The 285,759-nt window shown below is 40.6% G+C and overlaps 12 protein-coding genes and 1 long non-coding RNA gene across 28 annotated transcripts; 9 read left to right on the plus strand and 4 right to left on the minus strand.

Annotated features, from left to right (window-relative positions):
- The first annotated feature begins 3,151 nt into the window (after positions 1-3,151).
- On the plus strand, positions 3,152-28,417 carry clk2b (CDC-like kinase 2b). Of its 3 annotated transcripts, none has more exons than XM_017712372.2 (13): positions 3,152-3,297; positions 4,846-5,072; positions 7,706-7,970; positions 16,034-16,124; positions 16,904-16,970; positions 17,692-17,808; positions 17,980-18,146; positions 18,513-18,607; positions 22,125-22,254; positions 22,362-22,465; positions 23,125-23,204; positions 24,651-24,741; positions 27,238-28,417. In XM_017712372.2, the coding sequence occupies exons 2-13, from the start codon at positions 4,846-4,848 to the stop codon at positions 27,412-27,414; spliced, it is 1,611 nt and encodes a 536-aa protein (XP_017567861.2). In that variant the 5' UTR covers positions 3,152-3,297; the 3' UTR covers positions 27,415-28,417. The 3 variants fall into 3 exon arrangements, with proteins under 3 accessions (XP_017567861.2, XP_017567862.2, XP_037393178.1); XM_017712373.2 differs by having other exon boundaries at positions 3,153-3,297; positions 22,383-22,465; XM_037537281.1 differs by lacking the exons at positions 3,152-3,297; positions 4,846-5,072; positions 7,706-7,970 and adding an exon at positions 15,488-15,591 and having other exon boundaries at positions 22,383-22,465.
- Positions 28,418-32,854: 4,437 nt separating this feature from the next.
- On the plus strand, positions 32,855-51,349 carry LOC108436076 (cytochrome P450 11B, mitochondrial). The gene is made up of 12 exons (XM_037536933.1): positions 32,855-34,275; positions 35,261-35,348; positions 38,089-38,306; positions 40,715-40,969; positions 43,023-43,178; positions 43,500-43,714; positions 45,392-45,595; positions 46,757-46,941; positions 47,747-47,913; positions 49,076-49,154; positions 50,555-50,773; positions 50,881-51,349. Exons 1-12 carry the CDS (start codon positions 34,091-34,093, stop codon positions 50,998-51,000), a joined length of 2,091 nt encoding a protein of 696 aa, XP_037392830.1. The 5' UTR covers positions 32,855-34,090; the 3' UTR covers positions 51,001-51,349.
- Positions 51,350-55,326: 3,977 nt separating this feature from the next.
- Positions 55,327-78,848, plus strand: pklr (pyruvate kinase L/R). 7 transcript variants are annotated; one of them, XM_017712363.2, is made up of 11 exons: positions 55,327-55,397; positions 62,636-62,800; positions 62,917-63,008; positions 63,111-63,242; positions 68,114-68,300; positions 69,756-70,029; positions 72,202-72,352; positions 75,532-75,684; positions 76,044-76,210; positions 78,202-78,383; positions 78,590-78,848. In XM_017712363.2, the coding sequence occupies exons 1-11, from the start codon at positions 55,361-55,363 to the stop codon at positions 78,694-78,696; spliced, it is 1,647 nt and encodes a 548-aa protein (XP_017567852.1). In that variant the 5' UTR covers positions 55,327-55,360; the 3' UTR covers positions 78,697-78,848. The 7 variants fall into 7 exon arrangements, with proteins under 7 accessions (XP_017567852.1, XP_017567856.1, XP_017567854.1 ...); XM_017712367.2 differs by having other exon boundaries at positions 55,345-55,397; positions 62,646-62,800; XM_017712365.2 differs by lacking the exon at positions 55,327-55,397 and adding an exon at positions 55,794-55,816.
- A 6,991-nt stretch (positions 78,849-85,839) lies between these two features.
- Positions 85,840-118,197, plus strand: LOC108436101 (potassium/sodium hyperpolarization-activated cyclic nucleotide-gated channel 1). Its single transcript, XM_017712361.2, has 9 exons — positions 85,840-87,506; positions 97,213-97,531; positions 98,127-98,237; positions 99,415-99,576; positions 103,678-103,896; positions 108,728-108,874; positions 111,079-111,319; positions 113,192-113,356; positions 113,870-118,197. The coding sequence occupies exons 1-9, from the start codon at positions 86,932-86,934 to the stop codon at positions 116,293-116,295; spliced, it is 4,365 nt and encodes a 1,454-aa protein (XP_017567850.1). The 5' UTR covers positions 85,840-86,931; the 3' UTR covers positions 116,296-118,197.
- Positions 118,198-126,163: 7,966 nt separating this feature from the next.
- On the plus strand, positions 126,164-175,762 carry zbtb7b (zinc finger and BTB domain containing 7B). 4 transcript variants are annotated; one of them, XR_005130091.1, is made up of 5 exons: positions 148,063-148,289; positions 152,668-153,626; positions 154,462-155,203; positions 172,602-172,605; positions 175,751-175,762. XR_005130091.1 is itself a non-coding variant. In XM_017712305.2 (4 exons), the coding sequence occupies exons 3-4, from the start codon at positions 152,674-152,676 to the stop codon at positions 155,003-155,005; spliced, it is 1,497 nt and encodes a 498-aa protein (XP_017567794.1). In that variant the 5' UTR covers positions 126,164-126,327; positions 135,753-135,905; positions 152,668-152,673; the 3' UTR covers positions 155,006-155,611. The 4 variants fall into 4 exon arrangements, 3 of the variants coding, with proteins under 3 accessions (XP_017567794.1, XP_017567795.1, XP_017567793.1); XM_017712305.2 differs by lacking the exons at positions 148,063-148,289; positions 172,602-172,605; positions 175,751-175,762 and adding exons at positions 126,164-126,327; positions 135,753-135,905 and having other exon boundaries at positions 154,462-155,611; XM_017712306.2 differs by lacking the exons at positions 148,063-148,289; positions 172,602-172,605; positions 175,751-175,762 and adding an exon at positions 126,164-126,327 and having other exon boundaries at positions 154,462-155,611.
- On the plus strand, positions 159,409-172,544 carry LOC108436099 (NADH dehydrogenase [ubiquinone] flavoprotein 1, mitochondrial-like). The gene is made up of 11 exons (XM_017712358.2): positions 159,409-159,537; positions 160,826-160,938; positions 161,119-161,201; positions 161,312-161,482; positions 166,538-166,721; positions 166,989-167,178; positions 167,576-167,788; positions 168,977-169,143; positions 169,237-169,318; positions 170,201-170,346; positions 171,926-172,544. Coding segments are annotated over exons 1-11 (1,449 nt in total). The 5' UTR covers positions 159,409-159,536; the 3' UTR covers positions 172,025-172,544.
- LOC119263087 lies at positions 168,537-175,510 on the minus strand. The gene is made up of 3 exons (XR_005130092.1): positions 174,362-175,510; positions 170,182-170,338; positions 168,537-169,424 (listed from the first exon to the last, which is right to left on the minus strand). It is a non-coding gene; the product is annotated as an uncharacterized LOC119263087 (long non-coding RNA).
- On the plus strand, positions 175,751-185,008 carry khdc4 (KH domain containing 4, pre-mRNA splicing factor). 3 transcript variants are annotated; one of them, XR_005130090.1, is made up of 14 exons: positions 175,751-176,111; positions 176,604-176,775; positions 176,865-176,996; positions 177,259-177,338; positions 177,547-177,599; positions 177,700-177,863; positions 178,574-178,785; positions 178,884-178,944; positions 179,064-179,121; positions 179,900-180,123; positions 181,405-181,548; positions 182,035-182,116; positions 183,537-183,628; positions 184,353-184,406. XR_005130090.1 is itself a non-coding variant. In XM_017712356.2 (14 exons), coding segments are annotated over exons 1-14 (1,728 nt in total). In that variant the 5' UTR covers positions 175,751-176,109; the 3' UTR covers positions 184,577-185,008. The 3 variants fall into 3 exon arrangements, 2 of the variants coding, with proteins under 2 accessions (XP_017567845.1, XP_017567846.1); XM_017712356.2 differs by having other exon boundaries at positions 182,007-182,116; positions 184,353-185,008; XM_017712357.2 differs by lacking the exon at positions 184,353-184,406 and having other exon boundaries at positions 183,537-183,680.
- A 536-nt stretch (positions 185,009-185,544) lies between these two features.
- On the minus strand, positions 185,545-186,781 carry malsu1 (mitochondrial assembly of ribosomal large subunit 1). Its single transcript, XM_017712359.2, has 4 exons — positions 186,383-186,781; positions 186,110-186,282; positions 185,922-186,003; positions 185,545-185,827 (listed from the first exon to the last, which is right to left on the minus strand). The coding sequence occupies exons 1-4, from the start codon at positions 186,657-186,659 to the stop codon at positions 185,676-185,678; spliced, it is 684 nt and encodes a 227-aa protein (XP_017567848.1). The 5' UTR covers positions 186,660-186,781; the 3' UTR covers positions 185,545-185,675.
- A 733-nt stretch (positions 186,782-187,514) lies between these two features.
- spag1b (sperm associated antigen 1b) lies at positions 187,515-208,654 on the minus strand. Of its 2 annotated transcripts, none has more exons than XM_017712354.2 (19): positions 208,583-208,654; positions 207,044-207,210; positions 206,156-206,315; positions 205,808-205,915; positions 205,638-205,711; positions 205,429-205,541; positions 204,228-204,333; positions 203,962-204,092; positions 203,140-203,246; positions 202,810-202,948; positions 200,998-201,375; positions 197,897-197,996; positions 196,878-197,030; positions 196,173-196,321; positions 194,054-194,195; positions 193,454-193,580; positions 191,986-192,144; positions 190,206-190,538; positions 187,515-188,664 (listed from the first exon to the last, which is right to left on the minus strand). In XM_017712354.2, exons 2-19 carry the CDS (start codon positions 207,145-207,147, stop codon positions 188,536-188,538), a joined length of 2,712 nt encoding a protein of 903 aa, XP_017567843.1. In that variant the 5' UTR covers positions 207,148-207,210; positions 208,583-208,654; the 3' UTR covers positions 187,515-188,535. The 2 variants fall into 2 exon arrangements, with proteins under 2 accessions (XP_017567843.1, XP_017567842.1); XM_017712353.2 differs by lacking the exon at positions 208,583-208,654 and adding an exon at positions 207,641-207,778.
- A 629-nt stretch (positions 208,655-209,283) lies between these two features.
- Positions 209,284-212,391, plus strand: fbxo43 (F-box protein 43). The gene is made up of 5 exons (XM_037537072.1): positions 209,284-209,457; positions 209,668-211,079; positions 211,453-211,555; positions 211,633-211,824; positions 212,143-212,391. The coding sequence occupies exons 2-5, from the start codon at positions 209,704-209,706 to the stop codon at positions 212,389-212,391; spliced, it is 1,920 nt and encodes a 639-aa protein (XP_037392969.1). The 5' UTR covers positions 209,284-209,457; positions 209,668-209,703.
- Positions 212,392-213,395: 1,004 nt separating this feature from the next.
- Positions 213,396-232,860, plus strand: LOC108436095 (regulator of G protein signaling 22). 2 transcript variants are annotated; one of them, XM_037537071.1, is made up of 25 exons: positions 213,396-213,605; positions 213,692-213,720; positions 213,811-213,873; positions 215,908-216,084; positions 216,231-216,316; positions 217,823-217,919; positions 218,102-218,228; positions 218,532-219,141; positions 219,294-219,455; positions 219,890-220,061; positions 220,232-220,336; positions 220,448-220,549; positions 221,360-221,554; positions 222,481-222,573; positions 222,684-222,853; positions 222,946-223,105; positions 223,193-223,351; positions 224,277-224,345; positions 224,437-224,598; positions 225,382-225,561; positions 226,144-226,308; positions 227,224-227,346; positions 228,290-228,377; positions 229,449-229,573; positions 231,823-232,860. In XM_037537071.1, the coding sequence occupies exons 1-25, from the start codon at positions 213,584-213,586 to the stop codon at positions 231,886-231,888; spliced, it is 3,507 nt and encodes a 1,168-aa protein (XP_037392968.1). In that variant the 5' UTR covers positions 213,396-213,583; the 3' UTR covers positions 231,889-232,860. The 2 variants fall into 2 exon arrangements, with proteins under 2 accessions (XP_037392968.1, XP_037392967.1); XM_037537070.1 differs by lacking the exon at positions 231,823-232,860 and adding an exon at positions 229,666-230,064 and having other exon boundaries at positions 213,692-213,873; positions 219,282-219,455; positions 219,890-220,085.
- An 8,121-nt stretch (positions 232,861-240,981) lies between these two features.
- si:ch211-276f18.2 (glucose-fructose oxidoreductase domain-containing protein 1) lies at positions 240,982-282,629 on the minus strand. The gene is made up of 2 exons (XM_017712349.2): positions 281,647-282,629; positions 240,982-247,232 (listed from the first exon to the last, which is right to left on the minus strand). Exons 1-2 carry the CDS (start codon positions 281,897-281,899, stop codon positions 246,310-246,312), a joined length of 1,176 nt encoding a protein of 391 aa, XP_017567838.1. The 5' UTR covers positions 281,900-282,629; the 3' UTR covers positions 240,982-246,309.
- Between the last annotated feature and the right edge of the window lie 3,130 nt (positions 282,630-285,759).

Consider the following 285,759-nt stretch of genomic DNA (forward strand, 5'->3'; position numbering starts at 1 on the left):
TCCCATCAAGGGTCAGTGTCCAGCGAGCCAGAGAAACCTGAGCAAAACTCTCAGTTAAAAAACAGTGACACTGGATGAGGCACCAAAGATCTAAAGCCACTTGTTCTCAAAATAGCTAAAGGCGCAAGACGATAAGCCTCACACACACAAACACACACACACACACACACACACACACACACACACACACACACACACACACACACACACACACACATTCAAAGAGAGGGACAAATCATTAAGGAAACTGTGTGAAGGAGAGAGCTAAAGATATGATGCAAGATAATTTGAGAAATAATGATTGTGATATGATAATAATGACTCAGTAGAAGGTTTGATGATAATGATAAATACTATAGAATGTCACTATCATCAATTAGATTTTTCAGTCCAGGTGAATTCAGTTTGATGTTGGTATGTGGTCACACACCATTACTGAAGCTCATTTAATGCACATTAATAGGAACTCTTGGAACAGAACTGCTACATTTTGAGAATCTGTTAATTTCTTTGGTGTCTAGATAGGGTTGTCTAGATAGCATGTGGGTTTGGATATTCAGTGAGTGTAAAACTGCATCATATCGGCATGGTGAGAGGGAGTGGGAGCCACTGCACAACAAAAACACACTGTAAACTGAAATGCTTTTGGTTTGGTTTGTTTGGCTTTGTCATTTGGACAGCGGCTGCTCTTACTTTCCTCACACCAGCCTCACATCTGTTTTCAGCCCTGTCCTGCCTTCAGGTGGGGCTATTGCACTGTTGCTCAGTGAAATATTAAAACAAGTCATACAATTAAAACAAATCCAGTCAAAATCAGGTGGTTTGAGCCAGCAAAGCTTTAACAGTGAATAGAAATAGAAATAATATGTTCCAGACGCTTCCCTCTGGCAGAAGATTCAGGGATATCAAAGCCAGATATGCTAACAGCTTTTTCCCCAGAGATGTAGTACTAAATAATCACAGCGGACATGTCGCCCTTTAAAGTCAAACTGAAACCAACAAACCTCCTTTCTGTATTACAGTAACTCCTCTGTAACATAATGCTTATTTGCATCGCTGTATATTTGTTTGTTACAGATGTTCATGTCATCATGTAAGAGTCTTGCTATAATAATTATTATATTATTTCTATTTTCATACATAAACCGCTTCTCCCTCAGTGTCGCGGGGTTTGGAAGGGGGGTGGGTGGGTGGTTGCTGGAACATATCCCAGCAGTCATAGGGCGGAAGGCAGGATACACCCTGGACAGGCCGCCAGTCCATCACAGGGCAGACATTGTCATATTATATTATATTATATTATATTATATTATATTATATTATATTATATTATATTATATTATATTATATTATATTATATTATATTATATTATATTATATGTCTTCTCAGACCAGCATTTGTATAGACATTCACATGTGTTGTCATTGACTCTTCATTATATTCTCTATTCTGTTTATTGTATCCTTATTTTATTTGTCTCTTAGTCACACTAATATTTTTAATAATCTGTTTGCCTGTCTGGTCTGTTCAGGATGTTACATGTCATACATGTGTGCACTCACCAAGACAAAGTCCTTGTGTGTGTAACATACTTGGCAAAATAAAGTAAATAAATACATTTCTTTTCAGATTTGGACTATTACTACAATTAATTCTATTACTACTACTACTACTACTTCTCCTACTACTAATAATAATAATATTAACCATGCTCACTCTAAATTTATAGTGAGAACATCTGAGTAGAACACAATACACTCTTAAAAAAGAGTTCTTTAGCAAAGAAAATGGTTCTATAAAGAACCATGAACACTCGAAGAACCATTTGCATGATTACAGGGCTCTTTGCATCATGAAAGTGTTTGTATAGCATCTATAAGGTTTCTTCTATTGTTATGATGCCAAGCTTAAAACAATAGACGAACCCTTTTGGGCGCCATATAGAACCCTTAAAAATAACTTCCATCAACCCGAAGACCCTTTCATGATGCAAAGAACCCTTTAATCATGCAAAAGGTTCTTTGAGTGTTTATAGTTCCATGGTACAATTTTATTTCCTAAAGAACCCTTGAAGCACCATCTTTTCTTAGAGTGGAAGGTACTGTTCATTGTTAAGAGTATAATGACATTATTTCCTTCAAGTATCAAGCTAATCTGAGAGGGTCAGTCTGGAGGCCTTCAGTGATTCCACATGGATTGACCCAAAAGCTAAAGTGAATTTCTGTCTAAGGCCCAGACTGGGCCAGACTGAGTGATGTGGATTACAGAGTGATGCAGGTGTCTGACACAAGGCTCATACTGCCCCTCCTGATCAGCTGGTATTGCTCTACTACCTATACTAATTGACTGCATTAAAGGGTATAGCTGTGTGTGTGTGTGTGTGTGTGTGTGTGTGTGTGTGTGTGTGTGTGTGTGTGTGTGTTACTGCGTTACTTTGGTGTTGCCAGATTGGGTAGTTTCCTTCCTAATCGATCTAGGAAAATTGGTCTAAGGCTGCTTTTGAGTTAACTGAGCCCACTATGTTAATGTATATCAGTTTTATTTAAATTCAGTTTTTCTCATTCTGTGTGATCATATATTGATATATAGTACAGTTTTGAGAGATATTTGATTTCTCTTCAAGAAATGAGTTTGTGTATAGATAAGACAATTTAATATTCAATTCATTGCAACGTTTAAACCTATTACAGTTTCTTTAGAGTCATAAAAACATTACATTGTGCTGTGACTGTGTGTGGAGGTTCAAATAAACAAAAGAAATCCTGCTTTGCTTTTTACTGAAACATTTGCAGTATTAGAGAAACATATCAGACTACTTACGATGCTTTGGTCTTTGTTAAATGCATGCTTTAACAATAGTAATTTCATTTAGTGAGTGTGTGCAGATCTGCATAAAATCACTAACACAGCTGGTACTGAGCTTATGAAATACAAATGGCTTTTTGTGAAGAGTTTTCACATTAATCTTCTTTGGTTTTAGTTACTAGTTTTTACTTAATGTTTTTACAGTTTTCAAAATATAAACTACGTTACATTCAGTACAAGGGTATACCTGTACAAGTCTCAGCAGCTGAACCGGAAAAGTAATTTCGTCAGAAATTCGGCCTGTCCGACTCACAGTGAACTGTGCGGGTTTTGAATCAGGGCTGGGGTGGAATCAGTAAATCTGGCAACCTGCGGGCTACCGGAGTGGCGCTGCAGCGCTAACATAATAACTATAAGACTGAAATCGCTCCAGAAAAGCATTCAGCACGGATTTCCTCTGGGATAAACGAACCGGCCTGGCTGCTAAAACGGTAAAGAAACAAAACCTGCGTGAGAGAGATCTTTATCAGATTTATCTGAGTAGGAGACGTTCAAGTTCAGAGAGCAGGCCCAGCATTAGCATGAGCTAAGCTAACACACCATAACAGCACGAAAGCTGCAGGTTAAATAACACAAACAACACTGTTCTGCTCATATTACTATAACATTTTAAATATTAGTGTAAACCACACACTGTCACTAGATCCATTTTAAAGACGATAGTTTAAATGTAATTGCAATACTATGAGCCAGTCGTCTGGTAGGTTAGCTGCAGCGCCCTGCTGCTAAGCTTGCTAAGTTCTACTCACGTTACTGCGCTAAAATACTAAAATAGCTTTTCACACAAACACGGTTGTTATCATCAGCTGATGTTCACCAAGCACCCTTCACTCTCTAACACAGCTAAACAAGTGAATTTTCACTCCATGCACCTTCTGTGGAGTGAATAAACCAACACCCGTTGAAATGAATGTGAATGTGTTTTTATACTCTTGGTTTGCATTTAGAGATGTCGATGGAACATTTGACACTTTGGGGATGAGGGTTTCATATGGCCGATTTCCTAAGGGGTCGTGGTTTTTAAAAAATGACACTGCGTTCCCTTGCCATAATTTTGCATTCCTTTGCAAATGTTTTTCATCCCCTCGCAGTAATTTTGCATTCTCTTGCAAATGCTTTTTAGTAACTCGCAATATTTTGCATTGTCTTGCAGATGTTTTTAGTCCCTCGTAATTTTTTTATATTACCTCGCAAATGTTTTGCATTCCCTCTCAATAAATTCGCATTCACTTGCACATGTTTAGTGTGCCTTCACAATAGTTTTGCATTCACTTGCAAATGCAATGGATTTCACAAGAAAATGTTAAACTTTTGTGAGGGGATGCAAAACATTTAGCAGGGTCAACACAAAAACCTTGTGAGGGAATGGAAAAATACAGTAAGGGAATGCAGTGACATTTACATTTTTTTTATAGTGGCACTTTAGGGGCTCAGTCTGTTTGAAAAGGAAAATGAAAAGCTTCTGTCATCTCCACGGCAAAAAGCATAATGTGAGTTAATGTGCTGAAACAACGGCTTTGGAGCACCAAATGTCTGTCACACCTTACTGCTCATAAGCACTGTTTTGTGCCAAAGATTAAGATGTGTTTTCCTTTCTATTGAAAGCTATTTTGGGGAAACTTGTTTTTGGTTTTTTTTCCAGAATGTCCTTAAAAAAGATTAACACTTTGTTTTTAAGTTGTGGGATCATCCTTTTGGCTGTAAGCATTGTTTAAGAGCAATACGATATGAAAAAGGTTTGATGCTTCTAGATGTTGCCCTACTACATTTAAACGTTACATGCATGAATCTAGAGCTCTTTTATTAGCAGTTTAATCTTATATCAGCAGTGCAAGATCTAATATCCTATATATGCACTTATGAATGGCCCCTTGTACACTGACTGTCTGTAATTGTGTTGTTGTGTAAATTGTGTGTAAATTGCAGTCAGCTTTGTGGAAACAGGTACAGGTGTGTATGATATCTCTGTCTGTTCACAGATGCCTCACTTTCGACGATACTCATCTTCTGAGAGGGGCAGCCGAGGAAAATACAGGAGCCGATACCGAAGCCGCAAGCACCGGCGCAGGCGGCGCACTCGAACCCGATCCCGATCTGGCTCCTCAGGATACCAGCGGGAGAGGAGTTGCAGCAGGAGCCACAGCAGAGAGCGTGGAGAGAGGAGAGGAGCCCGCAGGAGAGAAAACAGCTACCAGCGCTCTAGAAGGTGAGGTTTTGTGTATGTGTGTGTGTGTGTGTGTGTGTGTGTGTATCATCGTGGGGCGTGGTGGTAGCACTGTCGCCTTACAACAAGGAAGGCCTGGGTTCGATTCCCTGGGCCGGGCGACCAGGGTCCTCTTTGTGTGAGTTTGCATGTTCTCCCCGTGTCTGTGTGGGTTTCCTCCGGGTTCTCCCCGTGTCTGTGTGGGTTTCCTCCGGGTTCTCCGGTTTCCTCCCACAGTCCAAAGACATGCAGTCAGGCCAATTGGACATGCTGCATTGCCCCTAGGTGTGCGTGTGATTGTGTATGTCTGTCTGTCTGCCCTGCGATGGACTGGCGACCTGTCCAGGGTGTATCCTGCCTTCCGCCCAATGACTGCTGGGATAGGCTCCAGCACCCCTCCGCAACCCTGAGGGAGAAGCAGCTTAGAAACTGAGAGAGTGAGTGAATGTATGCTCTCATTTCATGGCCAAAATAAAATTCTCTGGTTGTTTATAAGTGTAAAAAGCCAGAAAACTTGGTGTTTTGTTTTGTGTATTCCACAGCTGTGTTTCTCCAGTCACATTTGTGTATTCATTGTATTTTTAAAAGTAACTCTTCCCAAAATAATCTTATCAGATGAAATTGTGGAAAGAATTGAGATTTTATGATGCATTCAGTTGTTTCGTGTCGTCATTGTAAGGCCAAAGATTTCCACTGTTTATACTGTTTTCTTTCTGAAAATTCAGTTACGCACACCCACACACAAAGATGTATGCTGTCTTACAGTTGGCTCACATTTTGAAAAGCACTCAATCTGTTATAACTTGAGAAGTACCATCTGTTCATCTGCTGCTGCTGATGATGGTTTCAGTTTCTGAACTTCACTTATCATATACAAGCAAATGTTGTTAGCACTGTATTCCAGCCTGACATGTCACATGGATGTATTTGTATAATTCCTTTCTATGTAAAGTTACGCTGAAACTGGGTAATGTTAATTGTCTGATGAAATTGACTTGAGATTAAATAAATACTTATTGTCATAAATATAACCAATTAATTGTCTCACTGAGACCTTGACGCCTTTATCACTAGTACTAAGTGCTTGTGTCAGTATTACTGTTGCTAGATAATATAATGCTGGTGTCAGTATTACTGGTGCTAGATAATGTAATGCTGGTGTCAGTATTACTGAGTACTGAATAATGTAGTGCTGGTGTCAGAATTTTTGAATACTGAATAATGTAGTGCTGGTGTCAGTATTACTGGTATTGAGTAGTGTACTGTAAATCTTGCTCTACAAAATGGGACAACCCTCCAAAAAAAAAAAAATAATTTCTTCGTTAACAGGCTACTAGCAGTGCTCTGCAGGCAGCCAGTCTTCAGTGATAGCAGAGAAGGGAAAGTTCAGCAACCTGGGCTTTAGTTACATTTAGGGCATCATATGCATTCAAAGAGGGGGTATAAGGCAATTATTAATTATTGCCCACCGCTAATTCTTTGGTGATACGAAGCTGAAGTCTGCTATTCAACAGCTTCTTGATCAAATTTTCCCATTCCACCTTAAATGTGCAGCAGTTACATTCTGGCATTTCAGGCATCAGAGCTGATGGACTATTTAAGGTGGAAATGGGAAAGTTAACTAGCTAGCTACTGAGACAATCGCATGCTATTACCGAAAACCTGAGTTTGGAGGGCAATGTAGCCCTAACAATATGTCCTACCCCTCTATCTCAACAAAAAAACGGGATACTCTATCCCTAGACGTGAACAAGGGGTAAAATGGGATTGGGCCTTACCTGTACTGAGTAATGTAGTGCTGGTGTCAGTATTACTGAGTAATGTAGTGCTGGTGTCATTATTACTGAGTAATGTAGTGCTGGTGTCAGTATTACTGAGTAATGTAGTGCTGGTGTCAGTATTACTTAGTAATGTAGTGCTGCTGTCAATATTACTTGTACTAAGTAATGTAGGGCTAGTGTCAATATTATTGGTGCTAGATAATGTTGGACTGGTGTCTGCATACTATACTGGTATAGTGTTGGTATTAGTATTGTTGGCAAAGAATAGAGTTGAGCCTTTTATAGTATTGCTGGTGTACTGTTGATATCAGTATTAGAGGTTTACTACTCACCTTACTGATAGAATCAGCACTACTAGAATCCTTTAATGTAGGTATTAATATGTTTGGTCATAACAATACTTAATTGTGTCAATATGTCTGATATTAATAGAGCACTCTATTGTTTGTATTAGTATGTCTGATACTAATAGAACGCTCTATTGTTTTATTGGCATGTCTGATACTAAAAGAGCGCTCTAATATTTGTATTAGTATGTCCGGTACTAATAGAGCGCTCTATTGTTTTATTGGCATGTCTGATACTAAAAGAGCGCTCTATTGTTTGTATTAGTATGTCCGGTACTAATAGAGTGCTCTATTAGTCTGACACAAACTTTATTGCTTGTGTAAGTATGTCTGAAACTCATAGGTACTTTATTGCTGGTATCAGTGTTTCTGGTACTACTGCTGTACCTCACTGTTGGTATTAATATTACTGGACATAATGTTATAGTGAGAGAACATAGGCTGTATTCATAATATGAGTTTCATGGCTTTTTGTTTCTGGTGTTTGTGTGTGTGTGTTTTGTGTTAGTTATGAAAAGCGGTCACCTGATCGCAGGCGTTACTATGACGATGAGAGGTTGGAGTACAGCTGTGCAGGACGCAATGTTGCAGACTCCTACTACACACACACTAGTTTCAGCCGCCGATCCCATGAGCGCAGGCATGAGCGAGGCAGCAGGGGGCAGCGTGAGGAGAGAGGCAGCAGAACTGGACGCAGACACCCACGGCGCAGAACCAGGACAAGAAGCCACTCTAGAAGCCGCTCACGAAGCCAGAGCCAGTCTTTATCTTCGGTGAGAACTGTTTTATACTCCTCTCTTTCACCAGTTCCTCTCTCTACAGGACTCCCCACAACAATTCTCTCCATCTCTTTCTTTGTTTGTCTCTGCGTCTATCTTTCTCTTTGAAAATACCTGCCCTTCAGCACTGTTAAAGGCTCACTTCATTTTATGTTGTCTGTAGTGTTTTACCTAGATAGAGATTATTAATGGCAGATATTTGTTGTTGATGTGGTTGGTTACAAGCTAATGCCACATGGACACTACACAACAGAATTGTTTTTTTGTTGCTTCTTTAGACAGAATGAAAGATGTGAAAATCTATTTCAATTTCAGACTCGCTCTTTACGTAGCCCACTGGCACCCCCTGCATTTTCTGGGTCCATACAGACCATCACCAGCACAGAGGACAAAGGTGCTGCGAATATTCACTCAGATGTTTCAAAGTCAGCCATAAATGCAGAGATCTGCAGCCTCAGCAAATACTTGCTTTTACCCCTTCAGAATGTTAGATTATTTTGGGGGGGGACTTTATTGCCATTAACACACATTGACTGGCTATTAACCTATAACAAATTCACCTTGAGATTGGGGCTTCAGTTAACATACATGTTGAAGGAACAATACATAAGCACATATACATATCCACACATTCTGTAGCTCCATACACATATTCACATATACTCAGGGGGAAGGAGGGGGAAAAATAAATAAATAAACAAAAGGGCCCCACCCCTAACTAAGGTAGACAATAACAGGTTTCCATCTTCTTATAAAAATAGGTACTTTTAATTGTAGCTTTGTAGCTGGGCCATCATATAATCATGCTTGACATTTTGTGACCACTGTACAATTGTTGGGGGTTTAGGCATCTTCCAATGAACCGTAATCAATTTTCTTGCAATCATCAATGGAATATGCAGTATGTAGCACTGATCATTGGTTAACTTGTGATCAGGTAACACTTCCAGCAAGAACAGTAATGGGTCCAATGGAATATGAACTTCTAGAATTTTCTCCAACTCCTCTTTAATATTCTTCCAGAATGTCTTTATTTTTAGACAATCCCAGAACACATGAGTATAGTCTCCAACCATACTACAGTTTCTCCAACATTTATTGGTAGTTTTTAAAAAAAAACAAAAAACACATGTAACCAGTGGAGTCCTGAAATACCTCATTTTAACCTTGCAATCTAATTCTTTCCATAGCTGGCTCCCAGTCAACCTGTGACATCTGGAACATACATTGTCCCAAACTTCATCCTCCACTACTATATTCCAATTCCAATATGTTCCAATTCCCATTGTCCTTTGAGATGTAAAGTGTTGTCTTGACAGTCAATCATTAGTTTTTTATAGATATGAGAGATTTGTTTTTTTGTTGATGCAGAGTGTTCAGACAAAGTTATAAAATTATCATCATCGTTGTTCTTAACTGCTAAATCCAGATAGGGTCGCGGTAGCTGTTGGGAGAGCAGAAAATCCCAGATGACTCTGTCCCCCGCAACTTCCTCCAGCTCATTCCCAGAGACCCAAAGCCGCTCCCAGGCTAACTTGGAGATGTAATCCCTCCAGCGGGTCCTAGGACGACCCCAGCGTCTTATCCCAGTAGGCTGTGCCTGGTACACCCCCCACTGGGAGGCGTCCAGGGGGCATCCGAATCAAATGCCCTAACCACCTCAGCTGGCTCCTCTCAATGCAGAGGAGTAGCAGCTCTACTCCGAGCTCCTCCCGGATGGCCGAGCTCCTCATCCTATCAAATAGAGTGTAGCCGTCCACCCTGTGAAGAAAGCTCATTTCCGCCATTTGTATTCATGATCTCATTCTTTCGGTCATTACCGCACACAGCCCATGACCATAGGTGAGGTTCAGGATGTAGACCAACCGATAAACAGAGAGCTTTGCCTTATGGCTCAGCTCCCTCTTCACCACTACAGTCCAGTACAGTGACCACATTACTGCTGCCACTGTCCCAGCCTGCGGCCGATCCCTCTTCCCATCACTCGCGAACAAGACCCTGAGATACTTAAACTACTTAAACTCCTCCGCCTGGGGCAAGTCCTTTCCCCTTACCTGGAGTGAGCATGCCATCCTTTTCTGGGCTAAGACCATGGACTCAGATTTGGAGGTGCTGATCCGCATACCAACTGCTTCACATTCAGCTGCAAACTGCTCCAGTGAGCGCTGGAGGCATCCATGTGATTCAGCCAAAAGAACAACATCGTCTGCAAATAGCAGAGACACCACACTCTGGCTTCCACACATAATGCCCTCCAGACCTTGGCTACGCCTTGACACCCTGTCCATGAATATCACAAACAGGAGTGGAGACAGGGCACAACCATGCCCAGCGCTAACACTGAAAGGGTCTGACTTAATGTTGAGTATGTGAACACAGCTCTGACTCTGGGAGTACAGAGATCTAATGGCCCGGAGTAGTAGCCCCGGTACTGCATACTCCCGGAGGACCTCCCACAAGATATCTCGGGGAACCCGGTCGTAAGTCTTCTCCAAATCCACAAAACACATGTAGACTGGGTTGGCAAACTTCCATGCCCCCACAACAATCCGCGAGAGGGTGAAATGTTGGTCCATTGTTCCATGGCTGGGACGGAATCTGCATTGTTCCTCCTCAGTCTGAGGTTCAACTATCGGTCGGAGGCTCCTTTCCAGCACCTTGGCATAGACTTTCCCAGGGAGGCTGAGCAGCGTGATACCCCAATAGTTGGCACACACCCTCCGGTCCCCTTTTTTAAAAATGGGGACCACCACCCTGGTCTGCCAGTCCAAGGGTACTGTTCTTGAGGTCCATGCAATATTGCAGAGGCGCATCAGCCACGACAACCCTACAATATCCAGAACCTTAAGCATCTCTGGACGAATCTCATCTACCCCTGGTGCCTTGCAACTGAAGAGTTTGACAACTACCTCAGTGACCTCCACCAGGGAAATGGAGCTTGACACACCAGAGGCCTCTGGCCCTGACTCCTGTGAGGGAGGCATGTTTCCTGGATTAAGGAGTTCTTCAAAGTGCTTCTTTCACCAACCGACAATATCATAATTTGAAGTCAGAGTTTCTCCACCCTTGCCGAATAGAGCTTGGGCGCAGCCACCCCAACCACTCCTGAGTGGCCGGACAGTTGTCCAGAACCTCCTTGAAGCCGACCGAAAGTCTTTTTCCATGGCTTCGCCAAACTCCTCCCATGCTTCTCAAACTCCTCCCATTTTGCTTCTGCCACCATTGCGGCTGCCACCTTTTTGGCCTGTCGGTACATCTCTGCTGAGTCGGGAGTCCTTCGGGCCATCCAGTCCCTAAAGGCCTCTTTCTTCAGTTTGACGGCCTCCCTCACCACTGGTGTCCACCAGGTGGTTCTTGGGTTACCGCCCCAATAGGCACCCACAAGCTTTTGGCCACAGCTATGCCTGGCAGCTTCCACAATGGAGGTTTTGAACAGGGTCCATTCAGACTCCATGTCCCCTACCTCCCCCGGGACATGAGAAAAGCTCTCCCGGAGGTGAGAGTTGAAATCATTCCGAACAGGGGCCTCTGACAGTCGTTCCCAGCACACCCTCGCTATTCACCGGGTCTGGCCATCAGTTTTCCTTGCCATCTGATCCAACTCACCACCACATGGTGATCATTTGACAGCTCAGCACCTCTCTTTACCCAAGTGTCCAGAACATATGGTCCCAAGTCAGATGAAATTACAACAAAGTCGATCATTGACCTCTGACCCGAGGAGCTCTGGTACCATGTACACTTATGAACATCCTTGTGTTCGAAACTTGGTGTTCGTTATGGACAGTCCATGCCTGGCAAAAAAGTCCAATAACAATTCACCATTTGGGTTTAGATCAGGCAGGCAGGTAGATCGTTCTTCCCAATCACACCTCTCCAGGTCTCCGTCATTGCCAACATGAGCATTGAAGTTCCCCAGTAAAACTATGGAGTCGGTTGGTTGGACCGTTTTCAGAACCTTGCCCACTTGCTCCAAGAAGGCCTAATACTCTGACCTGTTGTTTGGTGCATAAGCACACACAACAGTCAGAGTTGTCCTCTCTGTGATTTTAATTCGCATTGAGGCGACCCTCTCGTCCACTGGGACAAACTCCAACTGGACTGCCGCCAGCCAGGGACTTGTGAGTATCCCCAATCCTGCCCAGCGCCTCTCCCCCTGTGCAACCCATGAGCAGAAGAGGGACCAACCCCTATCAAGGAGTTTGGTTCCAGAGCTGACACTGTGGGTGGAGGTGAGCCCAACTATATCTAGTTGGTACCTCTCAACCTCCCGCACAAGCTCTGCCCCTCCCCCCCGTGAGGTTACATTCCACATGCCAAGAGCCAGTTTCTGCCACAAGGGCCTAGGCTGCCAAGGGCCCCCCTGCAATCTCCCACTGCCTGTGCAGCACTGCACCGCTCCCGTATCCTGGACCTTCGGGCTGTGCGCGGCCGGGTTACGTGGGTTGTCCGGCCACCAGGCGCTCGCTGGGGACACTACCCCCAGGCCTGTCTCCAGGGGTAGGTCCTGGTGACCCTATCCCGGGCAAGGTATATGGTATTCTGTGCCTGTTTTTCACGGTGGGTTTTTGGATTGTGTTGGTCTGGGTCTTCACTCGAGACCTGTTCACCCTAGGAGACCCTACCAGGAGCGTATTGCTCCCGACAACTTGGCTCTGAAGATCCCTAGACCACACAAGCCCTTCCGCCATTACAAGGCCCCGATCCAGGAAGTGAGTTTCTATATTGGTTAGTTGTCTTTTAATGATATCCCATTTTGTGTTTTTTGTAATATAATGTCTAATTTGTAAATATTTAAAGTCGCTTGATGGTAGAGCAAACTTGCCTTGGAATTGTGAGAAAGATTTAAATATATTCCCATCAAACAGCTGGTTAATTGTAGCCCCTTCTTTGCCCATCTTTTATATGCATTATCTCATACGGAAGGAAGAAATTCCATATTGCCTACTATGGGTATCGCCCAAGACAAAACTATAGCTCCCTTTAACTGTTTTTTTGAACTGAAGCCCACACCTTCAGTGTGCATTTGATCCATACACTACTTATTTAAATTTTTTCCAAGATTGTTGATTTAAGAATGAAAGAGTAGATAATGGTATTCCTGATATGGAATTTTGTTCAATAGAGACCCATCTACTGTCTATATCATTGATCATCCATGCCACCATTACTCGACAGAATGTTTGATTTTTATTATAATTTTTTGCTCTAGCTTTGCTCCCTGAATTTTTTTTTTAATTGAGAAAGTCATGTTATTGAACCGTTTACACCATATGAGCAGTTGTCAAGGGTGCATGCTGCGATTTGTTGCTGAGCTAAGGGGCCTGTTGCAGATCTGTGACAGAGAATCTGGGCTAAAATCGCATAGTGTGCACTCAGTTTAGCCACGACTTTCATGCTGTGTATGACAAGTGGCAAGAGAGACTGAAAGTACATGTTTGTACCTTTGCTGTGTGCAGCCAGTATAAAAGGCTTTAGTAGTGCGGCATAGGTGCACTGCGGAAATAGGACAGTTACTACTAAAGAAGTTGTACACTGTTTTACTATATGTTTTCCTGGCCTGTAGTACAATTTACATAGCAGTGTAGAAATGCAGCCCAACTGCACTCTACATTTAGAACACCTAGTGTGTCTTTCTGTTTGCTGAGTAATATAAGAAATATTGAATATTAAATCACAATTCCTCCAATGCTCAGCCACTAATTTCTATGGTAGGGGAAAACAATGGTCTTATTGGCTTTCATACAAACACACACTAGTGTGGAGCTGCATGAAGAGAGGACGATGATTTGGGTTACCTACAGTTTTATACAAACATTTAACCCCCCCCCATCAAATGTCATGTTTTGTTGAATTGCTAAGTTGAAGTAAGGCTTTGTTCACACTGAAAGACAAGTAAGATTTCTCTCTTGTATCTGACTTTTTATGCATTTCTTATAACAATTTTAAGTTTAAGCATAACCAAATGTAATTTGTATGGTCAGACTATAGTTGCATTTGCTTGCATGACCACATTTGTTGCCATAGTAATAACGCATTGATGTTTATACTGACTAGGTAGGAGCAAATCTAATGACGATAACTGGCTACTAGAACAATCACACTGTATTTCACAACAGCGTTTCACTTTTCATTAACTACAACATAAACACAATATGACAATAATTGTAGGTATTGCACACTGTCTTATTATTCATTAACTACAGGGACTTCAGTGCAAACTGGCTAACCTGTTTTTGGGATATAGGAATGTGTAATAATTTTTTTTCCCCACATTTAAGGGGTTAATGAAGCAGTAAACTAAACTACAACAGACAAAGTGGAAAAAAGTGCCCTAAATGTCTGTTAAGAGAGACTTTGTGTTTTAGTCTGTAAAGCTGTGAATGTGCACAGCTGACTTTCTTGAAGCACATTCTGACATGAAGAACTGCCACACCCCAAATGACAAAAAAAAGCTTGAAATGTGATCTAACTGGTTAAGCTGAGTCACATATCCAGAAATCCACCTACATATTCTGTAGTAAAATACACAGTATACACACATCAATGACCACTGTACAACAGCTGAATTGTGCATTATTGCGCCAGTGAAAAATCCTTCTGCTGTTAATGCATAATAAATTATTTTAGACTCTAATACTGCTTATGTGGACCCAAGAGTGTACTGATGATGTAAGAACCTGTTTTTGTTCAAACTGAGGGGCTTACAACTTATTTTCTTAACTAGAACTAGGCTTGTCAGATAGCTAATTGGCTAAAAGAAAGGTAACAGGCTGAACAATATCACAGGCTTGAATTAAAGTACTTACAAAATAATTCACTGTAAAACTGCAATTTAAATGTCAAAAATGTCACACTAATGGCTTACACACTTCAGATATCTGTGTTTCAGTCAAAAGTAGCATCAAACCCAGGCTGAGTCTCAAATGGTTCTGTCCTCCCTAAATAGTTTGCTGTGCACCTTTTTGAAAGTCTAGCTGTGTAGGGACCAGGGAGTCATTTGAGGTTCAGCCCCAGAGTGAGAAGAGGGACATCAGCGCTATATAAGCGTCTTTGCACTTTGCATTGAAGATCACTATTAACAGTGCTGTTTTGACATGTTTATTATTATATGATTAAAAGTTAAAAAGGGATGGACAGACTAAGAGAGTGCACAGTATGTACATGAGTGAGAGAAAGTGGGTAGAGTTTGTGAAGGAGAGAAAGGGCAGTGTGTCTCTATGCAAGAGAGGGTTAAGAAGATGTAAGCAGGCCAGCTGAGGTAACTAGATCTCTGAGTGCTGGACTTCAAAACACCGATGGGTGTCTCTGGATTTTCCCAAGACGCCATGAAGCGTTTAAAATTAGACCAAGTCTCACACACTCCTACTCCAGACCCCTCACTTCTCCCCTTCCCCTCTTGCTGTCTCTCTCTCCCTCTTTCCCTCTTCCTCTCTTTCTCTTTCCTTTCTTGCCTTCCCCCCTCTGTTTCTCCTCTGTTCTCTTTTCCCATCTTTCTTCTTCCCCCACCCCCCACCCCCTCCCTCAGTAGTGTGTGTGTGTATGTGGTGTAATGGGGAAGGCAGGTGTATATTCCATGTGTAAGGGCTTTCTGGGCTGCCTCTGCTTCTGCTCTGTGAGTAACTGCCTCAGGGTCTGTCTTCACACATTGTACTTCTTTCTTTGTGCTGTGTAAGTGTGGGTGAATCTCTCTCTCTCTCTCTCTCTCTCTCTCTCTCTCTCTCTCTCTCCCTCCCTCTCTCCCTCTCTCCCTCTCTCCCTCAGTCTGTCTCGGTCTGGCTCTCTTGTGATTTTTGTCATGACAAATAAAACTTTGATATTATCAAATCATGCAGATAAAGGACAGTGCAGAACTTTGTATATCATCATTGTTTATTATGTTAATTGTGCATTCAATTTTGAATTGACAAAAGTCTTATATAAGCTCTTTGCTTTTTTATATTAGGTCACCTCTATGTCAGTTGATGTTTTTGTGGCTGAGACCTTGCTTATGTAGATGCTGTGTGTTTTTGTTTTGTGTGTGTCTCTCTCTCTCTCTTTGACTATCTCTGCCCTAGCGAAGTGACAGTCGGGCGCGGGCGTCAGCTGTTCAGGATGATGAGGAGGGTCACCTGGTTTATCGAGCAGGAGATGTGCTACAGGACAGATGTATGTAGAGGTCACTGAATGTTCTCTTTCTGCACTTAATTGCTTACCATATAGAGCCTCAGGGCATTTCTGTAGGGTTATTGTGGGGGTAAGAAGTTTGAGTAACGCTATGCTGCAGGACATTTTCAGTATAGTTAGCCTAATTTGTATTTCCGTAGATTTGACTTGTGTGACATTTAAGCATTTAGCAATGTTTAAATATAGTTAACCTCTGGGAAAATTCAGTACTTGCAAGCCATTTCAGTAGCGAAATTTTGTAAAATATTTGGGTAGCTTTAATCCACTGGATGTTTCAGTAGCATTAACCTGTGGGGTATTTTAGTAGCTTTAACCTGTGGGATGTTTCAGTAGTATCAACCTGCAGAATGTTTCAGTTGTGTCAAGCTACAGGGCATTTCAGTAGCGTTAACCTGCAAGGTGTTTCAGTAGCGTCAATCTTCAGGGCGTTTCAGTAACATTAACCTTTTAGCCATTTCAGTAGTGTTAACCTGCAGAGCGTTTCAGTAGCAGTAACCTGTAGGCTGTTTCAGTAACATCAACCTGCTGGACGTTTCAGTAGCTTTAACCTATAGGGTGTTTCAGTAGCGTTAACCTTCATAGCATTTCAGTAGTGTTAACCTGCAAGCTGTTTCAGTAGAACTAACGTCTGTTCATTTTTAAGTCATTTTCTAAATTGAATTTTGCAAATAATCTTTGCTTTCCACCAGATATTTAATTCTTCTGCTGTGTTCATTTATGTTCCCTTTATCTCATGATGTCTGTGTGTCTCTCCTGCACAGATGAGATCGTGAACACGCTGGGAGAAGGTACTTTTGGCAAGGTGGTGCAGTGCATTGACCATCACAGGTTAGTAACACATGCACACGTACACACTCAGCCCTGCTGCTCCCCTGTCTTGCACTTTTAGTATGTTTACCTGCTCCAGCACCCGCACTCCTCTTTTACACTTATCAAGTCCTTCGAACTGAACTGAGGTGCGTCAGGTGCGTTAGAATAAAAAAGCTCTAAAATGTGCACGACTCATCTAGGAGTAGCACTCACACACACGGGTGTAGATAAAGATGGAGTGTGCAGTGTTTTTTAATTCTCACTTTTAATTTTCAGATAGATTTCTTTAGTGTTGTTGATAGGAACACAGGGTGGTGACAAGGATCACTATGTCTAATAATGTACATTCAACCGTTTTATTCACTTTTCATATTCATTTTATTATTTATTATATGTAATATTGATAATGATAAAATAGTATCAAATTTGCAACATCCAAAATGTACCTCTCTGTTTTCCAGGCCAAAACGTAATCTTAAAGTTATCATGAATGCAGTGTTTCCGGTATGAATCATTAAACACTTTAGACATCCAGTTACTATCACCACCTCCATTTACAGTTAATAAATTTCTCTAGAACGGAGCATTCACATCAGCCCACTTAACAGATAACTGAAAATCTTCACTATTGAACTTTATTTGAATTCTCCTTAAGATGTTTTTGTTTCTCTCTCTCTTGCTATCTCGCTTTCTCTCTCTCTCTCTCTCTCTCTCTGTGTGGGTGTGTGTGTGTGTAAAGGGGAGGTTCTCGCATTGCTTTGAAGATCATTAAGAATGTTGAGAAGTATAAAGAGGCAGCTCGGCTGGAGATCAACGTTCTGGAGAAGATAAGAGAAAAGGATCCAGAAAACAAATAGTGAGTTCGGCTGTCTGTCTCTCATTTTCAGCATGTCTCATAAACAGAGGCACTGAACCAGAAAAAATGTGATAAAATATTAGTTTCTAATCTGCTTGTCACTGATTAATTAAACTCTCTCTCTCTCTCTCTCTCTCTCTCTCTCTCTCTCTCTCTCTCTCTCTCTCTCAGTCTATGTGTGCAGATGTTTGACTGGTTTGATTATCATGGTCATATGTGTATCAGCTTTGAGTTGCTGGCCCTCAGCACCTTTGACTTCATGAAAGAGAATAACTATCTGCCCTACTCACTTAGCCAGGTCCGCCACATGGCCTACCAAATCTGCATCGCTGTGAGATGTGAGTACACACACACACACACACACACACACACACACACACACACACAGAGAAGGTCTGTCAGGTGTCGAGGGCTGCAGGTGTGTATGTGGAGAATACGCACTCAGACTCTGTGCTTCTGATGTCTGGTGTTCTTTGTAGTGTAATGTCCTGCAGTTTATCATCCGCTGAACTACAGATGAGCTCATTCAGCCCTCCACACAGAGCAGTAGTGTGTACAAGCCTTAGTCTGCTTTATGTCATATGGGGCTTTGGGCAGAGGGGGGCACTGCTGACAGTGTTTGTTGTTCAGCTGAACCACACTGGCTGTTGTGAGCACAGGGATGCTGAGTTTTCTGCTGTCATCATCCTTCTCTTCCGTCACAGTTCTCCATGACAACAAGCTGACGCACACAGACCTGAAGCCGGAGAACATCCTGTTCGTCAACTCAGACTTCAGCACAAGCTACAATGCAGAAAAGGTAAGAGCCATGATGTTGGAGGCATCATAGCTGCAAAGAACTTGTACAATTTTCCATTAAAAGGTGATATAATAAAAACCCTTTGTATCCTCTTTATTACGTTTATTTCTTTACACCATTTTGAAACACCAGCTGCACCTTTTGCCTTGTGTGAAGTTATTTTTACCCTTTCACCTATTTACAGATTTTTTTGTTAAGAACATTTTTTCTTGTCTATAAACTTGAAACAGTGGCATTATGTAAATATAAAAGGTATGATTGTGCATTGCTGAAACTGGCTTTTGGAACTTGGAACGTTACCTCACTGGCAGGAAAGGAGCCTGAGTTGGTGCGCGAGGTTGAGAGATACCGGCTAGATATAGTCGGGCTCACCTCAACACATAGCTTGGGCTCTGGGTCCAATCTCCTTGAGAGAGGCTGGACTTTTTTCTTTTCTGGAGTTGCCCATGGTGAGAGGCGGCGGGCAGGTGTGGGCTTTCTCATAGCCCCTCGACTCGGCGCCTGTATGTTGGGGTTTTCCCCGGTGGACGAGAGGGTAGCTTCCCTACGCCTTCGGGTTGGGGAACGGGTCCTGACTGTGCTTATGCACCTAACAGCAGTTCAGAGTACCCAGCCCTCCTAGAGTCCTTGGGAGGGGTGCTTGAAAGTGCTTCTCCTGGAGACTCGATTGTCCTACTGGGGGACTTCAACGCTCACGTGGGCAACGACAGTAAGACCTGGAGAGGTGTGATTGGGAGGAATGGCCTCTCTGATCTGAACCCGAGTGGTGTTCAGTTTTTGGACTCCTGTGCAAACCACAGTTTGTCCATAACGAACACCATGTTTGAACACAAGGATGTCCATAAGTGCACATGGCACCAGGACACCCTAGGCCGCAGTTCAATGATTGACTTTGTAGTCGTGTCATCGGACTTGCGTGTATTGGACACTCGGGTAAAGAGAGGAGCTGAGCTGTCAACTGATCACCACCTGGTGGTGAGTTGGATCAGGTGGTGGGGGAAGATGCCGGTCAGACCAGGCAAACCCAAACGTATAGTGAGGGTTTGCTGGGAACGTCTGGCAGAAGAACCTGTCAGATTGATCTTCAACTCACACCTCCGTCAGAACTTTGACCAGATATTGGGGGAGGTGAGGGACATTGACTCAGAATGGGCCATGTTCCGCTCCTCCATTGTTGAAGCAGCTGACTGTAGCTGTGGTCGCAAGGTAGTTGGTGCCTGCCGGGGCAGTAATCCTCGAACCCGGTGGTGGACACCCCAGGTGAGAGATGCCGTCAAGCTGAAGAAGGAGTCCTACCGGGCATGGTTGGCCTGTAGGACACCAGAGGCAGCTGGCAGGGATCGACAGGCCAAGCGATCTGCGGCTTCAGTCGTTGCCAAGGCAAAAACCCGGGTGTGGGAAGAGTTCGGTGAGGCCTTGGAAAGTGACTTTAAGTCGGCTCCGAAAAGATTCTGCCAAACCGTCAGGCGACTCAGAAGGGGAAAGCAGTGTGCCACTAGCATTGTATATAGTGGATATGGTGTGCTGCTGACTTGGACTGAAGACGTTATTGGGCGGTGGAAGGAATACTTTGAGGACCTTCTCAATCCCACCAACACGTTCTCCAGTGAGGAGGCAGAGTCTGGGTACACGGGAATAGGCTTGTCCATTACTGAGGCCGAAGTCGCTAAGGTAGTTAAAAAGCTCCTTGGCGGCAGGGCTCCAGGGGTGGATGAGATCCGTCCCGAGTTCCTCAAGGCTCTGATGTTGTGGGGCTGTCTTGGCTGACACGCCTTTTCAACATTGCGTGGACATCGGGGGTGGTGCCACTGGATTGGCAGACTGGGGTGGTGGTGCCTCTTTTTAAAAAGGGGGACCGGAGGGTGTGTTCCAACTACAAGGGAATCACACTCCTCAGCCTCCCTGGTAAGGTCTATGCAGGGGTACTGGAGAAGAGAGTCCGGCTTATAGTCGAACCTCGGATTCAGGAGGAGCAGTGCGGGTTCCGCCCTGGTCGTGGAACACTGGACCAACTCTTTACCCTCTCCAGGATTCTGGAGGGTTCATGGGAGTTTGCCCAACCAGTCCACATGTGCTTTGTGGATTTGGAGAAGGCATTCGACTGTGTTCCCCGGGGTATTCTGTGGGAGGTGCTTCGGGAGTACGGGGTACATGGCTCTTTGCTACGAGCCATTCAGGCCCTGTACAAACAAAGCAGGAGTTTGGTTCACATGGCCGGCAGTAAGTCAGACTTTTTCCCAATGAGAGTTGGACTCCGTCGGGGCTGCCCTTTGTCACCGATTCTGTTCATAATTTTTATGGATAGAATTTCTAGGCGCAGTCAGGGGATGGAGGGTGTCCGGTTTGGTGACCTCAGGGTCACATCGCTGCTGTTTGCAGATGATGTGGTCCTATTGGGGACATCAGGCCATGAACTTCAGCTTTCACTGGATTGGTTTGCAGCCGAGTGTGAAGCGGCCGGGATGAGGATCAGTACCTCCAAATCCGAGGTCATGGTTCTCACGCGGGAAAGGGTGGAGAGCCCTCTCTGGGTCGGGGATGAGCTCTTGCCTCAAGTGGAGGAGTTTAAGTATCTCGGGGTCTTGTTCACGAGTGATGGTACAAGGGAGCGGGAGATTGACAGGCGGATTTGTGCTGGGTCAGCAGTGATGCGGGCTCTTTACCGGTCTGTTGTGGTAAAGAAAGAGCTGAGCCATAAGGCAAGGCTCTCGATTTACTGGTCGATCTACGTTCCCACCCTCACCTATGGTCATGAGCTTTGTGTAATGACCGAAAGAACGAGATGGCGAATACAAGCGGCGAAATGAGTTTCCTCCGCAGGGTGTCTGGACTCTCCGTTAGAGATAGGGTGAGAAGTTCGGTCATCCGGGAGGGACTCGGAGTACAGCCGCTGCTTCTTCACGTCGAGAGGAGCCAGTTGAGGTGGTTCGGGCATCTTGTTAGGATGCCTCCTGGACGCCTCCCTTGGGAGGTGTCACAGGCAAGTCCACCGGGGAGGAGACCCCGGGGAAGACCCAGGACACGCTGGCGTGACTATATCGCCCAGCTGGCCTGGGAGCGCCTCGGAATCCCTCCCAGGGAGCTAGTGGAAGTGGCTGGGGAAAGGGAGGTCTGGGCTTCATTGCTCAGGATGCTGCCCCCGCGACCCGAACCCCGGAGAAGCGGAAGATGATGGATGGATGGATGGATGGATGGATGGATGGATGGATGCATGGATGGATGGATGGATGGATGATTGTGCATTATGAAGTGTGATATTCAAACTTTTTTGACAATATCAGAAGTCCTCTGATTGCTCCAGAGCTGAAGGTGAGATTGACTCCTTTCTTCTCTCACACTTCTAGATCATCTATAGTGTCAGATTGCTTCTGATTGAGCTCCCTACCTGGAAAATTGATGTAGATGTTGAAAATTTGTCAAAACAGGCTAGAAATTGTATTGTGTGGACCCAGCTTAAATTGTACTGAACAGATCTAGTATTGCATGTTGGGCATATCAACTGTATGTGTGCACACAGAAGCGGGAGGAGCGTGTGGTGAAAGACACAGCTGTGAGGGTGGTGGATTTTGGAAGTGCCACCTTTGACCATGAGCACCACAGCACTATAGTTTCCACCAGACATTACCGAGCCCCCGAGGTCATTCTAGGTAATGTGTGTTTATTACTTGTGTGCATGTATCTTTTGTTTTATCCATGTGTTATGTTTTAATGTGTGTTGTGTGTTGAACTTTTGCTGGTCTACGTGTTCTTTCAGTGTGTGTGTGTGTGTTTGCAGAGCTGGGTTGGAGTCAGCCCTGTGACATCTGGAGTATCGGCTGCATTCTGTTCGAGTATTACCTCGGATTTACACTCTTTCAGGTACTTTGTATGTATCTATACAGGGAATGTGAGTGTTTGTCCTGTATAAATGTCACACATGTAGGGGAAATACAAATATGTTTCTTTTAGTAGTATCAAAGTTAACATATAAACCAATAAGTCATTAATGTCACTGTTTTTGTAATGCTGTTAACATATCTTCTAGTTTGATCTGAAGCCCATCTGCTATGACTCCATTACTGTAACACTCTCATTCTAATACAACCTATAAATGGGAAGTTCTATTGATGGCACTCTGGATAAAACTAAAGTTTTTTACAGCTAGTGGATTATCATGAATTTGAAACTGCAATCACTCTATGGAAATCGCATGATTTTCAAGTTCAGCCTCATGTGAATCCTGCATTCACATGCTAGGGATCATATTATTGAATTAATGACAGTAAAAAATACAGTCCACTCATATAGACATTACATAATGCACTGTGTTTAAAAAAAATCTTTTTTAATTGTAATAAATTTGTGTAATTAATCTAGTTTCACACAGTTAACACTGTGTGTCTTTGTGCTTGTGTGTGTGACTGCATGTGTGTGTTCTTGCAGCAGTTGTGTTATGGGCATGATCCTTATCTCACTGTCCTTGGGTTTTCATGTGTGTGTGTGTGCACTTGACATTTACAGATGTTTTATTGTTTCAGACACATGATAACAGAGAGCACTTGGCCATGATGGAGCGAATACAAGGACCAATCCCCTCCAGAATGATCCGCAAAACTAGGTGTCACATTCAGACACACACATACAAAACAAACAGTCGAACAGTCTCCATGCTGGATTGTATACTTTTTTTTATTTGGTCAGCATTAGCAAGCACGTTTTACACACAAATGTAATGTTAATTAAACTGAAAGGAGTTACATGTTAATTTTTTGAGTGAAAAAACATCAAAATTATATTTTGTGCAGTTAAGTTGTAGCATACTACAGGAATAAAATGTAAAAAAAACTTCAAGCATATGTGGCTGCTCCTGTGCAGTAGTAACAGCATCACTGGCAAAGCAGAATGTTTGTGGCACTTTAACAGTCACATGTTATGGTAAAATGCCACAGAGTTCCTGCAATTTTTCCTATTTTTCCACAATAAACACATTGAGAGAACAGGCCTTACAGACAGCAACAAATGTAATTATTATAGTGGGAGCTAGGTCTGGACAGTAGGATGATTCATATTGAATATTGTCAAGTAATCTGATGGTGATACATAGAAGGTTATAATGACAATGTTGAGAAAAGAATTGAGAGAGAACTAGAGAGGACTCATTTACCACTAAGCAGCCTGTTAAATATGCTGGAGTTTATGTTCCTTTAAAAATTGTGCAGGCTACAAACCATAGTCCTAACTTTACCTTCACAGCTCTCCCTTTTCTACTGAGTTTACTTTGTTAAGTTGCGCTTACGTGCATGGAATCATAAATCAATGCCGTTGGGCTTAGGAACTTCAACATATGAATCGCTACAGTAAAACAACCAAGCTAAAGTATCTGGGCAGTTAGCTTTAGACCTGGAGAGAAGGTGCCTCAGGTCCCAATCTGGAATGGCCAATTAAAAAACACACAAATGCACAGGCCAAAAACCATTAGCCCGCAAAAATGCTTAAAACATGACTATTCTCTCTTTTGGGGTTGTGTGTAAAATACAGACTGTATGGTAAAATGTGTAAAGCATGATGGCTTCTCTCACAACAACTCATCATCATAAGGAGCTTTTTAAGGAATTATGTATTTATTTGTTTTGTAGGTCTATTTGGAAAATACAAATACACATTTTACTTCATAATTTATTCAATAACAATTTAATGTCTATCTGTTGCAACACACCTCAGTTTGTTGGCTCATCATCAAGCGTGTCAAATCGGTAGAGGAGGCAGAGCTAATCGATAGAGAAGCTTGCGGTGATGAATTTAGGCTGGACTCAGTCATCTGCTGATTAGTACTGTGTATGAGGGTGTTTGGCTTTTTGTATTTTTAGTGTCTAATTTGCCATTTTACATGTTGTGTCTTGTATTTTCTGTCAGTGCTGTTCCCTCAAGGTTTTCAGTGCAGAGTGCCAGAACAGTGTGTGTGTGTATGTATTTGTGTATATTTGTGCCATGTAGTCAGTGTGTGTGTATGTGCGGTGATGTGTGCTCTTGTGTGTTTGTAATAACATTTGTTCTCGGCCTACAGGAAGCAGAAGTATTTTTACCGAGGCAGGCTGGACTGGGATGAGAATTCCTCAGCAGGAAGATACGTCAGAGAGAACTGCAAACCTCTGCGTGTGAGTCTCACAGACATGCACTCACATTGTAGTGGGCAATATGGCCAAAAATTTATATCATGGTATAATTAAGATTGCTAACAGTTACAGTTGACACTGACCAGCCTCTTCATTAAGTACACCTCATTTTATCTATACTCTATGTCCATTTTATTGGCTCCTCTGACAAACACGACTGAAGGTTTGTCATTATGTGAGATCATGCATGTGTCCCATATATAAACAGATTAGCCTCCTTGTATCTAAACTCATTGACCATATTATCAGATCAGCTTGCTATATTGGTTCACTTTATACTACAATTACAGACTGTAGTCCACCTATTTCTCTGCATTCTTTACTAGTCCCTTTTTTCCTGTTCTTCAGTAGTCAGGACCTCCACAGTTTAGGATACTGATGTGATGGTGGCAGTGTGTTAGTGTGTGTTGTGCTGGTATGGGTGGATAAGACACAGCAGTGAGAATGATTCACCACCCAAATAGTACCTGGTCTTTGGTGGTCCTGTGGGCATTCTGGCCATTGAAGAACAATGTAAAAGGGGGCTTCTGTAATTGTAACTACTATGTGCACCTGTATGATACGTGAACCTGATAAAATGGATAATGAGTGCAGAACAAGGATTTAAGGTGTTCTTAGTGAAAAGGCCAGTTGATGTATGCTTAACCTCTTGGTTTGTTGCAAGGAGCATTGCCTCAAATCACAGTGTCACCTGGCTGAGCGACGGGCATCACAGACCTTGCGCACAGAAAGCCAACTAGTTGGCATGCAAAGCTAAATGATAATGTCTAACCCAAAAAGACCTGCTTTTTCCCACTTTCACTCTTCACTTTTGCTCATTAACTCATTGCAGTCTATTGTCTGCTCCTTCAGTAACAATAAGTAAGACTGTTATTGTACAGTGTAACTGCCTGTTTCTGCTGTGCATGTGACAATAAAACTCTTGAACTCAAAGTGGAGTACTTTGCCTCAGACTGCAACTCACTTCACGGGAAAATGAGAGACTGTTTTGCCCTGTTTGTATGTTGAATTATCTGTACTCATTTGAGGCAACGGCCACAAGGTAATGGCCAAACTCTACCCTCCGAAGAATTTCACCCAGTATACCAGATGAACGGCTATATCACCCACTGCTACACATACACCTACATATGTACTTATCTACCTTTACAAATACAGTAAACATACATAAGCACACATACGCAAGTAAAAACGCTTCCAGTGGAAATGTGTACAGTAGCTTGCACTGCTTTTTGCATTATATGAATGAAACCATTATAGAAAAGAACAGTGTGTACAATTGAGCTGAATGAAAGTGCAGTTTCTTTAATGACACAGCATCAGTCTAGAACTTTTGCCATCTGCTGCCATAAAAGTAACATCACGTGTAAACCTGAACTGAACACTGAAAAATATTCTTTGTTTGAGTGTATGCACTGCTGGTGAAACTGGCCCCTGGTGATTACATTCCTCATCTAAATATCAGAACAGCTACAGTGAGGAATATCAGGGCAGTGGAGTAGAATTTGTTATTTTTCTTACATATTCATTGTGTATTATGCATTCATGAAATTAGTATTTCGACTCAAAGGATGAATATGTGGCTTAAGGGGGCACTCTGGTTAAAATGAAAAATTTCACTATTGCTTTATCTGTTGCATACATGTCTACTTGCCTCCTACAGTGGTGCTACAAGAGGCTGTAGAACAATATTATCTGGTTTAAGGACTAGGAAACCCCCCTCCTCCCCTTCTGATTATGCAAGGCTGATTGAAATTAACTTATATTACTGCAAGGAAGCTGAATGTCACTTCTGTATTCATAATCACAAATTCAGTGGCTAAACTAGCAGTCAGCATTTTGTTATCTCAGTAAAGAGAGAGTTTAGAGATGCGTGTATGTAATGCATGCTAGGTATTGTAGTAAGAGAACACTGATGGATGATTTCAAAGTTGTGTATTCTGTGAAACCAGTGAGGCTGAGGGATGCAATTCTGTGCCAAAGAATTTTACATTACCTGACAAATATGACATTATGTGCAAGTCTGAGGCCAAAATGCCCCTTCAAGTGCAGCGTGTCAGCCTTCATTTGTGAGTAATTTTTTCATACAGGCTAAATAGTATTGAGTTTTTGGTTTTTGTCCTCTAGTTCATGCTGTTTGCAAGTATTTGGACAAATACATTTAAATCTGATTACTGTTCTGCAGAATGAATATTTGGTCCCAGATCATGTTTGGCAAATAACTTTTTCTTAAATCTGAGACCTGGTAACACCTTAAGACTCCTTATATCTTTCTTTGAGGTGATTTGCTGAGTTGTGACTACAGACTCTTCCTGTAAAAGTGACTCTCTCTCTCTCTCTCTCTCTCTCTCTCTCTCTCTCTCTCTCTCTCTCTCTCTCTCTCTCTCTCTCTCTCTCTCTCTCTCTCTCTCTCTCTCTCTCTCTCTCTCTCTCTCTCTCTCTCTCTCTCTCTCTCTCTCTCTCTCTCTCTCTCTCTAGCGGTATCTGTTATGTGAAGCAGAGGAGCATCACCAGCTGTTTGATCTTTTGGAGGGTATGTTGGAGTACGAGCCTGAGCGTCGCCTCCCTCTCTCCTCCTGCCTGCGTCATCCCTTCTTCTCTTCTCCGAGAGACGCCGAACATTCCTCTAGCAGCAGCCGCAACGTCAGCCGGTGACCTCTGACCTTTGCTGTCTGTCCTCTACCTCACTTTCTGCTGTTCCTCCTGAGCCATCTGCCTACTCCACCCCTCTGCCACATGACCCCGCCCACTCCATTCAAAGGCTCCTCCTTCTGTACCCTCTGGCTCTGTCTTCTCAGTCCTCACAGCCATGCTGCCTCTTGTGGGATACATGGGTCAGTTGAACTGTGAATTGATTGATGGCTGATCCAGCCAATCGTAACCTTCGGAGGTGAGAAAGGGGTCAGCCTGATGGATCGAAAAGGTGGAGATGAGGAGCCTTTTGTTTTTTGTTTGTTCATTTGTTTGTTTTAGTCCAGAAGTCATTGCTGATTGGTGGAGGACTATACTTACCTGTTCACTGCCACCCCAATCTGAGCGCCAATCGGATTAGAGCCTCCCTCATCTGGCAGCCTGACCCCTTTGATAGACAGCTCATCTCTGCCAGCACCATGGACCAACCTGGCACTTAAAGTCATTATACAAACACACACGCGATCTTCAGACCCCTCAGATCTCTGTGTGTTGTTACATTTTTCTGTCTGGAATCTTTCACTGTCACACACAGGCTTGCAGTATTTATTTTAAGGAACTGACTTGCATTTTTGTATGAAATGAATATATATATATATATATATATATATATATATATGTAAATACTGCAAAAGCTTGTCTACAATAAAATAATCTTTCTTTATTCCTCATTTGTGGCCCAACAGCAGAATCTGAGAATCTGCTCAAGGGTGTGTATGTTTGTGGGTGGGGGTCACTGGAACTGTGTGGTGTTCTTTTGTTTTCTTGGCAATGGTAGTGATGGACTGTGACACAGATTAGTTGAGTTAGAAGGCTGTTGGAGAGTGTGAATGAGATGTGCGTGGGTGTGTGTGCATGTTGGGTTTGGTAATGCTTAGTGAATGAGTTTGATGGTTTTACTGTAATATCTGCTGTGTGGGTGATGTTGGGGTCAGGGTCGTAATAGCATAATCTTACCCTACACAGATGCTGAAGCCTTGGTCCATGCTTTCATAACATCTTCACTAATGCAACTCTCTTCTCCATTGAAACCACATGCTATTTTCAGTACATTTAAAAGGTGCATATAATGGAAAACTTTGTTAGTGTCAAAAAGCACTGTTCACTCCCTGTTCCACACAGTCTATAGATGGAAACAAATTAAATGTTTTGTGATGTCACTAAAACCAACACTATATTTATATTAGTGCATACTACATACACAGTATACAGCTTACAGCAGTTTAGCTCCATGTTGCAGTTAAAGGTGTTTAAGCCCAAACTGGGTTTGAATCAGTCACAATACAGAGCAGCCAATCAGAATAGAGCTCATTTAGAGTCTTAAAGGCTCAGTAACAAAATGCCCCATTTAGTTCGAACTCTGTATTCTCACACCTACAGCAACTTTTTGCCTATTGTCTCTAAAATTGCTTGTCGCTCATTGCCTGTGGGCATTTGTGGAATCCAGCTGACAGTTGTTTATCATGGTTTCACTGATACATGTACGCATACTAAAGCCATACCATCCCATCCAACTTCCATTCGTAATCACCATGTCATGTCACTCTTAATTTGCTCTGCTCAACTTTGATGTGTTGCCAACTTGAACCATTTTGACTAGCCAACATTGACGCTGCCTTCTGTCACCAGCAATCACTAGCTCTCCCTGAAAATATATTCTGGCCGCTTTTGTAGCATCACATCTCTGCCGAGTAAAGCATAAAGAAAGGTTGGAAAATGTTACTGTAAAAATGAGTTGTGCTTGCAGTCTCTGCTCTAATTCATTCAAAAGGTGTTCTATCAGGTTGAGGTCAGGACTCTGTGAAGGCCAGTCAAGTTCTTCCACATCAAACTTGCTCATCCATGTAAGGAAGGGGCCATCCCCAAATTGTTCCCACAAAGATGGGTGCATGAAATTGTCCAAAATCTCTTGGTTTGCTGAAGCATTAAGTGTTCCTTTCACTGGAACTAAGGGACCGAGCCCAACTCCTGAAAAACAACCCCACACCATAATCCCCCCTCCACCAAACTTTACACTTGGCACAAGGCAGCCAGACAAGTACCGTTCTCCTGGCAACTGCCAAACCCAAACTCATCCATCGGATTGCCAGACAGAGAAGCGTGATTGATCACTCCAGAGAACACATCTCCACTGTTCTAGAGTCCAGTGATGGCGCTTTACACCACTGCATTCCACACTTTGCATTGTGCTTGGTAATGTAAGGCTTGGATGCAGCTGCTCGGCCATGAAAATCCATTCCATGAAGCTCTCTACGCTGTTCTTGAGCTAATCTGAAGGCCACATGAAGTTTGGAGGTCTGTAGTAATTGACTCTGCAGAAAGTCGGTGACCTCTGCGCACTATGCGCCTCAGCATCCGCTGACCCCCACTCATTTTACATAGCCTACCACTTTGTGGCTGAGTTGCTGTCGTTCCCAATCACTTCCACTTTGTTATAATACCACTGACAGTTGACTGTGGAATATTTAGTAGCGAGGAAATTTCACGACTAGACTGGAATTCACTGAGCTCTTCAGAGTGACCCATTCTTTCACTAAGGTTTGTAGAAGCAGTCTGCATGCCTAGGTGTTTGGTTTTATACCCATGTAGCCATGGAAGTTATTAGAACCCTATTATTTGAATGCGTGAGTGAATACTATTGGTAATATTGTGTATGTTGATATAGTGCACCTTGTTTCTGTACTGTGACTTTGGGTGTGGAAAAGGCCATATATAAGTTATATAGAGATTGGGGAAGTGTTCTAGTAAGATGTTGTACCACCGCTAGCTATACAAATATGACTTGGCGTAGCTTCTACAGGTCTCTGGAGCTGTATTGGACAGATGGAATACCACTCTTCCAAAAGATATTCCTTTAATTAGTGTTTTAATGATTGTGGTGGAGAGTGCTGTCTTAACAGGTGCTCAAATGGGTTGAGATCTGGTGATTGCCATACCATCATTTATGTCATTTGTCCTGTTTTGTCATAGTCAGAATAACTGTGTAGATTTACAGGAACACTTCCCTCTAAAGGGACAATTGGACCCCAACCTTGCACCTATAGCATATATAGCCAGACCCCCTCACAGTAGGGGTCAAACATCCAGGCCTGCACCGTTCTTTTATGCTACACATGCACTCACCCACTTATGAAGAATATGATGAATGACTAATCATCATTTCCACCTCTCTGTAGACCAATGCCATGGGGTTAGCAAAACTGAAACCTCAAATTTGTCATTCGTCTTTATAATGAGGGTTTTTTGCACTGAAGCCTTTCGACCACAGTGTCCAACAGTATTTACTGATGTTTTTCCCGTAGATCTAAATGCCGAGGTCACTTCAGTCAAGGGTTAAAAGATTTTAATGTTAAGGTCACTGGGTTTGATATTCAGGATTCCGAGTTTAGGGGTTAGGGTTTGGTGTTTAAGGCTCAGATTTAGAGTTTATAAATTAGTGTTTAGGATCTAGAGTTGGGGTTAGGATTAAAACTTGAGGGTTTACAGTTTAGGGGATAGTGTTCAGGGTTGTGTTTAGAGCAGGTGTGCCCAATCATAATCTGTGCAAGAGAGAGGAATTAGTCTTCAAGGTTAGGTTTAGGGGTTAGTGTTCAGGGTCTAGGGTTGTTAGTGCTGAAATTTCACAGTTTAGGGGTCAGGGTTGAAGATTAGTGTTCAGGGCTCAGGTTGCTTTCACTGATCTCGTACTTGTCAGTGAAATTTGGACCTCATTGCCATCGCAACACCGATATTTGTCAGGGCAGCATAAAAAAGTTTTAACCCAAGGCTTAAAAAACAAAGTTAATTACTCTACTCAAATTGTCTTGCATAACCAAACTACTACTTTGGTGTTTTCTCTGACTGTACAAACCTCAGCCATTTAAACATCCTTCACTTCAGCCAAACTGAAGACATCTTCACATATGCCATAATCGTCTGAACGCTGGATCTTCAGCAGTAAGACCTTATGTGAGAGGAATTTAGAGTAACAGTCTCTTTCCTTTCTCATTGTGAGATGGAAATAGCTTTTGCTCTGGCCTTCAGAGCCCAGCAGTGACAAGTAAACCAATCAGGGAAAAAAATGTGAGTTTGAAAAAAAATCTGGGATGTGGAGTGGGCATGTGTTTCAGCATCCTAAGAAAATGCTCCTCCATACTGAGGCCCCTATTTACCCCCATGATGACTCTCCTTCACGTGTGGTCACTGATCTCCCCTCAATCCGCTAAGCAGATTACAGTGCTGTGAGCACAACCGTCTGCTTCTCACACCAACTCTCTCTCTCTCTCTCCGTTATCCTTACTTCCTTTCTCTCGTGCTGTGCATGTCAGGCAGTCTGTGGTATGTGCTCTAGTATTTGTGCTCTCCAAGGACACTCCAAGGCCGCTCCTGATAACGGCTTCCCACTCCTCTCACTCTTTCACCTCCATTCTCTTTGACCTCTCTGTTTTATTGCCTCCTGCTTTTTCTGTATTTATGTTGCCTCCACACCATGGCCGCGTGTGTGTAATGAGGCTTTCAGTGACGCCTCCAGACTACAAACGTGACACACACTTATCCTCTATACACAACGCAGACACATTTTTCTTTTTAGTCAGTGCAGATTTGTTATTTGTTATTCCTACTGACCTCACTGTTCTTTTGAACCATATAAAACTCTCAATCACAGCATCAGCGACATAAAGCACAGAACTGTGGCGTGATCTCATGCATTGTAGGAGACTGTAAATATCAGTGTAATCAAATGAGACCAGATAAGATAATGACTCAGCAAGGGCAGTCTCTCTCTCTTGCTCCCTCTCTCTCTGCATATTCTGTCCATCTGCTTCTCTTTCTGTCCCTTCTGCCCAGCATCTGCCAGGAGCAACCTCAGTAACTGACTCTGACACTCTTATTCAAGTCAGTGTCAACAAATGCACCCAACAAATACAACCAAAGGTCAGGATGTGGGGTAATACATGTGTTCCATACACACCCATCAGCCATTACATTAAAACCTCCTCCTTTTATCTACACTCTTTGTCCATTTTATCAACTCCATTTACCATATAGGTGCACTTTATAGATCTACAGTTACAGACTGTTGTCCATCTGCTTCTGTGCATACTTTGTTAGCCCCCTTTCACCCTGTTCTTCAATGGTCAGAACAACCACAGAGCAGGTACTATCTGGGTGGATCATTCTCAGTACCGCAGTGACACTGATGTTGTGGTGGTGGTGTGTTAATATGTGTTGTGCTGGCACAAGTGGATCAGACACAGCAGTGCTGCTGAAGTTTTTAAATATTGTGTCCATTCACTGTCCAGTCTAATAGACACTCCTACCTTGTTGGTCCACCTTGTAGATGTAGTCACTGCTGTGTCTGATTCACTCATACTAGCCCAACACACAATAACACACCACCACCGTGTTGCAGTGCTGAGAATGATCCACCACCCAAACAATACCTGCTCTGTGGTGGTTCTATGGTTTGTCCTGACCATTGATGGTGGAAAGACACCACCACAGGACCACCAGTGACCAGATATCATTTGGGTGGTGGATCATTCACACAGCACTCACACAGTAGGGACATTAGTGTTTATGGATGGGATTTTGAAACACTGTGAACACTTACTGTCCACTCTATTAGACACACCTTGCTTATAGGCCCACCTTGCTGGTGTACAGTTGGTGACTGTAGATCATGTTTTTATATGTGAATCACTTCTTGGATCTGGCTTGTAACTCAGTCAGTTTGAGTGCTACAACAGTGACACAGTGTCTTTGTTTATAGTCTTATGGTGGTTTGTTAAGCCAGGTTACCCCTGTTTTACCCTGATTTCCTATAGTCATGACACACACTGACCTATTCCTACTTAAGGCTGTAAATACACTGTGAAGTATCATTGATCCTTAAACACACGGGCACACAGCTAACGCTCTGTTATGTTCAGCTGGATGCATGTGTTTGTGACGTTAATGTGTGTGAAGGCTCATCAGATGCACGTGAGTTCCCCCTGCGCTGGCTAACAAGATTCACCTTCTTTAAGATCCTTAGAGCCATAATCAGTAGTGCAGCAGAGCAGTGAGGGAAAGAGAGACAAGCAAGAGGAGTGACTAGACCGGACGAGTGGATGCTACAGGTGTAAAGAGCAGTGACTTGAGTGTCTTTCTCTTAGAGTGAGACTGAGAGTGTTGTTCCAGATGGCTGTTTGTGGATAAAATTGTGAAGACACTGCTTTTCTACAGGTAAAATGTTTCAGACAAAACTGACTGACCACACAGGCTGCTGTGTCTACTGAACAGAAAACACACAAAAAAATGGTTCTTTCTCTCCTTTTTTACTAGATTGTAAAAGAAATAGATTAGTTCTGTTTAATATTTCTTTCTGTGTCTATGTAAAATGTGCATTATAGTTTGTGTGTGTAAGTCAAATATTGTGTGTGTGTCCTCACAGGTCTCGCTCTCTGAGTCATCCCAGTAGATCGCTGTCTGATAGTCTGTCTGCTGACCTGCTGTCTGTCTGTTGATAACATTTCACTCACTCGCTCACACACAGAAGCAACTAGCTGTAGTTGAGAAGGATGAGGAAACCGTTTCACATCCACACAATTATTCTTTCTCACAGATAGCACAGTAGGCCTACCAACACATACTCACACACATTCACTTCAGCCCTGTCATGGAGGCAATGGCTCAGAAGTCTCTGGTGGCTCCTCTGAAGAAGCTGACAAGTTGTGTGAACGGAGCTGCAGAGAAGGACGTCTGGACAAAACAAAGTTACAAGCAGGGGTCAAAGTGCAGAAGCAGTTACACACGCGACTCTGCTCTGCTGCGAGCCTACCAGGCTGATCTGGACAGAGAGAGGTGAGAGAGTCTGTCACTGCAGGGCCATTAGCACTCTGTTCACGGAGTTGTTTATGGGGCTGTTTATGGGGCTGTTGATAGCTTATATTTGGTGCGTTTAGTCTGGGCCAGCAGGTTCATACAGCACTCACCACTCTATACAACCAGAGGTCATGCACTTTAAAGTACTTTACTTTTTATGCAATTTATATATAGTTGACCTCTGATTGGCTGCCCTGTAACATGCCTCAGGCAAAAAGCAGATCAGGCTGAAGTATTGAAGCATGGAACAAACTGTCAAAGTTCAGACTAAAATCCTCAGGAAAATCAGGAGAAGTAGTTCACTACTAGCAGATGCATCTTTAGCAGGGTCTTTTGTGAGGTTTCTAGTCTTTCCAGACACTCAGCAGCAGCACAAAATTTAATCGTTTTCTCCCACATCCAACAATGTGAATAGACAGGCTGAACTGCTGTAGGTTGAACAGTCTACCATTTGTTAAAATTTTCATGGTTGTGATGTCATAGCCATGATGACCTTAAAATTGGCTTTTTAAAAAAACTGGTCATGCAACTTAGTTTTCATATATTGACTGTATAGACTGAGTAATGAATTGTATGTTTTGAGAATTTAACAATATTTAATTGGTACACCCTTTTAAAATGTACTTGCCTACAGGGTTTTTTTTTGTTTGTTTTGCATTGCAGTTATTTGGGGAGTAATTAGACGTGTCTAAACAAGAAGTTGACACTTGCAATTTTCCACTTTCATAAATGTTTCTATTTTAAAGTTTTTATGTATGGCCAGAAATGCCCCAGCTTTCTTGTACATCACAGCAGAAATGTATAAATGAGGGCACTGTGAATAGTTTCTTCAAATCTTGAGGTTATGAATTTGATGTTAATGTTGTGTTTGATAGGTTGGGGCTGAGCAAGGATATTGATAATGACTGTATATGAAATGGAACGTGGTATCATTTACTGTTTAATGCATTTACTGTGCCTGTAGGAAGCTGCGGGAGGCCATGAACGCTCAGAAGAACGCAGAAAGAGCAGCTATGAGGGCCCACTTCAGGAGGAAATACCAGCTTTCACAGGTTCGAATCGCACACACACCTTCAGAGCACTCTTTACCATTACTGAGTAAAACATACAGTAATGCAGTTTACTCCCTCCTCCTGTATGTTACGATGCCTTAATAATAAATAATTAAGTATTAACAGTAACAATAATAATATTTGTATTGGATTTATAGATACATACAATAGCAGAAAACAACCTAAACATATCGCTGCTGTCGGAAGAAAACCTTGTATCTCCAGTTTTGTTGTTTTTCAGTTTTTGACATAATTTGAAAAGTCCTGTTGTTGTTTACATTGTGTGTAAATTTCATGATGATTGGACTGAAAGAAACGGCCTAAAACGACTTGGGAAAACATCTGGTTCCACTGACTTCCATTGAAAGCAAAGTGTGTTTTTTCCTTCTCCTGTAAAGTTACCATTTTGGAGATATGAGTTTTTTTTTCCGACAGCAGCGATATAGAACATAGGGAAGGTAATCTATAAGATGGCAGTGTATAATGTATGCAATGCTGTAGAGATTTGAAGAACCTAGTTACAAACCTGCACTTCATCTGTTTCATTCGTTTATCTGATCCAGTGCTGTGCAAAAGTCAGAAACCAGATTTAATTTCCAGGATTAAAATGGCCATTAAAACAACACTAGGTAGGACATGGGGATTTGGAGACCTGTCTGGGGGAAATATGTAATCACATGCAGCATACAGAAAAACATCTGGTAATGTGAGTCGTGCTTCAGACTCCCACAAGTGAATGAATTTGACTTTTGTGATTATATTGAAAGAGACTTTGAAGAGCACTCAGTCAAAACCTGGTGGAGAGCGAAGTCTAATGAGGATGTGAATGAAGGATCTACCATTGTCATCACATCTTCATCCGTATAATGTTGATTTTACATTTGAGAGATAAACGTCGAGCCATACATTCTTTTTGAGTCTGTGCGTGTGACATTAATACACAAGGGCGTACGACGTGGTCCTTAAAACTCCTGTTAAATCCATCCTGGTGACGTTTAAACGATTATTTTAGGCTATACAGGGTGACTCACAGCCACGTATGTTTTTTTTTTTTCAGTAATGCTACTTCTTTCAGTTTTAACCAAGGTTTTCATTTTTCAGAACCAGGAAAAAAGCAGAAAACATATTTAACAGACAGATTTGCTTTCAGTTTTTCAAAGAAATCTGCAAAAACAAATCTGCATTTTTCCATACCTCCAAAGTAAAGTCTTGCTTACTATCCAAGAAAGCCCAAATACATTCACTGATGCTGAGGTCTGAACTTTGGGTTGGTCAGCTACACATCCTTTCAGACTCACAGTGTTGAGTTGTCTTCTCACAGTGGAAGGATGGACAGAAACACCTGTGGAGTTTTTCAGATTTGAAGCAAGACTGGAACTTGATTTTCTAAAACATTAAGGCTTTAAGTACGATTTATCTGATGATGACAGTTTTGGTGGTCTACTAAGTCTTGCACGGTTGTTAGGAATCCCATTTTCTCTATAAAATTTCATTAGTTAATTAGTTTTATCTCCAGTTTTGGAACCTCAACTCACAGTGTTGAGTTGTCTTCTCACAGTGGAAGGATGGACAGAAACACCTGTGGAGTTTTTCAGATTTGAAGCAAGACTGGAACTTGATTTTCTAAAACATTAAGGCTTTAAGTACGATTTATCTGATGATGACAGTTTTGGTGGTCTACTAAGTCTTGCACGGTTGTTAGGAATCCCATTTTCTCTATAAAATTTCATTAGTTAATTAGTTTTATCTCCAGTTTTGGAACCTCATTTATTTTCATTTATTTTCCTTTGACTTTTTTCTCTTGAAAAATTACAAAAATAAGTTGTACTTAAAGGCTATTTTGGTTAGAAATTAACTAAATGAAGGGTGATATTTAAATTTTGCAGAGCACCGTACATGAAAGTCTGAAAAATCTGCCCCCAGCAGTGACCTTCAACATTTCAGGAAAGACAGTAACTCACTATCAGAAGAACGAAGTGTTCAAGCAGGGCAGCATGTATGCAGAAGCTCAGTTGAATGAGGGAGTCCAAGACCACATAAAGATTTGTACAGCAGGAGGGGGTTAAATTAAAAGTAGATTTAACAGAACCAGAAATGGGCTCATGTGAGGTGATTTTTCAGAATGAGGGAGAATTCTAGCAGCTGAAATTCAAACATACTGAAGAAAAGGTTTGATTTTATTGGAATAGAAATGCAAAATAAGTGACAGAAGTCTAAACAGGACAATTTGAAAGCATGAGTCAGACTTTCATCATCTTTCATAGTGAGCGTAGGGTAAAAATGTGCATTGTTTAGTGTCACACTGGAGCTATGAGGCTAACACAGTGAACACGCAATGGAAGCTTATATGCACTGTAAACTGTATGCTTAAATCATCCAACAGTTTCCTCAAATGTAGTTATTGTGTAATCTCAAAAACGTACTTTTGTGGTTTCTGAGACAAAGTATCTATAAAAATGGACTAAAGTACATCACATAGCTAAAAGCATTAGTTGTAGCTATCTTGAAGCCTGAATTCTGTCTGCATTTTTTTTTTTGCAGTTTGTACAGTGTTAATTAGGGGGTATAAGGTTTCATTACATCTTCCATTAGCTTCATAGCAAAACTAAAGGTACAAATTTTTCAACAAACTATGGCTTTAGGAAGCACTGTGTGAGTGAGTTTGTGTTCTGAGTTTCTCTTCAACCGGCTGTTAGCTGTTTGTGCCTGTTTCACTCATTTTCTCCTAAATCCTGCACAGAATGCCAAGGACAGCAGCCATCTGCATGCAGTGGGTGGTAAAGTGGCTCTCCCCCCTGAGCTGGCCAGGATGGTGCGGTCCGACGGCCAGGAGAAGGATGAAAGCTCTACGCTGCTGAGTGCATTTCAGAGCCTGAGCTTCAATATGGGACTGATCTCAGGCAGCAAGCAAAGCACACATGGTAGCACATCTGACCATGCAGGACAGTGCAAAATTATGTGACTGCTCAGCACACAAAAAAGGCAATGTACCAAACATGGAGCATGCCAAACGTCTGACTTATATAACTGTGTGTAATATGTAATGTGGCTGTAGGAGTTTTGTAGATGAACTGGTTCTTGGGTGTGCGGTGCTGCTGTGGAGGCCTCATTCACACAAAACCTTTCCTATTTTACATAATATGCACTACAAAAGTGTGGAAGCAATACTAACTATCTAGAAATGATACATTAAAATTACAGTCAGTAATAACATCCAATAATATGTTTATTAATACAAAATAAAAAGGGTTGACCATCTGCTGCAAAGGTAAACTGAAATGTAAAGTTGTTATGCTCCTCGTGATTCTCCTGTTCTCTTGCAGCTGTAATTATATCTGCTGGATTATCACATTCAGATGCTCCTAAAAGCTTGAATAACTGAATTAAATGTGATCTATTAGAATGTGTAAATAATTAAAACATAAATGTGGACTGTCATCAACAAGGACCCTGAAGGCTGTTTTCCATACATTATGCTAGACAGAGGTCTTCAAATCTGGACTTTTCATCCATTTTCCAGTCCTGGATTTTGTAATCACTGGTTAATTTTACTGTTGATGTAATTAATAGGACCAGAAATTGGATTCAAGGTCTACATTTGAAGACCAGAGTAAAACTACATTACTGCAAACCAATGCAAAATTCTGGAAGAACTTCTTTGTTGGCAAATTGACTTAACTGTAAAGCATTTTAACATTAAAATAATCACTGCATGCTTCCATACTTTTGGCCTTATTTATAGACAGTATCTTTTATAAAGGCCTCAAATTACAACTATAAATGATATATATTAGTATATGACAAATTAGAACTGACATGAGTATTTTGTTCACTTTGCATAGCTATACACATTTACACACTTCCAAATAGAAGCCTTGAAGTATTTTTGACGAAGTATTTTTGACTTACCTCGTGATTTAAATGAAACACATACACACACACAAATGCGATGAGAAGGACATCAGCTGACTTTTTCTTCATTTCACCTTTTGTAACATTTTTGCTTTGTTAATTATCTGTGTATTTTTATATTGTGTGTCTAAATGGTTTAAAGGAAATATTTGCAGAATTGATGCAGTTTCATGGCACGAATCCACTTTTTTCTGAAGCTATCAGCCATACTGTTACTGATCCGATATTCTATCAACCAGCCTGCTTATAACTGAAGCACTTCACAGGGCAAAGGGCAATTTCACCAATGTTTTGCAAATTTCTGCATAATGCAGTCATTAAGATATAAAGAAATTCAGAGTAGTTTGATGTGAAAAGCTTTAATGTAGAAAAACATACTGAATTTCTTTGCTGTGGTGGTGATAGAAGCCAGGGGTCCATTAATCCAGTCATTAATGGATCTTAAAATACATTTTAGGCTAAAACCTTATTGTAAAACTATCATTAATGAGACATCAGACAGTGTATTCATAAACATTTCACATGTAATAACCTTCTGTGTAAGGAGCATAGCACATGAACATCTTAACCATGTAATTTTTTAAAAATCAGCAGAATTTCCCTTTAAGATGAGCATATAAAAGTAGTTCAAACTATTGAAAGACTCTATTAGTCTACAGGAAGAAATACACAGCTAACATCATCACATCCATCAATGTGTGTGTGCTGTTTAAGACTAGATTTATTGCATGATTGAATTTTCCCTCCAATACCCAATACAGCATTTTCAGTTGATATCAGCCCAATACAAATACCTAGAATCATCTCTAGTTTCATCTTACACAGTGTATGGGTTAAACTGTAAATGTAGGAACTAGGTGGTAACCCTGTGCTGTTGTGTGTGTGTGTGTGTGTGTGTGTGTGTGTTGCAAATGTAAAGCAATACCAGTTTGCTTGTATAATTCAGAAACACTACACTGAGGAAAGCCCCTTTCAGTCGCTCCTTTATTCAGACACCTCACTGGAACACTGTTCACTGCAAGTGGATGTTTCACTAAAGGGAAATTAAAGACAAGCATTTGCTGAGAAAAGGCTGTTGTCTAGATGTGTATGTGTGTGAATGTGGAATACAGTTTTACCCCACTTAGGGGCCAAACATCCTTATACTGATCATTAAACATGAACATTTTGGTGCCTGGAGACATTTCACTGTCCATCATGAGACAAAATCTGGGATTTCCAATAAGTTGTAGCATTGTATCTGTGCACATGTTCACGTCTCCCCTCTGTGGACATGGATGACTTTGAGAGCTGTGCTGTGCTTCTCTTGAACCTTGACTTTTCATTGCAATAAATTCTGCATTGTGTCAGAAGACTGAAAGAGTGCATGGAAAGAGGGAGGGAGAAATGAGCAGTAGAAAAACAGATATCATGTTCAGCTGAAGGATGGAAGAATGAAGAGACTGAAAGAGAAGCAGCATGATCACCTCGTCTGTTCGTCTGGTGGTATGTCCAGCGCTGAGCAGAGCGCTGTCGGCCTCAACCGTGCTTGCAGGAGCTGAAGGAGCGACGAAGGCTGTGCAGAGGAGCAGCCTACAGAGCTTCCAGCAGATTCCCCACACCGGCAGCAATGGCTGGATCAACCTGCTGCGCTTCTGGAGGGAGGGGACCTTCAGCCAGCTCCACAAATACATGGAGCAAAATTTCCACACGCTTGGACCAATCTACAGGTACCAGAAACACACATTAGCACAGAGCCTTCTACAGGAACCAGAACCAAACATCAACTCAACACTAACAGGGCCCATCTGCATGTACTTTAACTAACCTAGACCCTTTTACAGGCACTACAGCATCAACCTAATGCTAAAGTGGTGCTGCCAACATGAACCCCAGAGCCAGTCACTAATCTTAACCAGATCCATTTATAGGTACTGGAACCAAACACTAACCCCACAATAACCAAGATCCATCTACAGAAACTACAACTCAACACTAACCTAATGTTAACCAGAACCAGAAATCATTCAAAACTAATATATATATATATATATATATATATATATATATATATATATATACATACATACATTTATATTAAATCTAGTAATGTCCTAACACAGCACCCAATACCAACATTTAAGCCCTGTTCGAGGGAGATTAGTATTACCTGAGAACGTGCTGTAACTTGAGTGACTACCAATGAGGTCTGTCGTTTTAATCCAGTATGAATCTACAATGTCCATAGTTTTTGCAAGTTGGCTAAGTAATAATTCCAGAGCAAGTTACATCCTATAATTCGCCAAACAGAAACAGTAGTCATATCAATGATCTAATAACAAAAACAGGCAACAGGAAACATTCGAGGCTGAAGTTAGCTTTCTGTTTGCAGCTTCTTGTTCAAATTTCCAGTTCCACCTTAAATGGTGTAGCAGTTACTGCTACAGGATTTAAGGTGTAATGCCAAAATTAAAATAAAAAGTTGACTTCAGCTTGGTAGAAAGCCTGAAGACTAGGCAATTAGCTAAAACAGAGCTTGATTTGACCCAAGAAAACTAAATATCTTGAAAGTACCTCTTGCACGGCAATGCATTTCTGTTTTCGAGTTGGGTGGCATTTTGGAAGTGAAATTAATTTACTTTACTAGCCAGAACCCAGCACTGACCAAGACCCATGTACAGGAAATATAACTTCACTCTATACACTGGCCAGAATCAACACTCACACAGACCCATCTATAGGTTCAACAACCTTACTCTAAAGTAACTAGAACCCAACACTGACACAGACCCTTCTACGGATACTACAACCAAGGTGTAAAAATAGGTCCAGGACTGCTTGGAACCCATGGATGTCTCAAAATCTAAATTCTGTGGGATCCTGAAAATAGTCTGATTGTGATGTTATGCTGTCTGTTAGAAGAATAATAGACCTTCAAAAATATAAATACAGACAAAGGTCATTGTTTAGCTCCTTCAACACAGTCGAGCAACTGCATTCGGTATTCTTACTTATCTAGAGCTGCAGCATCGTTCTGCCTCAAGATGGTGCTGTAGCATATTGGTTCACCGAATGGTTCATAGTCTAGCAACTGTAACTAAGCCCAGGATGCCTCTGAAAAACTTTACAACATGCCATTGCATATTTATAAATATGGAAACCTGCCTAGTTTCCCAAGAGACTCTTGGAAGGAGTGAATTGTTACATCTTTCTGAAATTGGAGAGATAAGAGGAGATGTGTCAAATCTCAATGAATGTGTAGAAGAGTGCATTACCAAACTAGAAAAAAAACATTCCAAAAGAAGAATTGTTGAACCAAACATTTCATTGCCATTGAAGCTAGCATCAGTGCAGCTTTTACCCCACCAAATACTAGGGGGTTTCAACCTAGCTACATGCTACCTTGCACTAACCAAACAATAGCTCAGCACTAACTCAACCAGAATTCAACACTGAGCCAAACCCACCGACAGTCATAACAACCCAACACCCACCTAAATGGAAGCAAACACAGACCACTCTAGGTTTACCTCCACCCAACACATTAACTCACACCCATCTACATTTATCCAGACAGAAAAATACAGCAGGACTAAGCCTTCCTGATTCAACACAAATCTCACTTGCTTTATAGTGTGGAGCTGCTGTTTGCAGTATTACTGAAGCTCATGCTTGTCTAATGTATTGAAAATCCTATGTAAAGAATAAGAACCCCAGCTGAAGATCAAATGTTGAGCATTGCTAATCAAAATGTTGATCCTAATCTCTCTCCTTCTCTCTCAGGCAGTACCTGGGCTCTCAGTGCAGTGTTAATATCTTGTTGCCAGTGGATATTGGTGAGCTGTTCCGCTCAGAGGGTTTGCATCCACGCCGCATGACCCTGCAGCCGTGGGCGACACACAGAGAGAGCCGCAAACACAACAAAGGAGTCTTCCTCAAGTAAGTCTGTGTGTGTGTGTGTGCATGGATGTTGGTCTGATATGAATTTGATTAAATGTGATTGAATTTGTAAATTTACTTTCAATGCAAGTTTACACAAGCTGGTCCTCACAATGTAAATGATACAATTTTAAGGTAAAGACATTTTAAAGTTAGGGTATGGTTATCCTTAAAGGTTAGGCTAGTAGTAGTTATGGTTAAGGTTTGGGTAAGTCTCAAGAAAATTAATGGAAGCTTATGTAATGTCCCCACAACTCACAGAAACAACTATGTGTGTTTGCGTGCGTGCGTGCGTGTGTGTGTGTGTGCGTGTGTGTCTAGGAATGGAGCGGAGTGGCGTGCTGACCGGCTGCTGCTGAACCGGGAGTTAATGCTGAGTTCGGCTGTGCGCCGCTTCCTGCCTCTGTTGGATGAAGTAGCGAGGGATTTCAGTCATTTACTGCACCGCAAAGTCCAAACAGAAGGACGAGAGGAGAATGGGTGCTATAATCTGACCCTCGACCCCAGTCCTGACCTTTTCCGCTTTGCTCTGGAAGGTCTGTATTTCTGACCTTTCCTGTTCACCTTCTACTTACAAACAGGGCTGGACTGGGACAAAAAATCGGCCCTGGCATTTTTGGTTTAGACCGGCCCCTCATAATTAGCAGAGCACAACCGACTTGTAATTTATGTATGTGGGGTTACAGAGAAGTGCGACATGGAAAAAAACAAAAATGATCGGTTAAAGTCATTGATTCAGTCTTAGCATTATTACATCACAATCACAGATAATATCCTTACCATGTCAATATCCAAAACACTGAATACCAAATATCTCTTTAATCATGGCAACTTAAAAAAGGTAAGTAACAGAAATGAACAATAACTACAACTAAATACATTTTCACACTTATATTGCTTACTTTGTGAAAACGAACAGTCAACAAAACCTGAGAGACAAAGGCTTCCTAAGAGAAAAAAGAGGGATCCATGTTGAACCACAGCACAGAGGCTACAAATTCAAACTACTATGCAGCCTTTCAACATACCTTTAACCTAAATATCTAAAATGCTATGATGTAGCCTAAAATGGACACTTACTGCTCATCCAACACTTCTCAGCCTTGACCGTTGCTATTTTATCAGAATGAGGTGCCGTGGCTGCCAGATTTTGGGAAGTATGCAATACCACTAAATACTGATACTAATCAATCGCCATTGCTCATCATTCTCATGTAACAGAGCTAACGTTACCTCCATCACCTCCACTTTTGTCCTATATCCTGATTGGTTCAGTCCACTGTCTATATTGAAGATGGGCCAATGGGCAGCCGCCTCTAAATTGTGGGCCGGTCTCTTACAAAAAAAAAATCCAACAGCATGGGCCCCTGAGGACTCTCGGCCCACCGGGAAAATGCCCGGTACGCCAGATTACCAGTCCAACCAGGTCATTCTGTCCTTCTAGTTTCTCCCATTATCTTAGCCTGTCTCTCATGCTGCCTCTCAGGGGAATGATGGGTTAAATGCAAATTGCAGATATAAATAAGCCGCCTGTGTAAATCTGAGCAGAGTGTGATGGACTGATGATATTTTCTCAGCTGAGTTCTTTCGTGTGTGCGGCCCTGAATGTGACACATTTCCTCCCATCTTCACTGCACCAAGTGTGTGTGTATGTGAGATCATTTAATTTGGTTAAAGCCATGAGCTTCTGCAGTTGCACTATTTCTGCACCACAGGCTGTCTGCTTTCAGCAAGAGAAACACTTCAGTGTTAAATTACTTCTACAGTAATGTAGGACAAAGCTATTTCTTGCTTAACGCTCTCTTTAAGCTCCCCAACCCAATCCCCCTCCCCTGGTTTCTCTCTCTGCCGGTCTCTCTATGAAATACTATTAATATTATATACTCATTTTATTTGCAGCAGGTATGCAAAGAATTATCACTGAAATCCATAGAGAACACAGATTTATCCAAGACTGTTTCTTGAACATCACTGATTCAAAGAATTTCTAATGAGCTATAAACTGACTGGCAGGATGGGAACAGCAAAGTCTGTAGGAAAGTCTGATGGAGATCCAATAAAAGTTGTCTACTCTTGTTTGCATCCAGCGTCTTATAGATGGTCCAGGTTGAAATGGTAACTCTCTCTCCCCCTCCCTCCCTCCCTCCCTCTCTCTCTCTCTCTCTCTCTCTCTCTCTCTCTCTCTCTCTCTCTCTCTCTCTCTCTCTCTCTAGGGAGCTGTTATGTCCTGTATGGTGAGCGGATGGGTTTGTTCTCATCTGAGCCTTCACAGGAATCTCAACGCTTCATCTCGGCGGTGGAACGCATGCTGGCCACCACATCTCCGCTCCTCTACCTGCCTCCCCGCCTCTTGCTCTGCCTACACGCCCCCCTGTGGACCCAACATGCCACTGCATGGGACCACATCTTCAGCCACGGTGCGCAACTTCATACTTATTCCTCATCTACAATACAAAATCACTCTGTATTTGTTTCATATGCTTCCTTCTATAACATTGTGGCTAATGAATGTGTGCTTATGACAGGAATTGAAAAAATAAATCTGTTTTGTTTTGTTTTTGAACAGAAACAGTAATTCCATTGCATTCCATGGCGGTTTTCCAGCCTTATCCCTCAAAACAAAATTAAAAACTGTTAGTAACACTTAAGAAAATACTTACGGTTATAATGAAAAACAAATAATTTATCTGCAAAGGACAGCAACCAGTTAGCTAGCTAGTATAAGCCAAAAGCAAGACAGTGTTTCTTATGGTCCATGGTTTGTTTCGTTTTGGGTTTTTTTTGCTTTAGCATCCTGATGACAAGTAATGAACACTTTGTCAAAGCAGATAATATAATAATACTCAATTTGGCCAAGTTTTGGCTTCATTTTTGCAAAAAGGTCAGTGGACCCATTTTGTTCACTCATATACAGGCTGCAATCATTGATCAGGACTCTTTCACAGTGTTAACCAGAAGCACAGTTTAAGATATCATTGTGGTTGCACAAAAACCTTGTACATCCATTTTTACTTTTTTACATAATTTTTAAAAAGTTTCTCTTCATGTTATGTTAAAATTTCATGAAGTATGGATCAATTGAAGTGGACCAAAATTGCCTGGAAAAAATCCTGTTACAGTAATTCATTAAAGTTAAGGACATTTTTTCTTCTTCTATGAAATTACCATTTTGGAGACATGAGGTTTTATTCCAGCAGCAATGATGTAGGACGTTATTACTGGAAAAAATTTGTCTGGGTGACAGGCTAACCTGCTTATCATTAATACAAACTTATTCCACTTGGCGCTGGCACTGAGTCTACATCATTAATCTACATCATTTAACAAATGCATGTATTCAGCTGTAAAAAGTCATTAGGCAAGATGAAAAATAATCATAGCTGACTAATGTTTGATAGTGGCCACACTGCAGAAGGAGTGTAATATGGAGAGCAAAATGCACTGAGAAATCATTAATGCAGTCGTAACTATTTGAAAATGAACCTCAGTGTTTTCTGTGAAAAATGTCTTTTGGTTTTGTTTTTTGTTCCTTGTGCAATTCCTAATCCTTTGTTCTCTCTCTCTCTGCCTGTTTTTAGCGGAGACTCGAATTCAGAGGGGTTACCAGCGGCTCCAGGCTGGGGTCGTTAATGCTGCAGGGGCAGTACAGGGTTCAGTGGGGCAGTTTCCAGGTGTGCTGGGCCAGTTGATGGAGAGGGGTCAGTTACCCCTGGAACTCATCACAGCCAACATTACAGAACTGATGGCTGGAGGCGTTGACACGGTGAGTCTGCAGTCAGGGAACATGCTCGAACACTCATTATCACTGCGAATCTGATACCACTTCATAATTCTACTGAGCCTTTGATTGGGCTTTTGTGAAAATTCACTTTGAAGTTCACCACTTCAGTACATTTATCACTTCCTCAGATTCAGATTCAAATGGCTTTATTTGCACCAACTGCAGTTAATACCCCAAGCTGCAGTTGCCTGCATGTGGGATCGCAATTCAGTTTCTCTCCACTCTTGTAACTACATAACTTTCTTATTCATCTCATATCAGTTACCAAAATATTTATAGAGGTGAAATAAATAATAAATCTGATGATTAATTCTCTCTGAAACTAGAGAACCATATGCAACAGATTTTCCATAATTTTCCACCACTTTTTAAGAATTAACTTTAATTCATAAAAGCATGAAAGGAATGTTTAATATAAATGAAAGGAATGCCTAATACTAATAATGTTAATGAAATAGATAAATATTCAGTTTTGTCACATCCAAACATTTTTTTATATGCATGATAATGTCATGACTTATGGACCAATAGCAATGGTCCAAAATGCAAACTTTCACTAAAATATTAACACCATTTTTGTCTTCTCCTTAAAACTGTCCATTGAATGAGTGAAAGCACTATTCAATACTAGTACCACTACAAATAAACATGAATACAATAAAAGATATGTCTGCAAAATTATTGCACACACAAACACACACTTGTGTGTCTGCACACACATACACACCCACACTCATATAAATTTACATATGATTGGCTTACAGAACCATTTTTATTGTTTCTTCAGACAGCAGTTCCTCTGCAGTTTGCTCTCTTTGAGTTGGCACGAAACCCTAGTGTACAGGAGCAAATGCGTGCACAGGTGCAAACCTCATGGTCACAGGCAGCGGGGAATCCCCAGAAGGCACTACAGGGAGCACCGCTGCTGAAAGGGGCAGTGAAGGAGACTTTGAGGTGGGGCAAAAAACAAGGATTTGTCTTAGTGTTTAATCTGCCTTGCTATATCTGGAAAAGAAAGGCAGCCCTTGACTTTCTCTCCGCATTTAACCTTGGGCAAAACCCCAAGATTGGGTGTATTACTACTGCCATCTTCAGAGTAAAGCAGTGTTTCTTCAAAAGGTCTTTAAGTTCTACAAAGAGTCTGAGGGGAGACTCTGCAAAACTATAGATTTTAGGCAGTGCCACATCCTGAGATGCAACTCAATTTCTCATCACAACTCTATGTACAAAGAGCTACAGCCATCAACCACACAAGCTATACTTTCAACTAATGTTAGGTAACCATGTGGGATCATTTTATTGTTGTATGCATGCTAATTGCAGATGATTTCAGAACCACAATTTCTTGAAAGTAACTAAACATTAACTAATATCAGCCTGTTGTACTCTGATAGCAGAGTGGTCCACCCTTCCTTCAGCAACTGAGCACTCTTTTTATGTATGCATGATGCAGATACAAAGTCCAGGAGAGTGAGCTTCGGCAGGTGTCGTAGGTGCGGTGTACCCATGATCAATTATGCATACAAGCATCTAGAATACTGTAATAGTATCAATAGAAAGTACCACATTGTTTTTACATTAAGATTAATGGAAATTAAATATCTTATAAACATTTCAGAGCCTTTTTACATCAATTTGCTCATTGAAAGTAGATGTGGCAGACTGTTTAAGCTAATTGGTCCATTTCCACGGATCATGCATTTTCAAGAGCCACTGATACATAATCATATCCTGATAACCAGGAAAATGGATACAGCTAGTTAGCATGTTTCTGGACAGAGGCCTGATATTAGTGACCAAAAAATTGCAAAAACATTGTTTTAATAGAACTGATAGAGCAACTGGCATCTCACAGGAGAATGAGAAAACAGGTGAGCAGCAGTATGAGCTACCCCAGAGAAGTCGTCAGATTTGCTAGGAGCTCAGTGCATTTCAAGTGAATGTAGTCTGGCTAAAAAAGAAGCTAGCAAACACAAATCTATCCAAATGTTCTGCTGTGTAGAAACTTCTTTTTTGGTTATGTCTGCATTTGCCTATATCAGGGTGGCCAATTTCTCTGATGAAAATTTCTCTGTTGTCAGTCTGAAGTGCACTGTGTGTGTGTTGTGTGCTGTAGGCTGTATCCTGTGGGGATCACAGTGCAGAGGTACCCCATCCGAGACATCGTGCTGCAGAATTACCACATACCTGCTGGGGTGAGAAACTAACACAAGGCATCTAAAGACTAATACAGAACAGCACTGAGGGAAATCAAATCTCTCACTCCCTTCCTTTCACTGTGTCTCTCGACAGACACATGCAGGGCATCTCAGCCATGGTTCCCATCATTCCTAGTGTGACAGGCAGAGTTTTATATTAAGATATGAATGATGTGCCTGGCTCAGCCACAGTTCTGAGGCATTTTAATGCAGCCTTCACTGGGTGCTCCTATGCATTATACAACATGGAAAACAGCAGTGACAGAGGACACAAAATCATATGTCAGTTTTACAATTTGCTAACCCTCGTTATTGCTGTCAGAAAGGGTTACTGTTCAGGTCAATTTTCCTTCCCCTCTAATTGTTCCCTCAAAGGTACAACGATGGTGTTAAAGACCATTTTTCCATTCCATCCTAGATGAAGTTGATCAGCCAAGACTTGTTTGGTGTTTAGCTTCTTTATTTTAGCTAAATTTAGCTTCTTTATTTTAGTGCTTGAGCTACGTGTCTGAATTATTCACTTTTATCGCTCACAGCAAGTGACTGTCTCCTAAACCACATTGAAAAATCGCAATGAAATGCATCCTTAATGAAGGCCTGGATGCAGTTTGAGCAGGTTGAGAGAAATTTTGGGGATGGATTTGGGATGTTTGTTGATTTCTGGTGTTTGTCAGCAATATTAGCCTTTGCAGCTCCGGTGCTAAACTAAAGAAGCAACATTTGGACACCAAACAAATCTTGGCTGATCAACTGCGTTAAGAGTAAGTGGAAAATTGTTTAAATTTTGTTTGTCAAACTATTCTTTTAAATCAGTTTTCAAAGTACTATAAATTCACTGTCCAAGAAGACAGGTGTATATCTGTTCCATAAAATGTTAATTTTGTAGATAGAAAAATAAGATAAAAAGCCTGGAGTCAGGACAGTGTGTATAGCATCAATGCAACTTAATAACTGCAATGAAATATGGTACAGTTGTGTTCCCTTACAACAGGTAGTGAAGACTAGTTAAGCCATCTATTGTCATCACATTTTCATCACATTTTTAATGTTTATAATGATCTAACACAATTATTTGTCAGGTATTTTCAGACATAAACATTGAATGTTTGTTTTAGCATAAATTGATGTTAGCTAAGCCAACACTGACCATTTCCCTCTGAAAAGAATGATATATTTCTCCATTACAGCTGCCTTAATGACCAGTAATGCTTATACTATCATTTGTCAATTAATGCTATTATACTGTAACAATCTAATCTAACTGAAGGACACTGCATGTAAAGGGGCATGAAATTTGTCTTGGCAGTAATTTTGTTGTACTGCATTGACTCTAAATTGAGTGTGTCGAGTGTGAGGATGTGGTTTGAATAACAGTTTCTTTCTCTCTGTCGCTGCAGACGCTGGTGCAGGCGTGTCTGTATCCTCTGGGCCGCAGTCAGGATGTGTTTCGGGAGCCTGATCGCTTTGACCCGCACCGTTGGGGGCCAGGCAGTGAGGAGGGCACCACGGAGTCAGGCTCAGGGATGGGGTTCCGCTCATTACCATTCGGTTTTGGAGCGAGGCAATGTGTGGGCAGGAGGATCGCCGAGAATGAGATGCAGCTACTGCTCCTGCATGTGAGTATGATGTGGTGGGCAGGGGTCAGCCTGGAGAAAGTCAATGGTGTTCATAATGGCTTAATGAATGTTTTACGTGTGTGTGTGTGTGTGTGTGTGTTTTGTAGATTCTGAGGAACTTCCGCCTGAGCGTTTCATCGAAAGAAGAGCTCAAAACCAAATACACACTCATCCTTCAACCAGAGTCTCCGCCCTCCATCAACTTTACCACTCTTTCACACAGTTAAGTTATTGAACCATCAGTCAGTAAACCAATGTCACTCAGCTGATCAGTCAATACCTGGAATTTCAGGTTTCACAGAAACATAAACAAAATAATCCTTGATCACCACTAATCAATATGCAGTTTCATTATGAGTGATTGCTAGCTCAGGATAAAATAAAAAGATAGTATTTTTGATTTTTTTTTATCACTCTTTAGTTTGATTTGTCATCAGTTTTGGCCTTAATTGAAGAACTTTAGCAAATTCATGGAGAATCAACTTGTGTTCAGTCTACTTACATTTAGGCTATGTTCACATTAGTGTTATTGCTCAGTTTAATTTTTTTGCAAATATTTTTGTCTTAGTGGTTTACATATGGTAGGTTATATCACTCTTGTGGGCACACTATATTGATTTCCTGTGAATGCAAAACTTTCCAGTGACCAATAAATGGCTTATGTATTTTACCAGCATCATGTTCTTTCAATGTAAACCGGTTCTTCCTAATCCTGGGTAGCATTATGTAAGCAGTCCCTTCAACAATTACAAGGCTGATGTGGGTTGTCCTTCCCTTGATGTGTGTCCGTCTTCCTCTATACAGTCTCTTTCTCACAGTCAAAATGCTAACAATGCTAACAATGAGCAAAAACTTATCTAGCAAACATAAGTCAACTAGAAAGAACATCAGTTCAGCGCATGCCAGTCTACTCTGGTTGCACATCCCACAGTAAAATCCCAGGCTTTTTACATACTAAGGCTTATAATTGAGTAGCCACAGGGACTTCAATGCATACTGGCTGAGCTATTATTAGGTTATAGGAATGTGTAATAAAACTTTGAGCGGCCATCTAAGGGGTTGTTTTTAGTAACCCATGGACCCAGTGGGAACCACCTGCATATGCAGAACCCATTTCACTCAGTTCCTTCCACTTGTACTGTTGTTTATAGTTCAGGAGGAATGACATATCAAGTGTTTTTAAGCAGTGTTTTATTACATTTTTTCATTCAAACATTGCTGGATGTTTAATATAAAATTATATTTTAGTATTATACAAACACTTTTAATGCTTTACATGTTTCTTTTATGTAAACCTGTGTAGTGCAGTGATTCACATACACAAATCCTAAACAAAAGTGTCACATGACTGTTCCTTGTGCACCATGAAAAAAAACAACAAGTGAAAAAACTAGCAGCCTTCCTTGCAGAGGTCATTAGCTTGAAGCTGTTCATCACTGGGGGAGTAAGTGACAAAAAGTCAAACGCATTAACGCAACACTTATTAGCAGAAACTTCTACTACTAGCTACTGCTACCATGCTACAAACATGAGATGATTAAGGTAATCCATGCATGTGCAGTGGGGAAAAAAAAACATAAATTCCAATCTGACAGGTCTCATTTAGGCTGTGTCACATAAAGGCAAAAGATCTGATTTGTGCCACTAAACATTGTAATGTGAACATTGCTGTCCTTCAGTTCTTTTCACAAACATCCTTGTATTCACAGTTATTTTACATGGCAACTATTATAACTCAGTAATACTAGCTAGCAATGCAAATCACATTATATTCCCAAAGTAGCCAAGGAGAGCCCCTTAGATCAAATATGCATGTACCCGTGAAGCCTCGTGGTGTTACACCCACCAGCTTTTTACAAAGGCTTTTCCAGTCAAAATGTCAAACTTTTTTGTATCAAACAAATTTGTTTGTGCAGCACATTAAGCCTGTAAGATGTTCACCTTTCAGTTAATCGGAGACTGACTCTTTTTGACTAGAATTAATAGACATACTGCATAGAAAAGGATCAAGATACCTTTTCTAATTAGTGAGTTCATCTACTTTAAGATGCACCCATTACTGACTGAAATGTTCAATTGCACTTATACAGCTTGTGTAATCTCTATAGAAAACCATTGTTAATAAAATAGGATGCTCTGGAGGAGCCATACAGGAGCCTAAGATCACTATCCCCATTGGTCTGTGTAACAGTTGAACTGGGTTATCCAGGCTTTGGCATGAGTTCGAGAGGCATTTGTTATCCAAAACTGACCATCCAACTTCAGTGGCTGACCTCACAAATGCTCTTGTGATTGAATGCAATCAAATCACAGCAATGTTGCAATATTTAGTGTAAAGCCTTCACAAAAGAGTAGAGACAGTAATGGGGAGAGGGGGGACAAATTCACTCTTAATATGCTTGATTTCAGAAGAAATGTTGGATGAGCAGGCTTTTACAAACTTTTGGAAAGTAAATTTTCCAGACATTGATTAAACCCAGTCATGTACTATATTCTCCTGTCAGTGGAAAAGCTCATTCATAGGCCTATGTTGTCCAGGACTAGGCCTAATCCCTGTCTGGGAAACCAGCCCATGGTGTTTTCGTGTCTTGTTTTCTTCATATTTCTGCAACACAATGCTGGCAGATCCTGTTGGCTCCTTTTGCAAAGTATGACGTATATGAGCTAGAGGCAACTGGTAGTAATATAATACTGGCAAGACAGGACAAGTGAGCTTTGGAGATATGGCATTGACCAATAGGGCCAAAAATGGAGCTGGCAGATCTTATTGAAAATGAACATGTCTAGAATGTGTAGTGGAGTAAAATGTATAGTGCTTAATATTTACATTTGAAGTAAATCAGATAGCATAAGTGTCCTCACTGTGGCAAGTATATTGTTCCATTTTCATTTCATTGTTGCTGAAGGAGATCAGCATGAGACACTGTGCATGAAATGATCCTGATTAAGACTTCAGACACTGATTATTGTGATTCTTATTCCAGCTTCTCCACCCACACCTCTCAGCTATGTCTGACTGCATTGTCAGTGATCAATATATGCTATTTAAAAATGCAAACATTATCATCTGGCTTTTATCTTAAAGTTCTAAAGATGAAACTCTGCTCCTAATAACACATTAAATGAAGTAGATTGGCGTTGACAGTATCTGGAAAACCAGAACTGGCTCCAGAATTGCTCAGATATACATTTTGACTGTAACTGTAATAACTTTTTGAACAGACAACCATTCAGTGCAATTCCTGCAACTACGGAGCCCTGATGATGACATCCTGTGCAAATAAAAATAATGCGTGGCAACACCTCATTAACGCTATTGAGATCTTAATGCGTGGCCACGACTTAGTAAGGCGTGGGATTGAGATGATTAATTCATGGCCATGACTTAGTAAAGCATGTGAACGAGACCACAGCTTACTAAGTCGTGGCCACGCATTAGGATCTCGATCCAAGTCTTTACTAAGTCTTAGCCACAACGTAATCATCTCATTCCCACGCATTACTAAGCCGTGGCCACACAATATTTTTATTTATACAGGACGTCACCATCAGTTCTCCATAAGGAACCATATATAACAGTGTGTAATTTCTTTATTCTAAGTAGTGACTGATTAACAGAAGTAAATACTAGTGTAATTACTAGTGAATCCTTGTGTAGCCAAAATAACAGACAAATAAGCACATTGACCTGTAAGAAGAATAGACGTAGAATAGCACTGTATTGCAGAATTATAGGTCCAGTGCAGTTTAAGTTGTCGATAGGTTAAAGGGGAATTCCACCAATTTTTCAAAATGTCTGCATTATTGAGTGGTTGAAATGTAAACAGTGTCATTGAGTGATCTGATGCGAAATGGTTCATTTGTAGATAAACTTACTGACTCTGATTTGTTTACAGTGTTGGTGATAGGAACCAGAGTTCCTGATGTCTGCATCACACACACACACACACACACACACACACACACACACAACTTCTAAGCCGCTTCTCCTTCTGGGTCGTGGGGGGTGCTGGTGCCTATCCCAGCTGTCATCGGGCGGAAGGCAGGATACACCCTGGACAGGTCGCCAGTCCATCACAGTACAACACAAATAAAGAATTGGAATTAAAATAAATGGATACGTTTCAGGCCAAATTTGATCTAAGCGCCACTGTAAAACAATGTCCATTTCATGCAATAACCTTTTGTAATGTAGCTTTTAGATGCTTTAAACTCTTCAGACGCCTGGTTCCTATCACCTCCGCTGTAAACAAGTATGACTTACTAAGTTTTGCTAATTAAACATTAGGCACCAAACTGAAGTTGTTTACGTCTTAACCATTTAAACTTCAGAAAAAAATCAGCGGAGCTCCGCTAAACAGCGAGTTTAGTTTCGGTTTGTTGGAGAATGAGCCAAAGAACTCACAACCAGACGAATCGACTCTTTTGGTGAACGCACGCATGAAAACCGATTCTTCAAATAACTCCGAATCACTCAGGTCTGGACGTTGAGTCAATACAGGAAAACTTTATCGTCCGTAAGATGGCGCTAAAGCTCCTCTCAGATTGCCTCTCGGTATCCGTGTCCCTCAAGGCGTCTTGGTGTCGATGTCTGTGTGTCTTCTTCCTGATCCGAGTCTCTCAGGTAGGAGCTCTTCCTCACCTGAGGAGGAGAAGTTCACCTGCTCAGCTTTTAGCTCACGCTGGATGCATGGCTTTATATATTTTTGTAACTTATTGTGTTCTTGTTTGTTTTACTCCCGACTTGTAGCTCATAGCCTTACATGCTTGTTTCTGCGGTAATTCTGCTGCTAACTGGAAAAATCTGAATTGTCTGCGTTTCTTCTGCTGCTGTGCGGTTAAAACAAAATCTCGGAATCATCTGCTGCTCTGTGCTACAGCATGTTAAATACAGAAACCATTGTAAGTTATCGTTTGAGTAATAGTTTGCAGTAGTTAACAGTTCACTGCCCTCAACCTTTCCCTGTGATACTCTCTTTAGGGAGCTCTGAGGCTCTCACTCAGGGAAAGGTGTGTGTGTTCCTAAAGAACTTCAGCTCAAAGGTCTGTTTGTCTTCTGGGTACTGATTTACATCCAGCGTCAAAGCTTCCCACCGAGCCAGAAACTGTAGAGGGGAGGGGTTCAGCAGATTTCAGGCTGAGGTACTGGTAGTGTAAGTAACACTGAGCTGTTTAGCTTAATATAGCTCTTAATGGAAATGATATGTATTAATTCATGTTTTAAGTCTAAAATATTTGCAGCTGCATATAAAGTAAAAGTAACCTATTCTCAAATGCTCACAAAAATGACTAAAACAGTTCCAAAGAGAACATGCATGTATGCATTCAAAAGTTGAAAAAGACTTAATGCAGTTTTTTTAACATGACCCCAAGAGGTGTTGTTCGGGCACGGCACTGTTGAAGCTTGCTTCTGTGAAAATGGCCAAAAAGTATGGACAGGTTTCAAGATGTTTGCTACCACTGTTTTTATCTGTGCAGTGCACTTTTGTCCATTCTTACTGAGAACAGTATGTCATACAGTAACAGACATGACATAAGATTATTTGACATTACTTAAAGGGTCACTCTGGACAGAATGCTGGTTTAGACATGCAGTTCGCACAGTGACACGCTATCACTCTAACTTTCATTTTCTTCTGGAGTTTCAGCGTAAACACCTGCTCATTTGCGCCCTGCACCTGTAGAAATAAAAACAAAGATTCTTCTGTGAGCAATGGACATGTTAAACAGTCCATGGAAGTAATTACCACTTAGAAGGTCCACCGAATGTCAGCTGTGTCACTTGTACGCTTTGTTGGAGCCGCATGAAGATAAACTAACCAATGGTCCAATTTTTCTTTTTAACTTGGTGTCCGTTGGAACCCATTTTCTCTCTCTGAGCCATGGCCTTGCGCCTACCTGAACACTCCTTACGCCATTGGATCAATAACTACACACCTGCATGGCAGGTCGAGTCAGTTTAACATCAGCTCACACACTTTCAAACTGTGAAGGACAGCAGTTACCATAGAAACACACTGTAGAGGACTCTCTCCATATTCTGAAGTTTTATTTCATTTTGAATTCCATCCGGAGATACGAAATGATCATGTCCAAAGACTCTTGCTTGTTTGAACTGTCAGTCAGGTCCAAAGTTCTGGCATGTGGTTTTAGAGCAACATTTCTCTGCAGAATGGTGACCTGACCTTAGTGAAAACAGGGGTGAAGGGGGGGCGATGGGGGAAAACCCAGCAATTTCAAATTACATAAGAAATACAGTGCAAGCTGTGGAGCGTTTGGGTTCTGCCACTTTGGTCTATTAGCTGAAAGAGGGGTCTCTTTAGGTTGGACGCTAGTAGTGGTCAGCATGGGAGGTAAGTGCTCTGCTGTGGTCAGCTAGCATATTAAGGGTTTGGCAGCAAAGATTCAATTTCTTTTTTTGTTTCCAACGTTTTCTACCCCAGACATTTTAGTGTCTTAAGTTTGTTTCCTAACAGTTTCTTTAGTTGATTACTGCAGCTACAAGGCTAATGTAAGTAACAAGTATCGACAGCTTATACTCTACCAGTTTTCATGACTAAATCACAGCTCACTTGCTTCAAACTGCATTCAAATACTAAGCAGCCTAATCTCAAATAGACTTGCTCTGTTTATGCTCTGTTCAACTTACACATTCTCTCATAATTCAGCTTTGTAGTTGTGTTGGCGCTGTCCTTTTGAAAGGAAATGACTTTCTCCACTTAACAGCTGAAATCCATTTTAAACTTCACATATTTGTCTGCACTAGATCCAGGTTAGATTAGTTTAACTGCATGCGATGATTCTGTGGCCTGGACATTCGATGTAGTGTTCAGCAAAGTTGTTGGATAACGCAATAATGATATGAAACACAATACATTATGAGTGTGCCTCTGGCTGAATATGCTGCAAGTATTATGTAAAGAGTGCCTTTTAAAAAACATAAAATTCAAATGGCAAAAAACTTTACATTTGTTAAATTGTTCATGTACTATGTTTCATTTTATAGCAAAACTCTTCATACATACATCCTAAATGCTGCACACCAGTTAGTAACAAGAAGATGCTTAAAAAGAAGAAGAGCTGACATGCACATTGTTAAAAATATCTGTGTGTAGAACTCAGAGTATAATTATAATATAAATAAAGATAAAGATAATGCATAATTATGTATTATAATGAAATAATGCAATATAATTATATAATGTCATCATAAACTTCAACATTTCGCCCACTCACAGCTGTTTCTGCTCATTTTCAAATGGCTTTCAAAACCTGTGCTGTGTGCTGAAGACTGGATCACTGAAGATGTGAAAAGATACACTTTGAATGCTTTGAATTCTCATAAACTAAGGGTGCATTCCTCTGTTGCGTTTGACGAATCCTGCAAAACAGCCTTTAGTGACGTAATGGGAGAAAAATGCAGTCTACGTTGGCTGGTTTTGAGACACTCAGGCAAGCTGAGCCGTGCTCTGTGTCTCAATATGGGCACTGTGCGCTACATTCTTACACTATACACAAACTTGTACTGTACTGTACTATGCAGCGCCTGGGCTGTTGCAGGTTAGTATTCATTTAGTTCATGAATTTTATTGAAATGTTAAGAAGAAAGAGCAAATTACAGCTCAGTGCCTCATGTCATTGAAACATGTCTTAATACCAGCGGTTGCCTGTTGTTTCTTTTTGTTTTTTATAATATGTATTCAATGATATTTCACAATAATGCACACTCACAAGTACATACACACAAACACATTTTGCTCTAAATTTATACAAGCAAACATAAAGTGGGCAGGGAGCAGCCCCATATACATTTAGCTACATGTAATTACAATGATTATTTTAATTTTTCTCTGTGTGTTGGCCATAAAAAATTCTGATCCCTTATAGCTCCTCCTGTGTATAGCAGCCTGTACACAGTGTGCAACATTCAACACTTCATTTTTACAATCCATTGCATTTGAACTCACTATTTACACTACATCTAACTAGTTCATTATGGAAGCACTCAATCTGAGACTTAGAGATTTACTGTCAGTATTACTGACATTCAGAAAAGCTGCAGGGGCTTTTCAGTGGCTTCATTAGTTCTGAGCGGATCAGTTGTGCATAAGGAAAGAGGAGTAGACTGGAGCTGATGTGAGGAAGCAGGCAGTAGATGATATGGGACGAGTGTGGATCAATATTTTCGATTTGTGCAAATGAAGACTGTGAACTTGTCATTATGTGATTATGTTTCAGTGAGGGGGGCATTTCGGCTTCTCTGGAGCCTGAAGCCGAAACAGCTTTTCCACTGAATAACTTGTGACTAAATGCGTATGTGAATATTACTGAGTGTGAATGTGTGTATTTGTGTCTTGACCTACTTCTGTCTTTCTGTTTTTTTATTCTGTGAACTGAATTCTGACATCATCTGACACCTCTGAAGGCCTGTGTGCATTACAGAAAGAGAGACACTTCTTGTTGAGAACAAAGAACACAAAGGCTTATGTTATAAAGCAGATAGTGACTTTATTTAACTGGTTAACTCAAACTTATGCTTCCCCAAATTTCTGAGCCTTTCCTTTTGTACTTGGTGCAATTCATTTCATCCAGTGTTGACTCCTGATTATGGATTCTCCTTGTGTGTACCTGTCTGCTTTTGACCTGTGCTGATTTGATCGGCGACGAGTGTTAAAGCTACCCTGCACATCCTGCCGCTGCCCAATCATTACAGCACCCCTATGATTCCATTATTTTGCAGTCAAACTGGCTGAATCTTTTTTATGCCTATTTTTACGAACCCTTTTTTTAACCAAAAGTTCACATGTACACTGTGTTGGTTAGCACAAGCACACCAAGGTCACAGCAGTATAATAGTTTATTTTCCCTTAAAAGGGCAACCTGACATTTTAAACTCCTAAAGGAAAAATCAGTTCCTTATTTAAATGACATCAGTCATGCCAACTGGCTTTTTAGCATAATTTAGAGCTATGCCTTATCATACTTTGGTGTAGCTGCAGCATTAAGATACAGTGATTCTGCATTTCTGGCATCACTTACGTGATTTAATTGTGACAGATCATCCATCCATTTTCCAAGCCGCTTCTCCGTCAGGGTCGCAGGGGGGTGCTGGAGCCTATCCCAGCAGTCTTCGGGCGAAAGGCACGATACACCCTGGACAGGTCGCCAGTCCATCACAGGGCAGACACACAGACAGTCACTCACACACTCACACCTAGGGGCAATTTAGCATGTCCAATTGGCCTGACTGCATGTCTTTGGACTGTGGGAGGAAACCGGAGAAAACCCACGCAGACACGGGGAGAACATGCAAACTCCACACAGAGAGGACCCTGGTCACCTGGGGAATCGAACCCAGGCCCTCCTCGCTGTGAGGCGACAGCGCTACCCACCACGCCACCGTGCCACCCCTGTGACAGATCATCCAAAATATAAATAATAAATTGGCTGATCGTGTATTTGGAGCTGCTTCCACTGTTGACAGATTATGATACGTCCCTGGTTTTTATTTGTTTGTGGAGAGTTTATGGAGGTGACCAGAAGTGGTTTCCTGTTGTGTTGGGCTTTATGTGGTGTTGAAGATGCTGAGATCAAGAACTGCTCCTCTACACTGGGTTGCCGTCAGTCTTAATCACAATGTGGCTGCAGGTTTTCATTCCAATTAAACAGAAGCACACCTGATTCCACTTGTTTAACCCCTGAAAATCCCAGGCTTCTTGCATACTAAGACTTATAATTCAGTTACTTATTATTCATTGACTTCAATGCAAATTAGCCCGCCAGTGGCTCTGGCTATTTAAGGGGTTTATTGGTTTGTCTCTGTCTGCAAACAGTTGCTCAACACAGAACTTTCATGTGAGGATTGTGGGTGTGTGTTTAGGGACTGCATTCCTCAGACTGGTTTTCATTAGAGTTCAGATCAGGAGAATAAGAGAGCTGTTACAAACCACTGGATTGCAGTTCAGTCATTGGCTTCTTTCTTGGTTTGGAAGCTGCTTTTGGATCATTGTTGTGTTGTGGATCCTAAACTAGGACACAGCATCTTGCCAAAAGAACACAGGCTTTTGCAAAAACATCCAGGAACCCCAAAACCACAAGCACAGAGGCAGCCAACTTTTTTTTTCAGTTGTGATAAGCGAACTTTAATGGGTGACAGAGTGATCTTTTATATGCTCTTTACTTTCGGTTGTCTAGAGAACCCAGTTCATTAAGAAAAATAAGAAAACCTTATTAAGTAGAACCAGATAAATAAGTATATTGTTTTATTACAAATGTATTTGAGTGTATTGAGAGATACTGATCATTTTACCATCTGTCATTTTCAGTTACAGCTGCTTTGCTTGTTGACAATAAAACTTTGTATTGAAAAAAAAATGGAAAAAATGACAAATATTCTCCACCTGACAATTAAATATTATTTATGTTTTTATTTATTTTTGTTTTAAACTCATCAATATTGGCTAATATTCTGAAAAATCCAAGATACTGTAAAACAAAAAATAAATCTGAGATACCTTAAAATAAAAAAGAAATCTAAGATACCTTAATACAAAAATGATATCTGAGATACCTTAAAACCAAAAAGAAACTTGAGATAGCTTAAATCCAAAAGAAAAACCAGAGATACCTTAAAATAAAACGGAAATCTGAGATACCTTAATACAAAAAAGAAATCTGAGCTACCATAAAACCAAAAAGAAACCTGGAATACCTTAAAATAAAACAGAAATCTGAGATACTTTTTAAAAATTGCATACTGCACCAAGTCTCTCTGCAACCAGCCTTTTTTTTCATGACTCAACAAGTATTGACTGTCCATCCACCATCTCTCTCCCAGGCGGTAGCTCTCTATCGACCTTGGAACTATTCTCTCTCTCTCTCTCTCTCTCTCTCTCTCTCTCTCTTTGTCTCTATCTCTTCTCTTTCAGTTCATCTTTTCCGCTTTGAGTTAATAAAGCTATCAAAGGCCTTGGCAGCTCCCACACAGCCGCAGCTTTTCTAGACAGAGGTTTATCTTTTATGAATCTCACACTTAAAGAAAATGTCCCTGCTTTTCTCACAGCCTTTATTTCTGTTTCTCCATCACTGTACTTCTCATTTTGAACATTCCGCTTTTTTCTCTTTTGTTTTCTCTTGTACGTGTGCACACATAGACACTCCTTTTTACCCTCATTTGTTGTTTGTCCATTTGTAATAATATGTATGGAAGATCATGCTAACTGCACAGTTACACAGAAGTTTGAATAGCCCTGGTCTAATTACTTTCCTTGAAATAACACATCCTCTTTATGTACCTTTTTGGCAAATTGTAGTGCTTATGTGACATTTTCCAGCTAATTTTAGAGTTTTAACATTGCAAAAAAGCAAACATTTTCCAATATGCAAAAAACAGTGATTGTGTGTTAAAATGTGCAGAAGTATCTCTGTATATATTTCTATAGAATATGTGCAGCTTATTTTCACATACAAATTCAACAAAATATGTAATTTGACCAGGACACACAAACTTGTGCATAGTTATGTAAAGAAAACTAATATGGGGTTTCTCTCTCTCTCTGTCTCTCTCTGTCTCTCTCTCTCTCTCTCTCTCTCTCTCTCTCTCTGTCTCTCTGTCTCTCTCTCTCTCTCTCTGTCTCTGTCTCTCTCTCTGTCTCTCTGTCTCTCTCTCTCTCTCTCTGTCTCTGTCTCTCTCTCTTTCTCTCTCTCTCTCTCTCTCTCTCTGTCTCTGTCTCTGTCTCTCTCTCTCTCTCTCTCTCTGTCTCTCTCTCTCTCTCTCTCTCTCTCTCTCTCTGTCTCTGTCTCTGTCTCTCTCTCTCTCTCTCTCTCTCTCTCTCTCTCTCTCTCTCTCTCTCTCTCTCTTAGCACGTATCAGACGTTATTCTGACGTGATGGCTCTACCGGACTCTTTTATTCAGAAACAACAACTAGACGCCTCAATGGCCGACACTTTCCTGGAGCACCTGTGTTTGCTGGACATCGACCAGGAGCCCATTACAGCTCGCAACACCAGCATCATCTGCACCATTGGTTAGTTAGACCCGCTGTGATGAGCAAGCAAGGAAAGGAATATTGACTCATATTCTTTCTTTCTTTCATTTTTTTCTTGCTTTTTTTCTGTCTCCTGCTGTGCTCCTGGCTGGAAGGTCCTGCATCCCACTCTGTTCCCAAGCTGCAGGAGATGGTGAAGGCTGGAATGGACATAGCTCGCCTCAACTTCTCCCACGGCACCCACCAGGTGTGCATACGTGTGTGTGTGTGTATGTGTGTGTGTATTTGTGGAAACACATCAAGGTAGGAGACAGTTTTGACAGAATCTCTCTCTGTCTTTCTCTCTCAGTACCATAGTGAGTCTATCCGAAATATTCGGGAGGCAGTGGAGACATTGACCTCTGACCCACTGTACTACCGGCCTGTGGCCATTGCGTTGGACACCAAAGGCCCAGAAATCCGCACTGGGCTGGTGCATGGGGTAAGTCATTGTGGGTGTGTGAGTGAATGCCAGTGTATATAAGTGTGTATGTGTGTGTTTTGATTCCACTGGAGATTTTATAAATATAAAGTTATGGTCACGTTTGTGTTGGTGTATAAGCAGAAAATACAACACCTGGGGCTGAGGGCAGTTTCTATACAGTGTATGGCACAGTCTCTTACCTGGTGTGGTGGAAGACATGTGGCTTTGGTTTTAGTGAAAACTCCTTCCAGATGTTATGAGAGTATTCAGGAATGTCAGCCAAATTGGAAATGATTGAGCTTTCTACACTGTTAATAGGCTAAGACAGCCAGCGCTCTTGGCACCAGGTGGTGATTTCTTTTTGTCCAGGAAATGCAAAGGTTATGTAAGTGTACCTAAGGCTGACCTAAGATTACAGAATGTGAGGAACAGATGAGGACAAATACTGTTATTGATTCATGATGACATGCCCCTACAGTGAATTGTAGGGCTGATGTAATGTGTGTGACTGATCCAGTTTCTGGGTTTGTCATCCATTGCCTGCATTTGCAGAGGAACTGTTAGATCTTGCAGCAGCAACTATTTGGTCAACTCGCAATCTCTGAAGTTGCCCATGGCTCCAGAGTCTAGGAGAGTTGGAAAGGAAACAGCAGTGTTAATGTGAAAGAGAGCATATGGACCGTGTTCATGCAAAGAGCTAGAGTTTCACCTGACACACAAAAAGTGGGTTTTACCTTAAAAATGATTTTACAGTTTTCTTTACTATATTTTGAAAATATTCCAGCCCAAATGTTTGTGTTTCGTTTTTGCAGTGTTAGGGGCCTTCACACCATGACTGGAAGAAATGGTCATCATCAACATTTCAGCACACACAGAAACATTAATGCACATAATGCAACCAAAACAAAATCAGTCTAAATCAGCTCATTTCTGTGCGTCATCATATCAGTCTAGCTGATCAAAATCTGTCAGATGGTTTCAGAGGGTTTCGGAGAACTGTTAGCTACTTCTGCACAGGACTATCAAACAGCATGTTTTGATGACATTTATCTTGTTTGCACAATTAAAAAACATGTGCATGGTTAACAGAAAATGAGTGAAACTAACTGGTAATCATGGCAATGAATTAAGAAATTGTGACCTTGAATAAAAGATGTGCATACAAACTGAAGAACATTCACTCAGATTAGATATTATTTTTAATAATATATTTTATCCTGTCCCCTCCAGGGCTCTGTACAGGGGCAAAAATAGCCAGCAAATCTTTAATATGCTAGTGATTTCTAGCATTTATGTTAGCAAGCTGATAGATGATGTTTCACGCTAAGATTTAGGTAACTGTAGTTGCTGTATTTCTTTATGGTGCTCAACTCATGCTCAGCTACTTTCATGCCTAAACAACTCACTTTCGATACTTAAATCCACATAACTATCCTCCACACATTTAACTCCAGAATGATTAGATCATCACTGCTAATGCACTACTTGATAAACTCATACTTCTTGTTGCAACATGATGAGAAGAGATTCAGCGCTGAAAGCTAAGTGTTTGAGAGCATGTTGCCTCAGGAGCTTATGATGCTGATGCTTAGCAAAAGCCTGACATTTATGATTATTGTTTAAACTGAGATTTTCCTTCATTGGTGTAAACAATGGAATGTTCTCTATGAAATATATAATGAGTACATTCTCGTTGTTTTAAGTACCCTTGAGCAGTCCTTCCCAGTCCCAAAACCAGTTTTGGTGATTGTGTGTTTTGTCATACCTTAATTCTTTAAATTAATTTAAAAGTTGCACCCATGAATAAATGCATTCATAAACACAAACTTAGTGTTATTTTCATAGTGTTATATTGGATCATGCTGTACTGGATTAAGATTATATTTACATGAATTGATTTTTGTGTATTCATATGTATTAAAGACATAAAATACAATCACTAGCATTCAGAAAGATTCATTAGCATGTGGATTTAAACCAAAACATCTCATTGTTCAAAAGTGAGAACATTTATGTTGAATGCTCATATTTTGGAAGGCACAGTATACCCACCTATCCTGACACCTCTGAGTCAAACTTTTGACTGGCAATGTGTGCACAGAAAAGGGTGTTTCTGTTTGCTGTTTCTGCTTAAATCCACTGACATAGAAGAAATGCAGATATGCAATAAAGTACAAGTAAAAATCTGAAACAAAATATGAAGAGTCATACACCTCTGGCTCATTGCCTCTTACTATGCGTCAGGCATTGCTAATTCTTAAGAGAGATAAAAATCCTGCGGAATGTAGTTCTTATTGTCCAGTTTCGCTTCTTAATATAGATTGTAAGTTATTAGCCAAGATTCTTGCTCAAAGATTAGAAAAAATCTTCCCTTCTATAATATCAGATGATCAAACTGGATTTATTAAACATAGACAATTATTTTTTAATGCATGCAAGTTATTCAATATTCTTTATAGTCCCACCCCACCAGGAGATACAGAAATATTATTGTCATTAGATGCTGAAAACGCATTCGATCGATTTTCATTTACACAATGAAAAAATTTGGTTTTAGTCAAAAATTTATCAGATGGATTGAGGTTCTTTATGCCTCACCTCTGGCAGCAATTCGTACAAATAACACTTTATCCTCCTTTTTTAAGTTAGAACAAGGTACTTGACAGGGATGTCCCCTCTCGCAGCTCCTCTTCTCACTGGTCATAGAACCGTTACTACGCAGTGAGGATATGATTAAGGGGATACATAGAGGAGGTTTAGAGCATAAGGTTTCCAACGCGAATGATATGCTTTTATATATATCTGATCCAATGTCTAGCTTACCAGAATTACTTAATGCATTAAATAGTTTCAGTAAAGTATCAGGATATAAAATAAATTTTGAGAAGAGTGAACTCATGCCCATAAATAATGTAAATAAGGCAGCCATACTAAATCAGTGCCCATTTAAAATAAACACTAATAAGTTTAAATATTTAGGAATATGGGTGACACATAAGTTTAGAGATCAATATACCCCCCTTACAACCAGCATGAAACAAGATTTTGAACAGTGGGACCTACTCAATTTATCTTTAGGAGGTAGAGTAAATATAATCAAAATGAACGTGGCACCAACATTTTTATATTTATTTGAAAATATTCCAATATTTTTAACAAAATCTTTTTTCAGGCACATCAATAAGTTGATTGAGTTTATCTGGCACAGTAAATGACCCAGAGCACGCTTGAGTGTTCTACAAAAACATTGTACATAAGGGGGTTTATCATTGCCAAATTTTTTGTATTACTATTGGGCCTGTAACACACGGATACTATTACATTGGATTAGTACCACAAATGAACAGAGTGATCCTAAGTGGGTGCAATTGGAAAGGAATTCATGTAGTATTGTCTCACTGCAGGCATTGATTTGCTCAATTATCCCGATGCCTGAGCCACTATCCAACTATACATCTGTTTAGCTCCAGTTTAGCTCCTATAATTGGTAATAATATGTCTACTCCCTCAGTAACTGACACAGATTTCATTAAATGGAGGGACATGGGCTACAATAAAATAAAAGATCTTCTATTAACAATTTTGGAACATTTGAACAGCTGAGTAGAATTGGGAATATCCCGCATTCACATTTTTTTAGGTATTTACAACTTCATAGTTTTATTTCATCACATTACCCACAATTCCCCACCTTGCCATCAAAAAATCTTTTAGATGTCATTTTAGAATCTGCAAACTCAACAAGAATTGGTACAGTATAATTCAGAAGAATCTGAATCTCTACTTTCACTGAAACAACAATGGGAAGAGGAGGACGCCCCAAAATATGGGAGGACGCTTTGAATAGAATTCATTCTTCATCAATATGTTTGAGACACACTGTGATGCAGTTCAAGGTTGTTCATCATTTACATTGGTCTCAAGTAAAGCTGAAAAAATTCATACCGGATCTTGACCCTATGTGTGAAAAATGCAAAACAGATCTAGCCACTCTTTCACATATGTATTGGTCTTGTTCTAAACTAATGACATTCTGGCTTCCAATATTTTCCTTCCTGTCAAATGTTTTAGAAGCTTTTATTCCACCTTCACCACTCGGGGCTATATTTGGGGTGATACCTCAAGATATTTGTATAGGCAAACCAACAAAAACTTTCACAACCTTGGAAAGATACACACCCCCTACTTTTAACCACTAGATTAGGGATTTAAAGTTTTTCTTGAATCTCAAAAAAATTTGTTGCAAAACAAGAGGGGATAGCTTAAAATTTTATGCTATCTGGCAGCCTGTCATTACATATGTGGAACAAATGGAACAAAGTGAATATTGATGCATGACATTGTACTACCACTGTTTTTGTTATTGCCGCTACATTTTTCTTTTTGACTGTTACAGCCACCTTTACTATTTTGTATATGTTTATATATGCATTTATTTTTAAAGAAGAGAATTTATAGGTGCAGTAGGGAGTGGGAGGGTTTGAGGTTATATTATTTTATTTTATTTTATTTCTTTAATGTAATAACTCATTCAAAATAATAAAAAGACCTTTGACAAAAAAAAAATGAAACCAAATATTGTGAAATTTCTGCACGATCAGTTAAAAGCAGGTTTAGAGAATGGTTTAATTACAAAGGACAGCAGTCAGCTAATAAGGATTAAGAACAATAAGGTGTGGTGGTAAAATAAAGGGTATTCATTCATTCATTCATTTGTTCATTTTTCATTTATCTATCAGAAACAATGCTCAATAATCAACTCAAGAGTAAATACCCCAGTGTTAGCCAACTCACTAATATTCAACTATAGTCCTTGAGACCTGATGTTATAAGCCAGAAACAATTGAAATAAACTAAATATTAAGTGTGCATATGTGTCCTGGTGCCAGCATGCAGATGGTGAGGTGAAGCTGGAACGTGGTGCACTGGTGCAGGTGGTAACAGGGGAAGCAGAGCGTGATGGGACAGATGGTGCTAAGGTGTGGATGGACTACCCTAGCCTGCCCAGCGTGGTGCAGGTAGGCAGCAGGATCTACATCGACGACGGACTCATCGCTCTCACAGTGCTGGAGATAGGTACCTCACACTTTTACAAACACACACACACTGTTTTTGATACATTACCTGAAAATGGGAACATGAATGATCAAAGAGCACTTAGATCCAATTGTACATACCTCAGGAGGCACAGTGCCAAGTGTGACTTAATGCAAACATGTGCTCAAAATAAATCTGAGATAAATACTCACTTCATTAAGGCTGTAACTAATTATGAAAACTAACTACATAGGATCGTATTCTAATTGCGTTTCAAGTGTGAGAACAGGGTTTAAAAGGTGCAGTAAAACAGTGAAGCTGTCAGCTGTGGACAAAGGACAAAAAGCTTTTTATGACTGATTCCAGATCCAATTTCTTTATTGCCAAATAGGCCAATGCTTCGAATATCTTGGGTAGATGTTTATTAGGTTATTGGCCTAACAAACATCATTAATTTACATTTTTGCCCGAAGCCCACACTCACATGCATATGAAAATATGAAAACATTCTGAAACCATAGCAAACACACTATACAAATTTACCCTGATTTTGTTTAACAGGTTTGGAAGATGCAGACTATCAGGCTAACAGGTCTGCCTGTAGTTTTCAGATATAGACTTTAAGTTGATATATTTGCAGAACGAATCAGTGTAAAACTGTGAAATTAAAAAAAAAAAAGTATGTAATCTGACACGCTTCACATACCTACAATGAAAATGTACGCACCTCTAAAAGCTTTGTCGGCACAAAGTGTGTACACATCTGTTACTTGCTTCACATATATAAATTCTCCGAAATAATATTCGTCAACATTGGCTTGCCGCTAACAGACATTAGCATTATGATAATGGACAAAAAGCGATAAAACTGTTCCTATAAGAAATACTACCATTTAATGTAAAGTTCATGATTGTACAGCAAAAAATAAATAAATAAATAAAAACGAATGAACTTACAGTATAATTGCTGCATTTGTGCTCACAAACTGGTGAACTTAGCACATACTGTCACTGTCACATAGTCAGATGCTTCCTGTCTGATGGGTCACTCTCTGTCCAGCCTGTTTTGTAGCTCCACTGTCCCACATCCCAGTGTTTTTTTTATGGCTGGGTTTCGGCCAAGACATTCCAAATGGTCAGTTTCAGCCTGTTCAACCAGCATATTTTGATCTGACTGTTGACTTTCGACTTATTACTTAAGCCCTTGAAAGAAACAGAACAAAATCTAAGAGGAAACTGCAAGGATGCTTTTCACAGCACTGTGTACGTAGACATAAATACACATAGTTATTTACAGTTATTTATGCATTTTCACTTTGCCTTAAATCACACATACAGGTTTGCCAAGCCTCCTACGCAAAAGATGGCTTGGTTCTAAAATAATTTTCATGTAAATAAATGAAAAGCAAAATAAATAAATGAAAAAAAAAACAAACAACAACACTGGCGCATCTCAGAGACACATGCTTCTGCACTGTTATGTCTGTGTTTCAGGTGAAGGGTGGGTGAACACTCGTGTGGAGAATGGGGGAATCCTGTATAGCCGTAAAGGTGTGAACTTGCCGGGGGCGGAGCTTGTCAACCTATCTGCGGTAAGCGAACGGGACCAGGTAGACCTTAAGTTTGGAGTGGAGCAAGGAGTGGACATGGTATTTGCCTCCTTCATCCGCTGTGCAGAGGACGTGCGGGCAGTGCGGCATGCGCTCGGACCCAAAGGCAAAGACATCAAAATCATCAGCAAGGTGGAGAGCAGACAGGGTGTGCAGAAGTGAGTCACTTACCAACAAATACCAAAAGTCACTTACCTGTGCTTTAGATTTTTAAAAAAAGATCTCAACCATGGGGAGCCTGGGAATTTTAGTATCTGAAGTGTGGGGTGGTTATGGAGGCTAATAGCATAATGTATTAGCCACTGTGTTATTTATAACAGTGTATTTCAGTCTAGCTCCTTTCTAACAAGACATAAGTGCCACTCTTACAAATTCCAAGTTCCATCCACGTGATGTTTTCATCCCATGGTCTGTTTTATCTGTGTAAACACTTGTGTTTGTATAGGTTTGATATATGGTACTTTTTTTATTGTGTTATTGCTCAGTAATCAGTGATCTTAGTACTGTAAGCACATGTACTGCATCTTAGTATATGTGTTCACCATTGCAGTGTAAGAGCTGTATTTTGCCTTAATGCATGTAACAGTAGATTTATGTGTTATTGTTGTGGGGAAATCTCATAATGTATTCAAGACAACTGCTGACCCATAGGTTATCATGTGATTGCTGTTTTATTCTGATTAGACTCTTGTGAGATGGCAGTATGAGTATGAGCATAGAGTGTCTGACCTAGAGATTCTGTTAGAGGTTATGTATTATGTTAGATATATCAGTAACATATGTAATGTTCAGCAAACTTAACAACAATACTCAAATTAAAACATTAAACAGTCTAAGTAAGCTACAGTAAACACCAGTGAACTAAATATAATCAGCAACGAACTAAACAACTATACTAAAATTCAGACCATTCTGCCCCCAATACACTTTCCAACACATAACAGCACATTATAATGTAAAGCTGTGCTTCTGCTTTGTGAAAGACTTTGTATGTTTGTACATTGTGAAAGACTAAATCTGGGCACACGAAGATAGCTCACACCTCTCAACACCCCACAAAAAAAACAAGGTTGTACAATTTCAGTTAAAGATTTTAAAGCAATGCTTTGGTATTTGTATTGAAAAATTACCCAGTGCTGTATGATTTCACTTAAATGTAAACAATGCTTTTGATATTTTAATTTAAAAGATTAATGAATAATGTATGCTAATTAGAGAATTTAATCAATGCTTTGGTATTTTAATTTAAAAATTAGCTAATGCTGTACTATTTTGATTAAATACTTTAAATAATGGCTTTTTATTTTACTTAACCTAATGAATGGAGTAATGTTTTCATGAAAGAATTGAACTAATTAGTGTGGCTGGGATGATAAGTACTTTTGAAAATCAATGGTTTGGTCTATAATTATCCCTAAATGCTGTACCGTAAGTATTTTACAGTTAATGCACATTATATCTAGGACAGTTTGTCTTGGTCACTACTCAATGGATTCGTTTCCCTTCTTATGATTGTTTAATAAAGAACTGGAGTGAAAGTTAAAGTTAAAAAAAATGTCATACATTGTTTGAGCCATAAAAATCAACTTGGCGTGAAAAATAACTAAACATTAAACTAATGTGGCAGCTTGCTGGTGTGTAATAAAACCAGGACTTGAATTTCAGATCATGGACTAGAGCACAGAACACTTGCATACAAAATAGAAAGAGCATAAATAGAATACATACATAAATAAATTAATTAAATACATGCATGCATACATACTGCTTCTCAGTTTCATGAATGGAACTTTGTGCACAGCTTCCTACAGGACAGTGTTTTAAATAAAAAGTTAAATCAGTGCAGTTATACTATAATTAAGCAGTGTGATTCAGTGCAGTGTTCTTCTGAAGGCTCCTGATGAAAACACTATGAATTTTTTATTTGTAGCTTTGTCCATGGGTTTTAAACCCCCTGTGTGGAATGGAGTATGAGCGATATTCTGCATGAAATCCAGCATGTTCTAGACGTTATCTTGCAGATCTGCTGTCCTGCAGTGTGCAAGAATGAACATGAAGAGCATCAGGGTGTGTGGGTGTGTGTGAGCATGTGCATGTTGGAGTGGACGCATCAATGATGGATGTCGCCCTTATCTGGATGTACTTTTTATGTATTCTGCATGTACTACTATATATAAACCTACATGTGCTCTTCTTTCGCTTTCTCTCTCTCACTCACTCTGTTCCCTCAAACATGTTTTATGTGACTCCTCTATTTTCTCTCTCTCTCTCTCTCTCTCTCTCTCTCTCTCTCTCTCTCTCTCTCTCTCTCTCTCTCTCTCTCTCTCTAGTTTTGATGAGATCCTGAAGGAGAGTGATGGAATTATGGTTGCCCGTGGTGATCTGGGCATTGAGATTCCGGCAGAGAAAGTCTTCATTGCACAGAAGATGATGATTGGACGCTGCAATTCAGCAGGAAAACCAGTCATCTGCGCTACACAGGTTATGCATGCACTCACAAATAAAACAAGAAGAGTGGAGATCAAATTAACAGAAGTCAGTTAGTGTTCACTTCAGTGGTGGTCAAGCTGAGAGACTGCAACAGACAAAATCTCCCAAAGAGAATGAAGAAGAAACACTGAGTAATGAAACTTACAGAAGTAGGATTAAACAGAAGCACTCAGATCCTACATGAAGTAGTTTTGGCAGAGAAAACAGTTTGTTTACTGTTCTATCTAGAGCAGTATTTTTACAGTGATGATGTAATGAGACATAAATGCTGACTGAAATACTTACATCTGTGACCCCTATGTAGGTGTGAACTTTTTGCAGAGCTTTTATTATTTTTTGCGCACGCACTGAAAAGGTATACACAAGCATGAAATTGAATCCAAATCTGACCTGTACCTGCAGCTTTGAGACCTGGACCAGCTTAGCCCCACTGGTAGTGCTAAATTTGAAACCCATACCCAACCCGTACCTGCTCACGTCCACTGATTATTATACATTTCAATGCTTTTCTTTAAAGTGATCAGAAAATGCCAGACTGGGATGAACTGTTTTGCACATCTGTAAGACACAGCAGTATTCATTGTCAATGTATTTTTATGAAATTGCTGATTGTACCTGGCAGAGAGCAGCATGCATCCACCCTCCTCTGATCAACTGTTAGCCCCACTGTGCTAAAGTTCCTCTTGCTCCTGTTGATACTGCAGAAATTCTTAATGCTCTTAACAGTAGTTTAAGCAGAATTACATTTTTGTATAGGCCTGTAAAGATTAAAGCTGCCTTTGTAGATATAAATTCCAGCTATTATATGTAGATATAAAGTCCTGCATCATTAAATCAGGTTATTGCCTGACAGTCATGCAGTCATCAGTCATCCAGGACTTCTGCCTCATTGGAGTACAAAACTTAAACAATCAACCAGAGTGATGGACTCATAAGCACAACCAACACTGTAGCACCCTGTGATATAAAGCACACATCCGCCTATCACAGGCACATTTGCCCAGTGAAGACAACATAACTAAGTTAAAGTCAGAAAGCTGAGATGTACCATGATGAGGAAAAAGAAAATAGCAATTTATGTCTTACTATTGAAGTAGGGTTAGATGTTTGCTTTGACATTTTCACAAAGCCTATGTCAGCTTTTGTAGTAAAACAGCATCGTAAATACCAAATTCCCAGATGATAGACCACAATGATGACTTTTTAAAATATCAGAATCTCACTTTTAAATGAACCAGTTACATCTCTTAACCTCAACTGAAACTTTATATTTGAACATCGGTGCACTGAACCTGTCCAGGGTGTATCCTGCCTTCCGCCCGAAGACTGCTGGGATAGGCTCCAGCACCCCCCCGCGACCCTGACGGAGAAGCGGTTTAGAAAATGGATGGATGGATGGGCATCGGTGCACTGATAAGAAACTGAAGGCTTGCAGTAATGGTGGATAGCAATTATTGCTAAGCTATGATTGGAGAGCTGAGAGAAGAAGGCAGAGGACTGAGAATGTAGTACAATCACAGCGCTAACAGATTGGATTAATAAATATTACCCCAATTGTTTGGGTTGACCTGTGATCAGTCTGGGTATGCCTACTCAGGCCTAGCCGTGGCCACACCCCTGGCTCATCAAGTGAGCTTAACAGGAGGAGGAGGAGAAAGATCCACTGTGACCTTTCCATCAACCTACCACTTCCCTCTCATCCTCCACTCTTGACAGTGCAGTTGATTTACTGTTGAACTTCATCCCCATTTTCATTCAGGGGCACGTTCACCCACTTGTCATACTGCGGAACATCAGATGCTGCTAATGTTACGAAAGAGAGAGACAGTGTGTGAGACACAGAGAGACACAGAGAGACACATAGAGACACAGAGAGACACAGGGAATGCATGGCACTGCACAAATTTACCTAGGCATATTCCTTCGAATACAAATATGTATACTACATTTAAAAAATAATTCATTAGAAAACAGACCCAAGCCTGACCCTGTTAGGTAGCAGACCTCTAGCACTCACACACACACACACACACATAGACACTCATATACACTCGCACACAGACACACACACACACACACACACACACACACACACACACACACACACACACACACACTTAACAGTCACCCTCAGTCTTACAAATGCACACACCTGTGCACACTCAGACACTCACACTGTTTACCTGCAGCGATGTTGAGTCAGTGTGCTTTATCTCTATCTTAATAAACTGCTTTATACGGCCTGACAGCTTTACAGCTGGGCTACAGCAGCGCCTCTGTGTGTCTAGATGTATGAGAGTCTTACTACTGTATGTCCAAAAGTATGCAGACACCCATTCTTATTAGTCAATTCATGTACTTTAAGGTTCACCCATAACTGACACAAGTGTTCAGCTGCACACACAGAGCTTGTATAATCTTCTTAGAATAGCATTGCCAATAGAATGACACCCTCTAGAGGAGCTGCATATGAGCCTAAGTCACCATGTTCAATGCCACATTCAGCCAAAGAGGTATAAAGCCCCCCAGCATTTGGCAGTGGAGCTGTTTTCTGGTGTGACAGACCACAATCCAGTACCTTTAGGAACGAGTTGGAGTGGATTTTGTGTTATAGATTCACAGCACAGCCTTCATCAGATCTAAAACTATCATGTGTGTTTTTCTTAAAAAGAAGAAAAAACAACATAAGGGGAAAAACTTTTGCCGTGAATCCAAGTGGAAACACCGTTATGCTAAATGAGTAGGAAAATGTAGTATAACCGGTTGAAGGAGTGGGCAGTCAGAAAGAAAACCCAACTGCACGACCACTAAACTGCTCCTCAAACCCTAGGTGAGAGAGAAGACTAAAAGTAACAGCGTATAAATTTCACCTCATTTTGCATAAAGATGTTTTTATGAAATCATCTTTTTAAGAGGAGAAGAGAGACGTAAGTAGTCCTTCTTTTTACTTGGATCTGATGAAGGCTGTGCTGGCTGAAATGTCATGCCATTTTTAATGTGTAATAAATCTCATTAAATCAGTTTTCATAAAGACCATGTAATGCGCCTTTTTGCTTTGGATACATTTATTATTTTTGAATTTATGTATTTTTTTGATTTATGTGAGAAATCTTGAATTGAGCTGAAATCAAATTTTTTTAAAAATCTGTCCTGTGTGTTTGTGTATGTAGATGTTGGAGAGTATGGTGTCTCACGCGCGGCCAACCAGAGCTGAGAGCAGTGATGTGGCGAATGCCGTGCTGGACGGAGCCGACTGTGTTATGCTGTCAGCAGAAACAGCCAAGGGACACTACCCAGTGGAGGCCGTGGCCATGATGCACTCAGTAGGTGTACTCATGTGTGCATTTTGAGGGCCATGTTCGCAGTGTGTTTGCACTGGGGTTGTGCTGTTTGTTATTATGTTATGAGTCAGCATATGTGTGTGTGTGTGTGTGTGTGTGTGTGTGTATAAACTTGTTTCTTCTCTTAAATTTTATTGTCTGCATCTAGTGAGTTGCCAAGTTAAGTCATTCCCCATTTGTCTTTTTGTCCCCCTCTCTCTCTTTCTGTATCTTTTGTCTTTCTCTGTGTCTGCCTTCTCTCTCTCTCTCTCTCTCTCTCTCTCTCTCTCTTTTTCTTTCTTTCTTTCTTTCTCTCTTTGTCTCTCTCTCTCTCTCTCTCTCTCTCTCTCTATCTCTCTCAGATTAGTAGGGAAGCAGAAGCAGCTATTTTCCATCAGCAGCTCTTTGAGGAGTTGAGGCGTTTAACTCCTCTGAGTTTGGACCCCACAGAGGTCACAGCGATTGGAGCTGTAGAGTCGTCCTTCAAATGCTGTGCTGGAGCCATTATCGTCCTCACCACCACCGGCAGGTACACACACCACAAAGTTATTATCTATTTTATCACTTAATATTACTGGTTTTCTTGATTGCTAAAACACATTGAATGGAACGGGGGTTGGGGCAGAAGTGTCATTTGGCATGTGTGTTCACACTTTTTCATTGCTTTCACTAATTTTACATGTGGCTTTTCAAAGCAGTTAAACTGGATCTAAAAAGTTAAAAAGTTAGAGTTAAAAAGTCCTTTGGATAACTATGTAAAACAAAAGTAAATCATGTAGTGACAACTAATGGAAAATCCTCCTATATTTAAGTTAAGCATGAATGAAGCAGACAGTAAGTAAACTGATTTACACAATGGCATACTTACCTATTTAAAATGTGACACATTCAGAGCAGACGATGTGCTGCACTCTACCTTCCACCAAGATATTCAGAAATGTTTGTTTTTGCTTTTTGAGAAATGTGAGAAAAGATGTGTAAATCTGTTCTAATACACAGATGATTTATGCAATTACAGACGTACTTGTTTATAAATTTTGTACAGTACATGCTACAGCATTTCTGCCAAAGGGGCCTAGGCCACCAAGGGCCTCCCCACAATCTCCCACTGCCTATACGGCACTGCATCACTGTCACATGTGGGACCTTGCGGGTGGTGGGCCCACATGGTCTCCCCACATTGCCTCTTTGGGCTGAGCCCGGCCGGGATACGTGGGCTGCCCGGCCACCAGGCGCTCGCTACCCCCTGGCCTGGCTCCAGGGGTAGGTCTCGGTGACCCTCTCCCAGGTAGGGTACACGTTTGTATGTGTCTTATTTTCATGGAGTTTTTGGATCAAGTTAGTCTGGGTTTTCACTCCAGACCTGCTCACTCTGGAAGAACCTTCCAGGAACATATTGTTCCTGACGACTTAGCTCTGAAGATCCCTAGACCAATCAAGCCCTTCCACCATGACAAGGCCCTAATCCAAGAAAGCCCGGAAAAGGATGAGGGGTAAGGGGAAAGGACTTGCCCCAGGTGGAGGAGTTTAAGTATATTGGGGTCTTGTTCGTGAGTGATGGGAAGAGGGATCGTGAGATCGGCTGAAGGCTGGGATTGCAGTCATTGTACTGGACTGTAGGGCTGAAGAGGGAACTGAGCCATAAGACGAAGCTCTCTGTTTACCGGTCGGTCTACATCCCGACCCTCGCTTATGATCATGAGCTGTCAGTTCAGTATGGAATGTATGCCAAGACTGTTTGGACTCCTCTGACAGTCTGTCCCACAGCTGAGAAATACTCAGGACTAGGGTTAGCAGCATTTATCGTCCACTCGTTACATCTGTCTCAGGAGTGTGGAAGAAGCAGCAAAAATGTTTGGATCTGAATATTTTGAGTGATTTTTTTTTTGGTCTGTCAGAGTGAGGCTTGCAGTAAATTGCACTGAAGTGCATTTCTGATAAAATTTTCTAGGGGGAAAGGATATTCACATTACCAGAATTAGAACTGAGACCAACTGTAAAAACTGTTACTGGGGAATTCCATCAATTTTCCAAAATGTCTGCATAATTCAGACCTTGTAAATTCAGTGTGCTTTGGTGTGAAGTGATACATAATTGAGAAAATTACCATCTCAGATTTGTTCACAGCAGTGGTGTAAAAGTTATTTTCCTTTGGGGGTCAAATAGCCTTATAATACCCTGCATATGCCTCTCAGCTATGAGTGGATTTTAAATAATGTTTAAGGACAACAATTGATCTCAAAACTATCTATGCTCTAGGCAGTGTTTTTGTAATAACTTTCTATGAGGTACATGCTTCGTCTGGTCCCATACATGTGTTCATCACCACCACTGTGACTCGGTAAGTTTGTCTAGAGTGGAGCAATTAGCATCAAACCACTCTCAATGACTTTGTTTAATGATTTCACTATGCTGAAATTGTGAAAATGTTGAAAATTTGGAAATATGCACTTCTACACCGCGAGTTGTGATTTTGTAAAACTCTTGCTTTGATTCTGCATTTTACTGATATTTCCTCAGATCTGCTCAGCTGCTGTCTCGTTATCGTCCGCGTTGTCCCATCATCGCTGTGACCAGAAATGCTCAGGTGGCCCGGCAGTCTCAGCTGCTGCGGGGGGTTTTCCCCGCCCTCTTCCACACCCCACCTCCAGAGGTTTGGGCAGATGACGTGGACAAGCGTGTCACCTTCGGCATGAACATAGGTTTGTATGTGTGTGTGTGTGTGAATGTGTGAGAGTGTGTGTGCACTTGTATAGCTATATTTGCCCGGATGTTACATTTATTTGATTAACGTGGATAGCTTGGGTTAAGTTAGGGCTGTTTTACTCATTATAATCCTTTTTCAGTATTTTCAGTGCCTCTTATGTTCTCTTATATAGCAAAATGCTGTGGCTGTCTGTGTGTTTAGGTAAAGCACGAGGCTTCTTTAAGCCTGGTGACATGGTGATCGTGGTGACTGGATGGAGTCCTGGATCTGGACACACTAACATCATGAGAGCGGTGACTGCGCCCTGAACCACTGAATCTGATTGGATACAGCCTCTGAATGCTCATTTTTGACTGAGCACATTCATACTGGCAGACAACTTAACCACAGAAATACTGAGTCACAAATGAAAATCCAGTACATTCGTGTCAATTAACAAAATAAAATGTGTTGTAAAATACTGCCCTCACAAAAACTCTTCTTTTTCTTTTTAAAGGTCCATTTCAAGGGAAGCATTTTCTTTGCTTTTTAATGAGTTATATACTATGTAAACATTGTTAACATTTAAACACCTATCCTTGCTCTCTGTACATGGAAGCCCATTTTAAAAACCATGAGCACAATTACATATGACCATCCATTCAGCCTACAGCACTTTGGCCACCCTTTCAAAGTGCAGTGATAAAGACAGTCATACAAACTGTTGTTGCTGCAGACAGTCTATAGCAGAGTTTTTGGAGTGGAAGATGTGAGGAGAAACAATGAAACAATTAGTACCGTCGGTAAACAAGGTATCATTGCGTTAATTTTCCTTTCAACATATCCAGACAGTCATAAGAATTTTATGTTTTTCTGATGCTCCTCAGAAATTCAGGCTGGACTTAAAAGTTTGTTCCATGCAAATTTAGCCTGGACTTCTTTTCTAGTGAAAGCCAATACAAGATGACCAATCAGATCAGAGGTCATTAACATATATGTGTACCAAAAAAAGGCCAGGTATAATTCTAAGGCACAGTTTCCTGGTCAGCCCTGCATATTTTAGGATTTTCTTGCAGTAGATTTCAACTTCAAATTAGGAAGGTTAATGAACTGATTAGTTGGACTGAGCATTGTAAAGCAGCAAAAGCACTCCAGAACCAGGACTGGGAACCAAGGTTCCACTGGATAAACAATCAGAGAAAGGTCATTTAAAAATGAATTATCACTGTTGTTAGTACATAAAACCAGTTTTATGCATATAATGTGTGTCCATAAGAGGAAGAAAACAATGAAATTCTAGGGAAAATGTAGAATGTGCCCTTTACATACTGTTCAAAATGTGTGATTCTTTCATCTTTTATGCTGAGTAAGAAAAAACTATCAGCTGAACACACACACACACACACACATACTCGAGGTGTTGCAGAGTCAGTGTGTCCTGGTCCACTTGTCCCGGGCAGCGAGTTCAACTGAAACTCAGGGTCAGCATGTCTATGCTGACCACTCACTCGTATCAGGTGAGAAATGCGATCATGCTCTGTTTTAATGAGAGCTGGTCAGTAATGACTAAAGCAGTAGAATTATTCATATATAGACCCTTCAAAAATTCAAACCAATTATTTGTCCTTCTCTTTAAATTAGTTAATAAATATTTCAGCACTTCATCTCTTTCCAGTACACACACACCTCCAGCAGAGATACACCAGAAATCTCCTGCACAAAGTCAGCTTAAGACCTGTTCATCAGATGCTAAAGCAGGCTGTAAATTGCGATTTGCTACTTATTATTATAAAATTACTTATTAATTAAATTAATATTCATACCTTAGATATACCCAAGGATAATGTTATGATCTGTCTGAACCCAAAGCATTAATTGAAATAGCATGCTAAATATAAGCTACATCATCATTTAAAGGGTACTTACTATTAGCAGGTGGCTCTTCCAAACTCTAACCCCTAAATTTCATCTTGTGAAAATAGTACTTATTTTTTGTAATGTTTCCATTTTTAAGGTCTTTAAGTGACTTTAAAGGTGTTGTTATTATTGTGAGGTTGAAAGAGTTAGAATTATTATATTTGTAATCTGAAAAAAAAAATTCTGTCTTTATTGTCTAAAATTGTCTTTATTCAACAATGCTGTCCTACGTTTTCATGTCACTATCGAGCCTAATTTTAGCCACACTCCTGCGTGTTTAGATAAAGCACAAGGCTTCTTTAAGCCTGGTGACATGGTGACCGTACTGACTGGATGGAGTCCTGGATCTGGACACACTAACATCATGAGAGCAGTGACGGCACCCTAAACTCCTGAATCTGATTGGATACAGCCTCTGAATGCTCATTTTTGACTGAGCACACTCACACTGGCAGACAACTTCACCACAGAAATACTGAGTCACAAATGAAAATCCAGTACATTCGTGTCAATTAACAAAATAAAATGTGTTGTAAAATACTGCCCTCACAAAAACTCTTCTTTTTAAAGGTCCGTTTCAAGGGAAGCATTTTCTTTGCCTTTTAATGAGTTATATACTATGTAAACATTGTTAACGTTTAAACCATTCACACACCTATCCTTGCTCTCTGTATGTGGAAACTAAGCCCTGCAATTTTCTGCAATTAAGTACTTTTTGTGATTTAAAAAAAATGATAATTTTGTAGCCTTCCGCCCAATGACAGCTGGGATTTGCTCCAGCTACCGCTGCAACCCAGAAGGATAAGCGGCTTAGGAAAATGTGTGTGTGTGTGTGTGTGTGTGTGTGTGTGTGTGTGTGTGTGTGTGTGTGTGTGTGTGTGTGTGTGTGTGTGATAATTCTGTATGTGTACTGCTGTTCAATGCATGTGCTAGCTAGTGTTTTTGAGTTACCCTGAGTTAAATTTGTGAGCTAATATTGTCACTATTGAAATATTTGGTGAACTTTCTGAGTTGTTATTATTGATTTGGCTACCCAAAGCAAAAGGAGTTAAGCCAGTTACAACTACAAATGACTTTTTAACTCTTTTAACTCTTTTTAATGACTTTTAACCAACTGGATAGAATGATTAATATACAATTGTATTTTATATAAAATAGAGTAGATTCCAGTATTACTATATAACTATTTGCCAAAATAAATTTTAGGATGTTTTAGTAATAATAACAAAATCCTGTAATGATAATATTGTCATGTTCTATTTGCATTCTTTTCAGTGTAAATTTATCTGTCTTGAAATTTAACCTCCACTTCTGAAGTATGATGAATTCTAGATATAATTTTATTGGAACTTAAAACTCAGTGCTATACAACGTCATTCTATCATTTTTGCTCTGAGACACATCTACATTTTTTTACAGTTTCCTGCTGTTTTATTTGTTGTACTTTACATTTTCTGATGCACTGAAGCACATTATCAGTGATGTATCCTGGGGTCCTCGGATGTTTTGGGTCTTTCAACATCAGACACCCTCACCCAGGTGACCCAGTTGGGGGTCACCAGCCCTGGCTTGTGTCCCAGTAGCGCACACACTACACAGCACACTCCTTCTGATCTACACCCACCTGGAAGACCTCTCTGGCTCTCTGAAACCTTTGAAGTTGTACCTCTGGTCTGCAACCATATTGTTCTTATTTTATTAAAAACAATGTCTAAACTTTTGAACAGTGATTCCAAATGTTTGAACGGTAGTGTAAATCACGACCTTATCATTTCATCATGTGACTGCACCTGTCCTCCAATTTGGAGGAAAAGCTATGAACCTGGCAACTGTATACACACCTTTTTGCATGCACACTCTGGCTACACAAAACACACACACACACACACACACACACACTAAGACTTAGACCCAGTGTGTTACTGTGTGTGTTCTTTCACACGTGTTCTATATTTACACAGCAGACATGCAGTTGGGACACTGGAGTGCTTAGGTTTGTATGATTGTGAGTGCAAATGTATTGGGGAGTGAATGAAGAACGACACATCTGCCTCCCTTCATGTGTTTATTTATTGATGTATTTATTGCATTACATTGTTTTAGAGACGCCACTGTGGGGCAATACATGTTTAAGCAGATGTAAATATTGATAATGCTGTAGATTGGCAAACATTGTTTGTGTATTTACATTTACTAAGTATTGCATGAGTGTTGAATTAATGCTGAGAGTCCAGATCTGATTTGTAGACTGAACATTCTCTAACACCACTGTTGATGGGGTGTAGCCAGTGCTTGAATCTCTGTTACGCAAGGTCTCCGAAATTCTGGTAGTGAGTCCTTGTGTGTGTGTGTGTGTGTGTGTGTGTGTGTGTGTGTGTGTGTGTGTGTGTGTGTGTGTGTGTGTGTGTGTGTGTGTGTGTGTATGACTGTGATCAGTCTATGTGTTGTTGTGATCAGACTGCGATTGTGATCAGATTGTACATGATTCTGAAAACTATGTGATTGAGATCAGATGTCTATGTGTGATTCTAAACAAATTACTCCTCTGATCAGACTGTGTGATCCTGATCAAACTTTGAGTGATTACTTAGCGGAGTGTGACTGAAATCAGACTGTGTGATCAGATCAAGCCGTGTGTGTGACTGTGATTAGATTGTGTTTGATTGTGATCTGACCATGTGAGTGATTGTGATCAGATTGTGTGCTTGTGATTGTAATGTGACTGTGTGTGTGATTGTAATCAGACTGTGTAACTGTGATTGGACTGTGTGTGTGATTGTGATCAGACTGCATATGTGTGTGTGACTATGATCAGACTGTGTGAAAGTGATGCTGTGAAATTGTGACTGAAATCAGAATGAAATCATCGGTGTGATGATATCAGATTGGGTGTGTGATTGTGATCAGACTGTATATGATTGTTATCAGACTGTGCGTGACTGAGACTCCATTTACATCTTGTCATTTCATCTGATGTGTATCTAGATTTCATCTTGACAATATTTTAACCAGTCAGTCAGGTTGAAATCCGAATGCTATATAGTGCATAATATACAAATGAGCTCATAACACAGCAACTAATTGATTGTGTTGTTCCTCCTTTAGGCATTTTTTCTCTGCTCCATTCAAAAGATGGTCGCTGTCTTGAAAAGTGCAATATTGGATGTTGTTTATTTCTTTAACCCCTTACAATCAGGCTTATTGCTTCTTATGGTGTATAATTCAGTACATGGAAATCAAAACAAATTGCCTGAGTTATGGCTACATCATAAAAATGTGAAATAAATGTTTTATTACATTTTTAATTTCCCAATTAAAACTGTATTTTAAAGTGTATACAAAATACTGTATACCACCACTGTCCAATAAAAACCATGTATCTGCATTTTTGTCAATTTTTGTTTTCCTGCATCATTTCAACATACTAGCTGTCCTTCATGATTTGTGAAAATTTCATGATGATTGGACAAATAGAAATGCTTCAATATCACTTGGACTGAAGCCTCTTTACATTGACTTACATTGAAAGGTAAGAGTGTGTTTGCCCTCTCTTGTAAAGTTAATCTTTTGGAGATACTTGCTTTTCTTTGGACAGTGATGATATGTGTCATGTTACAAAACACTCAAAAATGGGTAACGCTTTATTTGAAGGCTCCCTACATAAGGGCTTCATAACACATTCATAAGCACTGAATAATGTGTTTATGAAGCACTACATCAATCATCTTATCTGTGCCATGGAGGGAAGAGGGGGTAGTTTCCAGGCATATTTCACCTGATATTAATACAATGTCTTCTTAAGAATGCTGACATATATAGTTATGTATTGGGTTTTAAATATGTTTAGTGCTGTAAATATTTTCAAGGTTTATTCATATTATGTCAGTACAATGTCATTTATTTCATAAAACATCTTATGTCAGGTTGCGAGAACCGGCATAAGCAGTTAATAAATGTTCAAGTAGTGCTTCATAAACGCATTATTCAGCGCTTATGAATGCGTCATGAAGTCCTTATGTAGGTAGCCTTCAAATAAAGTGTTACCCAAAAATGTTTAATATCTTAATTTGAATCCTACCTTCCCTCACTGTTTGTAAAGTGTTCTGTCTTTTTTGGCCCTCAACCAACCACAAACATCACACTTTGGCCCTCCAAGAGAAAAATTTAGTAATCCCTGGTCTATAGTTTTAAATGTGTACTGGATACATTTACATCTGCATTTCTTATGTAGATCATCTAGACACAATCTTGGTACTCAAGACACATGACAGCATCTCTGTGACTGGGATCAGACTGACTGAGATTGGTATCTGTGTGTGTGTGTGTGTGTGTGTGTGTGTGTGTGTGTGTGTGTGTGTGTGTGTGTGTGTGTGTGTGTGTGTGTGTGTGTTTGTGTGTGTGTGTGTGTGAGAGAGAGAGAGAGAGAGAGTGACTGTCTGATAACGTCCTTCTTTTCTTCTTAATTTGCAGCGGCTGCACTGTGTCACCTCAGATCAGATCAGACAGACAGAAAGAGCTGCTGCTAGTGGAGACAAATTAAAAACCTCCCTGTCTCCCTCCCTCCCTCTCTCCCTGTCTCTCGCTCTCTCTCTCTCTCTCCCTTTCTCTCTCTCTCTTTCTCTTTCTTTCTTTTCCTCTCTCTTTCTCTTCCTCTCTCTGTCTGTCTCTCTCCCTCTTTCTCTTCCTCTCTCTCTCTCCCTCTTTCTCTTTCTCATCCTCTCTTTCTCTTCCTTTCTCTGTCTCTCTCTCTCTCCTATCTCTCTCTGACTCTCTTCTTTACTCTCCCTTCCTCTCTATCTCTCTATCTCTCTCCCTGTCTGTCTCTCTTTCTCTCCCTCTTTCTTTCTCTTCCTCTCTCTTTCTCCTCCTCTCTCCCTCTCTCTCTTCCTCTTTCTCATCCTCTCTCTTTCTCTTCCTCTCTCTCTCTCCCTCTTTCTCTTTCTCATCCTCTCTTTCTCTTCCTTTCTCTGTCTCTCTCTCTCTCCTATCTCTCTCTGACTCTCTTCTTTACTCTCCCTTCCTCTCTATCTCTCTATCTCTCTCCCTGTCTGTCTCTCTTTCTCTCCCTCTTTCTTTCTCTTCCTCTCTCTTTCTCCTCCTCTCTCCCTCTCTCTCTTCCTCTTTCTCATCCTCTCTCTTTCTCTTCCTCTCTCTGTCTCTCTCTCCTCTCTCTCTGACTCTCTTCCTCACTCTCCCTTCCTCTCTCTCTCTCCCTCCCTCCCTCTTTCTCTTTCTTTTCCTCTCTCTTTCTCGCACTCTCTCTGTCCCTCTCTCTCATCTTTCTCTCTGACTCTCTTTCTTACTCCCCCTTCTCTTTGTGTTTCTCTCTCTCTCTCTCTCTCTCTGTCTCTCTCTCTCTCTCTCTCTCTCTCTCTCTCTATTTCTCTCTCTTTCTCTCTCTCTCTCTCTCCCTCTCTCTCTCTCTCTTTCTTTCGCCCAACCCGTAATTCTCAGTTCCGTCTTTCTACTGGTCGAAGCACTGGTGACGTATGCCTCATACCTGTGCTGTGGAGCGCGCGGCCTTGGGGAGCGGTGATGAGGATGCTGCTGCCATGGCAACAGGGCGCCGAGCTCGAGCCCGTTCGCGTGCGTGCTCCTTTATTTATTTATTTACTTACTTAGCTCCGCTCTTCGCGCGCGTGCGCTATCATCGATGAAGCGGCGTGTCGTTGTGTCGCTGATCAGGCGAGACCGTAAGTGTGTGTGTGTGTGTGTGTGTGTGTGCGCGCGCGCGATTGTGATTGTCTCCGCGTGGCGCTCCGGGAGCAAACCGGTTTGAGCGCGTGACGTTCAGGCCGTGACGGAGAAAGGAGCGCGGGCTCCGCTCGGTCTCGCGCCCCGTTTCACCTTCAGTGCGCGGTGACGTTTCTTTTATTCATGGCGCGCTCTTCTGCCCAGCGCAGCCCTGTTGCGCGTTGAGACGCGAGCTTCATCACCAACAATCATCATCATCATCATGCTTTGGTGCGTGCGCGTGCAAATGTGAGAGTGTGTCAGTATGAATCAGCGCGCGCGTGAGTCAGCGCGTGTGTATGGGAGCTCCAGACGGACCGCGCGCGCCGGACACTGACGGAGCCGCAGCGGCCAGATCACAGAGCACGGGGAAGGAGCGCGCGCGGGACACGGTGATGGCGCCGGCGGGGCGGTAGCGCTGACGGACGCGCTGAAGGACACGCGGCCCAGCGCACGCAGCCAAGGGCATTGAGGGCAGAGACATGTGAATGAGAGACAAACGGGCACGAGCGCTGCGGGAGCGCGCATTGACGCCTCATATAGACAGAAGTGTAACAGGTCAGAGCAGTCACCGAGAGTGTGAGTGTGTGAGTGTGAGCGTGAGTGGGGTGAGTGAGTGTGTAAGAGTGTGTGTGAGTGCGTGCGTGTGTCAGCGTGTGTGTGCATACATGTGTAACAGATCTGCATAAGTGTGTGTGTGTGTGTGTGTGTGTGTGTGTGTGTGTGTGTGTGTGTGTGTGTGTACGAGAGTATAAGTGTAATTATTATTATTAGTAGTATTAGTATTTTTAAGTATCTGTGTGACTATGTGGGAGGATATATGTAAAAGTGTGTATGTAAAAGTGCACAAGTATCCGTGTCTGTGAGCAAGTCTGTGTGTGTGTGTAAGAGTGTGCGTGTGAGTGTGCATTGCCATGGATGGTGCGGTGGGCTCTGCGGGCCGTAACAGTGAGCCTAAGCGACGCAGTAAGGGCAGTTTGCCCTCTCCGGGCTGCCGTCTGTCCCAGGCCTCTCTGGAGGGCGAGCGTGGTGACCCCCCTGCCCGCCGCCGCCCGTCCGTCATGAGTTCCTCGCGAGATGGAGGTCCATTCCGGCCGGGGACTGCAGGGAGCACTGCTGCTGGTACTGCTGCCGGAACCCCCACAACGCCTGCCCCGCTGCCCCCACGCTCGGTGGGCTTTGCAGCTTCCCGTGCTGCGTTAGCCTCCACCTCCTCCTCAGGGACCGGGGTGGTGGTGGTGGCGGCAGCGGCTGAGACAAGTGTGAGCACTGCAGCCGGGACTCCTGAGGCTCTACCCGGACTGGACGGAGAAGATTACAGCTACTCCAACCAGTCCACCTTCATCCAGAGACAGTTCGGTGCCATGCTGCAGCCCGGAGTCAACAAGTTCTCTCTGCGCATGTTTGGCAGCCACAAAGCCGTTGCACTGGAGCAGGAGAGGCTGAAGAGTGCAGGAGTGTGGATCATCCACCCATACAGTGACTTCAGGTACAGGGGGAGGATGGAGAGGGTGCTGGGGGGAGAGGGGGCTGGGGGGTGAATGATGAGATAAAGCGCACATTAAAAAAGAGGTGGAGAGTGATGGATAGGAGGATGTGGAGGGGTGGATGGATGGATGGATGGATGGATTGAGAAGTAGATGGGGATGGATGGATGAATGGGTAGAGAGAGTGATGAATGAGGGATGGTAAAAAGCTGAGGAGAAGGATGAATGTAGAAATGAACCCTGCATTTAGAGAGTACATGAAGTATAGAGATGGAAGAGTGGATGGGTGTAGAAAGTGGGTAGAGAAAGTGATGGATGGAAGGACGGTAAAGGGATGGTGGGTGGTATGGTAGGCGGGATGGTGGTGTGATTGGAGGAATGGATGGAGGCATGGCATGGATGCTGCCTCCACTCCTGCTTACTGAGAGGCTGTAATTAATATGGTCTTATTTTTAAATGAGGTCTTCTGGAAATAGCAGCTTGTGTCTTGTAATGGAGTTACAGTTCTATAAATTGAATCTCTAATATTAGTATTCCTGATATTTGTAGTTCTGTAACTTTTGCCAGTAGGCCAGAGACCATGCTAATGAGGGTGCCCCTGGCTGAGCGCTGAGACTTCTGGGCTGGATTACTTCATTACTGTTCTCAGTAATAACACTTCCACATTTCCAAAACAAAACCAAAAGGCTAAATTTTGATCTGTTACCTTTGGTAAAAACACTCAGAACAGACATTCAGGTGAAAAATAAGAACAGAGACACCAGTGCAGTGCCACCTGCTGGTGCAGTGCTGCTTGTGGTGGGTGTTATTTACTAAAACAAGGGAATAGAGTGGTGTGTGGCCTCAAGCAGTATCTCCGCGGGGGCAGCTTTGGGATTTAAATGCTGCTTTGCAGTCACAGGATGTCTAATGCTTGCGTTCCAATGCAAAACCAATCACATAAAACAAACCAGGGCCTCAGCACAACAGAGAGGACTCCTTGAGATCTATTAAACTGTATTTTTAGTATCTTTTATCCTCACTTGTTCACACACTCCTGAAGCTCATCTCATTCATAAACATATGGCTCACAGTGTGGACTGACCGCTTTAAATGTGATTATGTAAATTCTTGCAGAGCCTAATCTGCTTGCTCACTGCTCCTCAGTGGACAATTCCACCAATGGGCTCTGGAGAACACCTCTCTGAGGCCCATCTATGACTGTCCGAGCTAAAATGAACAAGCACGCACACAGTCAACACCTCTCTGATTTTGTTCATTTGTGGTAAATTATGATTCTAGAAATAGTGGTGGAGCTGATTGTCATTCAGGTTTTCATAATAGTACTGTGTAAAAAGATCTTCATTTTTCAGGAGATATTTTTGAGATTTGATATAAGATACTTCCCTTGCATACTGAAGTGGAAAGGAAAATAAATGAAAAAACAGTTTCTTAAACTAAAGTTTGAAAAAGTTAAGACAGATAAAGTGGGATTCCTAGCAACTGTGCAAGACCTGTTAGATCACTAAAACTGTCACCATCAGATGAACAGCACACAGTTTTCATCTTTGAAAGAGAGGAGAAAATCAAGCTGCACTCTTGTTTTTGAAAAAATCCACAGGTGTTTCTGTCTATCCTTCCACTGTGAGAGGACAACTCAATACTATGAGTCTGAAAGGATGTGCAGCTGTCAAGAAGCCGATACTGAGAAAAGGAAATAGAGAAAATTTACGCTAGAACACCTAAACTGGATATCTGAGATGTGGTGTAAGGCTTTATCCAGTCTACGTTTGTATTTGGGATTACGTAGCTAGTGAGAAGCAGAAAAAGCAACCAACTTCTAATACTGAACTTTGGAGGTGTGGAAAAAGATCCCTGCAGGTTTCTTTAAAAAACTGAAAGCAATTCTCCAGAAAAGAATGGAAATAAATGCAAAAAGTGAACATGCAAAATACTAAAATGTTGATATTATATTTATTGTTGAATCTTCTGTTGACATTTCTACTAAATATATATATTTTATGATTTTTTTCCTGACACTATAAAATGAATAGCACACCAATATGCAAGAGACTGCTGTTAATCTGTCCACTATTGCATATGCATGATAATCACTTCTTCTATTGGTATTCATATTGTGTTGCCATTATGACTGTATGCATGCATAAAACCAGCTTCTATCCTAGCAATTATACACCCACAAATTAGGAATGTGAATATTGAAGAGAGACAGAGAAGAGGTGACAAGGAGATTTGCAGTTTCGCAATTTATTGTATTACACTTACATATTCCCAAACCTTGTAATCCTTTTCAGAGCGTTCCATTCAGATGTACACATGTTCCACTGCAAAGAGAGCGAAATGATGGAAAAGATGGAAGTGTTCTGTTGGGTGATTCCTGTCTGTGTGGTACTTTGCCAGCACAGGCAAGGCTGTTTGTCTGCTGATTGCTCCTCAGATATGAGTCTGTGTGTGTGGCACTATGATATATGGCGTGTGATGTGAGTTCTCTGGCCTAAATTCATTGTCGCTGATGAGCTGAAGTGGGGCTGGGAATCCCAGCAGACCGGCTTTAATCGTCTGTGTGCTGCTAGCATTAGAGCAGGAGTATGGCCTGTTCACACCCCTACATCAGCTTTTACAGTCACACCTCCCTCACTGCTTCACCTCTTCCACATCTGACCTCTGACCTCACTGGTTTGGCTTCTTTACTTATATTCTACTCTATGCTTCTTTACATCATATTCTGTCCAGATTAGACATGTTTTGTAAATTCTACCAGTTTTAGTGACCACACATCTGAGACGGGAAAGGGGTTCAGCCACATTTACCTCAAATGACCAACCCGTTTAGGACATCGATCTGCTAATTTTGTCTCTCACACACTCATGTGTTAATCATCATAGCCTTTATGCAGTGCAGCAGCTCATACAAAGTTTAGTTTCACTTCATTTTTTTCTGCCGCTGGCCTATAGAAGCATGTTCAAAATAGTAGGTTTAGCAGGCGTGATGATTGGTTGGTCGATTGGTGGTGAAGAGTCAGCAGTGCGCTAACACTCCATTTATATATATGCTCCATCAAGCTTCTGCTCCCTTACTTTTTGTCTGATCTAAAAGTGATAAAAAATTAATTTAACCAGGTTTCCTCTTACCCCAAATACAGCAGAGACAAGTTTGGTGTCCGAGACTTGCTTCTTCAGTTGTTCTCGAAGCTACGAGGCTAATATAGCTAGCAAGTAACAGATGATTACTCTGTCAATAGCATCTTGCAAACTGCATGCCTAAATAGTTAAATCAAGTCATTTCAAGCAGACTTGCTTCTGCTTGCTACACCATGAGGCATACTGTAATCTACAATATGGACAAAATGTACATTAGCTAAAACAATAGTAGCAGCTAGGATGCCACATCAGCCCTGTAGAAATCCTGGACGCTCAGTCAGTGGCTTGATTGTTTGTGTTTTTTGTTTTTTTTGTTAAATTCAGCAAGCAGGTAGCTACATTCTTGCTGCAGTCCAGGATAGATGCACATCAGTTCAGCTACGGATCCATATGTCACCACCAGTGTACCTTTCTCAAACAGTTGTGCCTATGTTATTGGGTAATCCAGATAAATCAAACCCATTTTTTGTATACAAATGGTTTTCAGGAATTTAAACATCATATGACACACCAACCTATGAAACTGCTTGGTATCCTGAACATTTTGTGTCCTGGACTAGAATTTTTCCTGGACAGGCAACTAAAATTATGGACAACCTTTGGAAATTCTGGATGGGTGATAACTCTAGTAGCAGCCATTCTAAAGCCTGAGTTTTGTCTGTTCTTTGGTCCATTAAGTTTAATAAGCCTCAGAGCTCCAGAGTTAAACTAAATAATCACATATCGCTGCTGCTGGAACAAAACTTTGCGTCTCTAAAATTACTAACTTTTCAGAGGATTTTTAACTTATAATGCAAGTTAGTGTAATTTAAAAACAATCTTTTGGAATGTTTGCACAATGTAAAGGACAGTTGATAAAAGGCTCAGGGATTGGCTGATTGACTACTTGCTAGGTCAAAAAAAATGTGTTTAAATCTGATTTTTCATTGAACTATCACTTTAAGACTCAAGTTAAATCAGGCCCAGACTCTTAAAGGCTAAAAGAATTACGGCTGGGTTGTATTCAGCTGTGAAGCTTATTTCTGCTGTTCTGGCAGAGTGTTTAAGAACAGGGGTCTGCTTTCTGAGTTTAAAAGTCAACTAAGGCAATTCTCAGCTCTTACAGCTCTGTATGTACACCACCATTTAAGTGATTGGCACTTCTTCTTTTCGAAACCTTTTTCATTTTGAAATCTTTACTTTCTAATTTTAAAAAATGTTAAGATTTTTTAACAACTCTACTAATACTTTGGGTATATTCTGTAACACTCAGCTTTACATTCATCAAGATATTTTCCCAGACAGTTTTGTCTAAATAATGATTTGACAGTTTCTTTTCCAAGCACTGTTGACAGGCCGTTTATGTCTGTTTTTGAGCTGCAGAACAGTCAGTTCTGAATGTATCAGCCTCCAGGTGGATTATTCCAGCTCACTGTACCCATGGATTTATTCTGGAGTTATTATGGTTGTCAAGAGTAAAGATGTCATAGCGGTGTTAAGCCTATATCTGCACTCTGTGTGTGCGTGTGTGTAGTCAGTACTGTTGTGCTAGGGGCTGAGGATCTGTTCTCTGCACTTCCATACATTCGCTTGCCCTCTGTCCTGACCTCTGTAGCGGTCAGTTTGCAGACCTGTCCCGAGCTGCCGCTGTGTTCAGCTGCCACAGAGCATAAATGAACCAGTCTGACGTGCTGGGACACTCGTTCTTCCCCTCAGAGCGGGAAATGTGCTCTTTTAGAGAAGGGGGAGAAAAAGCCCTGTTTTTAGCTCTGGTTGGTAAAGTCACCTCTGTGTGTCCTGCAAGTCTTTCACAGCAGCAGCGGCTTCATTCAGCATATTAACTCATACAGAGCCTTTTCTTTCTCTGACATTGAGGGGTCCAGCACAGTCATGAATGCAAATGTAGCAGCCACTGATAACACTGAAGAGTTATTAGTGTCATTAGTGGCACAAGGAATAAAATATATAAGTACATATATTCGCTCATATTAAAATAGATGTACAATATATTGATGATTTACAATGGGTGCCAATAAACAGTATTAAAATATATGGTGATGTATGCACATATGTTGATTGTAATCACACACACACACACACACACACACATCCTGTATGTGTATATAGATATATAGCTGTGTCTGATCCACTTGTACCACACCACCACCATGTCAGTGTCACTACAATGTTGCTAAATGATCCACCACCCAAATAATACATGCTCTGTGGTGGTCCTGTGGGGGTCCTGAACATTGAAGAACAGGGTGAGAGGCTAACACAATCTGCAGAGCAACAGATGGACTACAGGCTGTAATTGTAGAACTTCAAAATGAACCTATATGCTAAGTGGAGCTGATAAAACGGACAATGAGTGTAAATACAAGAAGGTGTACTTAATAAAGTGCTCAGTGAGTGTATATATACATATAATGATGTTTTTATTTCTACAAAGCAACCATCATATTCAAATCAAGAAAGATATCTCCTTTTTGAAAGTTTAAATCCACACTTTCGACAGAATTGTTCTGCTCAGTAAGAGTAAAAAATATTTAGCATAAAATTCCATAATGCTTTCATCATGGCCACTGATAGGGAAACACAAGATTCGTTGTCACAGATCCAATGTCTAGTACACTAGAGAACGATATCTAGAAATATTGATAATAAAACAGGAAAGTTTGATGGCAGAGGGCACATACACTAAGTGTCCAAATGTATCCAGACATCCCTTCTAATCAGTGAATTCAGCTAATTTAAGGTGCACACATTACTGACACATTTGTTCAAATGTGTAAACACAGCCTCCATAGGAAAGCATTGCTACTATAACAGCCTAAGGTCATCATGCCAAGCATCAGCTAGAGGTGTATAAATCCCAGACGATGTGGGCTGTGAAGCAGTGAAATTACAGTGTACTTTTGGAATAAATTTGAATGACATTTGTGATCTAGAATTAATCATCCAACATCAGTGCCCAACCTCCCTAATGCTCTTGTAGCTGAATGCAATCCTCACAGCAATGTTCCAACATCAAGTGTACAGACTTGTCAGAAGTGCAGACGCTCTTACTGCAGCAAAGGGGGACAAACGCTCTGTTGATACCTTTGATTTCTGAAGAAGCTTTGGATGAGCAGGTGTCTACAAACATTTGGACATGGTGTAGCTCCCTAACTTTACTCTGACTAGGAGATTTATTATGAGGTGAGTTTTCTAATTTTATTATACTACAAATTAAGGGTCAAATGTTATATGTCATTGTTTGGAGTAGAGTGAATGTGCCTTGAAATCAACATAGTCACTGGCAAAAGGGCAAGGGGTATGGTGGTGTCACTATTTTGTTTGTGCTCTCTCCATCAGTGTGAAGTCCATTAGCCTGCCCTTTATTGTAGAAGCAATATGTGCCACTAGACTTAATTTAGAGAAGGTTTCATGAAGTATTTAAGCTGCTCTTATAAAACAGAGAGTTCAGTTCCTAAAATCTGATTGGCTGAGCCACATTTGAAGCATTGTAAAATCCACAATATACACACACTATAACCACCTCACAACAAGTGAATTATGTATTACTGCTCCAGGGCACACAAAAACTTGTGCTGTTAATGGAGTGATCTTTTGACTCTTTGATGCTGCTTGAATAGACCACCGAATATATTAATGAAGTAAGAACTCATTTCAGGGGCTGGCAAACTATGTTCTTAGCTAGAACTAGGCTGGTCAGCTAGCTAACAGGCTAAAGGTTAGCCAACACCCTAAACAACTGCTTAACATCACAGGCTTGAATTAAGGCATTATAAAAGGCTATAAATGTCACTTGAATGGATTAAACACTTAAAATGTTAACATTAGCGTCAAACCCAGGCTGAATCCCAAATGACTCAGTATTCTCTAAATAGTGTGCTAGCTGTGAACGTTTAGAAATTCTAGCATCTACATCCAAATAGTGCATCATTTTACAAGAATGCATGTGGTTGAGTCTCAAGTGCCTATTTCTCAGCTATATTTTACACCGTTGGGATGCAGGAGCCAGTATTTAAATTCCTACATCGTGCACTAGCTATGTAGCTAAGGAGCAGGGAGCCATTTGAGATTCAGCCCCAGCAGGAGAAGAGGGGCACCACTGGATTGGTGCTCCATGAGACTAGCGGTGGTAATCTGGTTACCAAAAAGTACTTACAGAGCAACAGTTTGCATTAAACAGTGCTGTGTTATCATTGTTATATGTCAAAAAAAAAAAAAAAAAAAATCATGAAATGACCGCAATATGCAGCAATGAGTGATCAAATATTCTCCTCATTCAGTGGTCCATGGTTGCCTGGCAATGATACCATACACTAAAGGATTCATTTCTTGGTGGAATACTTGTTTATGTGGAATACTATTAATAATAATTTAAATTCTTTTCTGAGAAACTGTGTAGTTTATCATATTTAGTGTTGGCCACTGTTTCAAACCCCCTTCTCTGTGATAAACATTACAGTAACGCATGGCCTCTCATGGCTTACTGCTTTATTCAACATTTTTTGGTGTATGTTTCCTTGAATCTTCTCTCATTAATTAAATCTCCACTTTTTAAACTAAATTAATCAAATCAATATATCAATGATATCAACTTTTTTCATTTGATATGTGATTTAAATATTCTTGCTTTCTGATGAGAAATAAACTTAGGTAGGTAATTTTATATAGATTTTACTTGAGTGAAAATGATAAGGAAAGGGTTCATGTAGAGTTTCTGTGTGTTATTTGCCATGGAGAGCTGAACAAAAGCTTTCAGCTACACAGATGTTCACACAGATTTCCGGTTATTCTCAAGGTCATCTAAGATTGTGTGTGTGTGCACATGCACATGTGTGTGTTGTGCAAAGGAACCCAGTTAGTGTGTACAATTAAGGCTTATGCATTTCTTACATGTAATTATATGTAGGAAATGTATGTTCACCACATAATAAATGTTCTTTTTCTCTCTCTGTCTCACAGTATTAGTGCTAATACACTCCGCTGCACTGCTGTCATCACTGCATACTGCCTTAACGTCACATTATTACTGTGAGGAAACGATGTCTTATTCAAAGCCATCGATTATACACAGGCAGATTGAGTTAGAACAGGAACGAGGGAGAGAAAGATGGAGGGAGACACATAGCTGGCTACTGCAGTGAATCCTATTTGCACTCGTTGAAATGAGGATGAAACAGATGTTCTTCACTAATTGTGAAGGAAACATCTGTTTTACCCTTTAGTCATGCACAGCCAACTCTCAGAGCAGCTCTTTCAATTAGAGTTTACATTCCTTTCTCACAGCACCGATGGTCAGAGAATCAGAATCAGCAACACTATCAGTATATTGATATACATACAAGGAATTTGGAGATGGTTTATTTACAGTACTGTGCGAAAGTTTTAGGCACTCAAGAAACATTTTCAAAGTCTATTTATTTGTGTAGTTTGTGTTTATTTGCTGAGAAAAGCAAAATTTATAAAATATTCATTAATAATGATTTTATATATACAAATATATAAACAGTGATTTTCAGGATGTTAATGTGTGTTTAACCATTTTCAAACTTCTCCTCGAGGAATCCCAGTATTACAGTATTATATGTAGTTAAAAAGCAACTCCTGGTTTGACCAATCAGTGCTGCAGTAAATTGTAATTGATGTAATTGATGATGTTAACAAGTCTCTGTGGTGGCTGTGAAGGTGTCAAGGAAAAATATGGACCCAAGAAATTCTTGTTACTTTTTATTGTTTTTATGTTTATTTGAATCATGAATATGACTTTATTCTAATGTATATTGTGATAAACTCACTGCTGAGGTAAATTGTTTAAAAAATTGTTTAAAAATGTGCTTGGATGCCTTAAACTTTCACATAGTACTGTACAATGTGCATAATATTAAACAGGTGAACTCTTCATGTGCCTAAATCTTTAACTGTGGTAAAATCACTGCTCTATAGTCCTTTTAACAGTATGCTTGGGTTGCCAAGTAATGTATGTGTGTTTTTTTTTTATGTGGTAACATGAGTTGGGTATTGCTGATTTTACAACTGCCTGTCACTCAGCCAATCAGATTTTTGAACCAAACCGATCTGTTTTATAAGTTCATGCTGACGGCTGCAGCCAGTCTCTCTAAACACCATCTGGAATTTACACCAAATATCCTCTGAGACAGAGACCTGTGTAGGAGGGATTGTTAAAGTAGTGGATTGAAGCTCCTCTCCTCTCTTTTCCTTCTCTCCTCTCATATCCTCTCTTTTCTTCCTTTCCTCTCTTCTCTCCTTTCCTCTCTTATCCTCTCCTTTCTTATCTTCTTGTCATCCTCTTGCCTCATCATCTCTCTTATCCTTTCTTCTCTTCTCCACTCCTCTGCTCTCTTCTCTTTTCCTCCTCTCCTCTCTTCTGCTCTCCTCTCCCCTCCTTTCTTGCTCCTCTCTCTTTTGCTCTCCTCTCTTTTCTTTGACTTCTCTCCTTTCCTCTCCATTCTTATCCTCTTTTCCTCCTCTCATCTCCTCTCCAATCTTATCTTTTCTTTTCCTCCTCTCCTTTGCCTCTCCTTTCCTTTCCTCTCCTCTCCTCTGATCTCCTCAGGTTTTATTGGGATCTCCTCATGTTGTTATTGATGATGGGGAATCTGATCATCCTTCCGGTGGGGATCACTTTCTTTAAGGATGAAAACACTCCTCCGTGGATCATCTTCAATGTGGTATCAGACACACTGTTCTTGGTGGATCTAGTGCTGAACTTCCGCACAGGCATTGTGAAGGAGGACAGCACGGAGATCCTGTTGGACCCCAAGGCCATCCGCCAGCGCTACCTGAAGAGCTGGTTTCTAGTGGATTTTGTTTCCTCCATCCCTGTGGACTACATCTTCCTCATGGTGGACCAGGAGGCTCGACTGGACTCGGAGGTTGGTGGATGAGCTTTAAAAGGACAGTTCGATATTTTGTGCCCATTTGGTTTTTCAGCTACAAGGCTAACATAGGTAACAAGTAATGGAAGCTTATAGCCACCAGTTAGCGGCCTGTAGTTATATTTTACTGGTAGAAATCCTTACTGTAAAGAAATCCTTTTGCAAATAATTATTTTGACATAATCAGTCAATATTTCAATATCTCAATCTCAGTAAATAAGACATTCTATCACAGTCAGTCAAAATATAAAAAAGACATTCTGACATAATCAGTCAAAATCTAAAAAAATAAAACATTATATTGATATAATCAGTCAAAATATGAAACAAAACAGAATCATTTCAACATAATCACTCAAAATCTCAAGAAAATAAGACAGAATTTTACATAATCATTCAACATCTGACATAATCAAAAACTGCTGTCAGAAACAAACAGGGGACAATGTTTCTCTAATGTAGATAAACTTAAATGAAAAATAAGTAGAGATAGAACTTGTGAGATTTCTCTGCAGACCCCAGTTTGAGAACCACTGCTCTGTATAGTAGAGGACGTGCTGAGTGCCCTGCCGTCTTCACTGTGCCTCTGCAGGTGTACCGCACGGCTAGAGCTCTCCGCATCGTCCGCTTCACCAAAATCCTCAGCCTGCTACGTCTGCTCCGTCTCTCCAGACTCATCAGATACATTCACCAGTGGGAGGAGGTGAGGGCAGACTGAAGATGCTTTGGTGGAAAGGTATCAGAGTGGGACAGGAGGTAGAGAGAAAGAGAGAGGAAGAGTGTGTGTTGGGGGGTTAATGTCAGTCATAATAGCACAGACACTGTGGTAGTGAAATTGTTAGGTTATAGTAGTACAGCATCTAAAAGTATAGAACAGTCCTTGGTGCCCACCAGACAGCCCACACTTTTGCTCTGTCACTTGCCACTTTGCTTAGTCAAGCCATTTGAGAGCCCATATCACAGAAAACACAATTTTCCCCACTTTTTTACATAAGAGTTTAAAGAAGTATATATACATTATTTGAGTTTCAAAGCATACCATTCACTCCCTGTTCCATGAAGCTGAAAAATTAAGCTGAAAAAACAGCCTGTTTTGAGTTCACTGGTTTTGTGATGTCATAAAAACAACATAACATTCACATATATATATATATATATATATATATATATATATATATATATATATATATATATATATATATATATATATATATATATATATGGCTATTCAGCATGCTGCAGTGAATCTCCACTCATACACACTTAAGTTATTAGGAGTGTTTCAGCCACAACTGCTTTCCAATACAGGGAAGCCAATCAGAAGGGAGCTCATTTACATACAGTATATCAGTTTTAAAAGTAACAGCCTGTTTAATTTTTAAAAATGAAGAGTGGTTGGAAAAAGGTTGTGTATAGTTTTTTGTTTGTTTTTGGTGCCTAAACTCATTTTAAGTGGATTGGCGTAGTGGGGGAATTGGAGACCATCTGGTGGGCCTCAAGAACTAGGTTGAGAAACACAGCACTAGGAAACCACAGCATCAGGATTCAGTATATCATTAAATCTCAATCTCACCATGATTTAATTCAGTTTGATTATTTTGGTACAATTTTGAATTATTTTTAAAAATACACTGAATACACAAATGTGACTGAAGAAACAATTCACACAATAGTAGAGCATAAACAATGAAAACAGTACAGCAACCTTTGCTCAAATGAGGGCATATTATATTGAATATTACTATAAATGATAATAATCAGTTCTAACATTCCTAAAATTAATGCAGCCATTGAATCGCCACGCTTAGATCAATACATCACGATTCTTTAATGCATTTTTACACCCTTATTGATGATGGTAGTTCTTCTGTGGATCTCAGATCTTCCATATGACATATGACCTGGCCAGTGCAATGGTTCGAATCGTCAACCTGATCGGCATGATGCTCCTGCTGTGTCACTGGGACGGCTGCCTGCAGTTCCTCGTACCCATGTTGCAGGACTTCCCCACTGACTGCTGGGTGTATAAAAACAAAATGGTGGTGAGTGGATGTGTGTGTAAGTATGTATGCTGGGGCAGGGGTGGGGGGTGTTTGTAAGCACACAGGGGGGCTAGTTTTGAGGTTGCATAATTTATGCACAAATATTATTATCACAGCATGTGTACACAGACTGTTTGGTGTTAGCAGCATGAGTGGGTGTTTATGTGTGTGTGCATGTACAGATATAGCCTGTTCATTACTTTATGTCACTGTAGTGCAGTATATTGATGGTGTGTGGGAGATGTTGAATAACCTGTAATGTACATGAGGTGGACAAAATAACAGAAACATTCAAACACATACATATAAAGTACCTAATAAAGAGCAGATTCTCTTTTTGCCACTCTTTGGAACTGTGCTTCATTGTGCTCATGAAGCTACTCCTGCATTTGTTTTGATCAAACTTGATGACTTCCATAAGCTGACATTCTAAACCATCATGGATCCAGCAAACAGTAACTGACATTATTGACTGAAGGCTTCTTAACTTAAACGTGTCTGAAAGCAAGGCTGTGAGGTGAATCTTCAGGCCATTGTACATTTTCTATCCAGGGATTTCTTTTAATTTCCTTAAAAAGGGGAATTCCTTATATCTTTCTAGGTTAGTGCATAATTGCATAGTTAAGCTATGTAAACAAACTTATCAGAGTGATTTGATGTAAACTCGACATTCTAGAGAAATGTTCTCATGAACTCACAGGACATCATTGCATGAAATTATGATATTATGATAGTTTAGAAATTGTATTTTAGCTGAAATACATATTTTAAAAATCCAAGAATATTGGAGAGGAACAAGCAAGGTGTTGTGCAGCACAACAGTCCACAAAGAAAACTTTTTTTTTTTCAGATTCACTATTATTTTGCAATGATTAACATTATATATAAAGACTCATAAGATACATGTAGGTTTGTTGGTTTTATATAATAAATAAAATGGCTATATTTGTTATTTTTGTTATTTGTTATGTATATTTTTAGACGACCTTTCCAGGTTGTATCGTGCCTTCCACCCAATAACTACTGGGATAGGCTCCAGCTCCCCCCATGACTCATAAGGATAAGCGACTTAGAAGATATTTTAGAAGACATTTTGAAAAACAGGTTTAAGGATGGTCAGATTCAGTTTGGTCAGGTTGGACGTGTTTGTGCACTGGCTTTGGAATTGGACTTGCCCAGGGTTTTGATCACCACCTCTGTGATAAACTTCAGCTTCATGAAGCTCAAAATAAGCAGTTTTTGTTCAGCTTTTGTAGAGATCTGGCTTCTTTGGAGCTGTTAGTTTCTACCTGTTGCTTTAAATCTCTGATATCAGAATGATAATCATCAGGTTGAGCTTAAAGCTCATATAGATTGCTTACTATTTTTATTTATTTGTTTGTTTGTTTGTTTAATTGTTTGTTTGTTTGTTTTATTTACCTGGCAGCTTTTTGATCTGTATGTGAGTGCTTGTGTGCATATTTATGTTTGCACAGTGCCTGTATGTGTGTGCGCATATGTGTATAGACCTGAGTGTGTGTGTGTGTGTGTGTGTGTGTGTGTGTGTGTGTGTGTGTGTGTGTGTGTGTGTGTGTTTGTGTACTTGGTCATTTGCATATGCATGTTTTCACAGTGAAGTAAGATTAAAAAAACAAGTTATCTTAAAATGACAGTTTAATTTGTTGTGAAACACAGCTGACAACACCTTTACACACAGTATCTCTCTCTGTCTGTCTGTCTCTCTCTCTCTCTCTCTCTCTCTCTCTCTCTCTCCCTCTCATGTACACACACACACACACACACACACACACAAACACACATGTACACACAGGCCAGGGCTCCATTTGAGTGAGTCGCTGACTCATGCCACAGCAGGGTTTCCACCATGGTTGTCATAGCAACAGTTGCTAGGCAGGTGATGCCCAGAGTTCCCCTAGAGAGTGTCTCTGTCTCCGTCTGCTGAGCTCAGATTAGGACAGCTCTACTTCCTCCCATCTAATCACTCCCAGCAAACTCTACACTGCATTTAAATCAATATGTGAATCAAACTCATCATCCAGTTTATTACAAACCTTTAGCTTGTAGCTTCCCCCTTGTACAATCAGAGACGATTTGTGTTAGATATAATCTAGCCTTTTATCAGTGGATGTTTCCGACCACAGAGGCTGGATATTTTTAGATGGTGAGTGACCCTTAACATAGCAATGACACAGACAAAACTCCAGCAACACCGCTGTGTCTGATACACTTGTACACTTGATGTACCAGCACCACACACTACCACTACCACGTCAGTGTCAGTGCTGTATAGAGATTGATCCACCACACAAATAATATCTGATGAAACATAATGAAGCAGACAGAGACCATTTTTTTTGCAGGAACAGATGAGCTACAGTTTGTGATTAAACACTTATGCAGATCATTCTACCGACCTGGTTCAAATTTAGACATGAAAACACATTTCAGACTTTTAACTTGGACTTTAGACTAAAATTGTTTTGTTTGAATACTCCCTGAAAATGTACTAAATGTTTCAGCCGTGACAGAAGCCGTTTCAGAAGTGATGATTTTAGCTAATTTAGAATGTAACTAAAAATGTTAGTTGTACAAACATAACATCATCGCAAAAAAGTTAATATTAATGTTACTCTTAATGTTACACACTGATTTCCAGACTTTGAGACCCAGTTACTTTAAAACAATGGGATCTAACTGCTAACCATGTGGCAGGGATGTAGTCTCACTTTCTGCTCTAAAATGCAGAGATGTAGCTAAAATAGGGCTCCAATTCATTAGAATCTATATAGTGGACCTATAATGCAGCTGAGTTCACCTGTTTTTTTGGACAGTGAGTAAAAGGGTCTCTAATACAGGAGGTCTGAAGGCAAAGGAAATAATTTTAGGACTTCTTTAAAGACATTTCAAGGGTAATTTTTGACCAAATTTGAATAATGAGATCATTGTTTAGGTATTCAATACGTGCCATCACGGAATGTCTTCACAGAGAAAACATACAGGCCAGCAATGCAGTCAACAGTTTTACAGGGCTGTAAAGTGCGACAGTTTAGCTCATATTTGTGGTTAAGTTAGTATATATTACATTGTAATTGCATGTGCACACAAACAGTCAGTAAATACATCTACTTGTGTGTTTGTGTGAGGCTGTTCAACTAAATGTGTAATGTTTCACAGCACGAATGAATTAATTTCTTTAAATGCACAAATCACGTTAAATACAAGTTGTGGTGATATCTTAGATTTCTCAAAAGAAATCTAAATGCTAATGTATTAATATTGGGATGTTGCTGCTCTTTAGAACTAACATCTGTTGAATGGACATCACACATTATAATCAACAGTAATTAAAAGCATTTTTTGATTAATTATCATTTCTATCAATAGTTCCTAATCCTGGTACCACATTTTAGTGTTTCCCCTATTCCCAGCACTGGCGATCCAACTAATTAATTCATTAATAAGCTCTTCATGATTTGAAGTGGGCATATTAGAGCAGGAAAACATTACAATGTGCAGGGTTGGTGGTACTCCAGGGCCAGAGTAGGGAACCTGTGATTTATAGGAAGACAGCATAATCATATTTTTGTGCCCCTAAAGTGGACAGTTAGTGTGAACATGAATATATGAAGAGTACAAGCATTATACACCGCCCCCTGCAGTAACATGAGTTTCAGCAATATGAATGTGCATGATTGTACCATGTTATTAATGTCCATACTAATGGTGTAAGCATTTTACCTCAAGTATTCTATTAATTTATGATTCAATGTGGCGATCTCATAGTTCACCATATTGGATTTGATTACTTTGGTTCAATTCAGATTATTTGTAAAAATACACAGAATGCACTAATATGACTGGAGGAGGAACTCTATTATTTTCAATAATATTTAAAAATTTAAAAACAGCGAATGTTATTTTGCCTAAAAAATGTGATCATTGTTCACTAAATATTATTAGAATCTGTTATAAAGTTCAAAATCAAAGCAGTTAAATCACCATCATCAGATCAGTATATAACAATGCACTGGGGCAGTTTTACTCCCCTAGTCCATACAGACCCTGTTCTCTGTTCAGTTCTCCCCTCTGTCTCTGTTGCAGAACGATTCATGGGGTGTACAGTACTCCTACGCTCTCTTCAAGGCCATGAGCCACATGCTGTGTATTGGCTACGGCGCTCAGGCCCCCGAGGGCATGACTGACGTCTGGCTCACCATGCTCAGCATGATCGTAGGGGCCACCTGCTACGCAATGTTCATCGGCCACGCAACCGCACTCATCCAGTCCCTCGACTCCTCCCGCCGCCAGTACCAGGAGAAGGTGACTATGATGGATGGATGGCTGGATGGATGAATGTGTCATCTGGGTTTTGTTGTCAGTTGATTTTATCAGCCCATGTACAGCCTGCCACATGAAACATTTCTACACTCTCTCCCTTATGGGAGATGTTTTGAGTAACTGCGTGCTAACTCTAGTGTAACACTTTATTTTAAGGTCTGCTTCCTAACAATGAATCAAGTATTAGTATAGCCAATTTATAGTGCCCCAATACATAAAAACATTTTTGTTTTTGTAGAAGCTTAGAAATGTGTTATAAAAGCATTAATACGGTCTTCTGTAAATGATTAAATGTTTGACAAGTGAGTAAATATTATACAATTAATTGTAATCTTTAGAAGCCTATATTTATCTTTATTAAGGAACATGAACAAGTAATGTGCATTGACTAAACATACTACTGAATGGTCACATTTCATAAATTGCAGTTGTTTGAACACTGTCATTTTAGAGTAACTTACAATAATATATAATTTAATATTCTAAAAGACATTATATTCTGCTTTACCATCTGGAAGCTTATGCCCATGTTGCAGTGCATGGCCTAGAAATAACTCATGTAAGCACATAATGACTGAGTAGTGGTTATTAAGAATGAATAAGTTTAGTTAAGTTATTGCTAACTGAAGTCCTTAATAAAGATCTTTTAAATGTATTTTATTATTTGCACACTATTGTAAGTAGTTTGCAAACATTTGCAAATTCCTCCCTAAACTATCATAACATTATACTAATTACTTCATGCCTTTTCTACTAAGCAGATTATATGTATATTATATAAATTATACTTTATTTGACTAGCATTAAAAGCTGTCAGACACCTCCTTTAGCACATTTGATTTACTGTTAAATATTCTTAAAAGTGTTATACAGTTTATTTTTACACTTTTCAAAACAGTTGTCTGCTAATCATTGAAAAGTCCTTAAGTGCTTAAGTTAATTTATTGTGACCTATGGAATGGTGGGGAGCGAGGAGGCGTACGCATATGCTGAGATAAGCGACTTTTATTGAGGGCAAATCCAGGGTCGTGGTCATGACAGTCCAGGTTCTAAAAGCCAATACAGAGATATTGGGGTTCAGACATGATGAAAGAAACACTGAATCAAAGACCAAACAATCAGAACATCAAACAAAGACAATACAGACCAGGGCAAACACAGGGCTTATAAAACACAGGGATAATGAGGGACAGGTGGAAAACAGGTGGCAACAATCAGGGGCGGAGTCATGCAACAAGGGGGCTGGACTAATAAGCACTTTGATGAAAAAGGCAAACAAAAAGCACATGGACAGGACAGGGAGGGGCCAATCGTGACAGTACACCACCCGGAGGACGAAACATGGAAGGAGGACAAGGAGGCACAAACATGAAACACGGAACGAGAGATGACTGGAGGCACAACAGGATGAGGGAAACAGGAATGCAAGACTGACCACGCAAATGAGAGGGGAACAGGAACCAAGACGGACACAGGCATTGAAACTGACACTCAGACAGAAACCAGGACAAACAGAATGAGAGACAGGAATGGAGACCACAACAGAAACAGGAACGGTAACAAACAGAAGAGAACAAAACCACACCAGGAAAAGCGGAGGGCAAAAACTAAGGGACAGAATAAACGGTGGACAATGAAGCAGACACAGGAGAAACAGGAGACCTGGAGGGCCTGGAGGCGCGGGATGCGGCCACGGGATCAGGCTTGCCGTAGGGTGCGTCCACAGGATCAGGGACCCGGGCTGGGGACAGCTGCTCCAACCTAGAGGAACACACAGACACAGGACCCTCTCGGCCGCTCCCAATGCTCTATGGGAAGCTCGCAGAGGTGCTTGAGAATGTGACGAGTACCACAGTAAGGGTTTTCTGAATATTCCGTCCTAGAAACAGCTGGAGTTTTGTTCCCAACGGAACAGCCACATCCCAGTATGTCACTTACTCGCTGCATCCATTGGAGGTTGGTCTTTATGTAACGGTGGGGAACGAGGAGGCTGACGCATATGCTGAGAGCGACTTTTATTGAGGGCAAATCCAGGGTCGTGGTCATGTCAGTCTAGGTTCAAAAAGCCAACGTGGAGAGACTGGGGTTCAGACATGACGAAAGAAACATTGAATCAAACACCACTAGCACACAATCAGAACATCAAACAAAGACCAACACAGACCAGGGCAAACATGGGGCTTATAAAACACAGGGATAATGAGGGACAGGCGGAAAACAGGTGGCAACAATCAGGGGCGGAGTCATGAAACAAGGGGGCTGGACTAAAAAGCATGTGGATGAAAAAAGTAAACAAAAAGCACACGGACAGGACAGGGAGGGGCCAATCTTGACAACCTTACAATAAAGGGTTACTCACTCCAGGTTCTCCTTCATATAGAAGGAGGTTAAAGATGATGTCACTCAGTCAGTTTTCCTTGAATGTCCCATAATTATGATGTCACTCATAGTCAGTTTCCCCAGAAATGTCCCATAATTATGATGTCACTCATGATCAGTTTCCACAAAAATGTCCCATAATTATGATGTCACTCATGATCAGTTTCCACAAAAATGTCCCATAATTATGATGTCACTCATGATCAGTTTTCTGTTTTTCTGACTATCTGATAGGTTTTGTTTACACTGCAAGGCAAATCAGACTTATTTCTCAAATCTGATTTTTAGATGTAAGGGTTTAGATTTTAATTAGAAGCAGGCAAAACTTAGAAAACAAGTCGCATTTATGAGCTTAGATGTTGATTTGTGCCATTATTTAAGGACTGTAACTAGCTAACAGAATGATTATGCTATAATTCACAGCAGTAAGTGTTTTTATCCACTGGAACATGAACAGAATATGACATTATACAAAGATAGATAATGTCAGCTAACAGGCTAATAGGCTCCACAACTGATTTTAAGAGATAGGTTTAAGTTCAACAATAGATACAAACAAACAGATAAGTCAATTTCTAAATTGTTGGAACAGTGTGTGAAGTGCTAATAAGAACAACCAGTGGTGATTAGTAAATACTGTTTGACCTGTATTAAATTGAAAACAAAAACACATTTGATATTTTACCTTATGAACTTCATCGTTTCTTTTTAATATATGCTCACTCCAAATTTGCGACACATTCCAAAACAGTTAGGACAGGATCATGTTTACCACTGTGTTACATCACCTTTCAACAGCACTTAATAAACATTTGGGGACTAAAGACATAAACTGATCCAGTTTTGAAAACAGTATTTTTTTGACACATTTCTGTTATACAAGTCTTCAGCTGTGCAACTGTACAGGGCCTTCGTTGTCATATTTTGCGAATGTTTTCAGTAGCAGACAGTTCTGGACTGCAGGCAGGTCAGTCTAGCATGCATGCTCCCTGATTGGACAGCCATGCTGTTGTAACATATGAAGAATGTCTCTTGGTGTTGTCATGCTGAAATAAACATTGATGCTCCTGAAAAAGACATCATCAGCATATGCTGCTCCAAAATGTGTTTATCATAAGTGTTGCTTTTACAGATGTGCCCCCCTGCCATACCTTAATAGAAACTGGCGTTTGATTTTTCACACTGCAAACAAACTGGATGGTCCTATTCTTCTTAGGCCTGGAAAACATGGCATCCATGATTTCCATAAATAATCTAAGAGGTTGCCTCATCAGACCATAATGCACGTTTCCATTGTGCATTAGTAAATTTCAGATGAGCTTGAGCCCAAGAAAGTGCCATGTCTGGAAGCTGTTCACATATGACTTCCACTGTGCATCGTACAGTCTTAACTTACATTTGTGCATGCAGAGACAAATTGTGTTTATTGCCAACAGTTTTCAAAGCATTCCTGAGCCCATGCAGCAATATCCATCACAGAAGCATGCTAGTTTTTAATTCAGTGCAGTGCTATCTGAGGGGGTGAAAATCATGGACTTTTGGTTGTGGCTTTCGGACTTGCCCTTTAAGCACAGAGATTTCTCCAGGTCACCTGAATTTCTTGATCATATTGTTAGGTTGATATACCCAAAATTTCAATTGCTCACTGAGGAACGTTATTCATAAACTGTTGTTTTTTTTGCTGATGCATTTTTGTTAAAATGATGAGTATCAACACATCCTTGTTCATAAAGGACTTGGCATTTCCTGGATGCTCCCTTTGTATCCAAGCACAATAGCGTCACCTGTCAAGGATGTTTTTTAGAACATTTCACAGTGTTCCTAGCCTTAAATTCCTCCTGTCATAATTTTTTGTTGGAACATGTGAGCAGATGTTTCCAAAAAAACAATGTTGGCGAGATAAATCATGTTTTCAATCAAATACAGGTCACAGTAGATTTATGAATTCCTGCCTTCTGTTTTTATTTCTTTTTTTAGAATCAGGTTTGTACAAAGTAAAATGAAATCCAATTCAAATCAGTGCTGAAACCATATGTAAACATGGCTTGAATCTAAATGGGAAAAGTTGGATTGCTTGTGACTTTTTGCCATTCACACTGCTTAAATTAGATGTGGTGAAAAATCAGATTTGGACTGCCGATCTGAGCATAATGATAATGATATTTTGCGCTGTTGTCTTCTCATTTATGATCAGTTGATAAAACATTTCAGTGTCTATTTTTAAATCACAAATTCCAAAGTCATGGTTTTGTAATGAAGTATTTTTGTAGGTGGTGGTGTGTGTGTGTGTGTGTGTGTGTGCGTGGGTTGTTTCATTGCTGGTGTGTGTGCCAAGGTATTAGAAAGAGTCCAGAGTGACACTCGCTCTGCCTCTTTACTGTGTCCTTTGTGTTTGTTTTTCTGACCTCCGCTAGCTGCTGTGTGTGTGTTGCAGTATAAGCAAGTGGAGCAGTATATGTCGTTCCATAAACTTCCAGCAGATGTCAGACAGAAGATCCATGAGTATTACGAGCATCGCTACCAGGGCAAAATGTTTGATGAGGAGAATATTCTGGGAGAGCTGAGTGAACCATTAAAAGAGGTTTGTTCTCACACACACACACACACACACACACACACACACTCACAAATAAAGCTTTTTTTCAAAAAAACTAAATTATGAGGGAAATTTCTAATTTCAATAGATGTTGTTCTAATTCTTACACATTTTGGAGCATGTATTGGTCAATTAATCATTAAATTTTGATATGGTGGAAACAGCAGTTGGTATTTTTAAATTATGAAAAAAACAATTAGAAACTGCAAATTCAGACATACTTGGTTTTGTTTTGATAGTGACAATATAGTCCTGACCAATGGTGAACCATGATTATTACAGCTAAGCCTTCAGTTCTGACAATAAATATTTAAAAAAACAACCCACCTTTACTATTGTAATGCTAATATCTGCCCCTATGAGATTTCTAATAGAATTTTAGCGCTAAGCTAACAGTGATGATGTCTATTAACCTATTAGGCCTTTCTTAACTAAACACAGAGATCTGAGATTCCATGTTTTATATGAAGCATTTAACAGATATTAATATATATTTTACCTTGTATGTAGCAGTTTTACATTGACTCCTTCAGTAAAGAGCCCTGCTGTAGAGCTGCTACCACTGTTTTTCATTTCTAACAAATGAATAAAAACCTGGTTAGACTATGGCTCTCACTCATTGTCAGTGATGTCTCTAGGACTTCCAGAAGGTGACATTTTTCTCATGAAATTGGTTCAAAATCAAAAAGATGATTAGTTGATTCAGCTGTCAGTTCAAGAGCTTCATGTTTTTGTTCACAAAAAAAAATTAACACTACAGTAGGAGTATTACTGCAGTACTTGTAGAGTTTAAGTACCATAAGCATGATGATTCTATTAAATAATAATGTTTTTTCTAGCTCACTGAAGGCTCTGAGGGTTCCCCACTGCCCCTGACACATCCATGTAGACACATCTAGTCACACACAGAGCCTCACAATTATCCTACAAAAATCTTTGACCCAGCACGTGTGGTGATACAGTGGTGTTGTTTCAGAAAGTGATCTTTTTGTTATCTTTTATTATTTTATTATTTTACTTTTATTATTATTTTATTACTTTAATTCTGTCCAAAATTTTATTATTGCATGCTATATTAGTGGCATTATAAAAAAAAGACAACACTGTTTTCCAAAGAAATTATCTACACTTCAGGTTAACTATAGGGCTACTGAGTATTTTCCACTGTTGGCTGCACCTCTAAGATTTTGCTTTCTCACTTAGCTCCTAATTTCAGTTTGCCAAATCCAGTTTTTACACATGCTCTCATTTTCTCTAGGTGATCTTTGTTCTGTGCACAAGCATGACAGCAGGATATTTTGTGGAGCTTTTGTCCACTCACTGCAAATTGAGGTGCTTTGTGAAAATAGTCTAGTTACCAGGTTCAGTCACTGTAGCTGTCATTCTGATGCCTGTATGTGTCCCAGTCCTGCATTAACAGCGTACAATTTAACATCTATGAATATAATGTTGTTCATTGATAGCACCATGACTTCTATTGTCCGTTACTGGTAAACTTAACTGAAATATTTGTGAGAAATGACATACTTAGTTATTTAATAGATTACATTTAGTTTTAATTCAGATTCTCTTTTGCCCAGTGTCTCTCTTATTGTGAAATCGAATACATTGACCTTAAATGAGACAATTGCTGCGTGCAGTTCTTTAGATGTTTATCTGGGTTCTTTTGAGACCTCCTGGAAGACTCATCAGTGCGATCATTTGTGGCCTGAAATAATGTCTCTTACTGTGGTTCGCTGGAGTTCCAGAGCCTTAGCAGTGGCTTTGCCACCCTTTCCAGACTGGTAGACTGGCCAGTGACTTTGTTTCACATCTGTTTTTGAATCCCTGTAGAATGTGGCACCATGTGCTGCTTTTTGAGTCCTTCTAGCCTGATTCACATTGCCGGACAGGTTCTGTTTAAGTGATATTTAGATTCAACAGGTCATATGAATTTGGTTAACTGTTTGTTTTATTGCCTAAGGGGGCAATTACTATTTCACACAGGGCCAGGTAGGGGTGAACAGCATGTTTCCTAAAGTAAATGAAATCATTATTTAAAAATTGAATTTTGTGTTTACCTGGGTTATCTTTGTTATCTTGAGTGTGATGATCTGAATCATATTTATGTTAGGCTGATGATGTCCAGCTTTCTCTGTTTCAAAGTCCTGATCGCGTGGTCTTGTGCTGTTTCCACTGTTTCTGAACAGGAGATTGTGAGCTTTAATTGCCGCAGCCTGGTGGCCAACATGCCACTGTTTGCTAATGCTGATCCCAATTTTGTGACTGCCGTTCTGACCAAGTTACGCTTCGAGGTGTTCCAACCTGGTGACTTTATCATCCGAGAGGGGACTGTTGGCCGCAAAATGTACTTCATTCAGCATGGCCGGGTCAGCGTGCTCACACGTGGAAACAAGGAGACCAAACTGAGTGATGGATCATATTTTGGAGGTAAGCTTTCATGTAGTTTGTTACATAACTTGGGGCTATTGATCATTATGTTAGGTGTTGTAAAATCACAGATAGGAAGTCAATAGCTGGTATGTGTATGCACAAACTTTGCTTCCTGACTCTTCCTGACCACAGCAAAAACACCAGTTTTATTATAGTCTCTAAAACAGAGTTACATTTTTTGTACACAAGGTGTGATGAGTTAAAAAAATTATTTAAACTAGATAACCAGGTGAGATGCTTTGACACCAGAGTTTGTAATGAAGTGCAATTAAATTTAAAAGTTTATTATAATGTTTTAAGGTAAAATTTAAACCTGCTGCATTGCGACATGTTTGCACAGAATGCTTAGGTCATCTCGAATGCATGTGAATGAGCGCTGCGTTGTTTGACAGTGGCACCGAGGTCACCCTCAATCTTAACTGCAGCCTTTTACTTTGAGACATATCTATCATTCTTTTGATCAGGCATGTGTACAGATCTCAGGGGGTCTTGAATCCCTGCCCTCTTGTTCTCAGACTGTATTGAGTAGAGCTTTTGGGTCAGCTTGGTTTGCTCTAGGCTCATCACTCTTGAGTGCCCTCTCTGTTGCAGTACAAGCGACATGAGTATATGCTCACCTCAGTAACTCTGACCTGTCATGGATGTGCCCATCACCGCAGCACTGGAAAAAAATAAAACACTGATAGTTTCACAAACTAGACTTCTGCATCATCAGAAAGGCTGGTGCATGTTGTGGCTCGTCGTAGCCAAAAACCACCTACATTGAGAGGAAAGAGCATTTGACTGACATGCAAATGACTTACCACAAACCACTGTTTTAAAAGCCTTTTTGGTTACCACCAAAAACAAACCCACATCAAAACCACAATACGGATAGCTGCTATGTACTTCAAAGGAAACTCTTAAATAAGATGTAATGCTATGAAGTCAGCAAACACTTTTTCAGTCCAGCATGTATTTCCTTACAAAAGGCTCAAGTCTTGGTATGCAGAGCAGCTACTTTCACTCTTGTTTGGGATATGTAGCTTTCCTTAACAGTGTACACATAGAATTGATTCAACAGCACAACCAGTGTTAGCTCCTAAGTAAACATAGCCAGCAAGTAAGCTGGCTAATCAGCTAAGACACTTGGAAAACAGTCACCTGGCAGGGGAATCAAACGCAGGCTCTTCTTGCTGTGAGATGACAATTGAAATGATTTATATTAAAAATGTGGACATTAGCTTAAATTTCATGATTGTGACTCTACTCTGAAACATGATAACACTCTCTTGGTCAAGACTGTTTACAGTATGCTGTACATTCATTTAAGTTTAGTTTATGCTGCCCTTTTTTCTCCTTGATGTCATCTTAGTGAGAAAAGAGTTGTTGGTAAGTAACATGATCTTCACACACACACACACACACACACACACACACACGTATCTTCAAAGCCGCTTCTTAATAATGTTCAAACGCTACAAAATCAACATAGATTCTACATCCATCAATGCTTTCCTCACAAATAAAGCAGTTTGAATCCGGATCTGTCACATGTGTGGTTAATGTTAAAAATAATGTCTCCCCTCTTTCAAGCTCTTTAGGAATATTAATGTCTGTAGCAAATTACTATACAATTAGTTACAGTAACTGTAGGGGATTAGTGTCCATAAGTAGGTCCAGCACTGGCTGGTTTCTATTTATACACTTCCAAAGAAGTGTAAGCCCTGTGCTGGGTTTATATGACTTAGAGGGAGTCTGGCTCTATTGCAGACCTGAAGGATCTTCAGTAATCTTTAGAATTTATCATTTATTCCTTTATTATTATATTTCTTTGAAACAAAATGTTCTGCTGATTTCTGAATCTGTGTGTGTCGTCCTTGCCCTCAGAGATCTGTCTGCTGACCCGGGGCAGGAGGACAGCAAGTGTCAGAGCCGATACGTACTGCCGCCTTTACTCTCTCAGTGTTGACAGCTTCAACGAAGTACTGGAGGAACACCCCATGATGAGGCGGGCATTTGAGACTGTAGCTGCTGACCGACTGAACCGCATTGGTACTATTTATCTCCTACTATTGGCTATTTGTCATCTTAGAGAAATACATACACACACACACATTTTCTAAGCTGCTTCTCCCACAGGGTCACGAGGGGGTGCTACAATAGAGTTGTAGAAATATCCAAATCACACAATTTTTGCTTTAGCCAAAAGGTAGTTGATCAGCCAAGATATGTATGGCATCTGAAGTTTGCTCTGGAGTCCCAAGTACATTCCGTAGTTTAGAACAGTTATAGAAGCATCCTGAAGCATCTTGATCTTTGTCCATATTTATAAATAACAATTTGCTATACAGTAAAATAAACCACTGTTTGAGGTTACTTAACAGATCAGGCATGTAGCATGAAGCTAATTCATAGGGTACAAGCTAATTCATAGGGTACTTTGGCTCCTTTAGCCTTGTAGCTGCAGTAGAAAACTAATGAAGCACATTTCAAAACACCTAACATATCTGAATTCTTTTAATTTAAGTAAGTGGCATTCTATCTTTCTTTGTTTATCTCTTACAGGTAAGAAAAACTCTATCTTGCTGCGAAAGACATCTCAGGGTGGGTCCGTGGCAGGCAGCAGTGTGGGCCGAGGGCCCGGTGGGGGTGGTCGTGGCGGAGGCTCGGGTGCTGCTGGTTCCTGTGACAGTATCCTAGTGCAGCAGATCGTCAAACATGACAGCATGCCCACAATGCAGGAAATCGCGGCTGGCACCCGGGGCAGCACTGGTGGTGCTGTGTCCCCCCACCCCAGGCCGGTTATCTGGGCTCCACTAGTCCACGCTCCCCTGCAGACAGCAGCAGCCACCACCAACGTGGCCATCACCCTACTGCAGCAGCAACAGCAGCAGCAGTTCCAGCAGCAACATGGGCTGCCAGCTGGTGTATTCCTGCCCTCTCCACTCCCAATTTCACCCTCGCCCAGTTCCTGCCCACTCTCTCCCCCCCGTCCCCCTATTTTGCATCCACGCCAGTCTCTCAGCTCTCTAATTGGAGTAATGGGCGGCCTCCCACCTCGTGGTGTCCCCTCTTCCATGACCCCTACTCCCTCCCCCTCTGCAGCTGGACCGCCCACCATGGGAGGAGCCCCACTGACTAGTGGAGCTGGGGTTGCTAAAACCCCGTCCACTCCCATATCGACAGTCCCTGCCCCCTTGCAGGCCAGCAGAACTCTGCACTACAGTCTCCGACTCCACACGGAACCCTCGGCCACAAACAGCACAGGGGGGGTAGGAACTAACGCATCCCCTCTCCACAAAGCCACGGCTCCTTCCTCCCAGGCCATAGCAGCTCTGGCCTCTGAGGGTCGACTCAGCCAGCAAGGAGCAAAAGAGGCTTTGATGCGTCATGTTGGAGGTGGCAGCACGCAAGGACTGCCAGTGCTTGGGCGCCTGACCCAGGAGGCCCGGCTACTCTCAGCATCTCAGCCTACACTGCCTCACCGTGGCTGGCCAGGCATCCAGCCTCATCCACCCCTTCACCGGAAAGCTTCTGGGGGCAATCTACTGCCAGCGCCCTTATTGGTGTCCCAAGGACAGCTTGCACGAGGTGGAAGTGCAGGAGTACTGAGCTCAAACACTGCCCAGGTCCAGAAGTTGCCTGCACACACACCTCTGCCCTTGCCCTCTCCACTTACACATGCACACCAAGCAGCACCAGCCACAGGGCCCGCACCCATCCCTGCACCTGCTTCTGCACCCGCACCAATTGTCTCCTCCTCCCCTAAACAGACTCCTCTCTCCTCTGCTAATGTCTCCCCTGCCCTCACCCCAGTGTCCTCTGCTCCAGCACAATCCCAGCGCCCAAAGCTCTCCTGCCCCTCCTCCCCTCCTCAGGCTTCCTCCTCCTCAGAATTGACCCTCAGCTCTGGACCTACTCCTCTAGCCCCTCCTCAACCACCACAGAGCAGTAAACCTTCTCCCACTTCCCCCTCTCAACCTTCATCATCATCTTCCTCTTTCTGCACCCAGCAAGTTGCTTCTTCCTTGGTTTCCTCTGTGCCTCAGAGCCCTCGCTCCAAATTCTCCACAACGCCTCCATCACCGTCTCCTTTATCCTGCACCACCAGCCCAACTCCCACTGCCACTGCAACCCCATCTCACACCCGGACACCAACTCCCATTCAGACACCTGTTCCCACACCTACTCACACTCAAGCACCAGCCTCTTTTCCAACACCTACCCAGACCAGAGCTCCCACTCCAGCCCAGACTCCAACAAACTCAATTGTCCAGACTCCTACCCAAATTCGGAGCCCAACCCCTATTCAAACCCCTGTTACCAATCTCACACAAACTCAGTCATCAGCTTCTATTTCTGCTCTTTCTCAACCTCGTACCTCAGCCCCTGTCCAAATTCTAAGCTCAGTGAAAAGCCCAACTCAAACTCCGACTCTAGACACTTCCCAAGTTTCTGTGCTCTCTCAAGCCCGATCGCCACCCAGCCAAAGCCCCACTCAAACACCAAGTCAAACCCGAACCACAACGCCAACCGCATCCCAAACCAGCTCTCCTCTTCAGACTCCCACTATCCAAACTCAGAGTCCTACAGCCCCAACTACAACACCATCTCAGACTCAGACACCTACTTCCACCCAAACCCGAAACACAAGCCCAGTCCTGACCCCAACATCAACATCTGCCCCAACTTTATCACAAAAGACGACGTCAGCCCCTCCTCAAATTTCCAGATTCACTCAAATCCCAGTTCCAGCCACAGCTACACTTCCACAACCCCCAACCATGCTCCAAGCTCCAAATCCAAGCCCAACTTCCTCACCACCATCTCTGTCTCCTTCAAAATCAACCTGTGTCTCACCTGCAGCTTCTAAACCCAGTCCAGGTGCCCAGGCTGCCTCAACCTCTGCCTCCTCCACTTCATCCAAGGTGGAGAAACAAGACCGGAAGGAATCAGATACACTGAGACAAAAACTTCCAGCTAATATGTAATGAAGACTACTCTTTTGCACTTGGACACTGGAGGAGGGTCAGAGTCCATTAGTTGTGGTAGTGATTGTAGAGGCAAGTAAGGGAGCTGAACTGGAAAGAGACTAAAGCACATGGCAGCTCTACTGGACCAAACCTGTGGGTGCCATGGGCATTCCATTCCTCATTACGGCCCTTGGCCTTCACCTAAGGGTCGAATTATACTTCTGCAAGTGCAAGTCTGTGAACATGTGCAGGCATCGTGGCAATCGCATAGGTGCCAGCGTATTTGCACATTACATTAATGCCTGGACTTGGGGGTAGTATCGCATTTATCAAACCAGAGTGTACAGCAAATGAAGAAGACATCCAGAAACAGCCAACTGCAAGAAAGGTCTTGCATTGCACTGCAGTAAGATAATGAATGCAAGATGTAAAACATTGGAGGTGAAAAAAGATCATTTTTATCAGACAGTATTTTGTTTAGTTCTGTTTTGAGTCTCTAGCATAACCAGATTTACTTCCCTGTTCAACTGATCACCCTAGATTTGAGTGATATGTAACTGAGATTGTGGAGGAATACACATTAGCACCTCTGTGAGCCTCTGCAAGTTGCAATGACCCATAAACATCTTGTCTGCTCCTCTATGCAGATATGTTTACATGCATCTTTGCAGAAGTATAAATCAGCCTTAAGATGATGCACTGATTTAGGAGAATATGGTCTGTGTAGTGAGCATTTGACACGCAGTGTCCTGATTAACTTACTGCTTTGTCTTCTCCTTGTCAGCAAAGATTTTTCTTTGTCAAATTGAATGGACAACAGTCGAATGAGGGAAGGAATGTTGTTCATCAAGCACAGGTACCTGCTCATGCCTCCCTCGAGCTCTTTTAGACAGCATCAGGTAATATTAAAATGACTTTAATGTATTGACCTGGAACAGCGACCCACACAGCCTGCCACTGCCAGTACAAAAAACAGGACTGTAGAAAAGAAGGGTGATGAAGGTCATAAGCAGAAAACTGTCTTTGTTTTCCAGTTCCACCCCCTTCTTGTCACCTTTTATTCACCAAAGTGTAATACTTTGTCATGATATAAATAATAACTATTATAAATAGGCACAATAATATTTCTGAAATAACAGTACTGAAATAATGACATTAATCAAAGTAATTAGGAGCAATCCACTAGTAGTTTCTCGTCTCAGGTGTTTGGTGTTAGTTATGGACAGTGCAGCTCTAGAGTCCTCATTCACGACGACTGGTGTGAGTAAAATGTGTTTTCGTGTCGCACTTAAATTGTTCCGTTTTCCACAGTGGCTACAGTGCTATAGTTTCACCTAGCTCTCTGTAAATACAGGCTTCTCTCTGTCTCTGTTTGTAAAAAAACACACGCTTAATGTTTCTATGGTCTTTCATCTCTCTCTTTGTGATCAGCTTTCATCTGTCAAACTGCCTTTATAGCTGCTACCATCAGCCGAAAGACACACACATATATGTACACACAGACAGACAGACAGATGCACACACACGCACACACACACACACACATACACACACACTCACACACTCCTGGTCCCCGTATCCTTCTCTCTTTTTCTCTTTCTATCATTCCCTCCCTCTTACTCTTACGTTACGTTGTGTGCCGTCCTTTGCTGTCTCGTGCAGGTAATGTCCCTTTTCTACCCCTAAAACCAGGATGCCTAGACTGTACATTTAAGGACCAAATGGTTTTATTTTTATTTGTTATCACAGCTTTAGCTTTTGAGCAAAAAACAAAAGTCTATGATTCTAATAATAGTGAAAGAAGGAAGAATGATGATGATAATCAACAATGACGATGATGATGATGATGATGTGTATGGTATGTAATATTAATTATGATGTGAGGGTGATCTTAAAAAAATAAAGAAAATTTAGAATCAGTGTGTTGTTTGCCCTTTGTTAAAGGTGTGTGTGTCTGCGTTCACTGCACTAAACTCTAGGGTATTCATAGGACGTTTGCTGCAGTGACAGCTTCTACTCTTTTGTTACTTTACACTAGATGTTGGAACATTGACCATCAGGTACTGATGATGGATTATTAATTCTGGATGGAGCTCCACCACTCAGGAGTGTGCTGGTTCACTGCTCCACAGCCCAGTGCTGGGGGCTGGGGCCACTCTAGCTGAAGCTTAGCACTGGACATGGTGGTTTTGGCTCATGTGTGTGTCCCATTGTATTGGTCAATGCTTTTCTTTGAAGATTATACAGTTGAACTGTGTCAGCAAAGTAGATTCCTTAATTAGACGGGGAAATATAGTCTATATACACTATATTTCTAAAAGTATTTGCTCGTCTGTCTTCACACGCATATGAACTTGAGTGACATTCCATTCTTAATCCACAGGGTTTAATATGATGTCGGCTCACCCTTTGCAGCTATGACAGCTTCAACTCTTCTGGGAAGGCTTTCCACAAGGTTTAGGAGTGTGTTTATGGGAATTTTTGACCATTCTTCCAGAAGCGCATTTGTGTGGTCAGACACTGATGTTGTAGAAGGCCTGGCTCACAGTCTGCTCTAATTCTTCCCAAAGGTGTTCTATTGGATTGAGGTCAGGACTCTGTCCAGTCAGATTATTCCACACCAAACTCACTCATCCATGTCTTTATGGACCTTTCTTTGTGCACTAGTGCACACTCATGTTGGAACAGGAAGGAGCCAAAATCTCTTGGTTTGCTGAAGCATTAAGAGTTCCTTTCACTGGAGTCCAACTCCTGAAAAACAACCCCACACCATAATCCCCACTCCACCAAACTTTACACTTGGCACAATGCAGCCAGACAAGTACCCTTCTCCTGGCAACTGCCAAACCCAGGCTCATCCATTGGATTGCCAGACGGAGAAGCGTGATTCGCCATTCCAGAGAACATATCTCCATTGCTCTGGAGTCCAGTGGCGGCGCTTTACACCACTGCATTCAACGCTTTGCATTATGCTTGGTGATGTAAGGCTTGGATGCAGCTGTTCGGCCATGGAAACCTATTCCATGAAGCTCTCTGCGCTGTTCTTGACGTTTGGAGGTCTGTAGTGACTGACTCTGCAGAAAGTTTGTGCCCTCTGCACACTATGCGCCTCAGCATCTGTTGACTCCGCTCTGTCATTTTACGTGGCCTATCACTTCGTAGCCAAGTTGCTGTCATTCCCAATCGCTTTGACTTTGTTATAATAAAACTGACAGTTGACTGTGGAATATTTAGTAGCAAGGAAATTTCATGACTGTACTTGCACAGGTGGCATCCTATCATGGTACCACACTAGAATTCAACTAATTCTTTCACAAATGTTTGTAGAAGCAGTCTGCATGAATTATTAATTAATGCAGACTATTCATTTTTTTGAACTTTCAGTGTTGCAAGAAGAGGACAGACACCCAAAAACCTCAATATTGTTGTTCCTGAGATGAAGCAATGCTGAAGGAAACTGATACAAGGCCAACAGTAAGTTGAATATGCACATAACAGTAATATGTAAAGGAATTTTCTGTTATGTATTTGTGGATTTTTAGAGGTTGAAAAGCCCTTAACATGTTGATGATGATGATTATTTGTTGTGTGTGTGTAGTTGTTTTTTCAAAAATAGAGTAAAGTCTAGAATAGTATAGAGGTGTTAAATCCTTCTCTCTCTCTCTCTCTCTCTCTCTCTCTCTCTCTCTCTCTCTCATTTAATCACACTGAGAGAGATTGGAGATTGTGCTGGTTTTAGACTGAGGTTAAGCCTCTCCATGGCACAGGGTGCTTGTGTCATCACAGCCGTCCATCCAGGTGCTATAATCCTCCTGTAGAGGACGGAGATTGTAGCTCTAACCCGCCTGCTCTCCTCCCCTGTTTCTTCTTCTCTTCTCATCTTTTACTCTCTTCTTTTTACTCATCAACTCTTCTCATTTCATTTAATATATTTTCTCTTCCTCTCTTCTGTCCTTTCCCTCTCTCCTTTCTTATCCTTTCCTCTCTTCTCCTCTCCTCTCCTCTCCTCTGTCTCTGCCAATTCTCTCCTCCTTCTCTGGCAGAGGTCCATTCAGAAGAACCTTTCTTTATGAGGTAACCCATGTGTAGGTCAGTGATATGTGGAGAATGTACACCTCTAACACTGGCACATACAGCACCCAAAACGTCAGCAAACTTGCAGTACCACAGTGAGCCACCTGATGGGGCCAAACATCAAACATCACAAATGGTAAAGGGCAACATCATGAAAATGCTTTTTTTCCTCTCACCTTTTCAAAAAACAGATGTAGCATATAAACATTGTTAACAATTCAAGATGTACTCTTTACTCTCCAGTCCATGCAGTCTGCATATGGAAACCTAGTTGAAAAAACTTTCTATCCTGAAAAGATTGTTTTTGTGAAATTGCAAAAAAACTTTTTATTTTCATAATGCCTTTTCAGCCTACAGCAGGTTAGCCCCACCCATTCCCACTGAAGTTACATGGAGTGTTTCAGTGATGACTGATTTGTGAATGAGGCCAGCGAATCAGAATGTCATTCACATATACCAGTCTTAAAGGCACAGTTTCAAAAACAGCCTGGTAAATTCTAAGTCAGTGATTCTCAAAAGAATATGTGAGTGGTGTGAAGCTTTTCAGAAAGTGGGAGCGTTGGTGTTCTCTCTCGCTCTAAAGTCCCCCCAGTATCGCTCCATCCCATAAGCCAGACAGTTCTATTTCTCCACACTGACTGCCTCTGCATGACATGAGTGATGCAGTAGTGACTGCTACAGCACACACATGACAAACGATTATATACAGTGTCTGCACTGTGGAACTGTTCAGCAGACCTGTACTGGAAATGATCACAGTTCTACAGACATTACACAGAGTGAGACTCATTCTGTGCATTAGTGTTAATGTTGAAAGCCCATATGGATGTTTACCCTCAGCAGTTTTCTAGCTTGTGATTGGGCCTTCTGAAAAGGCCAATGTAGCACAGCATGTTGGGCTGGTTTTTCATTTCATAATGTCCATAAATTATAAAATTAATGAAATAAAGTGTTCAGTGTCTTGTCCATAGTTTCAAGACAAAACAAATATTGGAATGAATCATATGGAGTGGGGTTTCTCTTATATGTGTGTGAGGAGCAGGAAATACAAAACCCAGAGAAGAACCTGAGTAGACTGATTACAGAAAACTTTGAACAAGGAGTGGAAATGTCTGCTTCTCCACTCTTCTAGCATGCTCTGGTTCTCAAACAGGCCATGAGGTGTGCTGGAAAATAAATGTGGACTGTTGGGGGCCCTAAGGATCAGTTTAAAGACCACTGTTCTAAGGGATAAGGAGAGGTTAGAAAATGGTCATGTTAAAAATAAATCATGACTCAAATGTCTAAAATGGACCTCAGGAAAAAAGTATACACAAAGAAGAAGTAATGTGAATGTGGGATATGGACTTTAAGTAATAAAACAAAGACATCACATGCAATGATGACTTTTACACTGTTAGGAACACCTCAGAGGAAGAGGAGGGAGGAAGAGAGAAAAATAGAAAGAGAGAGTGAGAGTTGGTGAGAGCATTTGTCCTGGCCTAAATAATGGCCAGGAAGTCAAGACATCAATATATGTTGTTGATGACTAATGATTTTGTAAATGACCTACTTTCTGTTGCTCTGTTTCTATTTTTCCACTTTCTTATTTTCATAATCAGCTTTATGTTAATTGCTTTGTCAAAAAATGTAACCTGTGACATTCACAGAGGGGAGAGAGAGAGAGAGAGAGAGAGAGAGAGAGAGAGACAGACATACAGAGACAGATGCTCGCCGCTGTTACACAGTAGCGGGAGCTGAGATTGGTGAGGTGGGAAGGTAGTGGGGGAGAGACACCACAGAAAGCTTTCATCTCACGTACACACACACACACACACACACACACACACACACACACACACACACACACACACACATACCTATAGCACTTCTGTGTGCTGAATGTCGTGGGAGGCAGCGTGCACACACACACACACACACACACACACACACAGACACACAGACACACACACACACAGACACACAGACACACACACACACACCATTCAGGCTTCAGTGAGGTGATCCCCTCCGAAGCCTCTAAAGGCTAAACCACTTCAAACAGGAAGTGTGTGAGTGCCTCTCCTATCTTTCTATGTTTCTTCCTCTTTCTTTCTCTCACTTTGTGTTCTCTCTTCGCTGTTTTCTTCTGCTGTGTCTCATCTTGTTTTTTAAGCATGAATCATTTTACAGTACAGACGTCTCCACTTACCATCAGACCTAGTCATGACACCACTGTGCGAGAGTGTGTGTGTGTGTGAGTGCGTGTGCATGTGTGTGTGTGTGTGTGTGTGTGTGTGTGTGTGTGTATTATACGCAGACAGGTGACAAATTAAAGCCTAAATAAACGAATGGAGAAAATCTTCAGAAGAAGAAGTGCAGATACTTCCAGACAAGTGTACTGTGTGATTCAATAAAACAGTTAGCATCCTACCATGCTCTGTAGCTTGTATGAAAATGCTGAGCAGGCCCAGGTGACCTCAACTTTGGATCAACACGGTCAGAGGAAAGATCTACGGTATTGTAGAAAGTTATTCAATTTAATTTCCTGTCAAAATGGCCATTAAGTTCAACTTATTCATTATTCAGCATCAGGACAATACCACAAACATACATTTAGCAGACCATTACATGGAGGTCTCAACAGTTTTTGATGATCAAATTTTTATTATTTAGCATGTGCACTCTGCCTTTATTACAGTTTCCATTCTTTTTAGGAGATTTGCTTTCAGGTTTTCAAAGAAGTCATAACCATCAGCATAACCATCTTTCCATGCTTCTTGCGAAAACCTGCAATGTTCAGCCTTAGAAGTTGGTTGCATGTCTGCTTCTCACATTCTAAGTAATTCCAGTTATAAATTTAGACTTATCTGTCAGTAAGAAATTACTCCACATCTGTTTCGGTGTTCTCGTACAAATTGTCTTCTTTGTCGTCTGGTTTCTTTTCTCAGTAATGGCTTCTTGACAGCTACACATCATTTCATCTTATAGTCTTGAGTTGTTTTCTCACAATGGAATGATGGACCTGAAGCGAAAAATGGAGCTTGGTTTTCTCCTCTCTCTCAAAGATGAAAGCTTTTAATACTGTTTATTTGATGGTTACTGCTTTGGTGGTCTACCAGGTCTTGCAAGGTTGTTAGTAGTCCCATTTTCTCTATAACCTTTAACACTTTTTAACTCCAGTTTTTGGCAACTCTTGTTTTTTTCCATTCATTTTCCTTTGACTTATCCTTCCTTGTGCATTTGGATTGTCTTATATCTAATCTTCTCAGAAATATATCCTAAATAATGAATCATTTGTCCTTAATTGTCAATTTGAAGGGAAATTAAATAAATGAAGTGTGGTCCACAATTCATGCACAGTACTGTTTATTATTGGGGCGTGGATGGCAGACACTTCATTAACACTACTGGACCGGCAAGTGTTTCAATAGGAACAGTGAAAAAACTGACCTCTACATTTAGACCCATGGGAAAAGCATCAGTGAACAGGGTTGGAAACTGTGGTCGAAAGTGTGCTTTCAGTGCCAGTGATGCTCGTGCATTAGTCTGATATGTAGGGGAAAACAGAAGAGCAACTGTTCCTCAGGTGACTGAGATTGCCAACAAAGGACATGATCAGACTGTGTCAGCAAGAACAGTCCGTCCACAAATACCCAGAGAGGGACAGTACTGAAGAGCATAAACCCGTCATCACAAACACGAATGCACAGAGTTCATGACACTGGTCTGCAGAGATGTGGGAAAACAAGATATGGTCAGATGAGTCATCTTTCACCATATTCTCAAAATGTGTGAGTGTATGTGTGATATGCACAAAGAATGTGGTACAGAAGTGAATGCTTGACCCCTACAGTGGAGAGTCAGGTGGCTCTGTTATTCTGTGGGAGCATTTTTAGCATACTTTGGGTCCAAGAGTCTCTGCAAATCAATACAAAGATAATGTGATGCATCATCTTTTATGTAATGAAATATTTCTATTGCAATTGGAGTCTCGTCCAGGATGACAGTGTTCCCATCTACAGGGCAGGAGGGGACACTGAATGGTTTGATGAGTATGAAAATAAAGTAAATCATATGCTATGTCTTCACAGTCACCGGATCTCAACCTAGTTGAACACCTAAGGATTTTGGACTGATGTGATCTCCACCCGAGACAGTGCTCTCTACCAAATCATCAAAACACTAAGTGAAAGAACATCCTTTGAAAGAAATGCTCCATTTCTTTTGTGTCCTGTAGTTTGTATCTATTGTAAAGAAGGCTTACAAGGCTTTTCCTTCTCTTGCTAAATTAGCAATTTTGGGAATTTGATTTTCAGTGACTGTGGTATGTTTACAGGCAAAAGAAAGAAAAAAATTCTTAAATTTTAATATCAGTTAATATAATAAGATTTTTGTATATTTGGAGCATTTCTGCTGGACCATCCATCATGACCTTTTAACACAATATAAAGGCCAGGAGGTGTTTTCAAATTGTGTAAAACAATGTAAAAATAAAAAAAATCAGGATTGTTCTGACAGTGGCTATATACTCAAAAAAAAACTTTGCATGAGTTTAATTCAGTTATGCCACACATTTCCACTAAAAATAGAATCAGTTTACACAGGCAACAAAAAGTTAAAGTGTTGATGGAACAGAAGTAAATACATTTCAAAGCAATTTATTTAGGTTTTTTTAAAATGAAGTTCTCTTTTTGTCAAAATGAATAGTTTTCATCCATTGAAATGTACTTTCAATCATTCATTTTTATGTCAACCAGGTACTAAGTCAACACAGTTCATTCATTTAAGGTCGACATACACCGACCGGCCGCTTCACTTTGTACAGCTCCTTGTTTTTACACTCTTTGTCCATTTTATCAGCTCCACTTACCATACAGGTTCCCTTTATACTTCTACAGTTACAGACTGTAGTCCATCTGTTTCGCTGCATACTCTGTTAGCCCCTTTCACCCTGTTCTTCAATAGTCAAGACCCCCACAGGACCCCCACAGAGCAGGTATTATTCTCCAGCAACACTGCTGTGTCTGATCCACTCTCACCTGCCCGACACACACTAACAAACTACCACGACATCAGTGTCACTGCAGTGCTGAGAATGATCCACCACCCAAACAATGCCTGCTCTGTGGTGGTCATGTGGGGGTCCTGACCATTGAAGAGCAGGATAAAGGGGGTAACAAAGTATGCAGAGCAACAGATGCACTACAGTCTGTAATTGTAGAAGTATAAAGTGAACCTATATGGTAAGTGGAGCTGGAAAAATAGACAATGAGTGTAGATACAAGGTAGGTGTACTTAATGAAGTGGCCGTTTGGTGCAGTTTATCTCACAAGATATGATTTTTTTTAACATCAGTGTTTAGTTGTATTCATTCTAATGCCATGTACTGGTATCACCTTTACTCCCCATATAAAAAGTTGTAAGCAATGTGCTTAGATACCTAAGACATTTACACAGTTCTGTATGTGCATGTATATCTGACTGCCCATCTTACTGACTGGGCACTACGTATACACACCCCCAGTAAAGCCAAGGAGCCAATCCCGTCACCGATTGGCGGGCTGGTTGTCGAAATATCAGCCAATCGCAGCACAGGGGGCGGAGCCTGGCGGAATACGGGTGGAGATAACCGTGCAGCAGTAAGTAGGACAAACCGCTTCCTGGGTTTAATAGAAGAGGAGGAGGAGGAAGATTACGAGAGAGAGAAAGAGTGGAGGGTTGGAGGAGGGGGTGTGTGCGCGCGCGCGCGTGTGTGCATGTATGTACGCGATCGTGTGTGAGGGAGGGCGAAGGATGGTGTGGGTGGGGTTAGGATGGTGTGTGCGTGTGAGTGTGTGTGCGTGTGGGTGGGAATCGTCCGTGAGCGGAAGCGGAGTCGCGGAAAGGTGACGGAGGGGCGCGCGCAGGGTGGCAGTGTACCGGAAGCGCGCGCGGACAGGTGGGACGCAGAGCGACAGGTGAAGAAGAGAGAGAGAGACTCTGACAGAGAGACAGGTAAGCAGGAGAGAGAGAGTGGGAGAGTGCCGGGTGGTGTGTGATTAGTGAGGGGGAGATGTGTGAGTGGGTCGTCAGAGTGGAAGAAGAGTGTTCGAGCGAAACTCACCGGCTCGGGACAGAAAGGGAGCAGAGCGCGAGCTTTACTCGCACTCATCCGCTCCCTCCCCCCGGTGTGTGTGTGTGTGTGTGTGTCCCGCTGCTGCTTCTGCTGAAGGTCGCTGCTGCTCTCGCCTTGTCACGCGGTGCGGTTACCTGAGGACAGGTGAGGCAGCTTGGGGAGAGCTAGAGAGAGTCAGATAGATAGAGAGAGAGAGAGAGAGAGAGAGCGAGAGAGAGCGAGCGTGAGCGTGGGAGAGGGGGGGGGGGGGGGGGGGGGGGGTGGGGGGGGTGTTGGGGAGCTCACAGTTACTGAGCTACTCAAGCTACAGAGTTAACAGCTCCCACCCACAGCATCCTGCTGCTTCTGTGTGAGCTTTGCTGTAGACTCTCTGCCCCTCTTCATCAAACTTTCATACACAGTGGCTTTAATGGGACTCAGCCTTACCCTGCTGGAGCTGCTGTATCACCGGCTGTCTGAATCAGGGTCAGGCTGAGGGTCCGGTTCCGGGTTGGATTAGGGCCGTCCTTAGCTTTCCACTGATAGAAGGCCCAGAGCTATAAAACTAAACTTGAACAGGCTTTCTTAGGCAAGAATCTGACCCTTACATGCACCTTTTACGGCTGATTGGCAGGCTGGGCAGTATTGATAAAGTTGATCATCATGAGCTGAGTGCATTAAGAAAGTTAGTAACCTATTCTTCCTGGGTGCTGGAAAAAATGTGTTACTAACAGACAGTTTGTTTTGTTCGGACAGTTTTGTTCCATTTTCTTTGCTGAAAAAATGACACAGAAGGGAACTTCACGCAGTATTCTAAACATTAATCAGACAGAAACCACATTTCCAGAAAGGAACCTTACTATTTATTGGAACTGTTCAAAACAGTCTGAAGTGCCCTGTGAACGGTCCTGCACAAAGTAGAATTAAAAGCTAAAAACAAACAGTTTTGCAACAGAGACACTCATATGTTCTTATCATGTCATGGACCAGTGTATACAATCTGACTGCTCGCTCTTGATTAGCAAAATGTTTTGTTTCATACCCTGCTTCGTCTCTGTTTATACTGTGCACATATGTACGCGTATGTGCAGGGTGTGTGTGAGTGTGCAGATGCGGCTATGGGTGTATGTTTTTTTTCTGCCTTGTCAGTGCAGACTGTGGGTGTGTTGTAACTTTATATTGACACAGTTCGATTGAGACAGATTCCCAGTGCTGTCTGATTGTAATGTACTTTATAAAGGCATTCAGTTCAGGTCAGGTCAGCATGGTACTACATGAGTTCAGCTTGCCACTCTCTTTGCAGTTGAGGAGCAGGTTGAGGTACTACTTCCTTTTAGTCGAAACATGTTTCTGACTCTCCCAGAAGGGCTGAGTGGACCGGCTCAACCAGCTCAACCAGCTCAGGAAGGGCTGACGGCCACCACCTGCAGCTCAGGGTGCTCATCTGTGGCCCTTACCTGTGACTCGGTGGTCTGAAATAGTGGGTGTTCTGGAACTACGTTCTAAAGCAATATTTACCTTTTTCTGCTCAGGCATGCAAGAACTGAGTGTTCTTGTCTTAGGCTGTCATGTGACGTACATCCAAACATTTGTAATTATCTACTCATCCAATGTTTTTGAAATCATTATTACCGAGTTTGTCCCCCCTGTGCTGCAGTAACAGCCTCTGCTCTTCTGGGAAGACTTTACAGTAGATGTTGGAACAGTGTTCAGCAACAAGACCATTAGTGAGATCACGTACTGATGTTAAATGATTAGTTCTGGATCATGAACCACACACAAACCTCCTCATGATGGAGCTCCATCAATCCAGAGAAAGCAGTTCCACTGCTACACATTCTAATGCTGGTTGGCTTTATACCCCTCTAGCTGAGGCTTGGCTTTGGGCAGGGTGACTTTAGGCTCATGTACAGCTGCTCCAGCGCATCCCATTCCATTAGCAGTAAAATATTTTTATTAATATATTTTTATTTGAAGCAGAACTATATTAGGAAAAATCTATGGTACATAAGAGTAAAAACACAGTTGCTTCTCTGGCTTAGTGAAAAAGTGTGTTAAATGATGTTTCACACCTGATTTTCTCAAGTCAGCTGTCTCATACATGCATCCTGTACATATGCACTTACACCTCTGAGTGTCAGACTCTGCTGGAGTAAATAAAGTAAATATTACAGCCATTCACCCTGTCAATACTAGCTGGCTCAGTGGATTTCTCAGCTGGATGGGAGCACCAGGCTACAAGACCACAACACTGTCTGATGTAGCTGACCGAGTGGAGGTGCACTGCTGGTGAGACTAGTGGACACACTAGTCCAGCTAATGGGCTTCTGTGCTAAAGGCTATCCTTACCACAGGAGACTGACAGTTCCTTTCATAATGTTTGCTCCCTCAATAACAACCTGGACTGACTTTAATTGGGAGATGAGTGATTGCAGAAAGATATCTTGCCATTCAGGTAAAGGGCTACTGTTAGTGTGTTTTGGACTATATGTATGTTGTGTTATTTGGCTTATTTGTTGCATACTGGTGAAACTAATACATTCAGAACAATTTCACCTGGTATATGACCCACTACCATTGTCTTCCCACCAAAACTGGTATTACAGATTTTGCCATGGGCATTTTTACTACTGCTTATCAACCCACACCACTGCTGTATTGTTAAGTTGAATTTACTGGCGCAGAAATTGCTTGGTGGTATCAGTATCCCAATTGCTGATACCAGTATTGCATTTAAGTACTTGTATCGGCGCCGATGCCGTGTTGGTGCAACCACAGAGATTATGCGAACTGTGTGTGCACAAATAAATGCTTGTGCCAGCACCGTAGTCAACCTGAAATCAAAACTGACCTTTTCTTGTTTTTTTTACCTTGTTAGTTAATGTGCTTGGTCATACTAAGCACAGTTCATCATATCACTATAATATTACATCATGTAAAAGACAAAATTCTTGTTAATCTTCTGTCAAGTGTCCTTTGCCTGCCTCTTATAACAGGAATGCCCAAGCCTTTTGGCCTGAGTGGCCATAGTGCTATGTTTGTGGTAAGCTGCAGGCCAAAAGACGAAGCAATATACAAATAAAAAAGGTTTTTCAAAATGTATTTTCTAACATTAACCTATATTACTTCAAAAAACATTTTGAATGTAAAAAATGATGTGTAGTATAAAATATGTTTGGATGAGGGAGTGGGGTCACTTTCTGGTGGACCAAATGTAATGTTTGGTGCGCAGGACACACTTTGAGCAGCATAAATAATATTAATCAGTAATATTGCATTTCATCACCCCAGCATAATGCTGAGCGTATGTCCCAGTACTGTGGGAAAATGCTTTATGATTTCTGATTCACGTTAATTGAATTCACTAATTAGAAGGGGTGTCAGGATATTTTTGGACATATAGTGTGCCAAACATGAATGTCCTGCATGGTTATACACAAATCCTACAGGTTTCCTGATGGGTAAGCAGTTTAAACCTGTGTATAATGCACATTAAACCTCTGACTTAGATATTCTTACAGTGGTCAACTCAGCAGTGACCTCTCTGAGGCCTTTCTGCCTGTGTGACAGACAGCGGAGCTGCTGTTCTCTGATAACCTGAACCAGTCCGCCCCCACCCCCTTCCTGACGTCACTACCATGGTAACGTAATTACCTGTGTAATTTAGTCACCTGGAGCTTGCGCTGTTCTCACAGTTTCCTCAGTGCCAGCAAATCTGTAGCTCACTTACAGAGAGGCTGTGTGTTTGGAACAGTGCCTGTGTGTGAAGCATCATATGTTTAATCTATGATTTTGGAAAAAAGGTTGTTGCACTTCAGTGTGTATGTGTACATTTGTTTTTGTAAATGAGTTCTTTAATGCAGCACACTTAGTGAAAAATTATACATTAGGCTAAGTGAAAATAAGTTCTCTACGGAGAACACGCTTCTGCACATTTTAATGCCTGTTTGCTGAATTTAACATATTAGGGAAAAAAGAAAACACAAATTGTGTGTGTGTCTGCAAAAATTAAGGCACGTTTTACTTTTTTTCTAATATGAACTTGGGAAAATAAATAAAAATTGTGTACTAAAAGAGAAAGTAAATAGAAATTGGGACAATGTGTAGGATGTGTTTTTCTTATCTTAGAAAATCAGCAAAACATGTAATTTAACCAACAGTATTAAATCTGTTCATGCTGTAGTTTCACAGAGCTAACTACCATGTGGATAACATAAGGCTACCAAATCAAAGAAAGCACACAGAAAAAAGGTTCATTCAGCCATTAAGATCGCAGCCCAAATCATGATCACAGTGCCACTTATTATCATCATCATCATCATCGTTAACTGCTTAGTCCAGATAGGGTCGTGGTAGCAGTTGAGAGAGCAGAGAATCCCAGATGACCCTGTCCCCGGAACTTCCTCCAGCTCATTCCTGTCACTTATTATTATTATTATTATTATTATTATTATTATTATTATTATTAAGCCATTCTAAAATTAAGCAATATTTCACTAGTGTGATTCTTGTATAAAACAAATATGTTCTTCTTTTGACAAATGGAAAGGCTGTAAAAACTGTAGACATTTGTAAATCCTTGGGAGTCTTTATGTAACTGTACCCTTGGACATGTTTATCATGTTGTTTTTCTGGTTATGTTTATTAATTTTGTTTATGTGACACCTCCTGCTGAAGCATTTGCATTTTCATAAAAAGAAATAAATGAAGAGAACTGAGGTAAAATAAATCACTATCACTATGATTGTTTTGCATGTTTCTTTCACTTGGCAAAAAAGAAATTCAGAGTCAAAAATGTATTTGCATGATTTATATTTCCAAAATAAGGATGTAAGGACAAGGAACCTGTTTGCATCTAAACCAGGGACAGTTGTAACACCCAGTGTTATAGTGTAAATTGGCCTATGAAATAATAACAGAAGTAAAATCACCTATTAATAATATTGAGTATTCCATTGGTCTGTGATCGATCATTCCTTTAGAATGTTATGTTAGTTTTGGCTCTGCCAATATACAGTAAAATAAGTGGGTTTCTTTCATTTGTTTTATTTGATTTTTTTTAGATAAATAGCAGCAATAATAACACAATAATAAAACAACAATAAAACAAAAAGCAGTAAAATAATAACAACTATAAACATAAGGAATTTTATTAAGGTATTTTAGTGTTTTGTGTTTGACTAAAAATGTTAAATGTAGAGACACTATATTACCAAAAGTATTCAGTCACCCATCCAAATAATTGGTGTTCCAATCACTTCCATGGCCACAGGTTTATAAAACCAAGCACCTAGGCCTGCAGACTGCTTCTACAAACATTAGTGAACGAATGAGTCGCTCTCAGGAGCTCAGTGAATTCCAGTGGTACCGTGATTGGACACCACCTGTGAAACAAGTCCAGTTGTGAAATTTCCTCACTACTAAATATTCCACAGTCAAAGGTCAGTGGTATTATAACAAAATGGAAGCGATTGGGAACAACAGCAACTCCGCCACAAAGTGGTCGGCCACATAAAACGACAGAGTGGGGTCAGCGGATGCTGAGGCGCATAGTGCGCAGGGGTCACCAACTTTCTGCAGAGTCAATCGCTACAGACCTACAAACTTCATGTGGCCTTCAGATCAGCTCAAGAACAGCGTAGAGAGCTTCATGGAATGGGTTTCCATGGCCGAGCAGCTGCATCCAAACCTTACATCACCAAGCGCAATGCAAAGCGTCAAATGCAGTGGTGTAAAGCGCCACCACTGGACTCTAGAGAAGCGGAGACGTGTTCTCTGGAGTAACTATTCATGCTTCTCAATCCAATGGACAAGTCTGGGTTTGGCGGTTGCCAGGAGAACGGTACTTCTCTGACTGCATTGTGCCAAGTGTAAAGTTTGGTGGAGGGGTGATTATGCTGTGGGGTTGTTCTTCAGGAGTTGGTCCAAGACCAAGAGATTTTGGACAATTTCATGCCCCCAACTTTATAGGAACAGTTTGGGGACGGCCCCTGTTTCAACATGATTGTGCACCAGCGAACAACAGCAAGGTTCATAAAGTCACGGATGAGCGAGTTTGGTGTGGAAGAACTTGACTGGTCTGCACAGAGTCCTGACCTACACCTTGAGGAAAGCCTTCCCAGAAGAGTTGAAGCTGTTATAGCTGCAAAGGGTGGGCCAACATCATATTAAACCCTATGGATTTAGAATGAGATGTCACTCAAGTTCACATGCGTGTGAAGACAGATGAGTGAATACTTTTGGAAATAGTGTATGTGGGAGCCTCTAACATTATAATTTTGAATGCAGCTATAAGGTTGTTCTACTTTCCTCAATGGACCTCCTTGCATATTTGTGTGCATTTTACCAAAAAAATAAATAAATAAAAAATCTGGTGTCACAACATATCAAAAAATGTCATTTGATGAAGAGCATTACACGTTTTAAGTTGGCACGGGAAATGAAATTAACCAAAAGCAGATAGGAAAGTGAAAACTGTACATTGCAGAGCAGACCTAAGGGCTGTGGTACAAAAAATACACTATGATTTAGCTTTCCCTTGCAAATGGAATTTGCACACACGCACACACACACACACCTTCTAAGCCGCTTCTCCCTCAGGGTCGCGGGGGGTGCTGTAGCCTATCCCAGCTGTCATCGGGCGGAAGGCAGGAACGCAAAATAATTGCAAGCAAACGCAAAACTGTTGCGAGGGAACTCAAAATTATTGCAAGAATGCAGATATTTTGCGAGAGAACGCAAAACGAGGGAATATAAAACCATTGCAAGAGAGCGCGATGTTTTTTCTGCAGTAGCACTTTATGGGCTCCGTATTCTGCCAGTATCTTCCTACTGGAAATATGTAGTTGAACCGTCCCGCCCTGAAAGAAGATGATTATCATGCAAGTGTAGCATAAATACGAAGCTTGAATATACTGAAGCTGTAACAGCTATACTCGGTCCATCCTCTCTGCTGTTTGTACAGTTGTTAAGGCCATTGGGCAGACTTGTGTTCGCCTGTCGCACTGTGCTGCAGTTTCATGCAGCAGGGCTTTATCTGAATGGTGTTTAAGATGAGCGGCGGTTTAATCAGTAGCTATCTACTGCAATGCTGCGGCCCGCGCGCGCTCTCATTTCAAATTCAAATCTTAACGGACACCCAGCAGCTCGGCCGAACCAACGGCCGCCTGAGCCCCTACAGCTGAGAGGAAAGTGCCGTTAGTTTAATACTTCTGAATGGTATTTTCACACAGAATACACCCGAGACATATTAACAGAATTATAACGATGTGTCCGTACGCCTCTAAGTTTGGTCATTTACTCGACGATATACTCAAGTTAACGTTGATTTTTCGTGGCACAGCAACATTAACGTGAAGTTAGTGGATTTTAGCCAGTCATGCTAGCTAGCGACAACCTGATACGACAATCTAGTTAAGGTTGTCTTATCAAAGCTCCACACTGAGGGTGGTTAAAAACTAACGGTAAGTATTGCCTTGAAATGAATGGTGTATAAGCAAATAATTCAGAAGCTCCGAAGTTAGGTCTAGAGGTAGCTAGCTATGACATAATTTAGCCTGTTAGCGCTAATGGGGTGAAAGATTAGTTAATCACATTTTCACCTGCCAGACTCTGTATGGAAATTTAAAAACGACAAACTTAATATACAGTACTTTGTTTTAAGCAGAAAGGTGAGTTACGGAAAATCCGAAGGGACCGATGGTGACGTGTATTGGGAGATGGGTCCATCATTATCTAATGGTAAAAGTCAAACTAGTCTTGGACATCAACCTACATATGTCTATTAATTGGGTTATCTCTGCTAAAAAAAATACATGGGGTTAGTTTAGATTACCAATTTTGTGTTTTGGGTAGCACTGGGTGAATTTTGATTGGAGCTGAAGGTGACTGCACAAATGAAGTTCAGTAAAAGGAGCTGGAGAGATGTGGAAGAGAACGACTGCGAAATAAAGTGAAATGCGAGAGGTTTCGTTCTCAGGTAGCACTTGGCTGTTAAAATAATACATTTTATGGTACTTACACACGGTTAATGGCCTGTGACCTTTTATTATTCCATCACTAACCAGTGTACTTATTACTACTGAAATACTGATAAAGATGACCAATTTTGTGTTTTGAGGTGGTGATAAATGGGGGCGACGCTGCGTTAGCGGGATGACGTAGTAAACCGAGTGTCCTTTCTGGGCTGTCATTATCAACCCGTTTCTCGCGTTGTTTTCTCCTGCACTGCATTTTTCAACGTAAATTAAATTGGTTGTATCTGTGTGTGCAAGATGTGTAAGAATGAGATGATTTTACCTTCGGCATTGTAGTAGCCTCATCTGACTCAGTCTAACGGACATGATGTAAGCTTACCATAGAGGCGCTTGTGTATTATTAAATTCTTTTTTATCCCTGATTATTTTTAGGACCAACGGCATGGTTTGTCTCCTTAGTGTCTTATGTACTTGTAAAAATAGTTTTAGTCTATACTGCAGCATGTCTGTGAATCTGTGGTATGATTGTGAAGTGAGGGAAATCCTCTGTATCCATATCATAAGGCCTGAAGAGCAACATCCAAACATGCTTAACACATGACACTGAAATCCTGTCTTCTGCCTTTGATGAGCTGTACGGATACCCAGTAGCGTTAACTATCAGAGTGAAAATATTTCAGCGCACAGAGGCAGAATTGGTTATGTTTTGGTATCAGAAGAATAGTTTATTAACCAAATGTTTTCTTAAATAAAGAATTTGTTGTGGCAAATGCATGCATAAAGACAAAGTATAATAAGTGTGTTATACTTATAATGAAATAAAAATAAAGTTATGTTTGAGAAACTCTGTGGAAGGTTGAGAAAGTATGTGTTGTGTCTGAGTATTGTCATCAGCCTGAAGCCATTTGTTGGAAAACACCTGCCTACCTAGAGAGTGTCATTACATGCTGTGTCCATAAAACATACAGATTATTATTATTATTGTGGTCAGTAAAGATGACAAAATAGTCCCATCTGTATCTGTTTCAATTTGTTGGAAGGTGGGAGTATATGTCTTGGTTAGAGCTGTACAATATATTGTTATCACAGTGCTGGCTTTTGCAAGTAGGTGAGGCTGAAATATGCAGATGAGCCTCAACCTTTTGTGTGCTGTAAGCATTTTGGTCAATCACACATGCTCTTGATGAGTTTTTCTTGCTTGAATCAAGACTTTATACATAATTTTGGTCACAATAATGCAAGCCAATCTTTAAACCCATGGATTTATGAATGTTTTTTTAGTAAATTGCAAGACTTATTGCAACCATGATATAGAAGTATAATCAAAATATGGTATTTTTCTATATCAGGCAGCCAGTCTCTGTGGGATCGCACACACGGTTCATCAGCTCGAGCCGTCAGTTTACCCAGCAGCCCTTACTCCCAGCCAGGCGAGAACTGTGCCGTCTAGACAGGAGAAGTGAAAGTGCAGAATCATCCACCCAGGAGTTTATGGGATTTAGGTAAGAAATCTTAGAGTATGAGTGTGTGTTTGTGTTTGGGATGCAGTAAACCAGTTCATGACTCAAAACAGATGCAGAAGTCAAGTATTGTGGATTTGATGGTAACATTTATTTTAGTTTTTTTTTTCAGTCTTTAATAGTGTCACTACTTAGATTTTCAGTTTTTGGGTCACTTTCTGATTTGAAATTGCAGTAAATTTTGGTTGGAGCTGAAGATGATTGCACAATTGAAGTTCAGTAAAAGGAGCTGGAGAGATGTGGAAGAGAACGACTGCAAAATAAAGTGAAGTGTGAGAGGTTTCGTTCTCAGGTAGCACCTCGCTGTTAAAATAATACATTTTTATGGTAGTTACACACGGTTACTGGCCTGTGACCTTTTATTATTCCATCACTAACCAGTGTACTTATTACTACTGAAATATTGATAAATATTTGAAATGCTCATCATTTGTGTGTGTGTGTGTGTGTGTGTGTTCGAATGAGAGTTTTGGCATTTATGTCATGGCCATATGATTGTTCGTTTGCTTTATCATAGACCTTCCTCTAAAAAGACCCTGAACCGCACTGTATCATGCTCACCCACACACATACACCCCCCGCCCGCCACACACACACACACACACACACATTCCTGTAAGTGTTTTAATCAGGGCATAGGGACCCATGTAAAATTCCCCCTGATCACACTTTAGGAGTTTCAGTTTCATGCTGTGGCGGAGGGGAAGAGAGAGACAGTGGGGGTTGCCGGCGGGTGTGTGGGGGGGGTGGCAGTGGGAAAAAAAGCAGCGTTCAGCTTTTTAAACCTTCTGCACTGTCTGTACTGCTAGAGGAAGTGGAGTGGCATTTCCTTTTTCTGATTCAAGTTTCAGTCATATTGACAACTGACCACCAGACAGACGTCAATAGACACACACACACACACCATGCATGTAGTCAGATGGATCACAGGGTGGTGAGTGACAGAAGGCTTGATCAGCACTAAGATCACAAGATTCCTCTTCCGAGAGATGGGGGTCTTACAGAAAATCTGATCAAGCCCTGTAGCTAAACTTCTCTGGGTGAGAGTATAGATCTTAATGTGCAAATTTCCATCCGCTATTTTTTTCTTGGTGACAATACAACCCAAGCTAAATTAAGTTTTTGGACACCAAACAAACTAAACCTAAACATAATAAACGAAACCTAGGTGTATATTCTGTTCCATCAGTCAGTTTGGAATCCTTATTTCTCTCTCTCTCTCTCTCTCTCTCTCTCTCTCTCTCTCTCTCTCTCTCTCTCTCTCTCTCTCTCTCTCTCTCTCTCTGTCTCTCTGTCTGTGACAGCGGTGCCCTGTCTCATCTGAGCTTAATCTCTTTTCTGTCATGGTCTCTCTTTCTCTTTGCTGTATTTCTGCCCCATCTCTTTTTGTCTATAGCTTTATCACTCTATCTATGAGAGACCCACAGAGATCGAGAGCTACAGAGACAGAGAGAAAGAGAGACAGAAAGAGTGGAGAAACAGGAAATTGATGAGGATCAGTTGGTTTTGCAACATTTCACAAACACACACAACTAAAACTGTGAGGACCCTCCCTTATGGGGTATTAACGCAATTCTGTAAGCTAACGCACACACACACACACACACACACACACACACACACACACACACACACACACACACACACACACACACACGTGGACACAAAGTACCCCTTTCAACAAAACACACATCTTTTCTTGAGTTCTCACATAGACTTGAGGGTAGACACGAAAGTGCTGACCAGATACAGATAGTGCAGATGAAAGGCTAACACCTTACACACACACACACAACTTTACTGATGCACATGCCTAGTGTGATTCCAAAGAATGCATATGCATGCTATTTTTAAACCTTTAAAACTCATTTGCATTAGAAGTGCCCTGTGTGTTTATTAGAGAACTGAATTTTATTACTGCACGACTTTATGAATTGAATGCTGCACTTTTGTAACACCCCCTTATGGCAGAGTTGGATAATCTACACACAAATGCAGTCTGGGTAAATTTGGCTGCCTGAATTTGGCTCGCTTACGTGTGACACTGTGTATCATTTCCCTGGCTAGATTCTGCTGAGCACTGGTTTATAGATCTGCAAATCTCTGATCTCATTTCAATTCAATCTTAAATCTTTATGAAACAGTTCAATATATCATGAAATTTTTAATTTGACATTTTCAGTTTGGTTTGGTTATTTTGGTGCAATTAAGATTTTAAAAAATTTATTTATTTAAACAAACTGACTTCACAAATATAAGAGGAGGGACTATTTACATTATTGACAATAAAAACAGCACTTTTTAGAAGTTGAAAATAGACCAAAAATAATATTTTGACCAAAAAATGAATGCAGAGTCTATTAATATCAATTCTAAAATTCCAAAACTGATGCAGTTCATTCACTATCAGATTTTTTGCAGTATATGATGGAGTAAGAGCCATCCAAACAAAATCTAATTGGGCTGAATTTTAGGACCATTTCAATATTTAGCTTAGATACCTACTACTTTATTATGTTCTGTGACTCTGAGAAGTTTATAGGTGTATATTGTTCAGACAGCCCACAGAAGCTTGTTCCACGGTAGAGAAACTGAGAAAACGCTGCAGCTCCGCATCCGTCTTCAGCACAGTTGTTTTTCTTTGGGTATGATTTAGCCCCCAAATACAACTGAATCCCCTGAAATTTTTACCAGAATGAATGTGAATGAAGTTCAGACTCACAACATACACATACAAGCAAACCCGCGCACCTGTGCACAATGCAGCTTCCTGTCTCTCCCACTCTTACCCCATTTCTGTCTGTTCATGTTGTTTTCCCCTTTCTCTTACTCCAAGCCCCCACCGCCCAACAACCCCCCCCCCCCCCCCCCCCCCCTTCGCCCACCCGTTGCTCAGATAACTCTGATTTGGATTTTTTCAGACTTGATTTTCCTGTCTGTTCTCTCTGCGTCAGTATCTTTTGTGATCTCTTTGCCACTCTGACACGCAGCCTTTGTCTCTCCCTCCCACATTTACCCTTTCTTGTGTGTTTTCGAAGAACTCAGTTGTTTTTAGTAAAAAAGGAGGCGAAGCACCTTCTTTTTTTGGCTTGTGGGATCGTTCCTCAAATCTCAGACCCCCTTCAGCATCTTTTTCTCTGTCTGATTTCCCTCACCCCCAGTTCCCACATTTTTACGTATTTCCTCTTTGTGATTCTCCTTTGTCTTCATTCTCACATCAGTCCTACACCCCTCCTTCAAAAAATACATATTGTTTTATTCCTTTTTCTTCTTATTTAGTCAGTGCTGTTGTAGTGGGTCTGTTCATCAACTGGATGTCGCTGCTAACTGCTGCCCTTTTCCCTTTCATTCTAAAGTGCTTTTTATTTTTATGCTATTGTTCATTTTTATGCTGTTTAATTTCACTGCTTTGCAGCTACTGGTTTATTATTCTTTTATAAAGCCATGTTAGAGTTGTAAAATGTGTTATGCAAATCAAGCTTTTTGTGAAGGAGCACTGGTGTATGAACACAGAAATCACAAGCACAAACCTGACATTAATTTTTTAAAATCCTTCTTTATTCCCCTTCAGATACACAAAAAAATGGATTACTGAATTTGCTTTAATTCAGATTTACGTAATTTTTACACATTTTCACACACTTAAAATGTATTCGCTTATACCACCAATTATTGGGTATAATTAAAAAAATTAACCTGATATAATAACAGTAATAATGTGCAAACAAAATATTAAATTATAAATATAAATGAAAATATGTAAATTATTATTCTTTACTTCGCTTTCTCAGGCTGTTTTTTTGTTTGTTTGTTTGTTTGTTTGTTTGTTTGTTTGTTTTTTTACTTGCTTTGCCTTTATTTAACTTTTTTTTTGTGCAACCATACAAATCTATGATTAGCCCCAAAATATATATCAGTGAAAATCTGTAGGCTGGACAAACAGAGAATCACATGCACATACTTTGCAACAGCACCTAGAAAGACTTCCAGTCTGGCACAGAGAGCTGGGGAACATGCAAATGAAACAAAAACTAGGAGTGTAACAGTAACTAGTAACTAAGGATGTAACAATCCATTGTTACATTGTGATATTGTTATGTAAACAAGGTAACAACGTGTATTGTGGAGATGTGACAGTGCAACATGGAGAATGAGCATTCTACTAATTATGCCACCTAATGCTGTTGCATTGTTTGACCACCAAAGTTTGCAAACAACCAGCACAAATCAACAAACCACTCCAGCATTCCTGCTGCCTCCCAGCTCTAGTGTCTTTAGTAAGGTGTGCAACAACATAGTCATCATTTTTCTTCATCTAAATTTTCATCAAAATATTAGCTTTGTGAATTGAATTATGGGGGTATCGTTACACCTCTAGTGTCAATATGCTGTTTTTGCCAATATTGTAATTTCCAACCACACAAATGCAGAAAACCACCGCATATTAACAGTATTGCATTATGTCTGTGCAAAATATAGGTAACATTATAAATTATCAAGTAATATTAGAAGCTATCTGTTGCAACAAAACCTTGATTTTCCAAGATAGTAACTTTATAGGAAAAGGAATCATTTTTCTTAGCAAGATATTTTTCCAAAAAATTTTGGAACAATTCTATTGGTTTTGTTCTGACATCACCATCAGGTGAAAATGCAAGCTGTAGGCAAAGGCTCTGTAACAGTCGTGTACAGTGTAGTACTTTCTAAGTGTTTTTTTTAATCAAGTTTGCTTATTAATAAACCTTTTTTTAGCGCAAGTTAATGATTTTTCATTAGTCAAAGGTATATCCCCATAGATGAGTGTGGCACAGATTAGTTGAGGTTAAATTTTGGTTGGCTGATTAACTTGCTTGCTGGCTAAACTAAGTAGCTAAAAACAACACAAGTTGTATTGACATAGAATCACACAGAATCATGTGGACAGTCAAGCAAAGGTTTATTTCTCTCTAGTGTGAAAACATGAGTGGTTGCTAGCAGGCATGCTAATATTGTTAGCTGTCTAGCTAGCTAAAGTTACACTAGTGAACTCTTTACAGTGAAAAACTAAGGAAAATCACCATCTTCACATAAATATATGACTCTAGTCTACATGTGTTGCTTTTCCAGTGTTTATGTAAGTTTGAGGTGAAAGTCTGTGTTTGAAAGTTTAAAAATTAAAAAAACCTTTTCCCTTTTTTTAAAAGAAAGTTTTTAACCTTACTATCAAATTCTTAATCCAAATCCCTTAATCCAAATTCTGTTTACATTTTTAAAACAGTTAATAAATACAAGTAGTTTCCTCTCACTGTAGAATGCTGATGATGATCATAATGATTACTATTATTGTTGTTGTTGTTATTATTATTATTATTCTTATTATTATTATTAATTCAGTGTAAAATAAAGATTTATGGAAGTTTAGAGGTACATTCCTGTGAGAAACAGTCATACATATGCAGCTGTTCTGCCCAATGTGAACTCCAAATCTTGTAGTCTATCCATCATGATCCCAAAAAAAAAAAAACCCTACACCCAGCAAACATTTAGTTTTGTTGAATTTTGCAAAGTTCCTGGCAGCAGCAGCACAAAAAACAACTATGGCCTACTTTCACTCACACAGTACAGTCAGTACGAGGGGTGTCTCTGACCCCACAGTGATTCAATTCCACTACAGTTCTTTAGGAAACAGTTTAGTATCTCATCTTTAAAATCTTTAAAAATGCACTTAATACTCAAATGTGACTGCAGGAACTATTTATTCAGTAGTGTAGTATAATCAGTAAAAGCAATACACGTAGCATTTATTTTCTTAAGATGTTTGTTAGAAAATATTTTTTATTTTGAATAGAATGATAGATGCTTCATTTTAACTTGTTATAATTGACCCTAGCATTAAAAATGTATGCAGTTCATCACCTTCAGATTGATAAATGATCATGTGCCTGTTATGCATCTCGCCTCTCCAACTACCTACTCCTTTACAAAAAATGATTTGTTGCATCCTCATATTTCAACCACAAATATTGCATAGCAGCTATTGTTACTTGGTTCTGTGTAATTTTGTTATAGATCACCGTTTCTCATTTTCTCTCACATAGTCATACATTATGTGCATGTGTGTGTGAGTGAGAGTGCATTAGTTCAGACCAACTCTATCACTTCTGAAGATGCAAATAGCCACAGAGCTGATATCGGTTTGGAAGACTGGAACTGTGTCCTGCTTCTCATGGTGTGTTGAAATGCCACAGAATTTCCAATAACTGAAATTCAAATGTCCCCTGTGTGTGTGTGTGTGTGTGTGTGTGTGTGTGTGTGTGTGTGTGTGCGCGCGCGCCATCTACCATAGGTAAATATGCTCTTGAGTGTTGATAGTCTCCAGTGCACATATGTTCTTGCATTGTATGTTCACTGTGTAGAATCCTTTAAATCTTAAATGATGGGTTGTAGATGCTTGTGTTGTAGATGCTTGTGTATTTGCATGTGGGCATATGTTCAGCAATCATGTGTTAAGTGTGCTTTATTTACACAATAGAGTAAACAATATTTTTTGGAGTATAACATTGTGTTCTGTTGTGTACATCTGTAAGAATCCTGTTTCCATGTGTAACCACCGAGCCCCACCTAAAAGCAGCCTGGTCCCCACCACACACATATACATACGCACATGCACACTCAGTGGCTTACAAGTTCTAAAGCTACGCGCGTTGTAGAGAGAGAAAAAGCAGAAGACTCTGAGAGAATGAAAGTTGGAGGACTGCATGAACAGCACATGGTATGAACAGGGAAGCATGACTCTAAATTTCCATTCCTGGGCCTGCTGCTGTACTTTTGGGGAAACTGAAACACTGTGTGTGTGTGTGTGTGTGTGTGTGTGTGTGTGTGTGTGTGTGTGTGTGTGTGTGTGTCTCACAGTGTTTTGGCTTTGTTGTTGCATTGCTGCTTTCCAGAATAAGACTTTTGTCAATCTACAAAAGAAATGTTTGACTTAAGCAGTGTGTCAGGTAGACGTTGGTTTGAATTGTGTTCTTTTTGAGGTTTTTTGTCCTTTGGTGTGTTTTCTGTGAGAAACATGTTATAATAGTATGGTTTGAGAACTGACCAATCTAGTATTGACTTGTGTGGTATGGAAGAGGCGTAATTGCTCTGTGGTCACATGTCTATTGACCTCCTTAATATGACTTTTGGAGCAGCTCTACTACTTCAGCGGTCTGTATGTTGTCTCGTGTGTGTGTCTGTGTGTATGTGCGTGTGCACTTGAAGCACAGAGAGAACAGATTATTTGAAGGTGCACCGGATGCTCACAGCAAACTAGAAAATCACACTTTCCATCATTTGGTATCTATTTCATAGGACCATTGTAATTTCTCAGTCCAAATTGATTATCTTTATTTATGGAAAATACTACTATTTTGATTTTCAATTGTTTTGTGTACTGTTAAGCTACGCATAAATGTTATATTTAACTTCCTTGGTTTTACTTGTGTATGAGTATCTCTTTTATTTCTCCTCATTATCTTAGAACTTGATTGTATAATGTCATGTAATAAGCATTCCTCGACTTATTTTTTAATAAAAAAAATACAACATGAATATGTCAAAAGATGGTAAAGAAAGATAATGACATACTTACTTTCCCTACATAAGAGAGTGGAGGAGACTGACAAAATAACTTCATGAAGAGGAAGGCATTTCAGTGGTCTAATGATTTTGGTCATGTTTTCATCATTTTTAAATGATTTGATTAAATCCTCAGATGCTCACAGTAAAATGTTATGGGGGAGATGGCAAAAAGGTATTTGTGAAGATAAAAAAAATATTAGGTTAGAGTTAGGCTTTGGGTTTCAAGAGGTTAGAGTTAGGCTTTGGGTTTCAAGAGGTTAGAGTTAGGCTTTGGGTTTACACGTGTAAGTATAATAATAATACAAGGCCTAAAAAATGGTTTTAAAATTATACAGCTTCCAACCACTTCCTGGTATGAAATTGCACATGAAGTTTCTTAGGCTTCTTAAATCAGTCCAACTGCTTTTAGCCATGTTTCCAAATAGACTTTACAGTTCATGTGTCCATTTTTATTTAGTATAAGGAGGACAGGGTAAGCAAATTTGCAGTTTAAAGTTCTTTAAGAGTGATGGCTGTTATGGATTTTCCTCCAGAGCTGTGTTGGTTTCCACCACTGTCACTGCATACTACAGTCACATCTTCCATTCAGTTTCTGCTTTTCTGGTGATGTCATGCTGGACGGTGGACAACAGGAGTGACCGGAACCATAATAGAAACGCTGGCTTCTGTGTGTGCATTTCAGGCTTTCAGATCTTTTTTTAGGGACTTTATATTGTCAGCTCTTTGAGTTTAAATGTGGGCAGCAGCAGTTTGTCGCTTTCAGTCAGAAATCTGCTAGTGTGAAGGATGAGGAAACCATATTTTCGGCCGGGGAGAAACGAAGTGATCTGTTACGAGAGGAGTAGGAGGAGAGGATCCGTTCTGAGACAAACAGAAACATTCTATTCTGAATTACACTGCTCTTAACTCCACAGCTCTCGCTTTAAATTTGCCATCTGATTTTTTTCAACAGAGATGTATGTCCTGGTTAACAACCAGGTTAGTTTTATCCAAAGCAAAACTTTGAGTTACCAATTTTTATTTTGGGGGGGGGGGGGGGGGGGTCCACATTTCAATCCTTTTCTGTGTTTTACAGTTTAGCTTTGACTGGTGCTGGTATTTCAGGAGCATTTAGAGAAAGCAGCTAATTATTTCTTCAATTAATGTATTACCTTTTGTGCCTCTTCAAAAAGTTACCAAAAAAATAAAAAAATTAACAGAACTTGTCAGATTACACAAGACACAGAAGATATCATTCAGATGAATTGGCTCCATTATATCATTCTCCATTAATACGGATGTTATTGCACTTTCAGCCTATAACCTTTCCTGCATTCATCTAAGCAAGACTTTAAAACACTTTAATACACAGACATTTATGAAAACATGAAAATGAGTTTGGCTGTGTGAGCAAACACTCATTTGCTACCTCTTTCTGTGTGCCTGTATGTGTGTCTCAAGTCCAAAACAGTTTCAACACAGCAGGCCATAAGAAGGAGCAGGAAGATGGTGACTAAGAGAAATTGAGAAAAGACAAAGAGTCAGAAAATTTTAGAGAGATAGAGAAAGGGTGTGAGGGTGTGAGTGTGTGGGTGCTTCTTGTCAATGTTGAGCCATCTTCTCTTTACTGTACTTGCTATTGAGTAGAAAATGGTTAATTTTAGGACAACAGGGCAGTACCCTCAGCGTAGGTGTATTCTTCGTTTTTCAAGTAAAAAGATTCATTTGGGCGTGTGTCGGGGGCTGGGGTTGGGTGAGAGAGAGGTGACTTCAATTATCAGGAATCCCACCCTTTTACAAAAGTCATAAGGAATAAAAAAGTCATAAGGAATAAATAGTTTAAAAAAAAAAAAAAAAGCTCTAACGTCATCCTCTAAAATCGAAAATCTTATATATCCAAAGTGTATCTCTTTGTATTTCTGATGTTATTGGAGAAAAAAATAGAAGAATTCCATCACTAGCACACTTGGCTTCTTTTAATGAAGGATTGAGTAACCAAACTATATATTGAATGGTAACTGTAAATAATGCACATCTGATGGACTGAGGTTTGGAAACGGTTAAAAAAAAAACACAGGCAATTTGTAATGTCCTGTAATCTATTGTTTACTTGTTTATTTGTTTTACTTTTTTTTTTACACCATATTTTGTTTTATTGCATATATAATAATAGCCATACAGTGTGAATTGAAATATTATAGAGTATTTACCAAAATGCATTTTAGATGTTTTATTCCATATTTTAAGAAATCTATGAACACAAACTCTTTAAGTGATAAAAAATATACTACAGTTATCTTTTACATTATTTTTTCATCACGTTATCTGCATTGACATTTGATCACTTCTGAATTTTAAATTTTATTATAACTTAATTCACTATGCTGTGCAGTTTTCTCAGACCTTTTAGAATAGAACATCTGAGCTGTAGAAATAGAAATTCTACTGCTCAGATTTTAACACCTTGTATTTCTTAATTTTTATTTCACTCTTGTCCTAATACTTATTTTAACCCTTTATTATATTAATGAAAACATTCATTATTTTGAACTGTAATACCAAACAGAAACTTATATATTTCAGAATGTATGTATTTAAATGCATGTATTATATATTATTAATAGAGAGAGATAGGAAGATGTTGTATACATTTGAAGATCTGAGAATATTTAAATCCAAATATCAGAAGCACTGGATCACTGTTGCTGTATGTGGCTGTAGGTCACATCTCTGATCACTTATCTTTGTAGTTAGAAGTCATTTCTTAACTTAGAACTAATGAAGCTAGCATCTGATTAAGCTAATGCCTGGTTAACATGACTGCTGATTGGTATCAGTGTGATGCTGTGTAGTGCAAAAGGCCAGGATGCCAGAATTTTGGTAGTCAGTATAAATACTATTGCACGATTCTCTGTACCTCATTTAATACGACAACAAAAAAGCAGAAATCACATTCGGCAAACACTCCTTTTCTTAAAAAAAAAAACAACTATGTAACCATAAAAACAGAATAACAACATGTAGCCTACTTAACAAATTAAACAGCCACATTCATTATTCATGATTTGTTTGTTATTCAAGTAAGCTATATTGTTTTAGTAATTCTACCTTAAAGGCTTTTAATTTTGATCATACATCACTGCGCAATAAGGCCATTATAACAAAGTATAGCCTAAACTTGTATAATCATTATAACCGCAGCATGTCAAATGGTGTGTGCCAGTAATATAAATAAAAAATCAAAACAGTGTCTCTTGTTTCAAAGAAAATAATAGAAACGTGTGTATTTCTGTATAGGAATTTTTTTATAATGGTAGTTATTTGGTAGTAATTTGATAGTTGGTTGTTTTGTAATTGCTTTGAATTGAAAGTGACCTGATCTCTTTCCATTGCTAAAATTTGACAACTTACCTCCTTTAGTTTTAAAGCCTGTTTACACTTACTACATGTATCTCATAGCCAGATAATGTCCAGATGTCCAGAAAAACCTGATTAGTGTCTTTGCTGCTTTTGGCATATTATATGTGATTATTAAATGATACCAGTCACCAGCAGTGTTCTGTGCAGATATTCATTTTATAAAAATGTATGGGCGATATTTGCTCCATGTCTTAGAATACGTATGGTCTAAAGACATGACAGTAATGTGAAACCGATTTTGACATTATATCAGAAATGTAGAATACTAATAACATTTTTTTTTTCATTGGCACCAAAGTATCAGTTCTTGTAATGTCTGTAGTTCAGTGTCAGAGATTAGAAATAAATAAATGTTATGGTTTTATTAAAAAAGAGCTGTTCATTACTAGTGCTATATAAACAGATTCAAACAAGTTTGATTCTCTTCTAGGTCTCATGGCTGTAGGGATTTGCATGATGAATAATGGTTCTTGAACGGTAATGTTGTTCTGGTAAATGTTATGTTGTTATAAACTACAGATACATATTTAAACAAACAGATCTACAATCAAAAGTGCAAACTGGGAATTTGGTGCTTTATTCAGAGTAAACTGTGAGGGAGAGCTGGGCTTCAATGTATAATACGTTCAGACTGAAGCCCTGAACCCCTCTGCCTTCTGGTTTAATGGGCCCAGACAAGGGTCATCGGTTTCTGGGTAATGAATGTCTAGCAGAATTTGGTGATGCCTCTGCTTAAACACACCACAAACACACTCTACTCAAACACTGAAACACAAACTCCACACTCTGCTGGACACCAGCTCTCCAGGGTGAAAGTGGGTGACGTTTATTTGTCTCCTTAATGGTGTGAAAACGAGGATCGTGTTAATTACTTTTTTTAGTGTTGGCAGACACCTGGCTGCAATTTTACAGTGTCACGAAAGACGTTTCCTGCATTGTATTATCTAATACACGTCATTGCGGAGGTCGAGGGATTTTGTTTTTCGGAAACTTTGCTATCGTTTCGAAACAAGCCGATGGGCTTGGAGCGAGGGAGCTGTAGGCGAGGGGGGAGGGGTATCTCTCTCCATCTCCGCTATTCTTCGTCAAACATCTTTTTTCAGAAGACAGGAAGAAGAAAGAGAAAGAACAGAGAGAGAGAGAGAGAGAGCACAAGTCGGTGATCCCCACCGGAGGGTGAGCAACCCCAAAAACGTTCAAAGCAACAGCAGCACAAGAACAAGAGCAGGTAAAGCCAAGAACGCAAGAGAAACCCTTTAATAGCAGAGGAAAAGTGAGAGGACGGCAAAAAAGACGACGGATGCCATGACACACACTTCCGTGAGGCTCCCGTCCACAACGCCGCGGTTCTCCATGACTGGCAGAATGGTACGGTATGATCTAGCCTGATGCGGCCTGCTGCAGGCCTGGCCGACTGTGAGAGAGAGAGAGAGAGAGAGAGAGAGAGAGAGAGAGAGAGAGAGAGAGAGAGAGAGAGAGTGAGAGTGAGAGTGAGTGAGAGTGAGAGAGAGACTAACTTCAGGTCAAAAAGTGTGGATGGGCCAGTCAGTTTCAGCTAATAATGCACAGGTGCATCGATCAGAAGGGGTCGTCACCTGCCTTGTAAAATGTTAAAATCTCATCATAAAAAGGCTTGCTTTGTTATTTTTATTGTCTCTATCCCACTGCTGTTTAAATAATCACGTTTTTATGTCACATTCTTGTATTTTGTGTGTTTTTTTAGAATAATATATATTTTAAATAGTCTTACCAAAATAGTGTAATCACACCATGGTGAAATTTGTGGTTTTATGATGCATTGAATCATTTCCTAAAGCATAATCATGATTGTTGTAAAATCAGAGATTTCCACTTCTAATGGAGTCCCACAGTAGGATGTGTGAGCAAACGAGAGAAAATGTGTCCATGCTTAAGTGTGAATGTGAATAAGGGAGCTTTTGATGGTGAAATGTATATTGAGCTTGTTTTTTTTTTTGTTTTTTTTTTGACCTTTTGCAGTTTACATGAGCCTAATATGATCGTGATTGAAAAATAAATGAAGCTCTTCTCTTCCAAACTTCTCACCTTCTTGTGTAACATTGGCAGAAGTGCCAAGATGCCACACCTGTTCCTAAGAAATCTCATTCCTACAGAGAGGAGGGGTTTGTGAGGGTGTGTGCATGTGCTTTGGAGCAGGTTATTCAGGTGTTGTTGAGTTGCTCTGTGTTGCAGTATTATGGGCTGGAGAGGGGCTGCAGGTTGCTAAGGGGAAGTGGAGCGGCGGTTGGTTGTTGGTGGAAAGTTCCGGGCTCAGGTGTGTGTGCACTTCTGCAGAACTGGAGGGGGTGGGGGGTCGGATGAGGAGACGCTCCATCAGATCAAAACAAGCGGCAGCATAACAGTTCATGCAAATTAGCAAGAGTCCTGAATACACCACCTTTGCTTTGCACTTTAACCCTTTAACCTGGACTTGTCCGTGGGTCTAGACGTCCATGCTTCTCCTGTTAACTTAATAATGACCAATTTTCAATAATTTTCATTGTTTTCCATGTAGGACTAATAAACCTAAGGAACATCCAAGAACATCCAAGAAATTGAAAGAGTTTATAGCATGAAACAGTCATCTTACATAAACCAAGGGCTGCCCCAAGGCTGGTCCATGAGAGCGTTTGATTTGGCCCGACAGACCTCACCCAGTTACAGAACAGACATATTTTTTGTTGTATACAACATATATATAAACATAATACATTTGTTGATTTTTAAATTCATTTTTAAAAATTTGTTCAGACACTCCTGCCTTAACCCTTTGAAAGCTAGGTGTTTTATGAAGTTACTAATTTTTAAGGCATATTATTCAGTAATTATTCCTAAGAGTTATTATTCAGTGACGTCTTTGAATTATTCAGTACCTACTATGAAACTAAAATGCAAGTTTCATAGAGTTGACAGCAGGGTTATGTAAGGGTTAATTTTTATACAATTTGTGATACTTGCTCCAGGGACGTTCATCTCCAATCCTGGAGGGCCTGTGTCAAGCACAACATTTTTTCCCCCCGCTACTCAAGCACACTCACTAAACTTGGTCATTGACAGGTGACTTGAATCAGGTGTGTTTGAGTAGAAGTGATCACCAAACTGTGCTGGACATTGGTCCTATATAGAACCACCCTTCTATAGACAGTAATTCTGATGACTCTTGCTGTGTTGGGAAATGTATAGCAACAAGTCTGAACCAGACATACTGCTAATCCTGTAATTTAAGCAACCACAACGTTTTATTCTTTCTGAATCGTTATCCGCACTCTAACAGCGTCCTTCCCCCTGTGTGTTGGGGTGCAGCTCTGATCTGGCGCTGATTAGAATATGAATTTGGAGTGGAAAATTTAATGTAAGATTTCTCCCCACTGCTGCAGTTTCCCTGCCCTTGTCATGCATTATCCCACCCCCACACACATCCTTTCCCCATTGCACACACATTCACGCATCTCTCGTTGACGTGTACTCCTGTTCAGTCCCTGTTTGTATGTAATTAGATTAGGTATTTCTTTATTTGTCTCTGTCCAAGAGATTTCTTCCCTCAACAGGTGTTTCTCTGAATTAGAATTAAACCATCATTCACACTAACATCTGTCAGTCAAGATATAACGTACACTGATCAGTCAAGCATTATGAACATCTGCCAGTTAAACTATAATATATGCTAACAGTGCTTTTTAACCATAACTTACACATTAAACATATGTCATCGTTGCTTACAATAAAATCCCAGAGTGAAACCCCATGATTTTTGACAATCTGTAATTTAATGATTATGGAAATTTATTAAGCTATTGTCTTAATATTTAAGGACATTTTTAAATAATACTGTTCTGTTGTTTTTTATTTTGTCCAGACATTTTTACCTTTCAGACCTAATTTACTTCAAAGTAATTAAGTAAATATGTGGTCATACTCCATATAGTGTGTTACATTATCTAGACTCATTTTTAAATAATAAAACTTATTTCTACATGTCCTATTTGTAAAGCCCTTGCATGAAAACCTTTGTCATGAAAATACTTGGAAAATAAGCATAAATATGAACAGATAAGCAAAACACGCATGTTAGTCTCTTAAGGCCATGAATGCTTCACAAATCTTTCCTTTTTTAGATAGTAAACAAGTTAGTTCATTAATCTTTTAAAGTATCATATTTTTCCGTTTCAGTTTTGTTGACAAAAAGAATAGGACCAACTATATAATTCTCCCTCCAATATAGAACATTTCTTCATGTTAGCAATTAAAGGGAGTACTAAAAAGATTTTATCACATATATTTACGATATTACAAAAAGATCTTATGGATAACAGTTTTGATATTTAGGGAAAAATGGAATTGGAGATGAACCATAATTTCAGATGAAAATTGGGAATAATCATGCAGAGAGGGGCATAAATTAACTAATATCCCCACTTGGAAGGAATTTGAGTGTAAAGTTAAAATGAGATGTTTTTTTCAGGACTCCTCTGGTCTCATCAAAATTCATTGTCACTTTTGATCAGTGCCGGAGGAGTCGTGGCCTGGTAGGAGACCATTCACAAATATTTTAAGACTGTCCAAAAGGATCAGAATATTAACAAAACTTACAAAATTAAATTAAAAAAAGATTAGATATAGAACTGCCCTAAGAACGGTCTTTTTATTAAGAGTGTAACCAGAAGATGTAAGAATTAATAATCAGACATCACTACTGAGAGACCTGGCCATAGTGTCCTGGCTGTGGCCGCAGCTCCCTATAGTAAGACAATGGAGAGAAAAGTTAAGGATGTTCATTACTTGGAAAACATAACCTCAAGGTTACAGTTAAAAACAGATGTATTCTTGAGTAAATGGTCCCCAATTACTATATTTTTCAATTGAAATAATCTAAACGAAAGTAAAACAGTTACTGTGGATTTAAGAATTACATGTTCAATTCTAAAGCTTATATCTATTAGTTTTCTTCTTTATGTTCATGGAGGAATGTCATTATTCATCCCTGGGGAATTATATATGGACATTTGTGGACTGGCCTTTAGACCTCAGACATCAGATATCGCCAATGATGGATAAGACGCGATGGTGATGTGCAAAAGGCAATAATCAGTGTTTATTTAATGCTATATTTGGCTCCAGCCTTGCCTCACAATTGGAATGGTTCCTCCTTTGCTCTCAGCCTTGCTACCTCCCAATACTTAGATTTTGTGTGTGTGTGTGTGTGTGTGTGGTGGGGGATACTGTAATGAGTAAGTGTGCTAGCTTTATGGCATGGCTTCCCCTTCTTACATTATGTTAACTGGAATAAAAGGAAAACCGAGCTTAAGTGACTGGATATTACTCTAGAACAGCTAAATTAGCTTTAACCTGGAGATAACGCTCTTCTGATTCTCATCTGTGGTTTGTGTTTTCAGAAAAAATTTAATGAAGTGTATTGAGTATTTTATTCAGTTTTACTTTAAACAGCTACTGCATGAGTAAATTTTGCAGTATTTTCTTTACAGCTTAAGTGTGCCAGTGGTTAGCTAAATAATGAAAACTCATTACAGAAAACACCTTGCTTTTAATGTGGAAAGCCCATGGCCATGGCTTTGAAAAGCAGTTGGAGGTGATAGAATTCATAATCAAGAAATGATCATCCTAATGATTTTTAAATACCACCCAACTTTAAGCATGAATAAAACCTTTCCACCACCAAGAAGCATTAACGCAGCTTTTCACCAAGACTTTTTTCCACGTCTTTCCCCAGGTGGCAATGTCTCCTGGAGAGGACGGCCTGATTGGGATCCCCTTCCCGGAGCACAGCAGCGAGCTCCTGTCCCGCCTCAATGCACAGCGGCGCTCGGGTCTGCTGTGTGACCTCACATTGACCTCCCGTGGTGCCCGCTACCCCACACACCGCTCTGTCATGGCTGCTGTCAGCCTCTATTTCCGCCAACTCTTTGGGGCGGAGGAGGGTGCAGAGGGCACAGAGGGCAGTGTAGGCACGGGCTGCAGTGTGTGTCAGTTAGACTGCGTGTCACCAGACGCTCTGGATGCTCTGCTGGAGTTCGCCTACACGGCCACTCTCACCATCCGCAGTTCGGGTATGCGGGAGGTAATGGAGGGTGCGCAGCTGCTCGGGATACAGTGTGTAGCTGACGCCTGCCGGCACATCCTGGGTGAGGCGGGTGAGGCAGGCGAGGCAGCTGAGGAGGTGCCCCGTCCTTTAGATGAGGATGGCCATCGGGCAGCATCACGCAGGAAACAGGATCGGCGCAATGTTGCCAAGGCCTGGAGGAATACCCAGACACCTGAGCCAGTCAGACAGCAGATAAGTGAATACGAAATGCCAGCCAGCCCGGAGCACCAGGAACACCCACAAAATGGAGCATCCAGAGCCAGTCAGCAGGGAGTCCTGCTGAATGGAAGTGGACCTAGCGCACACTGGTCCCATCCACTGCCATCTGAAGAACCTCCCTCAGAGGATGAGGAGGAAGAGTCAAGAAGCATGCAGCCAGTTAGCTCTCTCCCCCACAGTCTTCCCCCACAGGCCGAATCAGTGCGGGCCGTAGGTGGTGGTGGCAGGAAAAGGAAATCTCAGACGCCACAGCAGTGTCCTGTCTGCCAGAAGATCATCCATGGTGCTGGAAAGCTGCCACGCCATATGAGAACGCACACAGGAGAGAAGCCCTTCCAATGCGTGGCCTGCGGAGTCCGGTTCACACGGTATGTATGAGCAGGAAGTACAGGGAGATCTCACTATTTTAACCATTAGAATTAATGACCATTAACCATTAGAATTAAAGTGTAGAATTAATGCTATTGTTTTCTTGTGGTGTTTATATAGCTACATTATTGCCATGATTACATAATTAGATAAGTATTGAACTGGTCTATCTATTCTCTGCAAGGATCTGCTTGACTCTTGTTTTGTATGTGTGAGAAAGGTGATGCTGTTAGGATAGATCAGATGTTCTTTTGTTGTCAATAAAGGTTTTTTTAGTACTACATTTGATTCACACCTACTATAGCACACCTATCTACTGCAGCAAGTTTTGCTAAGGCAAATATTCCCATTCCCAGCCCTGGAGTAATATTTGGTCATTTTCCCTGCTCTAACACACCTGAATCACCTAAACGGCTAATTAACAAGCCATTTCCCAGTTCAAGTAGGAATATAGAAATGTTGAAAACAATATTCAGGACAAGGTTACTAGGGTATCCAGGACTAGGACTGGGAACAACTGCTCCAAGTAATGTGCATTTCCTTGTTGTTTGTGCCATGTATGTGCCATGTGCCAAGAAAAACGCAGAGAAAGAAATGAATGATTTTAGTTTAGGTATATTTGTAATTAATAATTTTATTTTTAGATTCCACTTATGTCTAAATGTTAAGTTTTTTTCCTCCAAAAAAAAGGAGGATAAGTTCTGCTCTTCAAATTACAAACATGTGGCACTGATTCTCTGATTCAGAGTTAATATTTTTAGACAGAATTTCTCATTTCATGGAATTTCTGTGAGGTTTCTGCAAGCTATTCTGCTCTCTACTCTCCTCTTGCAGGAATGACAAACTGAAGATACACATGCGGAAGCACACAGGCGAGCGTCCTTACCCCTGCCCCAGCTGCCCTGCCCGCTTCCTGCACTCCTACGACCTAAAGAACCACCTATCCCTGCACAGTGGTGACCGGCCCTATGAGTGCCCACTGTGCCATAAAGCCTTCGCCCGCGAGGATCACCTACAGCGCCACCGCAAGGGTCATAGCTGCCTGGAGTTTCGCACGCGCCGACCACGGAAAGGACCTGAGGAACATCCATCCTCTCCAGCCCAGCTCCAGCATGGCCCTCTCCGGCTAACCACAGCATCTGCGAGCTCTGCTGCTGGCCAACTCCTGTTCCAGCAGGACAGCCCAGGAGTAGCTGCGCACAGACCAACTCTGCTGGAGTCGAGTGGGGTCAGCTATCCCAGCCTCCTCTGGAGGGCAATGGAGGGCCATCACAGGGCTGCAGGCATGGAGGAGCGAGAGAGTGGCATTTCACTCACACATGTGGCATGGGAAGAGGAGGAGGAAGATGAGGAGGATATAGAAGAGGAGGGGTTGTAGTGGTGTGTGTGTGTGTCGGTATGTGTAAGAGTGTGTGTACACAGATCAAATACAATGTCATAGCAGACATATCTGAGAGTGAGAGCAAACCTGTTTTTTCCATCATCATCATCATCATGACCAGTCTTCCTCGTGGTGTGGAGAGGAGCACTTACAGATCTAACGGAAGAGAAAGGAAAAAGCTAATGGAAAAATGGGGTTTCTGATGATTCTGCTTTCTTTTACAGACCTCCTTAAGTGTTTTTCATTTTCATGTCCTTTTATGTTTTGGTTTTATTATTTTATGTTCTCAGTTTGTTTTCAGATTTAATTTTATTGCTTTATTTACTGGAAAAATGTAATATAGATCTATTTTGTTAATGTATTATGCAGGTAAGATTGAAACTCACAATACGAGTTTAGAGATGGAGCGACAAGAAAGAAAACAAGTGTAGCGTTCTCTTTATTTTCCCTTTATTACTACAATCCTGTCATCTACTGGTGGAGAGTGGATCTGCACTTCTACAGGCTGATCTCAGTTCTTTACACTTCCAGGAGAATGTGCGTGTGTGATACTCTGAAAGATATGTCTGTTTGAAGCTGCTGATTATTTAAGTCCAAAAAAGGAGATATAATTATATTTATATATATATCTATATATATATCTATCTATCTATCTATCTGTCTATATATATATATATATATATATATATATATATATATATATACACACACACATACATACATACATACATAACATTTGTATACCAAAGAATACATTACTATGCTAGAGGTTCTTATTTATTGTGGAAACGATGAAACTGGTGATTTTGAAGATATTTGTGGCTTTTTTTTAAATAGGGAAGTTTTTCCAGCTTTCTTCTCCATTTGAGTTTATATGCTCATCTCTGAGTCCATTTCTAAAACTTCCCACCATCTGAGAAGGGCTTTGGAGAGCTGTCCTCCACAGTCAATACTGTAACCCCTGAACTCTTACTTGAATACATGTTACACAAATCTATGACAAGATATATAAAAAAGTGGGGTTTTGGTTTCTGTTGCTTTTTGTTTGCTTACTTACATGTTAGTGTGGGAGTGGTGATTTATTTCTGAATAGAATTGATGATATGTGGTCTTCCTCAGCGCTCTAGAGCAGGAGCTGATTACAGGAGAATAAAGGGAAGGCTTAGGAATGAGGCAGGGAGTTACGTGTGTATTTATTTATTTATTTGTTTAATATTTATTGTGATTTTTCCTGGTTTGATGAGTCTCCACACTCTCCCTCTGCCCTGAAGCCTTTGCTGTAATTCCAGTGGCTCTAGGTTTTGATTTGATTTCATTACTGCACTGAGTGAGGAGCTGCTGTAGCCCTCGCATAGAAAGTGACCTTGAGTGTAGGGTTTGGGTTACAGTTGACCCTCACCAAAACTCTGAAGTCTAGCAGCAGTTCAGCCTTTCTCTGCGCTTGCCTCAGGTGGCGATTGTGCGTGTGTGTGTAGGAAAACATTCAGAGCTTTGCTGCTGCATGTTGCCTGCATGCACACGCACACACTCCGGTTTGCCTTCTTTCCTTTGTGGTTTTTGATGCACACATATTGTTGGACCTCTTTTCTACTGGGAGACTTTGATGCTCTAGACTTAATGTTCTAGAGTATCAAAGCCTCTAGAGCAGAGGTCTTCAATTTCAGACCTTAAAACCAGTTTCTATTTCTGGATTTTGTAATCACTTGTATTTGACTCTAGCCCAGTCAAGTACATTGGCAGTTTAATTACCTAATCCAGAACCAAAAACTTGAATTAAGGTCCAGAGTTGTAGTCTACTCTAGAGTCTAGATATTGTGCTCTTGATTCTGCAGGCCTTGGTGCTCTAGTCACATTACTTATATAAGAGTGCGTAGATGGGATTGATCACATAATGGTTCAGTTTGTTTGGTAGTAACTAGCTGCAGCCCTGGGTGGATGTACATTGGAATTTGAAAATAAAGGATTACAGTGTAGGATTGGTATTGGTTATGCTTTCACACAGCTGGCTACACAACACACATAGTTGGCTATATAACACACAAAAGCAATTTCACTAACAAACATTAATCTAACATGTTATGTACCTCACCAATGCTTAGCTATCTTAACTAACTTGCCAAGATGATACTTTTCCTCAGCATGGGGCTTGGTCTGCAGGGCTGCAGCTAGCTGTCACCAGAGAATGGCTCTGATGTCACATGATTAGCTTTGGCTGTATTTTTAGACACCTCCTAGTGACAGCACTGGAAAGGGCTAGGAGGAATTTGGGGAAAGAATTGAAAGCTCTCTCTGTTTCTCTTTTTCTCTCAGCAGTGTGAGGGACCAAAGTTTTGCCTTCATGGAGGAAAGAATATATAAAAACTTTGTTTCAGAGTAATAGTATAAAAGACCTATGGCACGGTGTCCAGTGCCATAGCATATAGCATATGGTTGTGTATAGTTGCTCTTCAGACATTCAGACAGTGCTGTAGGGTTTTGGATGAAATAGAGATCTGTTATTTAGTGGCTTTAGTCTGAGTTAACACATTAACCCAAAAAAAGAAAAAAATCAATAAATAAAACAGCTTTTCTCAAAAACTTAAAAACTTTTTGATGTTTCCTACACTTCAAATCTATTTTAGAATATTTCAAAATGACAGTAATTTATAAATTTCACTGTGACTTTAAGTAAAAGTGGTTAGAAAAAAGTCTAACATGGATAAATGGCAATAGATTGAATAAATCTCAGTCTGCTAGAAGTGACACCGAGTCAGAGTTTATATAGGACAGATTGTGTAGATACTGTACTGTTTCACCTCAGCTTTATTTGCACTAAAGTGAGAACTTACTGATGGATCTTTTAATTAATTACACATTCCAGGATATGTTAATAGATCTGTGCTTCCTTGACTCCTGTGCTTTTATTGTAAATTGTCCTGAAGTGTTTCTGATAGATGTAAAACTTCTATCTAAAGATAGAAATTATTTAAATCTTTGCTTTATAAAGGGTCAAGCTGCCTTGTGTTTTTTTTTTTGTTTGTTTTTTTTGGCAACTATTCTCAGGAAATAATGAGCAATGCACTAAAATGATTATGCAAATGATTATGCAAATATATGGAGGGATCATTGTGTTTATGAAAAAAATAAAATATTAACACCCCTTGTACAGTTCCACAGCAGCCTTGTGTTTTCATTTCCTTTAATTCTTTACTGACTGTTGATTACAGACATTAAAAGTTGATTTGGTCCAGTATGGGAAATATGCAATAAATTACAGTTCGACATCCTTACAGTCGACATTAATGTTCCGTCTCATACATTTGAACACAGATAGGGGTGTTAATATTTGCATGTGTGTGAGTGTGTGTGCGCACTCTGGATAGGGTGAAGGTCTGGGGCTTGAAGGCCTCTGCATCAGGGATGTTTCCTGTGTTAACAGGAATCTTTTTCACTGATAGTAAATGATTATTTTTGCCTGCCGTTTATTTCTCCTGTTGTAAAGATGAGTAAATAAAGAAAAAGTATGTCAGAATCAGTTTTCTGAGCCCTTGTACGTGTTCGTTTTAGAGTCCGTCTACATAATACATTATAAAAATCTGAAGAAGTTCCTGAAGTAAAGTTGCTTTTACATTCTGTTTCTGCTCTTTACTTTGAGCCTTTTAGATTTTCATAAATCTGAAGGAGCTGCATGGCACTTTAGAGGGATTGTTTAGGATGTAGCTTTTACTCTATCACTGAAACAGAAGACATGAAGTCAGATCTGGAGCTTTTTGAATGTTACCACTTTGAGCATGAGCAGATCATGGTCTTTGGAGGCACTCAAGAGTCCGACAGTTACATGAAGAAAAAAAAAGACCTGAAACAGTACACTACAAAAAAATCCAATTGGTCTATAAGATAAATTTTGAGGGACTTATTGTTATATTATTATGTTATTATCAGTTATATGTCTGTACCATTAAAGCTATTAAACCTTCATTTTGAGGTTATTTGGCTCGGCCTCTTTGGTGATCATTAGAAGAAATGGACATTGACATAGTTTTAGATGCCCTTTAAAGGGCCCATGGAAAACTGAATTATCCTCACTTTTTAAAATAGTTTTATATAGAATATATTTTATGTGTAATACACCAACTGGCCAATGAATTAATTATGCCTTCTTGTGTCCATTTTATCAGCTCCACTTACCATACAGGTTTTTTAGAATGTTTTATTTCAAAATGAGGAAAATGGTTTTCCAGGACACAGACCCTTCAAATCTTCCTTCTTGTAATTTGTTACTTTGTTTTAATACTGATATATGTAACATATTCCCAGTTATACAGTCCATCTGTGTCCTGTGTGCTCAGACTGTCTAAATGTTAATTTAGTGACCCAGGTGGCTCTACACCTGCTGTCGTATTAATGCCACGTCACAGCTGAGCCCTACCTATCCAACTCATGCCACACTGCTGGTCCTCTGTTAGGCGCTGGTTTTCTGGAATGCTCAGCTGTAGCTGGATGTTTCTGACTTTCTGGAAGAAGTGACCAAGGTTGAATACGTCTGCCAAGTGAGTAACATTACCTCATATTTTATGCCACCTTCATTTTTTTTCCTCAACCGGGGAGCTAAATAGGGATTAGAGGGATTTTCCTAAGCAGCACTAAGCAGCACTCGATAACGTCTCTTCATATTTCTGCTCACACTCTGTACTCTGACTAGGAGGAGGGCCAATTGACCTTCCTGACTTTCATCTCCTCATTATGGAAGCGAATAAAAAGAGGGAAACTGCTCTGCTTTCGGGGGCATTTGACAATTGGAACCCAAATTCAAATTTGGAACCCAAATTCATCTTCAAATAAGACCTAAATCCCCTGAATCGCATGAGGAAATGATTTCGGTGGAGCCTGATAATAACCTCTACAGGAACAGATTTCATGTACAACCTTTTGTGTCTCATTGATTTGGCCTCATTATAAGAAAGTAAAGTAATATTTTAGCTGTCCAAACATTTGATGCTTTAACCATAAAGGAGATTTTGAATAGTTTACAGAACTAAGTAATCATTCTGTTAATTTATTTCAAAGCAATAAAAATCTGAATTTTAAAACAGTCTGGTTACTTACCTTATAAATGCAAACACAAATTATGTGAAAGGAAAAATGACGCAGCAACAGTTTGAAGTGCTGGTGGTAGGCAGTCATCCGAAACTGTCTCAGATAAAAGTATTACTAATGATAAATGATTGCTAAATTTTCCTTGGAGTGTCAGATCTGTTCAAGAATTCATGAGTTCAACAGTCTAACAGTCTCCATAAAGTCTGTTTTACTCCCACTGGACTGAAGTTAAAAAGTCTGTTGCTCTTTTATTTCAGTGCTAGTAGCATAAAAACTGCCAGCTGAGGTCCCTAAAGTGACCACTGTTGTTTGAGTGAGTGAGTGAGTGATTGATTGATTGACTGATGGATTGATAGGCTGCATGTGGTCAGTATCATATTAAGCCGAAAGCCACATAATGTAACTCTCTTCACATTAAGTCATGTTTGGAGGCTGGAAGCAGTGAGTAAAATTATTATAAAGCAATTCATCAAAGGCTGAAAATGTTTGTCTGTAACATTTTATTATTCTGTAATTTTTGTTACAAGACCAAAGAAATCTTGGAGGATGCATTTTTTTGCAGAGGCCTCCATGACTGAATGCTTTCCATGCACTGTAACTGTGTACAACCAGTTAGAAGCTAATACACTTTTAAATGTGATTCAAATTAAATTTAGCATATAATGGCCTTTGTGTTCTGAGTCAGAAGATGTTTAAAGGTTTAGGCCATTGTTTGTTATTTAGCCTATACTGGTTTCACAGTGATGCTGTTGCTGAGACGGTCATTCACCTGGACAGGAGGGCGGTCTGCAGGGTTGATTCTATACAACTCCACACCTGCAGGACGAAGCCTGACCACTAATGCCAAGCAACAGGTGCACCTAAATTCCACTGACATTCCATTTCACACATCCAGACAATTCCACCTGGCAGAGACAGAACTAACCTCAAACATTTGGCAAACACTTTCTTTTTTTGGATTAAATAATTAAAATCCAGATACATTTAATTGGTTCTCTGACCTTCACCGACTGTGTGTACGTGTGTATCAACAGGAAAAACCAAAGAAAATTAAATTTGGGCCCCTGAGTGACCAAGACAGAATTTTCACTAACCTGTATGGTCGCCATGACTGGAGGTATCAACATTTATGCATTCAGAGAAATACAGTCACTGCGTTTGTCACACCTGTTTTTGGTGAAGTGCTCCTTAAAAGCCCACTGTTAACACTGAGTATTCCTCTTGCAGACTGAAGGGGGCGCTGAAGAGAGGAGACTGGTATAAGACCAAAGAAATCTTGCTGAAGGGCCCTGAGTGGATCTTAAATGAAGTGAAGGTTTCAGGGCTGAGGGGGAGAGGCGGAGCTGGCTTCCCTACCGGGATGAAGTGGAGCTTCATGAACAAACCAAGTGATGGCAGGTCGACCTCTTACTGAGAAAAACATACACCTGTCTTCTTGTAACACCTGCTTTATTGTAACCTCTACCTTACTAGAGTACCTGTATACACCTGTTTCACTGTAACATCTTACAACCCTTACACCTGCCTTACTGTAAGACCTGTGACAGCTGTATACTTGCCTTACTGTAAGACCTGTGACAGCTGTATACTTGCCTTACTGTAAGACCTGTGATAGCCAGGGTTGGGATAGCTACTGAAATATTAGTAGTTAGCTACTTTGTAGCTACTTTCCCAAAATTTGTAGCCAGCTATAATTTAGCTACTTTTCCTGAAAGAGTAAAGTCGCTTCTCTTTCTCCTGCTTCTCATTCAAATTCTCCCGTTCCACCTTAAATTAGATTGTCCTGCTGTGCCATTTAAGGTGGAGCGGGAGAATTTGAACAAGACACTGGAGGATGAGAAGCAACTTCAGCCTCATAAAAAGTCAAACATTGAGAGACATTTTACAAGAAACTTGCGGAAAAGTTTCTTGAGACGTGAGAAATGTGGCTACGGCTGAGCTAAAGGTTAAAGCAGAGCAAAGTGAGTTTGTGTTTATGTTTTTAGCCTTTACTGTCAGCACACACTGAGACATACTTACAGCCAAGAGGGTAAAAAGGACAGAAAATGTCGTGCCTCCCAAGTTGGTTTTATTATTGCTGAAAGGACAAAATGGCTCTTCTTAACATTTCAGTTGCAACCCCTGAGTCAAGCCTGCTAGTAAGGGGTGATCAGCGCGTAGGCGAGCACGCGCCCATCTGCTCGAGCTGTCTGCGGCTCAGTCAGGATTGCACAGTCGCCACCAGCCCAGTTACCGACCGCGCTATGTGGCTCATTTTTCCCGGATTGCCTGAAGCTTGGAGCGAAATTGTAGCAATTTTTTTTGCTATAGCTACACAAAAATTTGTAGGACCTACAGCTACAGCTACTAAAATTTGTAGTTAGCTACAAAAAAATTTGCTACTCCCCCATCCCTGCTGATAGCCTTACTGTACCACTCTACCTTACTGTAACACCTGTCATAGCCTAATACTTGCCTCAGTGCACCACCTATGATAGCCTTACAACTGCCTTTCTGTAATACTTGTAACAGTCTTATACCTGCCTTACTTTAACACCTGTGATAGCTTCATAACTGCCTTACTTTAACTCCTGTGATAGCTTCACAGCTGCCTTACTTTAACTCCTGTGATAGCTTCACAGCTGCCTTACTTTAACTCCTGTGATAGCTTCATAACTGCCTTACTTTAACTCCTGTGATAGCTTCACAGCTGCCTTACTTTAACTCCTGTGATAGCTTCATAACTGCCTTACTTTAACTCCTGTGATAGCTTCATAACTGCCTTACTTTAACTCCTGTGATAGCTTCATAACTGCCTTACTTTAACTCCTGTGATAGCTTCATAACTGTCTTACTTTCACACCTGTGATAGCTTCATAACTGTCTTACTTTAACTCCTGTGATAGCTTCATAACTGCCTTACTTTAACTCCTGTGATAGCTTCATAACTGCCTTACTTTAACTCCTGTGATAGCTTCACAGCTGCCTTACTTTAACTCCTGTGATAGCTTCATAGCTGTCTTACTTTAACACCTGTGATAGCTTCATAGCTGTCTTACTTTAACTCCTGTGATAGCTTCACAGCTGCCTTACTTTAACTCCTGTGATAGCTTCACAGCTGCCTTACTTTAACTCCTGTGATAGCTTCATAACTGCCTTACTTTAACTCCTGTGATAGCTTCATAACTGCCTTACTTTAACTCCTGTGATAGCTTCATAACTGTCTTACTTTCACACCTGTGATAGCTTCATAACTGCCTTACTTTAACTCCTGTGATAGCTTCATAACTGCCTTACTTTAACTCCTGTGATAGCTTCATAACTGTCTTACTTTCACACCTGTGATAGCTTCATAACTGCCTTACTTTAACTCCTGTGATAGCTTCACAGCTGCCTTACTTTAACTCCTGTGAAAGCTTCATAACTGCCTTACTTTAACACCTGTGATAGCTTCATAGCTGTCTTACTTTAACTCCTGTGATAGCTTCACAGCTGCCTTACTTTAACTCCTGTGATAGCTTCACAGCTGCCTTACTTTAACTCCTGTGATAGCTTCATAACTGCCTTACTTTAACTCCTGTGATAGCTTCATAACTGCCTTACTTTAACTCCTGTGATAGCTTCATAACTGTCTTACTTTCACACCTGTGATAGCTTCATAACTGCCTTACTTTAACTCCTGTGATAGTTTCACAGCTGCCTTACTTTAACTCCTGTGATAGCTTCACAGCTGCCTTACTTTAACTCCTGTGATAGCTTCACAGCTGCCTTACTTTAACTCCTGTGATAGCTTCACAGCTGCCTTACTTTAACTCCTGTGATAGCTTCATAACTGCCTTTCTTTAACTCCTGTGATAGCTTCATAACTGCCTTACTTTAACTCCTGTGATAGCTTCATAACTGTCTTACTTTCACACCTGTGATAGCTTCATAACTGCCTTACTTTAACTCCTGTGATAGCTTCACAGCTGCCTTACTTTAACTCCTGTGATAGCTTCATAGCTGTCTTACTTTAACACCTGTGATAGCTTCACAGCTGCCTTTCTTTAACTCCTGTGATAGCTTCATAACTGCCTTACTTTAACTCCTGTGATAGCTTCATAACTGCCTTACTTTAACTCCTGTGATAGCTTCATAACTGCCTTACTTTAACTCCTGTGATAGCTTCACAGCTGCCTTACTTTAACTCCTGTGATAGCTTCATAACTGCCTTACTTTAACTCCTGTGATAGCTTCATAACTGCCTTACTTTAACTCCTGTGATAGCTTCATAACTGTCTTACTTTCACACCTGTGATAGCTTCATAACTGCCTTACTTTAACTCCTGTGATAGCTTCACAGCTGCCTTACTTTAACTCCTGTGAAAGCTTCATAACTGCCTTACTTTAACTCCTGTGATAGCTTCATAGCTGTCTTACTTTAACTCCTGTGATAGCTTCACAGCTGCCTTACTTTAACTCCTGTGATAGCTTCACAGCTGCCTTACTTTAACTCCTGTGATAGCTTCATAACTGCCTTACTTTAACTCCTGTGATAGCTTCATAACTGCCTTACTTTAACTCCTGTGATAGCTTCATAACTGTCTTACTTTCACACCTGTGATAGCTTCATAACTGCCTTACTTTAACTCCTGTGATAGCTTCACAGCTGCCTTACTTTAACTCCTGTGATAGCTTCATAGCTGTCTTACTTTAACACCTGTGATAGCTTCATAACTGCCTTACTTTAACTCCTGTGATAGCTTCATAACTGCCTTACTTTAACTCCTGTGATAGCTTCATAACTGTCTTACTTTAACACCTGTGATAGCTTCATAACTGTCTTACTTTAACTCCTGTGATAGCTTCATAACTGCCTTACTTTAACTCCTGTGATAGCTTCATAACTGTCTTACTTTAACACCTGTGATAGCTTCATAACTGTCTTACTTTAACTCCTGTGATAGCTTCATAACTGCCTTACTTTAACACCTGTGATAGCTTCATAACTGCCTTACTTTAACTCCTGTGATAGCTTCATAACTGCCTTACTTTAACACCTGTGATAGCTTCATAACTGCCTTTCTTTAACACTTGTGATAGCTTCATAAATGCCTTACCTCAACACCTGTGATAGCCTTACACCTTTTTCACTGTAACACCTGTGATAGCATTACACCCACCTAACAGTAACACCTGTGATAGTTGTATACCTGCCTTACTTTAACTCTTGTGATAGCTTCATAAGTGCCTTACCTTAACTCCTGTGATAGCCTTATAACTGCCTTACTTTAACACCTGTGATAGCTTCATAACTGTCTTACTGCAACACCTGTGACTGCCTGACACCCACCTTACAGTAACACCTGTGATAGTATTATACCTGCCTTACTTTAATATCCTGTGATAGCTTTATAACTGCCTTACTTTAACACCTGTGATAGCTTCATAACTGTCTTACTTTAACACCTGTGATAGCTTCATAACTGTTTTACTGCAACACCTGTGATAGCCTTACACCTTCTTTACTGTAACACCTGTGACTGCCTTACACCCACCTTACAGTAACACCTGTGATAGTATTATACCTGCCTTACTTTAATATCCTGTGATAACTTTATAACTGCCTTACTTTAACACCTGTGATAGCTTCATAACTGTCTTACTTTAACACCTGTGATAGCTTCATAAGTGCCTTACCTCAACACATGTGATAGCCTTACACCTTTTTCACTTTAACACCTGTGATAGCCTTACACCCACCTAACAGTAACACCTGTGATAGTTGTATACCTGCCTTACTTTAACTCCTGTGATAGCTTCATAACTGTCTTACTGTAACACCTGTGACAGCTTCATAACTGCCTTACTTTAACTCCTGTGACAGCTTCATTACTGCCTTACTTTCACAACTGTGATAGCATCTTAACTGCCTTATTTTAATTCCTTTGATAGCTTCATATCTGCCTTACTTCAACACCTGTGATAGCTTCATAACTGTCTTACAGTAACATCTATGACATTGTTACCTCTGCCATACTGTAACATCTCTGACAGCTTACTGAAGCACCTGTTTTATTGTAACACCATTCTTACTGGAACACATGATAGCCTTACATCTGCTTTATTGTAACAACTGCATTACTATAACATCTGTAACAATCTTACACCTGCCTCACGACAACCTCTGCCTCACTGTTACACTTGCCTTACACACCTGTGACTGCTTTACAGCTCTCTTACTGTAACCCCTGCCCTACTATTACACACGTCTTACAGGGTTATTGTAACACATGCGATAGCTTTACGCCTGCCTTACTGGAACACTTGTTTCATTGTAACACCGGACCTACTGTAACACCTGCATCAATGTAAGGCCTGTGATAAGCTTGCACTTGCCTTTCTGTACCACCTGTCATACTATAATAGCCCTATTGTAACATCAATAACATAATGTTCTCTCTTTTCACCGCTGTTCTCTTTCCCCAATTACAGGCCTAAGTACCTGGTGGTAAATGCAGATGAAGGTGAGCCGGGTACCTGTAAAGATCGAGAAATCATGCGTCATGACCCTCATAAGCTGGTGGAGGGCTGTGTGGTGGCAGGCAGAGCAATGGGAGCGCGTGCTGCCTACATCTACATTCGCGGAGAATTTTACAATGAGTCCTCCAACCTGCAGGTGTAGCGTCCATTGCAGAAAATCATTGTAGCCCTGACAGACTCCATCATATACTCTTGGTTTCTTGTGTATAAAAAGATGAATCATCTGCACAGATCCACAAAGCATAGATTAAATTAATTTTATAGAGTGCTGTGAGTGACAGCTGCTAATGTTTCATTAATGTGCCATGTGATGATTCATAAAGTGAAGAAAGCTCTTTTGATTCATTGCATTCATTTTCTGACACCTGATGAATGGGCCTCACCTTCACTTTTCCTCTCTTAGGTGGCAATTAAGGAAGCGTATGCTGCAGGGTTGATAGGGAAGAATGCGTGTGGCTCTGGATACAACTTTGATGTGTTTGTAATGCGGGGTGCAGGAGCGTACATCTGTGGAGAGGAGACGGCTCTCATTGAGTCCATCGAAGGCAAGCAGGGCAAACCACGTCTAAAGCCACCATTCCCTGCTGACATAGGTGCTGTTTCCTCCTTTTTATGATCTGAAGCTCTTTTCTAGTTTTTCAATAAAATAAATGATGCGTTAGAATAATGCAAACGTACACTATGTATTCCCTTACCCAAACGCATCCAGTCAGTCTTGATTTAAGATTGCTTACCTGCACAATTTGTGGCAAGTGTGTGATGATTTAGGGATGCTATTTGCACAATGCTTTTGAGTGTACATTAGCTTAATTGCCTGTTAACTACATTAGCCTCATAGCTCTAGTGCATAAGCAAAGAGCCAAACTTTTGGCTAATCAACACAAACAACACACTTTTCTCACATGGGTCAGGCAACATGCAGCCCAACTAGTAATACAACATATTTATTTGGTATAAAAAGTAAAAGTTTCTGCTTGTTTCTCTTACAAGGTTTGTTTGGGTGTCCAACAACAGTTGCTAATGTTGAGACAGTTGCTGTAGCACCAGCCATATGTCGTCGAGGAGGCGCATGGTTTGCCAGTTTTGGGCGCGAGAGAAACTCAGGAACGAAGCTGTTCAATATCTCTGGGCATGTAAACACACCATGCACAGTGGAGGAGGAGATGTCCATCTCTCTGAGAGACCTCCTTGAGAGACATGCAGGTCAGACACCTGAGACATACAATATTTTGCCAAAAGTATTCACTCACCCAACAAATCATTGAATTCAGGTGTTCCAATTTCATGACAATTTCATGCTCCCAACTTTGTGGTAACAGTTTGTGGACGGCCCCTTCCTGTTCCAACATGACTGCACACCAGTGCACAAAGCAGGTCCATAAAGACATGGATAAGCGAGTTTAGTGTGGAAGAACTTGACTGGTCTGCACAGAGTCCTGACCTCAACCTGATAGAACACGTTTAGGATGAATTAGAGCAGAGACTGTGAGCCACACCTTCTCGTCCAACATCAGCGTCTGACCTCACAATCTGGAAGAATGGTCAAAAATTCCCATAAACACACTCCTAAACCTTGTGAAAAGGCTTCCCAGAAAAGTTGAAGCTGTTATAGTTGCAAAGGGTGGGCCAACATCATATTAAACCCTATGGATTAAGACTGGAATGTCATTCAAGTTCGTATGCATGTGAAGGCAGATGAGCGAATACTTTTGGAAATATAGTGTACCTCAGACAAAGCAGAAATTTCTCACATGTGTTAAAGCACCCCTTTAATGGCTAGTGACTAGACTGACCATGTGAGTAGATGGTAGGAGTGAGGGATGCACTTATTTGAAATTTCTAATACTATCTGATAAGTAACACTTTGTTGTATTCAACCAATTAATTTTGCAATTTAAAACAAGTGCACAGAATAATCCACATATGAATGACTATATGTAGACATGACAAATGTTGTGAATATCTTTTTATTTAGCAGATGACCATTTCCATAGAAACCAATGTTTTAGGAGTTTTGCCCATGGACTTACTTATATAGTAGTGCAACCTCTGGGCACAACATATGGTTTGATATAGCAGTGCAAGCCTGTCTTGATGGAGAGTTAAACATTAGTTATTCCGTACATGAGGAGGTGGTGTTATCCACTATGCTATTCATTTTCGGCAAGTAGGCAAAATTTATGTAACAATTTTTGAAAAAAAAAAAAAAAGGAAATATCCACCACTACTGGCTATACATAGATGGTGTGTGGGCAAAAACAGGGCACTGTGTTAGCCTTTGTAATTACTGTTTATAATATATTGGACAAAAGAAAATACATTTTCCAATTTGTCTATGAATAATGTATCGGACATTGATTCCTTGCGGTTTCTTGCCTGTGCATGGTTCAGGTGGTGTGAGGGGTGGCTGGGATAACCTGCTGGGTGTGATTCCTGGTGGCTCGTCCACTCCCATCATCCCTCGCTCTGTCTGTGATGATGTGATGATGGACTTTGATGACCTTGTCAGGGCTGAGACCGCTCTGGGTACTGCTGCAGTCATAGTCATGGACAAATCAGTGAGTTTATTGGTTTGCATTGTTTTCAAATTTTATTTCATTTGTTTTCAGGAACTCTGTATGCATTCTCAGTCAATTCTGTCTCTGCTTCAGACTGATGTGATCAGAGCTATTGCTCGACTGGTGGAGTTTTACAAACATGAGAGCTGTGGCCAGTGTACCCCCTGCAGAGAGGGTGAGGAAGTGCAACATGTGGTTTGAAATTTGCAGCATGATTTCTGTTCTTGTCTTTTCTGGTCTTTGACTTTTTGCTCAGCCTTGCTGTTCTGGTATCACCAAGCCTGCACAAATTAAACCACAGAAAGACATTTGTTTAAGTGAACTGGATTCTTCCAGCATCGGGTTCTAATGAAGTAAAAGGATGTCAGTGAATCACAGTGCTGTTAATGACCCAGACAGCAGCATAATGTATCAGATTATTTCTACAGGCATTTTTTTTGCATCAACTTGTACCATAATGTCAGCAAACTGCCCAACCCAGCTAATGGAAGTCATATGTTTAATTGTTTTCCAACATTCAATAGTCCTCAAGTAAAATTTTGCACCTCATGATCTACACAGCCAACCACAAAAGCTTCTGTTAGCAACACACATCAGTGTAGTCTATCAAAATTCACTTTAGTGCATAGTCACACAATAAAGACCAAATGTGAAAATGTTCTGTTTGAAGTCTTTTATCCATGATGTTAAAAAAAAGGTTTACATTGATTTGTACAGAAAATGTAAACATAACTAGTTAGGTATATCAGTTATTTCAGTCATGCATTTTACCGGATCAGACAACAACCTTGACCTAAAGCTTGAACGAGAATTGTATTATTATAATTAATTACAATAATATGTAAATAATTATAATATATAAATATGATGTCATTTATGTTTGGTAAAATGCCTACATATTGTAATAATTACAAATAATAACTATTGGTGGCCAACAGCCCCCTAGCAGTACCAACAGGTTGAAAAACACTGGCTAGAGTTCACAAGACTCAATTACATAATACAGGAAAATACGATGAGGAGTGCACTGCATTGTACCTGGTTTTCTGCCTTGTAGGGGTGGACTGGATGAACTCCATAATGTGGCGCTTTGTGAAAGGAGATGCTCGCTCCTCTGAGATTGATATGATCTGGGAGCTTAGCAAGCAGATAGAGGGTCACACCATCTGTGCGCTGGGCGATGGGGCTGCCTGGCCTGTTCAGGTAAGCACAAGCAATCTTTACCTGCCTAACAGGTGTACAGAGCAAATGACTTGGGTCTGTAGATCCTATGTTCCAGACAGAGTTCTTCAGCAGCCTCTGTTTCTGCTCCTGCAGGGTTTGGTGCCAACATTCTGTACTGTGCAAAAGTCAGAGACCATCTTTCATTTATTTAATATCTAAATCATTAAGTGCTTTTTATTCATTTTTCAGTGTCAGAAAAAAAGACAACATATTTAAAGCTAAACTATAAAATATTTGGGGATCTGGTGGAAAGTTGTAATTGCAACATGCAGTAGAACATTTTGGAACAGCGGTTGTGCTTCAGATAACTTCGCCAAGCCGATTAATCTGATGATTCAGAAATCTGACCCGATGCCTCTGACTAAATTATTATTTCAGGTTATACAGGGTGATTCGCAGCAGCACACACACCTGATTCCTGATACTGTGATGACATTTCTTTTCATTTTAATACAAAATTACACAGAAGCCTCAACAACTAAATAAAACATCAAGTTTTTCACCATTTAGTGTGCACACATTACCTTATCAAAAACCTTCAGTTTTTTTGGGAGACTTACTTTCAGTTTCTCACAGACATCTGCAAAGATGTGTTTTCCACACTTCCACAGTTCAGTCTTAGAAGCTGGTTGAACTTTTTGTTTTTAATGATCCAATTAATTCCAGTAATTTAGTGATGTTGAGGTCTGGACTCTGGGACAGTCAGTCCCATATTCTGAGAACACCAGCAGCTTCTTAGTTTTATTTGCAAACTTTTTTGTCTGTTGCTCCTTTTCTCAATAAGTTTCTAGGCAGCTACACATCCTTTCACATCCCTTAAAAACTGTAAGAACTGTTTTTCTGATGGTGACAGTTTTGATGGGTCGTGCATAATTAGAAGTTTCATTTTCTCCACATATTTGACTACAGTTCTAGAAAATGTTCTTCACTTATTTCCCTTTGTCTTTCCATTTTGTTATCCAAATGTAATATTTTATGTCTAATCTCCTCATAAATATATCCTAAAAATCAATAACCTGCAGTTAATGCCATTTTAACTGGAAATGAAATAAATTAAGGGTGGTCTCTGACTTTTGCACAGAACCATACACCAAGGCCAGTTTTCCCAGATATGGACGAAGCCTAGTCTTTTTTAAGACTAAATTGCAGTTCCAATAGTGAATTACCATTATAATGTTTTTGTCTAGCTATAGATGTACACTAGGTTTATAAGCCTGCTCATCTAGCATTTCTTCTAAAATGAATTTAATCAATTAACAGTTTGTCCCCATTTTACACTAGATGTTGGAACACTGCTGTGATTATTAGATTGCATTCAGCCACAAGAGCATTAAGTGAGGTCAGATCCTGGTGTTGGATGAACAGTTCTTGATCACAAACACCAATAGAACTCATTGGAACTAAACTCTACAGGACAGATTTTCAGGAGCAGGGTTGGACTTTGTTGCACTTAACTAGAGCTGTCTTTTAAAAGTAGCGCTGGAAGCCACAGGATAATGGGAATAAGTTTAATCATAAAACATAAACACATACTCTAACGTATATTTATGCCATGTAGGGTTTGATCCGGCACTTCCGGCCAGTGATGGAGCAACGCATCTCTAAGTTCAAAGCAACAAATCCCAAAGAGGCCGAGAAGAGGAGAGAGGTCATTTAGAGGCTGATTTGAAGATAGCTTGTAGATGTGTGTAGATGCCATACATAAAGTGTAGGAGTTTCAGAAGCCCACAGACGCATCATTATCTTCAGCACTTTATTTATGGTTATACTGTATGTTTAACTATTTTTATGGCTGTACACTACTGAGCTATGCTGTAGTTTACTAAATTATTCAAAATTGCACATTTTTTCATGATTGTAGCTTTTTGTGGGAGGGATCTGAGCTTTCATATGAAATCCGACGTTATAAGTTTGGGGCCTCATGATCCAGCTGTGTGGGTCTGAAATTTCATATGGAATATTTAGTTTGGGGACCTGGTCTACAGTCCAAGGTCCCACAGGAGATGGGCCTCTTTCTCCCTCTCTCTCTCACTTCCAAATAAGATGGTCATTTAATCAATTCCATGTCTTATTTTCATGTAAACCACTGGGATATAAAATCAGGCAGTCAGAGCCGTTTTCTTCAGAGGTGTTTTTTGGCTTCAACCTCGCACAAGCAAAACCATGGTGCTCGATTTGTATGTAATACAATACTATGTAATAAACTTTTTATGCAAGCAAGACAGTGTCAGCAGAGATGTCTTCATCATCTTCACATCATCACTACTTGAATAAACAACACATGCTACAATAAAACTATTTAAATTAAATGTTCTGTGTAACTTACTCACAGTCTATGTGATGTAATGTATTTGTGACAAAGCCTCTACAGAGGATCTGTTACCATTTTAATATTTAAAGGGCATTCTGTCCTAAACCAGAGTTTAGTATTTGCATTATTTCACTTCTGCATTTAACCCATCCATGAAGTGAAACACCACATACACACTAGTGAGCACACACACTAGGGGGCAGTGAGCACACTTGCCCGGAGCGGTGGGCAGCCCAATCCGCAGTGCCCGGGGAGCAGTTGGGGGTTAGGTGTCTTGCTCAAGGATACCTCAGTCATGTGCTGTCGGCTCTGGGGATCGAACCGGCGACCTTCCGGTCACGAGGCTGGTTCCCTAACCTCCAGCCCACGACTGCCCCCATAAATTTCCCATAAAAAAATAAAGTAAAAACAACACACAGCGTAGCTAGTACATTGTGTTATATGCGATCATATAGTGGACGAACTGTAGCTCGCAAAGAGAGGGAGTTTTTTTTTTTCTTTTTCTCGAAGCTTCACAGAACACAACACATTTTTTCCAACTAATTCCAAGACAAAATGACAACATACCTGCAAACACACACACACACTCCGTTTTTAAGGTTATGCTTGCTGCAACTGCGCATAGCTCTATAAAATCAGAAAAGGAAAGGAAAACAGAAGTTTGAGCACATTTTCTAGCTCATTTTCCCAACTGGCGCCAAAAGACGATGCCGTCTGCCCGGAGCATTGCCGGTAGCTCCGTCTGGAACTAAAGTATTAAATTTGGTGAAATACGCGCCAATACTCGTCCAAAACGCAGCACACGCGCTGGGATTGTTATTACAGACGATGCTTGGAAAAAGTCATCTCAGAAGTAAATATATCTTCCTAAAATATGAGATTATTCACAGCCTTTTCCACACAGGGTACCTGCAGCATAGCATAACAAACAAGAATAAGGAAAGTATTAATATATCAAGTATTTTTAGAAAAATTAAATATAAAACAACAATTGAGCTCAAAGTAACAAGAAATATATCATAAAAATTATCTAATGGACAATAACTTTGGAAGAATTCACACAACTAAGGGCTACAATTATTATTATTGTTATTATTATTATTAATAATAATAATTATTTTCTTTTTGTTTTAGCTCTGTTACACAAGCTAACATTACCTCTTCAAACACAACCATAAAGGAACCCGCTTCTCTATCTTTATTCAGCACATGATGACTAACAGGCAACTTTCTACCAGTTCAATGAGAGAAAAGAGGCCAAATTGAGGTTCAAGCGTTTAGCTACCCTGCTAACTCCAGCTTTTATCTCGCTATCGTTTTCATGTGATGACTCATTTGAGCAGCCCGTTTCCTCCACGAGAATCACGACTTCAGCATTCGCTACCTATGAAATATCTACCTCAAAGCAGTTTTTCAAAAGATCCTCCCACCTTCAAGGTGTATCAGGGGGGCTTTCCCCAGTCTTGAAACCGAAAGATGTTTAAAACAGACACTCGCAACCTTTTCAAACTCACGACCCACATTACAGACCAACAGACCACAAGAGCTTCCAAGATTTTACCAGCCAGATCATTTAAAGTTCAAACTAAAATGACAGATAATCAATGTAGCCTGTCGATTTCGCCTGTTTTACTGTATAAAGCAACACAATAAACACAGAAAACAGAACATTTTCTAACTTACCCAGTAAGCTGCTGCTGTTTGGCAGCGACCATGACATGCTGAAGGAATCAAAGCCGTGAAAGCAGAAAGACTCGATAAGATTAGGTGCAGATTTATTTAGTGTCCAGTTGTCGGCTTAATTTTTTGGCCTGAAATTTCTTTTAAAAAAAAAAAGACCTCTGGCTTACAGCACAGCGCGCAGGTAGGTGCCCATCTTCTGTTGTCGGGCATTTTAAATCCTTTACACGCCCAACACGGTTTATGCATGCATGCATTATTCATGCATGAGTGTCAGGCGGCGGTAAATGATCGGGGTCACTCGTTTCACAGGTCTTGCAGGATTCACGTCTCAAACTGAGCTCCAAACATCCAAAACTCTCAAAAAGCGCCAGCTGCTGAACGAGGGTGATAAACTCTCCTTTTCCTTTCCGGAAGGGAAAGCGGCTCACTCAATGTCAGTTTGCCTGTTTTGTGAGGATTAAAGGAGATCAGCGTCGTCTGAAAACAGTCCGCCGTGTCTGTTTTTGTTGTGGCGCGTTAAGGCTTGGCTTTCACCGCTGCAGTTCCCTTCATTTCGGGTTGTACTGGGTTTTCTTGCTCTTCTCCGTCAGAGATACAGTGGTTTTTCACTTGTAGGTGGTCCAGCCGCAGGATAGTTTTTTTCTTTTTAACTGCGCTTATTTTGCTGCCCAGACTTTGCTGGGAAGCAGGCAGGTCACCTCTAACCACACGTCTTCACACCTTGGTAAGCACTAACCCTGATACTGCCAGCCCACATCCCAACGAGCGCGCGTGGAGAGACCGAGCCCTGCGTCCTCCTCCCCGGCTGCCTCCGCTGAGACGGCAGTGCAGAGAGCCGCCAGCTCCTCCGGCAGCAGCGCACCAACATTAACCCCCCGCCAGCCTCCCTCGGCTGCCCGTGCCACGGCACGTTGTCCTGCTTTTGCACATAATTCGTCGTATTTATAACAACATTTCGTTATTTCTACATATATCTAAATAAGTGAGTAAGCAGCGGTTCAAAGCGACTGTAGCCCCCATGCAGTCGCCACTGTGGTCTACAGGCTGAAACCACTGCTCAGGAGACTGCCTGAGACCACCGTGGCGCCGCTGTGGAAGACGAGGAGACATGTAATGTTTATACGTCGGTAGTAAATTTTCCGTTTTGGCTGGAGTGTCCCTTTAGAGTCGTCCCCGCTACTGAGGTCTCTGGGGCCTTTAAGTAAATAAATCGTGCAGGAGTCAAACTGAACCCGAGAAAACGGCTTCACTTCAGCACACCAACACCGGCCTGGGTCACATTTATAATGTACAATTTAAATGCGGTTATATTTCATAATTTTACCTGTGGTTTTTTTCTATGAAAGAAACGGACCGTAAAGCCGGTGCTGACGTTATCAGTAGTGTAAGCGGAAGTGCGTCAGCACTGTGTGTTGTGCCGTGTTGATGATTTTAGCCCTAAGAAAAAAAATCATTAAAATTAGAGAATTAACGTCGTTGATGTCGTTTAATACGAGTCAGAGCGGCGGGTAAGACACAGAGAACGAGCCACTGTAGACAGGAAAGTACAGGTCGATTCTAAAAGCGCATTTAAAGTCGATCGGAGCGCGGAGCAGCTTAGCATTAGCGTTAGTTAGCATTGGTCAAGCTCAACATTGTTGCGGTATCAGAGCAGCATTTCACGAGTAATGTGATTTACTCAGAAGACCTGTAAATATCCAGATAAATATCCGTATCACTCAGCGAGGAGCCATACACACCCTCAGCTAATGTAAGTAAGCTAATAAGGCTAATGTGGCTAACAGTGTTCGGTCTTATCAGAGCTTTCGGTCTTTAATAGTTTAATAGTGAGATGTTTTTCACTGTCGTAGTCGTTTCTTTGCTGTCGTTTAACATGGGTCTCCAAACGGTCTGCTTGTGCTACTTTTAGCTATCCTTATATGATGTGGGTAATCATTTCGAAATGACAAAAATAGTTATTTATAGGTACAAACGTTACGTAACACAACACAGCTGGTCTGTTTATTAAGTGAATCTTTAGGCTTCATGTACGGTTTGTTCTGTGGACTTCTGCCTTCGTTGACGGGTTGTGAAGCCAATCAGTGATCAGTAATAATTGTCTAAGTCATTCTCTGCTTTTTACTGTGTGAGAATATCCATTATTAAGTTAATATTGATTGTTGATGCTGTAACATGCAAGTATGTGATTGAGGCACAAGACCTGTTTAATTGAAGTTGAGCTTTTCTGATCTCCTTCTGTCAGGCGGCGGAGTAAATGGGATCAGCCAGGTCCAGGCTCAGGGGGCGAGGCAGATGCAGCCCCCACGGGTGCCCTGGATGCTGCTGCTGCAGTGGCTGCCAAAATCAACGCCATGCTGGTGGCCAAGGGCAAGCTAAAGCCCTCACAGATCGGTGCTCCTGGTCCAGTTGAGAAGGTCAGTTTTGATTCAAGTCATCCATGCTGGAATGTTTGCAGGATTTTGTCAAAGAAGCTGCAAGCTGAATAAACTCTGTTCTGCTGTAGACCACAGGTGCTGGTGGGAAGCCTGCACCAGTAGCAAAAGCAAAGGACGATCTAGTGGTGGCAGAGGTGGAGATAAATGATGTACCACTTACTTGTCGGAACCTTCTGACCCGAGGACAAACTCAGGATGAGGTTAGGGTCACTCGTTGATTGTTATAGATTTGATGACTTAAGTCCCATATTTTCATAATAGAACAATAAAAGAAAAATGATTTGGTGATGCATAATTTGGGAGTTCATTTTGAATTGTAGATAAATAATTAGGGAAGAACTATTCTGACATTTTATGTCATTATCTTTACGATTACTTGTGAACCGGTGCCTTAATTTTGTGCTGGGGCTCTGCCTGATTCTGTCGTCAAGCATAACCTCTTTTTGTCATGTCTTTGTGCAGATCAGCAGAGTGAGTGGTGCTGCTGTGTCCACTAGGGGGCGCTACATGACAGCAGAAGAAAAGGCCAAAGCACTGCCCAGGTACTACGGTACTGACTTTGTTAACCAAGGGCTGGGTTGCTGACAGAGGGTGCAGATATGTAGTCATGTGATGAAGTATAAAGGTTGTGTTTTTTTAAATATACAGATATGAAGTCTTCCTTTAAACAGTGTTAATATTTGGTGACATTGTTAATTCTGCACAAGCCTCAGCATCACCTGCAACTAATTGATTTTTCTGTTTCTATAGTGATCGCCCTCTTTATCTACATGTACAAGGTCAAACTAGAGAACTTGTTGACAGTAAGTGCTGTTTCCCTACTCAGCTACAAAACAGTGTGCTGTCTCTGTGGTCCTGTACAGATGTGTTGAACTGGAGTCTGTTGTGTGTTGATCTCTGTAGGGGCAGTGAACAGGATAAAAGAACTCATCACTAACGGGGTAGTGAAGGCTGCTACTAGCTCCAGCACTTCATACAATGGAGCCACGGTCACCGTCTACCACCCCACTGGCCCACCTCCCCCAGCAGTGCCGTCTGCAGGACACAAACCACACTTTACTGGTGGGGTAGGTACACATATCAGTGTTTCCCACAGGTCTGAAACATCTGGATATCCAAATCCGTCAAAGCATTGGTTTACTTTTTCAGGTTTTCGAATAAGGCATTAAATAAGTGGATGTTGAACCTTTTGGGGGGTGTCTGTTACTTTAATAAAAAAATAAATAAAAAACTCTAATGTATTGTAATGTTCATAAGATATGTATGGCAGTTCTGCCAAATTGTGATGCAGTACAGAATGTATTGGAAATAGTGCAGTGGCCTTTTTGTTTAGCAGTAGAAAAGGTGGTGCTTTGCCAGGACAAATGGAAAAAACTGTGGTTTTATTAGTTGATTAACAATCCATAGATTAATCAGTCATAGAAATATTTATTAGGTGCAGCCTTAATGTAAACACTGTTCAGTTATTTATTATCATGTTTAACAATCTAAAACTAAACTAAAATCACTCTGTCTTTTATGTTCTTAGTATTATAATCCTTACTGTTAATCAGTGATACAAAAAAAAAACCCTGAAACAAGCTTGTGGGGAAGCAGTTCATCTTTGTCATCAAGTTGAAAGTAGCTGTAAGAATGAAATTGACAGCTGCACTAAAGAGTTCAAGCATATATTTGATTTAGCTGTATAGATCACTTTAAAAGTTTCTTTGATATACTGATAGGATTTGACATCGGCTTGATCCTACTCATTGTCTCACTATCACACTCTCTTTCTCAGATGCACTATGTACAGGACAAGGTCTTTGTGGGTTTGGAGCATGCTATCCAGGGTTTCTCAGTGAAGGAGCGTGTAGAAGGTCCAGGCTGCTCTTACCTGCAGCACATTCAGGCTGAAACAGGAGCGAAAGTCTTCTTGAGGGGGAGAGGCTCAGGCTGCCTGGAACCTGCATCTGGGAGAGAGGCCTTTGAGCCCATGTACATCTACATCAGGTCAGACCACTGTCAAGCTGTATCTGAACCACATATAGGATTAGAACTGTTCAGTGTTATGCAGACGTAAACCGCTCACACTGTTTTGTCTCTTTCAGTCATCCGAAACCAGAGGGACTTGCTGCAGCCAAAACGCTCTGTGAAAACCTCCTGCAAACAGTGAATACATGCATGCGCACACACACACACACACACATACACACACACTCAAGCTGTCATATATGATTAAGGTTATACAGTACTGCTCTAATTCTGGCTGTTGTGTCCTGTGCCATCAGGTGCATGCAGAGTACACACGCTACCTGAGCCAGATGAGTGCTGTGATGCCCACACAAGGTAAGCCCATCTTAATCTGCACTGCTTGATGGCACAGGAAAAGAAGGTGGAGATAGAAAAATATAGAAAAACGGCTGTTGCAAAATTGATGAACACATTTTTAATTTGCCAATGTTTGGGAGCCTAACCACCATTACATACCACCACAGTAAGCAAAAAATATTATTAAAGTAATAAACAATGTTATATATAATATAACATGACCGGGGTCCTCTCTGTGTGGAGTTTGCATGTTCTCCCTGTGTCTGCGTGGGTTTCCTCCGGGTTCTCCGGTTTCTTCCCACAGTCTAAAGACATGCAGTCTTTATGCTAAATTGCCCCTAGGTGTGAGTGTCTGTGTCTGTGTCTGTGTCTGTGTCTGTCTGTCTGCCCTGGCGATGGACTGGCGACCTGTCCAGGGTGTATCCTGCCTTCCGCCCGATGACTGCTTTGATAGGGTCCAGCACACCCCGCGACCCTGACGGAGAAGCGGTTTAGAAAATGGATGGATGGATGGATGGATATTATAACATTAGACTATCAAGGAACTGTTTGATGTACTTGGAACGTATCCAGCTAGTTTGAAAGATAATAGGCTGGATGCAGTAATACCAAGGGAGCTGGGTGGGTTGCTGGAGATGTGGGTTGCTGACTGACCGTCACAGAGGTTCGCTGGGATGACTACTGTTGTAGTGCTATTTAGAAAATTAAGTAGAGGGGAAGAAGAGTTTCAGGCATGGCTTTTCCATTCTTCACTTATTTCACAACTCCATATTATGTCTCTCTTCTTGTATGACAGGATTCATTCAACCACCTGCTGTGAACGGGATTCCTCCTCAGACCCCTTATTACCCCCCTACAGGTTTTCAACCCTCATACTCTCCCCCTGTGCCTCCTCCACAACCTGTTCCAGCTCCTTACTCACTGCCACCCCCAACTGTGCCGCTAGGAGCACCAGCTCCAATTCCACCTCCAAGTGCTCAGTACCCCATCGCACCTGCTCCAGCTAACTTAACACCACAGGTAACAGAGCACCTTCTTCTCTTTTAGCTTCTTACTAACACTGACATTTAAACACTTATTGGATGCAACATGGCTCTGTTCCAATAAAGAAATTCAGTAAGGCATGAAAGGGCATGTAGTTAAACTAGATATATCCTCACTATAATAGTAAATAATCTACAGAAAGGATGTCAAACTGGTTTCATTATAGGCCAAAGCACTGCAGACTTTCATATGAAACAGCCCTGATTCAACTCATGAGCTAATTAGCAAGGGCTTCATGAGTTGAATTCATAGACACAGAGCAGGTAGAAGTGGCCCAAATCAGATTTTCTGACCAAATCCAAATTTTGTTAGACTGTTTACGGTATCTTTTAATGCGACTTGTATGCAACATTCCTGTGAACAGATCATTCACCTAAATTGATCCGCACACACAAAAGAACAATGCTTCATGTGGCAGTCATCCAGAGGTAAACTATCAAAAAGGAGTAAGCAGGAACAGCTGTTACTGGGGGTTTCAGTTTCATCACAGGAGCTAATAAGAAGTTCTGATGGCTGACAGCTGGGCTTACCACCCACAATGTGTTTGACCTTGCTGGCATGTTATTCAGCCACTGCCACTTATGTGGTTCGTGACCTTCTTTAAACTTTGCTTTTAAGTTTTTTTTTACTTGCTTTTAAGTTTTCTTTGGCTCTGCAGGCGTACTTCTGTGGCCGTGTTCGGTCATTTCTTTCTAAAGCTCTTCTAACACGGAGTGGTTTGGATAAGTGCCTTCTAATTTTGTTTGTACAGAAACTTTACCCCAAGTATTTAAGAGGTCTCAGTAGCACAGAATTAATGAATGCTGAGTTGGACTGGCATAAAAGTCGCTTGAAGAAGGGATAGGCTAGTATCTGTGCTCTGGCTTGGAAGGTACCCAGTTTAACACCCCTACTCTGCAGCCTAAAACTGTGGCCAGACAGCATATAAACCTTAACAGATTTATGGATTAAAATTTTCTCCTTCAACAGTAGCACTAATTATTATACTTTTCCAGCTTTTTGGTACTTTACTCCTCAAACTTACATGTTAGACATGCATGACTATTCGAGCCTTGTGATTATTTAGTATTAGACACAGAAAAGAAAACATTCCTGTAACTTTTACTGGAACAAATACGGGGAATTAGTGCTTTTTTCAATACTTAACCAATGTCTTATGTTTAACACACAGAGGTATTTATCCAAAAAAGCGTTTTGTGTTTTTGAATAATGAGCATTGAGTTTTGCTTTAAGTGATGCTTTTGTCCTCTCCACAAGACACTTCCACCTGCAGCTTTCCCACCTGTTGTGCCGGCTCCACCTAAACCTGCGGCTCCGGCAGCCCCGGCCTCCACCCCTCAGAAACGACGCTTTACTGAAGAAGTACCTGAAGAAACAGACAGCGGTTTGCTGGGATACCAGGTGGGCTGATGCTCTCTTTTGTTGCTTATTGTCCCCCCTTTTAAACTCTGCAGTTGCTACACTATTAAAACGAACAGATGATCATAAGTTTTCCAGACATTCTTTGAGAACAGTTTGTCCTTGTAAGTGATTTGCCTGTTACTTTTTTATTATAATGATCAGTTTCACCTTTAGCTCTTTTAATTGAATGAAGCAGAAACAGTGGTTTCCTTTGTGAATTTGTAAGGCATCACACTCCCAGCCTGTTTTCCTCCGACAGCAGTGCTACAGAAACGCCTCTGAAGATTGAATGTGAAAGGTTGAAAATGTGAAAAAGAGATGTTCCTCTTCATGGGAGTTTTGGGGCATAAATGTCTGCAGCAGGAACTTATATGCTTGTATAATTGCCTTTGAGGAAGGGGGTGGGTGGTGTTAGTGAGGATGTGTATTAATGGTCTTGTATGTTTTTCTGCTCATAGCATGGACCCATTCATATGACTAATTTAGGTGCAGGCTTCGCTGTGGGCAGCCCCGAGGCTTCAGGACCCCCACCTGCAGGTCCCTGTGGCCCTCCCCGGGAGAGGGACAGGTAGGACACGGTTATGCAACTACTTATTACACACCCTTACATTGTTGTTCTGAGAAAGGTCTGCTAGAGACTGGTTATGGGGGCACGGAGTTAAAGACATAGTTTTGTGAACAGTGATATTAAAGGGACGCTCTGGCCTACATCAGTTTAATGGTTTTTGATGTGTAATGCAGTATTCTCTAGAGCAAGATTAAATCCCTTAGCGTCAATGATTTGACATTTTATGTTATCATCATCGTTTTCATTGTCTCACTACAGTACTCGGTGTGCATTATGGAAGTACTTCTTACATCCCTTGGGAATCTTGATGTCAGCCAATACTAGCCTAGTCACTGATCTGTAGGCTGCTTACTTCTGTTGACAAACTAAATGGCAAAAAAACAGAAACCCTGTGTTTATCCAGCGCTAATTGGACACTACGGGCTTTTTTTTCTATTCCTGCCAGAGAAAAGAAGCAAAACTAAGGGAACAGATTTACATTGCCTTTTTTCTTCATTCACCAGCTAAATGGAAAAAACTAATGTATGGCTCACCAAAAAAATCACCCAAAAACACTTTTTAAAATGTTCCCACATCATCATCAGAAGGGTTTTTTCTTGTTTCTCCCTTGTTCACCAGCACTTCACCTGGGTTGTGTCTTGAAAAAGCAATAAAATCAGGCTTTCAACAAATAAATAATTGACCATCAGTCTGACTGCAGGTTTGTTTCAGGACATCCACTCTTTTACGGTCCAGTTATATCCTGAAAAAAAAAACAAGGCCCCCCCACAATTAGTTCCCACCCTGGTGCTGTTTCACTCAGAAATATGTCACGTTAAGAAAGAAAATTGTGTTCTGATTCCCAGTTCCTGTTGACTTTAAAAGTTTTCTCCTTACCCCAAACGTATTGGATCACCAGAACATGTCACTTGTCTCAAATTTGATTTAGTTTTGTGCTGCAGTTATGTGGATAATGTGGCTAACAAGTAATAGAAGATTGTGTCTCCCTAATTGGACAGAAATGTAGACAAATGCCGACTTCAAGATGGCTGGTACTCTGTATTTAACTATGTGGTCTTCTTTTGCACATTTTTATAGATTTCAAGATTTAATTATAGATTTTATAGGTATCAGAGACCACATAAGCAAGTTTATTTGCGATTACTTGACAGCTCGAATTGGTTTATGGCAAATGTGTGATTTAGTTTAACCTTCGGTTTGCTAATTGGTGGTTATAAGCACTCCGTACCTGTTAAACACAGTCTTGTGAAACCAGGACCAAATTAGCAAATTTCAGCCATCCAACATGTCTTGGCTAATGGACTACGTTTGAGGTAAAGGGGAAAATTCCACGAATTTGTTATCACTGATCTGCCGTCTTGGGTTGATTATATAATTGTAAAACAGATTTTTTGACTCTTTGTCTCTTTGACCTCCTCAGTAGGCAGCTGATGCCCCCGCCACCACTGCCGGTGAATGGTGGAGTCAGAACACAGAAGAGTGAGGAGAGGAGAACCCTGCCAGCCTCGCTGGGTAAGATGCACATACACAACAGTCTCTCTCCCACTCATGGAGCTTTCCACTCTCTTTGTTGCATAAGTTCCTTGTGTGCCTCATACCTCTTAATGAAGTAATGTCACTGCGTTTTGCATGCTGTTCAAAAAACACATCTTTTGATCGTATTTCAAAGGATGTGCCGACAAAGTTCAGTTAGACTAAATTTATCTAATCAAAATATTGTGGAGTTGCTGAGGCCCCGCCTTCTCTTTTTTTCTTTTATTCTCTGATTGGCTGGTGGCAAGAGTCAGTCCCTCCCTCTCTGATGACATCATCGGAATGACGGAACATCTGTTTTCTTGTTTAACCACCTTGCTAACAGGACTCTCTCTTCTTTTCTGTGTTTTTTCTGTGTTCTCTCTCTCTCTCTCTCTCTCTCTTTCTCTGTATTTTTTTCTCTTTTTTATGACCCTCTGGGGGATGCTGGACATTCGTATTTGATTTGGTTGGGGTGTGGCCACTTTCCGTTTTGCTTCCTGATTGGACGGCTTAAACGTTGCCCCCACCGACCGACCAACTAATGACCAATGGCGGTCTCCAATCTTCACCACACCCCTCCCTCATGATGTTGGTGGCCACATATGCAATTTGCTGTGTGCCTCTTTCCCCAAATTGGGGGAAAAATATGCTTTGAATGTTTTTGCTGTTGTTGTTTCTCTCTTTCTCTCTTGTCCTTTTGTTTGCCCCCGTTCTTCCACAGAGCCACAGGTGAAGCGTATGAAGACTGGGCTGGTAGCGTACTCTGGTGATTCCTCTGATGAAGAGGACGATCACAGTTCTCAGAAAGCGGGTGGCTCAGGTAACATAGGTCCAGGCTCATCCCCCCCTGGATGGCCTGCTGGAGTGTACCGCTGCCCCACACCACCTCTGCCTCGACCCAAAACACAGACATCACAACCCATGCCCTTCTGGATGGCGCCATGAGACAAAGGTGCCAGACACACACACACTCGCCCCAACTGCTCATGTGTTTGGAGTGAAGCCACTGGAAGCCACGCGCTCTCTCTGCTGCTGAGGTACTGTGTTCATCTGCAAGCTCTTTACAGCAGAGTCCGGTGCATGGCTCTGAATGATACCCAACAAGCAGTCTTTTATTCTTTGACCTTCAGTTGGCCCTAAACAGCTAAGAGAGTGATGCTTTCTCGAAGAGGAAGAGAAGGAACTGATATAACAGGCTAAAAAGTGGTGCATCTCCTACCTGAAACTTTTCGTGGTGATCAAACAAGGACATATCTGGTGCTCAGGCTGCACCTACTTCTGTACAGGCAACTGGTATTTTACGTTATGGACTAGACTTCTTGATTCAAACACTCAGTTCTCCCCTGCTCTCTCAGAATAAATCATTTGTACTTGGTGTATGGTTCGCTTTATTGTCTACTCTGGATAAGTTATTTATTGGTTTTCTTTAAATGGTGTCTTTATTTTTAATCTGTGGTACCAGATTTATAGTTTGTAACTGGGTACAGGCTTCAAAAAAGTCTATGTCCTTTACGTATAATTAGTGTCTCAGAATAATTCATAATCTACAAAACAGTTCATGATTGCCAGCATTTCTGCATACACCAAATAAAAACAAGCATTTTACATTACAGAGTCTGCTTGGCTAGCTAAATGGTTTGCTGAGGGCAATCTAGCTGCAGGCGAGTGTGTTCTGTTTCTGGTGAAAAGGGGCCCAGACCTCCTCATGCAGAATGTGAAGAAATCAACTCACGTTAAAAAAAAAAAATAATAATTTAGCAGCTAGAGGTGGATATCATATCCAGCTGAGTGCTGATCAGTACTACAAGTGAGCCTTAAAGGAAAACCATCTCTCTGATCAGGGCTTTTAAAGCAAGAGCTTCAAAGTTACATGACTCGGTGTCACAGAGTAATCCAAACCCATCAGTGAATTCTTTTTCTCCAAACCATGACATTTGATTGAGGTGCTTTAATCAAATGTTTAAACAGCAGTTTTTGTTTGAGTACATCTCACAGTCTCGTCTTAACAGTACAGTCAGAGCAAATTCCTGGACTCCAGTCCAGGTCACTTGGTTTCAGCATCATAAATGAAGTCTGTAGGGAGACTTTGGATTGGGATGCTGTTTAACTGTTCATCATAGGAGCGCAGTGTCCACAGCTTCTCCAGCTCATACGTTGCTCTAGTCTCTGGCAGCATGAAGTGCACTACCATACAGCCTGCAAGAGATGTGACCAATACAGGAGACCAAAGATCAGTCTGTCTGAGCAATAACTAGGACACCCATGAATGTGATGCTGATGTCATGCTTACCAAAGTCAATGCACATCCAGTCTTCAGCATCTTTCCCCTCGATGTGGACGTGTGGGTCGCATTCTTTCTTCATAAACTTGTACTGAGGGGGCAAGACGACATGACGGATTCTTATTTAGTCAAATGGGTTTGAACTGTTACTCGTTTTAGTCGGTGAACTAAAGCCATGCAAAACCATGTCTCATTACCACTTTGATGGCATAGAGCGCCATGGCCCTCAGGTGTCTGGCAGATGATCCGCTGACCACAATGAAGTACTCTGTGTATTTGAGCTCCTCCGGTACTTGAATCACACAGATGTCCTCAGCGTTTTCCTGCCTCAGGAGCGACACCATCACGTCCAGGTTAAAAACGACTGACCCTGCCGGACAACGGTAAAGGACAGCTCCTATTAATCCACCATTCTGGGTGTCAAATTCAGTTTGAACTAGAACAAGTCTGGTTAGCCAACTGTCACTCACCGCCCTGCTGCTGCTGCCGGCGGAGGTGAGCGGTCTGCCCTCTGCTGTACGTTCCTCCATCTGCACCTCCTCCAGAGGTGGTGCTGGTTTGTGAGTGAAGCTCCTTAAAGGCTGTAAGGCCACAGACTTTACTGTCCGAGTGTGTAAAGCCTGTGAATGGCGCTTCAGGCCTGAGTGTCCGGCGCTGCTCCTCTCTGCGGTGAGCGGCTCTGACTCTGCACGCAGCTCCGCCGCAGAGCTGAGAGAGGACGCGGGGCGAGCGGCGGAGCGCGTTCATCTTTTCATCCGTTTTAAACTCATAATACTTTATTTTATAATCCTCTATAAACGAAGACCAGCGCACAGGTAAGGGAACCCATGCGGGCTCTTCTCTAAAAGTCACAGCGGCGCAGGAAACTAACACTCCTGACTGTTTACCGCCCCCAGCGGCGCGGAGCGGAAGCGCAATGTGAACCAGGCCACGGCTACGTTTCAGAGAGCCTGCAGGATGAAGCCCACCTGGTGATAAGAAGGTTGGCTTGAGATTGACATCACCGATGAATCACAAACATGAGACACAGATATCGTCAGAACAGGAGGGAGTTTTACAGACATGTGGAGAAAAACTCAAAACCCAGGATCACAGAAACACTGACCGTGCAGAGGGTCATTAAACCTGAGAAGGCGGCTGAGAACATTATCCAGCCTCATACCCAAAGCCCTTCGTCCAGGCAAAACCAAGTAACTGAAATATTTGTATATTGTTTTATTTTACAGCTGTTAGAGACGCTCTGTCCAAACTGAAAAATATACTCATCACTACATCTGTTGCAACATGCCTGCTGTTCTCTATCAGGCCTGCAGTATCTAGAGTGAGATTTACTGGTTTAGAGACTAGGAAACAAACCCCTTCTGATGTATTTTGAAAGGTGAAGGAAATTTTGATGTCAGTGTCAATCAGCGACAGCCAGGATTTGTTGGGTGAGGTAGAGGATCCGAAAGACTGTGTATTTGTATAATGCATGGTGGGTATTGTAGTGTATGAACACTGATGAACTAAAACTACAGAATATTACATAACACAACAAATAATACATTAACTGCTAGTCTTAGGCTGAAATGCCCCTTCAATGAAGCATATACCCAAGAGGAATGAGCACAGGTCAGGTTTTATAACTCAAGTTAAGGGAAAGAAGTCAGAAAACAATGATCCGTATTCTCGATAGAGAGACAGAAACCAGCAATAAATAGTGAATGGTCCTCACAGTAGAGGTAAAATAACTGGAACGGGCCAAAGCGAGGACAAGTGAACACATCATACTGCAAGAAGGGAAGAAGAGGAGCGCAGAGAAGGACAAATCTGAACTGAACAAGACTAGATGCACTTCAACCCACAGACAGAATGCCAATCATTTTCATTATTCAGATTTTAACAAACAAGCTTCAGCAGCAAGTGTAAACTTCTAGTAGTCATATTTAAACAACTTATAACTGTATATTGAGGGGGATTTCGCATGCAGCCAGTGCTTCAGAGCTCAGCCACAGCACTACAGTGGCTTTTCATTCACAAATGAAAATAGTCATTCAACATCTTTGTGTTCTCTTGCTTTCCAACATGTCCAACATGGGTGTGAGTGTTGAAGATGGCATTCTTTAACCTGAGTACAAAGGCACATATCCCACACATGGCTTCATTTTGTGCACATCAGGGCTCCAGTATTTATTTTTAATATTTAATATTTACCTGGATATGTCAGATCTTTTATTGCAATAAGATATTCCTTCTCTGTTTCTAACTGAAAGATGGATTGAGACATACATTTTTTTCAACTGTATACATGGCATAAGAGTCAATAAAATTAAGCTGAACATTTTCTACATTATTTTGCATCAGGACGTTTGAGGGCACTTTTCAGTATTGGATGCTTTATGTAAATACTGCTTCCATCAGACCGTGCATTCGTCTCATTAAGTGAAGCATCCATATAGAATCAGTCTGCAACAGTTCCAGAAAGAGGGATGAGTATTGTTGAGTTTTGTTGAGCAGGTGTGTTGGGTCCTGTCGGATTGTGCATCTCCATGTTGATATTGCTTCAAGCTGATGCAGGTTTAAGGAACTGAGGTTGTTGCATAGATACAAGAGCATGGAAGCTCATGCAAAAGGTTCAGAAACATCAGATGTATTTATTGGCCAGATTTTTGACATCATTCTGAGAGAACAGCTCACTGTCCACTGAACCAAGGTGCTCGAACAGGTGCGTCATCTTCCTCCTCTCATCCGAGTCCAGCAGCATCAGAACAACCTACACACAACACATGAAGATGCACGTTAGCTTAATATTATCAAATTAATTTAGCATAGAACGTTTTTCTTGAAAAATTCCTGTACAACATCAAATTCAAAATGAGTGAGTATTTGCAAAAAATAAAGTTTATCCGTTTGAACATTAAATATCTTGTCTTTGTAGTGTATTCAATTGAATATAGGTTGAAAAGGATTTGCAAATCATCGTATTCTGTTTTACACAACGTCCCAACTTCATTGGAATTGGGGTTGCATAAGAAATAATAATAAAAAGAGAAAGCATTTATTAGTACATTAAAACAATAGACAAACAATATCTGATGTTTCTCATTATTAGCTTTGTTTTGTTGTAAGTATATGCTCATTTCAAATTTGCTGACTAGAACATGTTCCCAAAAATATTATGCTGGAGAAGTCTAAATGGTCCTTTTATTCCTTGGCTCAGAAAAAAATCATGATGTCCATTATTTCCATAAATCTGACCGATTGACTTGTCAGACTTAATACACATTTCCACTGTCCTTCACTGAACTTCAGATTCATTTCATAATGTTTCTATGAAATAAATTATAAAATAAGTCTTTAATTCACCCTGTCCCATTTTTTGCAATATATTCAAGGCATATATTTCAGAATTTTTAACAAAAACATTTTCATAAAACAAAATATTTTGTCTTTGTTCTGTTTCTGTATTGTTTAAATATCAGTCAAAGTGTGTTTAAACGAATCTCTGCTTTCTGTTTTTATTTGCATTCCACATACTGTCCCAACATTTCTGGCAAGTTTGGTATATTAGAGCAATTTAGAAAGATCTGACTGAACCAAGAATAAAAACGTTGGGTTGTGTAAAGAGAAAACAATTAACACACTGAACTTGTAATCGGTCTTAGAAGACAATGGAGTCATATGATGAAACGCAACTGTATACAGCCTGCTTTTAGTTCCATCACGCTAAAAGCAGAGTGAAATGCAGTGTCACTGTGTGGATTGCTTTGAATACTGATTTGACTTTTAATTTAAAACCTTGCTAAAATGTTATTCAGTAAAGAGATTACTCAACATTAAAACAGTGTCATGAAGGTTTTGATTTTTAGTTTGCTGTGTTTTCACACATCAATCATAAGTCATGTAATCTATGCAATAAGACACTCATGGCCATAAAGGGTGGTATTAGTCACAACATGAAGCAGAGTAAAATCACTGTGATGCACGGTCCTACATGGCTTATTGCTTTTATAAAACAATTTACAATACAAAAAAAAAACAATACAAATTACAATGACATCATCCACCAGTTTTCAATAAATAATTCACTATTAATTAAAATTAATTATTTTCTGCCAAGAACTGTCATTCATTCATAGAAGGCCATGGTTGCCAGATAGCAAAAACACAGTTGATGTGTGTGGTCATGTGTGTATATCCAGCATTTCACTACGATTGGCTCAGCCAATCAGGTTCAGGAACCAGAACTATGCACTTTCTAACCTGTTTTTTCACTGGATACTTTGGTAAGAGACATGAGAGTGTATTCCTTACCGAGAACCTTTCTGTGGTGTGGAGATGGCTGAGGAGCTGGTAAACGAGGCCTGGCTCTGGCGTCAGCAGGTGTGTGTCCAGTGTCTGCATGATAAAGCTGAGAGTGTGTGCATCCAGCTGCGTTTTCAAATACTGAGGAAGACTGTCCGGAGGCACACAGCGAAGGAGCTGAGCACCAGCTGCTGTATCATTATGTGAACAGGCTGCGTTCAGCGCCTGGCCAAACTCATATGCATTTGAGGGTTGCAGGTTGATGCTCTGACTGACACTCTTCTTTTCTCTCTCTGGGCTGCTCACTGCAGCTTTTCCCTCCTCCTCCTCCTCCTCCTCCTCCTGCACAAACAGTGGCAAAGGAGACCGGACATGGCTAAAGCTGACATCCACACATGATCTAGAGATGTGTAAGCTAAACTGACTAAAAGCTCGGGAGGTGGCCGAGTGGCTTCACAAAAGCTAAAGTCAGATTGGAGAAATCTGGATTCAGAGAAAGTGTAAATAAATAATAATAAAATCCTAACTTGTCACTAGGTTAGTTGCTGTCAATGTTGATTATGGAAAAAAGTAAAAGTGTTGACAAGTTGTTTATTTAAAAGCAGTCCTCTTCCAGATGCTAAAGGATTCTCCCAAGTGGGTCTACAATGAATGCTGCTGGTGACATCCTGTATAAATAAAAATAATGCGTGGCCACGACTTAGTGAGGCGCGGGAACGAGATAATTAAGTCGTGGCCACAACTTAGCCATGATCTCATTCCCATGCCTTACTAAGTCATGGCCATGCATTATTTTTATTTACAGGATGTCATCAGCGGGGCTCCGTAATTTTGTGCCAAGTTCCTAAAAAAGAATAATAAAAATGTTCTCAATACAGAATATTATAATATTTCAACACTGTTGTTGAACTGTTTGAAATATAGTTACAGGGCTTTTTTAATTGATATGTTATGTGATGAAAAACTGTTGTTCTGCACCTTGTCATTCTGCATTTTTCAGCCATAATATACAGTACAGATCTGACAGTGGTATGAAGTCATGTTAATAGAATTACGGGTGTTCCTGCCTGTGTACAGTGCAGAGTTGATAGCCAGTACTGTGTCCTAAGAGTTCTGAACACACACTAGTTTCTAAGGATGTGTTTTTGTTGTTCAGGAGAGGATACACCTGGACTTCAGCTATGACCATTCAGCACTTGTGTTTCATATTCCACCTCCGCAGTCAACAACAAAAGCTTTTCAATCAACACTCAGTAGGATTAATGCTAGTGTCCCTTTACCCAAAACCTTTTTGCTGTAGAAAAACAGAAAAATACTGGCAAGTGTTCTTTAAATTTTTTAATGAAATACAGTTTTATATTTGCCAAAATTAAAGGAACGTCCCTCATTAATGACTAGAAAGAGTGTTAATTCTTCATTTTTAGCTATTTAGCTCCACTCATTCAGGACTCGCTCATTGGTGCCCTCTAGCATTTTGCAGTCATTTCTTGGGATAATTGGAAAAAAAAGGAAATGGTCATGCTCCACTAAAGCTGACTCTGGTTGCACCATAAAAAAGGTTTGACACACAAGTGAAGCTTTTGAGGCACTGTGAGAGGGGAGAAGTGAGAAGAATCCACAGTAACATAATGCTTCAATTACTCAATTAACCAAATAATAGTATAACAAATTAATCAATTATCTAAACAATTATTAGTTGTGTAGATGAGAACTGCAAAGCTGAGTAGTGTTCTGTCTGCAGTGTGAGTCTGTGCATGTTTTGTCTGCAGTGTGAGTGCTGTTAAGCCACCTCAGTGATGGTGATGTTCCTGCGTGGCTGGCTGGAAGACTCTGTAGCTCGGTGCTGTTTCAGCAAAGCCGTCACCTCCGCCAGCTCCCGCTCAGCCTCCTGCACACTCGCATCTAAATGCAGCACCTCTTGCAAATCTGAACTACATGCCTCATAATCCTACACACACACACACACACACACACACACACACACACACACACACACACACACAATAATAATGACTCATACAGAATACATCAAGCTTATACACATCTTATACACTGTCTACACACACCTTTGGAATGTGTCGATGTTAGATGGGTCTGCAGAGAGGCAAGAGGTTGAGTAAATGACTTTGGCAGCAAAACTTGCCCAGAAATCTTTGTGATCTGACACATTTCCCTTGTTTTAAACCCTCTGAAAAGTGGTTTATAAGCCATACCAATACAAAGCTTTAAAATGCTATATATTGTAAAACCATAACCTTTAAATTGGGGAGTTTTACTCTATCTGTTACACACGACTGACGATGCAACTTAACTAGCTTGCTAGTTAGGCTACACTGCTAACAAGAAAAAAAAGGTAACACACCATGACTCTAAACCAAAACTTATAGCCAGACAAAGCAGTTATTAACATATTTTATGCATGTTACATTTAATCTTCTCAAAAAAACAAAATTTGCATATCTAGCTCACTGGGGTTAATTTAGCCGAAGGTGAGGGTGTTTTCTATAAAATTCACCTCTCGACATCCTCTTCTCCTCTAGTGCTGCAAGTGGCCACTTGTATAAGATGGGTGTGAGTCAGTGTTGGTGATGGTGTGTTGAAAAAAATTAACATGGAGCCTAAGTCTGAGACAAAGAAGGGATTCCATGAAAGCTCTACATATTCTTAAAAGTTAAATTCATTGAATCAAAGATCGCCCTTTATTTAGTTGAGAGAACACAAAGACTCATAAATAGTTTGATTCATTCTTGCACGTTCACGTTTCTCTGAATTGTGTTCATTATTTATAGATTTATACAGCTAAGACTGCTTTTTGTACAGAAGTATCAGAATATCATTGCTGTAAGCAAATCTGACATTTTCTCACAGGTTTGACTGAGAATCAGTGTTTTGTGGTTCAGCTGAGCTAAAGTGTAACATAACCTTGGAAAAGTTTAGTTATAGATCGCTGTAGTGATTGGGCAGCAGGTTACTGAACCACATTCATGATTATTTTAAGCTCAAGTTAAACACAAATTAAGTGTATCCTCAGCATCCTACTTTGTGGCAAAACACTGAGGCCTATGGCTGTATTCACAAAGCTTCCCAGAGTCTGAGTGCTCATCTGGATCGGTTCCTGGAAGTAAAGTCAGCGTACAAAAGAGGAATCTGATCCTATTTCAACATTTCTACAGTATCTTAAGTAAAGGGAAGGAGGGAGCCACTGAATCTGCTGGACGAAGGTGAACTCAAAGTAAGCAATGGTAATGTTCTCTTACCTTCAAGCCCTTATAAGCCAATGCACGTCTGTAGAAGGCCTTCTTATTGGAGGGTTCAAGCTTTAGGGCGGAGTCACAATCTTGCTTGGCTTCAGCAAAGCATTCCAGTTTAATTAAGCAGAGTGCTCTGAGACAGGAAAAGAAGAGTTATAGCACAGTTCGTCCAACACAGCTCCACTTCTCATCATCTTGTTAAAACATAGCTGGGCTCTGCTAAAAAAAAATGTTTACAGGCTTAAAGATACACCTCTGTTCAAGTTCAGTAGAATTAATATTTTCAATTTGATCATAATTTTATGTCTTAAACATTTCTCTATTCTACAAAGCTTTCATTATATTCTACACAAACTAATCTGGCTTAAACGTATAAAAAACCAAAAGACTTCAAAGCAGCATGTCAGAGTACAAAACCGATTTTATAAAGCAGCTGAACTGACAATCACTGACAAATGAGAGACCCTTGGAAGAGATAAAGGGGCATATCAGTGACAGTTTTAAATTTCAAACGTCCATGTATTTTGTGAACATAAGAAGTAAATATAAACAGTATTTTCTAAAAGGAATTTCACATTAAGGCACACAGAGTTGGTAACACCATACCTGTTAGTGTAGATTGCACATTCATCTGATTTGAGTTTAAGGCATTCACTGTATTTTTCAACTGCCCCGTGGTACTGGCCTTTCTTCACTAACTCGTTTCCTTCTGTCTTCAGAGAAGTGAAATGTGCCTCTGTTCTCCTGTCTGAAACACACCACACTCACAGTTAGGAATTTAAGTAGTTCTACAGCAGATAATCATCTGCCTCTTTTTAGTCACAGTACAGAAGACAAAACACCTGATGTTGGCCTTTTCCTGTCTGCCAGGAGTCTACAAAAGTGCCTTTTCCTTTTTATAAAGGGCCTATATAATGGAAAACCTTATTTTGGAATAAAATAGTTTTTATATACACTATAGCTAAAAAATACATTATGTACATTGTTTCATATTTACATTTCACAATGTACCAAATTACCACTCCATACAGCCCATAAACAGAAATTAAGCAATCTGTTTTGAAGTAATCATTTTTGCCATGTCAAGAAAACCAATGCATTAAGAGATGTCTGCTATTCAGTCTACAGCAGCTTAGCCCCTCCCATTTACACTGAAGTTATGAGGAGTATTCCAAGGTGGAGAGATTTTTGACTGAGGCACAATAGAAAGCAATCAACAAGAACAGAGTTTTAATTTTAATTTACATAAACTAGTCTTAATATAAGGCACAGAACAAAATAGCCTGTTAAATTCTAATGGATAAAGAGAGGTTGGAAATGCAATGTAAAAATGTTTTGGTACATAAACCCACATGAACATAAAAAACAAGAACTTGTCCTGTTCTACTGAACATCTCTGAAAAGAATTTGGTCTTGTCTGAGATGCCCCTTTACCCAGGGTGAGTGCTACTATGGGTGTGTAGTAGCTGTGTTCAATTAGGTGAGGTTATATACAAATGTTTCTTTAAGAGATTATGACTTCAGTAAGCATGTTTAGACTAGTTATGTGTGTGCCAGTACTATACCCATATTAACCTTCAACCGTCTAAAGGGGCAGCTCAAACAGGGTATTTAACTGTTGTCTTATGGGCTAGGGATATTGTTAATAGGATTTATTTTGGGTTAGGATTTTATGGCTTTGAGTGCATTTATTGTGGGTAAAATAAGTAAATCTGTGTGTGTGGGAATTGAACCTTATTGTTACTGGTTGAACATGAATTCAGCTGAACATCCTGCTTACTTTCTCATTCAACCCCTACCCAGTCACAACAACCTGATTTTGACATATCAGCGGCATCTCTCACTATGTGAAAACCATGTATACGTGTGCGTTTGATGTGTGTAATGTGTCTGGGTGTCTGTGATGTGTCTTGTGTGCGTGTGCCTCTGTTTGATGTGTACGATGTGTGTTAGAGCTTGCAATAGTTGTCCAAACCCAACAAAACAGAATAGCTTGTGGTGAATTCAGACGTTATTTTTTTCCCCCCAATATCGGTCGTGTTCCAATTTCATGTTTGGTTTTGTATCCCTCAGAATTATATGAGCTGTTTTTGTTACTCTGCCTTTCAGGCTCATACTTGTAAATGTGTGCAGCCAAAAGGTTGTTAAATTTATTTGGTCAAAAAATGTTTTCCATGATATGTTGAATATTACATGTAATGTACATGTTCTATGTGCAGAAATAGAGTTGAGACCCTGCTGTATCAGCAGTGCAACTACAGTGCAGTATGGAAAGTTTTTTACTGACTAAAAATGTTTTGGATGCTGTTCGAAATCATTGTTTGATGAATACATTTGTTAAAACACATTTAAGCTAAATTTTGGACAGCTAAATATTTTATTATATATTTTATTATAGTATGTTATTGTACACAACATCATTAGAAATATGAGGCTTTATTCTACACTTCTGTTAATGATGGGCCAGTTCTGGTCAGTTTTGGAAAGAAAACTGGACAGGAAAAAAATTGGACAGGAAATTCTTGGGCTGTATTCAGGTTTGAAGCATAATTTGAGGCCAGATTTAAGCTCTAGTATGTGTGTAGGGTGTGCATGATATGAATCTGTCAAGAATTAATTTCATGTGATTTAAAAATGGCATTTATTTATTAAAATGGTATTTATGTATATGTTTAAGATACATAATGCATGTGATGCAAGTTTGTGTGCTTGTGTGTGTACTGACCGGCTTCTTTTGTGTCCTCCTCTGTGTGTGAATGAGTAGAGGGTGGGGGTTCTGTGCAGTGTTGTCGGGCCGACAGTGGAACCACTGGAATCTCCGGTAACTTCTGCCTCCAATCAGGACCATCCTGCTCTATCAGCAACCGTGTGATCCTACATGTAATACACACACAGGAGCGCGCGCACGCATACACACACACAAACACACACACACACACACACACACACACTGCATCATCCTGTTATTAGACCATCAACACATGCTGAATTAGGCTGCAGAGTTAGGAGAAATCCAACCCTCATTAATCTCACTCTTTCTCTGCCTCTCTGTCAGTTTAGTTCAAAGGGCTTTGCTGACATGACCATATGAGTAAGTGACCACACCAAATGTATTTGGACATTATCATGCATTACAAGCAAAACTAATTTTCTACAAAACATATAAATTACTTTTGCTTATGATGTGGTAATTGAGGAGTATGCCCCATTATGATTGTGGCATATGACCAGATCTCCACTGAAATCCATGTGACTATATATTAACAAATTCATTATATCATCGATTCATTGATTCCTGATCAGATAGTGAAAGACCCTTCCTTTCGGTGGTGTTTCCTGTAATGTTGTGGTCATCAGCTCAGAATGCAGTGTGCAGGTTGTGGTGTGTGAATATGTGTGCTGGGTAGGAGCTGCTGAAAGCAGCTGATACCTGTTGACGCTGTCGTGGGCAGCAAGGATGTTGCTGTCAATCTGTAGTGCGGTTTTATAGTCCACATAGGCTTTGTGGTAACGCTCCAGAGACTCGTATGCCATTGCCCTGCGCAGCAATGGCTTCAGAGAAAACGGCTGCAGCTCCAACGCTCTGATATCAACAACAACCACATCACAAAAACAAAATTAGTAAATTAAGCTAATTTAAGGTGCATCCATTGCTGACACAGGAGTTCACATCTCCATAGAAAAGCACAGAAATCTTGACAACAATCTAGTACAAAGCCTTTCCAGAGGAGCACAGGCTGTTACTACAGAAAGAGTAATCTCCAGTTGCAGTAATGCTGCCTCCCATAGAGAAGAAACCTAAAAAATCGCTGTACTCTCTTCTAGATAAGAATGGTTATAACACTTATGTTTATCAGCAAACTAAACAGAAATAATAAATAAAATCATAATTTTTATCTGGGCCAGAAGTATCTTATATCTCCTTTTTGTCTTATATCTCTATTTCTCTTAAGGAATTTTAGTAGAAACATCTGTGACATGCTTGATGCATAATGAAACATAGTGAGCCAACAAAGACCACCATTTGAACAATAAAATGTTCCTCTGGGATTAAATTGGAAATAAATCAATGTTGAATGAGCAGTTCTCTACAACCTTTCGGACAAACAGAGTACATTAACTAGCTCCAGTGCAAAAGTAAAGAAGCAAATTTCAGTTACAAACATATCTTGGCTAATCAACTGCATTTGGGTAATGGGGGAAATTGTGCAAGTCTTTTGTTTTCGTTCGCTGAACCATCACTTTTGAGAATTATTCGTGTACAGTCGGGGTTAGGACAGGACTGAATAAGTTGGTGCTGAAGGTTAGGTGTTAGGGCTTGGGTTATTACGTGCTAGGGGTTAGTGTTTTAAGGGTGAGGCTATTAGGTCTTAGGGGTTAGTATTTAGGGTGAAGATTTAGGGTTTAGTGTTGTTAGAATAGTTCAGCACAGTGTGGCCGAGTGCTCACCTGGTACAATCAGCTATACAGTCAGAGCTGTTACCATCTTTCAGGTAGCAGGCTGCTCTGTTTGAGTACAGTATAGAGAGGTCCTCTGGACTGTCAATGCCTAAAGAGAAAAAAGCAAGGATTTAAAATCTACACATCATCTTTATGTGCTATCCGGTTACAGCAGTTCTTTTCTAGCTCTGGATGGACATGGTACAGATAGAGGTAATGGGTAAAGTAATAGGTTAGATAATAGGTGTGTGGGTCTGTATGAAGCATTACAGTGGGTTTCAGTCATGTGTCTCCATAAACAGCAGTGAAGTGGGTTCTAAAAATACCTCTTTTTACACCTCTCATCTAAAAGCACAGCATTGCAACCAGTCTGACTTCCACAACCGCCTGAGTAAAACAGCTTACCATCCCAGTCTCAGGATTTCTGAATGACTGTGACTTTGGCAAACTTACAAAGTGGTGGTTTTCAAAATGTAGATAAAAAAAAACTCTTTCAACCGTAACAGCTAATGTAGACATTCCTATTTGTCATCTTTTATGTCTCTAGAGCAGTAGATCTTCAACTCTGGACCTTGAATCCTGTTTTCCGTCAACTGGGTTCAAGACCTCTGTTCTAAAGCGATGTCTCCTATGACCCATCAGTATGAAAGCTGAAAGCTGGTTTCAATGTGGTAAAACCAGTTCATCCACATTACTGTCAGCAAACTGCTCTGCCTCTCCCACTTTAATCTTACAGCTGTTCCGCTAAAGTCCCAACAAGAAAGAGGCCACTTTTCCAAAAAAGTTGGGATGCTGTGCAAATTGTAAATAAAAACAGAATGCAATGATGTGCAAATCATTTAAACCCTACATTTAATTGAAAATTGTACAATGACAACATATCAAATGTTAAAACTGTTTTTTTTTTTAATATATGCCCTTTTGGAATTGGATGCCAGCAACACGTTACAAAATTAGATGGGGCATATTTACCACTGTGCTGTATTGCCTTTTCTTTTAACAACACTCTGTAAGCACATAAGAACTGAGGACAGTTACTGAAATGTTAAAATTGAAATATTTTACAATTCTTGCTTGATATAGGATTTCAGTTGCTCAACAGTTCAGGGTCTGCTTTGCCATATTTTTCATTACATAATGCCCCAAATGCTTTCACTGGGTGACTGCAGATCTGGACTGCAGGCGGGCCAGTTTAGCACCTGGATTCTTTTACTACTGAGGCATGCTTGGTAATACATGCACAATGTGGTTTGCCGTTGTCTTGGAAGACCTTCTGTGAAAAAAAGATGTGTTCTGGATGGCAACATATGATGGCTTTCCTACTATGTGCTGATAACAAGCTGTTTGACTTGCATTTGTGGGTGCAGCGACAAACTGTTCACAGACAGCTGCAGACATGCTGTGATTTTCACTACAGAATCTTTGCAATTCTTTTCTTTTTGCTAATTTATTACCTTGAGAAATGTTATTCTTAAATTGGTGCTCTATTTGCCAGTGAGGCTCCAGCACCCCCGCAACTCAGATAGAGAAGTGGCTTAGAAGAAGTTTGTGTATATGTATTTGCCAGTGAAGTCTTTCCCAGAGTGGTGAACCCCTCATCTTTACTTCTGAAAGACTCAGCCCCTCTAGGATGCTCTTTTTATACCCTATCATGCTACTGAACTGTTGTCAGTTGACCTAATTAGCTGAGATGGTTTTTTAGAATAACACAACTTATGTCTTTTGCTGCCTCCATCCCAACTTTTTTTAAGTGTGTTGCTGGCATGAAATTCAAAATGGGCATATATTTTCATAAAACAATCCTATTTTTCAGTTTCAACATTTCATATGTTGACTTTGTGCTATTTTCAATTAAATAGAGGGTTTCAATGATTTTATTTCCATTTTGCCTTGCATCCCAACTTTTTTGGAAATGGGGTTGTAGTACATAGATCAAATATTACTCCAGCAGAACAACATGAATCCACTCAGAGAGAGAGAGAGAGAGAGTAGGCAGGACGTGGAAAGACAGAGAGACCAATAGAAAAAGTCAAAGAAAGAGGGAGAAGCACAGAGAGAAAAAGAAGAAAAAGCAGTCAATGAGCAAGAGATTTCTAGCTGCATTTTCAATGAGGTACTCTGTAAGAGAACCAGATCTGATTTCATACAGAGTGGGCACAGGTCACATGACACAGAGCACCGCTTCGCCAAGCAGCTTTCAGCCACCACACTCTCTGAGTCAGATTAGAGACACACCACACACACACACACACACACACACCGTGTCAGATTAGAGATGAAACACGCTCACACACAAGCTCAGTCAGAGTCAGATTAAAGACGAACTACACACACCAGCTCTGTACTAGGAATAGAGAAAAATTGGCATAGACTGTAGGTTTGTTCTTAACCTCCTTCTGCAGGCCCCACTGTGGCCATTCCACAGGCAAAATGGAAATGAAGCTGGGTATATATGATTCATATAAATCAAATAAAATATTTTCCCTGGTAATTCTGTTATCACTGTTTGTTCTCTCCGTGCCAAATATTACTCTGTGTTGAACTGCCAGTGAGCAATGAGGGGTGAATAGAAAGGGGAGGGGTGAGAGGCCAAATCACATCTCTCCACAGTTCCCAAATAAAATACAAAGCCCCACTTTGTTATCAAAAATGTGTACAACTGCCACAATAAAAAAATGAAACACAATAAACGCACTTTTGTAAGTGGTGACCTTGCTCACCCACAAAAGCTTGCTCTCCCATTAGTTTGCGTCTGGTTTTGTATGTCATACACATGTCCATTGAAATATATTCCATCAACGTTACTCAACAAAATAAATGCATGGTTGAACTGAGAGATCTCCAAAAAAGGCATAAATTACATTTCATGGCTACTGTGAAACGCATTTCTTTGTATTTTTAACACAAAGAAGTCCTGTATAACTACTGAATGAATGGCTAAATGCATGAACGAAAGAATGAATATTATTCACTCATTAAGACCAGAATAATAATGTGCTCTGTAAATGTTTAACACACTGGCACAGAAGTGTAGAGAAGTTGGAGGCTCTAAGCAAGTAAAAGCAGATCCAAGGGTGGATCCAGACGTCTGTGTGTGTGTGTGTGTTTACCTGCTTCCGTGAACCCTGTAATAGCATGCGTGTACTTCTCCAGAGCGTCTCCAAACTGTCCATTCTTGAAGAGCTGGTTTCCCTCATTCTTTAGTTGGGCCAGTGGTGGAGGCAGTGCTCCAGCCACAGAGGTTGACTCTGTCCTCTTCCCCACTGGACTGTCAGGCCTGCTGGTGCCCGGCTGAGTTGTGCAGTTGCTGCTGCTGCCGTTAGCCAGGCTCTTCCTGCTCTCTTCTGCTGCTGACCCGCCCTCTGCCTTCACCTTGTATTTGTCAGCAGTTCCTCCCCGTGGCCCCCTACCCTGAGGCTTCTTCTGCGCATTACCCATTCCTCCTCTCGCTGCAGCTTGCCTGTCCTCTCCCACACTCTGACCACCGTCTGAGAGAGCAAGCAAGCGAGAGAGAGAGAGAGAGAGAGAGAGAGAGAGAGAGAGAGTGAGTGTGTGTGAGAGAAGCGCAGAGAGGGGGAGGGGGGTGTGTCTGCAGCAATTACATCACAGTAGGAAAGGGGCGTGGACACTGAAGCTTTTTGCAGAGAGTTCCAGGAAAGCTTTCTGTCAGGGAAAATCACAAGGTGCAGCTCAAACCTTGAAGACTTTCACCTATAGGTGCAGATTCCTACTGCACCTCTCTTAAATACTCTTTTTGGTTTTCTGAACAGTTTTTTTTTAAGTCAAGCCTTACTAGAAAGGGCAATCTGGCTTTATTATGTTATTCGTTGTGTTATGTAACATTCTCTAGTCCAGCATTGCTTCCTTTGGTTTGACAAAATTTACAATTTTGTATCTTTTTTTGTGATTTCATCCAGTGTTCTCTCATACAATATCCAGCATGCATTTCATAAATATGTCACAGAATTATTGGGAATCCCCTCACACAGATAAAGAAATCCTGACTGCTAGTGTAACCAGCCAGAGGCTATTACATACAGATGTGATAATTGACTTCCAAGCAGTAACGTGACATATCTGGCTTCAGCATTTACTATCTAGGAAAAATTTTCAAACACATTCTCAAGCATCTGCCCCTTTGCCCTCAGAGGAAAATTTCTTGAAGTTCCTCTTACGTTTAAGACATATCATCAGAATGGGGCTTTCCTAATATTTAAACTAGAAAACCTCACTTTAGACTAAAGTGGCAGCACTGATATTGTTCATTTTGGTCAGAGTTAAGTACATTTATTGTCATTATAGACAATAGAATAACAAAATCTTATATTCACATATCCCAGCTTAGACAGCTGGTGTCAGAGCACAGGGTTAGCCATGGTACGGTTCCCCTGCAGCAGAGACGGTTAAGTGCCTTGCTCAAAGGCCTAACAGCGGACCCAGGTATTGAACCCACAATGCTGGGATCAACCACCCAGTGGACATGCTGCACATGAAAACAAAACCTATAGATGCAAACTGTTAGCTATGGTTTATGTTGATGAGACAGTGCATGATCAATGTCAGCTTGAACAAGGCCAATTCCACAGAAGAATCTTCCCAAGAACCTTCATAGGTAAGAAGAGAAAAGGCCTAAGTGAAGTTGATCTGAATCTTGTGCATTCTGCTCTAACATAACTTGTGCTGCAACCATCTTCATCTTATTTATTTTATTTTAAAAAGCAACATGAAATGCTGTTTCAGCGCCTATGAGCCAGTGCACTCATGTTTGTAGCTCACACACAGACAAGTCAGGCACATTCCCTTGATTTAAATATATTTCCCTTCCACCACTCCAAACTATTTGGAACTGCTTATACACAACAACTAAAGTCTGCATGGCCTGTATTAGAAGAAATGTGATAGAAGCTATCAATGTCACTTACCAGCTGATGGTTTTTTGTCATCTTCATCACCAACTTCATCTTCATCATTATCTACTTCCTGAATGAGAAGCTTCTTGCCCTTGCTTGGTTTGTCCTGCATATCTGCATTTATTTTCTTACTGATTTCCTCCAGCAGTCTCTGTAAAACACACAGAGTCAAACATACTTTATAAAACACACAAATACACAATAAATATCTGACAGGCAGTTTTTGCTGGTTTGATAATGTAGAATTTCTGTCATGTGTGTCACTGAAAGCCTCCTATTCAAATTTCCCCTGATAAACAAAAACAGCCAATGATACATGCAGTAATGTGAGAGGAGTCGCACCTGAGCGGTCATGTTGTGCGGCTCAGAGCGAAGCACAGCACTAAGGTCATCACTGGCCACCTGCAGGTTCCCCAGCTGTTTGTTCACAGTGGCACGACGCAGCAGAGCTTCAGAACAAAGCAGTTCACATACTGTTACATCATGTTTTCATCTAGAGATTTACAGTTTAGCACTTTAAACTCACATTCTAAAAAGAGACTTTAACCTCAATTTTAATACAAACAGAACAAAAGAGATGATTGTTGACTTCACATTTAAAATTTCTTGGTTCACTGAAGATCTCATGGACCCTCAACAATTCCTACCTTGTTAAAATGTTAAAAAAAAAAGGTAACTGGTGTTCTCAATTCAAAAATTGAGCACTTTTTTTGGGAGGGGGATGGTTACCCAATTTTCTCCTTAATTATGTCACTGTCGAGCCCACATGGCAGTTGTGGCTCCCCTTTCACACAATGCTATCTGGGATGGTTAAAGGCTAGCAGGTGCTTCCTACTAAACACATGTCCACCGCATCTTTTCTAACTGCCATTAAAGCAACATCACTGAACAACCTCACACTTGGAGGAGAACACTGCCTATTTTGTTATACAGCTGACAGATGCCTGCATTAACTAGCATCACACACAGTGATTAGGGGAGACACTGAACCTCAAGACTAATTAAAAAGCTGTGTATATGTAAACATAATAAAACTGAACTACTAACTGCCAGAGCTCTGAACTATGTTACTTATAGAGAAAGGAAATCCTTCACAGCATTTATATAACAGTTCTTGTTTCCTGACCCCTGACCCTGCTCTTCAGCCTTAAATCACACTGGCACCTTTAGTATTGTGTGGCTCCAGCTGCAGCACTTGCTCACAGTCACTCAGCGCGTCATGCCAGCGATGCAGTTTGATCTCTGCCTGGGCCCGGTTATTAAGGGCTGCAGCCGTCACAATGATACATAGACTCCTGTGGACACACCACACCAGCAGAACTCCAGTTAATACCAAAACAACCACTCTACAGGAGAAATACAATGAAAAAACAGTGAACACAGTGGAAAATAAAGGAGAAAACCTTGATAGACCTATGACTAAAGATCACCTGCTGTAATAGGCCACAGCCTCCTCATAATCACAGGCTCTGAAAGCCTCATTGCCTTTGTCTTTTTCACGGTTTGCCAGAACAACTTTCTCCTGCTCTGTAAGAACTGGAGAATGGACACATGACATAGTCAGGCATACAGGATGTAAGTAAATACAAATTTAACATAGCAAACATGTGAAATGACATCATTAGTTGTAAAGTGAACACAAATAGTAAAGACCATAATTGCTTTTCTGTCCAGACCATGATGTATTTGTGAGTGAAATATGGTATCATGGAGGGTCTTTGAGCTAGCTCAGGCTTTTCTCTAAATGACAAGTAGGGATGGTGAACCATGATATAAATGGTAAAAGGGCCTATATCCCACATTGTTGTATTCTTGTTTTTTTTTCCTAATGTTTTATCATAAATGTTCATTTTCATTGTCAATTTTCAAAACTGGCTGTATTTTGCAGGTCATTTCATAAGCTGGATTGGGCTTTATAGACTGAGGAGTGAACGGTGCATTTTAAAACTTTGTGTTTACATATTACTTGAAATATCTTTATTTCATACACACACACACACACACACACACACACACATTTTCTAAGCCGCTTCTCCCTCAGGGTCGCAGTGGGGGATGCTGGAGCCTATCTCAGCAGCCATTGGGCAGAAGGCAGGATACACCGTGGACAGGCCGCCAGTCCATCACAGGGCAGGCAGACAGACAGACATACACACTCACACCTGGGGGTAATGTAGCGTGTCCAATTGGCCTAACTTCATGTCTTTGGACTGTGGGAGGAAACTGGAGAACCCAGAGGAGACCCACACAGACACGAGGAGAACATGTAAACTCCACACAGAGAGGACCCTGGTCGCCCAGCCCGGGAATCGAACCGAGGCCCCCCCTTGCTGTGAGGCGACAGCGCTACCCACCGTGCCACTGTGCCACCCCTCCTTTATTTCAAAAAAGCGAAATTTGTTTTTTTCATGATATAGGCCCTTTAACATTATTTTCCTCTACATGCTGAGGCATGGCAATGTAATCAAAAGTCATTGTATTTTGATTCCCAGGTAAACAAGAATTTAATCCCAAAGACATGCAGCTTAATATAAACAAATATAAAGGCTAGTTTTAGTACATAAAAAATATACTAAAATGTGATTCATTTGGCAAAAAACAGTGAAACCATTTAACAAAATAAAAACTGACCTGTTGTGTTTACGTCCCTTTTGATTTCTGGAAGGAAGTCATTGATAATGGCAGGAGAGTCTCTATTTGCCATACTTCCCTCAATTTTAGCACATTCCTTCTCAACATCAAACCTGCAAAAATATACACACAGCAAAAAATAAAAAGCCCTTAACCTTGTCACTTCAGATGCATACAGATCTTTAGGTCACATTTAATTTAAGGCTCACTTGTCCCAGTCTTGGTAGGTTCGGGGTAGAGGAGATGTTTTCAAACTATTTTTGACCCCATCCTGGGCTGCTTTCTGTAGGAAAGTGTGATATGTTAATTTACAGAGATGCTGACATATATGGAAAAGCAAATAAATATATGCTTTTCAATATCAAGTTGTTTATTTTACCTTAAGTGAGCAGCTGGACCCTCGCACAGGTGGGATGTTTTCATCATTGCTATATGTGGACCGTTGCTTCAGCTCCAGTTCATTTACTTTGATCTCTCTCTCCCATCTCTATGCAAAGAACAGTTCCATGACATTTGTATTGTCTTTTAAACACAATAAAACAAGCCTCAGCCCTCTGACTCAAACTAAGCCTACTGTGCCTTTCCCTAACCTTCATAATCATAGCAAGATATTACTAATGAAGATCATTTCAGCTTCTGCACTAATAGACAATGCTAAACTTTAATGTAAAACTTGACTAGGCTAAGAGATTTCGATTTTACAGGTGTCAGAGACCTCTTTTCATACCTGTAGATCATTAGTGATTTGGCTCCACTCATCATTAGAGAAATTGGCAGCTGTAGCAGGAGAATTCTCCTTTCTTAGGGCACGACTCCTGGGATCCAGCATCTCTATATGCTTCTCACAGAATTCAGTGAGGTGAGGGTAAAAGCCCTCTTTACCTGACCTGAGAATAAAGCAATAAGGCCTTAATGCACAAGAAGGAGTTTTACGAAAGTATGGCTGACGAAAGATAAAAGAGTACAGGTGGCTGATATGGCAAAAATATAATATTGTGATACTTAAAGAAATTTTTACGATACACACTTTTTCTCGATATTTATTTTTTCAGACATCTAATCAGTTGGAACAGAAAAAAAAGAACCAGCCACGCTACATTTTAAAACTTACTGTCAAAAAACGTGCATGCAGTGATTTTTATTCCATACTTTGCATACAGTGTTGCACAAAATCCAGTTAAACAGGACTAATTTTGCTCTCTTCATAATTAAACAAGATTAAGAGACCCTTATTAATCCCACAACAGGGAAATTCCACCTCCGCATTCAACCCATCCGTGAAGTGAAACACCACATACACTCTAGTGAGCACACACACACTAGGGGGCAGTGAGCATACTTGCCCGGAGCGGTGAGCAGCCCAATCCACAGCGCCCGGGGAGCAATTGGGGGTTAGGTGTCTTGCTCAAGGACACCTCAGTCATGTGCTATCGGCTCTGGGGATCGAACCAGCGACCTTCTGGTCACGAGGTTGGTTCCCTAACCTCCAGCCCACAACTGCCCCCTAAAAATGTACTGATGATATACACAATATGTTCAGAAAAGTCGTATTGTGACATAATTTATCACAATAATCATATATATTGTCATATTTCCCAACCCCATAAGAGAGTACCTGAGGACTCTTAGGATCTTCTCCAAGTACTTTAGGTCTGAACATTTTTCAATGTAGCTGTAGTCCAGGTGCTCCGCAGGGACTGAGTGTGTGCTGGTGCTCATGGCAGGGAGAGCTCAAGCAGCTGGGGGGTCAGAACAGTTCTACCCACTATGCTCTAATGATCTCTGTAATTATTAAGCACACAGAAAACCCAGATCATATGAAAACTATACCAGTAATTATTACACACAGAAAACAGCTCTTCACCAACAGCATTTTCAAAAACTCTAAGGCAGAGTCTCAAATGGCTTCCTACACTCGTATTGTGAACGCCACATAGGTCATTATATAACGGATTTAACACATTTAGTGCACTATATTTCCAACAGAAAGTCATTTATATTCCACCATAAACCGTACAGCTACACAGCTAACGTTTAGTGCACTGTTTGGGTGAAGAACCCACAGTTTTATTACCTCTGCAGCGCATTATATAGAGAGCAGGGAGCCATCTGAGAGTCAGCCTAGCAGTCTGGCTAAAAGCCTGGCCAGCGAAAACTCACCCAGCTGTTTCAATAAAACACACATAGATTTCCATACGACTATTAAACTTACCGGACTTGCACCAAAACCTGCCAAAATAAAAAAGTGCGCTAAAATATGTGCTGTAATCAGACCAGCGCTTTTGGACGTGTCTCAGAAGTTTGTGAAGGAGCTAGCCAGATAAGCTAAGATAAACCTCCGGGACGCGGCGTGTTTCCTTAGCAACAGGTGGGCGGAGTTAGACGCTCAGAGTAACGTTAAAGTGCCCATTTCGATTTATTTAGAATTAGCGCGCTTTTAACAAAAACCTAAATGTAATATAATTATTATTCTTAATACAGTGATCATATAACATCCAACCTGAAACAAATTATATTCCATTCTCTGGGCTCCAGTCCTCAAACTGTTTTATTAGACACAAAGAAAGATATTTAAGTGCGGACACTCAGAGATGATAAACAACACAATCCCGGAGTTTATAGAAAACAGGTGAAAAAGAAGACATGTTGAGATGAAGCGGCAAAACTATATATGGTAAAGAGTGAATGTTAAAGTTTTATAATCCTTTGTAATAATAATCCTAAAAATAAAAATAATTCTTAAATGAGACGGAAACGCGTCATCGGGTGAGACCCATATGACATATACACTAAAACGCTTTGTTAAGACGTTCATTACTGGTTAAAGACAAAGACTAAAGTATATGGAATATACTTGGAATGCATGTTTATGTAATATGATATTTTTGTAGTACATTCTAAGTTAAAATGTTGGTAAATAATATATGATTTTGGTTGATAAACATTACACACACAATTCTACCTTCCTTAAAACCCTGATTGTCCAGCGTTTCGAAATGAATTATAATGAATTTCGTATTACTGAGCCCTAATGCGCATGTGCATGGTGGATTCCTTTCATCTGTGTACGTTATTTAAAGTGTGCTTTGAACATCCCGGGTGTTTATTTTAGTTTTTAAAGAACAAAATACCTCAGATCCATATAAATACTCACGGCCCTCTCGCCCCCAAGCCGCTGGAGAGGAGCACAGACGCGACGGCAGGGAAATCACAATCAATCCCTCAGATTCTGTGAGTAACTAGATTTATTATTGTTTGTTTGTTTTCTGAGGGAAATGTTGCCAGTTATGGTTCGTTCCTGAGTAAAATTCCACTCTCCGCAAGGCCTGGAAAATATAAGTATGTTAGGCTGAGAATTGTTTGCTAGTTATGAATTTGAATTAAAATACGTCAGGAAACTAAGTAAATATGTAGCTAGTTTTTGGCTGTGGTCTTAGCAGCTGCTTTCAATTTAGCGAGCTTTTCGTTAGTTAGCGGTGTCGCGTACATGTTTGTTGATTTGGCTGGTTTATTTGACCTTTTAGCTCTTTTTTTCAACAGGAATCAGACGCTGCTTCGTTTTGTGAGTGTGGTCCGGCTGCAGTGAGCTAGGTTAGCTGGTTTAGTCTGGGTGCCTGAGAGTATGAAGGCAAGCCGTTTTAAGTGTTGGGTGGCTGATTTCGATGTGTGTTTGGAGGGCGTGAGGTTGTTTGTTGTGTTTAGTTGGGCTGTGTGGTTGATTTGGTCGTCGTCGTTGTTGTTGTTTACTGTGCTCGGGTTTGGCGCGTCTTGTGTCAGGGTGCGCGCGAATGGCAGGAGCGGATTTAAAAGGCACAAAATTCGAAACCACGCGGAGAGCAGCACGCGGCCCGTTACCGTGGAGACTAACGGATGATAACGGGGCTGTTTGGGTTCAATACTGCCAACGAGAAAGACTCGGACTGAATTCACACCTGAAGAGCTGCTGACAGCTCTCTGTACACTAAAGGAGCTACTCTGAACACTTCACGCTCACGGACAGCTTATTTAAAACGGCAGCGCTAATCACGGGTAATTATGATTTTAAATGATTCTTTGAATCGGCTTTAACTTGAAATCTAGGGCTGTTGACTCGAGGCTTTATTTAGACGCCGGGCAGTTGAAAAGTGAGTTAAACCGTTTCCATGTGAGTATAGAGTTGTTGTGCAGTTTTGTTTCTGTCTGCTAGCATGTATATAATCCATTGAAGGCTAGTTTGTATATGTTTTAATCCCACAACAGGTGAATAAGCCACCTGTAGCTCAGTGAAACTGAGTCATGGAAACTACCGCTGGACGGTTGAAGCACTTGCACACTCTGAAGCCCCACTACCCCAGTACTCACATGGCGCCTCACACTCCAAGGAATGAGAGGGTTAAGAGGGCACACACAGACCTGCACACCCCAAGGGGCGGCTGGGATTCTGGAGGCAGCAGTCAGGAGTCCATCTGCTTGGATAGTACAGTTGAAACTCCAAAGGAAAACCATGAGCAAAGCTCATGTTTAAATTTGCACAGATTGGAGAGACCAAAGGACTTGGAAAGAGACTTTAAGAAACCACACTCACTACAAACAGGTTGGTGTGAGACACCTAAATTGACCAAAAAGGATGCTTCGCTGCGCAGACGCCTCCTCTTGTCCAAATCGGCCACAGATGGAAAGACTAGTGGATCTAAAACGCCCGGCTGCAGGGACTCTGACACACATGGCTATATGGGCAGCATGAGCTTTGACTCTCCTGACATGAGTCCGACCGGACCCCTGTCCTACAGCACTTTAAAAACTGAGGCCATGGCTCTGTCTTGCAGGAAACGACGACTCCTGTTCTCCCAAGTAGTAACCTCAACTCTTGAAAGTGGAAGGAGTGGAGTGACCAGTCCTCTGCTGAGGGAAGGTGGTTTTCTTTCAGAACCTGACCTTAATGAGAGCATTATATCTGGTCTGCTTGTTCCAGAGATGCCCGAGACGCCCCAGGGTAGTAACTATGTCCCGTCGGCAAAGGAAAACTTCCAGACTCCCATTAACTGCCTAGCAGCAAATCTTTGTGAGAGTTTGAGTGTCCTAAGCACACCCTCTTGCACTCCGATTTCAAAGCTGGACACCTCTGCATCAGAAGACAGTGGTTTCAGCTCTCTAGGTCTAGATAAATCTCAGGATTACTCCATAGATGAAGTCTCTTTCCAGGATGTGGTGCTGCCATCGGCATCCCACAGCAGGGAGAAGAGGCGTTCGCGGCTGGACCGCCAGCGCAGGTTGTCCACGCTGAGGGAGGGCGGCTCCCAGTCAGAAGAGGAGCACAGAGCCCAACAGGTGGAAACACAGAGGCTGAAGGATGAAGAAGTTTTCCTGGAAGCAACACCAGTAGGAGCTGCTAGAGTCAAGCTACAGGACCTGTCCCTCACCCCTGCCCTTCAGATGGTGCACGCCATGAGCTGGCGCAGTAAGCGCATCCTGTCCCAAAACAACAGCCTGGAGAAGCTGCTTCGGGTCTCGACCCTTGATGAGCCCATCAGAACCACCCTGCCCCTCTCTGGTCTCATTGGCAGGAAGATGGGCCTGGGCAAGCTGGATATCCTCACTGAGCTCAGCAAGAGGAACCTTCACCATTTGCTGGCAGTCATCCTTAAGCTGCTATCCCCACAGGACATTTACATGTAAGTTGTGGGTGGGGGAAAATGTGCTGCCTTGGTGGTCAAGCTTGTGTGAGATTGGGATATTTAATGAAAAGAAAATCACAGCTGATGTTATTCATTTTAAAAATGGATTCAACTGATTTTATAATGTTACTTGGATATTAAACTCCCTTTTTGGCAGGAAACAAATTTCTGGGCTCAATGGTGTATGTTTTCCCACTATAAATAATTCTTCCAAGCACATTTGATTATTCAGTGTAAATCAGGAACATACCAATAAAATCTAATCATGCAGAATCATTTCAGCATGCTTTTATTATTATTTTTATTTTTTTCCTTTTGTAAAATTTATTTCTTTGTAAATTTGATAAGTGTCTATTTTATACCTTTCCAGATGTGGCCAGGTGTCTCATAGCTGGGATGTAATTATCTTACAAGATAAAAAGGCATGTCGCAGGAGGAAGATGTATGAGAAGGAGATGAAGGTAGCACTTGAGGTGAGCTCAGTCTTATGAACACAAGCTTGGGTGGTACTAAAAAGACGCAAGTGTGTCCTGATTGTCCTTTGTTTCAGATGGGCAGTGCAGCTCATGTCCCGGACGCCGAGACCAGGCTCAACCTGGCGTGTCGATCTGCTCTGAGCAGCGTCCAGGCCCAAGCCAAAACCCCAAGTTCTCTCACACGCACTCCTGCAGCCAGATGGCCTCACACCCCTTTACAGCATCTGACTCCTCATTCCAGCACCAAGCGCCAGGAGTTCCTACAGGTGTGGGCAAAACTGCAGATGTACTGTTTTGTAAACATTCCATTTTTACTTATTACTAGTATTAGTAACATAGCTGACATGTATATGATCAAAATTAAATGTTAAAATTCAAAGCCTAAAAACCACATTTAAAGTAAGTGGGAAGTAAACAGCATTGCTTAGAAATCCAGACTACACTGCAGTTGTTGATGACTGGGCTTTGTTCAGTGTTCACTGTAACTGAACTTGATCTCCCTTCTGATTAGTATTGTTTAAATTAAGCACAGTTGATCATAAGAGTGACCGGTGTTTAATTTTACATATGTTCGCTCATTTCAGGTGGCCAAGACCCTGTTCAGTGATGAGTGCCTGAAGCAGTGTCCACGCTGCCAGCACCCTGCTCGCTGTCATGCGGTACGTGGGGAGGGCATCTGCAGCTGGTCCGATTGCCTTTTCCACTTCTGCACCTCCTGCCTGTGCTCCTACCACGGCTCCAAAGACTGTGCTCATTTGAGTACTAAGCGCAGGAGCAGGAAGGACGTTCTGCCTGGCAGTGCCCAGAGCAAGCGGAATGTGAGGAGACTGTGAATGTGTTTGATCTTGAATGTGTGAGCTTTTTTTTTTTTTTTTTTTTTTGGTTTTTTTTTTTTTAACTTTTAATTATGAATTTCTGAGGAGTTTGCCCTGACATCAGCTATTGCACTCATGAACTTGGCTCTCCTCAGTGCCCAGTTTTATGTAGTCTTTTTCTGAATCTATTGGGTTCTGTGTATATGTTTGTGTGTACATATTCTTTGCACTACGATACGTCTTTACAGTTTTTACAGATCATTTTAATAAAGCCTTTTTACTACCATAGCCTACTGTTGTCAGCTATATACTGCCATCTTGTGGTGGAGCTGAATTTCTGCCTGTCTAATAGGAGAGAAGGGTAAAAGGAGTGTTCTTGTACCTTTTTTTTTTTTAAAACCCAAACTCTCGCATTTAGAACAATATGTACATTTGTTCCGCCAGTTTCTCAAAAGTGCTGCATAATTCAATCAAAGTGATAGGGTTAGACAGGCGTTCATGGTAGACCGACCCATTTCTTTAGAGGTGGTGATGGAAACCAGGAGTTCTTATTTACCACCCAAAAATGACCCAGGGACCAGTTTTTAATATATAACGCTTATTGTGGTAAAATAGTGTTGTTTCTGTAAATGACACGTCTCTTCCCTAAATGACTTTTTTTAACATAGAAAAATCAGTTTTGAGCCAATAACTTCTCTCAACTTGTAAAACAGTGGCTCGGCATGTAAAACTGTAATGGCCTAATATGAAGGAACTTTTACCTGAATTAAACACCGACACTGCAGCCGTCTGGTTCCCATCCCCACCGTTTTGCACAATTCTGACTCGATAAATTGATTTTCTCTAGATTAGTGCATTTCACAGCTTTATTTATGCGGTAAATAAAATAAATCAATATGATAAATGTGTTGGGAACGTGTCCGTGTTCAGCCTTTTGTTTGGCCAAGTCTGCTGAGGCGTGTCTGTAAACAGTGAAGTTAGTTACTGGAGAAACAGTGAAGCGCCTCAGTGTTGTAGCTGACTTGGTCTCCATGGAGACGCTGAACAGAAAGGCGCGTGGAGCTGAAGCGGATCTCTGAGATTGATTCGGATTAAACGGAGTGTGTAAATCACAAGGTCAGACAGGCAGTGTGTGAGCAGGTCCGACTGAAGAGTGTGTAAATCGTCCTGAAGCTGTGAGCGGCGCTTCGTGTGTTGTCTTATTTCCAGAATGCGGAGCGAAGCGGTTCCAGGTGAGTTTAGAGCGCCGCAGCTAACTTGGCTGGCTAACTTGCTGTCTACGAGATCTTAATCCATTAACCGAGCCTTCTTCACACAGACCTGCCAGAAATAACGAGCGAGAACTTTGTGAGTGGTCCGTCCCGTTTCACTTCACTTTTCACTTCTGCAGTTTCTCTTCTGTTGGGCGTTATGGTCGTCTCTGTTCTGGTGTTTCAGGAGGAGAGACTGTCCTCAGACTCGGTGTTCGTGGAGTTTCTCAACGCCTTTCTGCTGCTGCCGGTGAGAGAGAGAGAGAGAGAGAGAGAGAGAGAGAGAGCGCGCGCGCGTTACCGTCAGTTACAAAACAGCGCCGTTTCACCCCACAATAACTGACAGTGTGAAAAACAAGCTAATAACTATTTTTCATGTAATTGAAAAAGTTAAGTTGCATTAAAAAAAGTATTTGTACGATAATTAATAATAAAATTTAAGAATAATAATTAAAACCAATAGAACCGTACAGGACGTGTGTGTGTGTGTGTGTGTGTGTACACACACATTATATTGCCAAAAGTATTTGCTCGTCTACCTTCACACATGTATGAAACTGAATGAGATCCCATTCTTAATCCATAGGGTTTAATATGATGTCAGCCCATCCTTTGCAGCTCGTCTGCTTTGTCACCTCGTCTGGGAAGGCTTTCCATAAGGTGTAGGAGTGTGTTTATGGGAATTTTTAACCGTTCTTCCAGAAGCACATTTGTGATGTTGGACAAGAAGGCCTGGCTCGCAGTCTCCGTGCTAACTCATCCCAAAGCTGTTCTATTGGGTTGAGGTCAGGACTCTGTGCAGGCCAGTCAAGTTCTTCCGCACCAAACTCCCTAATCCATGTCTTTATGGACCTTGCTTTGTGCACTGGTGGGCAGTCATGTTGGAACAGGAAGGGGCAGATGCCACACTGTTCCCACAGAGTTAGGAGCATGAAATTGTCCAATATCTCTTTGACTGCTGAAGAATTAAGAGTTCCTTTCATTGGAACTAACATCGGGCCCAACTCCTGAAAAACATCCCCACACCATAATCCCACACCCCTTCCACCAAACTTTACACTTGGTACATTGCAATCAGAGAAGTACTGTGATTCGTCACTCCAGAGAACACGTCTCCACTGCTCTAGAGTCCAGTGGCGGTGCTTTACTCCACTGCATTTGATGCTTTGCATTGCGCTTGGTGATGCAGTAAGGCTTGGATGCAGCTGCTCAGCCATGGAAACCCATTCCATTAAGCTCTCATTGCTGTTCTTGAGCTAGTCTGAAGGCCACATGAAGTTTTGGAGGTCTGCAGAGATTGAAAGTTGGCGACCTCCACGCACTATTCGCCTCGGCATCTGCTGACACCGCTCATTTTACATGGCCTACCACTTCGTGGCTGAGTTGCTGTCGTTCCCAGCTGAATATAACATTGTGGGGAGAAAAAACAAAATGTGGCTGGTGCAAAAGTTACAGCTTGTTTGATTTATTTTCTATTTCATGTTAAATTTTTTTTCCACAATGTTAAACTCAACAAATAAACACAAACTATTCACTAAAAAATAGCAGAAAAATGTGTTCTCTGTAGAGAATGTGTAATGTATTTTCATGAAGAAAATCAACAAAACACGTAATTTGAATAAGGGTGTTCAAACGTTTGCATACTACTGTACATAGTGATTTTTATAAGCTCATTTAATCTCAAACATTGTGCATTAAAAGCAGTGTTAGCATCACATCTTTGCTATGTTTGTTTCCACAATAACACTACTAAATCAAATCCAAATTTTCCTTGAGTTCCACCCCATCACCCCAACCTATTTCACATAAAAATAATGTACAGTCACATTAAGTGGCATGATGTCGAGTAAGTGACATCATTAAAGCCAGAGTCAGAGGAGACCTGCTGCCAAATTGTGTTTTCATTCAGTATTGATCATTTGATCAATGATCATACATTGAGAAAATAGCTTGTGAAAAGTAATTTCATTTGCTGTTAAAAAACTGATGGTAGAAGCTCTAACCTTGATAACAGGGAACAAGATGGTTAGTTTGATAAGGATCAGTTTTGTCACAAAAAAGCAAATATGTTGTATGGGGGTGGCAAAATCAGTTTTTTTTTTCTTTGAATAGAAGCAATAAGGAACTGAAAATATGGAGGGCAGAAAACTGAAAGATTTCAAAATAGCCTGTCCATTTGGCACTGATCTTATGGGAGCCTAGTGTTGTATTGTATTACACAGTAAAAAAAGACACACCAGTAGAATGTGAGACATAACACAGGTGTGTTGTATCTCTTTGTAAGTCATTCCTGGAGCCCATCAGGTATAACAGTGACAGAGGTGTGTTTGAGGTGGGGGCGGATGCAGCCGAAAGTCTCTCTGCACAGATCACGGCTCTACTGAGTGAACTGAAGGAAAAAAGCACAGATCCAATGTGGTTCCCAAATAAACCTTTAGTGGACAACAGCTACATTGTCTCAGTAAGTTCACACCAATGAATCACCAATGATTTCAGTCTTAGCCTCTATAATCTCTTTGGACCAAACACGGCATCTTTATGTAGACATTTAAATGCCAGTGTGTAATATTTTTCATCACCAAGACCACCGTTGTTTATTTTCTGCAGTGTTTGGACCAAGCACAGGCCATGCAGTGGATCAGAAGAGAGAGACTGCCCTATTTCCTGCAGAGCGATTGTTACTTTGAGTACAGGTCAAACAATTTTCTCTACTGACTAGCTATTTGCTTATTCATCCATTGCCCATCTAAGGTTTGTGGACAAATTGCCTTCATTTGAAAATTTAATTGTCTTACAGATTTTTGTCAAATAAATAAGGAACATTTGCAAATATCTATTTAATAATACTATTTTTTTGCTCCATTTATTTATTTATTTATTTATTTGCTGTTCATCAAACTGTCTTCCTTACTATGGACAGGTTTGGGATATAACGGAATACAAGTATCATACAGAAATATTCAATATTCAGTCCAAGTTACATTTTGTAAAATCATACTTTTAGAATACTTACCCACTTAAAAAATGAAAGTAAAAAACAATTAACTAGTTTAAAATCAGCACACGGCATCTAGCAAATATGGACCTGAATTAACTGCTTCTTTACAAACACAGAGGTTTTAGTAGTCTAAATGTATTCTGAATAAGTTTATTTTATATGCATAGTAATGGAATACATTACTGGATATATTTAGGATAGTGTATTCAGTGTTCACCCACCACTACATTTTCAGAGTATTTTGCCCACCTCTGGCTGTGAAGAGCAGGTTTTGCTTAAATAATGATTGAACAGTTTTTTTTTTCTCTTTTCAAAACTGTTGTTAAAATGTATCTACATATATTTTGCACAAAAGGTGATTTAATCACCTAAGACATTTGAGTGCTGATGAGTGCTATCACAAGGGTCTAAATGTGTAGAGTTTAGCATTAATCCCAAGGTAGCACTGTTACAAATATTTGCATATAAAACCTGGTTAGTCATGTTATCATGAATTGAGAAAGAATAAAATGATGACACTTGAACCCTGCTATGTAATATTAACCATGTCATGGCAGATATCATGTTGCTGCTGTCAGAACAAAACCTCTGGAATATCCCGTATCCCAGTTTTTGACATATTTTGAAAGTATCTGTTGCCCTTTGTATTGTGTGTAAATGTAATGATTAATGGACTCAAGAAATGGCCTAAAATTACTTGTAAAATAAAGTCTGGTTAGGCTTACACTAAAAGCAAAGTTGTTTCGTGGATATGAGGTTTTGTTTTGTTCAATATGTTGTCATGAGTTGTGTTGACCGCTTTTGTTCAGTAAAGTAATGGCATCATGTTATTTCAAACATAACCTGTCATGATAGCTTATGTCACAAGGTAGTTTTTGTTAAGCGTACGTTAGTCGGCAGTCATAACATCAAACATTCTGACATCTGTCATCACAGTTATCGGTAACTGTAACCTGACACTGTTATATAACTGAACGGTACCAGTACCAGTCATAACAACAGCGCATGACATCTACCATGACATGTTCGTGGCGTGTTTAAGACAGTGTTATGTAGTAGGATTCACGGAAGTGTAGATTCAGTGCTTTGCGTTGGCTTCAACACCTAGATTAATGCATGCTCTCTTCATCTAATTTGAGTAGTCAGCCTAATCTTAATCTCCTTTAAACTCATTTCATTCTGTGTTTCTGTTCTTCCTCAGATTGGCCTCATGTTTGTGTCAGCTGGCCAGTACAAAACAGAAGCTGTTCAGAGAGGAATCTTCATGTAGCCCCTCAGCCACATCACCCAAGCATGAGGTACAAAGAGCTCACCCACTTAATCTTTGATGACTTACTTTCTTTACTGTCTTTTAAATTTAAGAGTAAGTGCAGAAATATAGCAGCTTTGATTGGTGCAGTAAAAGCAGATTAACAGTGCTATTGGTGCATCAAATCATGTTGTTGATTATTTGACTTGTATTTCGGGGTTCCCTTACCAGTGTGCCACTTCTCTCAACATGGGACACTCAGACACCCGCAATGACTGCAGTTCTCCCCACATAGAGCATCCGACCATCATTTCGAGGCCTGTGGAGGCTACTAAAGGAAAGACAAAAATAACCCAAAGTATAGCCTCAAACATCTCATGATTTAACTTCATGTCTTACCAATTCAGTGCTGATGTCGGTCTTTACAAGAACAGGTTGTGGCATGCGCCCGCCCCCGGGGCCCCGCCTTCCTGCCAGCTCTTGCGCCATCACCGTCGGGGCCCAGGGGGCGGGCGCATGCCACACAGGTCAACAAAATGCTTTCTGTTTCATAGTTTTTAGTGCTTTCAAATGAGTAAGGACAGAGTGCCTTTGCCTGCAAAGGTTCCTTTTAGAACCCTATCTCTTATGCGTCTGTCCAACATGTTCTCTATTTCTTTAGACCTTGATGTTGTGGAGTTTGAAGTGAGCCTACCAGGACAACACTTGACCCAGCCTGGCAGAGAACAAAGTCCTTCATGTTCTCCTGAGCTCAGTGATCAAATATTGGATCCCACTCCAGTTCAGATGGATATTGCAGAGATACAGAAAGAGATGGAGGAAGAGAGGAAAATTTGCTGGGAACTTTGCCAGGATGCTGGCCAGGACCCTGACCAGAACCAGTGTCCTCACCTGCCTTCAAGTAAATGTAAATGTGCTGCAAGGAAACAATGTGAAATCTTCCCAGTCTCAGATAAAAATGCTCAAACAGACCTACATACTACAGCCTGTCCTCACTATGCCACAGGTGGAAACTGCACACTCTCACTTGATCCTCTCACAAAGCCGACACCCCAGGCATCTGCCTCCACTGCCCTCTCTGGCCTGATTCAAACACCGGCAGACATGGAGGACACCGCAGAGTCAAAAGCTAATACAAGTGTCCATGGCAGCAGACAAGTCTTTCTGGATTTTAAGAGCTTTCTACTTGGCCGACCTGGAGAGAAGATACTAAATTTGTGGATGGACATGGAGCGCCTGAAAACTCTACACAACCTAGAAACCAGGAACAGGTATTACACATGCCAAAAAGCTCTTTTTTACTGTCTGTACATTCATTTAATCCTCATGGAACCCTATTAAGTCTCATAATGTAGTCTACTTGTACCTAGCACATATAGGTGTCTACTTCTCAGATTCAGACTGAATGTAGATCTGTGTTAAGGCATTTGGTTTGGATGAAAAATCAGTACCTGCGGAGCAGTAGCCCGACAGCATTGAGTATGGAGTTCCTTTCCAGACTGGATCTTACCAGCCCCCCATGCTGGACAGAGGACAGACTGCGCCTTATTCAGCCTAATGTCACTGAGGTCCTGCTGCTCTACTGGTGAGCCTCAGCATCACAAAAAAAATAAATAATAATATATATATATATATATATATATATATATATATATATATATATATATATATATATATATATATATATATATAAGCACCTGAATGGAAATTATACTGTTCCCTTTCACTTCTTTGTTCGAATGGACTTGCAAACATACCAGTCCTTTGCAGTTAATTTTGTATACAGTGTGTATACAAATGTTATTTTTTGGCTCAGATCTGGATCATGACACTAGATGATGCCAAATTTGATATGCACAAGTGTAGTGAAGTGTTATTTTGAAGGAAATCAAACCTACACGAATTCTGATCTGATCTACTGTACATGGCCCAAACCTGTTTTTAAAAATTTCAGATTTTTATGTTCACTCTGCTATATGAATGTGAACATAGTCTAATATGTCCTATGTTATGTTCTAGGGGTCAGCGATTCATTATGTCCCACTTGCATACTGAAAGGAGGAGCACAAAGTTTCTGTGGATATGCTGGGATTGCCAGCTTTCTCTGCTGGGGCTAGACTCCTGCCCCCGCCACCCCAGCCCTCTACTCTTGCACTCTGCCTGTTGTTTTCCATCAGAGGCCTCTTCTGCGGTACGAGGCATCCAAATAACCATGGTGGGCCTATGAGTATGAATGATATCTGTGTGTTTCCACACAGTGTGCGTGGTCCTACAGTTTCTGTGACACAGAGAGATACTTAACTGGTATGGTACTTGAGTGGTACATCATTTGTTGTATATGGTCTCTGCATGTGTTTACAGGGTGGCAGTCATTGCAGTGAGATGGAGAGGATGGTGCAGGCATTGTATGTAGAGCCCAAGGCTGGGTTCTTCTTCACACATTTCTGTCAAAACTCAGGGAATCAGGTGTGCTAAGAGACCACAGTTATGTTCAGGTGTTTTAGAATATTTAGTTGAAGTTGAAGTCCTGAGTAGTGCTCAGCAGTAAGGCTGTACTTCATTTATCCCTCTTTACAGCTATGGATGAATGCAGCTCAGTTCTACAGAGAACTGCAGGAGTATCGTCAGCTGTTCTACCAACCCACACTGGATCCCTACAGAGTACGGCACAAGGCCCAGGTACTGAAGTAGAACTAGTGCAGAATAAATAGAGTCTTTCATAAGAGGATAAATGTAGCCAGATAATCAAAGTGAGGTCCATTGATTTGATCTTTCAATGTCAGCTACATCAGCATCCCTTCTATAAATCACCTAACTTGGCTGTGCAGCTGCTGCAAATGCGAACCTTGCCCTAACCTTATCCTAATGTATTCCTAATCTAATCCTGACCTCACTCTGATATAATCCTAATTTTACCCTAATCCTACCTAAATCTAACCCTAAATTTACCTTAATCTAATTTTAACCGTTCGCTAATCTAATTCTAATCTAACCCTAAATTTACAGTAATCTAACCTAATGTGATACTAATCTAATCCTAATCTAACCTTAAATTTACAATAAAAGTAACACTAACATGGCACTAATGTAATCATAAACTAACCCCAAGTTCACCCTGATGTTAGTTTTAAGGTTGTTAAAAGGTTAGGTAAATTTACCCTTAATCCCAGAGTTACATTAATCTAATTCTAACCTAACCTAAACTAATTTTGCAGTACTGTTACACTAATCTAATCCTATTTTAATTAAAAATGTATCCTGTTTTTATACTAATGTGACACTGATCTAATACTAATCTAACCCAAAGTTTATCATGAAATAACTCAAAATTGACCCTAATTTCATGCTAACATGACACTAATTTAATCTTAATTAGATTATCTAATCTCTTTTAGGATTAATAAGGCATCTTTCCATCTATCTGTTCCAGTATCACTCTATCACGCCAGTTAATATGTAACTGTAGAATTTTATTTCACTCTTTTGTAGCTGATATATGCGACATACGTGTGCAGTGCTGCTGGGAGGAATGTGGGTCTGGGGGAACAGTGCAGGCAGCACATCTTCACCCATCTCATTCCTCCATTTGAGGACCTGTTTGATGAAGCAGAAGAGCACATACTCTACTTGCTTCTTGAGCCGTGGACAATACTGACCCACCAGGACATGAGCACATTCCACAAAGTAGGACACCACAAATGAATCGATGCAGTTTTAATATATTGGTATTGTTTTTCATCCGTATAATTGATTATAAAAGCACAATACGTTTCAGTGACATGTTTAGCATGGAAAATTGGGATTAAATATGGTTCTCTAGGTTTACAACAGTATTTTTTTCCAAAGTAGAGGTGAAACCATGGCAGTATGATATCATTATCATAATAGCTTAAATGACAGTAAGTTTTTCTGAGCATATGGTGAGCATACACTGTCCAACTACATGTTTAATTAAAAATAAAGTTAGCCAGCATTCTCCAGTGCATGACAGTATAACTGGTGCTGTTTAATTGATGTCTTGATACACAGTATGTGGAAAGCTTTACTCAGTGCACTCAGAGTTTTGATAATTTATCGTTTTTGTTGCACTACTGGTGCATTATGTCTGCTCCAACTTACCAACTCAGTGTGTATCCATGTGTATCATAAAAATGTGTTCATGCATCATGATGCACTGATCATGAGTTTTTAAGGTTTATTCTTCTGATTCTTCTTTTATGGCTGATCAGCAAATTGGCCAAAAGCCATTTTATGAGGGTTTTTAATGTGGGGGCTGAATGAGCATCAAACACATTAGCATATTTCCATTACTTTCTATTAGATACATTTGCGGCAAAAATAATGATATTCAGTTCATGTTATTAAAATCCATTTGTGAAATTAAACTACCAGTTTGGTCCACAAGCAATAATGATACATTTAAAGTAAAAGAAAATTAGCTATTCAGCACAATTAGTCATTGCTTTTTCCGATCTATATAATACCCTTAGTGATAATATATATTTTATAAATTTTTCATTTGTATGAGCATTTGCTTGGCTTAGTCTTGTTTGTGTGTGTGTGTGTGTGTGTGTGTGTGTGTGTGTGTGTGTGTGTGTGTGTTTTTGCAGGTAGCTGTGTGGGAGGAGGAACGCTTTGTGGAACCTGACCTCTATAAGACACTGCAGAGCCTATACACACAAGCACAGTACCGAAAGCAGCAGGTTACACTTTCATTTCAGGACTGACAGACTGACCCTGTAGTTCAGTAATCTGTTGCTGTCTGTATTTTCAGCTGCACCGGATGCTTAGTAGCTTCACTCTGTTTGTTTAGTGTGCACAAGAGCGCAGGCCTCCACCACCACCACCAGCCAAGGGGGCTAAAGATCCTGACCCCTGGGCCCAGGTTCCACATCAGTTCCGACGCTACCGCTTGGGCACTTTGCTCCGGAATCGAATGGAACTCCAGCACTTCCTGGCATTTCTGGAAGAAAACTTTGCTAGGTGCTCTGTGTAATTCAGTATATGTAACCACGGCAGGGCGGATATGACGGTAGATTTCATTTAGTTTTGTGTTTGTGCGTGCTTGTGTGTAGTATGGACCTGCTCTGCTGGTTGGATATTGAGCAATTGAAAAGGACCCCTAATGATGCGGCAGGGTGGGGGGAGAAGTGCAGGAATATCAGGACTCAGTACCTCAGCCGCAAATATCTGTTTGGTCCCAGCAGCCCTGCAAATAAGCAGCAACAGACTGAGGTACCACACATACAAAAATGTGTGAATGAATGTGTGAATACCTAAATAAATAGCTGAATAAAGCTGTGTGTATGTGTGTGTGTGTAGCTGCTGCGTCTGGCTGGTGGTTGGGCGCGCTTGCAGTGTGAGCCTCTCTCTATGTCCGTGCTGTCCGAAGGTCAGTCTCTGGTCAGGAGCCGTATTGAAAGAAAATGGTTACCGCTGTTCCTCTCCACTGAAGAGTTCTTCAAACGCCAGAAATTACAGGTCAGTCTGATCCAGTCAGGCCTCTGCCAGCAGGTTAATCTGAACTGATCAGAGCTCAGCCTGCAGGGGAGTTGGATCCAATCAGAGTTATGCCTATATTTCCAATATATTACCTATATTGAAAAGTGAGTCTGATGGGAGCTGCACCTGCAGGTGAGTCTGATCTAATTAGAGCTCTGCCTGCAAGTTAGTCTGCTGAAATCAGTGCTCTGTTGACAGATGTGACTACTTATAAAATGAATTGGGGGTGCTCATTAAAGCCTGTATGCATGACATGTGTGAAATCCATATAATGACAAAAGCCAATATATTAGCCCTCATTAGCCCACTGCTGGAAACATCACATTTACCTACCTTTTTCATTTTTCAGATTCTGTAATTCTCTTCTAAATATGTACTCTATACTATAAGTATGATGGGTAACAATAGAAAATTCTGTGCACTAATTAGAACAATATGTTTTGTAACAATTTGTTAGTTATAAAGTAATATTGTGCCTAGAGTGCATGTAAGTGCCTCTTGCCTTGTGATCAGTTGTGTGGCATGAGACCCTAAAATAACCTCTGTCAGATTATCTACCACTGGATTATGTTGCTTTTACATCATGGAGTGTTGTGTATAGTGCATTTGTGGAGTGCATTACATCTGCTTTAAATAGTACACCTGTTTTAAACATTACACCTACTAATGACCCTCTCCGCTGCTCATGTAGCAACACAACACCTTCCTCATTACTTAATGAGCCACCTTTTTACTTCCACATGACACTATTACTGAGGGAGTGGATGGGGAGAACAAGAGGAAGAATAAGAAAAAAGAGGGAGAGGTGCTGAGGTGGTATCTCTCTTGTTACATGAGTAGTAATGCATTAACGTGTACCACTGGCACTCATCTAGTTCTTAATCCAGTTCTTCTGTTCCTGCAGACTGATCTTGAGGACGTGGTGGAAGACCAGCTGTTTCTCCGCTACAAAAAGAAGAGGCAGGTGTGGAAGGTGGGTCAAGCTCCTATTCTCTGCACTGCTCACTTCTCAGAAACCAGCGCTTATATTTTCTCTGGTAACTTCTCTCTCTATCTTTGTGCAGCAGGTGAACGGGGGGCTGATGAACTCATCTCAGGAGGTCTTGGCCCTGCGCAGAGCACTGCTCAACCCCATCACCTGCCTACACTTCCGCCTCTTTCTCTCAATGAGAGGCGAGTTGCTGGAAAACGACCTCCTTTTCTGGTTGGAGGTGCAGAGATACAAGGTGACAGCTGGCTTTATCTTAAACCTAAACACAAACTCGGAACCACCAAGTTTTCAAAATTTCTGCATAATTTAGTTGCTGAGATTCAGAGTGATTTTATGTAAAATAATGTATTGTAAAGAAGTTTACTGACTTTCTTTGCAGTTGTGCTAAAAGGAACCAGATGCTGTGATGTCTACAATGCAAATATAACCATTTTATTTATCTTAAATAAACAAAAATGAACTCAAATATTACTTACATAAAAGTTGATTGTTAAAATGGTGGTAAACCCAAAGAAATTTGTTTTCTTTCTGTACCATTTTGACATGTGATGCCATGCAAGTTTTGTAAAGTCAAAAAACCTTTTACACCACTTCAGTTGATGTTTGGCATTGTGCCTGTTGATATTTGACTTGTATGTAGCTGCTTAGTAATTGAGTTTTGCTTCCAGAGACAAGTTAGTGATTGTTTCACCTGAGGTTGACTATTTTTTTTACAAGATACTGCATAAGACTGAAGCACATATCTGCCACTTCAAGGCTGAACTGCTCCTGGATGCCTACATTTTACATGAACATCACTTGCAGTCAATCACGGCACAGCTGGAGCCATACAGAAATCGAAGAGACTTATTGGAAAAGTGTTACTTATGCTGATGCAGTGTGCCATGTTTTTATTGTTTTAATCTCATTCACGGCTACCTCAAGTTATATCATATACACATATTTAGTTGCATTCAAACAGGCTACACATTTGTAAATTGGGTGTTTAATCTATTATTCTAATACATATTGTGTATAGGATTTGTGTCACTCTCACTGTGATGAGGCAACCGTACAGCAGAAAGTCTCCACCATCATCAGCTGTTTTATCGACTCCTGCATCCCCCCCAGAGTGCAGATCCACCTCCCCCCTGAGCAGGCTCAGCTCATCCTGCAGAACAAGAATATGCTTGGCCCCTACATATTCAGAGAGGCTCAGGTACATCTGGACAGTGATGATCAAAATGACTCTTTCTCTTGGATATTAATAATGTGTTTTGATTATGCTGTTCCTTTTTCTGGCATTAGCAGCAAAGGCTTGAACTTTAAACAGTTGTTACATGAGGAAGGAGAAGTGATCTAGCCATTCACTCGCAACAGCTCAGAGCATCAGGACACTTAGATGTTTAGATGTATTTTAGGGTTAGATATGTAGATATTTTCTATACTCAAATTATAGAGAAACGTCTTCAAAGAAATACCTGTTTATTGTAATTGTTATTTATACTTCTTTTGTGTTCTATCTTGACAATGATTTTATGTGTTATACCAGAACATTCTGTTTTCTTTAGGTTTCAAAATGCTATACAGACTTAAATTTGAGCATTTTGAAAAATATAAAACATTGATTATTATCAATATTGAATTCTGTAGAATGTCCATGTTGCCAAGTCTTTATAGACTGTCTTTTCCCTTCTCCCTCCATCTGGTACAGGTCTAATACAATATATGTCTATGGAAGAAGTTTCATCAGCTGCACTTATTAAGACTGGAGTAAACATGGAAATGTGTATGTGTACAGATGTGTGTGTTCAGTGAGCTCCTGAAACACTGGCAAGCGTTTGTGGAGTTCAGGAGCAACATGTGTGAAGAGCAGGTTGTGTCTGAGCTAAAGAAGAGGAGGAGCGCAGAGAGGGAGAGACGGATGAGAAGAGAGAGGGATCAACAGGATGATGGGACACCAGTGGTAACACCACACTGCACACATTGTGTTCTTGCTTTGGTGATATCTAAAGACAGGTAGATCATGTGATACTCAGGGTGGAGTTTTGCAATTATGAAGGGTGTTATGCTGAAGGCTATCGGTGTAGGTGTGTGTGTTTGTGTGAACCGTCCCTCCAGGAATTTTCTCACAATATTTGTAAAGACTTGCAAGTTTGTCCAGTCTTTGCACCATTTCTGCATTAAACCTGTAATTCAGTGACAAGCATCTGCAGATATTGTATTTATTGTTTTGTGTTACACTGGGAATAATGCAGAGTCCACATTTGGCAAATATTGTTAAATGTTTTCCTTTTTTCCCCTTTTTCCTTTCACTTTTTCCTTTCACTTGAATCCACAACAATCACAAACAGCCATGAGATGCTTTTGCAACAGTATGAAGTATGCACTATGAAGCTGTATTCTGTATGTATGTGTTTGTGCTTATCTCAGTCCCTGTGTCACAATGATAGGACATGACAGTTTTGCACAAGTGAGGACATTTTGCGTAAATTTAACTTGCAATGCACATGCAATGTTTGCTCCACAAATTATGACTTTTTTTTTTGAAAACTAAAAGAGCAGAAAGATTGGCTTTAGGATGTTGAGATTAAAGTTCGGGTTAGGTTTAGATGTAGTATTACTTGCTGCAGTAATACAGAAATCAATGGAATCCAAGTAAAGTAATACAAACTAAACTATCCAAGTAAAAAATACAAAGAGTGTGTGTGTGAGAGGAATGCTGAACTGTATACAAAAGCTTGAAAACCCCTGCTCAAATGATATGCTGTGTGTGTGTGTGTGTCTGTGTGTGTGTGTGTGTGTGTGTGTGTGTGTGTGTGTGTGTGTGTGTGTGTGTGGGTGTGTGTGTGTGTGTGTGTGTGTGAGTGTGTCTACGCAGGTGCTGCAGGGGGAGCGGGGCAGCGTGATAGAAGGACTGATGGAGGAAGCCAGTATGTATGGAGGAGGAGAGGAGGATGAAGAAACAGAAGAGTATGAGAGAGTGAATGCTGCAGGACAGCAGGTCAGTGGACTGCAGACATGCAGAATTAGGGGCAGGGACAAGGACAGGAGTCTATGCATGCAGATGAATGTTAACCCTTGAAAGTGTAGATATTTCTATTCATTTTTTACATTTAAATGTAATTACATAATTGCATATTTGTTTCCATATTCACAAATTACAAATATGCCAAAAATGTAAAGAATGGATTTTTTCATCTTCAAAACAAGACTGTAGACACAATGACTTCTACAAATTCAAATTATAATAAAATATCTCCTCTTCTGCTTGATTGAACGTCTATAAAACACGCTTGTTCCATTGAGCTGTGAGTGAGAATGAGATGTACAGTACTGGATAGTTTATTTAATTTCCAGTCAGAACAGACTTTAAGTACAAGTTCTTCCTAGGAGACACAAATTATAATGTTTGACAGATTATGTAGAAGCTTCAACAACTAATCTGTCAGTATTTAAGGTGTCTACCGCTTCCTTTCTGTTCAGGAGACTTGCTTTCCTTTTTTCAAAGAAATCTGCAGGGACATTTTTCCACACTTGCAAAATTCAGTTTTAGAAGTTGGTTATATTTTCTGCTTCTCACAATACAAGTCATCCCAAACACATTGTGTGATGTTGAGGTCTGGACTCTGGGGTGGTCAGTCCGTTGTTCTGAGAACACCAACTGCTGATATTGATATGCAAATATTCTTTTTCTGTGTCCTTTTCTCAATAACAGCTTCTTGACAGCTACAAGCTTTTCTCTCATAAATGAAAATTTAAGTGCTGTTTTTCCACTGGTGATAGTTTTGGTGGTCTACTAGGTCTTGGTACAGTTGTTAGGAGTCCAGTTTCTCTGTATTTGTCTTGGAACTTCTGTATTTAGAAGGTGGTCTCAGCACTGTAGTGAGGAGGGTGCTGAACAGAGAGTTTTGTCTGTGTGTGAGACTGTAGTGCTTTTCTTTCAGTTGTCTTGGTCCTACTCCAAATACCTGGCTGCTCTAGAGAGAGAGGAGATCCTGATACGCACTCAGGCACTGCAAGAGGAGGGAGCAGGTATTATAACCCCCCCCCCACACACACACACATTCTGTTCACTCATTCATTCTTTTAGTTTCAGCTGGATAGAGAGTGCTCTCATTTCATGGTTCAGTTTATCTTTCTGCAACCAGTTGTAAAACTGTCAGTAATCATAGTTTCCCTGCTGTTTCTTTATGACTCTTTTTGGTCATGAAGTAATGACAAGTTTATAGGGATCACTTGATGCTTATTATGTATTATAAGAAGCAGTACATTAAAGGTCAGTTTAAAGAAACATGTTTTCACGAAAGCTTAAAAGTCAAGTACAAAAATATATTTTTTTCACCACATTTCAAATGCTGAGCTGCAGAATTAATACTGGTTCAAAGTGACTGAAGGCACAGGAGAAGATAAAATTTTGCAATTTTGAACACCACCACACCACCCCAAAGTAGCATCAAGTAAGAGTGCAGTTGCTGTGGTTATAATTCACTTAAATACAAGTGAACACATGTTAAATGCAGGTAAATAAAGGTAAAATATTAGTAGACACTCAAGTAAAGCAGAAAAGCTACAATTAGTCATTGCTTTATTCTTCTTTATAAGCAAGCTTTCCTATATACTTGGGTGTGTATGTATATATATATATATATATATATATATATATATATATATATATATATATATATACATATATATACTTTTTTGGGGGTTTTTGGATTTACAGGGAAGCCAAAGCACTACTAATGTTACAAAATATTCTTCTGAATGCTGCATGAATGACACATTTCCACCAGAGAGGTCTCCAAGGAGCTTGAAAGTTATTTAAATGTAAGATGGCCAGCTAATTGCTTTGTGACACTGGATGTTGCTCTGCATTAAATTAAAATAGATGTTGTGTTCCTAAGTAAAAGTATTATGGTTTATACTCCGAAACTTACAGTAATAGGAAAAAGTGCAGTTACAAGAGTAGTTGTACAGGTGGGGTTACACTAAGGCAGCTGTAATAATTCACAAAATAATGTCTATAAGTGAAGCAGATAAAAAGTAATTCTCACAGGTTTTTCACTAAATGTGCGCGTTTTCTGTATAAATGTGTTTTCCCAGATTTGAGCTCTGTGCACAGTGTGAGATCAAAAGCTCTCACACGCTGCCAGCCCTCCTCTGGAAAAAACGCACTCTCACCATCCAGAACACACACACCACAAAGAGCACCTCAGCACCACTCACAGGTAAGATGCACAGCTGCTGCTGTCAGTGTTTAATAATATGAATGAATGAAAGCTGCTTATTTTAGCACTGTAATGGTTTCTCTCTTAAACAGGGCACTGAGTCTAAGCAGTGTGATCAACAAGCATGTGATGACACCTGAGGGTCAGTTAAAGCAACAGCAGTTTAGAGAGGGCTAAATACACCATTTAAGTGTATAAACAAAGAAGTTTAATACAATATTTAAGTGTATAAATTATACTAAGTGTTCATTGGATGCAATGATGGCTGTTAAAAATCTCACACCATCTGTGTGTATCATCTGTGTTCTACAATCTCTAGGAAGACTTCATCACCTGTCTGTAAAGTGCTTTGAGCTGCCACTGGTGCGCTATAAAGATCATTATCATCACTATTATTATTATTATTTTAAAAGAGAATGATTTTCTGACAGTCAAAGACTGTATTTGCATTACACTGGCTCAAATAAATTTTCTTGCCTTGATGGCTCGCATTTGTATTTGTGACCTGTATCTCGCAGTAGTGTGAACACACTTTTGCCCTGAACCTACATGTGCACGTCATGGACAGCACTGCAAAGTGTGGTCAGCTGTGCAAAGTTGGCCTGTGATGGGATTTGATTTGGACTGCGAGAAAGTTGCCCTGACCTCACCCCCTCAACCACTGAGAAAACATAATTTTATACTGTATTTAACTTATATTCATATTGTCCTTTTAAATTAGTATATTTAGGTTTTTACTAACAAAATATAGAGTGGTGCTATAAAATGCCCTCGGCCCAAAACAAATATTACACTTTGGTCTCAGAAGACAAAAAGTTAGAGCCCCCCTGCTTTAGATGAGTGGTCACATGAGCAGTCCTGACAGCAATGATGTTTATCCCTTTCTGACCTTTCACCACCTCAGAATGATCAAATAGTCACGTGTCAGATATGTACTCAAAATCAGAGTGTTGTGTAGAAGATTTACTGCAAGCTACCAGAACACAAATGATGTTCATTACTGTTTTAATAAAAGTTGGTATCACTAATGCACAGCGTTATTGATCAATTGGCCATTGAAAGAACGAGAGATATTGAAAATGTGTATTGTATTTTCATAACTTGCATCAAGTTGTTTTAACATGTTTAGGCCTAATGAAGCATATATGCACACATCCTGCATTGCCCTCCAAATATTCCAAAAAATGGTTTCTATTTGAGGTTCTAGAGCAAGACTGGCTCTAATCCTGTTGGAGATCCACGTGGGGAGCTGGAATTTGCTTGTAAATCCTTCACTGATATGTTAGGCTGTATAATTAGAGTTGTGTATATTTACATTACATGCATAATCACATCTCAAAGCCTAAAATCTGGTGGAAAATAAATGGAAAAAGCAATATCTAAGAGAATGATTCTAAAGTTGTTGCAACATTGGTTAAAAATTCATATTTACATGTATTATAAATTCAAATAGTGCCTTCATAAAGTAAGAGTGCTGTCAGAATTTTCTACTCACTATAATAGTGGTCCGAGGTTCAGCCTAGTCTGAAGAATCTAATGTTACTGTTCTCACAGGACCGAAATAGCTTCTCTTACTCATCCCCAGTAATGATAATGACTCTGATGGTGGCATCAAACTGGGTTAATCTCAGACACTCATCATGGAGGGAGATCTATGGGATTTAATTATGCAGAAAATGATCTTTCTAGGAGGGAGGACAGAAATACATGCAAACATCAAAACAGATCAAGAGCATCTGGAAGAGCAACAGAGATATAGAGGGTTTACTATTGTCTCTTGATACTATTGTCTGTATGGCATCAAGATACACCAAATAAACTGATCTATTCTGAAGCTCTTTGAAATCAGTTCTCAGTGTAAACCTCGTAGTGTGCATCTTTCTTTCATGGAGACTGTTTATTGTCTTAAATGTTATTTGGTTTGAGATTTGGTACAGCACAATAAGTGAAAATTCAACTTGAAAGGACACAGGGCTGCAAAGGGAAATATTCAGTGGCTTCCTATGTGTGCAAAAGTTATGATTAATATAAGCTTTTTAAACATTTAAAGGGGAATTCCGAGTGGTTTGATGTGAAATGGTTCACTGTAGAGAGTGACTGATTTCTTCACAGTGGTTGAGATAAAAACCAGCCATCACCATGTCTACAACACAAACACAGCCATTTTATTTACTATCCAGAACCACCAGCAAATCTAAATGTGTCTTCTGAGTTTTCATATGTAACAGTGATCTGCTCAACGCTTCCAGCCACCATGGACCCTCACCAATTTGCATACCGCTCCAACAGATCCACAGATGACGCCATTGCACTAACGATATGCACTGCTCTCACGCATCTGGACAGAAAGGATTCTGTTCAGAGACTACAGCTCAGCATTCAACACAATCATCCCTGCCAAACTCTTTCCTAAGCTCACAGACTTGGGTTTGAACTCTCATATGTGCAACTGGATACTGGACTTTCTGATGAGCAGACCCCAGGTGGTGAAAGCTGGGATCAGCTACACTGACTCTGAGCACAGGGGCTCCCCAGGGATGTGTGCTCAGCCTCCTCCTGTACTCCCTGTATACACATGGATGTGTAGCCAAATGGTGCTTGATGACACCACCATCCTAGGCCTCATCACTGATGGGGATAAAACAGCCTACAGAGACGAGGTCAGCGCTCTGTCAGAGTGGTGCCATGACAGCAATCTCTGTCTCAACATCAGCAAAACAAAGGAGATGATAGTGGACTACAGGAAACAGCAGAGGAGTGGTCACTCTCCCCTATCCATCAATGGAGCCGAAGCGGAGACAGTCAGCAGTGTGAAGTTCCTCGGCATACACCTCACTGATGAACTCACCTGGACCCACCACACCAACACTATTGTGAGATCTGCCCGCCAGCGTCTCTTCGTTTGGTCTGCCTCCTCAGATCCTCACCAACCTCTACAGGTGCACCATAGAGAGCATCCTCACGAGCTGCATCACTGTCTGGTACAGCAGCTGCACCGCCTGCAAGTGCAAGGCCATTAGAGGAGTGGTGAGGCAACAAACTATCACAGGCAACAAACTACCAGCCTTACAGGACGTCTACCAGTCCTGCTGCCTCAGGAAGTTCAAAAAGATCCAGTCAGACAGAAGCCACCCAGGAAACGGCCTGTTCACCATCCTGCCATCAGGCAGGAGATTCCGCAGCATCCAGGCTAGAACAACCCAGCTAATGAACAGTTTCTACCCAAAGGCTGTCAGGCTTCTGAACAAGCCGTGAAGCTGTGGGATCGTCCCCAACTACCATTTCACTCAGTCACTCTGTCAGTATTATCATATCATCTCTGCTATGGACAATAACACCTTAACACTAAGCCACTTTAAAGAACAACACCACAGTCACTCGTCACTTTAAAATGTATACAGTCTCTATGTCTTGTGTATATTGTCACTATATTTTGTGTATATTTCACTATTTTGCATATATTTTCTCTAGACTTTGTGTATATTTAATATATTTAATTTTTTTTAAATATGTATGCATGTGTACATTTATATATATATATATATATATATATATATATATATATATATATATATATATATATACATACATTATGAACACGTGCACACACACACACACACACACATATACATATATATATATATATATATATATATTACTTATTTTCTGTAGAGTGATTACCTGAGCCTCACCACAAGCATTTCAATGCATAAATGTCTTGACATGTTGTGCAAATGACAAATAAACTTGAAACTTGAAACTGGATGATGCTAAAATAATGATAAATCTGAAAAAAGGTTTTCTTTTGGGACTGTTTGCCTTGCAGTACCCTTCCCACGAATGTACCTCTGGCCACAAATGCACTTAAATAAATGGATTAAAATACAATTTAAGTCAAAGCCTTCACAAATCTATCATAAAACAATGTGTCGCACATCAGACAGCATATATCTAATCTTTCAGAGGCATTGAACTCCTCAGACGTCTGGTTCCCATTACCAGCACAGTGAACATTTCTGAATGTGAGTTTCTTTACAACTGAGGTTTTCACATCAAACCACTCTGGATGACTTTGTTTACATCTCAACTATTTAATTATGTATAATTTTAATTTAATAGGCGCTGCAAAGAAGGGCTGGCTAGATGAATACTCAACAATGCAGGATCAGCCATCACCAGCAGAGAGCAGCATTCACAAACAGGACTAAAAATCACTATATTGTATGTCCAAAAGCATCCAGATACCCCTTCTAATTAGCGAAATTAAGGTGCACCCTTTGCTGGCATTCAGCTGTACACACACAACTTGTATAATAACCATAGAAAAGCACCATTAGGACACCCTGCAACAGCCACACAAAATCTAAGGTCACCATGCCCAATCCCAAGCATCAGCAAGAGGGCATGAGAGCAGTGGTCTGTGTTACAGTGAAACTGAGTTCTCTGGAGTGATAAGTTAAGTGATACTTTTTTAATCCCACAAACGGGGAAATTCCACCTCCGCATTTAACCCATCCATGAAGTGAAACACCACATACACACTAGTGAATAGACACACACAAGTAGGGAGTGAGCACACTTGCCTGTAGCGGTGGGCAGCCCAATGCATGGCGCCCGGGGAGCCATTGGGGGTTAAATGTCTTGCTCAAGGACACCTCAGTCATGGACTGTCGACACTGGGGATCGAACCGGCAATTTTCCTGTCACAGGGCCAGTTCCCTAACCTCCAGCCCACAACTGCGACTATGATAGACTACCATTCAATACCTTTGGGATGAGTGAGAGGAGATTGTGATCAAGAACTGTTCATTCAACATCAGCACCTGACCTCACCTTTGTGGCTGAATGCAATCAAATATTTACAGCAGTGTTCCAACATCTACTGTAAAGCCTTTCCAGAAGAGTAGAGGCTATGACTGAAGCAAAAGAGGGGCAAACTCTCTATTAATACACACACACACACACACACACACACACACACACACATACATTCATTTTCTAAGCTGCTTCTCCCTCAGTGTTCCGGGGGGGTGGGTGCTGGTGCCCGTCATCGGGCGGAAGACAGGATCTATTAATACATTTATTTCAAAATAAACATTGGGTGAGCAGGTGTCTACAAACATTTGGACATGTAGTGTAATACCTAACAAGGCCACACAGCATCAGAGATGGGATGGTCTGCTCTTCTTTAGTGCACTGGGGCTCGGCTGGTCACAGCCCAGCTCAAAGCATAGATCTGAACCTTTCTACAGGTTTTCGTTTAAGCCTGTTCTTCGTAACATGGATCTTTACAGTGGGGGTACTTGGCGCCACCTCGTCCTCCAAGTACAATCACAGTCTCTTGGGCCTTTATGTCTGTTACATGTTCCGTTAGAAGGACACTGTGACATGAGATAAGGACTTGTTGATGTCCATCTCCACTCTGTCCTACCAGCCATGGTGGCAGCCTGTGATCTGGAACTGAGTATTTCCCTCACTGTGTAACTTGATGAAATGGCAACTGTTCAGGAACCTTCAAGGCCTTTAAGTCTGACTAAGAGTGACTCCTGCGGACATCAGTAAGATGTTGGCACTATCTTTCTTAACCGTATCTTACCAATGACATTGTGTTCAGTTGGTTTCTAAATCAGCCCAAGCCTGCATTATAGTAGTTTTGATTTCTAATGTTGAATCAGCAGCCGTACGTCTAGACTGACCATTTTACATATAATTTACATGAAGCTATATCTGATTTGACCTAGCCTGTATTAGAAGGGCTGCTCTTACCCCTACCATGCACACTCACTCTCTCGACTCTGATTGTATTTAAGCTTTTGTCTCAGCTCAGCCTTTTTGTGTGAGGTGTGAGTGTGTGTTTTCGTGAGCGTGTTGACCTGTTGAGATTATTTTTCTCTACTTTTGTCCATTCCTTTAATGTTTCCTTTTTCAACTTTTCTCTTGTTAAATTTTATCATCTATTTGACTTTTGAAAAAGGTCAAATAGTGGTCTTCTCCTTGATTAGGATGTATTTCATCATAGAATTATGAATGTTTTTATGTTTCTAAATTTTAATTTCAATCATGCTGTGGTAAACTGCTCAATACCAACCAAAGTCCAACTGTCTCTACCATACAGATTTACACTGCTCTGTTAGGATCATTCTTTAAATTAAGAAATGGCAACCCAGTAAAGGACACCAGGAACATCAGGAACACTTGGCGCGAAAAAAAACTTTTCTTGCTCTGAGGTGTATTGATTCTTCCCTGAGCCTAATGTAGAGAATAGTGCTGTTTTCATTTTTTTTTATTAAAAAAGTAATGATCATAGGAAAAAGCTCAACTTTTTTGAAAAGCATCAACTGATTTAGTCATTTACTTAAGAAATTAAGCAATCAAATGATTAAATCTAATTAAACACTTATTCATAGTGATTTGGTCATGAAGCACCTACCATAAAGGACAGAATAGAAAAAAGCTATTTACCAGGCTCTAAAACTATAAATTTTGATATATACAAATGTGGATGATGCAGCCATAGCAACGATTATTCACAGAAAAATATTTTGTGATGTGAAAAATCTAACAAAATGTAAGACAAATGTCTCATTGTGTCATATAATGTGTATGGCTTAGTATGTGCACAGTTTTTATATTGGAGTTGGTAGCTTCCTCTATTCTGCCCCAGTCTGTTTAACATAGCTAAATATATGTGCCCTGTATATTAAAGTATCCATCCATCCGCTTTCTAAGCTGCTTCTCCATCAGGGTCGCGGGGGGGTGCTGGAGCCTATCGCAGCAGTCTTCGGGCGGAAGGCAGGATACACCCTGGACAGGTCGCCAGTCCATCGCAGGGCAGACAGACAGACACAGACACCTAGGGGCAATTTAGCACGTCCAATTGGCCTGACTGCACGTCTTTGGACTGTCGGAGGAACCCGGAGGAAACCCACACAGACACAGGGAGAACATGCAAACTCCACACAGAGAGGACCCCGGTCACCCGGCCGGGGAATCGAACCCAGGCCCTCCTTGCTGTTAGGTGACAGCGCTACCCACCACGCCACCGTGCTGCTGCTATATTAAAGTAATTTTCAATAAATATTAAGAGTGCTTGGTGTGAAGTCAGGCTTTAGTGTTTTATCTCCAGCATTGTTCCCAAACAGCAGCTTACTGACTCTTCATGACATGCCTGGAGTAAGTTACCTGAGCATCGTTATGTGTCTGTCACATTTATATATTCTGAATTCTTTAGTAGAGGTATTGTTGACATTCTGTTGTTGGTGTGTAATTTTTGTTTTACTTATTTATGGTTGCATACACTGTATGGTCAACCGTAAGTCACTTGACCATCACACCTAAATGAGCTTGTTGGACATCCCAATCCAAAACCAGAGACATTAATTTTGACTTTGACCTCTTTTGCAGCTATAACAGCTCCCACTCGTCTGGGAAGGGTTTCCACCAGATTTTGGAGTGTGTCTGTGTAATTTCAGTCAAAAGAGCATTTAAGAGGTCAGACACTGATGTTGGATAAGAGGGCCTGGCTCACGAACAGTGTTCCAATTCATCCCAAAGGTGCTCAGTATTGTTGAGGTCAGAGCTTTGTGCAGGCCACTGGAGTTCCTCCACACCAAACACATCAAGCCATGTCTTAATGGACCTCAGTATGTGCACAGGGGACAATAAAGGGTCTTCTCCAAACTGCTGCCATAAAGTGTAATGCATATAATTGTCTAAAATGTCTTATGCTGTAGTGTAACGTTCTCTGGTACTGTGTGGCCCAAGCCCTGAAAAACAGCCCCAGACCTTTATCCCTCCTCCACCAAACTTTACTGTTAGCTCCATGCATTCCAGCAAGTAGTGTTTTCCTGGCACCTGTCAAACCCAGATTGACAGAGTGGTTGTTGCTCTTTGACACGTCCATTTCACGATTATAGCACTTTCACTGGACAGGGGCAGATCTAGCAGAACAGAAATTCCACAAACTGACTTGTGGCATACCACGACAGTGCCACGTTTAAAGTTACAGAGCTCTTCAGAACAACCCACCCTACTTTGTCTATAGAAATGTGCTTAACTTTATACACCTGTCAGCAAAGGACTGTATCTGAAAAACATACTCTTCAAAAAGGAGGAGTGTCCATAAACCTTTGGCCATAAAGTGCTCAAGCTTTTTTACCAAAGAGTACCAAAGTGACTCTCTTAATGATCTACCTATAAGTCACTTCAGCACAGATAATTCTGTTTTGAATTTCTATATTATGAATTTATTGATAGTAGTTTTATTGACATTCTGCTGTTAGTGAGTACTTGCTTCATTTATTTATTGTCTTCTTTGTTATTCACTACTACATTATTGTTGCTATAGTACAGCCATCTCAGTATGGCAAACATTGAAAAGGACTGAACTGAACTGGTGTTGGTGTCTGGTTTGTTGCTTTCAAAACAAGTTTCGTTAGAACTAAAAGTAAGTCATTGGTCCAGTGATGCTGCCAACAGTCTAATATTTTTGAGGATGCACTTAAAATGAGACGACTCATGCATTTTGTCTACATGATTTTTAATTCCTTATAAACTGCAGCATCGGACAGCATCCGGATGCTGTAAACCGTGTCCGAGGCTTTCTAGAACTTCAGGGTGGTCAGGTCAGGACAAGCAATATTCTAGGAATAAACATACAGACTCAGACATACAACACACTTACTCGCAAATGCATAAACTAGTGTTCACACCTCACACACACACACACACACACACACACACACACACACACACACACACACGCACACAGCGTATACCAGACTCAGTGGAACACAGATGGATGGTTACCAGGCTTGCAGTGGCCCTGTTGATGCATTCACACGTCTTGTAGTCGATACTATGGGTGGACAGTCCTGCTTCCTGGCCTGCCAACCCCTCCATACAGCAGATAGAAAATATAGACTTTAATGCTCCTAATACAATACATTCTATAGTTCAAGACTGATAAATATACGTTTGCCACTCCAAAATATATACAAAGATCCATGCGTCCACGAAATACATATAGTACAATAAATAGTCAAACATCAATAAAGCAATAAAATTGATAGGGTTTTTTGTGACATTAACAAGTTGAGTAGTAGAGTAACAGAAAAAGGCAGCATTCACAAACACTATGTTGAGATGGAGAGCAGGAGAAGTGAAAAAAATGAGAAGAGCCACTTTGAAATGTCTAACTAAGCTGTGATCTTACAGAGCTGCAACGTATTTCCTAGAAAACATTTGAGTAGTCAAATAAGCCTTAGCCAGATATACTGTCTAAGAATGAAAGTGGCAGAGTGAAGCTTTCAGTAACAACCTGTAGTCCACAGGTTTATGCAATGTCTGTGTGTGGAATTTGCATTTTGGCTGTCAGTGGAAGGCTGATCATACTGATACTCATTCAGTGCTCTTATTGCTTTGTTACAAAAACAAAAACAGTTTCCAAAAACAAAGTTTTCAGCTTCAGATGTGACTGACTAGCTTGCCAGCAACACACTATGAAATTTCTTGTCTATTGGATAGAAAATGAAAGGCACAAGCAGCGCTCAAACTTTGCTAGTGTTCTGAAGGTGGATAGGGTTGGTTCCACTCAACTTCGGAACTTTGGATCAGTAAAATAAGTCGGTTTCAATCTAAAATTCTTTGTGTTCTCTAAAATAGCTCATGCCTCAAAACATCAAAACAATATTCAGCTCGGCTGGTCTGGTACAGCAAGCGGCATTGACACAAGAACATTGGTATTCCTACTGTTCCAGGTAAAATCTTACCATAAAGATACAAAAATGCATTACACAGCCTAATCCATGCCAGACCAGAAGTAGGGAATTAAAAAGACAGCCGACGTGCATGTAGGGCATTATTCACCTCTGTAGATACAGAGGGGCTTCTTACTGAACAAGCTTAACTGATCTTTCTGATCATTACGGTCACTTATTCTAACCCAGTCTGGTGAGGGGAAAGGAGAAAGGTGAGATAGGGTTGGACTCAACTGTGGAATGTAAGGCCTGATTAAACGTGGGGTGATCTTTGTGTGCATGATGATGCTGAACTATACTTCATTCCAATGCCCTGTTTGATCAGTGCTTCAACCTGAGCATTCTAAAGCCTTTTGGCATTGTTTCAGTGCTCTCCGTGTCTGGCAAAGCTGCCTTAATTCTGTTTGTTCTCTTTTTCAGTTAGGCGTTTACTGGGGTTCTCATCATGTGGCAGCTGAGAATAAACACTAATGGACACAAAAAATCATTAGTGGGAAAATAAGTTTGATAAGTTTTATAATAAATATTCAAAAACATCCATAAAAACAAAAATATTCATAAAAAATATAGTTTTAGTAGTTTAGAACATTTGTGGAACAATCAATCTGCCTGACTAGCACCAATTACTTCTAAAGCCAGTGGACATCAGGGTTATGGTGAATTTCATTAATTCTGAACCATGATGTAAAAAAGCAGGTTCAAATGAGACAATAAAACTATTAGAATCGCCTGGGAGACCATTTAAATTTACTGCACTGGAAGAAGAAAAAAGAAAGGAGGAAACAGTATAAGAACAGTGAAGAGTGAAGGAGAGAAAAGGAGAGGTGAGGAGAAAGAGAAGCAGCAGGGTGGGAGAGAACGATGAGAAATCATTTAAGATGAGCCCAGTTTGGCCCTGTGGCAGCCAGTTGCTAGGATACTGAGTGAGGGTGCACAAAATGCACCTCTTTGAGCTCTGTGTCTTTTCATCACAAACACCCCAGCCTCCCCCCTCTCACTGGGGCACCCCTACACCCCTCACCCCAGCAGGAGCTGTGCAAAGTGGGGTGTGTGTGTCCGTCTACATCTGCACTGTCACAGCATAACAGCAAAGCAGCTGTTAACAGCACAAAAATGCAAACTGGACAGACATTCAGGCTTTACTGTGGAGCTCACAGAGGATAAAGGTGACCATATATTATCATTGAGAGTGCGCCAGCTGGAATACACACGGGACGACAATACACATTAATATTCTTTTTTTTCAATATAGGAGATGCAAGATAATCCAGATTATGAATCAAATAGCTAGATTTTGTACTTTAAAAATATTAGGGCAGAGTTAACACCTACATAAGCTTTTTAACATAAAATTGACAAAGGGAGCCTTTATGAAAACTGACACTGGTGAAAATAAGGTTTTTATAAATGTTATATAGGTTTATGCGTTGAAAGGCTTATAAAGCTGTAATGGAACCTTACAAATACAGCCCTTCAGGAAAGTATTAGCAATGTTTTTACTGTTATAAACTGAAATGGGACGACTCAAGTCAAAAAACTCCCCTGTCTTGAGCCATTTACACTTTCTGTATATTTAAATGTACTTATTTAAAAAAGGGTCATTTTTATAATAAATATGCTTCCACAAGATGCTGCACAAAAACAAACAAACAAAAGAATGCTGCCCTTTATTTTTTACTTCTGTTTGAAGGTATCGGAGCAAAAACAACAGAACACATCGTCTCATGAATTTGTGTATCAGTACACCCCTGGTCTATAGGCTGAGAGGCTACGCATTAACATCTTCCCAAGGTTGACTAAAAGGATTCACTCTTCTTCTTAGACTCACCCTTCCATCAAAGCTTTGTTTAACCGGAAACAATTTTGGAAGGCCGAGTGTGTCCTCGCCAAATCCAGACCCCTTTAGTCCCCAGGCCTTTCAAAGCGCCCCACCACCTCCACGTCCTAACCCAACATGTTTGCAAATGCTGCCTAAAGAGAAGGGAAGAGATACTTACACACAGCGGTACAAGCGTACATATACACTTCAAACATTTCCAGCTGTAACATTTTCCCAACGGTTTCAAGTTTTTATCCTCTTTTTTTTTTGTACAGTTTTGTTTTGTTCAGAAACAAGCAACATCAGAAAGAGCATAACAGCAATCAGCAACAAGACTGCAGCTTTGTTGTTACGTGTCCAGTATATGTCTGGGGTAAAACCTCACATTAACCAAAGAAAGATAGCAAAAAAAAAACAAAAAAACACTTATTCCAGTTATACAGACATCATCACACTATCTGCATAATTGCATTAATACAGCAGCTGTGGAAGGACAGATGGTGGACACATTGATTTCTTGATGGAACTTTCCTAGTCATGATAGGAACTGACTTTAAACAGTTTAAAAAACAATCATGACAAGCTTATCATATAATTCAGAATTTTTTTGCAGATTGATACAATATTCAGATCTGAGCAAAGTGTTCTGATTTCTCTTTGTAAAATCTAAAGGCATTGCTTTCAGTGACAAAATCTGGCCCACTTTTGAAGAGTATCAATGCCCCACATAGTTGAATCATCTCTTCATGTCTGGAACCTGTCCTGAAAGTGTGCACCTCACTGATGAACACACCTCAGATCAATACAGCTTCAATCAAGCTGATATCAGCTTATGTTAATTCAGCGCTTATTAAGTTATCAGCGGCACATGTTTCAGGCTGTGTATCATTTGAAATCCTTTTTTTAATGAATTTCTAGGCAAATAGCTTCAGGGGTGTGTTGGAAGTTGTTTTGATGATAGTCGTTCGTATTTGCATTATGCTGATAACTCTGAAGTGTCCAGAATCAGCCGTAGGCACAAACTGGATTAGCTCTCAAGTACTTTATTTCTCCCAGTGTGAAACCTCAGCCATGGGAAGCTCATTTTTGTCTTTAGAAAACGTCATCTAGCACTCGGATCAATTAAGAGAAGTGAGGATGATGTGTGACCTTTAGGGACTTTTAATTAAATAGAGAGCCAAGTTAATGGAGGCTGCCGACAGGGTGAATCTATGTCTTTTAAGGCCCATCATGAGAAATGTCCAGAATTATTTATGTGGAAACATTAAAAATGCAGCTTAGGATAACTGCTAAAATGTCCAGCCCAGATAACAAAAGTGCACGAAGCAGAACGAATGTGAAGGATTAAGAAAAGAAGGTGAAAGGTCACTGAGCTTGGCTGCCAGTATACAGTCTAGTTTAGTATGCGTAGGATTATGAAACTAACACAGGGGCAAGCAGGAATAAATGAACACGGGAATAGTTTGCAAATATTCAAGAATAAACAAGTTTGCATTTTTAGGAGCACATGACTTTTTGTGTTTAAAAATTCATAGGGATGTACAAATACAGGAATTCTGGGCCAGTGTTGATATCCAATATCTGTCGATGTCGATGCTGATACAGACACATTTGGACTAGCTTTATGAATAAATGCACCATTTATTTGTAGAGGGTTACAAGAGCTGTAAAATAAAGACAACGTAGACCTTTTAGCTCAGCAAATCCACACTGAATTCACATTCTGCTCTTCTAGAATACAATAAATATTGAATTAAATAGCAGTGTGAATTAGTGCTGGGCAATATGACTATATTTTTTCATAGTCATGACAAACCATGTCACTATCTGCTGTTCTGAGCGTATTGTGAATATGGTCAGTACTAAAAGAAAAAGTTCAGACAGCACTCGCAGAATTGCCAAAATATTTATTACACTTGGCACACAACCTTCCTCGGTGCACTGATAGCATTCTAGCAACCAACCCACAAAACAGTACTTAAAGAACACTGACCAACTGCTTGTTTTATTACATACGTGTAATATGTCAAATGAATGTGAAACGCTGAATAAAAATTACAGCATGGATATTTTTTGATACTATTTTTAAAATTGCGTACCTGGTCTTCATTTCTGTTCCAACTTATTAAACCACTGGCAAACCTAATATCATGATTGCATATTTGTCATCAAGTATTATATTTTTTTGCCTTATCACCCACCACTAACCGTCCCAGTCAAATCTAATTAGTGGTTTGATGCTTTGCTACCAATGTGATTCAGATATCACCGTGTAGAAATTAATATTTCAATACATTCCTAAACATTACATTGGTACCTGCAGAGAAAATCGTCATGGTTGATTTTCTATGAATTTGTCATTAATTGTGTGAATTAACAGCACTGAAACAGGTGCACTTACTTGAAGGGAGAAGAAGGAGGGGGTGGGGGGGTCAGATTTGGTCACACACTTTAACAGTAGCATCACAGTGGAAGTGCTGCACTTCTCTTGGAGAAGTGTGCACTCAAAGGCCTCTCTGTTCCTCTCTAACAATACACACAGTTCCTGATTTGAAGCGAAACATCCAAAAAAAACTAAAATAAATATGTCTATTTTACACATAGCATGTATAAAAAAGCTATGTAGTTATTTACAGCAGGTGTTTTTCACGGGCAGTTTAAAAAAAAAATACAGTCATATTGAATCAAACAAAATGTCAACGTACATTTCTCAAAATAAACGTCTGTGAGGTTGAAGCTAATATAACAGTGTGATAAGCTGTCGTAACAGTTTACAGAAGTCTTACCTGGTTATGACACATTATAAATGTACACAAGCATCAAGCATGACACAGTGATCAGTATGAATTTTTGCTAGGAATCGTGTTGAAAGTCATTTGCATCATTGCTGTCAGTCTTATTATAAAAACATTTTACTACCGCTTATGACAGCCATATGACTCTGTTATATCAGCCGAGTGATGACTGCAATAATAAGGGTAACACTTCATTTGAACTCTGCTACATAACACTGACAACCATGCCATCATGGCAAATGTCAGCTGTCATGACAACATCATGTGCTAATTTTTGTTTGCGTTCTAGTTAGCCATCATGACTTTATGGCAACAGTAATGGAAACATGACACTGTTATATTACTGGAAACAATCCGTCATGACAGCTGATCTGCTTGGACATATGTATGGCATGGTCATGTCAATGTTATGTAGCACTGTTCAAGTAAAATGCTACTGTAATATGTTACCTACACTGAACACAGACAATGGATGATGTTATGTTGAACACTTCAAGCTTTGTAATACCTTGACAACACTTAAAAAGAAAGATTAAAACAAAAATCAATCTTTTGGCTTGTAGGTCAGTGTGAGAGCTAAGAGTAAGTGATAACAGATGATGCTGAAAAATATTATGCACTAATAAAAATGTAATTTGGGAATATCTTCAGGTCAATACAGTACATTGGTTCACACCATCGTCTAGCACCTCTTGCGTGTTTTGAATAGGTTTTGGTATACAGAATTTTAAGCTTATAGCTGGCTCTAATTGTTTCTAGCCCTCAAAAATGTGCAACTCTGATCATATGAGAGGTTGCTAGAAATGTCCATATAAACCAACCTGCCCATTATCAGACCTGGCTAAGACACATAAACCTAGCTTAGAGCATGTGGATGAAAAACCACGGAGCGTAAAATCAGCAGTGTTTGAATCAACTTCAGACTTATATCATCCATTCAACACCAGCGATTTTACCCTGTAAACAAATAGTATTACTACTGTTTTGCCATGTAACAGGGCAAAGTAAGTGATGGTATAAGACTCTTAAATGTCTCAGTCAATAACTAAGAACAAATAGGCATATTTACTATTTTGTTTTAGGTTCTATCTCTACCACACGTACCACTTGTTTGCTTAGATCATATTGATAGTAATTGTTTCAGTCTTTTCTGTAACAGTGCAGGTTGCATGCATGCTGGAACATTTATGCAGGACTAAACAGAGGCCATTGCTGATTGATTGACTTGCGTCCACAGATGTATTCTACATTCTTACCCAAGCATGCAAGCATAGGAAGGCTCGGCATCACACGCTGAATCTAGCTGGCCAACACTGAGCCACATATAGAACCTGTAAAACACAGTTACTGCTAGGGCTGAACAATTAAGGGAAAAAACTAACTTTGATTTTCCAACTATTTTTTTATTCCTATTAAATGTGAATAGGTTCTATAAATTTAGCTGCATGCTTTTTTGCCCTCAAGAAGATGACCACATCTATTTTTCGCTATTGAGGGACAAATCATCATCATCGTCGTTAACCGCTTAATCCAGATAGGGTCGCGGGCTTGAGGGATAAATGCTGAATGTAATGTTAAGAAATGTTAAACAATGTAGTTTATAATTAAAATTGCAGCTCTTGCAATTTAAAAACTGCATTTTTTCAAACTGTGATATAAAAACAATTAATCTTTCAGCCCTAGTTGTTGGTAGTGTCGGTAACCTAAGCTACCAAGAAAAGCAGACTCCCATTAATTTGTATGTATTATTCTCTCCCCTTTAAACACATAGCTGGAAAAAGCCGTCACCTTGTATTTCAGGCATACAAGGGTGTCTAGGCAGATTTATTGCGAATTTGACTAGAGGGGAGTTCCTCTTTAAAAGGCCTACCAGCCAAACTATTGATTTTTAGGCTTTTTGTACTGTTCAGCATACAAACAGTACACACACATACACATACTCACAGTACATATACACAGGACAGTAGTACTAAAGCCCATTGGGTTTGGACATTCATCTCCATGCAGGAAGTACAGAGCCATGTTTGTCATGGCTAGATGTGTTCCTGGAGTGGTATTCTCCAGTGAGGAAAAATAAGCTAAACAGTTCCCACTCACTCATCCTCCATGAATCCAGTGTGATTTCACCCAGAAGCAGTGCCGTTCAGAGAAAGTCAAGAAAGTATATTGCTGTTTACTTGCAATCCTGTGCATTCCTTTCATTCACTTCCCAGCAAAGCTAGAAACTAGACACACCAGTTAGCGCAACTCAAAATGTAGCAGGCTTTGTTTTATTACATTCCTCCAATCCTAAAGGGAGTGACCTCTTTCTCTCATTTTCATTGAACTTCCATTTAACTCTATTCAGTGATTTCACAAGCAGCTCTAGCAGTACAAAGACATCCTGCTGCGTCGCATGGCCTCACTGATCAGGTAGGCTGGACTGACCTCAGGCTCCTCCGTCATCACTACAATGTTCTGCCATTCGCCACACTGATTGGACTTCTTAATCGTGTCCACCACGCACAAAGCATACAGACAGTCCTCAAACGTGGCAGCCATGGTGAGTGGCCGCCCGTCCCAGGTCCGCCGGTCATCCTGGTCTTGAAAGGCCTGCCGTACAGCCTGGACCATGCAGATGGTGCCCGTGAGGTAGGGCGAGGGGATGTCACTAAAGGCCTTGTCAGGCAAGGATGCGTTGCCCAAAGGCGTGCTGTCCTTGAGTAGGAGCTCACGACCTCCCTCACCGCTGTTCTTTTGACCGTATAAATCCGTGCCGCTCACAGTGAGGCGGCCAGCCGTGCCCACCACGACCACCTCCTGCCGGAATTCGCCAGGCACGTTGAAGTTCAGTGTCACGGTGCAGCAAGCGCCACCCTCTAGCACCATCTGAAAAGTGCAGAAGTCGTCACTGGTGATCTGCCTGATGCCCCTGATGTGGTCAGTCTGTTTGACGAAAGTCTTGAGGAAGCCGTGTACCTTGACAGCACGTCGACCAGTTAGGAATGTGAGCAGGTCAATGATGTAGCTGCCCACTGAGTGAAGTCCTCCGCCACCCATCAGGTCATCGCAACTCCAGTTGTATTTCTTGCCCAGGAGGCTACCACCATGGACCTGTGCCTCGCACACTAGCAGCTCCCCTATGTAGCCCTCCTCCAGCAGTTCCTTCATGCGCACGAAGGCTGGCAGGAAGCGCAGGACATTACCCATGATGCTCAACAGCTTGGGGTAGTACTGGGCTGCTGACATCATGCGGAAGGCATCCAGTGGTGTAGCTGTCCGGTCACAGATGACGTTCTTGCCAATGCCTTGAAAATGAAACAGATATGGAACATAGAGTTAGTCCTTAACATCCACATTACTTTACAAAAACTGACAATGACCAAACAAAGCAATATGCAGCAGCAGCAAGAATCAGTCGTGTCTGATTCTAAACAAACAAGGTCAAACTAGAATCAGCTGGTCGAGAAACAAAAACTGATATAAGAGTGCAGACTGGGTCAACTGAGTCTATGGTTTATAAGACCACAAGACTAGTTAGGATGGATGACCACTTTCAGTGATGGACAGACAAACCAACTGCCTCTTGGATCACCCAGAGCATTTGGAGCTGCTGCAGAACCAACAGGCAGGATGCAGAGCTGTGGAACACAGTCACAGCACTTCAAAAGTGCTCTAATTAAGTCTTTGCTTTCATTTCATCACATCAAAATCCCCACAGATGGCATGCCCTGCCAAATATGAATATGGATGCGTAATGTCCCGTTGGAGGGCAAAAAGCTCAATGTCGAAGCAAGAACACTGCACACACATTTAAATGCATTTAAATAACCCAGTGAGCCATGTGAAAAGAGACTGAAACAATTAAAAGATCTGACTGCATCATTTAAACTCAAGGGCAATTTGACCACAGTAATTATCACATTCACAATTCTCCCTCTCCCACAGTGATTCCTTAAAGGTATGGGGAAAGTCACTGAAAGGCCATGGGAACAAGACAGGCACATTTAGGAGGTTGCTAATGGCAATTTTGCACTTTTGGAGAACTGACGCACTATGCTGGTTTCTCCGATAACTGCCATGCTTCTCTTAGCTGAGAAAACTTCAGCTTATATTCAGAGCAAGAAAATTCCTGGCCATACTGGTCTTAGCCCAAAAGCTTTAAAACAGGTCTATAAACAGGAGCACTCAGATGTATTATGAATAAACCTACTGATCTAACAGAATCATTAATGCCAAGAGTCTAGGATCCTGGATTAAGAATATGGGAAAAACATTACAGTGAAGTGAGGTCGCTCATCAGTAGAAAAGCTGCCTGCCAGACCTGCCATTGTTTGGGCTGCAAAAGGCCAGACTGATTGGCCTGGTCAACTAGATGAACAGCAGGGGGCTGGAGTGTTGATGCTCTCACAGCCCCTCCTGCCTCATGTGACCTTTTCTTGAAGGGGCCTTTTTCACAAACAAAACTGTGCTTTCCAGAGACTTACTGAACAAAAACTTCCCAGCTAATCTCCCATTAGCTCCCAATAGGCAAAAGCTAGCCAGAAAATTAATCCCGCTGACCCACTTTTACTCTGCTGGAGTAGATGACTGAATAAAAGTCTCATATGATGTAACTGAAGAGAGGCTAAACTAGTGAAGCTAATTGCAAGACCCTCATCTTAGCACCTGAAGACTCCAGGGAAGCGTATGTTCTGCGTTTAAAGCAGCACTATGTAAGATTTTTATGTTTAAATTTAGAATTTTTTTTAAACACATTCATCAGATTCCGAAGCACAACCGACGATACAAAATGTTGTTCCTACACATTTCCACCAGTGAGCTTTAAAGTGCACATTATAAATATCTGTGTTGTCATGTCATGCCTTGTTGGGGTTTAATTCCCTAAAATGTTGTTAGATTTTAATGTAATATCATGTCCAATTATCTATGCTACAAGTATGCTTTTTTTATATATAGACAGTGATGTTTTTCTCACTGCTCAATCTCTGCGGTCATGAAAAGGTCACTGGGATATGGCACATTGAGTCATCGCCACACATTAACACCTGTACTGGCTGTCTCCCAAACACAGAGAGAGAAGAAAAATGAGGGAAACTTGAGAGGAAAAAAGGGGAGAGGAAGCAATGGGACAATTACAGACTAGAACAGGATGTATACTACACTGGATGTTTAATATCACATCACTGAATGCTACAATGTGATTATTACAAGAGGACACACGCAGATCTCTCAGTTTTAATTATACTGTTACTATTAGAAATGGCAGGAATGCATTCAAATGGGTGAGACTGCGCTCTGAGAGACCAGTAGGATAACGTAAAGTGGGACTCAAAAAGTGGGGCACAAAACTAGCAATTAATATGTTAATTTGTAATTTAAACCTTATAGAATAAGCAAGCTACCAAAAAAAAAAAACCACACACAACAACCCATCCCCAAGCACAGACCACAAAGCACTTTGAAAATTCACTTCCACCTTCACGACACTTCATCAGAAGAGGGCTTTTGGCCTTTAAACCAATCAAAGGGGGAAATATTTATTAAGCCGAAATTTTTAAGGGACGATGCAACTGTATTATAGCTTTATTTTCTCAGCCCTCCCATCAGTATACTGCAACCGTTGTTATCTTCTAATTCCTCAAGCCTTTAAGTTTGTTATTGGTGCACCAGCTTGAGCAGTGGTTAAAAGATGTAACGGGGTGCATTTAACAGTGAGATACCACCTCATAGATGTCGTTTTCTCCCCTTTGAGAAAACACTGTCAGTGTTCTGTTGTCGACAATTTTACTATGGCGTCTAAAATCTAACACCACTTCAATAAATCAAAGATAAGACTTTTTTGCCCGTCGTGGCATTAAGATTATGTCTTCAGTTATTAGGTTTTTAAGTCTGCCGTGTTTTCTTGTCTTTGCACATCTCAGCTATCAGATTTTTCCTCAGTCATATCATCTTCAGGTCCAGCAGTTTGTTGTCCTGTTTCTCCCAGCTATTGTACATCTCAGCTGTCCAGTATTAACAGATATCTCATGTTTGTAATTCAAACATGTCGGTGGTGTACCCAACAAAGTGGTATCCCTACCCAGAAGACAGACACAAGCTGTAGTATGTCTGGTCAAAATGAAGATTTCCTTGATCTACAGTGCTACTCCGCAAATGAGCATTCAAATCACTGCAATCTATAGAGAGAGTTCTGAGAGCATGCTGACCAATATCAAATGTTCATGAGTAATCTGTGAGTCTGATGAGTCAGTGGCATTCACACTGACAAACGCAGTCATTTATCTTTCCACAGCGGAGAGGCAAGCTTTGCTGAACTAGGGCAGAGTCAACACTGCTCACTGAGACTTAGAGGAGAGAAACAGGACCTGCTAATGTGGATATGAAAATGCAAATGTGCAAAAAAAGTATGAAAGATGAGCCGCAGCGAGAGGGAGGGGGAGAGAAAGAAAGAGAGAGTGCTCATTATTGTGAAGATAACCGTCTCTGCGTTCTCTCCCCTGAGGACCAAACCAGCACTAATGATCAGAAGACTCACGCACACACACAAACACAGGCACACTGATCTACTAGGTAACAAAGACCTACCACTATATCTGCTAGTCTTCAACAGTGCAACATCACTACACTGAGGGCCAATCCCAATTCTAATTTTTTCACCTACCCCTTGTTTTCAAGTGTCACCTTGGAACTGAGTTACAAGGGTTAATGGTTGAAATTTTCCCCTTCAAACTGTAACAATCAAATAAAAAAAAGAACACTGCTTCATAAAAAGGCCACTAGCAGTAGCGGTAACCCCTTTATCTCAACAAAACCCTACCCCTGGACATGAACGTGCAAAACAGTGAGGTAAGGGTGATGGTAGGGGTAAGGGGCAAAACGAGGGTGGGCCTAAAACAGTGTGATATCTGTGAGTATCTGTAGTGCAAACCCAGATGTCGGTCACTCTGACAGTTCTGCAGAGCTAGGAGCCATTATACAGAGTCGCAGAGAGTGATGACACTGCAGACCTGGAGCCCTCTCAGGAACTCTGTGATGTGTTCTTGCCTGACAGTCATCTAGGACAAAGATGTTTACCTGTAATTGGCACTCTGCAGCTGCAGACAAACAAGTGATAGCTCAGCCAGGAATTCTTACAATTCTCCCCCAAATCAGGGACATCTGATATTTTGTGGGTACATACAGTCATATGCAATAGTTTGAATGCCCCTCCCCCTGAAATTATATGTTTTGCTAAAAAAGAGAAACGTTTTCTTCAAATTTTAGTGCACAGTTTCTATTTGTTTGCTGATGTTATCACTTTGGAAAAAAATAAAATAAATATAAAATGTACATAGCTTTTACATTTTATGTATTATAGACATATAAAACCACCAATATGTTAGATTCAGCAAATAAATAGTTGTGCATTAAAATGTACAGAAGTATGTTCTCTGTAAAAGGTGCTTATTTTCATAAGGAAAATGAACAAATCATGCTAGAAGTTAATTTGATCAGGGGTACCCTCATTTTTGCATACACATATATCTGCCAATGTTGATATCGACTGAGCTACATATCCATTTATAAAATGTTGAAATTGGGACAACACCTACCTTGGATTATGGATAGGTGTAACATTTATTTCTATAGCGTTACAACAGCAGTAAAAGAATAAAACAGAGATAGTTTAACAAGTAACCCAGCATCAGCTAAACACTCTGCTGTTTCAGAGCACAACAAATATACCATCAAATATCGGTTTGAAATATCGGCCAAATCTAATAGTCTAATGCAGAGCTTTTTTTATTATTATTAAATATCTGCTAATATGGATATGATTCTGATATAATTTGATATTAACATAAAATGATGTCGATCAGCCAAGCCTTGTCTGATTTCCATGTGTGAAGCTATAATTTGAGCTATGAGTCTAACATAGCTAAATGTATGCGACTACGACATAATAGAGTTATGGAATATCTGAAATAGGGGTGAAGGACCATGCTTGAAACCCCTCCTCCTTCCAATCTTCTAGCTCCAGGCAGAAGACACCTAGAACTCCAGCCCAAGTTCTCAGAGTACTCTCCCCTCCCTCAATTATTGTTCCCTCACACTACCTCCATGTTGATGGCACGGTCTGAACTTAACTGTTATTTTTATTATATATTTTTTTTATTTATATATTTTTATTATATATATTTAAAAAAAAAAAAGACATCAGAATTTGATCCTAAGACGCTTACTACTCATCATCAAATAAATTTTTTAAAGTTAAACAGTGGGATTCATGGCTCATTTGGATGATGCTGCCTTTGTGTGAAATCTGTTTGGCCTCAATTAACTTAAGGTCTAAGGTCAGGCCTGGTTGATAAGCAGCAGCACAACTGCCTCTCAGGTGGGTCCGAGGCCTCCTGGAGACTCCAATCTGAACCCTAATGGAGCGGAAACTGGCTCTGGGATTAGAGCTCATCCCTCCTCATCAATAATACAAACCTGGCGCAGGCGGTCTTCAAACACTGTCAGCGTGGGCACTGGCCCTGCGCTGCACCCTTATGAAACACACTGACATTTCAAAGACCAATCTGTGTGACACTTCCACCTGCATCGCTCAGCTTGTTTCTGTCTGATGCATTATACTTCTTCAGTGCCATCGCGTTTCTGTGGGACTTGTTACTGAGGGGTAAAGCAAAGTGCTTGCTTGATAACATTTTGTTATCAAGCTAACCAGACAGCTTTTCCCACACCTTCTTTGAGGGTCATGCACATCATCCCCCATCACATCTGAGATCATAAGATGCTCACATCATTCTGGACAATTCCCTGTCATATGACTATCAGTGTTCATCTTACTTATTCTTGTAAGCTTTCTCACTTACAATGAAGTATGCTGGCCTTCAAATGCATCACCATAGACAACCTAGCAAAGCAAAGCAGGCAGTGCCTGAAGATGAAAAGAACAGGTAACAGAGCAGATTAACATCCAGTAGATGGCATAAACAACACTTCTTCAACTTCACAGAAACCAGCAATGATAAAACTAGTGCAGACAATAACGAGAAGTGAGTCATAAACCATGAAGCTCAGCTTGCAAAAGGGGAATTCTCTCCAGTGATGTTAGAGGTTGACTCTGGGTCAGGTGTTGCTCTGTTCTGCTTAAATTAGCCCACACAGACCCCAGCTGTTTGGTTCCTGCAGACAATACAGTTCTAATTAAGCACTCACCAAACCCCATGGTGCTCTGCTTTAACTGACTTTAACACACTACCAGCCTTTTCCACACACCTGGTTTACTGTTATGGAAAAAGATGCAGTGGTTACCAAAATGCTTTGTCCATTATTGTACAATATACAGTTGTATGCAAAAGTTTGAACACCCTAGTTTAAATTACATTTTGTTGATTTTCTAAGTGACGAAGGAACAAGCTTAAATATTAAGTAAATTTTAGTGAACAATTTCTGTTTATTTGCTGAGTTTAACATGTAAAGTGTGCCATAACTATTGCTCAGTCCACAGTGTGTGCTTTACCTTTTTTACAACATCCTACGTTGAGCAAATAAACAGTAAATGTGCATTAAAGTGTGCAGAAGCATGGTCCCTGTAGTGGACGTCTACTTTGATTTTGCATAGAAAATCAATAAAACATGTAATTTGACTGGGGTATCCAAACTTTTGCACATGACTGTGTTAACATTTTCACTGAAAAACTGGCAATTTCAGCTCCTAACCATATCTTGTTTTACAATGATAGAACTACCAGTAACACAAATATAATTTTTCTAATATTTCAGTAATCATTCTCATATTCAACAGCAGCCCACACCATGTTCAGAACTAATTAAGCAAAGCTTTATTTCTAAATCTGAACGATGAAACCATATCTGAGGCACAATATGAGACAGGTAATCACCTATCCTTATCTGACTATTTTGGACAGGAATCCATTATTAAAGGTAATTCAAGTTAAGAGATATGCTTTGCAAGATAGCCTGATAATTGCTCTACCGAGAGCGGGAAACAGCACAGGCTTGCTGCGATTCCCTAAGTGCTCTCTTCCCACCATAGAGTATAATGGGCCGAGCTGTGAGAGAGGGAAGAGAGCAGGACACAAAGGAGGTAATTACACATCCTTCCACCCCAACACTGACTCAGAGAGAAAGGCCTTAATACACCAAACACGATTTATTTGTGCGATTTATTCGGATGACAATAAATGACTGAGCATGTGTATAATGATGCTTGCACTTTTCCAAAACGGACAGCAGTCCAGTGTCATTCTGTGAGAAGCAAAGGAGGTCTTATTTGCACTTGAAGTCATTTTGTCTGTTTGTTTTCGTGCTTTGTCTCATGTAGAGCTGCATCTCCAAAATCAGCGCAAACAGAGTTATGGAGCTGTAAGTGAAAGAGTTAATAAAAGTTTTAGTGCCTGAAAATGAGGTGCCAGCTTCTCATAGACATTCTGCTTGCATTTTATTCATGTCGCGAACAATTTGGCAAAATTCATGTTCAGTGTATAACAGCCTTAAGAGACTGGAAGACAGGCATCGAAGTAGGGAAGGTAGCTTGTAGATGCAAAGTCTGGCAGCTCTAAGTAAAAAAGTAATATAAGTGGTATAAAATGAAGAAGGAAAGAGAAAATAAGAGGTACAAATACAGCCAGAGTCACAGCCTTTTCCATAGCAAGCCTAAAGAGTGCATGCCGCATTTGCTGGACACACACCCTCAGATTTAGTTTTTTCTTTGTCTTTACTGTACAGCAGATATTTCTGTCCTATGTTGAGAATCAAAATAATATATTGGAATCATGATTACAAATAAACTAAACCTCGATCTGTGCAACTGAAGACCCTCACAGCCTTTTGATTTCTTTATTTTTGAATGACTGCTTTTTTTCTGTTCAAAATGTTAAGATGATTTCTTTTCACTTGATTGGATACTGTAAATCCTAACAAACAGAATGGCATTAAAAAATAATAATAAATAAATAAAAGATTTGTTATGCACAACCTTGAAACTTAGTACTGTAATGAACCATTTTCAAACTGGATTCGTTTTACCTTGAGAGGTGCCACTAGTGTAATGTGAATGTGACAATGCGTATTGTGGAGACTCCTAATGCAGCTATATTGTGTTCAGAGTTCTTTGTGCTAATTTGGGGAATTTATATAAAAACTATTCAATATTAACTGCATTATGGAGCCTTCTCTGGTAAAACTAATCCAGCCTTCAATATTGTTTTAGAATCTTTCTTTGTTTTTTAATTGATTTTTAGTTGCTTTACTTGATTTTCCTAAAAAAAAAAAAAAGACTAAAAAAAACATTAAAGGTCTCAAGACACAGCAAGCTTACATCACACCCTCCAGTTAGTCAGTGTCAGAGGGAATCTGTTACCCAGGAAACAATGACACAGAGGCACATCCAAACACACTCACTGTAATTGACCAATGAGAGCAGACGCACATGTGTGTCTGCCTGGGGTTACAACAGGAGTTCCACCTTGAAAATTCACAGCATGCACATACACACACACCTGACCCCATTACCTCAAAATGAAATAAACAGTGCTGCATTCAAGCAGAGAGCGAGTAAAACAGGTCCTGCTAACACACTATCACACACATGCAGCAGCTGATGTGACGTGTGCACGCAATAAAATTCCTCCAACATCCATCCCACTGTCACGCTTCTGCCCCGTGTATGCCAGTCAAGGAAGAGAGTGTGTGAAGGTCAACTTTGTGTGTGTGTGTGTGTGTGTGTGTGTGTGTGTGTGTGTGTGTGGTGAGATAGGATGCAGCTGCATCTTTTCAACAAAGAAGCAAGCGGCCTCCAGCAGAGCTGTGTTGATGTAGTCTGCACCAAGCTCTGCCACATTAATCATGGTGGGGGGCTTACTTTGCCGCATGGCTACACAATATTCTAATAAAGCTGTGTGTTCATAGGAGCAGATACACATCAGGGGGCAAGGGCGAGTGTTTAAAACACTCTCTCACTGGATGGGTCATTCTGCCCATTAACACCTCCATCGATCAATGAACATGGCAATAAACACAGATTACATAAATAAATAAACAGACATAATCATAAAGAGAGGCATTACACTGAAAGCTTAATGCAGTGAATTTACATAACTCAAACGTGTACATCATTTCCCCACTGCGAAGAACCCTCAGGACCAGTAAATTTAGTGTATTTTTATTTAATTTAACAACTATGCTTGAATTCTCTTTAAGTATTGTAGCAATACTTTAACTTCATTGTTATGCTTTGGTTAGAAACAAAAGGGATTTGAAAGGTCTTACAGAAATTATTTAATTTTCTCCATGCTACTGAGGTTGCTAAAACTAAGCTAGTTCTCCCATTGCTTAGGACTTCAGGAGCTGAACTGAAGGTGTAACATGTCAAATTAACCATTAACATAGTTAAAAACTGACAACGCAATCAACCAATCACATTTTGATTTCCAACGGGCAGACCAATTTTGTGAGAAAAATGACTTTTGAGGCCAATCTTGGCCAATAATTCTAAAACGGTTCATCTAGAACAGCTAAGAATGTTCATGTGAATCGCTGTTAGCTTAGTAGCTTAACATAATAGTAGAATCCTGCAGGAGTTTTCTCCCTCGGTTCTTGACCGAATTTTAACATTTATGGCCTAAACTGATGACCAAGCTCTAACGGTCACAGTTTGCCACTATTTCCCCTTGAATAAAATATATCACTGCCAAAACTGCAAAAAACAAGAAACCAAAAGACACACTGTGTTGATGTGATATATTTTACTCATATGGAAATTATGTAGGCTACATATTGGAATCAAGCTAAATCTTTCTTCAGTGTAGATACATGTGTGATGATTTAAATGAACACACAGAGTAGAAAGGCAGCCCACCGCCATTAGCCATGCACGCAGATATTCACATCATTTCACTTACACACACAATAAGGTTCACATCAGAACATCTATCTAGTACACACTGTTGCACACACACAGTATAATGTGACACACATGGAGCAGCCAGTGAGCAAAAATAGTACACACACACACAGACCTACATTCTACCAGCACTGACGGCAGATACTTGAGAACCACTGAACACAGAAGGCCATACAGTCCAACCCAAAGCTGAAATACAAGCACAATGGCCAGTGGAAGGGAATCAGAACAGGGAGAGAGAGAGAGAGAGACAGACAGAGAGAGAGGAAGAGAGAGACAGAGAGAGAGGAAGAGAGTATGCAGACAGAGAACAGGAGGCCATCTCAGAGATTAAATTACCAGTTCCCCGGGCGACTGGCCCAGTCCATACTGAACTATCGATCTCACACACACGCATGCACTCACGTGAGTGCTCAATCACAGACATAAAGCTTGTTCACTGCATGGAATCCCCAGCCTGTCCCTAAGTCTGTGCATTACAGTCCTGCTTTAAAAACGACACTTAAATATTGTTAATGAAATATGTAACTAGGGATTTCACAGTTTTTCAATGAAACCCAATTACCCAATTAAGAAGCATCACTGAAGTATATATTATGTAAGTCTGTTCTCTGTAGAGGAGATCAAAACACGCCATTTAAGCAGGGATATTCAAACACACATAATACAAACAAAAACACTAGCTTATGGCACATTAGTGAACTCTTTCCACACTAATAATTCTAAAAGTCAACACCTCAACATACCATCCTAGCTTATATTCTTGTCTCATGGATCATTTAACAGTGCTTGGTGATTTTCCGCATCTGGGAGAATAAAAAATTCACTACGTTTTTGTTGGCTTTAGCTGAACTTTTACCAAAGACAGAGGAGAACACCCTTACTACCATTAGGTCCTTTTAGTACCAATTATGAGCAGACACCATACACCTCAAAACTAGAACCATCAGAACTGGACTGAATAGAAAAAGTATGGTACCAGTTTTTCATGCCGATAATTTGTGCAGCGTTAAAAACAATGAAAAGGTATTTGTGCCAAACTGAAATAGAATCACTATGGTGGAAAAAAGATTAAATACTATGCACAGGAGATATTACTTTTCCACAGTGATATGCAGAATGCATGCATGTAATTGAAAGGCAAAAATCACTCTTACATAGTTTTCACATTGCTTGACCTCTTTACTGAAAGCAATGCATAAGGTTATACATTAAAAACAAAATACTGAATTCAGAACTAAATAAAATCCACCCTTAAAACTTACAGCTTTCCACCTTGCAGTACTTTGGTGCAGTAAGGGATCTTTTACTTTTCTTACTAATGTACGGTTGTTGAGTGTGTCATAAAATGCATTTTGCTAGCATGAGGTAAAAGCATGATCTAGTTTGAAAAGAGAACTACAGTCCCAGTCCCATCTGTAGCCTCTGCTTATGTTCTTGCGGTCTAAACAAATCCGGACAACTCATGTTAACGATAATCTGATTAAAGGAGCAGTTTGGAAGGGAAACACCAACAAAATCAGATCTAGGTGTATCTTTTCAGCAGCTTAACACAATGGCCACCACTTCCATGTTCCAAGAATAGACAGGGGGGCAGGAGGCCATGCTGGGAACAGGTCAGACATCATGTGAATGATGTCTACCTCGGATTCTGTCTCAAGTATTCACTTTTTGAAGGTAAAGGGCACAGACAAGTGCCTGGGTTACACAGTAGCTATTCAGAGCTGTGCAGTGGTAATTAATACCAATGCAATACACTAGTCCTACACTAAGGACACATGATATGGCAAAATTATAAAGTTACAATGCTTGAAGACATTGTCACGAGTATGTATTACAACAAAAAGCACGGGCAAAAGAGTGGCACAACCTTCTTTCTTCGAAAATAAAAGACACAAGAGAATTCACAAATTTATTTAAATTTCAAAACAATAAATTAAAAATAAACTTTAATAGAAAAATTGTATTTATTAAAAATAAATTAATTAATAATTCCCCAACAATGGAAGAATGTAGTTGACAGCCAATCCACTACCGCTCCCTATGCAGTTTATTCATTTACTATGAATTGGTTATTGTTGTTTATGGATTATACAATGACAATATCATCACACTGTCCACCTCATTCTATAATTCAGCCAGGCAATTGTCCATGGCCAGAGCCTGTGCCAGTGTAAGACGCTGAGGTTGTAGTAGAGCAGGGCAGAGACACTGTGTATGTGCAGATCTGATATGTTATTTCAGGGCAGGAGGAGCTCTTGCATCACAACAAGGCATGTGTGTGTGGGATGTCAAAAAGGCAATGACTCAACAAAATCACAGACACTCCTCAAATCCTCTGAGTTATCAACTCCAACTTCACTGTTGAATGTGACAAAATATTTCCCTCGCAGTTCCTTCAAGCACAACGTTCTGCAGGGAATTAAAAATCAAAATGTAATGTCTGACATTCCTTAAACCCAAAGTAGATCCTCCTACAAATCAGACCAAGTTAACAAGATAAGGAAAACAAGACAATCCAGCTGACCCTGTTTGCTGTCTCACTGGTTAAACCAGCCAGTAGACAGGTCCAAATACAGGACTATGAATAAAACATTTTAGCTATCAGCTGCTGACATCTCGAGCTCAGAGTCATTAGAATTAGCATCGCAATGTAGCCACTATCAATGGTGATGTATGAGTTCATCACTAAGGCTCCAGCAATGTTTTTTTATCTGATCCAAAAGAAAGACCCAAATAACAAGACATATCTGCTATAGTGTGGAAAAAAAGGGGAAAAAAGCAAAATATTTGTTAAAAGTTGGTTTCTCCCTGGCAAATCTAGGGCAACCCAAGAGGTATTTACTGCAGCGCTAGCAACAACTTTACAAAAAATCTAAATCCATGTTTTCTTTCAAAGTAGGTCAGTTGTGCTCTTGTGGAAACACAGTATGCATGTACAAAGTTTGCCCTCTGAATTACTTTCTGATACCCAAATAAATGACCACTGCATTTCACCATTGTTCTTTTGATGTAAACTGGGCAGTCCTAACCTGGGCAGCGCTTAAGTAAGCGGTACCCTAACCCATCACAAGGATGTGGCCTGTCTCTTTAAAAAACTGTGTTCTCCCGGTATCTCCCTACTCAGTCAGAAAAACTGAGCAAGTGAAAGCTAACAACTAAATATAGATTAACCTCACACACATAACTGAGCTATCAACCTAGCTCATCTGTCCGTCTGCCTGTTGGCGGTTTGGTCGTTCAAGCAACTGGTCATGATAGTATTTTGTCTGTTCATTCATTCGCCCATTTGTCCATCCAAGCAGCCATGCCAGCGTTCTATGTGTGTGAATTCTTTGTAAGCACTTCTAGAGGTAAACTGACTAGGAAGCTTACCTTCTCTAAGATCTCACCATATAAAAGATGAAAGAATGAATTGTGAACACAGTGGAGCCTACAACACCACCTGTATATACCTTCCTTGAATTTCTCCCACTTGTGCTGTTGTGTTAAGTTCTGCTTCAGTCACATAGCAGGCTGGGATTGCTAGAATGTGGGATGTGCTGGGAATATTAAACCACGCCAAGACAGGCATCAAACAGGTCTGTCCAATGTGCTGTAATTTATTTCTATTTTTTATTATTGAAACTTTGATGAATGTTTAACGTGACACTCAATATTTGGTACAATTATATATATATATATATATATATATATCCCTTTGTCAACGATTCTATTCATAATTTTTATGGATAGAATTTCTAGGCGCAGTCAGGGGACAGAGGGTGTCCGGTTTGGTGACCTCAAGGTCACATCGCTTCAGATTTCGCTGGATCGTTTTGCAACCGAGTGTGAAGCGGCCCGGGATGAGAATCAGTACCTCTAAATGCGAGACCATGGTTCTCAGGCGGAAAAGGGTGGAGAGCCCTCTCTGGGTCTGGGATAAGCTCTTGCCTCAAGTGGAGGAGTTTAAGTATCTCAGGGTCTTGTTCACGAGTGATGGTACAAGGGAGCGGGAGATTGACAGGTGGACTGGTGCTGGGTCAGCAGTGATGCGGGCTCTTTACCGCTCTGTTGTGGTAAAGAAAGAGCTGAGCCACAAGGCAAAGCTTTCGATTTCCCGCTCGATCTACGTTCCTACCCTCACCTATGTTCATGAGCTTTGGGTAATGACCGAAAGAATAAGATTGCGAATACAAGCGGCCGAAAAGAGTTTCCTCTGCAGGGTGTCTGGACTCTCCCTTAGAGATAGGGTGAGAAATTCGGTCATCCAGGATGGACTCGGAGTAGAGCCGCTGCTTCTTCACGTCGAGAGGAGCCAGTTGAGGTGGTTCGGGCATCTGGTTAGGATGCCTCCTGGACGCCTATCTCGTGAGGTGTCACAGGCAAGTCCACCAGGGAGGAGACCCCGGGGAAGACCCAGGACACGCTGGCGTGACTATATTGCCCAGCTGGCCTGGGAGCGCCTTGGAATCCCCCCGGAGAGCTAGTGGAAGTGGCTGGGGAAAGGGAGGTCTGGGCCTCATTGCTTAACCCCCGCGACCCAAACCCCGGAGAAGCAGAAGATATTAGCCAACAGCAACAGTGGCAAAGCTCGCTCTACAAAGGTTTTGGAGTGAATCTGGGCCAAAAGGCTACAATAGAAAAGAGGATCAATGATGACAAAACATTTCACCTCTTTCTGACAAACACAATGATTCCAGGAATCAACCATTCTCTTTCTAAGTCCAGAGCTCAGGTACTCACACATCTAATGCTGAACTTCTCCAGGGAGCGTCTCCAACCTTCTGGAAGGCTCCGTGACATATTTGAATAGCAGAAGACTGAGAGAGCATCCATTTGCATTTGGCCTTCATGAAAGGCCTGGATGCCTCCAATTCCATTAGTTTTAATGAGAAGCCCTTAATCGGGGCGATGTCCATTAGCATCACTTAGTGGGGTTTGTTAGCTTACTAATGCCCCCAACAGAGCCTCTAAAAATGCTATGGCATACACTAAAGAAACGTTTACAACGCTTTTTTCCCCAGAGTATGCAGTACATTCAGTAACACAATGATTGGTGGTTCTACTGCAACACTGTATGTCTCCAGCACTTGTATGTTAAGGGTGGACGATATGGCAAAAGCATCACCTCACAATACTTAAAAGACATTTTCACTATACATGATACATATCACAATATCCTGACGTACAGACACAATACATTAGTGGTGGCAAATTTAAGAACTGCCATCAAAAACTGTGGATACAATGATTTTTATTCAACATTTTACATACTGCGCAGCACTAAATCCAATTAAACAATCATGCTATCCTTTTAATTAAACATGCAGTTGGTCAGCATTCTTTAAGTATGTACAATATCCACAAAACACTCACTACAGAACATTGTCAAGACAACCAAATTTATGTAGTGTGCATTGCTTACGTACATGTGATAATTTCATTATAAGTTTTCACCTCAGTCTGCCTCTTTGTTGCTTCTGCTTTCTGTACTAAACTGCCATGGCCTGTCATTCTCCTACATGCTCCTCTTTGAAGCAGAACAAAAGGCAGTGATTTCATCTCAAGGTACCACGTGTATTATGCAGCCACCCTGCCCCTTGGGACCAATTACCCACTCTCCGACACCCGCCCTGGTAGGACACACCATAAAGCGACGGCCGGTATCTATTAACACGACGAGCACAAAGCAATAATACATCAGACAGACCAGTAAAAGAACAAAAATGTATAAATGATTGCAACTCAACAAATTATTATCCAGGAAGGAACCACAACCTTTTTTTAGGCAAAAGAGAGGGTAGTGAACAGGCGCTATATAAATCAATGATGAGCATGGGCCATGAGCAGGTCCCTCTAATTAATGCCCTACATGAATGTCAATACAATTATAACTAATGGTAATTTGCACCTGATGTATTAACAGTTGTGCCAGTGTCAGTCTCTAGCTGTATATATATATATATATATGACACCAGTAAGTTGTCCCAGTGGGCACCTGATTTGTCTCCATTCTCTGCTTTACAAAGAAAAGCACACTGTTTAGTGGCACATGCCTCACTACTGTGTCCTATCCTAGCCAAGTGCCTTTAAGCTACAAACATGAACAGGGTCAGTCCCAGGTTACCGGGCGCGGAGCAGCACTTGCAGTGCTCTGTCAGCATTCTGAGGCATGCAGACTGCCCACTGGCTTTACAGGCCTACTCAGGATGGCTTTTCATAATAACACAGACAAGGAAACTACTGGAAAATATAGGCAGGGGTGGACATTTATTACCTCAATTAGATTGAATTTGGATTCCTTAGGAAAAGATTGCATTTATCCACAATTTGATTATTTTGGTGTGATTCACAACTCATTTGAACTAAATGCACTGAACTAAAGAAATTACATAGTAGTGGAATAACAAGCAATATATACTTTCCCCCAGATTACTACATTTGAAAACAGTCTAAGAATTTTATGTTCAACAATGAGCACAAACTTTATTATATCTCCAAAACTGAAAATTTACAGAAGGTAAAAACATACTCTACCTTTAATGTAAGTCAATGGAACCAGACCCCCCCCCCCAGTAACTTTAGGTCATTTCTGTTGGTCCAATCATCACCATGGAATTTACACACACTATATAGGACTATGGGTATTTTCAAATTATGTTAACTGAAAGGTGGTACTTTGAGGTTTTGTTATGACAGAGGCAATATGTTACGCCATGTTTACATTCCAAAAAAGGGGATTCAGATGATTCCATTTTCATACTCACAATAAGACAAACATATTTCTTCCCAGACAGAAGCAGATAAATGTTATTATAATGATCCAAACACAATGGGCTGGTTTACACTCTTATAAGACTTACTAAATGCACATCCTGGATATCAGATTTAGGGTCGCTTTTTGCCACAACACTGTTAACTGTAGCAACACAACAAACCTCGTGCTGGTTAAATATGATATAGACAAAGTGTTCCCAAACGTGGCTGTCCCCTATGCTCCCTGGTGAATTCAGTTCACCATGTGCCTCGAGCATGTGAGTCACGTTCCAATCCTAATCTCATTTTTTCCTGATGTGATGATGCATCAGAAAGTGGAACACAGTGACAGCCAGAATATCTATTGTAATATCTAGCCTATTGTTTCTCACATTGTTTTGGCTATGGCATGACATTATAAGTCATATCATGAATGAAGTTATGATTGTTCTACTAAAGTACAGTGAACAATTGTCATTCGTTGCTATTAAGGATGAAATAATAACATAACATTCCTAATAAGCTTGAGCAATAATGTAATTTAGACAAAGGATTATTATCTGCAGAATTCTCACAATAAACAATATCACCATTACTCACATTCAGTTACAAAGTACAACACATGAGTGTTACAGTCTAGAGTCTATAGCCTGATTTTCCCTAAATGTAACATAACTACCATCTAATTACTAACTGGACTATCTTCTAATATAGCATTTTTTTCAGACTAAAAATCTGTGTTATGTTCTTTCCAAATAGCGTTCAATGTATGTATGTATAAAATTAATTAGTTGCCAGTGTTCTGTGTGTACAGTCTCTACTGTACATATTTTACTAGCCACAGAAAAGAATAACTATACAAATGGAACAGTTCAATAAAAGTAAAGCATTATAAAATCATGTGGCACGTGAAAGGGGAAAAAGGAACAATAGTAATTGTGACATTCAATAATATCAATAATCAATACAAGGTTACTCCTAATACTGCAAAAAAGCAAGAAAATATAGCAACGTAATGAGTTCACTCATCAATTATTATTATTATTATTATTTCCACACTAGAGCAGCCTCTCCAGCCTTGTGTTAGACCCCTCACTCGACACTAGTGTACTAGTTCAACACCTGCCAAATGAATCATTTTTTCAAGAGACGCAGAATAAATCATGTTATCTTCCTCAGGATCAACACAGTGTCAAACTACTGGCAGATTTCTCTCACAGATCAGAAAACCTTAGTTAGTTTTGTTGTGCCTTACGGGGTGGCGTGGTGGGTAGCGCTGTCGCCTTACAGCAAGAAGGGCCTGGGTTCGAGTCCCCAGCTGGGCGACCGGGGTCGTGTGTGTGTGTGTGTGTGTGTGTGTGTGTGTGTGTGTGTGTGTGTGTGTGTGTGTGTGTGTGTGTGTGTGTTTGTGTGTGTGTGTGTGTGTTGACTTACAAGCATTGAAGAAAGACCATCAGTAAGATCATCTGACTGTGACTAGGCAAAACCTGTCTCACTTGTGAAATGCAAAATCTCTCTGACGACAGGAGAGCCAAAGCCAGTGATCATGAGTGTTGTCAGTGCATTCACGAGTGAATGGGAGAATGAAGAGCGGTTGATGTAATAAAGACAGACTCACAGAGACCATGGGTAAAGTCAAAAACAGCTGAGGGCTAATGCTCTTCTTGCTTCTTCATGATGAGATAAACTACCTCTACCCAGAGCATGTACAAAGAACAAGCCAAACAAAAACATGCTTGGCTAAGAACGCGGAGAGACTGAGCTGGCGGACTGGAAGGGGCTATCGTAGAATACAGCCTATCAGGGTTACTGAACAGAGTGAGTGAAAGAAAGACAGCAAGAGGAAGTATGGGGGAGATGATATCTCTGTCACAGGCCCCACCCATCTCATTTTAGAATAAGATGTGACACTCATTCAGAGGGTGAGACATGATGATCTGACAGTGACACTGCTTTATAGGGGCTTTACAAAATGGCCAACTACCATGAGAGACATGAGACCATGGAATGATGTATGATTATGAAATTAGAAGAGTAACAAAGACAGATATTGATTTGTCAGATAAAACAAATCAATAATAGGCTCTTAGCAATCTGAATTCTGTTCGGAACATGAGTGCACACTCAAAACTATCCCATCCAACAATAAAGGAAGCACTGTGATTCTTTTATGTAGTGATATAAAACATGATGATGCAGAAATCTCCAATACCACATGCTGATTTATTTTACTGTGCCTAGCATGGGCATGCACACACTGTGACTACTGTGGAGACAGATTTTAAATAGTTAAAATGGACAATGGCAAAATCTCTGGGTGTACTGCTGACAATATGTTGGATGCAACAGGGTGAAGGAGAGATTGTTACACTCAAACGCATGTACATTTACATATCTCACATAATGCCTTGCATTCTTTAACTAAGTTATCTAACTACAATAGAAAAAAAGCAATATGTATAAAAATTGGTAATGTAACAAAATACCATACTGAGTAATCTAATCAGAATGAAGTATTTGTTAGTGTAAATAAGTGCAATGTGCCTTAACAGTTAAATCACTGAAAATCTAGCTGATTTTAAATTAAGTGTATTAGGTAGCTTTGCTGCATTAGTTACCTGTGATTGAGTAGTGCTGCAGTGGAGAAGAGTGGGCAGAAAAGCAATTCTGTACAGCTTTAAGTAAAGTACAATCATAGTTTTGCTCCTCACCTCTGTAACACAGTGACAGCAGGAATCATTTCTGAGGCTAAAAGAGAAGAGCTCACGTTTAGATTTTTACATCTTGTTGGGATTTATTTTGGCTGATTGAGCTGTAGTTGAATGTTCTCTAAAGGCAGATACTGACTGTGTGATTTTAGAAATCTTGTCCTTGTGTCCTGCCTTCCGCCCAATGACCACTGGGATAGGCTCCGGCAGCCCCCCCAGCGACCCTGAGGGAGAAGCGGCTTAGAAAATGTGTGTGTGTGTGTGTGTGTGTCCTTGTTTTGTGTTGTACATTTGAATAGACCATCGTCTACAGACAAAGCCAAAGATTTATACATATATGCAGCCTCTACAGACAGCTTTGCCCTCGGACAGAGTAAAGAGAAACTGAGCAGTCAACACTGTGTACTGAAGCTAAAGCAGGCTGCGATGTTCACGGTAGGACAGTAAAAAATAATAGTAGGTACATTTATACCTCACTATTGTATTCAGTCAAACAGAGTACAGTCCAAAGAGTGGGACTCATTTTTCCTCCGTTTAGTTGTCCTATGTTTCTCTTTTTGCTTTAGGGAAGAAGCTGTGTTTTGTGTGTGTGTTTAAAAAAGGGCTAAAGTCACACAGTGTATTCCTGGTGGAAATCTACCAAGGTGGAATGTTTAAAGTGACCGGTAACTTTGTGTCTGACTGTAGCAGAGCCAGTAACTCTTCTCTGTGTGAGCAGAACCTCACTCACTGAGTTCGTTCATTAGTGCAGCAGTGTACATGCGGCTTACGTTGCAGCAGGTATCAGAATGTTGCTATTGGTGAATTTTACATATGAGTAAATGAGTGGTATCAGCCCAATACCCGATACCAGTACCAGTATCAATACATCCCTACTGATTATAATAGCTAATAATCTGTCAGGTTAAGCGTGTTAAATGAGTGCTATGGCTGTATTTGTTGGGATATTCACTAAACACAGTTTAATCTCAGCATGACCTTATTTCTAAAAGGCATCTGTTACCGCTGAAAAAAATGGGTGAAATATTACATGGGTTATTAGACAGATAGACACAAATCTATTAATTGCTTTAAGGGAAAATCATCAGCCACTGGCCACCAGACACAGAATTAAGATAAAACAATACAGAAGACATAAAACAATACAGACTATGTAAAACAGGCAGATCATAATAGATCATAGTCTGAAGGAACAAATACCTCCTCTGTCTTTTGAACAATTTGTCATCAACATTTTCTCATTCAGTGAATTTTGAAGACCACTAAAACCACTGCGTAGTGGATGAGGTTCTCACCCCAGGCAAGTATAGAGTTTTGTCTTTGTTCTCTTCTCCAGTATGCCCTCTAAACAGCTTAAAGTTAAGCCAATAGCAACACCAGCTTTTTCAATCAATGTATTTGTCCTGGCATTCACTGACATTATTCTACTCCCAACAACGCAGAGCATAAAAGAGGACACTACACAACAGTATCCTGAAAAAAAAACCCATCAAACTACCTCAATTTCCCAGTACACATCAAATCAGACAGATTTTTCATTGCACTGAATAGGCCTTGCTTGATTGAAGTGTATTCAAAGTCAGCACAAATTGAAAATCATGCATTCATTTTCCTTGTGTACCATGGCGTACAGGAGGTAAGGTAAAAAAAAAAGAACATGTATATTATTTTTTTCTTCTCCCTCTGGTGTATGATGATGCAATCAGACGTTTTAGAGGTGGGCAAAAGCCATGACATTTTGAATGGAAGATGATGGAAACAAGAAGTTGATCTTTGAAATATGATATGAATCATGCTTAATTTGACCAGTGTGACATGAACTCCAATTTTGACTTCATACTAACTTTAATAAAAAAATACAGTACTTACTCAGTAGGACCAGCAAATTACCCAGCGCTGCTCTCCTATATGGTCAATTCTAGATATGTGTGTTTCAAAGACCATCACATTAGATAGTCTTTATCTCCCTCACTCACTGGTGTTTCACAGAGCTGTGACTGTTTTATTTCCATGACTGTTTTCAGGGTATGTAAAGTATATTGTTTGCCTAGGCCAGCCTGAAGTCTCCCTTATCTTCATTGTAGCAGCTGTGTGAGAGCTGGTCAAAGGGCTCTGTGAGAAGCCTGATATAGCCACGTTTGAATGACTGAGCATTTCTGGTTTGTTTTGCTCCTTTATGTTCGGTACTTGTATGAAGGATAAGCTTGATTGCTATTGTGGAACCCATGAAAGCTAGAATCAAGACTGGAGCCTGTTTGATACAATGAATAAAAACAAAGCAGTCATGACAAAGTCAGGAAAATGCTGATATTTTGGAATTCATATCAAATGTCCTTAACAGATCAGTGATGAAAAAACAAAAAGACAAAAAAGTTATCCAATAACCCTAAAATATAATGTTGCCTACCTCTATACCACACCAAAACTTAAACAAATTCACTGAAATGATCAATAAATAAACAAATGGTAAAGAGATGATACTATTTACAATCATCTACATTACTGAATTCATAAAATACTAGTGTGACAGCTGACTGTTGACATTATAAGCATAGCATGGTTAGCTCATGCTTCATTCCTACTTCCCCTTCATTTAGTCATATATTACTGAGTTAGTCAGTGGTCTGACCAATGTTAAGCCAGAAATTCACAAACCATGAAGATCGAGCTTGGTTCCAACTGAACTTCTATATAAGGGAGAACTGAAGTGAAGCGGAAGGATGTTATGGGGACGTATGTGGTGAGGAAGATTAGACTAACTTGCCTTATAAAGACAGTGACTGTACAGCTATGAATCGTGCCTGTCTTCACCATTAGAGCTGCACCACAAACAACTTCCTGCATCATGTGACATCATAGGCAGTGATGCAAGAGACTTCAGCCAGCATGTTTTAGAATATCACTCACATCTCAGAGTGCAAGCAGACACAAGCCACAGGAAATGTAAATCTGCTCATGCTGCATGCTTTTTCCTGCTTTTCCCAACCATACCTCAATTAATATTAAATTCAATAAGACAAAGCAGCTCAAAATATGGCAGACTATTTTTATCTCTAATATGTGGACCAGCTTATGTGGATAGGAAATAATCTAATTATTGTGAGTTGTTTACTTCCTGCGTTGACAGCTAAGGCTAAACAAGAGGCAGATGACTCAAGCAACCAATCAACATGTCTATGAGAAAATGTTATGGCTCTCTTACGGCCTCTGTGATTCCAACTTTTGGCTAATGCTTTCCCTCAAGAGAAAGAACTGAACTATACTGAAAACTTAGAGATCAATAGATACGGATACATTCTCTATAAATGCCCCAACTACCAATTTCACTACTAGAACAAACAAACTCTTTACCAAACTCATAAATAATGTAACATACATGACTGTTTGACATCCTGCCTATGTTCTCATGAGTTTTGACTGGACAGCCGGCTTCACTGTTAAATCCCCAGCAGGCCAATTAGGAGATGTATGAATGGCGTGCCATATGGACCGTCTCTTACTAATTACTGCAGTTTTACTATTTTCACAAGTCAAGCCTCACTTGCTCAATACCTGTGCAGCAGCTGGATTTCTAATACCATAATTGTGAGGAGTGGTTGTTTGGCGTCTTTCACAAGTGCAAGCTTATGTGTTTTTCAGCGCAGTGGTAAATTCCTCTAATTGAGCCACTGCAACAAAAAAACTAAAAAAGTGTGTATGACATATTTTTTTGGAAAATCAGACAGGGTACGGCATTGTTTGATGACCTGTATTTACAATAAAGAGGTCACTAAAACAGACATAAAGCATAGCTTGGCTTTTTAATGTAAAATGTTGTACAAAATAAAATATAAATACAACATAATTGATCATCCTCAATGTAAATAACAATGTTTCTTCTGCAGACAAAGGTATTAATAGGGAGCCTTTTGCCCCTTTGCTGCAGTATCAGCCTCTACTCTTCCAGGGAGGCTTTTACACTAGGTGTTGGAATTCAGCTGCATTCAGCCACAAGTGTATTAGTGAGGTCAGGTGGTACTGAAGTTGGATGATTAGATCACAAATGCCATTCCAACTCATCCTAAAAGGTATTGAAAGGAGCTCCATCACTCCAAAAAATGCACTTCCACTGCTCCACAGCCCAGCGCTGAGGGGGCTTTATACCCCTCTAGCTAATGCTTAGCATTGCGCATGGTGATCTTAGCTTCTTGCAAGCTAAACTCAGGTCACCAAGGAGAGCTATTGAGAAACAAGTAAAGTCTTGTTGCTTTAGACTTTCTCCAGTCGCAGTGACTCCAGGAGTACAACCTACTACTTTCTGTAAATGAAGCATGAGGAAACACTGCTGTTTCTACTGGAAACAGCTTTGCATAATCACACAATGCTAGGCATTTAGGTAGCTAAGTTAAAATGAAATGCAAATAGGCACTGCACCTTTCTGATGCCAAGTCAAATGAGGGCATTCAACCTTTTAAGCAGCTACTGAAAAATGTATAAACAGCACAGTGAAGGAGGAAGACTAGCTTCCACTGCTTAGTCAGAGCCCTCTCCTTAGGCCCACCAGCACGTAGGCTACACTACCCAACCCAGGAATGCTCACTTGTCAGTGCTTTAGAGAAGGTAGCCTGAAAGAACTACGGCCAATTCATTTAGCAAACAAAGGCATTTTCACACAAACTTAAACTACAACTCTGTCTCTCTCTCTCTCTCACTCTCTCTTAGCTATTAGCATATAAATAGCAGTCCAGAAGGCTTAAGACAGGGGGAACTCTAAAACAAATGGTGGCATTTACTAAAAGCATGGGAATGGTAGCATCATTCTCTGTCTCTCTGGTGGTCTCTTGATGGTGTCATATATGCTGATTCAGTATGTCCAGTTAGATGAGTGGGTCACTGCACTGTGAGGCAAGAGGAGGTGAAAAGGAGGAAGATTTTCAGCAGAGCTACAGAGAAACTGAGGATTTGCATTTGAGGATCAGTTACAGTTTTAGTCTGAATGGCAAGCCTGTATTGCCTGTCTGGTCCACGGCTGTTAACCCTTTAATCCCTTTTACAGTGTCCATTCGTGAATTTGATCTACTCAGTCAAATACACAATTTCTCAATGCTGTCACATTTACTTTGATGGGGAAAGAACGTTTTCTTTCATGTGTGTCAGAAATACCAAAACATACTGTTGTACGCAAATGTTTTGGCATCCCAGGTCAAGTCATATTTTGTTGATTTTCGAGGAGAAAATAAGTCAACTCATCCTCTACAGAGAACACACTCATGCAGACTTGATGAATTCAACATATTGGGAAAAATAAGGCATAAAATGTGCAAAGGTTATGGCTCCTTTTATGTTTTATGGTGTTTTCCCCAATATGTTAAATAAACATCAACAAAACATATAATCTGACTGAGGGTGTTAGAATGTTTGCTTAAGACTATGAATAGGAATACACTCCTCATTTTAGTCATCTTTTATTTTTAGTCTAGTTAAGCAAATAATAATAATATTATTATTATTATTATTATTATTATTATTATTATTATTATTAAGTGCTTAGTGACCTGAAACTATCACAGTGCATAAATGCAGCTTCTTTCATGTGGTTATGATATGCACAGAAAGCTCCAATTCTACATGCTGGTCCATTTCATTATGCCAAACATGGACACTCGCATGACTAACCCACATGACTAAAAGTAACTGACATTTTTACTACTAAACTGAGTGTATATTCTAATTAACAAGCACACCATGGAGAAAGCAGAGCAGGGCAACTGGTTTAACCTCCTGGAGCAGCCTGCTGTCCTGCAGTACGAGGTCCACTTGTGTGCGTCACTTGGGAATAAAACCCAAAAAATCTCATTGCCAGTCAGTAGCCCCAAGCATTTAACTAGACTACTGTCCATTTCTCATGACTGAGCACCATTATGGTCCTACAGTGCTTAGCAATACTACAGCAGCAGTGTCTTCACATGTTGTTGGTAAAACCTGACTTGAAAACATTACAGTTATTAGCGCAGCACACAGATCAGCCCACCAGGGACTCAATCTATTCTTAGATCCCCCCTCCAGTCTGTATGAGCTGGTGTCTGTTCCATGAGCCTCGGCCACAGGCCAGCATGAAAGCTCAACCTGCCCAGGCTTGGAGACAATAAAGACAGTCATATCAGAGAGCAGAAATCAAAACATAACTGCAGACTCACTATTCAGTTTTCAGATACTTTGCCTGTCTTTGTGAAAAACAGTGATTGTATAAAACAGTGCAACTGATTTGTAAACAGGACAACGTGGACTGCTTTATGCAGCATGTCTATATTTTCAGAACAAAAGCAGAAAGCACAATTTTAATATGTGCCAGACCTATGTTGAGTGTGACAAAGCATTACCTACAACTAAAAATAAGTTGCTATAATAATATGGTTTCTATAACAGACAGTAAATGAGAGCCCACTGGGGAAGGCTGAGGGGTTTGTCAGTGTTAGGGTAATTTTTTTTCTAAACTGTACTGAAAATGCTACATCCTTAAAAACTGAACTAATAAGTAAATAAACTCAATCATTTTTCCCTAAAGTCTCAATGTCTGTCATTTAGAGGTATTTTTATGCTCAAACTATTGTTTATACTTGGTTTTGTTTGTTTGCTTTTGTGTAATAAAATATACGCTTTTATTTTCCGTCTTGCACCAAACAAAAACACTGTTTCTCAGGAGCACTAAGGTCACCAACTGAATGCTCTCTCCAATTATTACGAAACTGAGATTAATACTTAATATTAATACTAGAAATTTGCCCCTTACCTACACTAAAAAAAAACAATATACAAGCAGATTTGCATAATAAATAAATCCAATTTAAATAAATAAACAAATATCTTAGCTGTGTATTATTCGCTGTACAGCTGTTATGAATCCATTGAAGCTTATGAGAATCTGCAATGCTTAAAAAAGCAGAGACCAGCTGATACGAATATAGAAGTCTCCCACCTGGAGACAGTCTATTTAGATCCGAGATGGGATGGGCAAATTAATTAGAAAATAAGATTTATTTGGGTGATCCAGATTCACCACACAGAGGAAAAAGATGAAATTTTACTTGAAGAAATTAAATATATTTTCTCCTGACTGAAACTTGCACTGGAGGGACTTCCAACAGCACAAATTCTTAGATGTTATGATTAATAATGAGTTGAGAACAACTTCAGAAAGATGCTGAGTCCTTATCTAAGCCAGCTAATCAACCACAGAGGCAGGTACTGTGGGCCCTTGTGCATGTTAATGCATTATGGTAAAACAGCATGTGCTCCAGAGAACTGATCTTAATGCAAGAACTGCATTAGAACCATTATGATATGCAGTTGTTCAAGAAATGCAATGTGTTCATGAAGGTTCTGGTGTCTCACACCACAAGGAATATATTTTTCACTAATCCCTCTGCCTCATTCTGTAGATAAGGCATCAGCTGCATCAGAACATCAGCAGTGATCGAAGCCTACTGGATGACATGAAGAGTGACTGAACTCCATTCTTTCATTTAAAGCAGTTCTTCCTGTAGGCCAGGACATCGAAACGCATATTCTTAGGTTTGATACGATTTCTTGATCTATGATCAAGATTCAATTACAACCCCAATTCCAATGAAGAAGTTGGGACGTTAGGCAAAACATAAAAAAAACTGAATACAATGATTTGCAAATCCTTTTCAGCCTATATTCAACCGAATACACTACAAAGACAAGATATTTAATGTTGAAACGGATAAACTATGTTTTTTTGCAAAGAATCACTCATTTTGAATTTGATGCCTGCAACATGTTCCAAAGAAATTGGGACAGGGGCAACATAAGACTGGGAAAGTTGAGGAATGCTCAAAAAAACACCTGTTTGGAACATTCCACAGGTGAACGGGTTAATTGGAAACAGGTGAGTGTCATGATTGGGTATAAAGAGAGCATCCCTGAAAGGCTTAGGCATTCACAAGCAAGGATGGGGCGAGGTTCACCACTTTGTGAACAACTGCATGAGCATATAGTCCAACAGTTTAAGAACAACGTTTCTCAACGTGCAATTTCAAGGAATTTAGGGATTTCATCATCTTCAGTTCATAAGATCATCAAAAGATTCAAAGAATCTGGAGAAATCTCTGCAAGTAAGCGGCAAGGCAGAAAACCAACATTGAATGCCTGTGACCTTCGATCCCTCAGGTGGCACTGCATTAAAAACCAACAATGGATATTACCACATGTAATGGATATTACCACATGGGCTCAGGAACACTTCAGAAAACCACTGTCAAGGAACACAGTTCGTCGCTCCATCTACAAGTGCAAGTTAAAACTCTGCCATGCAAAGTGAAAGCCAAACATCAACAACACCCAGAAATGCTGCCACCTTCTCTGGGCACAAGCTCATCTGAGATGGACTGACGCAAAGTGGAAAAGTGTCCTGTGGTCTGACGAGTCCACATTTCAAACTGGGCCAAAGAGGATCAGCAACTCTGATGGTGTGGGGGTGTGTTAGTGCCCATGACATGGGTAACTTGCACATCTGTGAAGGCAACATTAATGCTGAAAGCTACATACAGGTTTTGGAGCAACATATGCTGCCATCCAAGCAACGTCTTTTTCAGTGACAACCTTCTTATTTCAGCAAGACAATGCCAAGCCACATTCTACACGTGTTACAACAGCGTGACTTCGTAGTAAAAGAGTGCAGGTACTAGACTGGCCTGCCTGCAGTCCAGACCTGTCTCCCACTGAAAATGTGTGGCGCATTATGAATCTCAAAATACGACAACGGAGCCCCCGGACTGTCGAACAACTGAAGTTTTTGAAGAATTCCACCTACAAAGCTTCAACAGTTAGTGTCCTCAGTTCCCAAACACTTATTGAGTGTTGTTAAAAGGAAAGGTGATGTAACGCAGTGGTAAACATGCCCCTGTCCCAACTTCTTTGGACTGTGTTGCAGGTATCAAATTAAAAATGAGTGAATATTTGCAAAAAACAATAAAGTTTATCCGTTTGAACATTAAATATCTTGTCTTTGTAGTGTATTCAATTGAATATAGGTTGAAAAGATTTGCAAATCGTCGTATTCTGTTTTAATTTATGTTTTACACAACGTCCCAACTTCATTGGAATTGGGGTTGTAAATGTTCATTACTTTGTGTTAAAACAATTTCAACTCAGTGCAGAGCTCATATACTACACACATTGGTTTGGCTCAGATTAGTTTGCCACACAAGCCCTCAAACTAAAATAAGACTCAAAGCCAGGTTATTTGAGTGTGGGTGTGTGCACAGAGTAACCTGGTTTGATCACTGATAGCAGTTTCAATGTAAACTGGTAAATAAAAGACGCTCAGAAGAGACTGAGGGGCATATTAGTGATACTGATTTACAAATTATAATACACTTTCAAATGTTTGTTTTCTTGATTCTGTTGTAGTACTGACACTGTTAGTGGCTATGCTGCCATAATATGGCAACGTGTGTCGCATGGTTCTTTTAGGTTGGTTAATAAAGTGGCAGAAAAATGCGAAGAGCGAGGCACAGGCTTTTTTTCCTTCCTGTTGCTAAGCAACAACAGTGTAATAACCATCAATCAGCTGTGGTACTAAGCTATCGTTTTGGTGTATATAGGCAGAAAGTACTACTACTATCAACTAGCATGTATGCTGCTACTAGCAAAACAAGACAAACTAAAAAAAAGAAACTGTTTGTTTAGGTCATGATCCAAGAAGGACAGCAAACACTAACCACTACTTACACTGCATGGTCAGTACAGAAAAAAATGCTTGTGACCACTTCAACAGATGTAGCGCAAGAACAGTGCAAAACAAGCAACAAAATATATAGTAATACATGATAAAGGCTGCCACAGAGCGACGCTCAATGCACTCATTTGCTACTTTTTTCATTTTCCTCACACAGTGTCCAGCAGCATGGCTGCCCTGCTGTGCTGTTCATACCAGCTAATGCCTTCCACGCTCACATTCCTGGTTTGGGATAGCTATTCAGCTTATCAACGCACTGCACAAAGCAAACAGTCTAGCAGCATGCAGATAATGACTGTCCCACACTCTGGAAAGGGGAAACTGATCTGCATCACAGCCAGACCTCAGAACTTTAAAATCATGCCTTCTGTTGAGGTGCTGCTATTCACTCTTCTGAGTGTCAGTACAGAATGTGTTTCATGATAAGATAATACGAGCGAGGGTGATGGTAACGGTAACTATAAACACATATTAGTTACGTTTGGTGTTAATGTGCCTGAGGTGGGCCAGGCGTTTCCTTTCTGTGTGGAGTTTGCATGTTCTCCCCGTGTCTGTGTGGGTTTCCTCCCACAGTCCAAAGACATGCAGTCAGGACAACTGGACATGGTAAATTGCCCCTAGGTGTAAGTGTGTGAGTGAATGTGTATGTCTGTCTGCCCTGTGATGGACTGGCGAACTGTCCAGGGTGTATCCTTGAGCCATTGAGCCTTCCACCCAATGAAAGCTGGAATAGGCTCCAGCACCTCCCGCGAACCAGAAGGAGAAGGGGCTTAGAAGATGTGAGTATGGCTGTGGTGGTGTTTGTTTTTGACCATTTCCAGGAGAAAAATGTCACCATGTGGTAAGCCACGTAAAATGACAGAGAGGGGTCAGCGGATGCTGAGGTGCATAGTGCGCAGAGGTCGCCAACTTTCAATCGCTACAGACCACCAAACTTCATGTGGCCTTCAGATTAGATCAAGAACAGCATAGAGAGCTTCATGGAATCAGTTTCCATGGCAGCTGCATCCAAGCCTTTCATCACCAAGCGCAATGCAAAGCGTCGAATGCAGTGGCGTAAAGTGGACTCTACTGACTCTACTCCACTGAACTCTAGAGCAGTGGAGACGTGTTCTCTGGAATGACGAATCACACTTCCTCATCTGGGTTTGGTGGTTGAAAGGAGAACGGTACTTGTCTGGCTGCATTGTGCGAAGTGTAAAGTTTGGTGGAGGGGGGATTATGGTGTGGGGTTGTTTTAAAGGAGTTGGGCTCGACCCCTTAGTTCCATCGAAAGGAACTCTTAATGCTTCAGCAAACCAAGAGATTTTGGACAATTCCATCTTCCCAACTTTGTGGGAACAGTTTGGGGATGGCCCCTTCCTGGTCCAAAATGACAGCACACCTGTGCACAAAGCAATGTCCATAAAGACATGGGTAAGGGAGTTTGGTGTGGAAGAACTTGACTGGCCTGCACAGAGTCCTGACCTCAACCCGATAGAACACCTTTGGGATAATTTAGAGCTGCGAGACTGCGAGCCAGACCAACATCAGTGTCTGACCTCACAAATGCGCTTCTGGAAGAATGGTCAAAAATTCCCATAAACACACTCCTAACCCTTGAGGAAAGCCTTCGAGGAAGAGTTGAAGCTGTTATAGCTGCAAAGGGTAGGTCGACATCATAAGGAAAAAAATAATACATAAATTGTGGCCTGTGCAGAGGTTCAGTCATATTTTAAACTGTATGGTTTTTTTCCAATCTGTGAAACACAGCAAATAAACAGGGTTTGTGCACTAAAATCTGCAGAAAAATGTCATATTTAGGTGTGTTCTCTGTAGAGGATGTGTTAGCTTATTTTCACATAGAAAATTGACAAAACTTGTGTTTTGACCAGATGTGTGCAAACGTTTGCATATGACTATAGGAGGTACCACATATTGGCATTACAGAACCTTGTGCTATGGCATTGCTTTTTCCCTGATGGTAATATAATAATCATATAATTACCAACTGGGCTTGCTTCTAATATTACTTAATAATTTATAGCTAGAATTCTGCAGAGATGGCATGTAACACTATTAAAATCCACTAGCTCTCCACGTTTCATTGGTTGAAATCCAAAACACAACAAAAGTAGCATGCTGGCACCCTTCTTGTGGCCTGTTATTTTCACATTTGTATATTTCCCACCATTCTTTACCCAAATGAAAATCAACATTAAACGCATTATAATATATGTGTAGTTAATTAGCTGGTTCTGTTTTATAGCCTATAATTAGGTGCAATCCTTTCTACTGTATGCATTCTTGCACTATTCCTAGATTAGAATGACTGTACAAAGGGAATGATTATATAAAGGAGAGGCAAGGCGATAATTCTGTGCTAATCAATAATATCAATTACCAGCCCAAGGCAATATGGGACATATAAAAATTACCCAACATCCTGAAAATGTGTAAAAACCAAGGTTAATAATAAAAAATAATGAGCTAACCCTTGATACAACCATTTTGTATGAGAATATGTGTGCATGTGCAAAATAACACACCATAAATAGACATAATACTCATTTTAAGCAGTAACATAATACCGGGACATTAAAAATCCATTATTTCTTTAAGAGATTTTTAAATATATATGCTGTTAAACCTTAGCATGACAGAAGCTTAGCTATTCACAGTGAATGCCATGTTTGTTCAGACTTGTAGACACAGACCAGTAACTGACACATTTATTGCCAACAGTATTTTACAACGTGACTAGAGCAAACTTTGATTATCTACGCAGATAAACACTAAAAGTCCTTGCACTGTGACCAGCATTACAAAGGTTTTATACCTTATTAACCTGAAGTTCAAATTCATCACATGCCCCACGATGTAGACTGTAAAATGACATAATCCCATTTATAACAAAATGCTATGCTGTTATATGCAGTCACCAGATTTGTAAGCAGAGGCCTGTATAATCAACACAAGGGGAGAGGGGGTCGTGTTCAGTTCGAATGTTGACACATTTCCATTCATTGGCTTCGTACCAGAAGGGTTATTTTTGGGTGATGGACATGATCTCGGCCTCAAAGATTAATCTTTCTCAGACGTCCACAGTTATTTTCAATCATTACTGCACACCTGTGTCAGTCTGTCTGTCCATTCACACTGCTGAAGGGACACTAGTGAGACAAAACAAAGGTGCATGGCATGAAGAGGGCCATGTACCTTAGCCTGAACTAATGCAAAGATTCTGTTGAAGCTCTGCCTGCAAGGCATATAATCTATGCATTGTGGGCAAAACTGATAAAATTCAGTATCACAGCATTTCTCAAGCATATCATGATATCAAACGTACTTTATATTAGCATTAAGAAAGTCAACAACCCATGCTTCCTGAGTGCTGCTAACCTGTGTTAAAACATTTTACAAAACTGACACAGCTTGTTTTGACTGAACTGTTTTGTTCAGTTTTCTCCTCTTAAAATAACAAACTGTGTTCTAAGGATGTTTTCACACCTACCTCATTTAGTGCTGACCAATCGAAATTTCTCTTTAGTTCAATTTGTTTTGACAGGGTGTGAATACTCCACCCATACTTGTGTGCGCACTATGCAAATAAACCAAGGTCCAGCAAAAATTGCCAGTCTCTGTCTGCTTCCAAGCAAACCCTGGTTGCAGCTGGTGGGAATGCATTATAATGGTCCACAACACACGAGGGAATCTGACAACAGAGCATTATTTTATCCTGACTGGTTAAATTAAAACTGGTGCAAAATGAAACCAATCAATCCTAAAGAAGCAGAGATCGAGTGACGTTTATTTTCATTACTTACTGAGATGTATATAGACATTAAGCATCTCTATTTTCAAGCAAATCAATGGGTATGACTATAAATTTTATCAAGAGTATATTTGAAGAATGGATCTGGATTTTATACCATGAAAGTTTAGTGAAAGTTAAAATAAAAACAAGACTGATACTGTTTGGCAGTAATGGGCAAAGTAACACAGGGCTTGTATCCCCACCAAATTTCTGACCAAGCAACACCTGGGTTCATAATTTGGTGTGCAACTGAACCAAATGAAAAAGATACGTCACAAAAACACAAACCCTGTGTCAGCCTTGTAAATGAACTAGCAAACGAATTACATGTGAAAACAGCATAAAACAAACTGAAGCACCCCACATGCCACATTCACTTACAGCTGGGTGAAATGGCAAATATATAACACCACTGCACTGTTTTGCTGATACACGATACATCACAATATATATTTTTCTGATACCTGATAAACTGATAAATTGACGCAATGATTAATTCTGTCATGGTTAGCCCTTTGCTGTTGGAGACTATCTCCTCAACCCACTGAAACTGATGCTCAGAAATAGAGAAGGACCACTAATTCTCTTCTGAATAAAGTTTGGCCTGCAATGGACACCTGAAGTCTTGCCATAACAACTAGTCAGTATACTAATCTGCACTTAACTCTAATTCATTAGACAAAGAGCCATGACTTGCAGCACTACAAACATTTCAGCCACGGCGACAAACCGGAAGGAGTAGGTGAGTTTCACCACACAGGATGTGTGGAACTGCACATGCCAATCATAAGAGGCCGTGAGCTTAACATGTGTCTTTAACCAGCATGGGTCTTCAGAAATGCTGTACATGCCTCGTGAGAGCACTGTCTTCAAAACAGCTCTCTGACACTGATTCACACAAGAACTGTCCATGGTGGATGCACTGAGGGAGGAGCCATCTGAACTGCATCAGCCTTCTCCTTTTCAGACATTCAAAACAGACTTTCCAAGAAGAGAAGACCCCCTGCAGTATCTTATGGCTATGCAATGTTTGGCATAGCACTGCTGTTGTGAGAGAGGACCTGGAGCCACACCTAAGCTGCAGCCAATCCACACTGACTAACACCTGGCAAATAGTACAAGATCAAACATGCATTCCTCTGTCAGACAGGATATCAGCAAACAACCAAATGCTTTTGAGTTACTAGACAACCTGAGAGGAGTCTTAAATAGGCCTATGGTCATCTCACGTTCTGTAGTCCCTAGCTATCTAAAACCTTCTCACAACAAAAGTGGTTCACGGTCATCTCATAACTTTGAAAAATGTGACAGACACAGCAAAAAACTGTACTTTGTCATACATAAAACACATAAATAAGTAAACACAATAAGACTAAATCATATAAACACAGCAAAAGCTGCACTCTTATCTTCCAAAACCTAAACAGAGCCATAGCCACAGTAAAAACTCCTAAACGCCTAAATAAATTTGAACAAAAATCACTAACATTTTTTCCGATATCTATAAACAAACAAGCAAATAACTAACAGAAACATAAAACTGGCACAGTGTCTTCTCACAATCATAAACAAACGCACCAAAATAGCGCTCTTATCTTCTCATAACTACAAAAAGAAATGATAAACATGACAAAAACAGCACTATATCCTGTCTTAACTAACAACACCAAGACTGGGTGAAATATAAACTAAATATAAACACATCATTCTCCTAAACACACCACCGAGCGCACCCTGTCTTCTCACGGCTAAAACACCCAGAGCTCCTGCAGCCCTGCTGGGCAACCGGCCCGCAGGTGGAGGCTGACGGAGGCGGATCACTCACCTAACGTCTTGACGGCGATCTGTCTGGTGAGGGGCGGGGGGAGGTTGATACAGACCAGGTCAACATCCTGGTGGAGGAGCACGTCGTCGATCCGGTTCGTGTAGAAGGCGACGTTCATCTCCTTGGCGAGTTCCTCGGCCTCCTCCTGGGTCCGTCCCCACAGAGCCTTTACGGAGAAGCCCTCGTTCTTCAGCAGGGGGATGATGACCCTGGCCGTCAGGCTGGTGCCGAACACGCCTACCCCGGGCAGCATGGCCTCACACCTCTCCCTCTCTCTCTCTCTCTCTCTCCTTTCCCCTTTATCTTCCTCCCTCTCTTCCTCTCTCGCCCGTCAGGTCAGGTCGGCCATCCACCTGCAGAGAGCGAGCCGCTGCCTCGCATTTTCACCAGCACCAACAGCGCTTTCCGGCCTACAGAGCCATTTCCCTGGCCGCTTCAGACTCTCGTGGTCGAAAGACGATGGACGGGGAACCGCAGCAGCATCTCTCTCTCTCCCCCCTCTCTCTCTCTCTCTCTCTCTCTCTCCCTCTCTGCGAGGCGAAGGACACGCGCTGCTCGCGCGCTCGCTCGTTCCCAGCTCAGCAGCGCTCTACAGCTCACTCCTGAAAACAAATAAAACACAGCCAGGAATCCTCCGAAACGATGTCCGCTCGGTGTCTCCGCTGTGTCTCAGAGCCGGAGTGTGCCGATATCGCTCTCTGTGCGTTTCTATCTGTTCGGCCTCCGTACACACACACACACACACACACGCACTGCAGTCGGCGCCGTGCAGCAGCTACGTCACACCCCGAGCTCGGCCCGCTCCCTCTTTAACCCCTGCGGGTGAGGAGCGGAGGAGGGCAGCAGACGCCGGGGACCAGCTACAGTCTCTTCATTAACTCGGTTTATCGCTCTGTGCGAGGGAAACGCTCAAACGTGCTGGCGTTTCAAACGTAACGACGCTTCACTGAATCGGCGCTCTAGCCTGTCTGTTTCAGCTAGGGCTGTTGCTACGATCGCCTAGACGTGACCACGCCCCTGGCAACAACAGGGCAACGCCCCTTGACAACAACGTCATTCGAGGCTGACAAAAGTCGCATCTGTTTTTCTTTACATATTATTTTATTTTTATTGCATGTCGTCACCGTCGCGCAGATTCCTCGTTTTGTAAACTTTGTTTTGCATAATTTCAACTCGTAACGTATTGAAATTTCATGATGGCTGGACCAACAGAAATGGCCCAAAATTACCATTTATTTCTTCTGTAATGTTTCCATTTTGGAGATGATGCACGATGTAGTGAGATGTAGTTCTAGGAAGTGATATGAAATAAGTAAACAATTATCTGAAAATGATCAACATTTATTATAAAAATGAATTTTGTTTAATTTGTTGGATACTGACAGCACCACAATTCTCCCAGTTGAGCTTTTGACTTTAAAAAACAAACCAAAAAAAACCCAGTTTTTATTTTTATGTTAACAGTATATTTTGAAAGCTGTGTGTTGTCGACATTATGTGACACCTGCATGTACCAATAACCAATACTGATCCTAATTCCTGTATAATAGAGATGGGAACTGTGATTACTGGCCAGTTGTATCATTGAGCAGTAATAATTGGTCAATAAAATGTGCCTTCCCACTAAAAGCTTAGTTCTTTCCCATCAAATAGCATTAACATAATATATCTGAAGAATATAATCCTGCTTCTGTCCCAAGGGGCTCCATGAGTGTTGATCTAGTGCTGGAGGGTTCTAGGTACAAGTGACCACTGCTGATCTGCCTTTGAGAAATGTGCTTAACACTAAGCTTCTCTCATATGAGTGTATGCTTGCAGATGTTTCCAGAGCTGTTATAATAGGGGTTAAAAAATCAGAGACCAGGTCATTAGTCTTTGGTCATTGATCGTTCAAACAATGTTAGGTCTACAAACTGCCCTCTGCTCCACATACCTGGTGGCTCCTGAGCCAGGGTTCCAAAGGTCAGAACAGGCCTAAGGTCACTTTGAAGCCAGGATTAGCGCAGCAATTTTGATCGATGCTTAATTCTGAAAAGAAAGGTTAAGAAAAGCACACTCACTTTGTGAAATGCAGATGAGGAATGGATGGAGGAAGATAAATATGGCAAGAGTGGTAGAGATAAGGATGAAAAGATATATAGACAGGGATACACTCAGCACACTGGAATATAACAGCTTTGAAAGCTGTATTTGGTTTCCAAAAGGATTTTTTCCCCCAAGAACAACAAAAAACAAAATCTTGTATCTCCAAAATAGTAACTTTACAGGAGAAGGAAAAATCATCTTAACTTTTAATGTAAGTTGCTATAAAATGTTTTGGACCATTTCCATTGGTCCATTCATTAAAGCTTCACATAATGTAAAAGGCAGCTAGTATTTTCATATTATGTAAAAAAAAAACAAAAAACTAATAAATAAACAAAACAAAACATCCCCCTCTCACTGTTTGCTACCACAGACTAACCTACTGGTGCTGCTGATTTGCTGGCATTAGGGGTCAGCTCATAGTCTGGGACATGTGAGTGGTATGCGAACACAATGCACAATGCAGCATCCAGAAAGGCATGCAGGAAGTTAGCTAGCTACTAAGCCAAGGTTTGGCAGCTGTAGGTAGGAAGTGCAGTATCAGTGGTGTGAGATGAGGGAAGAAAGTGGAAGGAAGAGGTAAAAGTACAGCCAAAGCCTTTTCTTCAGACGCCTAAAGAGTACGTGCTGATTTTATTGAGAATTAGACCCTCAGATTAAGATTGTATACGTAGGGAATAGGCTTTACACTAGACGTTAGAACATTGCTGTGTGAATTTGATTGCATTCAACCACAGGAGCATAAGTGAGTTCAGGTACTGATGTTGAGTGATTAGTTCTGGATAGTTATGGATAACAAACTCCACTACAACACAATTCAAACGCAGTTCAACTGCTCGATAGCAAAATGCTGGGGGGTTTATACCCCTCTAGTTGACGCTGAGTGCTGGGCATGGTGGCCTTAGGCCAGGGGTGAGGACTTCCAGTCATGGAGCGCTGAATTCTTGCACAGTTTGGTAAATTTTCCTGCTCAAGCACACATGATTCAACTCATCAGTTAATTGCCAGGATTGGGCTTTGTGTTAGAGCAAGCAGCAAACTGTGCTGAACTCCAGTCCTCAGTTCCCCACCCCTGCCGTAGGCTCATGTGCAGCTCCTCTAGACCATCCCATTTTATTGGCAGTGCTATATAGAACCATGAATACTCAAAAATCTATTATTAAAGGGTTCTTTGCATGTGAAAGAGTTCTTCAGATTAATGGAGAATGTGCTGTAGATGGCTCTACACTCTTAAAAAACATGGTACAAAATTCTACAAGTCCCTCATGTGAAAGCTCATGGGCTAGCCGTAGTGCTGTCTTAAGTGTTTGAAGTCTATAAGTGTTCAGTTGCTGTTTATAGGTGGGGAAAGCTGAAGAAATATCAGCATGTTCTCCCAAATTATCACATCAAAACTTGATACAGATTGCATATTTACATGACAGTCAAAACTGTGCTTGTTTAAGATCTTTAAGCTTCTTAAATTAACACCAAGACTGCAGCCACCCCACTGTTTATCAATGGAGTTCCTAAACACCTAAAACCTGAGAGCAAATATTGATGGAGTCATTAGTTGTGGCAAAATGGATCTTGGTGTCTATGGAATGGTGTAGAGGGAAAAGGAAACCTTCTCTCTGAGCTGGAAACACAGATCAGTGGTATCCAGGCTTCTATGAGCTTGTCACTTTCTAAGGATTAAAAGAAACCATGAGAATGAGAAATACAGTGGCTATGGCACTAAGTACCAAACACACCAAACCTGCTGGATGATGAAGAGAGAGGTTGGTTGAACTTTCTCTTTCCCAGCTTGATTTTCTTACCAGAGCAGGATTTATGAACTGGCGCCACCTGGTGTAGCAGTCACACCACTCACATACAAAAAGGATTTCACACAGACTGCTACAATGCCAGGTATGCTTTCTACACTGTTTATTCTACCTCATTGTTGTTATGGCATCAATGGTATATTATTAATTTTAATATGCACTCACAAGTCATGTTCATTTACATACACTTACCTTATCTCCACACTCACTGTCTGTATTATCA

This window comes from Pygocentrus nattereri, chromosome 3, assembly GCF_015220715.1.
Source record: "Pygocentrus nattereri isolate fPygNat1 chromosome 3, fPygNat1.pri, whole genome shotgun sequence".
Taxonomy (NCBI): domain Eukaryota; kingdom Metazoa; phylum Chordata; class Actinopteri; order Characiformes; family Serrasalmidae; genus Pygocentrus; species Pygocentrus nattereri.

Bases quoted from the DNA above. Each gene is read 5' to 3' on its own strand.
- LOC108436101 (XM_017712361.2), top strand. From the start codon at position 86,932: ATGGATGGTGCGGTGGGCTCTGCGGGCCGTAACAGTGAGCCTAAGCGA. The intron at 111,320-113,191 runs GTAAGCTTTCAT...CCTTGCCCTCAG, and splicing joins TGATGGATCATATTTTGGAG to AGATCTGTCTGCTGACCCGG. The intron at 113,357-113,869 runs GTACTATTTATC...TATCTCTTACAG, and splicing joins TGACCGACTGAACCGCATTG to GTAAGAAAAACTCTATCTTG.
- pklr (XM_017712363.2), top strand. From the start codon at position 55,361: ATGTCTGTGTGTCTTCTTCCTGATCCGAGTCTCTCAG. The intron at 70,030-72,201 runs GTGAGTCACTTA...CTCTCTCTCTAG, and splicing joins AGCAGACAGGGTGTGCAGAA to TTTTGATGAGATCCTGAAGG. The intron at 76,211-78,201 runs GTACACACACCA...ATATTTCCTCAG, and splicing joins GTCCTCACCACCACCGGCAG to ATCTGCTCAGCTGCTGTCTC.
- khdc4 (XM_017712356.2), top strand. The intron at 178,786-178,883 runs GTCAGACCACTG...TGTCTCTTTCAG, and splicing joins CCCATGTACATCTACATCAG to TCATCCGAAACCAGAGGGAC. The intron at 180,124-181,404 runs GTAACAGAGCAC...CCTCTCCACAAG, and splicing joins CAGCTAACTTAACACCACAG to ACACTTCCACCTGCAGCTTT.
- LOC108436095 (XM_037537070.1), top strand. From the start codon at position 213,584: ATGCGGAGCGAAGCGGTTCCAG. The intron at 219,456-219,889 runs GTGAGCCTCAGC...GTTATGTTCTAG, and splicing joins GAGGTCCTGCTGCTCTACTG to GGGTCAGCGATTCATTATGT. The intron at 228,378-229,448 runs GTATTATAACCC...GTGTTTTCCCAG, and splicing joins ACTGCAAGAGGAGGGAGCAG to ATTTGAGCTCTGTGCACAGT.
- LOC108436099 (XM_017712358.2), top strand. The intron at 169,144-169,236 runs GTGAGTTTATTG...TCTCTGCTTCAG, and splicing joins TCATAGTCATGGACAAATCA to ACTGATGTGATCAGAGCTAT. The intron at 170,347-171,925 runs GTAAGCACAAGC...TATGCCATGTAG, and splicing joins GGGCTGCCTGGCCTGTTCAG to GGTTTGATCCGGCACTTCCG.
- zbtb7b (XM_017712304.2), top strand. From the start codon at position 148,227: ATGACACACACTTCCGTGAGGCTCCCGTCCACAACGCCGCGGTTCTCC. The intron at 148,290-152,667 runs GTACGGTATGAT...GTCTTTCCCCAG, and splicing joins TCTCCATGACTGGCAGAATG to GTGGCAATGTCTCCTGGAGA. The intron at 153,627-154,461 runs GTATGTATGAGC...CTCCTCTTGCAG, and splicing joins TGCGGAGTCCGGTTCACACG to GAATGACAAACTGAAGATAC.
- clk2b (XM_017712372.2), top strand. From the start codon at position 4,846: ATGCCTCACTTTCGACGATACTCATCTTCTGAGAGGGGCAGCCGAGGA. The intron at 17,809-17,979 runs GTGAGTTCGGCT...TCTCTCTCTCAG, and splicing joins AAGGATCCAGAAAACAAATA to TCTATGTGTGCAGATGTTTG. The intron at 24,742-27,237 runs GTGAGTCTCACA...CTCTCTCTCTAG, and splicing joins AGAACTGCAAACCTCTGCGT to CGGTATCTGTTATGTGAAGC.
- si:ch211-276f18.2 (XM_017712349.2), bottom strand. From the start codon at position 281,899: ATGCTGCCCGGGGTAGGCGTGTTCGGCACCAGCCTGACGGCCAGGGTC. The intron at 247,233-281,646 runs GTGAGTGATCCG...TTCATTTTCAAG, and splicing joins GATCGCCGTCAAGACGTTAG to GCATTGGCAAGAACGTCATC.
- fbxo43 (XM_037537072.1), top strand. From the start codon at position 209,704: ATGGAAACTACCGCTGGACGGTTGAAGCACTTGCACACTCTGAAGCCC. The intron at 211,080-211,452 runs GTAAGTTGTGGG...ATACCTTTCCAG, and splicing joins TCCCCACAGGACATTTACAT to ATGTGGCCAGGTGTCTCATA. The intron at 211,825-212,142 runs GTGTGGGCAAAA...CGCTCATTTCAG, and splicing joins AGCGCCAGGAGTTCCTACAG to GTGGCCAAGACCCTGTTCAG.
- LOC108436076 (XM_037536933.1), top strand. From the start codon at position 34,091: ATGGAGGCAATGGCTCAGAAGTCTCTGGTGGCTCCTCTGAAGAAGCTG. The intron at 38,307-40,714 runs GTGACTGCTCAG...CTGAAAGAGAAG, and splicing joins GCAGGACAGTGCAAAATTAT to CAGCATGATCACCTCGTCTG. The intron at 47,914-49,075 runs GTGGGGCAAAAA...TGTGTGCTGTAG, and splicing joins GCAGTGAAGGAGACTTTGAG to GCTGTATCCTGTGGGGATCA.
- spag1b (XM_017712354.2), bottom strand. From the start codon at position 207,147: ATGAGCACCAGCACACACTCAGTCCCTGCGGAGCACCTGGACTACAGC. The intron at 202,949-203,139 runs GTGCGACTCCTC...TGTGTTTTACAG, and splicing joins CGCACAACATGACCGCTCAG to AGACTGCTGGAGGAAATCAG. The intron at 197,031-197,896 runs GTGAGCACTCGG...TGTTGATATCAG, and splicing joins TGTATAGCTGATTGTACCAG to AGCGTTGGAGCTGCAGCCGT.
- malsu1 (XM_017712359.2), bottom strand. From the start codon at position 186,659: ATGAACGCGCTCCGCCGCTCGCCCCGCGTCCTCTCTCAGCTCTGCGGC. The intron at 186,283-186,382 runs GTGAGTGACAGT...GTTGTCCGGCAG, and splicing joins CCGGCAGCAGCAGCAGGGCG to GGTCAGTCGTTTTTAACCTG. The intron at 186,004-186,109 runs GTAATGAGACAT...TTGCCCCCTCAG, and splicing joins CGCTCTATGCCATCAAAGTG to TACAAGTTTATGAAGAAAGA.